This window comes from Peromyscus californicus, unplaced genomic scaffold (assembly GCF_007827085.1).
Source record: "Peromyscus californicus insignis strain IS unplaced genomic scaffold, ASM782708v3 Scaffold_5__1_contigs__length_169319896, whole genome shotgun sequence".
In the NCBI taxonomy this organism is placed as follows: Eukaryota; Metazoa; Chordata; class Mammalia; order Rodentia; family Cricetidae; genus Peromyscus; species Peromyscus californicus.
The window spans coordinates 100,788,646-101,062,727 of NW_026294573.1; the positions used below are offsets into that span (position 1 = coordinate 100,788,646).

The following is a 274,082-nucleotide window of genomic DNA, read 5'->3' on the forward strand; positions in this document are numbered from 1 at the left end:
TCATGGCCAGTGACTCGTAGAGATCATTCCAAATCCTCTGGCTTGTCCATCCTGCTTCTGCCCCGTGATGCCAAACTAAATCACCCTCAGAAGGCAGGTCATCACAGGACAACGTGTGTGGTGTGCCCTGAGTTGATACAAGCGGAAAAGGCCTCGGTGAGAAGGCCCTAGGACCCTGCACCTGCAGGAGTCTCAAGTCTCCCTTCTGCCCCCCTCACTACCCCCCAGGGGTGCAGATGTGGCCTGCCCCTGTGGCCTACCCTCCCTCAGAGCACTGGGAGGGCTGAAGCGTCCCCTCGGGCCTCTCTCCCATCTACTTCTGTCCTGCATATTTCTGTAGGGAGATGTGACGCTTAGGAAGAAAACTGCACATGAGAGAGCCAAAAATAATGGCGATTAAAAATAGAGCCAGTTTCTCTCAGCACCCCTACTCCAGAGGCGCTGAGATGGGGACACACGGTCTTGTTGCCCCCACAGCCTTGCCACCCAGTCTAAGATGGCTGCTGAAGTACCACCCATCACAATCCACTCTACCTGTTATGAAGGAAGAAATGCAACTCCTTCCCCTTTAAGAGAACCTGTGCACCACATTCCCTCTTCCAGGACATCGTCCAGAATCTGCCATATGCCAACTTCACTTCTAGAGAGGATGGGAAATGCCTGTGTTCTGGGTGGTTCTGAGCAGTAGGGATGAGAGAAGTTGAGTCACAGGGCACCTGCCCGGCTTACTAGAAAAATACTAGGCTGGACTCTTCGGGACTTCCATAAGCACAGTCCACTCCTGCCACTCCAGTACTGTGTGGCCGCCATCTTTCCTCTCTGTACCTCAGTATTCTGCAGGGAGTGAGAGAAAACACTCAAGATCTTATGTGAGGGTCCTTCCCCCACGGCCTCTCACAGGTCTCTGCAGGAGTCAGGGGTGAGTGTGAAGGAGAACTGGAGGGCTGACACACCCCCAGTCTGCACTCCCTCAGGATACAACTTGGGGCCACACGTGAAGGCAGTCGGTGGCAACCTGAAGCTCCTGCAGTTTGCTGAGGAGTGAGAGGGGCCTCTGCCTGGCGATGACTATCTCCCCTTCCTGTCCACCATTCCAGTTGTTCGGTTGTTTCTTAGCGTGGGAAACACGCAACGTAAGCATCCCTGCCCTCAATGACAGCAAGTACATCGGGATGAGCGTGTACAACGTGGGGATCATGTGCATCATCGGGGCTGCCGTCTCCTTCCTGACGCGGGACCAGCCCAACGTGCAGTTCTGCATCGTGGCCCTGGTCATCATCTTCTGCAGCACAATCACGCTCTGCCTGGTGTTTGTGCCGAAGGTACCTGCCTCTGCCTCTGCCCATCACAAGGGGATTGCAGAACCCACCAGAGTGTGGGGGGGAGGGGCATGCATACATGCTGGTGTGTGCGTGCGTGTGTGCGTTCGTGCTGCGTGCACATGCATGTGTCTGTCTGTGTCTGTGTGTGCACATGCATGAAAGTACATGTGTGCAGGTAGAGGCCAGAGGACAACCTCCAGTATTAGTCAGGCTCCATCCACCTTATTTTTGAGACATGGTCTCTAACTGGCCTGGAACCTACTGGGTAGGCTTGGCTGACCGGCCAGAGAGCTCCAGGGATCCAGCTGTCTCCGCCTTCCCAGCACTGGGATTGCAAGTGTGCATGCACCTCCATGACTGGCCTTTGTCCCGGGAGAACTACCTTAATCTCTTCCAACTCATGCAAGCATGAGATCTGAGTTCAATCATAAAGAAGTTATTAACAAGAACGAGGGGGCTGGAGAGATGGCTCAGCGGTTAAGAGCACCAACTGTTCTTCCAAAGGACCCAGGTTCAATTCCCAGCACCCACATAGCACAGACATACATGCAGGCAAAGCACCAATGCACATAAAATAAAAATAAATATTTTTTTTAAAAAAAAGAACAAAAACAAGACCAAAGCTAGGCAAGGTGGTGCATGCCTGTAATCCTAGCACAGGGGAGACAAAGAAAGGAAGATCCTGGGGCTTGCTTACAGACAAAAATATATGCATGGGCCGATTGGTGGTGGCGCACGCCTTTAATCTGCACTCGAGAGGCAGAGGCAGGCAGATCTCTATGAGTTAGAGGCCAGCCTGATCTACAGAGTGAGATCCAGGACAGCCAGGGCTACACAGAGAAACCCTGTCTCAAAAATAAAAAATGCATATATACGCACATACAAATGGGTGCACATACATACAAATATGCACACAGAAACGCACTATGCACACATGGAGAAAATTAGAAAAGAAAGAGAAAAACAAGATCTCCAGAAACTTCACAAACTCTCATCACCCCCAAACTATCGAACTATGAATGTTTACTTGGGTATTCATGTTGTTGATGTGTTTCCTGTTGTTCTTTTCAAATCACATTTTTAAATTTTACTTTGTGAGGGGAGGAGGGGGTACATGAGTGCCATAGCATGTATACTCCTGGAGTCAGTCCTCTCTTCCACCTTGTGGGTCCCGGGGATGGAGCTCAAGCCCTCGGACTTGGTGGCCAGCACCTTGCCTCACTTGCTAGCCCTTGGTCTTCACTTTGGGTTTGTTTTTGGTTTTTTATTTTATTTATCTTATTGTTTTATGTGTATGACAATTTTGCATGTGTGTATGTATGTGCACCATGTGCATGGCTGGTGCCTTCAGAGGCGGAAGGCCTGGGTCTGGAATTACAGGCGGTTGTGAACTGCCATGTGGGTGGTGGGAATCAAACCCAGATCCTCTGTAAGAGCAGTGAGTGCTCTTAACCACTGCGCCATCCTTCTACCCTGCTGGTCTTCATTTTTGAAGGACTAGAAGCCTTGCCTCTGAAGACAAGACTGTAACCACAGCAATGCATTCTTCTCCTTTGCCTCTTCAACTTAGCTTCCCATCCCTCATCTTTTCCCACACCCACGGCATCACTGAGGGCGGGTCCATGGCTTTCGTGTACACTTGATCCCTTATCCCTGAACGTTACAATTATTGTCGATTTTTTTTGTTTTTTGTTTGTTTGTTGAGACAGGGTTTCTCTGTGTAGCCCTGGCTGTCCTGGAACTCGCTCTGTAGACCAGGCTGGCCTCAAACTCGTAGAGATCCACCTGTCTCTGCCTCCTAAGTGCTGGAACTAAAGGCGTGCACCACCACCGCCTGGCCTATTGGAAATTTTTTTGAAGAACATTTTTCTCTACCTAACACATGTTTCTTGTTTCCAATTATCTGCTGTAAACAGTCCTGGAAGAAATGTCACTGGTCAAAAGGAACAACCGTTTTTAGTGTCGGCTTACATTTTACAGTGCAAGCACACCCAACCTTTGACATGGTGACTCGATGCTGTCATCCGCAACATTCACGCTCGAGAACCAATTTCTTAACTCAACTGAGTTTTGAAAAATCACACACACAAAAATACACAGCTTCAAGTAAGCTTATGACTTTGTGTTGGGCGTCATCCATGGCCCTCCTCAGCCTCATGTCACCTGTCATCATAGGCTGGACATACCTGTCACACCAATCAGGAGGACCAGCTCAAAGAGATATTTTGCAAGCATTATCTTTTGCAGCCGTGAAGAGGCCTTCACCTCTTAGGGATCCATGCCGCCTGACCTCAGTAGTCTCAAGGGCCAGGAAACAGTGGGGGAAAGTCACCCCTGATATGGAAGCATTAGCGGCAGAGGAGGAGAGAAAAGAGGTCCCTGGGGTGCCTGGGGTGCCTCCATCCCCAGGCCTTCATTCAACCGGGGTTGACTTGAGGACGTATAGCTGCCTTGTCTAACTGTCCACTCCCCACTCAAGTCCCAGGCCGGTGTCACCACTTGCCCGCCTGCACTCTAACACTCTCCATCCTGAAAATGTGCTAGATTCTCGAAGCCCAGCTCTGACTGAGTCGTTTGCTCTGTCACCTTTAACGGCATCTCATTGATCTCTGGGCACAGAGGCCAAATTCCCAATGTTGAGCTGTGTTTCAGCCCTCTGGGGGCTCTTCCAGTACCCCGAGAACCCCGTCTTCCATCCAAACTGCCCTTCCCAATCCAGGCGTGGTGGCACAGGCCTGTACTCCCAGCGTTTGGTAGATAGACGCAGGAGGGCCAGAAGTTCAAGACCAGCCTGGGCTACATAGGAAATTGAGGCCAGCCTAGGCTGTAGGAGACCTAGTCTTTAAAAAAAATAAAAGCTGGCAAGGTGAATCAGAGGCTAAAGGCCTTGCCACAAGGCCTGACAGCCTGAACTGGAGCCCCAGAGCCCACGTGGAGAATGGGAAGAAAGAACGGCCTCCATTGCTCTCTGAACCTCACAGGCATGCCTTGCTATGTGCGCACACACAATGATAAATATGATAATAATAATTGCCCTCCCCCAAGTGCCCTGAGACCCAGACCCCTTGTCCTTTGCCTGTGCTGGGTCTCCCCCAACCTTGGAATTCTTTCCTGCACTGTCCCTTCCAGACAATCCCCCTAACCCCACCCGCACCCCGGCCACCCACAGCACAGCAGCTCCTGGTAGCTCCTATACTGAATCCATTCTGGCCTGACGACAATGAAGCCCTTCTTCACACCCACACCCCAAATCTGAGGAGCCCTGACAGAGGCATGGTGACTGCACCCCTGCTCTTCAGGGCTAAGCCCAGAGCCCTCCCCAAGCTAGGGAAGATTCTAGAATGTGTGGGTAAGATCAGGGCCAAGTTGCAACTTTTTGTCTCCGATTTTTTTTTTTTAATTTTTTTTCCCCCATGGGCCTGGGGGTGTGCTACTGTAGTTAACAGCCCAAACTGCTCTTGACCAGGTTCAGTTCCTAGCACCCAGTCAAACGGCTCACAACGACACCTATAATTCCAGCTCCAGAGGATCCAGCTCCCTCTTCTGGCCTCCACAGGCACCTACATCACATGCACACACAGAACCACCACCCCCATACATATGTACACATATGCACATGATTAAAAATAAAATAAATATCTTTTTTAATTGTTCAAACACGCCCAGACCCCTGACCCACAGAACCTATACTCTAACAGATGTGAGGGGTTTAAGCCATGAAATGCCTTTGCCAGGGCAAACAGGTCAGCAGCTAATCACTGAATTCGGCATGGTTGTGGAAGTCTTCACTTCCTTCCATCTCTCACTGTTGTAGAAACACTCCACAGTCGGGCTCCCCCAGGGCTGTGGACTGCCTCTGCCTCGTGGTGGGGTGTGGGAGAGCCGGGGTCAGGAGGCCGACTCTAAGGCTCAGTGAGGGGAAGCTGTCTACCTACCGTCATGCCCAAGCCTGTGCCAGAGCCCAACCTGAGCCCAGGGCTCCTGAGCCCCAGCCTGCCTCCTTCCTGGGGCCCCTGTCAGCTCCAGAGTAGGGCCGGGTGGAGAGACATGGCTGGGGACAGAGGAACACAGCAGGAGTCTCACGTCAAGCCACCTCTGTGCCTTCAGCTCATTACTCTGAGGACAAACCCCGACGCAGCCACTCAGAACAGGCGATTCCAGTTCACACAGAACCAGAAGAAAGAAGATTCGAAGACCTCCACTTCAGTCACCAGCGTGAACCAGGCGAGCACGTCACGCCTGGAAGGACTGCAGTCAGAAAACCACCGCCTACGGATGAAGATCACAGAGGTGCGTCCACATCTGGAGGCCACCCACCCTCCTGTCCTGGCCCCTCTGCCCGGCCTGCAAACTATCCCTGCTCCACAGTCCTCCAGAACACCCCAGGTCATGACAGCAGGGAGTTTGCCACATCTGACCCCAACTGAGCGCCCAGTTGGCCTGGACTCCTAGAGTCCAACAGTCCCCAGACATGTTCAGGGAGGAAACTTCGGAGTATCTTCACGGAGGACCCAAACAACTCCCCGAGGCACGGTATGGAAAGAGGGTACAAGGACAGGCTTCCCCGGAGATAGGCTGTGCTGCAGTGAACCTGTCCCCAAGTTCTGAACTGCTTCTTGAGTAGTCCGGAGAGGCCAAAGCTGGGGAGCTTTATGTCTAAGCCGCACCCTTAGACAGAACGGGACTCCTCTCCCACTTCTCGCTCTCTCCCTCACTGCCTAGGGCCAGGGGTCTGTCTAGACCCACATCTGGGCTGAGTCAGGTTTGGGTGCTAGCCAAGCAACAGCAGCAAAGAGGCGTCAAACTCAAGCAGCCCCAAAAGGGAGGCTGAGGAAGGAGGGTCACGAGTTTGAGGCCAGCCTCAAAAAGAAAACGACCCAAAGAAAGTGTGTTAGCCAGGCCATGGTAGCACACGCCTTTGATCACAGCAGCTCTTGGGAGGCAGAGGCTGGTGGATCTCTGTGAGTTTAAGCCTGGTCTACAGAGTGAGTTCCAGGACAGCCAGGGCTATAGAGAGAGACCCTATTTCAAAAAAAAAAAAAAAAAAAAAAAAAAAAGTGGGTTTATTTTTCTCACCTAATGGTCCTAAGGACAGGGGTCCCAGCAGGGTCATTCGTGGGGTGAAGGTCCTCCTCTCCTGCTCCCTGCCACTCCCCAGGCACAGCAGGGTAAAGGCATGGAGGTCTCAGGAAGGGGAAACACAGAAAGCCCACACAAGGGATCTTCTCTTAAGGATATGACACACGTGCGAGCGCGCGCGCACACACACACACACACACACACACAGTGCAGTTTGGTTCTGCCTCCCTGTGCTGCCAAAATTTTCATGAGTTCACTTAGCCACAGAGGATGCTGGGAAATGCAGCCTCTTGCTAAACATCTGCAGGGAAGAAGCCAGTTGCTAGAACAGATACGGGATGCCCAGTTAAATCTGAATTTCAAATAAACGACCAGTCGCGCTTTCAGTAACCGCATACTCCATACCAAGTGCAGGCTACACCAAACTGCAAAGAGGACGTTTGCTCTCTGAGGTTTAAAATCCTCTGGGACTTTCGTGTTTTCATTTGTTAGATCCAGCGACCTCTTCGGGGCTCAGAGAACGTGGCCACACAAGAGCGAGCCAACACACCCACCCGGTCCATGCATCTGAAATGCTTTAAGACAGGGCACCCCACACCGGCCTCTGGGGCAAGGAAAAATCAGCTTCTGCCCCTCTGAGTCCGTGGCTAGTTCTCTCTTAATATCAGACATCGATAACGAGCAGTAACAGCACCAAGCTAAGCCTTCCACTTCCTCCCAGCAGTATAACCCCCCATTGCAGGAAGCCTGAGCCACGGCTGAGAACCCCAAGGCAGCTTTGTTTGCCCCAGAATCGGGTCACAGTCTGACTTCCCACTGGACCCATCCTCCACTGCCAGCCCCGCCACTGCGTAGCACAAATAAGAGTATTTTTTTTTTCTTTCGTGGTGGAACTTATGAAGCAGAAAGTTTGCCCCTGCCCTCAGAAGAGTGATTCACAGTTAATATGACTCCCTTCGTGTTCTATAGTAGGAGGCACACTAGCCATCCCCCCCACTACCTCTGTTCACCACCCACACATACTCCCCTGGTTTAGCCCTGATTCTTCTGTAACCTGGGCATGACTGAGCCCCATCATGCTCAGCTCCCCCAGGTGACCCCAGCTGGCTGGAGCATGTATGACAGGGCAGGACTCAGAGATGCCGAGCTCTGCCTTCAGGCCTCCCGGCTGGGGGTCTGATGCCTAGCTATGATATTACTGACTTTCCTCTGACAACTGGTCCCCTCCTTATGTGTCAGGCACTGACTGAGCTCCCCATCCATCATCTCATTGAGTCTCCATGTGCCCTATGAGGTAGGAGCTGTGATGCCCTTGTGCTAGAGACTGAGACTGAGACTCACAAGCCAGTACAGAGCCAGAAAGTGAGGCCTGTCTCCCCCTGACCTGAGCTGGCCTGTTATCCCCGTTCCTTGCCTTTCCTCCTGGGCTTGCTTGGTCCCTCTCAAGGCTCAAGCCCAGACAGCCCTGGTCCATCTCAGCTCCTGCTTGAATGAGTGGAACAAAATCCTTCTCAAGATACAGAGGTCATGCCGGGCAGTGGAGACGCACACCTTTAGTCCTAGCACTCTGGAGGCAGAGGCAGGTGGATCTCTGAGTTGGAGGCCAGTCTGGTCTACAGAGTGACTTCCAGGACAGCCAGGGCTACACAGAGAAACCCCTTCTCAAAAAACCAAAAGAAAAAGAGATGCAGAGGCAGAACTCTGGGGGGCAGGGGTTGGGCCTGGGGACTTGGTCTCAACTGGGCCCTTATCTTCCAGCTGGACAAAGACTTGGAAGAAGTCACCATGCAGCTACAAGACACGCCAGAGAAGACCACATACATCAAACAGAATCACTACCAAGAGCTCAACGACATCCTCAGCCTGGGCAACTTCACAGAGAGCACAGGTGAGAAGATGGGACCCAGAGATGGGACCCATCGCTTTGTAGGTGAGATTGAGGCTCCGAGAGAGCATGGGACTGGTCTGAAGCCACGCACACAGGCAGAGCTGAAGTACTGGGCTCTCACTTCCTGCCTACAGCCTCGAGTCTGTTCAGAGTCTGCTCACCACATCCCCTGCCCTGAGCTTCAGCGTCTTACCCCCAGGTGCCATGTCCACTTGTACAGCCAGTGCCCTAGTGTTCTGACAGGGACACGCTTTATTTCCCTCTCCGTTCCTGAGCAGGTGATTTATAGTTACTTCTTCAAACAGTGTTCCACAGTTTAAGAAGCAGCTCATCTGTGTACGGGCAAACAGCAGTCAGGAGGTTGTGCTACCTGTCCCTCTTACCAACCACATGAGAAGAGTAGGTCACCATGACATGGGTCACTCTCTATATACCTCTCAGCAAAAGCCAGTATGGGTAGGATGTTCGAGAGAGGACATTTTCCTGTGATGTTGGAAATCAGGCTGGCCCTCTGCAAATGCGAAATGTTAAACTTGAGTTAGCAGCTTCCTAAGCAGGTGTCCACCCTTGGAAATACATCCATGTGGGCACCGACACAATGTTATCACAATGCTTATTATAACGTTATTGGTAGGTGAGAAAGACTACCACTAATGTACATGTGCATCATTAAAGTGATTTCATTAATTATGAAACAATAGAGCACTTTGTACAACCACTTATAAGTGAGGTAAGGGATGGGGGATAGCTGAGTGACAGAGTGTCTGCCTATCATGTTTGGGGCCCTGGTTTCTATCCCCAGCAATGGTGGGAGAGATTAAAGGGGTTAGAGAGATGACTCAATGGCTAAGAACACTTAATGTTCTTGAGAGGACCTGGAATCGGTTCACAGCACCCACACTGAGCAGCTCGTAACCATCTATAGCTCCAGTTCCAGGGGGTCTGATGCCCTCTTCTGGTCTCCTTGGGTATCTGCATGCCTATGTATGGAGCACATAAACTCATACAGGCACACACGTACACATTAAAATTTAAAAATCTCGCCGGGCGGTGGTGGCGCACGCCTTTAATCCCAGCACTCGGGAGGCAGAGCCAGGCGGATCTCTGTGAGTTCAAGGCCAGCCTGGGCTACCAAGTGAGTTCCAGGAAAGGCGCAAAGCTACACAGAGAAACCCTGTCTCGAAAAACCAAAAAAAAAAAAAAAAAAAAAAAAAAAAAAAAAAAAAAAAAAAAAAAAATTTAAAAATCTCTTTTAAATTTTTAAAAAAAGCTGTGAGGTAGATCTCCAAGTGCAAGAAGCCAGCATTACGATACACACACACACACACACACACACACACACACACACACACACACACACACACAGGCATGCAGCCTGTCTTAGAGTTTTGGCTGCTGTGAAGAGACACCATGACTACAGTAACTCTTAAAAAGAAAAACATTTAATTGGGGCTGGATTACAGTTCAAAGGTTTAGTCCATTATTATCATCATGGCGGGACATGATGGCATGCAGGCAGACATGGTGCTGGAGAAGGAGCTGGGAGTTCTACATCTTGATCCACGGGCAGCAGAAGGAGGCTGTGTGCCACACGGGGTGTAGCTCAAACATATGAGACCTCAAAGCCCAACACCACAGTGACACACTTCCTCCAACAAGGCCACACCTCCTAATAGTGCCACTCCCTGTAGGCCAAGCGTTCAAACACATGAGTCTCTGGGTGCCACACCTGTTCAAACCACCACAGCCATATGTAAGTATTTGTGCAAGTGCAGTTTTTAAAGGACTAGAGGACAAGCAGGTTGTCAGCAGTGCGCTGTGGGAAAGGCGAGGTGCCGCAGAGCACACGGGCAAGCATTCTCTTTGTTTTCGTGCGTACACTCCCCTGCTGTTGGGCTTTCATCAGCACACATTCGTCATTTGTTAGAAAGTTGTTTTAGGGGCTGTGGCTGCAGCACTGTGGAGAACAGGCCCATCCAGGCTCCGAGTTCAGCCTCCAGTGACACACAAAAATAATCTATGTGTAAGTCAATGAAAATATTTTCCTTTTTTTAAAGATTTGTTTATTTATTATGTATATAGTATTCTGCCTGCAGGCCAGAAGAGGGCACCAGATCTCATTACAGATGGTTGTGAGCCACCATGTGGCTGCTGGGACTTGAACTCAGGACGTCTAGAGCAGCCAGTGCTCTTAACCGCTGAGCCATCTCTCCAGCCCCATTATTTTGTTTCTTTTTTTCTCACATTTTCCTTTTTTGCCCCCCTTTCCCTACAGTGTTCTTACTATAGAAGAGTCTATATTAATAGTTTTGAGAGGAGGTCACATGTAGCCCAGGCTAGCCTAGAACTTTCAATGTACTTTGCCAAGGATGATCTTGAACTACTGCTCTTTCTGCCTCTGCCTGAAAGTACTGGCATCATAAGTACGTGCAGGCTTTAAAGTCACACACATATATAAATACACACACACACACACACACACACACACACACACACACACACACACACATCTTACACAAAATGTTAATTGTAAAGAAATATTCAAATGAAAATAGTTACAAAGAATTTTAAAGAATAAAAATTACTCCTGGGCCAAGCATAGTGGCACACACCTTTAATCCCATCACTCTGGAGGCAAAGGCAGGCAGGTCTTTGGGAATTAGAGTCTAGCCTGGTCTATGTAATGAGTTCCATACCAGCCAGAACTGCATGGTGAGACCCCGCCTCCCCCGGCAAAAAATCAGTTCTAATAATTCTAGTGTTTTACAAAGGAAAGCACTTCAGATTACTGGAGGGAATGTTTTCAGTTAACTTCCCTGGGATCCGTGAGTAGCCATGTGGAAAGAACAGAGGTAGATCTTCACTTTGTACTTTGTACTTCACTTTGTAACATCAAAGTTCATCTCAGATGGACGCAGGTTTAAATATAAAAGGTGAAGCCAAGAAAGTACTGGAAGAAACCAGATGATAAGTTCTTAAGAACTCCCAGAAGGGGCTGGTTTTTTGTTTTATTCACTTTAATACAAAACAGAAACCAGGAGGACAGAGAGTTTGGGGACAGCCTGGGCTATATAGTAAGATGTTCGCCTGGGCTATATAGTAAGATGTTCATTTTGTTGTGGTGGTGGTTGGTTTGTTGTTGTTTGGGGGAGGGGTTGGGGGTTTGGGGTTTTTTGTTTGTTTGTTTGTTTGGGTTTGGTTTTGGGGTTTTGTTTTGTTTTGTTTCCAAGACAGGGTTTCTCTGTGTAGCCCTGGCTGTCCTGGAACTCGATTTATAGACCAGGCTGGCCTCAAACTCACAGAAATCCTCCTGCCTCTGCCTCCTGAGTGCTGGGATTAAAGTCATGTGCTACCACGCCTGTCAAAGATGCTGATTTTTAAAACTATATATTGCTAAGCAAACAGGTAAGAGGCTGGGGAGCTGGCTCATTATTATGATGGTTCAAAACCATCCTTCACTCCAGTTTCAGAGGATCCAATACCCTCTTCTGACCTTCGAGGTCACAAAGCACACACATGGTGCACAGACATACATGCAGGCAAAACACTCCCACACACAAAATAAAACAAATAAGTTTAATTTTAATAAAAGGAAACAGGCAAGAAAGCAGAGCTTCTCGAATACAGCTGCTTGAAGTAGACATTGTTCTGACCCACTCTCTGCTGTTGGTGCTCAGTCTGTGTGTCATAGATTTTGTGCTACTCTAACCAATAACACAGACTTGACAGTCAAGTACCACAGAAATAGGGGCTGGGGAGATAGTTGGTAAAGTGCTTGGAGGACCTGAGTTTAATCTCCAGAACCCACATGAAAAGCCAAGTGTCGGGGTAAACGCTGTCATCCCAGCACAGGGAGGCAGAGACCAGCTGAACCCCAGGGGTTCCCTGGGCAGTCGGGCTATCCTCCTGGGCAAGTTCCATGCCAATGAGAGACCTTACCTCAAAGAATAAAAGTAAAATGGGGAAGGTGGACAGCACCTGAGGAAAACCAAAGGTGTATGACAGGGTGCCCGAGGAATGACACCCACAATATGAACACATCATCCACACCACACCACACACACACACACACACAAAAGGAGGAGGAGAGGAAGGAAGGAAGGAAGGAAGGAAGGAAGGAAGGAAGGAAGGAAGGAAGGAGAGAGAAAGAAAAGCCATAACATAAATGTATTTTCTTATAGTTCTGGAGGCTGGGAGTCCAGAAGGAGGGTATTGGTAGGCTCAGTGTCTAGAGAGGTCCTTGTCTCTGTTTCTGAGATGGTGCCTGGACCACCTCGCTTTCCGAAAGAAAGTGGAAGGGACAGAAAAGTCTCAAACTGTCCCTCGAGCCCCTTTGGAAGGACACTAAACCCTTCCCTGAGGGGTTCACCTTCGAGACTCCTTCGCCTTCTGAAGTCACCACCTCTTAACTCACCACAATGATGTGCAGAGGTATGTGCCTGCAGCTCCAGCAACCCAGAAGGCTGAGGCAGGGGGATCATCTGAGCCAGCAATTCAAGACCAGCCTAGACAACATAATGATAGCCCACCTCAAATGAATAAGTAAATAAACAAACAAACAAACAAACAAATAAAAATAAAAACGTGAACTTAAAGGGACATGTTCAGACCACAGCACTGGGGCTTTACAGTCGCCTCTTGTTAGTCATGGCATCGGTGTAGTCATGCTCTGTAAGGCCACCATGAATAGCGACAAACACCAGTGCTCTGGGGGAAGCCCAGGGTGAGGCTCCTGTGAGCTCCTCCCAGGTTGGCACTTTTTGTCAGCCGATCGATATCTTGCTTCCTTCTGTACATGTCCCCTTCCCAGCACACACTGTACATTGGGCAGCACTGTGCGCATGGCCAGCCGCACTATAGCTTGTGCCCGATGGACGCTTGCCTGACACCTGTGTTTTAAGAACACTCAGCACTACACTTGGGGACCGTTTTAAACAGGAAGGTCGCCAACAGAAAAAGCAAAAACGTGTCAAGCAACTTCAAGGATAGAACGGTGTGGAAGCTGTACAATGAGAGGCTGGCGTCGGGCTGGGACATATATGCCAGGCAATTCAAAATTACTCACACCGTAACTCAACCATCATATGCACACACACACACACACACACATACACACCAAAAAAAAAAAAATGACCATGGCGCATCTGGAGTATTGATTGCAGGCTGACAAGTCCATTTTAGAAAGCAAATGAGTTTGCAAATGCAGAATCCATGAATAATGTGGATCAACTCGCATGGATGCAAAATCACATACCTATACCATCCCCCACGACAGTGAAAACCAAACAAAAGAACTGATGTTCCTCCCCTGCCAAACAAACCCTAATCTCTTGGGCGGGGTACAGACTTCATATTTCTCTAATGTCTCCAGATGCTTTGGAAGCCCAAGGAGGAATTTTCTTGGCCATAGCCTGTGGCCGCACACAGTCCTCTGAGTGGGGTCCCCAGAGCTTAGATAACTAGTCCATAGAGAATTTTACCCTTTCTCACTAACCACTCTGCCCAATGAGGACGTTAGAGTTAGAATTCCTCAGTCTAAGATACACGGCCCACACAATCCACTTGATTGCCACACTGACTTTTCTTCTTGAATGGAAAGAGGACAGATCAGCCACACACTTCCCCAGCCCGTGGCTGTTGGCCATGGATGGCAGATCCTCAGCTCACTGCCTGGGTCCAGAAGGGCTGGGGGACAGACCCTGGCTCAGAGAAAGGAGAGGAACTGTGGACTCTTATTCCATGGACAGCATCCTCAAGGTCCCATGACTGCGTTTTAAAAGCTAAGTTAACAAAATTTTGTTAATTCTGTGATGTCATTTTCAACAGATGGAGGAAAGGCCATTTTAAAAAATCACCTCGATCAAAACCCCCAGCTACAGTGGAACACAACAGAGCCCTCTAGAACATGCAAAGACCCCATAGAAGACATCAACTCCCCAGAGCAGTAAGTACCTTCTCCATGAGAACCGTGCCCAGGAGCACATTGCCACAGCACAGCTGTCTGCGATGTGCACAGCCATCATCTCACCTGAGCTCTGCGTGACCCAGTAATGCAGCCATATTACAATGCTCCTTTTACAGGTCAGAAAACTAGTATCCAAAAGGGGGAGGCGACCCATGCAAGCTCACCCAGTACTTGAGGGCAGGAGATAGGATTCGAACTCAGTACACTGCTTTTGTTGTGTGCATACTGTAACCTTATGAAATCAATATACTTGATAATTGAAAGCAGTTCGTGTCAGACAGATGCTGGAGAAACAGCAGTGCCCAAAACAGAGACCCCTTCTTTCCAGTGAGCCCATGTCTTGTGGCGTCTCCATTCTCTTTGGCAGGCTAATTAATTAATTAAAAAGGCAAGGCCTGGCATGCTCATAATAGGTGCTTTGGAGGTAAATGAGGCAGGGAAGGGGACTGTCGCATTAGATAAGGTAGATCAGAGAAGACATGAAACACCTGCACACCTCAGCTCTGTTCCCACCAGCGACTTTAGCCCATTCTGCCATATTGGAAGCAGGGGGTAGATACACAAACTCTGACACACGGCTTCCGGGAAGTGACAAGCAGACAGGAACCAGCAAAGGCAAGCACATCACTCGGGAAATATGATGTTATTAAGTCATCAACCCAGCAAACCCGAGACTGGCCAGCTTGCCATCCAGAACACCTTCCAGTGTTAAGGACACAGAGCGGTTCTCTAGTCCACCGCCTCCAGAGTGAGGCAGACCTGTGAGCCCCCTGGACTGAGCTCAGGTTCTGGTGCTCGGTGAGCTCCTACCAATCATGTGTTGACTGTGGGGAGGGGAATGAGATCTTAGCAGACAGGAGAACGCCTTGACTCCCAAAACATAGGGTACACCTCCTCACCTAGACAGACTGCCTTGCCCAGGCTGCTCAGATGGGTCCCTTTCCCTATAGCCAAGTGCGTTCTCCAGTTCCTCTTTTCTCCTGGATGCTCAGCCAGCAGATCTTGCCCCAAGAAATGATCATGGCTGACATCATACACAGTTAACTTAATTTCATCATGAAGCTGTTATCCGTTACTCAGGTCCCGAAGCTGCTGGCTTTGTTTCCCTGTATCCCAAAAGAAATTTAAAAATATAAATTAAGTAACAGAAAATGGGCTGATTTATAATTTGGCCTGAAGAGAGAAAGGAGCCCACTTCCTCTCCAATGTGCTGGTGGCTGTCTGAGGATTATGGAAAACCCTGAGGCAAAGAAGGCCAGAAGTCAAGCAGCTTTAGCTGTGAGGCAGTTGAACCATTAGAGAGGGAGTGTCCGGCCCCAGGCTCCCTCCATTGCCTGGGCTCTCACCAAGGAGAGCCCAGGCGTTTTTCTTTCTACGAATTTAGAGTGTCCCTTCCGCTCACAAGGACCCCAGCCTATTCTCAGCATGGGATTACCACTACAGAATCCCCAACCCTCTCTTCTGTGAACATTGATGTGTCTGAGAAGTCTTCCTGAGCAACAGGTCCTTGGGGAACAGGGGTCCATTTCATATGCACCCGCACATCTCAGAAGCCACCAGGCCCTGAGTAAACTCTGAGGCACACCCTGTTGGGATTGCGTGCCTCTGCCACAAAGCCATGGGATTCCATGGAGGCAAAGACACAGCCTTTCTGGTTCTGCCTCACTGCCAGTTCCCTAAACAAGTCGCAGAAGCCCTCTGTCTGTCTTTGTCTTTGTAACAGGGGTAGTGACGCTTGACTCTTTGTTTTCTGTTTTCTTTTGCGAGGATCTCGGTTTGATTTGGTTGGGTTTGCACCTGAGAACCCAGATACTGGAATGTAGCCTGAGAGGCATTGCAGTGCCAAATGGAGCCAAAATGCCTCTGGGATCAGGAAGCCATCCCCTGGGCACATTCCCTATGAACAGCCTCTTTAGAAACTAAAGCGACTCGCCGACTTGACGGTCATTAAGACTTTAAGGATGTGGCCAGGAGAAGGGAGCCAGAGGGCAGCTACCTTTTCCCTTCTTATCCCTCCTCTATCAGTAACATGCAAGTGCCTCCCCACACTGCCAGCTCATCCCATCTCCAGCTTCCGGCTTCTTTCTAAAGTTCTGGGGACTTTGACGAGGAAGGGGCTCACTCCCAGAGAAGGTAGCACAGAGGATGATAGTTAAACTGGGCCATGAGCTCCAGAGGAATCATATTCCGGGTAGGAAAGGTAAAGGCAAAAACACAAAGGTGGGTTGTCAGAAATGAGCCACCAGAGGGCAGCACTTGAGGGAGACAAGAGCCGATTCACCCAGAGCGTTTGGAGAGATCTTAGGGGCCTCATCAGGATGTGCCTCCCCCTCTCCCCCCACCCCGCCCCCAGCTTCTGTGACTTTCCAATATTAGGACGGCAGGGTTAATCACCAAAGAAGCTAAAAGGCCAGGAATGAGCCTGCTGAGAGGGATGGGCTGCTGGGTACAGCAATGACAGAGGGCAGGAGGAGAGAGCAGGCCGCTGGGAAGCCTGGGATTGAAAGCTGGGGGCTGCGGTTGAAAGCCATATCACACAGAGGCTTTGCAATTCAAGATGAGTGGTACCCATGTGTGAAGCATTGATTGGGCCCTCATAATTCTGCCATGATAGTTACAGTAGTCAGCAAGCCCCCACCATGGGGGGATAGGGAGGTGGCATAGGGAAGATGCAATCTTGGTCCTACTAGTCTTCCTGGCTATTCCCAAGACAATAGCAAGTACCTGAGCCTCTGTCAAAGGCCTGCTTCGTGTCTGAAGGTTTAGACTATTGAGCCGACAGATCTTGGATTTAAGGGGACACAGATTCCTACACTCAGAACAGTTTAGCCAAAGTGGGAGCGAGGGGCTTTCAGGAGAGCAGCCACCCCTCACTAACTCTGCCTCTCTCTCTCACCCCGCAGCATCCAGCGCCGGCTGTCCCTCCAGCTCCCGATCCTCCACCACGCCTACCTCCCGTCCATTGGAGGCGTGGACGCCAGCTGCGTCAGCCCCTGTGTCAGCCCTACCGCCAGTCCCCGCCACAGACATGTGCCACCCTCCTTCCGAGTCATGGTCTCGGGCCTGTAGGGGTGGGAGGCCTGGGGCCGGGGCCTCCCCGGGGACAGTACCATGCTGGGTCAAGGCACCTGCCACTGGCACACTGATGGCCGTGAGAAGCGGAGCACTACACTGCCTCTCCAGACTGCTGGAATGGCGCTCGGGCAGAGGGGGACTCGGCACCGACCTCGAGCCTTATCTGTGAAGGTCTTACTCTCACGAGGGAGAGGGATGGCGATGACTTCTCCTTGGTGTCTGCAAACAAAGAGGAGCTGGGATGTCTGAAACTTGCAAAAACAAATCAAATTCTAGACCAAGGAGAGAGACCTCAGACTCCAGCCGTCCTCACCAAGTGGCCAGAGCAAGGGCTCTGCAGAAATGGCCTCTGCACTCTGCACACACGTCATCGGTGGTGCCCGCCCCCCCACACCAGCCCTTCTCCACTCTGGGGAAGAAGGTGAGCAGGGCCACCAGGTCCCCAGCAGCTGGCCCAGCCCACCTCAGCCTCCCTGGAACAGGGAGTCAGCAGGAAGGGCAGACAGACACAGCCCTGGGGCTGGGGGGACCAGAGCAGGCAGCTGCGCATGCTCCCAGGGGACGCTGATCAGCAGAGAGATGTTTGTTACTCTCTGATAAATGCCACACATTAACACAATAACACCCGTTCTGGGGACTGTGGGGATTCAGGGCACCGCACTGCAGATGCGCTCTGCAGTATTCAACCGACAGTCTGTCATGCACCTACCATGTCGGCCATGTCCTTATGTTCAATTTTAGGGTTCCCGGTAATAAGGGGAACCACCTGAGCTAATCATGGAATGTCTGCTCCCAGAAAACACGATAAAGAAAGATTGTGCACTTTAACCTCTCCCACGGGGGCCCAAGGGCTGCTGGGATTTTTTTTTCCCCCCATTGACTTTGTTTCTGACCAAAGTGAATCAGGGGTATTCTGCTAAAAGTCATCCCTGTGTTCCCGGAGAGAAAAGAGCTGCTGGCCCAGGGCTTCCTGGCTTCCAGAAGGTAGCCTTTCAGTGACCCTCCAGCCTGGCCCGTGTGTGACCATTCGGGTGTCACCGGGGTGGACAGTCAGCAGGCCGGGTCTCACCCTTCACATCATACTTCCCTTGTAATTGAACCCCAAAGAGCACCGGCCCGGGAGTCAGACCTGGGTTTGAGTCTTCAGTCCCCTCAGACTCCCTCCATGACCTTGGGCAAGTCACCAGTGTCTCTCTGAGCCTCAGTTTCCCCTCTGTAACAGACTGGGGTTGAAATAACACCCATCCTGCCTACCTCACAGGGTCACTCTGGGGATGGACACTCATCCAGGAGAGCTTTGCACTGTGAAGCAGCCCTGACCTGTGAGGTATTAGTGTGACTATGACCTTCAGCCCTCCCACAAGCTGGGGGTGCAGTGTGGCCCAGAGAAGCTTCCAGCAAGGCCCTCTACCCAGGCACAGCCCAGCGGGAGGGAGGCTCAGAACTCTTCTGACATTCCTAGACAGGTTCATTCTTTGCTAAAGGCCTGAATGGCAACGTCCAGGGGCGTCTGCACAACCGAGCGGTTCAACCGCTCGCTCCCTAAAGAATCCTAACGGCAGCTTCAACCGAGCAGGCAATAATCTCTTCCCAGACCACGGCAGTCAGGAGCACCCTGCTGTCAACCACCAGGCTGTGATGAAAGGACCCACGGGAATTACCATCGCCAACGCCAACGTTTCAAAACACCCTAATTCACGTAGCCTAGCTCTCCCCTCCCCTCCCTCAAAGAGAGGTTACGGAGGTTCTGTAGCTTTTAAGGGGGGAAAATGTCAACCCATCATAGGTCAAGTTGACGTCATTCTCTGTTTAGGCACTAAAACTCTGTGTTGTCACTCACTGTGTGTTAACCAGTATTTCCTTGCTTTTTTGATTTCACCAAAACCAAATTTCATTTAAAAGATCGCATTCATTTTTTTTCAAAGGGAAAGAGATAATTAACTGTACATAATGTATACAGACAAAAAAAAACCTGTAGAAATATTACTCCAACCTAGCAGGAAAAACAAAAAACAAAAGTATTGGATTGTCGGAGGTGAGCGTGTGTCTGTAATCCCTTGTGACTCCGAACCGTGCTCTGTCTTCTAGGTAAACCCACAAGGTACATCTCTGTCTACTGATCCTGTAGCTTCACCCATTTTATTTTTTTATTTTTAATTTCTCTGCAATTAACAAGCCCCACAACGTGATTCTGGCTATCTACTGGTTCTGTTCTTTTATATGCAGCAAACACACGGTCCATTTCCTAGAGGCTTCCGCCCGAGGGCATCTTCCAATGACGTTAGTGCACACACACACACACACACACACACACACACACACACACACACACAAAACCGCTTTCAATTAGACCGGAACTGGCAGAATCAAATGTAAATGAGGAGTTTCTCTCACCCCACTGCATGGTATCGATTTTTAATAAATTGTTGCAAATTTGTTTTTATGAATAAAAGGGGAAAAAATCCTGTTGGTTTTAATGCCCACTCTTTCCAAAATGGGAAGTCCTGGGGTTGGAAACTCAGGGGACGACTCTGAGGTGGCTGCTGGACACTGTCCTTCCCTCCACTTCCGTTCTGTTGACAGTCACAGAGGAGTCTGCAGCCATGTGACCCCCCCCCCAACTTCATTTCTTCATTTTTAAGTTGGGTCTCACTATCCTGCCAAGGCTAGCCTTGAACTCACAACCCTCCTACTTCATGCCACACTCAGCTTGACCTCAACTTCTGATTGCTCTAAGGGTAGGAACCTGACCTAAGCTGCATCAGTAAGTCCCTTCCTCCCCTGAAGAGGAATTTAGTCTGCCCCAGAAGAGGAAAGCAGAGGCAACTGGGAGCAATGAGCTGCAGGCCTAAGTGACGACGGAGTCCGAGTCTTCGGGGATTGTCTGAGAGTCCGGCAGCAGCCTACCCCTTCATCTGCCGGCCTTCCTCAAACCTCCACATGGCCCCTTTGGCTTAGCTCAAACTGGATCCTGTTGCCAGGTCTCCCCTGCACCCCAGGGTGCCATCCAAAGGCTGTTTGCACTTTCTCCCAAGCCCTCACACCGGCAGCTCCAGCCATCCTCCAAGTCTCCCCCAGGAAACCCTCTTCCTCTTCTCTGGGCCTTCCCTTAACACTCAGGCTTGAACGTCTCTTCCAGCCCACACTGTGAGAGCCTGAGAGTTATGTAGCTTACAGTTTGGAGGGCTGAGAGTCCAAGGTTGGACTGTCCTATCTGGTCTGCTTCTGATAAGGGCTTTCTTTTTCTTTCTTTCTTTCTTTCTTTCTTTCTTTCTTTCTTTCTTTCTTTCTTCCTTCCTTCCTTTCTTCCTTCCTTTCTCTTTCTTTCTTTCTTTCTTTCTTTCTTTCTTTCTTTCTTTCTTTCTTTTTTTAAGATTTATTTATTTTGTATACAATGTTCTGTCTGCATGTATCCCTGCCCAGCAGAAGAGGGCACCAGATCTTATTATAGATGGTTGTGAACCACCATGTGGTTGCTGGGATTTCAACTCGGGACCCCTAGAAGAGCAGCCAGTGCTCTTAACCTCTGAGCCATCTCTCCAGCCCGAGGGCTTTCTTGGTTGAGTCACAACATGGTAGAGAAGTGAAAAGGGACCTGCCTGAGTGGAGAAGGAGTCAAGTACACGAGTTCCCATTCTCATGAGAACTCACTCACTCCTCGGGACCAGCATGAATCCCTTCCAAGGGTGATGCCCCACAGCTTAACCACCTTCACCAGCCCCATCTGTTAATGATTCCACCACTCAGTCTGCCAACCTGGGAACTGACCTTCCAGCACATGAGTCTGTGGATAGCACGTTATTAGAGCAAGCATCAGAAAATGTGTTGTGACCTGGAGCCACGGGTTCTCAAAGAGCCCAAGTACAATGATAAAAATGCTAGCGAACCAGGCCAGGAACACTGTGCTCACCAGGATTGCAGAATGAACTCTACACCCAAAGCTTCAGGAGTCAGGCAGCTAGCAGCTGGCCCAAAGGCTCAGCTGGGGCTTAGGAGCGATTCACTTGGCTGCCTTTGCTCTCCAGTGCCATGGTGGTCCTAATGTTCTCTTGTTCTCCACACCTGTAACCGGAGAGTTCTGGAATAGTCAGGAATTAGAGCCTTTGTGCAGAAAAGATACATTCAAATTTCCTTTGCTAGAAGTCTGAGGGAGCCGGGTGCTGGTGGCACATGCCTTTAATCCCAGCACCAGGGAGGCAGAGGCAAGTGGATCTCTGTGAGTTCGAGGCCAGCCTAGTTTACAGAGCGAGTTTCAGGACAGCCAGGACTACACAGAGAAACCCTGTCTCAAAAAACCAAAACAAAAAAGTCTGATGGAAAAACTTGTACAGGATCCTCAGTCTTGAAAAACACAGACAGTTTTTTTTTCCCCTTTGTTCCTATGTCTGGGTGTTCTGACTGCATGTATGTCTATGTATCGTGTGTGTGCAGTGCCTGTGGAGGCCAGGAGAAGGCTTTGGATCCCCTAGAACTGGAGTTCCAGACAGCTGTGATCATAGACACCTTTTCACGCCTGCCACTGGCTTTAATCTTTTTGCTGTTGTTGGTTTGTTTGCTCCAGACGGGGTCTCCTGCATCCTTGAATTCACTATGCAGCCATGGGTAACCTTGAACTTCTGGTCTTTCTGCCTCCACATCTTGAGCACTAGGTTACAGACATGTGCTCGTGGGCAAGGTTTGTGTGGTGCCGAGGATCAAGATCACAGCTTCACACACGCTAAGCAAGTCCTCTGCCAGCTGAGCGGCACTCCCTAGCCCAGACTTCAATCGTTTTTATGAAGTTACCTACCCCTGTTCAAGCTAGATACAAACTCATGCTGAGCGCCTTCATGAAAAAAAAGCCAAACAAATGTGTAGATTAGTCACAAACAAAATGACAAATTCAGTTTAAAAAACCAAACCGAACACATTAACCACCTTGATGTGGAGGGCTAGAGGAGATTTCCTGAGGAGTAAATTGTGGTTCGTGGAGTCGGTAAGCCCAGCTTGGCTCAGGGATCAGTCTAAGCTTTCCAGCCTGGTGTGAGGCCTCCATCATCACTCTGTTTCTTTACTTAAGCCGCAGTGAACATCCCTGACACAGAACCCCACAGGAAGCACGCCTCCGTTGTTCATTCCTGTACATGTGGCAGTCCTGGCCAAGTAACGTACAATAGCAGCTGTGACTGTCAGGCCAGTGAGCCCACAAGGCTGAGGTGGCTGAAGGCACTTAACTCTCAGTCACCCTCTACCAGATAAAAGCTCTCAGCCCAGAGGATGAGTGAGCCCTGAGTCACACAGCCGGGATGTGAGGTAGGAACTTGGACACACCCACCCGTGTGTCTTCTCTTTACAACTTCATTAACTTGTGTCCAAAAAAGAAAAAGCAGCTAGCTGAAGACAACCCATTATGCTTATTTACTTTAGATTCTATTGAAAGGAAAACTTACCTTTTCTTAGTGTTACAATAGAGCTGCAGACCCCTGAGATTGACCTGGGGCATGCCCTAAGGATCCAGGCCCAGTGACCATAGGGAAACAGAGGCCAGCCAGCAGCTTGGAGCCATGCCTGTCAGATGCACAAAATAGTCCCTTGGAGATCCAGGGCCTTGGGGCATCTACTTTCGAGGGGCCCTTGGGAGAGGGAGGCAAGTCTGCATTGACCAGTGTTGATACCAGAACTCCGAGGCAGCTGTCACAGCAGATGCTTGCCATGGCCTTGGTGGCCACCTGTCTGATCCGGCTCCTTGATAGGGTAGCCCTTAGGTGGTGGAACTGGTCAGAACTGGCTGAAGAGGCAGGGCTGTCTCTGTTCTATCAGAAGCCACACCCAGGGCTGGGGATAGAGTTCAGGAGTAGAGCTCTTGCCTAGCATGCTTGGGGCCCTAGGTTCCATTTCCAGCAACTGCAATCAAAGAAAGAGGTATAACCTGGCAGGACAGATGTGCGCTTGCTCAGCTTCTGGAAAATGAAAGGCTCGAAGGGTCTGTTTGTCATGAGGTTTATGAAGGACAGTTCTGAAGGAGGGGACTGGATAGCAGCAAACTGAGAAGCCATTTCCTTAGCGTCACCAAGACTTAGGGGCCAGTGGGACAGCACAATGTGACAGAATTACCTCCGGTGGCATGTCATCACACATGAAAGGCTTTGCCTCACTCCCTGACCTGACTTGCTGTGTCCCCAAAGGTACACGGACTAGAAGTTACCAGCGTGAGGGATGAAAACTAATAGGTGATGATTCTGTCACTGCCGACCTTGGAAAGAATGGGTGTAGCTCTCAAAGAACTCTGGTTGAGCCAGAAAAGTACTTGCTGTACAAGCATGAGTATTGAGTTTCATCTGCAGAACCCATGTTCTGTGGAGGAGGACCTGATTTCAGTCTCTGGGATCCCCATGGTGGAGATTCTCAAACACCACAATGTTCTGTGGCACACACACACACACACACACACACACACACACACACACACACACACTCAGAGGGTTAGAAAGTAAGGCCATCTTACAGGCTCCACACCGTTCATACACAGCTATTTCTCCTCCTGCTGTTCCACTATGAACTGGACTAGCCAGGAAGTCCCTTGCCAGAGGCCAAACAGATGAAGCCACTAGATCTCAGACTTCCAGCCTCCAAAGCTGTGAGCTAAATAAGCCTCTTTACAAAGTGTCCAGCCTTGGGTCTTTTGTTACAGCAATAGACCTAAGATCTCTCCAAAGGGACAAAAGTCGACAAACTCCATAAAGACACTTGTTTTGGCTTTTGACTTAGTTAAACAGGTCACACAATGGAATGGAGGCCCTCTGAGGAGAGGTTCAAACATGGAGACTGAGAGGTCTTTGCTCCAGAGGATGCCAGGTTGAAATGAGCAAGCCCAAGAGCCCTGCTGTGGAGACTGCAGACTCCCGATACAGATTCTAATTAAACAACTAGTTAGGAATCTTGGCTTGGAAGGCGCTAGAGCAGACCCCTCCCCCACAGTCAACCGCTGTGAAATTCAGGCCTTTATTTACTCATCAGAAGAATGGGACCTGAGTCACGTCTCTGGTCCTGGAAGAAGAGGTGATATCTTGGGTTAACCAAAACATCAGTATTGAGGGCTCTCTAACGCTGGCTCCAGGAGCCCTACAGCTGACCGGATTCCCTGTCCTGCTGGAGGTGTTCTGATGAGGACCGATGGTATGCCATTTCACTTTCCGTATGAGCCGGTCCAGAGAGGCTGTCCATCCCTGCACGGGACAAAGTCTCTTGGGAAAGGCTGCTTATTACGGAGAGTTTAGAAAAATTGTCTACAGCCCCCCAAGAGTGCAGAACCCAGTGGTCTCCTTGCCACTGTCTGCTCAACCACTCTGTGTCTCCCGTGAGTTCTTCCCATGGATAGCTCTTCAGCAGTGGCTTTTCTAGCACATTCAAGGTGTGAGCTCCTTGTTGAGACCCACATCCAAGTGGCCGTTTCCAACTAGTGGCCTGCCTGAGCTGTAGTCTCTCCCTCACACCAGCCCACGTTACTCAGATAGGACCGGCTGTCTTCGTGTTGTACGCACTAGAGTCGTGACTTTTACTCGTCTGTGGCTCTCAGTCTTCACCTGAACACAACCGTGTGAAGCTGTGCGAGCCAGGCTGCCCTCTCTCCCCGCACCACTACCATCCCATGCCTCTCACATCGTGTACAGCCGTCCTGTGGCTTTGCAGCAGGGTAAACAACACAGAGGCCGTCTGCATGTGGTCCTGGGGTCCCCGAAGGCCAGGAGAGGTGACTCTTGGGATGTGAGCTGAGAGTCACGCAGCCACTGCTGGGCTCTAGCTCCCGGTGCAGCGAGGACTACTTCACACCAGAGCACTGCACTGCTCGCCTTACCGCTGACTTCGAAGAGAGTTCGAAGCTCTCTAGTCTGCTAGCCTGGGATACAAACCACAGGGTCTGGACACTGGTGAAGTGAATAGCTGAGGACTTCCCGTCTTCTCTCAGAAAACGGCCTCACGCATTCCTTGCAAAGCAGACTGAGAACATAAAACACACAAGTCTAGAGTTTGCGGTTTGCCTTGTGAAATGAAATGAAGTCTGGAAATTAAAATGAACGTACTCCACATTCTCTCATTCTTTAAAATACAAAATAAGGGGCCGGGGACTGTGGCTCCGTGGCACAACACTAGCAGGCGTGTGTAAGGCCTTGGGTTCAATCCCCAGCACCAGAAAGAGAAATCAAAAAGAACTAAAAGGACAGATAAGCTAGGCCTGGTGGCGCACATCTGCAACCTGGTCACATCAGCATTTGAGAGACAGAGACAAGGAGGGTCAGAAATTCAAATTCAAGGTCATCCCTTGGCTACAGCAAGGGTAGCCTGGGCTACATGAAGCCCTGCCTTAAAAAACAAACAAAATAAAAATAAAAATAAAAGCTATAGGACCAGCAAGATGGCTCAGTTAGTTAGTCAAGGCACTTGTTGCTAAGGCTGATGACACAAGTTCAATCACCAGGGCCTACCTCCATGGTGGAAGAAGAGGGCCTAGCTCTTGCAAGTTGTCCTCTGACCTCCATGTGTGTGCCCTGGCACGTGCACGCACACACACACACACACACACACACACACACTAAATAAATAGATAAATAAATGTAAAACAAACTATGTGTGTGTGTATATATATATTTTTTTTTCTCGTAGAATCTATCTGACATTCAGAATTCCACATGGAATATAAAATGGAAGTGTGTTCATGTGTGCAAGATCAGGCAGTTTTTCTTGAGATTCTCTGGCTAAGAGCTATGGCTGACACATGAAACTGAATTTCCATTATGTTCGATCAAGTGAGATGTGACTGATGGAAGCGCCCTTTGTTCCAAGGTCCTTGCTGCCAGGTAGCGCAGAGAGGCCATCCTGTCCTCTGAGGTCCCGTCGCGTCCTGCGCACACACGCAAAGAGAATGTTGATTCTCTGTCCTCTATTTCCAGCAGCCATGGATGACCTCAGTCAGTAGTTTACAGAACATTGACCAGTGACAACACCTGTTTGCAGAAGACATGTGGCTTTAAATGACGTTGATTCTCTTAAGGAATGAAGAAAGAAGGAAGGAAGGAAGAGAGAGGGGGAGGGAGGGAGGGAAAGAGGGGCTAGTGAGATGCACAGTGGGTAAAGGCATTTACTGCCAAGTCTGATGACCTAGTTCAGTCCCTGAGACCCACATAGTAGAAAGGAGAGGAATGACTTCTGCGGACAGCCCCTCTGTCCTCCATGCGCTCTCTCTCTCTCTTTCCTCTTTCCCTCTCTCTCCTCTCTCTCTCTCTCTCTCTCTCTCTCTCTCTCTCTCTCTCTCTCTCTCTCTCTCTCTCTCACACACACACACACACACACACACACACACACAAAAAAAAAAAAAAAAAAAAAATACATGATTAAAAAACTTTGACACAGCCGGGCAGTGGTGGCGCACGCCTTTAATCCCAGCACTGAGGAGGCAGAGGCAGGCAGATCTCTGTGAGCTCGAGGCCAGCCTCTAAACAACAGCAAAAAAACTGAAACAAAAAAAATGATAGTACTGAAAAAATAGGTGTATTAGAAAGCAAGTGATACTCCCAACAGCTTTAAACATATTTTCAATACTACTGTATAATCACATTCATGTAAGATACTCCTATTCCATAATAGGAAAAAAATGGCATAAAAAATAACTTCAAATAACCTGAAGCTTATGGGTTTTTTGTTTGGTTTGGTTTGGTTTTTTTGGGGTTTTTTTTTTTTTTGGTTTTTCGAGACAGGGTTTCTTTGTGTAGTTTTGGTGCCTGTCTTGGATCTCACTCTGTAAACTAGGCTTGCCTTGAAATCACAGAGATCTGCCTGCCTCTGCCTCCCGAGTGCTGGGATTAAAGGCATACGCCACCACCGCCAGACTTTCTTGATTCTTTTCAGACAAGTCTCTCTATATAGTGGAATGTACAATAATTATTTCAGACATAGTATTACATTTTTTACTCATATCTTCTTTAGTATTTTAATTTACTGTAATTATTTTGCTTAATACATCTAGACCACAGTCAAAGCCATGGAGATCTCAAAAGTGTTGCGAAGGTAGCCATGACTGATTGTGGGGGGACGGGTCGGAGAGCTGAGAACTGTCTAACTCAAGAAACACAAAATGGAGTCAAAACAAGATGGCATTACCTTAGTTATTTCAGTGGCCCTGGCTGTCCTGGAACTCTCTTAGAGCAGGCTGACCTTGAACCCAGAGATCTCTGCCTGCCTCTGCTTGCCAAGTTCTGGGGTTAAGGGCATGTGCCACTAAGCCCAGCTTAAATTCTTTATTAATACATGTAATACGATTCTGAACAGGAACATGTGATTTGGATAGAAAGTTTTTCTGGCTTTCACTAAATAAATGGTTTTTCGAGACAGGCTTGGGCAGGAAGGAAATACCTGAAAAGGCCACAAGGTGTCGCTTTCTGACAAGCTCCTGTTTACCGCTATCCCACAGTGGAAGGGACTGTGGGGAAGCGTGTTGATGGCATTTTGACATAATAACCAGAAATGCATACATTAGAATAAGGGACAATCCATACCTCCAAATTAACAAGGACTCCTTCCCGGTGTCCCTAAACACACAGCACAAACCTCTTTTCTCCTATTTTCTCTTTTCCCTGGAGCAGATGTAGAATACTGACATTCAATGGGCTATCTGCAGCAGATGTTAGGATTCCTGTTTTCAGGATAGGGGAGCTAAGGCCAGTGGGGGTGGGGGCGGGAGTCACTACCAAACGAAATTCTGGAGACCAGGTTTCCTGACATCGAGCACGAGCACCCCAGCCAGGGCTTGTACAGTGAACCCTGCTGCTGCTGCTTTTATAATGAGATGGTTGGGTGTGGGGCTTTACTATTTGGGGCTTTAGTAATTCTCTCGTCTCTGTCTGTCTCTTCCCTTCCCTCCCTCCTTAAACAACTGGTATTTATTCCCTCTGTCCCCCTGTTCTGGGGACTGAGGGTCTTGGCTTGCAGATGGCTCCTTCTCAGCTTGGACCACAATGGGGATGGCTGTACGAGAGAGATGCCCCTGACCCGGACCTTTGTCTCCTCCTGATCTAACCCACACAAAATGAGACATGAAGACCTGTGGCTGTATGAACAGCACTGTTCTGTGAGTCAGAACCCTGGTGTGGTTCCACGGATGTTCAGCCCTAGGTTCTAGGGCAGTTCCTCTTCTGGCTCAGTGTTGGCCAAACTCCGTTCCAGGCAGCTGTAGGACTGGGTGTTCCGTTTCTGTCTGGACAAACTTCTCCTGGAAGTTCCTAGTCCTCACACATAGCTGGCTCACCTGTACAGCATTGATGTGCCTCCTGTGGCCTTCTCCGTGTCTGCCTCTGAATCCACTCAACCTCTCCAACTTGGAAATTAATTTAGAATACTCTAAACCAAGTTTTGTAATATGACTCACATTTATACTTATTCAACACGGCTTCCAAGAAATTTCCTGGGTGTGCTAAGCCATTTTGAGCTGCTCCTGGCAAGAGTCCCCAAAGAAGCACTCTTTGATGACTGGGCCATGTGTGGGTTTGTGAGTGCTGTGGATGAACCAACAGAAACCAGTTCCTTCACTGTTCTGGAGTCTGGGAGTCAGGTTGAGCTCTCAACCGGGCTGTTTTCTTCTCAGCCCCCACCCCCTTTGTCTGGCAGATGGCTGTCTTCTCCTGTGTCCTCAGACAGTCTGCCCTCTGTGTCTGTGTGTGTGTGTGCCTCCTAATCAAATTTCATAAGGCCATTCATATTAAATTAGATTATTTTCTGTAACTTAACTCTTTAAAGCTTATCTTCAATTATAGTGATATTCTGAGGCACTAGGGGGCAGGCCTTCTTACAGATTTAAAGAGAGAACATAATTTGACCCACAGCAAGCCAGAAAGTGAGAAGCCTAAGTTACTCTTTCCAACCTTCCCATGAAGACGAAGCTATTCCAGGCTGTGTCCTTACACCTGTGCCATGGGGTGTTGTTGGCTGAGATATATAGACACAGACATAGACAGATCTTTTGAGATGGAAGCTGCTGTGCTCCAGGCTGGCCTCAAACTCATCTTGTAACGGAGGATGACCCTGAGCTTCCATCTCCCAACCCCCACCTCTCAACTGCTGGGATTACAGGAATGTGCTCCCAGGACTGGTTTATGTAATCCTGGGGATGGAAGCCAGAGCCAGGACTTTGAACCCTGAGTCTTGGCCGTGCTAGACAAAATCACTCTACCAACTGAAGTATGTCCCCAGCCCTAAATTTCTATTCTTAAGGGTGGCTGAAGAGATTGGCCAAGCGGCTAAGTGCAGAGGACCCAAGTTCAGTTCCCAGCACCCACAATGGGTAGCTCACACCGGCCCACAGCTGGAGCTCCAGGGAATCCAATGCCTCTGGCCTCTGGGTGCATCTGCAAATCAAGTGCAGATGTCTCTACACACAACACATAAGTATAATTGAAACTTAAAAAATAAAACTTTTTTAAAATTTTCATTTTCTAAGAAAACTTCTCACTTATTTGATGTGTGACCCCTTGATTGTTTGGGAGTATTGATATTTCATGGTGTTGGAGACTGAACCCAGGCCCTTGTGTGTGTAGGTCCACATGCATGTGTTGCCAGGCAGATGCTCTACTACTGAGCCACATCCCCAAGCACTTGACTGCTTGTATAGTCCAAGAAGTGTTTGGACCAATTGCAGTGCAGAAGTGTTCCCCCTCTGGCTGAGACAGAAATGGTTTTCCCAGGCCGTCACCACAAAAGCCCAGTATGAAGTATTTCAGACAGCCCTGACTAGGACTGTGCCTTCGAGGGCCAGGGTAATCTGTGACAATCCTTTCTTCAATCCTTCCTTTCTTCTTTCCTTCATTCCCCGTCCCCCTGCATATGTGGAGGGTGTGTGTGTGTGTGTGTGTGTGTGTGTGTGTGTGTGTGTGTGTGTTCCTGAGATTGATGCCCATCCATTGTCTTCCACAACTGCTCTCCACTTTATTTATTAAGGCAGGTCGCTTATTAAACCCTGAGCATTTGGAGGATTCTGGCTGTCTAGCTAGCCAGCTTGCCCCGGGGATCCCCTATCTCAGCCTCCCAAGTACTGGGGTGATAGGCAGACATATCTACCCAGCTTTAACTTTTACATGGGTCCTAGGAATCCAAATTCCCATCTTCACATTTTCAAGGCAAGTGCTATATCCACTGAGTCATCTCTCCAGTCTTTTTTTCCTTCTTAACAGGAGGGAAAAAAGCAAAAATAGAACTCAGTATAGCCCAGGCTATCCTTGAACTTGCTATGCAGTGGCTGGCTAGCCTTCAACTCCAGTTCCTGCACCCCTACCTCCTAAGTGCTGTCAACTGCAGCCTTTTGCCCAGTTGTCTCGAGGTGTCCATGGAGTGTTCCAGATGGCTGGTTCAGGAATGAAGATAGTTGGGTTAGCGATTTGATTGATAGTCCTTGTCTGAAGTAACGTGGGCAGCAGAGGTCAGTACTAGGAAGTCAAGTCCCTCCCGCCCCGTGTGTTTGTTTACAGGAATATGAACCGCAGAAGTGCTTACAAACATAACCAATGTATCATAAACAGTGACAGCAATTTAACAGTGCTTAGCACTGGCCAAGGGCACAGGGAGAGGTAGGGCCCCCTGGTTGTCTCAAGAGTGGAGCTTGGAGAAGATTTTCGGATCTCCAATCTTGAGTTAAAGAATTGTGTCCAACTCTTTTTCAACTATAGATTTCTGAAATATAGGAACAGGTATATGTTTGCAAACTTTTAAAGCTTAGATTTTTTTTTTTTAAATTTTGTGACAGAGTCTCACTCTATAGCCTAGATTGACCACAGATTCTTTATCGTCTAGCTTCAGGCTCACAAGGGCTGAGATTACAGACATGTCCCCAGTTCCTGCTGGCTGTTACAACAGGGTCTCACAGTGCAGGCCTGCTGATCTGGAGCTCTGGGTAAGGCAGGTCATGCTTGAGCCCTCAGAATCAGCTGCTTCTGCATCCCAATGTGCCACAACACCCACCGCTGATTATATTGTTTAAATGTGGAAAACTATATAAAAACAAGAAAAAATGAAAATTATCTTTTGTGGTGGTTTAAATGAGAATGGCCTCCGCAGGCTCACATATTTGAATTATTGGTCCCTAGTTGGTAGAACTGTTTGGGAAAGATTAGGAGGTGTGGCCTTGTTAGAGGAGGTGCATCACTGAGGGTGAGCTTTGGGGTCTCAAAGTCCAGCACATTTCCATTTAGCCATGCCCCCACTCTCTGCCTCATGGTTATGGATCAGATATAAGCCTCAGCTACTGCTCCAGTGCAATACCTGCCTGCCTGCTGCCATGATTCCTCTATGATGGTCATAGATTCACTCTCTGAAACTATAAGTAAGAAGTAAGCCCCCAATTAAATGCTGGTTTTTGTTTGATTTTTGGAGACAGGGTTTCTCTGTGTAGCTTTGGTGCCTTTCCTGGAGCTCACTCTGTAGCCCAGGCTGGCCTCGAACTCACAGAAATCTGCCTGCCTCTGCCTCCCAAATGCTGGGATTAAAGGCATGCACCACCACCGTCTGGCTTACATGCTGTTTTTTATAAGTAGCCTTGGTTATGGTGTCTCTTCACAGCAATAGAAAAATAACTAAGATTTTTCAATCTCACCACCCAGAGATACTTATCAATATTCTCAATTATTGGTTCAATTTTAAGTTTTAGGTATACACACACACACACACACATTTGTTTGTTACCAAATAGCAATTGTGTTGCTACATGACCGCACATGTGCTGTTCAGTAGCCAAGCCTTACGTCCTACATAATCTGACATAATCTGAGTGCTGTGTAGTTGCATAATTTGCACACAGTATGATCACTCAATCTATGCGCATGCGTGGTATAGCTATGTAAGCCCACATGCACATGTGCAGGGAAATCTATAAAAAGTGGGTCACTGACTTCTCCCCCCTTCTTTTTCCCCTTCTCCTTCCTCTCTCTCCACACATGTCTCTCAAACAGGCCTGAGCACACCCTCTCCTGTCTCTCCCTTCTCCTAATAAACCCTCATATGGGTTTAGTTGTGCCTCGTGACTTTTCCTAGCAGGGTAAACAGTGCCGCATAAAAACTAACAAACTGTCCTGGGGGAATAGTTTGTGGCCTACTCTGTTAACTAATATTTCTCAGTGTCTCTCCTCGGTACTTCAGCTGTTGCTCTGACAGAAATCAACTTAAAGAAGAGTTTATCATTTTGGCTCAGTTTGAGGTCCCGTCTGTCATGGTGGGGAAATCAGCGTAGTGGGAGCTTGGAGCAGCTGGTCACATGGCATCCACAGTCAGGAAGAAGAAATCAGTGACTGCTTGTGCTCACTGTACTCTCTTTAATTAACCCACAATCCCATCCCAGGAAATGGTGCTGCCCATTGTGGGCAGGTCTTCCCAGCTCAATTAATGTGACCAAAATAATCATCCACATGCATGCCCAGGGGCCTGTCTTCCAGGTGATTCCAATCTCAAATTGACAGTTGAGATTAACCATCATGTCTTAATCCCTTACATACCTAACTCTTGATTTGAAGACATTCATACTACTTTTGATTTTTCATAATAATGCTATGATGAGCATGTCTGTAAGCATGTGTAGAGGTTTTTCTTACAACAAATTCTTACAACTGAGCTCCTAAACTTAAATGCAAGTTTCTAAAGTTTTCTTATTTTATCTTTTTCTTTAGTGCTAGTGAAAATTACCACAAGGTAAAAAAGATGTTATGCTTTTTACAGAACGGTCGCTGGCTCACTGGTCACTTAAGATCTGCCCTTTGGGACCTCTGACAACCTCTGCTCCGAACTTGGTTCCCATGAGTCAACTGCTTTCGATGTATATTTGCCCTCTGAGCCTGGCTTCCTTCACTTAGAAAATGTCCAAGTTCACCCACGTTGTCCACCCCCTACCCCAAAAAGGGCAGGATTTTCTGCATTTTAAAGGCCTATTTTACAAATAAAAAAACTGCAATCCAGAGAAATTAAATAACTTGCCTAAGGTCACAGTTAATTGTCATTGGTGCTAAAATTCTGATGTGATGGATTTTGGTAAGAACAGTTTTTATTGGCTTCTACTCTCCCCATCAAATGATTTATAATGGCCACTTCTGTCTACCTTTTTAAATAATTAATTTGTGGGTGGGGATGTGGATGTGGGTGTACCAGTGTCATGACTTGTGTGTGGAGGTCAGAGGACTTGTAGGCATTGGTTCTTTCCTTCTACCTCGTGGGATACAGGGATTGAACTCAAACCAATCAGACCTGTGCAGCCGGCACTATCCACTGGTCCATCCTGCCAGTGCCATGTCCTCCTTTACCTATAGTTACACAGGAAATCTGAATTTATTTCAGAAGCTTGAAGTAAAGTTAATTGTGATTAACTTTTTTAATTCCAAAAATTATTCAGTGTGTGTGTGTGTGTGTGTGTGTGTGTGTGTGTGTGTTTGTACAAAGGTCAGATGACAACTTTTGGGAGTCTGTTCTCTCCTTCTGCCATGTGAGGGCCCAAGCACAGAACTCAGGTCATCAGCTTGGGCAGCAAGCACCTTTAACCACAGAGCCATCTCATCAGCCCAAGATTAACTTTTTTTATACTGTTTCCAAAAGTTCTGTCATTGTGGTAAAAGTATTTGCACAGATCTTCTGTGGAAACCAAAAATCTTTCTGACTTGGAGCATCAGAGATTGGGTGATCTCTATGAAAGCCAGCCTTATTACAGCATTCTTTTTTGGGGGGAGGGAGTTCCTTTCTACTGACCCTTACAAAAGACTAAAAGCACTGTTAAAAGCCACGACAGCCGGGCATGGCAGTGCACACCTATAACCTCAGCACTTGGGAAGTGGAACCCAGAGGGTGGCAGATAAAAAGACTGGGAACATTATTCAGACACAGAAAGAGAAAGCAGCCCCTCATTCCAGAGTCTGGCCAAAGTCTCTTGCTTGCTGAGAATCCCAGGACAATGGACAATTGCTTCAGGCCTTTCTCCCTTCCTAGCAGTAAGCCTGCAATTTCTTAGGGATCTCACTAGAAACCCCCATGAGGTAAGAGATGTCCTAAGTCCCTTGTGCAACTACAATGGATCCTGATTTTATCTTATCAGATTGTAATTCCAGCAAAGGTACCTCCAGAGCCACCCTAAACTCATATTTATCAAAAAGGAGGACAAAAGTAAATTTTCTTAGCAATCCTTGGAGATGTCACTTGAAGTCACCAAAATAGTATATACAGCTAGTGCTGACACGGAAGTACTACTTTTCTTTGGGAAGTCCATACCCATGCTCTGGGGTGTGCCTTGTTTTCCTCAGTGCCTTTTAAATAAACTCCAATTCTGTTTCTTACTGGTTCATCTTCAAGTTATTTTTCTGCAGTAAAGCCAAGGATTCAGTTTCATGTGAATTGAGGTCCCTAAAAGTTTAAGAGGACTCCCCAGGCTGCTGCCAATAACAGCACTATTCAGAATTGAAAGTTATACTGGCTATATAGCAAGTTTGAGGCCAGCCTGGGATATAGGAGACCGTATCTTTAAATATATATATATATATATATATATATATATATATATATATATATATATATATTGAAATTACAGTATTTTTCAGTTTTCAGTGGTATGAATTCTGCCAGCTATGCTACTTGTCCTCTTGGTGGCTTACTGCCCACTGCTTTGATGTCTAGTTTGTGGACCTTTAATTACAGCTAGCATTTATTAAGACTCGCCCATTTCTACCAGCTATGTTCAGAGCTTCCTGCATATTACCAAAAACAGTTCTAAGGACAGACAGGTGTGGATCAAGTTTTATTGGAACGGGACCTCACGAAGTATTGAGGAACTTCTTAGAAATTATGAACAGATAATTAAGTACGATAGCCAATGTTGATTTGGGATGAGAAATTATAACCAATTAAGAGATCTCCCTAGCATTTCTAAGATATGCTGATTGTAACCTTCCCATCTATAAAACCACAACTCCCCCCACAACCCCAGTGGCCTCAGCGAATCTAGCAGGGCTCCTTAGCGCCCCCATAAATCCGCTTTTGTCGTGAAGGGCAGGCGTGAGCACTATCCTTCCTTACATGAGAAAACTCTTGGGAGAGCAGGTCTCTCAACCCTGGGGAAATCAGAATCTTAAAAGCCCACAGGTACTCACTGCCATACTCCGCTCCACTAATACTCCTGACCGCGCACGGATTTCTTTAAGAACGGCGGGGTGAGGGAGTTGGTGGGGATAGACTAAAGCAACAGGAGTTGAAGCGGCGAGGAAGCCCCAGAAGAGAGGTGAACCGGAACAAGGTGTACAGCTGTAGTGCCGAAATACGCCTTGGGACGGCATTTGTAAACTGAGGCAGGAAGTTAAGGGAGTTGGTTGGATCCTAGGCCCTTTTGTAAGCTCAGCTACGTCCCAGATGTGCTCTGGGTTCCCACCACTGCAGCAGGGTACGGGACGCCCGAGGCAAGGCGACTAGAGCTGTAAGGGGAATGCGAGCCGAGGAAGGGGCGGTGGAGGAGGTGGTGGCCGAGAGGCTGCCAAAGCTTCTTAGAGAGCCTGGCGCCGCAGCGCCGGGGACGCCCCGCGTCCACGCAGCCAATGGCTGCGCGATGCGCCGTCCAAGGGTGGCTCGCGCGGCACCCGTAGGGTGGCGGCGGTAGAGGACGCCATCACCCTGGGCTACCACGGGAAGCCCACGGCTGCGTAGCCGGGGAGTGGCGGGTCTTTCGGCATCCCTTCCCACGGTTAAAGCACCTTGGAGCCACCTTGACTTTAAACCGAAGCGCCTGCACACACGACAGACGCGCGCAGCAAACGTGGCCGACGACGCGGAGGGAAAGCCGGAAGTGGGTTTGTGTGGGCGGGTCGAGGGGGCGGGGCCTAGGGCGGGCCCTCGCGTGATGGGGGCGGGGCCTGCCGCCCCGAGCGGGGTTTGCAGTCAGGTGTCTAAAGGCGGTCTCCCGGCAGCGGACCGGGGCTCTCCGCCTTCTTCTGGGGGCCGGGCCGGACCGCTCCGCCCCAGCCAGGTGTCCGTCGGGTCCCAGGTGCCCGCCGGATCTCTGAGATTCCGGTGCTGCAGGCCTGTGCAGCGGGCCAGCAGCGATGGAGAACCACCCCGAGTGCACTCCTCTCTCCGAGTCCACACAGCTCCCCAGCTCCGCCAGGGAGCCCGAGGTGGTGCCTCCCGGAGACTCAGAGGGCGGCGCCCGGCCCCTAGACACGGTCCCCAAGAAACTCTGTGGGTATTTAAGTAAGTTTGGCGGCAAAGGGCCCATCAAGGGCTGGAAATGCCGCTGGTTCTTCTACGACGAGAGGAAGTGCCATCTGTACTATTCGCGCACTGCTCAAGATGCTAACCCCTTGGACAGTATCGACCTCTCCAATGCGGTCTTTGACTGCAAGGCGAACGCTGAGGATGATGGCACTTTCGAAGTCAAGACTCCCAACCGGGTTATTACCCTCAAGGTAAATGGAACTTTCCCCCCTTTTCCAGATTGAGCGAGTTTTCAGGGCCGATGCATGGTCACCGTAAATTGACCTGACTGACAGTGATTACCACCTTGTGCCCGGAGCCTGGAGCTTTCCCACAGAGCCTTCACACCGTTTCCTTATTGCCTTCCCACAGGCAAGGGTGAGGGACTCATTTTATGAATCAAGAAAGTGAGTCATAGACAAAAGGGAAAGGCTCAGATTGGGCATTTACAACGATGTGGTCCACTTTTGGAATCTTCCAGTGCCGTATCAAAACTTCACTTTGGTGGTGCCTAGCTACTCAATTTCCTTGACTTACTTCCTTGGTACTGAAGCAGTCAAGATACTGTGGTTGCATTCTTTGAGGCCGGATCTGATTCATGTCTTGGTGGTTTGGCCAAGGGGAGTGAATGCAGACATGGGTAGGGGTTAGGCGGGAAAATATGTAAGTTCAGTGATCAGTCTAGATGGTTCACCCAGGCGTGTCTGAACTGGTGAGTTCTTAGTAAATGTTGTTTGAATAAACACATATGCACACATGGGGTGATGCCCAGGTCAGAACCTACCATGTTAAGAGGAAGTGTCCTGTCACCTGACCGGGAAGACAGATGCAAGCCTAGTTCTTGAGGCCCAGAAAGAGTGCAAGCACGAAGGTCTTCCTCCCCACTGCTCTGGCTCCATCTCTCTGTGCCCCCACCTGCCACTGGCCAGACACTAGGATGCCCACAGGTTTTTGTTTTCCTTTCCTTGCAGGGTGTGTCTAGGTGGCTAGGCTGGAGGTGGGGAAGGTGCCATTAAAATAATGGAAACCCAGCTTTTTAGTCCAGAAAAGACATTTTAGAGGGCATGTGGGCCTTAGGTCTTGTGTTCCCAAGACAAGCGCTGTGGACAGGGCCTCTCGGCATGTGGTTTTTTTTTTTTTTTTTTTTTTTTTTTTTGGTTTTTCGAGACAGGGTTTCTCTGTGTAGCTTTGCGCCTTTTCCTGGAACTCACTTGGTAGCCCAGGCTGGCCTCGAACTCACAGAGATCCGCCTGGCTCTGCCTCCCGAGTGCTGGGATTAAAGGCGTGCGCCACCACCGCCCGGCCAGCATGTGGTTTTTAACTTTTCCACTAGTTCGTACATATGCCTGGCTCTGTGCTAGCCTCTGGGGTGTGGAACAAGTCTGACTTGTTTGCCTCTACCCCCTCTTCTCCAACAGCATAAGGTGTGATGGGAAAACTGGCAGGCATATTTCAGTACCTTGTGGAAACGCTGTGATGAGTTTGGACACTAAGAATGTGGTGACAGCAGGGATCTGCTCCTCCAAAGGAGGAGGGGCCTGTTCAGAAAGGCATCACTTAAATGAGAGGAATGATGGGCTTTTTGACATGCAAATGTAAAGGTAATGATGCTGAGGGAGCCTATGAGCAAAGATGAGAAAACACAGTGTAACCATGAGTATCCAGGCAAGCCACGGGAGCCTGGCACACACAGGTGCTCAAAAGATGGGGGTGGAGGGGGAGACGTTGGTGAATTAGGCTCAGAGGCTTGGACTTTGTTCAGTAGGCTGTAGAAGTTGGCTAAGAGCCTTAAGCTGGGGGGGGGGGGGGGTGCGCAATGAGATTAGAGGGCTTAGAGAACTCAGCCTGGCTGTCGGGCAGAGAACAAATTGGGGGAAGAAGAAACTGGTAGTCTGAGGGTCCGAAAGTAGCCAGGAGGAAATGATGGCTGAGCGGGAGCTGTGGCCCTGGAGTAAGCAGATGAAGTGTAGATGGAGGAGATGATAACTGGTTGTTGCATGATTGGAGTAGTGCTAACAGGAGAGAGAGACCTCGGGTTGAAGAAACTGTAGGGACACTCAGATCTGTATTATCTGAAGTAAACTCTGGCCAGAAGATCTAAGGGCTACTTCACGAACCTCAGTGTGAACCAAGATCACAAATGCTGGCCTGCCGCAGGGTCTCCAGTGTTAGCCGAGCCTCTGACATAGAGGGGTTCCTCAGTGTGAACATGTCAAATGAGGTAAGGAATAAAATGAGGTGCTTGTGTTTGGCTGGAGATTGTCAGTCATGGCGAATGAAGCCTAAGAGCGATTGAAGCTTTGGAGGGACAGTGTGAGAAGAAAAACCAGCAGATGTCATTCTGTCTTATTGATGTCTGCGTAACAGGTCGAGGGACCTTCACAGAAATACCCCTGTTCTAGTTGAGTTTCTGTTGCCTTGAGAAACACCACAACCAAAAGCAATTTGGGGGAAGAAAGGGTTTATGTTGCTTACTTACACATCCCAGTCCATCACTGAAGGGCAGGAACTCAAACAGCAACCTGGAGACAGGAACTGAAGCGAAGGCCATTGCAGAACACTACTCACCAGCTTGCTCTCTCAGGCCTCTTCAGCTCCCTTTTCATAGAGCCTAGACATACCTGCCTAGGGATGACCCCACCCACAGTGGGCTAGGCTGTCCTGCATCATAGACATGGTCACAGGCCAATCTGATCTGGACAGTTCTTCAGTTGAGTTCCTCTTTTCCCAGGCGACTCTTCGTTTGTCATGTTGACAGCTGAAGCTCACTGGGACAGCCTCTCTCCCCACCCAGGCCACACCTCATCAGTGGCCCTCTGGAGAGAGTGAGCTTTCCCTGATTGCTCTGCAGCCTTTTGCCATTCTTTTGTAGCTTTGACTGTAGACTGCTCCATGAGGCTCACTGTCTACTCCAGTGAGCTGCCAATCAGCTGTGCCCATATAAGCTCACGCCTTTACAATTATGTTTAAAATCAAGTTCTGGTCTACAACTGAAAGACCTAGTTCTTGGGCCAGCCTGCCATAGCTACTACATGCCTGGACCACTTGTTTCTCCATCTGTGAAAAGGGCTGGTCACTCCTACCTTCTTCCTAGAAGATCCAGCAAGCTAATGGATGTAAAAACAACTGATCGTTGGGAAAGTAATGATGGACATCAGCTGCTAACTTGTTTGGAGTGGTGCAGGTTTCTACCATGTTAGCATAGTGTGTGTGTGACTTTTCTGCCCCTATTCAGAGTCATGAATTGGTGTATCCCTGCAGTAGGTGGAATTACCTCCATCCCACAGAAAGGCAGCTAGGACTTGGAGATGTCACACAAGGAGAATGGTGGTCACTGGGCCCCTCCGGGTCACCATTCCAAGCTCTTTCCTCTCTCACGGCCCCTCTCTTTCTCTGTCTGGGGAATGCATCTGTGCACCCGCCGTGTGCCAGGCACCTATTCCCCTTGTCTTCATAACTACTCCATAAAACCTGTAGTATTGTCACTGCAAAACAGTTGGGGAAACAGAGGCACAGAGGCATGAGGAGGCATAAGCAGGAAACCAGAGCCTGATTCTTTTCTGTGACATTACAGAAGTAGATACAGACCCACGGTTGCTGGATTTTTTTCTGGGCAGGATGGAGTTTCTAAACGTCTGCGATCTCTGAAGGCCATGCCCAGTGCCACCCTGCAGGCCTGGGACCTTACTAACTAATGCTTGTGCTTCCCAGGCTGCCAACAAACAAGTGATGCTCTACTGGCTGCAGCAGCTGCAGATGAAGCGCTGGGAGTTCCACAACAGCCCACCTGCACTTCCTGTCGCCCCTGCCGCCGGCCTGTCTGGGAATGGGCCCACCCTGCACCTCAAGCTAGGTACTAACGGGCCAGCCTTCAGCCACATACCCAAGCATTTGATAGCCAGGCCTTTCCCCTGCTGCTGGGAGCTTGGGAGGAGCTCTCTGCACAAGAAGTAGAACCAGGAATGGAATATGGGATTGGTTAGGACAGGAACCTGGCCTAGGCTACTTGAGTTCAGGTCTCAGCCATGGGTGATTTCAGGCAAGTTACCATGCCTGCCTGAGCCTCAGTTTCCTTTTCTACCAAATAAGGTGAAAAAATTATGCCCATCTTAGCGCTCTCCCGAGGCTTAGCTGAATCCATATGCCTCAAATGCTGAGAACAGTGTCTGCATATGGCCAGAACCCAATAGAACGTTGTGATATCTCTAGGATAGCTCAAGAAGTCACACCTGCTCAGAGCTGTGAGAAGGGTCAGGGAGAAAGCGCAGTGTAGTAGCTTCTTAGACATTTTGTAATGATTTGGTGTATCTGTTACTTTAAATGTTTTCAGAGATCAAAGTTCTTTGTCCTACATTGCCTGCAAGTGAGGTTCTCCCTCTCTCTCTCTCTCTCTCTCTCTCTCTCTCTCTGGTGTGTGTGTGTGTGTGTGTGTGTGTGTGTGTGTGTGTGTGTGTTTGTTTACTGGAGTTTGAATCCAGGACCTCATGAATGCGAGCCAAGCACTAAGCTATCATTCTTTGCCCTTGGATCTGGGGGCAGACAAGGTTCTTGCTGTGTAGCCCAGATTGGCCTCGAAGCTCTCAGTCCTACCTCAGCCTCCCTAGAGCTAGGATAATAAACATGAGCCATCCTGACTTGCTGTAAGTTCTAGAATATCCCAACATGGAGAACCCTGGAAGTCCCACTTTCTCCCACCACGCGCTGTGACTGGAAACATGACTAAACTTCAGCATGGGGTTGGAGCACCCCGCAGCTGCCCCTGCAGGAGCGTGCACAATCAATCAAGTTCCAGTACAGTCGGTGTCTACAATGCCACAGCGTCAGTGGACAGGCCAGCTAGCCAGAGTAGAGCTTCACGTGTCCAACACTGAGAACAACTGCCTATGAGAGTCCCCCCTCCCTTGGTAGATGACCCTGTGTGCCCACAGCAGGCCACACCCTCACCCTTCCTCAGCCTCTACCAGCCAGTCCAATCAGTCCAGCTGCCCTGAGCCTCTTGCCCCCCTGAACTGACTGTCGGTTCCAGGTCCCCTCACTGCCATTCCCTAGGTTAGATCTCTCAGCTAGGAAACCCCAGCATCCTCTTCTCCTGATAGTACCCTCTATCAAGGCCTGTATCTGAGCCTGTCCCCTGTAATCTGAGTGGGCTTTCTAAAATGAAAACCCACCAAGATGGGCAGGTTCTCACACAAACCCCATCACATTTCTGCCAGCAGCCCCTCAGTGCCCACCTTGTGCCCATGCTTTAGCAGGAGGTTCTCATGTCCCTCTGTTTTGCTTGATAAATCCCTGTTTATTCTGTAAGGCGAGGCTCATGTCACATCTTGTCCGCTTCCCCTTGGATGCCTTCCGGGACTTTGCCATTTGACTCAGTATAGGCCCTTGACACTTTCCCGAACACTGCAGGGAGACCTGTCACATGGTGTTCTGGTTACCAGTGTCCTGGTTAGTCTCCATCCACTAGCCCTTAAGAATAGGGACCGTTTCTTTGTCTCCTGTGCCCTAGTCCTTAGTGTCCAGCCTGGCACAGTAGTCATTTGCAGAGTGCATGTGAGAGTAAACACACTGAACTTTATGACCAAGAAGAGGTCTGTAAAATGTAATGTCAGGCGCAGGCCTAGTGCGTGGTAGCTACACTAATGACTCGTGTTTGTGACACACACGTTATTTATGCGATTATTGTCATCGTAGCTCCTATGAGCACATGTATGCTGTTACTATCACAGCACACATGCTAACACTATCACAGTAGTATACACTGTAGCACACAGTGGTAGTATTACTGTCACAATAGCATACGCATGCTATTGTTACCATATGCGTGCATGTGCTGTAGCTATCATAGTAGCATGTACATGCTATTGGTGCCCTAGTAGTACCTAATATTACTAGTGTAATAGCACATGCACACAAATGGGCTATCACTACTGTCCAACAACTGCTCCTTGTTGTGAATAGTCGTTCACTTTTTTTTTTTTTTTTTTGCTATGAGACAGTGTCTCACGTAGCCCAGGCTGACCTTGAACTCACTGTGTAGCTGAGGCTGTTCTGGAACTCGTGAGCCTCCTGCCTCCTCCTTTCAGGTGCTGGGATTCCGGGCACACACCACCATACAGCTTCAAGCAGGCTTTGCGAGGGTTTCTCCGCTCCCATCCTTCTGCTCTGGCTCATACCCACCACCACCACCCAGCCCAGGCAGCCCTGTCTATGTGGAAAATTATAGCCTGAGTTGACACAGTCACCACAGCCAGCTTCAGAGCAAAGCCAAGGAGAGAGCCTCCTTCCTGTGTGTGTTGATCTGAAATGTGAAGAACTAGGCTCAAAGGCACGATGTGGAACCCCACCAGCCTCTGCAGCTCTGCCACACCTGGTCCATAGCTGTGCTTCAGTACACATGACTAGGCCTGTCTGGGGGCTAACATTTTTTCTCATGGGGCTGGCAACATGGTGGCCTGTAAGCAGGGTGGTGGTATCCCAGGGAGAGCACCGGCCTGAGATTTGGGAAGCAGGGTATGGACTTCGCCTTCTGATAGCCTTTCCATCCTGTAGCAAGCCTACCCCTGCAGGACCCAGGGCCTGAGCGGAAACTTCCTACATCACACGTGTATATATGCCCACACACACAGAAAAAAAGCTTTATGGAGTCCGTTGTTTGCTTGCTTGCTCCGTAGCCCAGGCTGGCTTCTTTCTCACTGTGCAGCCCAGGCCGGCTTTAAACTCATGGTGATCATCTTGGTTCGGCTTCCCGGATACTGGGGTTAGAAGCATGTGTACTATGCCTGCCTCCTTTTCTCTCTGGAATCTTGAACAAGCTGCTGAGCCTTAGATGAGCTGTTTGGAGCATGCTGCCCTACTCCAGCCCCTCCCCATCCTTCCTGAGGAAGCCGAAGACTGTGCAAGCCTCCTGATCCACTTCTGACTTTGAGTCACAGAGGCTGGGCTGGGTCCTGTAAAAAAAAAAAAAAAAAGTTCCGTCACACCCTTGAAACCCTTGAACAATCTGGAGGCATGTTCTCTGCAGAGTTTATACTTCACCTACACAGTGGTCCCCAGAGAGCCAAGAACAGTCAGAGGAAAACTGACAGATTTCTGTAATTATACATTGCCAAAGGAAGCCACAGCTTACAGGGGACATTCATAAATGTCCTCCATCAATAGCTCCCATTTACCAACACTGACGTAGCGTGGCCGTGAGTCAGCTCCTGTAATCCTTCATCTTTCAGGTGTTATTCTCATTTTATAGCAGAGGCAGCCGAGGCTCCTTGGCAAGGAAGTGCCCACCCTCAAATTCAAACTGCGTCCTGCAGGTTCGCACCTCAGAGCTGAGGGGCCACTCAGGGCTGCACCACAGAAGCTGCAACCGCCTGGCCGAGGCCCTTTTTGTGTAGGCCGGGACTTCCTTGTGGTGCAGGGGTGGTCCAAGCACTCAGGCAAGAGAAGTCTGAGGGCTGCCGGCTCTGCCTAGCATGATCGCCTCACTGGGAGCCTTTCTTTGGGCAGAAGGAGCCAGGGCCTTGGGCCATCAAGTCTGTCTCCAGGGGGAAGTGCTGGTCTCCCTGTGGTAGGACCACTGTGTGTGCCCGTCCATCCCTGTTACTCTGCAGTAGGTGGTACCTTGCTGGGCACACCACTTTTCAGGAACAGTGTTCTGCCCCTTGAGCCACAGAGTTTAGTAAAAATGGCAAAATGGCTGAATTGCGTCTGAGCTCATGTCACTGGCTGGCTCTGGTTTCCCCACAGATCTTAGCCTCTCCAAGCTGCCCTTTCCTTACTGGTGATCCCCCACCCCAGCCCACCCCACACCAGGCAGTTGAGTGTAGCCACAGAGTTGCTCTTGGGCCACAGGCAGAGAGAGGGGAGGGTGTGGGAGGCCTGGCGTTGCAAAAGAAACACACACCAAGATCCTAGAATCTGAGAGAAACTGGTTTTGTTTGCTCTGAATAGGGAGAGGGAGGGTGATTAGAGTTTTGATGAGTAAGAAAGTTTTATATTGAATCTGCCCAGAATCTGAAAGGTTGGAGTCCACCTTATGGGGCCTTATCCTTTTCTATTTCCGTGTTCTCTAACTGTGAAGAACACAGGGTAGAGGGTAGCCTTCCTGAGTTTTCATTTGCTCATTTTGGTGTAAGAAATTTTCAACAGATCACCGAATCCTCTGTGTGGAAACAGGGCCTAGCCACAGCTATTCCAGCCAAAGGCAGGTCTAGTACTTCAGGCTCTTGCTGACTAACAAACAACGTACACACACACACACACACACACACACACACACACACACACACACACACACACACACGTATACACATAAGCACACACTCCCCCTCACACATACATACAAACACACATGCTCCCCCCTCACACACACGTACACACACACCCTCATGACCCAAACCCCTAGCCATACCCGACACATGGCCTTCCCATCTGGTTCTTGTCCACAGGCTCAGCTCCGGTACTGAACCTGTTACTAATGCCTCACCTCCTTGCCGCCCCTCCTCATGCAGATCCAGTGAGCTCCAGCCCTCCCAGCCCTCCCGGGCTCCCTGTTCTTCCCCCAGGGAGTCTGCTCTGGCTTGAGGTGGAAGGACTGTCTTGACCTCCCAGAACAGCTCTTGGCCCCAGCTCCTGCCTACCTGGGTCCTGAGCTGTGACTTCTTCCCCTGGCCTGCTCCTTAGCCTCAGTATCCCGCAGCTTTGCTTCATCTCACTCCCTGGAAGCCCAGTCCCTGTGTGTGGGGAGAGGGGGATAGAAAGGAGGCCTCGAAAGAACGGCTTTGAGTGTTCCTGCCAAGTCAACAGACCAGCCTGTGCGGTGGCCGGAGCCTGCTGGGAACCAGCAGTGTGAGACCCTCTGTTGTTTAAGAGATTACAGGTTTTCTTGGATGACTGGAGCAGCCTCCACTCCCCCCCCCCCACCCCCCCACCCCGTGATCACCACCATGCAACCCCAATCACACTTTTTTCCAGTATCCAAGCATTTATTAAATCAGGTAAGGGCCCTCCACACTGCTTCACACCAACTGTATGCAATTATAAGGGCATGTCATTTGTTTACAAAGATAGCTGGGATAGGCTGGCAGGTCCAAAACTTTAAGACATTTAAAAGCTAACATAGTAAAGGTCATGCAGATTCCAGAACAGTGAGTCATGATACAGCTCGCTCTTTCTTATCTTCAAAATCCAGGATTTTAACTAGAAGAAATCTGAAGAGTAACAGGTTATCACTAGTCAGATATATATTTTATCCAAGAATATTAAACCTCTTACCAACTTACTACTAATTTAGGAGCAACCCTTATCATGGTAGAGGGCATGAAAGCTACATTTTTTTTGTAGATTTTTCAAGACAGGGTAGTTTATGCCTTGGCTGTCCTGGAACTCGCTCTGTAGACCAAGCTGGTCTTAAACTCACAGAGATCCTCCCTCCAGTCTCTGCCTCCCGAGTTCCAGGATTAAAGGTGTGTGCCACCGCCAGCCAGCATAAAGCAGAGGGTGTTTTTAAAGAGACTCATATGGTAAAAGCCATGCCCTTTGTCCATATTGTGCTTTGAAATTCACTAAGGTATGTGTAGTGAAGCCCAGATGCGAGCCCAGCCTGTGATCTTTTCACTTAGTGTTGCTGCATACAAAAGAAACACTGAAGGGTAAACAGACCCAGACTCGGTCGCAAAACAGTTCAGTGGGGCTGGAAAATAACCTGGTCCATGTCACTTGAGCAAGTGGTGAGATTTTGTTTTGTTTTGTGTTGTTTTTTTTTTTCAAGACAGGGTTTCTCAGTGTAGTTTTGGTGCCTGTCCTGGATCTCACGCTATAGACCAGGCTGGCCTCAAACTCACAGAGATCTGCCTGGCTCTGCCTTCCAAGTGCTGGGGTTAAAGGCGTCCATAGTGACTTTTTCTTAAGTGGCAGTTGTGAATTGCCCTGTGACAAATGGCTAATGATTAGATGCAAATTGATAGCTAACTAGAAGTCTTTGCTGCCAATTGATCTTAAATCTTGTTCATATCAGCGTAATTTATAGCCAGCATAGTAATGGGAAGGTTCCAGTCACTCTTAAGATCAAGAAATTTGTTTTCTTTCCTTCCTTCCTTCCTTCCTTCCTTCCTTCCTTCCTTCCTTCCTTCCTTCCTTCCTTCCTTTCTTTCTTTCCTTTCTTTCTTTCTTTTTTTGAGATTTGGAGCCTTGGATTCTGGAGCTTGTGCATCCAGGCAACATCCCTAACCCGTGCAGAGTCTATTTTGAAACTTTTCAGTGTAATTGAGACCAACTGTAACTCCAGTTTTAATCTGGCATTTCCCACTTAATATTATATTCCATGTATGATCCTATGTTCGCTGGAGGAAAAGGCTGTCCTGGAACTCACAGCAGTTCTCCTGCTTCAGCTGCCCACTTCTCTTGTATTCTTCATCAACATTTTTTACATAGTTGAGTGGCAGTTGTGTGGAGGCATCATGATTTACCCAGCCTGCCTCTGGCAGTGTACACCTGTAATCCCGGGTATTGAGAATTGGAGGCAGGAGTGTGGAGTACAGGGTCAAGGCCAGTGTGAGCAATTTAGTGAGACTCCATGTCCAAAAAAGGGCTGGGGAGCTGGCTGAGTAGATAAAGGGTTGCCAACCAAGCCCGAGAACCAGCAGTCGGACCCCCAGAACTCATGTAAAACTCAGGTGGGTGTGGCTCCTGGCCTCTGTAATTCTGGTCATGGAGATAGAGACAGGAGATTCAGAGCAAGCTTGATAGACAGACTGTCCTAATCAGCAAGCTCTGGGCGCAGTGAGAGACATTGTTAGTAAACAAAGCACAGAGATCGAGAAAGATATCTGACATCAACCTCTGGCCACCACACACTAGCACATACATATGCATGTGTGTCCAATACACATGCGAACGTGTATATATGCTCTCCCACACACGTGGCACATGCTATAAACAAACAAACAAACCTGGAAAAAGTTATTTCCACTTAATTATACTACAAATGATGTTAGGATAGACCCCTTGGCCCATCAAGTTTTGGCACATTTCAGCCATCTTTTAAGTGGCTTATGAGAGACAGACTAACCTGCAGGCCTGCATGTTTGTGAAGAGTCTCTGGAAAGGCTGCAGCCGCAAAACAAATCGTTTTGCAGCTGCTTTGCTGTTAACGTGCATCATGTGTGCTGGCCCAGCAGCTGTCACAGCCCTGCATGCTGTCAGTCAGAGCTGAGCCCATAGCCTGGGACTATGGCATTCCTAACGAAGTATGCTAGTTCATGCCAGTATTGACTGCCTGTCTTTGGCTCCCTAGAACAAGAGGAGGAGGAGCTGGAGGAGTTCCTGTGTCCTGTGAAAACACCCACCGGTCTTGTGGGTGCAGCAGCTGCCTTGCAGCCTGTCCCTGCCATGCCCTCAGCCCTTCAGAACATCTCCCTGAAGCATCTGGGAACGGAAATACAGTAAGTGCCCGTGGGATAAGAGGCAGCCAGCCCAAAGCACCCCTTCCTGTGAGCTTCATCTAGTTGCTGCTCTGTGTAGAGGTAGGACAAGGCAGGGATTGTTGGCTTAATTTCAATTAATCACATTGTTATTTAAAAATATGCCAGGGACTGTAGTCCCAGCACTTGGGAGGCAGAGGCACGGTGTCATGAGTTCTAGGGCAGCCTAGGCTACATAGTGAGATCTTGTTTCAAAATAGAAAAACAGGGCCTCAGCTGAGAAAGCACTTGCTGCTCAAACCTGGTGACCGGAGTCCCTGAAATGAGCATACAGGTGGGAGGAGGGAACCAACTCCATAGAGCTGTCCTCACAAGCACCACCCTCCCCCTCTTCCCCACACACCATGCCGCATACTAATAAACAAAATCTTAAACGGAAAATCATTAGAAATTACCCATAGTTTTACCGCTCATCATGCTTAGCAGTGGTAAATAGCTCTACATATCCATGTGTAGCTGAGATCACATCAAATGATGATTCCATATCAAATTATTGACTTCTAACACATGTCCTTGGTCATGTCAGTCATGTCGACTACTTTGTGGTGGAGGGCCTTGAGACAAGGGTCTTACTCTATAGCCCCAGGTTAGCCTGGCACCCACCTTGTGGCCCTGCAATCCTCCAGTCTCAGCTTTTTGAGTGCTGGAATTATGAGCATGAACCACCATGCCAGGTCCTGACTGCTTTTTTTTTTATTTTTTTAATTTTGTTATTTTATGTGTATGTGTGTCTGAGAGGGTAGCGATGTCTGTCCTTCCTGGGAGAGAAATGGGCTTTAGAGAGAAGACAGGGGTGTCTTCTGGGGCCTGCTGGCTGTGGGAAGTGCTAACCAGAGCAATTTGTACAGAGGGGCATGGAGCCCAGGAGAGAGGTCTGAGCTGGAGACGGAACCCTGGGGGACCTGGAGCATGGGTGAGCAGCACCCAGAGTGCAGGGCTTATCCCTCTGGAGAGACTGAGAGGAACCGAGTATGCTGGGAACATGCTAAAGGGAAGAGGAACCTGGGAAGGCCAGCCTCCCAGCCAGCATGTATCCAGGACAGGTGGTTTGTGCCTGAGGGAGGCCACAGCCACAAAAGTGGAACAGAGGGCATGTGGAAACAGAGAGGAAGGAAGTTTCGTGGCATTGCCCCGGCACTGCCCTCCAGTCGCTTGTGACAGCCGCAGACACAAGGCAACAGCAACATTGCATTTTAGTTCCCTGCACTGCCGGAGCCCGCAGATGACGGGGTGAAATGAGAGTTGCCCTTGTGCTTGGCATAGGCCCTGGCAGGTCTTGAGCTTGCCGTGGTGCAGCCTGAGCACAGGCCATCCTCGGGGGACAGGGTGAAAGGCATCCTGAGCACCGCCAGAGGCTCTGTGCTCTCGCTGACTTGTTAGGACAGGTCCATAGCGAGCTGCTGTGGGTTCCAGCGTCAGGTCCCCGCCCATCAGGACACATCATAACACTCGCTTCCAGGGTGTTGTGAAGATGATGTGAGTATGATGCATCATCGTGTCGCTCTTAGAACTTGGCCCTGGGGGGAGTATATGTTGTGATCTGTTCCTAATCGCCGTGGCAGAGGAGGCGACCCAGGAGGATAACTGGCTTGCTGGCTGCTCTTGCCCGTCATTCTCATCACCCCTGTGCTGGCCAAGCCTTTCAGGACAGAGCTGAGTTTGGTACTCCTCACACTGCTGTGACCTAGCTAAAGCCACTCAGGGAAGCGGGGCTTGTTCTGGGTCACAGGCAGCCCATGGTGTCCAGGAAAGCATCAAGGCGGGAGCCGGGCACATTGCCTTCACAGTCAGGAAGCAGAGTCAAATGAGTGTATAGCTCATTTTCTCCTTTTTATTCATTCTGGAATCCTCGTGTCCATGCATGATGCTGCCCACGTTCAAGGTGGGTCGTCTCCCTTCAGTTAAAGCTTTCTGGAAACATCTCACAGGCGCACTTAGAGGTGCATTTCCATGGTGATTCAAATTTGGTAAAGCAAGCGGACAGTGACGATCAACCACCCCAGGAGCCAGCGCACACAGAGAGTAATCTAAATTGCTCCAGGCACACTTGATGTGTTGATGGCAGAGAGATGCTTCCTCCAGGGGCAGGGGCCACCTGGACAGTGGTAAAAGGAAGAAGGCATCTCTATTCCAGAGAGATTCCAGCCAGGACCAAAAAGGCCCTTCCTGACTTAAAGTTGGGGTTTTCTTGCTCTCCCATACCCAAGGACCACTAGTCACAAGCCCTGTGACATGCTGGGGAAGCTTAACTCCTGACAAAAGGAAGTGTGGGCAGCAGTGACAGTCACCCCGCTCAGCCAGTGCCTCTGGCTTCGGCCTGTGTCCCTTGTTCCCTCTCCAAAGTTTGTGGCTGGTGACCTGTGAGCTGCATGCTAGCAGTGCTCAGCACACACTGATCCCCATCCTGGTGGTTGGTGGTCTTTCCTGCATGCCCACTGACATTTATTTTCTGTTGGGGGAGTAAAAAGCAAGAAGGACAATGACCAGTCCTAGAAGTCAGGGGTCTTTCGTAGCAGGGTCTTAATAATAACCAAATGCCAGGGTCTGGTTATTAGGATCGTAATAGGATCTTAATCTCACCGATGATGACTATATTCTTTTTCAATCTATGAAAAGACAATCTCACTCATTCCTTATTCTGACCCCATCTATTTAAAACAAGCAGACTGGATCTCCTTTTAGAACTAAGTTTCAGGCCGGTGAGATGGCAAAGGTGTCCGCTGCCGAGCCTGGTGACCCGAGTTCCGTCCCTGGGACACACCTGGTGGCAGAAGAGATCTAACTCCCCAGAGTGTTCTCTGACCTCTGCACACGTGCTGCGGCATATGCATGTGTGTGTGTTCACACACAGGCAAATAAAATAAAATGGCTATTCTTTTTAAAGTCCAACAAAATTGATAACTTTTAGCTAGGTCAAGAAAGAGAGAAAATTCAAATTACTAAATTTGGGAGCAATAACAAAAAAAAAGAGGTTATTACTACCAACTCCACAGAGATGGAAAAGGATTGTCAGGGCCAGACATGGTGGTTGGGAGGACCTAGCACTCAGGAGGTTGAGACAGGAAGATTCTGAGTTCAAGGTCAGCCTGAGCTGCTTAGCGAGTCCCTGTCAAAAATGAAACAGGCTCTAAGGGATAAATTTGAAATCTTAGATGAAATGGACAAATTCCTAAAAAGACACAAATTGCTGGACTGACTGAAAAAGAACTCAAAATCTGAGTAGACCTAATAACTAGAGCCTGAAGGGATAGGGTGGCTTCCCCCAGAAAGTTCTGCAGATACCCGAAGAGGGACGCAGCACTCCCGTTAGTGGGGGTGGGGTGGGGGGGGTGGCATTTGCTGATCTGATCTCTGCACCCGCTCTCCTTTTCAACCTGTCCCAGTTTCACATCCATTATCAGGCTCAGACCCTTATTCCCTTCCTTTTCTGGGACCTGAACCAGATTCTTTAAAACCGTGTTTGTGTTCCTCCAGCGTCTGAGCATTTGTGGACGAGGGTTTTCCAGAGTGACTGTCTATCCTATTTCTCAAAGTACGTGTCTCACACAGGAATGACACAGCAGAGTCAGAGGCCCACATAGGTCTACTGACTTTCATATCCTCTTGTCTGAACATCCCCACCCCACTGCCCCTTAGCAAATGCCCTCCGGGTGCAATATCACCTAAGTGGTAACTGGTCATAGTGGAAACTAGTTGTTTGTTACAGCTCAGAACAAATTTCTGCAATTCACAGAAAATATTAACCCTCACTAGACAGGGTAACTCTGAATGTTTTCCCTTTTTTTTTTTCTTTCTCTCTTTTAGAAAAAGAGTCAACATATCAATATATTTCATTTTTTCCTATTCTTTATTTAAGGCAGAAAATGTTCATGGATACTCTGTGATAGTAAGCATTCTCAGTGAGATTGGGTCAAGAGAAACGTGGGGCTGGCGATGTAGCTCAGTAGAGAGAGCCCTTCCCGCTCAGGCTCATCAAAGCTCTGCATTTGATCCCTAGCAGCCCACAGCAGAAGGATTACAAGTCCAGAGTCGTCCTCTGTCACACAGTAAATTTGTGATGCAATCTGAGATGCATGAGATCCTGTCTCAAAAAAAAAAAAAAAAAAAATGAATAGGAAGAACTAGAGAGATGACTCAGTGATAAAGTGCCTGCTGTGTGGACCTCAGATCCCTGGCACCTGCCTCTGACTGGAGCACTGGGGAGGCAGAGACAGGAAGATCTCTGGGGCTCTCTGGCCAGCCAGCATAACTGATCGGTAAACTCTGGAGTCAGTGAGAGACCCTGTCTAAAAAAAAAAAAATGGATAGTGAATGAAGAAAATACCCAATGTCCCAATATTTCCCATGGCCCACACACAAATGTGGGGGTGGGGTGGGGCTGAGTTTAACCTTTTTCCTACATGGCAAAAGGATTTTGATTGTAAGATCATTGTGGACTCACAAATAGGAACATTCAAAACACATTTCAGTCACTCAGGCACTGGATTCTTCCACATCTTTTGCATCTACATTGAAATAGATCTCGGGAAATTTCAAAGGCCAATGGCTAAGTCTCTCTGCCTTCAGAACCCCTCCTACAAAACTCCACTAGGAAACATGGATGCTCTGTGGCTGGCTTTCAGAAACCCTCATCCTCCCCGCCACACGCCGTGGCCGCCCTCCCTGGACAGGTGTGTCTCCTGCAGCCTATTTCCTTTTGTTGTGCCTAGGCTGTTTCTTTTTGCGCAGCCCGGGTCTTCAAACAGTTTACTCTTTTTCCCTCCCTTGCTATTGATTTCAGAATTGATGTGTTTTATCTCTCTGCCGGGGAAAATGAACACTTGAGCCACCTCTTCATCGGGTGGACCATGAATGTTGCTGTAGTCTGTTCTCTCAGGCCAGTCTTCAGTGCTAGCCGGCTCTTTCTGTAAACCGCACAGGGGTTAAAGTCTGAACCCGCGGATGGGGCCTCCGCTTCAACAAGCTGTTGGCTGAAGCTGGCCTGGGAACCAGTGTAATAAGCCCCTTGGAAACCATGAGTCAGTGAAACCTGCAAGGCAGGGTGGGTCTGGGTCCAGGAAGAGGGCGAAAGCAGAAAGCTGCCAGGAAATGCTTACAACATGCCTCAGCAGAGCTGGGAACCACTTTGGGCATGGTAGTTAGGAGGCCAGAGGGTTTGGGGAAGTTAGGTTGACAGGTCCATTCAACATTTGTTCAACAAACATGAAGCAATCTCTTATTACAGTCACTGTTCTCGGTCTACGAGCAAGCAGAGCAAGTATGGAACAGATACTCCAGCAGCAGGGTTGGGGCTGCAGGAACCAAGCTTGTAAGAAACACAGTGTCCAGCCGGGCGGTGGTGGCGCACGCCTTTAATCCCAGCACTCGGGAGGCAGAGCCAGGCGGATCTCTGTGAGTTCGAGGCCAGCCTGGACTACCAAGTGAGTCCCAGGAAAGGCGCAAAGCTACACAGAGAAACCCTGTCTCGAAAAACCAAAAAAAAAAAAAAAAAAAAAAAAAAAAAGAAACACAGTGTCCATTGCAATTGTGAACTTGCAGAGAGAGCTGTGCTCACCTGTGAAAGACCTGTACGAGATAAAGCCAGTCAGTAATTCCAGCAGTGGTGGGGGAGAGGCTCATGAGGTTCACCGCTAGCTGAGGAGCAATTGGCCACTGGAGGCTGTGGGCGGGCGGGGGGGGGGGGGGGGGCATTGTTCTTCAAGGCTGTGGCCAACAGCAGGTTGACCATGCTCAAGCAGGCAACAGTAATGAGACTCAGTAGGAAGGGCATATGTTGGGGGCGGGCGCTGAGGAAGGTGGGAGGGAGGAGGATGGGTAGATACGTGGTCAAGATACTTTGTAGGGGGCTGGGGAAATGGTTCAGTGGTTAAGAGCACTTGTTCTCTTTGTAGAGGACCACCTGGGTTCAGTTCTCAACACTACCATGGTAGCTCACAACCATCGGTAACTCCAGTTATAAGAGATCTGATGCCTTCTTCTGACCTCCACAGACACCAGGAGTGCACGTGGTTCACAGACATATGTGGTGGTTTGAAGGAAAATGGCCCCAAAGGGAGCGGCACTATTAGGAGGTGTGGTCTTGTAGGAATAGGTGTGGCCTTGTTGGAGGAAGTGCATCACTGCGGGGGCGGGCTTTGAGGTCTTATATATGCTCAAGCCATACCCAGTGTCTTAGACCACTTCCTGTTGCCTGCAAGTCAAGATGTAGGATTCTCAGCTAGCTCTCTAGCACCATGTCTGCCTGCATGCCACCATGTCCCACCATGATGATAATGGACTGAACCTCTGAACTGTAAGCCACCCCATTAAATGTTTTCCTTTGTAAGAGTTGCTGTGGTCATGGTGTCTCTTCACAGCAATAGAAATCCTAACTAAGACGTTACACATACATGCAGGCAAAACACTCATAAAGTAAGTCTAAAAAACATTACACTGTGTGTGTGTGGTGTGTGTGTGTGTGTGTGTGTGTGTGTGTGTGTGTGTGTGTGTGTGAAATTCACCAAGAATAAAAGGGAGGGGAAGTATAGTGTAGAAGGGTCTAAATGAGAAGGGTGAGGGGCTTGGGGCAGAGGGGTGGTGTCTCACACAGGATGGGGAGTGTGGAGCCCAATCTGGATGGGTGGGAGCATGCTGGTGAGGCCGGAGCTCCAGCAGGAGCAAGAAGAGCAGAGAGGTTGCCAGCCTCATGCGCCTCGCTTCTCCTTTCAGAAATACCATGCACAACATCCGTGGCAACAAGCAGGCCCAAGCCACAGGCCACGGACCACTAGTGGAAGAGTCTTCACAGGGGGTGGAGCCTCAAGGCGGGGAGCAGCCTCTGATCTCGGACCCCAGCACTCCAGGTGAGCTCTGCCCAGGTCTGAGACCAAGCCCTGTGTCCTCCCTGCCTGCAAGAGTGTATGTGTGTGGCTCAAGCAGAGCACATTTACTGTAGTTCTGCTTGGGTGGAAGGCTGAGAAGTCCAAGGTCAGCACACTGAAGGTTTGGATTCTATTCAAGGCTCCGTTCTAGGCTTGGGGACAGCCACTGCTGTCTTCTCAGGTGCTGAGAGTCTCATCTTCCTCTTCTGAGGGCACTAATCCTGTCATGGGGCTCCACCTTCATGCCTTCATCTCAATTACTTAAGGCCCTTCCTCCTAAAGCCATCGGACTGGGGACTAGAGCTTCAGCCTGGGCCTGTGGGGACACAAACATTCAGTCTTTAGTGGTGTGTGGAGTGTGACAGACTTTTCCTGGGGGAGATGTAGCACATACACACACATACACACACACACACACACACACACACACACACACACACACACACACACACGTCTATTTACCCCCAGAAAGGGGACCCGTGACAGACTAAAATAATGATTATACCAAAGTCCAACTTGGCTGAACCAGTGGGTTTTATTGGGGTTACCTAAGAGGGTCAGGAATGACTCAGACAACTGCATCACCCCAAGGTGTCCAGCACAGGTACAAACTTCCAAAAGCTGCAACCCTGAGCTCTCTGCAGGGGCAGATCAGCAGTTTGTGTAGTCGGGTTGATCTGTCTTCTGCCCCGAGCAGTTTACTTAGTTTTACACTCCTGGGGAGGGGCCCCCAGAGTCTCCCAAGTGTCCCTTCTCCAGTGAGTTACCATCTGTCTACCTTTTGTTTACCTTCTGAGTCTTACAAGTCTCTCATCCCTCTTGGAGTGAAATGTCAAAGCCGAAGGCCTCCAGCATTCTCCTGGGCCTCCAGGAGTTAAAAGCAAGGATTGCTTTGTTTCCACCTTGAGACAGAGCCTTGTGTATCCCAGGCCTCTAACTTGCTATGTAGCGGAGGATGACCTTGAACTTCTGATCTACCTCTGCCTCCAGGCTGGGATACAGGCATGCACCCCACACCAGGTTCAAGGATGTTTTATTGTAGTAAAATATACATAACAATTTTCCATTTTACTACTTTTCGTTACACCATTCTGTGGCATTACGTGCGTTCACACTATTATGTGACCACCACTGCCATCTTTCCCTCAAAATTCCTAGTAATGATTCACAAATAAAGAAAGTGTATTTCCCTCTTTCTAATTCATGGGGAAAGAGCAGAAAGGTGCCATTGTGTGGGTGAGGCGTCTGTAGGTGGAGGGAGCATTTTATTGTTTCTGCCCATCCTGACATCTGTGTTTTTCTCCTCGAGCAGGAAAAGACCCGGAGGATCCTCCCAGGCCTGCACCCAGGTCCTCACTGCCCTCGAGTCCCATGCAGAAACCTAAGCGACAAAGCAATACTTTCCCATTCTTTTCCGATGGGCTGGCTCGGAGCCGCACAGCCCAGGAAAAGGTGGTGGCCTTGGAACAGCAAGTGTTGATGCTCACAGAAGAGCTGAAGTCACAGAAGGTGAGCCAGCCCTTTGAGCCTTGCTGATAACTGAGCAGTGCATCAACCCAACCCGGCACAGCTAGTCTGTGGTCTTCGAAGGACAACTGTGGAGGTCAGAGGGCCTCACTACCAATCACTCAGAAACATGCTGTCACACAAACCAGGTGTGACACCAAAGGCATGGGTCTCTGAAGGCTCCCTTTAATAACTGATTCTTGGATGCCTCTTAGAGAGACTTGAAGAAAGGCAGTGTCTGGGAGGTGCTGTCTGGATCAGGGTCTTGGGAGGGGTCACTGACGCACAGGGAGGGTTGGTGGTACCTGATGACTGTGTGCACCTGAGGGACTGACACAGGACAGAGGAAGCTGGCAATGTGTGGCAGAGAATGGTGACAGGCAAGGTGATTTCGTTGTCACATGAGAAGTTCACTGTCGCAGTTACAAAGAGGAGGTGTGGGGCCGTTATGGAAAATACAAGGCATGCGCCCAGAGGCATTAACGTTACTCAGAAGGCTTCAACTCAGAGCAAGGCATGTTTTTATGGGTAAAGGCTATTCTGTGATGTGGTGAGCGTCAGTGGCAGGGGCGTGGGAGAGCGGCAGCGCTGGGCAGGTACCTCTCTCGAGCATAATGAAAGTGAAGGTCTCACAGCTGTTACCACAAAGCCCAAGTAGGGCCTTGGTGGGTTCTTTTGCCCCAGTGAGGAAGGTGGAAGCTTGTGCCTGAGCTCCAACTGCCCAGAGCCCCTGCCTGCTTTCTTCCTGGTCCTTGCTTGCACAGGACTCGGGCTGGGGTGGGGCACGTGGTCTGTCCTGCTCAGTCTTCACGCACGTCTATGATTCTGCTTGTGCTTTCTGCCCTGTTTGGGGAGAAGGCAGTTGAGAGAAACTCTCTCCTACCTAACTTCGCCCCTTCACCGCAGGCCAGGAGTTACAGCTAGTGAAGGAGATGGTGATCGGAGGGGGGTTCTTCTATTCATAAGCTTCACCTCAGGCTGGTAATGCGCACGCAGTGTGCCGGCGGCGTCTGGGGAGAACAGAGTGAAGGTCACAGGCCCAGCCCCTACGGGACATGCATTGCATCGCAGAGGCAGCCTTGGGGCGAATGAACACCCGGACATGTACTTGCTGCATGTAGCATATCCTATGTGGGAACATAGCCGCGATGTGGGAGCTCGGGTCTTCCCTGAGCCCTGTGATCGGTCTTTTCCTTCTGTCCTTCTGGCTTCCCTGTCATAAAAGGGTATTCAGTTGAACTGAAATGGCTGTGGGATCCCCAGATTCACATCATTGAAGCTCCTCACCCAAACTTGGGGGGGGAAAAAAAGGAAAGGAAACCATGATTGTAAACACAGCCTGTCCTGTCCCCACATGTCCTTTCTTCCTAGAGTGTACAGGTAGCTCACCCCTTACCTAACCTTTCTTTCTAAGGCATAACAAATGGCCAGAGGTACTCCGGAAGCTCTTGGAGACCTGGGCACCTCTGGAGGCTCGCTGCCTTCCATAGGTGAAGGCAAGACCCTTAGGGACCTTTAAGGGTTGCCAGGCTATAGATACACATTCAAAGGAGAAGGTCATGAGGAAGTTGTCTGGGCCTTTCAAAATGTGATTTTACTGGGTAATTTTCTAGAAAACCTTCACTTTGTTGGGACAGATGGTTGGGGAAAAAGGGTTTGTGGTTTCGCCTTTGACTTACAGGGTGAGGGCACTTCACTGCTTCCAGCCTGTCTTATGCATGTACAGCAGTCTAGCGGTGACTCCCGGCACAGACCCACATTCTAACTGTAGCGTGTCCGTTAAACTCCCAGCCCGTATCCTCTTGGCAGTGACTCCCAGCACAGGCCCACATTCTGACTGTAGCGTGTTCATTAAACTCCCAGCCTGTATCCTCTTGGTAAAGGGAGTTATGGCCATTCTTGCTGGAGAGGTCCAGTTCTGAACCCTCAGCCAATGTCTGGCACCCCACAGTGCACCACAGCTGCCAGGTATGGCCATCAGGCTTTAGCTTCGATGCCTGCAGCCCTAAGTATTGGTTCCTCCTGCCTTACGAAGAGCAGGTCCCCTCCTTTGGACTCTGAAGAGAGACATTCATCTCAGACCCTTTTTGCTGCTGTGGTAAACACCATGACCAAAAACAACTCCGGGGAAAAAAAGGGTTTGTTTTATCTTACACGTTTACAGTCCGTCATTAAGGGAAGCTATGGACGGAACTCAAGGCGGAGCTTCAAGGAGAAATCACGGAGGAGCATCACAGCGCCGCCTACTGACTGCCCCCACGCGTTTGCTCAGCCCCTCTTTATACGGTCTAGGCTCACCTGCTTCACAGGCCAGTCTGATCTGGGCAGTTCTTCAGCTGAACTTCCCTGTTTCCCAGTGACCAGGTTTGTGTCAGGTTGACAGCTGGAGCTAATGATGACAGAGTCCATCAGGAGGAAAATGGCCCCTGGCTTTCCCAGGGGCAACACCTATGAGATGCTTTCCTGGGTTTGGTAGGAGAGTGTGTCTAGCATCAGGAAAAATGGCAACATGTCTAAGTTTAGCCATCCAAGTAGACCAGTGGTTCTCAACCTATGAGTCATGACCCCTTTAGGGATTGAACAGCCCTTTCACCAGGGTCACCCAAGACCACCCAAAAATTAGATATTTACATTATGATTCATAACAGTAGCAAAATTACAGTTATGAAGTAGCAATGAAATCATTGTATGTTGGAGGTCACCACAACATGAGGAACCAGTGAAGTCCATGAACATCAATGGAGTCAGTAGCCCTGTGAGAATTTACCTCAAATTTTATGCTGTGGAAAGCATACTGGGACCAAACCCCTGTGTTGTAGAATGTCATTACTTTTGTTTATGTTGCATTTGTTTAACTCTGTGAAGCTGTGTTACTATGCCTGTCTAAAACACCTGATGGTCTAATAAAAAGCTGAACTGTCAATGGCAAGGCAAGATAAAAGATAGACGGGGCTAATTTAAAGTTAAGGAAAGCTGGCTAGAAACAAGCCAAGCTAAGGCCGGCCATTTATAAGTAAGAATAGGTCTCTGTATGTGACTTATTTAGGAGCTGGGTGACAGGACCCTCAAAAGAGCAAAAACAAACAACAGCCCTGCCCTCAAAGACTCTGCCATCCAACAGGGAAGAGAAGATAAAATATGCTCATTGCCAGTGTCATGTGGCCCCAGCCCAGGGCTATCTGGACACCAGCTGCAGTTCTTACCACGGATGCTATCCTCCCTTAGAGTCTGATCTGTTACCACTAGAACCTCAGTCCTTTCGTTGGGCCTTGCTTGAGGGGCTTAGAGGAGGTTCCTTGCCTGAGGCCTGGTGCTGCAGGCCTAGGATGCTGTCCACAGCCAGGGCTGCCCCTCCCCCTTCCCAGTCTCATGGCCTAGCATCATACACAAGCGCCAGGACTGATCTTAGAAAACGTGAGTGCACTCTCAATGCCTCCCTATGTCAGTAAATCCAATGGGGACTCTGGTACCTGTTAAGCCTTCATCCCAGTATCCATCTGGTCACCCCATTGCTGGCCCTGTAGAGCTTTAGACTCCAGGAGACAGCTCCAGGTGGTGGGTTGGCTAGGTGCCTCAGGCCCCTGAGCAGATAGTCACGCCCAGTTTGAAAGCCGTCTGCCCTGGCAGATGGCTGACTGTTGGCTGGTGTTGGCCATCTGTCCGCTGCTAGGAAGCTTGGACCCCAATGGGCCACTTAGGCTCACTCAGGAGGTCTTGGTTGTTTGTTTAGGAAACTCAGTGGGGACGATCCTTCAGCCCCCTCCCCAAACTCTAGCCAGGAACTTCAGAGTACTGCAGACAGGGCCTGGGCCTTGACCTGGAAGGAGGGCGGGAGGCACCCTGGTTGACACAACTGAGGAAAGGCTTTGGACACTTTTTTTCTTTAATTCTTGAGGCAACTCTGCAGGGAACTGAGGTCTTTATCGCCAGCCTAATTAGGGGAAAGTTGATATTCTGTGAAGTGGCCAGCCACCCTGTTAGACGGAGCCTCCTTGCTTCTGTTACCCTGTCTTTTGTGACTGTAGCAATATGCCCAAGGCAGGCTGCTTTATGAAGAAAAGGTTTGTTCTGTCTCAGGGTTCCCCTGACTGCTGGGGTTACAAGTACACACAACCACATAGCTCACTGTAGGCCAGCACCCCCACCAACTTCAAGGCTGAGGTATCACACCTGGGATGGCCTTGCTGGCAGAATTCTGAGGCAATTCAGGGCATCATAGGGCAAGAGACAGGGAGTTCTTATGTGTGTGTCCTTTCCTCCTCACCAGCAGGGTTCAGCGGTGGGGACCCCACCCTCATGACCTTCTCTCACGCTACTCACCTCCCGAGGACCCCAGAGGCGCAAGGACTGTTTCCTCCCTCTTGATAGCTTCCAGTGGGACCGCAGATCGATACACGAAGTTTAGACACTCTCACGCCCCACAGAGCGTGAGGCCTGGGTTAGCAACTCCCAACCAGTCTCCTGAACGTCCCTTAGCGGTGCGCATAGTGGTGCTCTAGCAAAATAGAAGCTGATTTTTTTTTTTTTTTTTTTTTTTTTTTTTTTTTTTGGTTTTTCGAGACAGGGTTTCTCTGAGTAGCTTTGCGCCTTTCCTGGAACTCACTTGGTAGCCCAGGCTGGCCTCGAACTCACAGAGATCCGCCTGTCTCTGCCTCCCGAGTGCTGGGATTAAAGGCGTGTGCCACCACCGCCCGGCTAGAAGCTGATTTAAAAGGATGCCCTACTGGCTTTTAACAATGAAAATCAAACAACTCGTGACCAGGAATGAAAACCTGAGACGGGCCAGACAGCAACTGGATTGAGAAGTATCCCTCAGTCAGCTCTCTGCCTCATACGACTGGTCCTCGGGCATGGCTTCTGGTCTTGGAAACCACCCAGCCCTTCCAGGCAGGGGTCCAGGGTGATGCAGGGGATTGTGCTGCGTCTATCCGTGTGTCCCTGACACGTCGCACGTGGGCGCTGCTAACTAGTCACTGTCAAGGAGGGATCCACAGCGTCCTTAGGATAAAAGCAGCTTCAGAACTGTGATGTTGGGTTGGGGTGTAGCCCACGCTGGTAGAGTTCGGGTCTAACATGAAGTGGGCCCGGTAGCACGCCTTGTAATCCCAGCACTCGGGAGGTGGAGACGAGACAATCAGGTGTTCAAGGTCATCCTTAGCCAAAGAAATTCCTGAGGCTACATGAGAGCCTGTCTCAAAAGCTTCCCTTAGCATTCCCCTGTGGTACATGTGTAGAGAGTGAAGCCAGTTTCCACAGGGTGGCTCCAAGCCTGGCGTGTGGCTTATATAGTTGGCAGGTCACCTGGTGACTGCATCACCAGACCTGTCCATCTCTGCCCACTCTCCAGCCTTCACTGTCCTGCTCTCATGTGTACCTGCTGAGGCTCATCTCCTAGGGTCCTCACAGACATGTCCACATCATAGCTTCTTAGCAGGTTAGAGTTTGAACGGTTTGTACCAATACAGTCAGTGCTGGTTCTAAATGGTAGTTTTATGTTTTTTTTCAAGTCATCAAAAATTGGCATAAGAAGCACAAAATCTTAGGTCAGAAAAAAAGTAATGTTACTGTGCGCCTTTTTAGCAATTGTTCTGTGGGGCCGGGACTAGAGCCCAGGCCCGTGCCCATTTTAGGTGAGTCCTCTGGCCTATCTACACTCCAGCCTGCGGCCGTTTGCATTTTTAAGAGCATTATGGACTTGTGTGATTATTTTTTATTTTTAAAAATTATTACATTAAAATGGTTCGATTACTGCAACTTTTGGCACCCCCAACTTTGTAGTTTAAAAAATAATAGTAATAATAATAGGACCACTGAGAGTGTGGCTCAGTGGCAGAGCATCTACAAGGCCCTGGGTTCTAGGCCCAGCACCACCAAAAACAAGCAAGCAAAAAAAAGTAACATAAAATTATGGTCTGGTTTTAGGTTTGTTTTGGTTTAGTTTGGTTGTTTGTGATCTCCCTGTCTCTGTTCCCCAGTGCCAGGATCATAGGTGCATGCTACCACATGGCATCCTGGAGCCGTTTTGAAGCACTCAGGCCTGTAATGAGATAATATATATATTATATATATATGTGTGTGTGTGTGTGTGTGTGTGTGTGTGTGTGTGTGTGTGTGTGTGTGTTCATTTTGTACAACAGATCTCCTGGCAGTCTTCCTCTTGCAGATTGAAAACCTGAGCCGTTTAATAGCTGCACTCCCACCCTGGGGACCATACTGTTCTGGGCTCCGTGAGTTTGACCTCTCTAGTTTACCCCTGACCTGCAGAATTGCAGCCATGTTTGTGACTGGCTGGTTCCACTTAGTGTACCACCCTCCAAGGTTCATTCAGAGCTGAGAAGGTGGTTTGGTGGATAAAGGCACTTGCCACCAAGCCTAATGACCTGAGTTCAATCCCAGGAACTGGAGGAAGGTGAGAACCGACTCCCATCCACGAAGGGGCACACATATGAGCATACCCGTATACACATACACAAATTATAACTAAACATTACATTTTTTCTTTTGTTTTTTGAGACAAGGTTTCTCTGTGTAGCAGTTCTGGCTGTCCTGGAACTCACTCTGTAATTTGAGGCTGGTCTCAAACTCACAGAGATCTGCCTGCCTCTGCCTCCCAAGTGCTGGGATTAAAAATGTATGCCACCACCACCACCCAGCTACTAAACATTAAAATTTTAAAAAGCTTGTTTAATTAATAAAACATCCCTATAATAATCAAAGTTCTTTTTTTTTTTTTTTCTGAGACAGGGTTTCTCTGTGTGTAGCTTGAAGCCTGTGCTAGATCTCGCTCTGTAGAGGCCTCAGACTCACAGAGATCTGCCTGGCTCTGCCTCCCGAGTGCTGGGATTAAAGGCGTGCACCACCACCGCCCGGCAAGTTCCTTCTTTTTAAGGCTGAATAGTATTCCTTTGCATGTATACAACACATTTTGTTTACTTACTCATTCACTGGTGATACACCTATTGATTGGGTTGTTGTAACAAGGTCTCACTGTAGCTGACCTCAAATCTCTGATCCTCCTGCCTCCACCTCCTAAAAGCTGGCATTGCAGGTGTGCCCCACCATCCCTCATTCTTGGCTATCTTGACTGATGTTGCTGTATTCATGGGCTGTTTCCACTGCAAAGAGAACTGAAAAGAAGCATTCTGCTTCAGAACCTGTGTGCTGGGGCGTGGAGAAGTCAGGGCTCCTGAGCTTGGACTTGGATCCCTCTGCCCTCTTTAGTCTGAGCTTTTCTCTGGGGCTTCCAGTCTCCATGGCGGCTGGGCAAGAGGTCCACAGGGTCTCTCTGGCCTCCAGGTTTCCCATATCGATGAGCTTCCTGCCAGGCTGCTTCCTCTTCCCAAGCTCCTTTCTCCCAAGCATGACTTCTGGTATAGAGATGGAGTGGGGTGGTGGTTGGGGCTCTAGGCTGGAAGCCTGACTGGAGATGCTGAGAATCGAGTGAAGGAAGGGGCCCATGGGCTGTGAGAGCCAGCTTCCAGATCCTCTGAAGCAGGGGAAGATGCTTACCTGCTTCCGGTCCAGAGCCAGACTCAGCTATGGATAGCGTCTGTGCCTGTTTCACCCACAGTGATGCAGGGCCATCTCCAGGTCTCAGCTAGACCCTGGAACCACAGGAATGTTAATCTCTCACTAGAGCCCCAGGAAGCTGTTGCTCCATTCTGGGACATTTCAGACACAGTGGTCTGGTGTGCAGTCATGTCCCCACCCCATCTCTGTCCACACTCAAGAGCTCCCGAGGCTCTGAATCTTCCCTTTCTGTTCCCTAGGCCTTTGCTTGGGCTGTCTTTGGAGCTTCCTTTGGGGGCCTCGCCTGGAAAGGCTTCCCTGCCCAACCTCCTGTGTGTTGTCGACCATCTCCGACCCTCTTCAGTCCTCAGGACTCTGTCTGAATTGCCATGTTGTCGAGTGTAAGGGCCTCTTCCTTCCCTCACCTCCAGCCCCGGCAGAAGCCACTGTGCCCCACCAAACCCCTTTGCCCTCCCTCACGGCAAACCATTCCACTACAGAGGTCCGTCTTTATTCTCAGTCTTTGCAGTCCTTGGAGGTGGGAACTGTAACCTATCCCTTTCTGGGCTGCAGCACCTGGCATGGCAGTGTGGGGTTAGTTCTTGAATTTGGAAGCCTGAGGCAGGAGGATCATGAGTTCGAGGCCAGCCTAAGCTGATAGTGAAGCCCTGTCTCAAACACAATCGAGAGCTGGAGAAGAGATTGTCAGTAGACCCGAGGTGGTCTTATCAACTGCTCGGTCATGGTCTCTGGCAGTTCTCCCAGATGGAACCATGCTTAGTAATTAATTCCACCCAGCTGATTCACTTACTGGAATGCTGCAGCTTGGGCACAGTTGAGGTGTCACTAAGAGAATGTGTGCTCCAAGTGCACGAGCAGGGTTAGGACAGTGACCTGTGGGGCTTCCCCACACCTGGGCTGCCTGGCTTCTGAAGTTCTGATCCTGGCCTGGATCAGTTCATTCCCTGCTTTGGGCTCGGCAAGCCTGAGTCCTCGGGAGGTTAGAGGACTCCGTCACAGCGAAGCACCGCAGACCTGGGGTCAGAGGACGAAAGGCCAGTGTTGTTTCTGACTTTCTAGCACTTACTTCCTGTACTGGCCTTGCAGGCACTGTATCATTGCTGGGCTGAAGGCTAGACACAAAGCGATTGGGTTCCTTGGTGAGTGTCCTCCAGTCCTGTCTCCGCTTGCTTGAGCGGCTGTCTGGATACTGTATCCACTATTTTTCTAGTGGCTGTAACAGAACTTGACAAAAGCACCTTCAGGAGAGAAGGGTTATGATGTAACTATGAGGCACAGTTCAAAGTTACATTCCGTCACTGCAGAGAAGTCCTGGCGGTAGGACCCTGCAGCTCATCCCTTTGCATCTGCACTTAGGAAGCGGGGAGGTGAATGCAGTGCTCAGCTCCCTCCCCCTTTTCTCCTTTGTATTCCGCCCAGAACTCCAGCCCATGGCATGGTGCCACCCACATTTAAAGTGGGTCTTCCCACCTCAGTTAACCTCTAATCTAGAAACTGGTTCATGGACACGCCCAGATGTATGTTTTCATGGCGATTCTAAAGCCCATCAGGTTGACAGTCAAGATGAACCGCCACAGACGCCATCTTGAGGATCCTGAGGCTTGAACTACCATGGCAAGAAGGGATATCACAGTCTTTAGTAGTATGTGGAGGCAAGAGAGGCTGAGAGACAAGAGTCACACCCACGTGCCACACACCCGCAGCCCATTTCAGTGCTAAATTCAGGCTTTGGGGTCTGGATGCTTTAGGACTGAACTCCCCTTTCCTGGACTTCAGTTTGTTTTCTCTCTCTCTGTCTGTCTGTCTCTCTCTCTCTCTCTCTCTCTGTCTCTCTGTCTCTGTCTCTCTGTCTCTGTCTCTCTGTCTCTCTCTGTCTGTCTCTCTCTCTCTCTGTCTCTCTGTCTCTGTCTCTCTCTCTCTCTCTCTCTCTCTCTCTCTCTCTCTCTCGGCAGTTTGGGTTTTTGTTTTTTGAGACAGGGTTTCTGTGTAGTTTTGGTGCCTGTCCTGGATCTCCCTCTGTAGACCAGGCTGGCCTCAAACTCACAGAGATCCTGCCAAGTGCTGGGATTAAAGGAATGCACTACCGCCACCCAGCTGTTCTTTTCTTAAATAGACATGGGTAAGTCAGAGTGTGGGTTCAGCTCCTAACAGAGAAGCCTCAGAACGAATTTCTTTTGTTCCTTTGCACTGAAGAATCCAGATGACGTAAGTAAGCCCAGGCTGGTGAAGGTGGTCAGCTCTGCTACCCTCAGCATGAACTTCGGCTTTGGGGACTGGGGACTGTTCTCTTCCACTCACTTCCCAGCCAGAAGGAAAGGGAACAGGACCCATGGAGCATGTTTCCAGTGGTCTCGGGGGTACCACATCTGCTGCTCATCCATGTTAAGGCCGAACTTGCCGGGATGTCTTTTGTGTTTGTTTTGCTTGTTTGTTTGTTTGTTTGACCAGATACCCTGTGCTCAGCTACCATTCTTGTTGGACCAAGAAAGCAGAAAGGAGTGCTGGGATAAGATGCCCAGGGGAGGGCCGGGAGGTGGTGGTGCACACCTGTAATCCCAGCACTCGGGAGGCAGAGGCAGGTGGATCTCTGTGAGTTCGAGGCCAGCCTGGTCTACAGAGCTAGTCCAGGATAGGCTCCAAAGCTCTGGGCACCGCAGAGTTTGGAGGTCTGGGCTAGTATGTGCCTACCAGGGCTTCCCAGCACTCATGGCTGCTCCCTTCCCATGCAGGAGCTGGTGGTAATCCTTCACAAGGCCCTGGAGGCTGCCCAGCAAGAGAAGCGCGCATCCAGTGCGTACCTGGCAGCCGCTGAAGACAAGGATCGGCTGGAGCTGGTCCGGCACAAGGTGCGGCAGATCGCGGAGCTGAACCAGCGGGTAGGGAATCTAGAGCAGGACCGAGAGCGCCTGGTGCATGAAGGCGGCCTGCTGGAGCAGCAGGTGCAGGCGCTTCAGCAGCATGTGCAGCTGCTCATGGATAAGAACCAGGCCAAGCAGCAGGTCATCTGCAAGCTCTCCCAGAAGCTCACCGAAGACCTCGAACAGCCAGACCAGCCTGCCAGTGCCGCCAATGGTGACTTCCTGAGCCATCAGGAGAGAATGGAGCACCTGAAGGTAGGCACCCCCCCTCTGCCCAGCCTGCTCTCCTGGCCTCTGGGTGCCATGAGTAGCTTTCTAGTTGGGGTAGAAGTTCCCCCCTCATTCTGGAGCATCCAAACCAGAACTAGGTAGCAAGAGGAAAATTTCTCTTCCTTCCTTCACATTATGAAGGCCCAATGCCATTTGACCTTTCATACTGTGCAGGGCCTCTGAAAAGTGAACAAGTTCCCAGCTTATCAATTTAGAGGCGAAAGAGCCCGAGAAGAGCCCAGTCTGGGGCCTGCTTTGCACAGCCTCCTTCAATGCCATCCTGCTGCCCAGGATCCCCAAGGTGCTGAGGCTGCCCTCAGTGTGGTCTCACATGTAGAACAACCGACCAGTGCTGGCTGTGGCTGACCCCAGGCAAGGGCAGTGATCACCACTGAGGGCTCTCCACATGCCAGGACTGTCTCCAGTGTTTGCTGTATCAGCTCATTGTGGCCTGTGCCAGCCCTGCCAGGCAGTGGCTAGCAGGTCCCACTTTTGCAGCTTCGGGTGCTGAGGCTGGGAGTAAAGATGCTTGCCCCTGAGGCTAGGAGCGGAGATGCCTGCCTGTGAGGCTAGGAGCGGAGATGCCTGCCCGTGAGGCCAGGAGCAGAGATGCTTGCCTGTGAGACCAGGAGCAGAGGTGCTTGCCTGTGAGGCCAGGAGCAGAGGTACTTGCCTATGAGGCCAGGAGCAGAGGTGTTTGCCTGTGAGGCCAGGAGCAGAGGTGCTTGCCTGTGAGGCCAGTAGCAGAGGTGCTTGCCTGTGAGGCCAGGAGCAGAGGTGCTTGCCTGTGAGGCCAGGAGCAGAGGTGTTTGCCTGTGAGGCCAGGAGCAGAGGTGCTTGCCTGTGAGGCCAGGAGCAGAGGTGCTTGCCTGTGAGGCCAGGAGCAGAGGTGCTTGCCTGTGAGGCCAGGAGCAGAGGTGCTTGCCTGTGAGGCCAGGAGCAGAGGTGCTTGCCTGTGAGGCCAGGAGCAGAGGTGCTTGCTTGTGAGGCCAGGAGCAGAGCTGCTTGCCCGGCAGCTGGCACAGGGGTGGGAGCAGGACTAGGCGGGAGCTTGTGTCTGATGACTGGTCTACCTGCCCCACACCTCCCAGCCTCTCTGTACCCCCTTCCATGCCTCACCCTGCTTCTCTTCCCTGTTTTCATCTCTCTCATCAAGCCACCCCAACTCACAGGGACCAACCGTGACGTTTAGGGATATCATTTGAGGTGTGATACCTGCTGCAGGCCACAGGCTGCTCTGAAGGCTGTGACGGGCTGCCGGAGCACCAGCATTCCTGCTCTTGACCCTCCCTGTCCCTAGGGACAGCACACAGAACCCGGGCCAGTCTGGTCCCAAACCCTGCTTCTCGTGGCCTCCCATGTTCTTGCACAACTCGAACCCAAGCACGGCTGGGTGGTGGGAGGGAGAGAGACAAGCACTGGTGAGTGAAGCGTGGCCACTGCCCACCCTGTAGAATGAGCTAGCCCTGGTGTTGAGTCCCTACGCCTTGCTAGCTGAGTGCCTTTGAACAAGTTCTCTCTCTCTCTGTGGAAAGTGGTCTAAGTAGTCCTGAGGCTGAGAAGTCATAACAATGATGGAAGGGAACTTGAGATCCATGCTCCCCTCCAGGCCGGCCAGAACAGCAGATGCAGGACCGCCGTTAGCCTGAAGCCAACGACTATTTAGGAATACAGCAGAATGAAGGAGAGCAGCTGAGGCCGTTAGAAAGCCGCTGGCCATGCACGCGGTGGTGGGAACACTTCTTGTTGCCCTATGCGCCGGGGGCCTCCTTACCTCCTTCCTCGTCAGGTGTCTACTCTTCCAGACCCAGTAGAGCAGCACAGGGCTGAGACATAGATCCGCAGGATGGTTCTGGAGTGCAAGAGCTGCTTGTTATCCTGCCTCCCCCAGGAACCAGAGTGTTCCTCGCTCACATCTGTGGGAACATCGTTTATCAGTGAGGTGTGAGGAGACTGGCTGCCGTGGGATTCTATGCTCCTAGATCATGCTCCTGAGCCCATCCTGGGGCCTGCTGCATGGACTAGGTGTGTCTTAGTTCGGAGCTCTTAGAAGGCCCATCAATGCCCCTCCTCATCATATGTGAGCAGAGAGTGCTCACATTTCCTGCTTGCCCGAGACAGGTGCCCAGCCTTAGGAAAAGGCCCTCTTATCCTGTCATTTCAAGAGTAGTGTCACTGATCTCTTGAATTTCAGAGCTGGGGTGGGGGAGTATTCGCTAATACTAGGCTCTCAACCCCAGACTAGGATGGGAGTGGAGGTGGGAGGGTTAAGAATTCAGGGCCATCCTCAGCAGAGAGTTTGAGGCCAGCCTGGATTACACAAAGTCCTGTCTGGGGCTGAGGGATTCAGAGATGGGAAGACTGAGAAACCTAACTGTGCAGAAGCACTGCCGCCAGGTACAGTAGCCGGGGTGTGGTAGGTGGGGGTCCTGGTCATGCAACATGGGCAGCAGGGTCATAGACCCAGGTCCCCCTATAGGAGCATTGCCTGGGAGACCCCGGGATGTCTGATCCTGCACAGGCTGCAGCAGGCTCTCCTCCTGGGCCCCTTCCGCCTGTTTCCTCTTGCTCTGCTTGTGATTGTGTGTGGCTTTTTTCTCCTCCGAGGTCTCTCTTTTTCCTCCCTGAAGTTCTGAGCCAAGGCGCGCACCCAAGGTAGGGAGGGCACCAGTCTGATTGGAAGCTGCCCAGCGGCCATTCCTGCCCACTGTGCTCACACCCACCTCCCTCTCTGGCCACTGCTTGGCTTCCCTTTGACCCGGAAACGGGCACCCTATGTGACAAATCCATATTCTCAAGGTCTGAGGAGTGCCTGTGCTGCGCCTGGGTGAGGAAGGGGTGTGAGCAAGGAGCAGGAGTGGGTGTGTCCTGGGCAGTCAGTGGCGTTTGCTGAGCGCCCGCCGTGGGCTGCACACTCCCAGGTTGGGATCCTTGCTCTTCTACCCCAGCTGTGTCATTGAGGGGTTGGTTCACCTTCTAGGTCCTTGTTTCCTCGTCTGTAAAATGGGAATAATGCTACTTTAGCCTCATCACCCACAGATGGCACACAGGGGAACTGCAGGACTGACGGACACGTTATTCTCTCACCTGGATGCTTGTGGCTTTCCCAGGTGCTGGGGAAGAATCCCGTGATCAGCTGCAGCAAGGCTCCCCACAGACAGAGGGAGCAGGTGGCCTGTAGCAGCCATCTTGTCTACCTCACACACAGTGACTAATGGAAGCACTTCCCGAGCCTGTAGCCTAGGACTTCTCTCCAACAGGAAAGGGAGGGCTTCGTTTCTCAGGGGATGTGAGTGTGCTTGAATGGCTTCTGGAATATTCTTCTCGATAGAATAAAGATCGTGAGCCATGTCTGTAGCTCTGAATGGAACCTTCTGCTGGCTTGCCCGGCTTCTCATCTGTCCAGGCAGCAAGCTATCACTCCCTGTGCTGGACTGTGAGGGGCAATCTCAAGGCTTATAACTGTTTATCACTGTAACTTCATACACCCAGGGCTCACATTTAAAAACATCAAAAGAGGGCTGGAGAGATGGCTCAGAAGTTAAGAACACTGGCTGTTCTTCCAGAGGTCCTGAGTTCAATTCCCAGCAACCACATGGTGGCTCACAACCATCTGTAATGAGATCTGGTGCCCTCTTCTGGCCTGCTCTGTCCTGCAGGGATACATGCAAACAGAACACTGTATACATAATAAATAAATAAATCTTTAAAAAAAAAATCAAAAGAACAAGGACTAAGTCAGCTATAGGAAATTTCCCAATAGAATGGCCATCAGTCAGTAAAAATAATAATGACAAATAATAATAATAATAGTTGGAACTCAGCATGGTGGCAATACCTGTGTGTCCTAGCTATTCTAGGGGCTGAAGCAGGAGGCTGATGAGTTAGAGAGCAGCCTGGGATGCATAAGGGGATATACACCTATGTATGTACACCACCAGGTATGGTGGTGTATGCGTATTGCCAAGCCCTGCATAGCTTTGGGACTGACCTGACAGGGAAAGCAAGGGAATGAAGAAATGACAGATACAAACAGAAAAGCTGGGATGGGACGGGCCAGCGTGCTCTGACGCACCAGTAGCCTGGAAACTCAGCACTGAATGAGGAGGCAGGTTTAGTGTATACAGCCTCACCAGGGACAGGCCTTGTCACTCCCATGGGTCTAGACATCGGTGTCCGTGCCATGGCCATGCTCGTGTCAACAATACACACTCACTCAGGACTTCATCCACTCTGCACAGCCTGTAGTCTTAGCACTTGGGAGACAGAGGCAGGAGGTCTGGAGTTCAAAGCCATCTTTAGCAACGTAGCAAATTTGAAACCAGCCTGGGATATATGAGACCTTGTTCAAACAAATAAAACCAGAGGGGAAAACAGAAAAAAAGAAAAGAAAAAGAAGGGTGTGGGAGTGTGTGGCCAGTGGCAGAGCCCATCCTCAGATGCCACACAGGCTGGGGTCGAGTCCTAGTGTCAGAAGTGGGCAAACAAGTAACACCCTTGAGCATAACACAGCCATGTTTACAAGTGATACCTGACGAAAAGCAGTCCACACACAGCTGCAAATACCTGGGGTGTACTGACTTAAAACAACCGAAGCAGTTTTCGGGGTGGTGCCTTATCCTAGAGCTTGAGAGGTGGAGGCAGGAAGTGGAGGAATTCAAGGCCAACCGCAGCTACTTAGGGAGTTGGAACCAGCCTGGGCTACCTAAGACCCTGTCTGAACTAAACAAAACAACCTGAATGTGAGACACAGCCCTGAGTGCTTTGCTGGGTCTGTCACTTCCTTAATGTTGCCTGTTAGCCATGTACTGCCCCAGCTGCAGAGGGGAGACCCATGTCTGCCTTTTACAGACGAGAAAACAGCGGGTCCGAATGGTTCCGAGACAGCCTAGGGCTCTCCCTTCATTGTGCTGGAGAAGTCTCTCAGACTCCCTTTCTCTGTAGTTTTGGGAATTTCCCAAGGTAGGAAGCTTTGGCGGCTCCTTTGAGGATGACTTCTCCAGAGCAGAAGGTTTGTGGTACCGCTGCTGATCCACCTTGCCTTTTTCCAGGATGATATGGAAGCGTATCGGACCCAGAACCGCTTCCTCAACTCTGAGATCCATCAGGTCACCAAGATCTGGAGGAAGGTGGCAGAGAAGGAGAAGGCCCTGCTGACCAAGGTACCAGGGGCCGATGGCCACATCTGCGGTCTGACCCCTCCCTGTCCCCTGCCTTCCCCCCTCCACTTCCCTGATCCCCTCCAGCCCCTCACTCCTGTGGCTGCTTTGCAGAGGGTAGACTTGGCAGTTTGGAGTCTGTACCAGAAATCCCTGCAGTGCTGGGGTCAAGACAGGGGAAGCTCTCCATGAGAAGAAGGAGGTGGGCAGGAGAAACAGGAGGAGGGAAGGACAAGGTAGGGTTGGATTGAAGTGTCCGTAGACACATGCAAGCGGTGCCCGGGCAGGACGACAGTGTTTGCAGTCACAGCAAACTCCTCAAGGCAAAATTCCGCCATACCCATCTCACAGAGACAAAAAGGCCCAGAGAGCCCACCCGACTCACCCATCTGACTTGTGCACTGAAATGGGGTAGGGGTGGGAGTGCAGGGGCACACCCTAGGCTGAGGAAGAGAGTGCCCAAAAGCCCAAGGAAGGAAAGTACAAAGTATGGGCAGCAGGGGGTGCCAGGGCGGTATCCTGCCAGCCGCCACCTGCAGGGAGCCGTCTCTGTGCCCAGTGCCTGGCAGGGCTTTAGACAGAGCTCGCTGCTCTGTGCCAGAATCCTGAGGAGACCCTGTATCAGTCCTGGTCTACAGAGGGTGAAGTACGGGGTGAACCAGCACGTTAGCTGACTTGTCACAGGCCACACGGCTTGTCTGACCCGGGATGAGATTCCACGCCTTACATGAGCCGGGCTGTGTCTGCCTTCGCTTCTCCTCCCCCTAATTTTGAACCCAGCTCCCTCCTTGATCCTGGTCTCTGTCACGTCCCTTGCAGTAAGCCTTTCTCTGTCTGCAGCTCCAGGAGGGGGCGGGCAGGGAGAGCAGAGCCGGGAAGGTTTGAAGCTGTTCGGGGCTTTGGCAGCCTGCGTGGCCCAGAAGCCTGACCAGCTGCTCCTCTCCTGCAGTGTGCCTACCTCCAAGCCAGGAACTGCCAGATAGAAAGCAAGTACCTGGCCGGGCTGCGGAGGCTGCAGGAGGCCGCGGGGGCTGAGGCTGGTGACCTTCCTGAGCTGCTGCGGCAGCTGGTCCAGGAGGCGCTGCAGTGGGACGCAGGAGAGGCCTCGGACAGCGTGGAGCTGAGCCCCATCAGGTGAGCCCAGTGGGCAGCCGGGGAGGGGCCGTGGGCATGATGATCATCATGGCTGCTGCTGCCGCCACCGGCCACGCATGCCAGCACTACATAGCTGTGAACCCCCCAGGCTCAGGCACATAGGGGGGAGTGAGAGGGGGCGGGCTCAGTGGAGACACACACATCACCCAGTCACCACACCCATCACTACCCAAGCTGTCTCCTCCAGCCAAACCCCTGCTGAGCACAGGAAAAGGGGGAAGCTGTGTCGGATGGGCTCTGGAAATCATGGGCAGGAGTCTGCCTGTTTTGCTGTGTACCCCTAAGGAAGGTACCTTACCTCTCTGCACCCCGTATTCAGCCCCCGTGCCCTGGGGATGACGGAGACAGCGCACACAGTGAATTGCGGTCAATAAGTGCCTGTCTCCTGGGCTGCATATAGGCCCTTCTAGTTTACCAAAGGGATCTTCCTCATCTTCAGGAAGCAGAGCCGTTCTCCCATATGTACAGATAAACTGAGGCTGGGCCTTGGCGTGATCTCAATGCACCCAGGGTGGCAGCCCATGTAGGGACAGCCAGGCTGATGTGGCCCTTTTGCCAACAGTGAGTATGATGATTATGGCTTCCTGACGGTGCCGGACTATGAGGTGGAAGACCTGAAACTGCTAGCCAAGATCCAGGCCTTGGAGGTGCGTTCCCACCACCTGCTGGCCCTCGAGGCTGTGGAGCGGCCCCTACGGGAGCGCTGGGCTGCCCTGACCGAGCTGGTGCCCTCGGCCGAGCTCAAGCAGCTGCTCCGGGGAGGTGTGCCCCGTGAGCACCGTCCACGTGTCTGGAGGTGGCTGGTCCACCGCCGAGTCCAGCACCTGCACTCCCCAGGCTGCTACCAGGAGCTCCTGGCCCGGGGCCGGGCATGCGAGCACCCTGCCGCCCGCCAGATCGAGCTGGACCTCAACCGGACCTTCCCCACCAACAAGCATTTCACCTGCCCCACCTCCAGCTTCCCCGACAGGCTCCGCAGAGTGCTCCTGGCCTTCTCCTGGCAGAACCCCACCATCGGCTACTGCCAAGGCCTGAACAGGTAAGAAGCACGTGGCACGGCCTTCTCTTCCCAGCGCTGTCTTGCGGCTCAGAGCCCAGGGGCCTCTCCTTCCCCCCCCCCGCCCCCACAGGCAGAGAGAGGGCCCGTTCATGGCTGAGCCCGGCTGGGGTTCAGGTCCTCGTCCTCAGCCCTGGATTACATGTGGAACAGGAGTTAGTAAATGGTGAAGAAAGAAAGCGGACTTGAGGGGCAGAGGTCACAGCTTGCCTGCCTGCATTCTTCCTGTGTGCATCCTCCCCTTGGGGACTGCTCCCCACCCCTCTGCAGCCACACAGGCTCTGGCTTCTCCCTCTGCACCTCGTCATCCTCCTCTCGATGGGGAAGTCTCTGCCACTCATTCTTTGGACCTGTTGGCTCCATCAAGGCTGCCTAAGTTGAGACCTCAGCCCTGGAGCCTCCCTAACTCACCCCTCCCTTCCCATCCTGAATCCCTCATAGCCAGGCTTGAAATTCTAAGAGTGGAGTGTGAGTGGTCCAGCCTGGACTACTGCCTGCGTGGCTCCAGTCAACAGCAGAGGGAGAGGGATCAGAGAGGGATCGGGTTGAGGAGGGACCCACGCAGTTAGTAGAAGTGGCTGTCCCCGCCAGCGCTGGGGACTCTCATGAGGACCCTGGTTATTGCCATAGAAATTGCGTAGTCTCGTACATTTCCCAAAGCAAGTTTGACTCAATTTAGTTCCGGCACACATAGCCTCATGCTAGATTTACATAAGCTGTCTACTCTCCCTTCAGAACAGGTGATGTGTGACATTTATTTAGCACAGAATCAGGCTCGGAATGTCCTCACTCGGATTTCAGTGGGTCCCAAGGGCAGAGATTTTCTGTATTCCTATCTCTGGTCTAACTGTGAGGGAAATTGAGCATGTGTATGTAATCTCTGGGATTTGTGAGCTAAACTCCCAGCAGCCACGTAGCTCAGTCCCCAGCCCTCAGCAAGGCTGTCAGGCTGGATTGCTGCTCTGACAGGGACAGATGATGACGTTAGACAGCCCTGCCCACTCAGTCCTAGCCCAGCAAGACTGCGACTCCTTCTAGATGGGTTAGACTCCAGAAGGGACACGTGAAGGTTCTTTAGGAATAGCCGTGAAGGGTCGGCAAGATGGCCCAGAAGGTGAGGAGGCTGGCCGCCATGCTTGACGAGCTGAGCCCCGGGATGGAACACACCTGGCAGAGGGGCCGTATCAGCTCCCACAAGTTGTCCTCTGGCCTCCACCCATCCAGCACACGTCCAGCACACATGCATATACACACACAAATAAATTAATTTGAAAAAGAAGGTTAGGAGGGCCTAGAGAGATGGTGTCCAGTTAGTGTTTCTATTGGATAAACCACCATGACCAAATGCAGCTTGAGATGAGAGGGTTATTTCAGTTTACTGCTTGTAGTCATTATCAGGGAAGTTGGCAAGAACTTGGGCAGGAACTGATAGAGAGACCATGGAGAAACACCAGTCACTGGCCTGATCCCATGGCTTGCTCTGCCTGCTTTCTTAGAGCACTCAGGACTACCTGCCCAGGGGTGGCCCCACCCACAGTAGACTAGGCCCTCCCACACCAAACACTAGTAAGTAAGAAAATGTCCCACAGGCTTGCCTGTAGGCTAGTGTTATGGAGGTATTTTCTCATTTGGAATTCCCTTTCCCAAATGACTAGCCTGTGTCAAGTTGATAAAACACTAGCCAGCATCAATAGTTTGGCAGTTAAGAGCACTTGCTGCTCCTCCAGAGGACTAGGATTTGGTTCCCAACACCCACATGGTGGTTCACAGCCACCCATAACTCCAGCTCCAGGGGATCTGACGCCCTCTTCTGACGCCTTCATGCACATAGGCACATAAATGTGCTGAGCATAAACCCATATAAGTACACACACAGATGTACATAAAAATAGTAATTCTTTTTTATCTAAACAAGTAAAATAGTAAATGCTAATAAATTCTTGACCAAAAAAATAAAAGGAAGAGGAGTTAAGAATATGGGTCTAGTGTCAGAGGCCTATAATCTTATTTACTCCAGAGCCTGGAGCAGGGAAATCACAAGTTCAAGGCCTGTCTGGACTATTGTTGAGTACAAGGACAGCCTGCATGATTTAGTGAGTACTTTGTCTGGGGGAGTGGGGGGGGGCGGTGCCTGAGGATATAGCTCAATGATAGAATGGTTGCCCAACATACGCAAGGCCCTGAGTTCAATCCCCAGCACCCTCAAAAAAATGGAGGGGGAGGGGAAAGGCCGTGAGGGACCCGAAGCTCTGGAATTAGGCGAGTGGTAGGTTTTATCTGCGACCCTGCAGGTGGGAATGAGCACCATGTTCCAGCTGAGACCTGAGATGTTGAGGAAGCTGTCCAGAATTTCACTATGCATGGCAGCTCTGTAGCCCCTGGAACTGGATTGGCCCCATACTCAGTCCTTCATGCAACCCCCCCCTCTTAAGTGGGAGCTGGGCTAGAGAGGATGCTGGGCCACCCCAAAGCCTTCCTGATCCGTGTGTCCTTTTTGGAGACCAGGGGGACTTAGCCACCCTGGGGCTCTGGACTTCAGAAGCTGGTTAGTGGTTGAGGGACAAGAAAAGGTCTCATAGTAGGAGGCCCTTAAAGTTAAAGTCGGCTACAGGGACAGAATGTCCTGTGTAAAAGGAAGCAACGTGAGTACAGGAGGCCGCAGGGACAAGTGGAATAAAAGGGGCAGGTGGCTTTCAGTACATCTCTCTGTGCTGCCTTTATTTAAATTGATACACAAACACACATGATTGGTATTCACACAAATATTTATACTATTGCTTTAAATAAAAAAACCATGTATAATAGCGCCTGCCTGGATCTCAAGAGAGGTGTGTTTTGAAGCTAGCTGCAAGCCCCTTATGGCTGCCTGTCACCACCTAGCGGTCACTCTTAGAACTGCATGCATTGTGTCAGAACAAACAGTCTTAATTTAAGGCAACAAAATCCAGCTTGTTCCTGAGGTAACAGATAATGTGAAGATGTCTAACGCCAACTTAGAACAAGCGCTTGAAATCCATTTCCCCATGAAAATAACTGGAGTGTGTTAAATGTTGTTGGTAGCCCCCAAGCAGCGGCGAGCCCTGGTGGACTAGCCTCCGGTAACTGGCCTTATGTGTGTGAAAGTCTACACCAATACTGACAGCAGTTCCTGATCTGAGGACATTCTCGGGCTTTGGGGGAGCAAGTGGGCCAGGGTAGACAGCAGCAGGCTGGACTTGGGGGTCCGGGATTCTATCCCCTCTGCCAATGGGCTCTTAAGTGATGGCCACTTTTGCCTTCTGAGTTCCAGTTGCCCCATCTGTGTGGTAAGGAGTTCGCCTTGATCAGAGGTGACCCACGGGAAGAAGCTGCCTAGAGGCCCGTTTGAAGGAATTGCTGGGATAGTATCCAGGCTCCATAGCAAAAAGTTCCGTGATCAATTACATATGTCTGCCCTGGGTGTTGATAGAGTGGGAGTTGATACACGGGGTATTTTCTGTTCTTGAGCCCAATGACCTCGGCAGGTGCCCTCCCCCAGCTCGGAGAGGGCAGAGCCTCCTTTTTCCCAAGAGACCTGCGGCTGTTTTTCTCTTTTGCGCTCAGCTCAGACTCAGGAGGGTTTGTATAAACATGTAAGCCAGAGCAGGGAACAGCTCCTTTCCAATGGCTGGGAAAGGAGGACCCCCCCCCCCCCCCGCCTTTGTGAGAATCAGCCCTGGTTCTAAAAGTCATGAACCTCAAAAGAAAATGGAGGTCATGAATCCAATCCATGAGGAACCCCAAGAAGCATAATTACCCGGCTCTGAAAGGGCTCTGCAGTGCAGGCTTTGGTGTTGCACACCTGTGACCCCAGCATCTGAAGACTGAGGCCAAAGGATTTCAAGTTCTAGGCCAACCTGGCTATATATCAAGACTGTCTCAAAAAAAAAAGTTTTAATAAAAATCAAAGCTTCTTAAAGTCTACCGAGAGCCCCTGACCTCCAGTGAAGGCCCCCTTCTCCCCACAGGTCCCCTGAGGAGGGCTGCACCTCATGGGTGATGTACAGAAGGGCCCCGTGGTCCCAAGGACCCCCTGCATCAGTCTCCCAGGGGCTTGTGCTACAGACTGTCCTGTGGGCCGCCAAGAGTGGCTGGAATGAGCAGTGTTCCCGGGATGTGGGACCTTGTTTACACCGGTCCATGGAAGACATGCTGGGGATTGTGTTCTGGGGTTGGCCCCGGATGGATGTGGCCCCTCAGGGAAGGCGGAGGAGCAGAGTGTTCTCTGGGACAATGTCCCCACTCGGCTCTCAGCTTGTGTCTGTCCTGCCCCGGTCTCAACGGGACCTCATAACTGGGTGAAGCCGCACAGGAGGGAAGGCTTTGAGTGCACAGGGGTATTCCAGTGAGCGGGGCATGAGGTCTGCTCTCACTTGGGACCATGCAGCTCGGCATGCCATGCACTGGGTTGGACACCAGATGTGTTGACAGTCCACAGGGCTGACCGTTGGTCCTCACCCAGTCCTAATGACTCTAGGAGGCTGAGGCTCAGAGAGGTTGAGTAGTTTACCCAAGGCCACCCAGGAAACAATTTAATATAATCCGTACCCAGGCAACCCAGGCTCGGAGCCTCTCTTCTGAACTGGTGTCCTCGTCGCTCTGAAAGTCAACCTGGGCATCCTCCCCCAGCAGTGTCTCCCCCCAGGTGCCATGACTACCAGCCTGGTAGTGGAGTAGTACTAGGTCAGCGAGGGCTCAGTCCTAGGATCCAGGATGCTGCCTCTGCTGTACAGTACCACAACTCCTGTGGGTCACTCCAGGCCTCTCCCTCCTCTGCAGACTGGCGGCCATCGCCCTGCTGGTCCTAGAGGATGAGGAGAGTGCTTTCTGGTGCCTGGTAGCCATTGTGGAGACCATACTGCCAGCCGAGTACTACAGCAAGACACTGACGGCCTCTCAGGTGAGCTGACTGCATCTCCGGGGGAGGCTACATGGTGGCCATTTGAGGTAATCCCTAGAGGAGTTCCTTCAGGGCAGCAGATCCTGGGCCTCCACCTCTCCTACACAGGGGCCTATAACCCTCTCCGACGGCTAGAGGTTCCCAGTGAGCTGAGGGCCTGTAAGAGTGTGAGGTCCTGCCCACTGGAGGTGTGTTAGTCCACTGGTGACATCATACCCCCGGGAAGAGCTCCTTCCTAAGGAGGGGAGAAAGAAATTAATGTCTCTTGCCATCCACCAGTCAAGCACTGAGAGAGACCACAGGATGGTGAGACAGGCGATGAATGGGCTGGGGGCGATGGCCGCCGTCCCTGCACGTGCTTGTGGTTATGCCATATCCCTGGGGGGGTGTTGCTGCCCTCAATCAGGCAGAGCAGGGTTCACGGCCCATGGGCTGTGTGACTTCCGCCTATCACCACTCTGAACCCCAGGACGACCTATTCTAGAATAAGAATAGGGTCGCCATGGACTTAAAAATCCTAAATGCCAAGTCCTGTCCCAGTGCCCCGCCTCATTCTTGCTGAGGCAGCCTTCTGCCTCGTAGACTTCATCTTCGACACACCCAGCCTCCCTCCTCACCTCTTTGCCCTCCTCCCCCTGGGCTGCCCTTTGGATGACAGGGGTCATGTGCAGCTGCAAGGAGAGAGAGCCAGCGTAGACTGCATCCGGCCTCACAGAGAGGAAGGGCCTAAGAGTGGTACCCAGTCCCTAATGCTGTCAGGGGTCAGGCTGTTCCCAGCTCCCTGCTCTGCCATCCTCGTACTTGTCACCGAGTGGTTTCCAGAGGGCTGCACCCCACCCTTAATCCCGTGACCGTGGTGTATGCCAGAAGAAGCAGTCAGGGGTGGGGCTGACCCTTTCAGTCCACCGTTTCTACTTCCTGCTTAAATCTGATAGTGAGGACTGTATCTTAGGTTTGCCCCCCGGCTGCAAGGCAGGCTGGGAAATACCATGTTTCACCTTTGCATCTTAATGTCCCTGAAAGGGAAATGCATTGAGAAGCAGCACCAAGCTTCCTTTTGGCTTTATTTTGGTAATGGAGAATTTGCCACATTTGGAACCATAGAGAAGGTAGGCAGCCTGGGTCCCCACCCAGTGTCCCTGGTCACCAGCAGAGGGAAGAGGCCTGTCCCCTGCCCCGACTGCCTTGGCGCGGATCACAGGCAGTTCTTTGGCTCCATTTTACCACAGATCTGGTGACTCACCTGGAGCTCTGGGCTGGCCATGGCCTCTGCTACTGCCATGCTTCTGAGGAAGGGAAGAAAGGCTGCCCTGAATCCTCACCAGAGCGACACTGAAGCCCAGACAGACTTGCATGGGGAAGCCGGTCACGGTTCCAGACAAGAAGGAGCAGGAGGGGCACAGATCAGGACACTGCCGGAGAGGAGGGAGCCGTTGCAGAGGGTCGTCAGCCATGTCCACAGAAATAAATAAGCCAGGGTCACCCGGAGAGGTCACTAGCAGCAGTGGCCTTCAGCGTCCTGCTTTAAGGGGATTCCTGAAGTGGCACGTCACTGTTCTCCCCCAGTATCTGTCCCAGGCCCTCACTCCAAGTGTCTGCCAAATGTCTTAAGGGTCAGGCCAATATGGGTCCAGAGAAGCAGCCTAGAAAGGTGCTCCTGGTTTTCTGTGCAGGTGAGCATGAGACTGATTTCCTCGAACTGCCAGGGGCATTGGCTGAGTGAAGGGGCCAAGAACTTACCCATAGAGAGACCCCTGCCAAAGCCTGTTTCTCTGCCTAGGCATTTCACCTGTGTCGGGAGCCATGGTGATGTCACTACCCCTGCCTCACACATACTACACACACACACACACACACACACACACACACACACACACACACACACAGAGCGCGTGCCCCTGGTACCAAGTAGGCCCACCCAAGCAGTTCTGAGCACATAGACTGATGGGGTCTGAAGAGCAGGCGGGGAGGGAGACAGCAGATGTGACAGGCCTCTGCTGTCTTCCAGGTGGACCAGCGGGTACTCCAGGACCTCCTCTCGGAGAAGCTGCCCCGGCTGACAGCGCACCTGGGGCAGCACCACATAGACCTCTCCCTCATCACCTTCAACTGGTTCCTCGTGGTCTTTGCCGACTCCCTCATCAGTGACATCCTCCTGCGAGTCTGGGATGCCTTCCTGTATGAAGGGACAAAGGTGGGTATGCCTGGGCCGGGCTGCCCAGCCGGGTGGGTCCCACAGAATGGAAAGCCTGCCACCTGTCAGAGCCGTTTGGGACACCTGAGAGCACAGCTTCTTGAACTGGAAAGCGTTCTGTGCAATACGAGAGGATGCAGTGGCCCCACCTTTGAAGCCTGGGTCTGCTCCAGGCCTTGCCGGTGACCTTGCCAGGAGATCTTGGTGGGGGTCTCCACCAGCAAAGACACTAGTGGGACTAACCCCTTGACTCCGGCAGGGCAGTGCTTCCTGTGCCTTCTTAGAGGGAGCAGCTATTCGGAGACCAGACACAAAGCCATGTTTCAGGCTGTGCTCCCTCTAGGGTCTTCTGTCGCCTGTTCTTCTAGCCTTCTCCCCCAACCCCTGCCTACCCCCACACCACACACACACACACACACACACACACACACACACACACACACACACCCCGGCCTGCCAGGAACCTCCACATTCCCAGAGTCTCTCTCTGGGCTTCTCCCTGCACAGTCCCTGCCTGGCTCCTGCACCCCACTGAGCCCCCACTGTCCCCTAGGTGGTGTTCCGCTATGCCCTGGCCGTCTTCAAGTACAATGAGGAGGAGATCCTGCGTCTGCAGGACAGCCTGGAGATCTACCAGTACCTGCGTTTCTTCACCAAGACCATCTGCGACAGCCGGTGAGCTGCCCACCTCTCTGTCGCCACACACACACACACACACACACACACACACACACACACACACACACACCGTGCCCACCCCTCCCCCAGCTTAGGAGTCCCAGGGGTCATTCTGCCTTCAGTCCGTCTGTGTCCTTGTGTGGCACGCAAGCTCCCCAGCCCACTTTCACCCTGCCACCAACACCCAGGCTGTGGAACAACCAACCCCACCACTGGCTTGGCCTCTGGTTTCTCCTACTTAGAGCCTCCTGGCCACTTCCTCCGCTGCCACCACCATCTTGGGCCTGGTCCATTTCTTCAAAGCTAAGCTCCCACATCCCTCCTCCAGGAAACTCTCCTGAGCAGCCCTTCCCTACTGGGTCAGGTGCCTGCTGAGCTCCCTCCAGCCTCAGCTCTGGATGGGAATGGTCTCCCCTCCCACCCCACCCCCTCACCCCGGAAGGTAAGCTCCAGAAGGCAGGGCCACCATCCCAGGGTGGATGGGTGTCAGGACAGGCCCGGAACCAGCAACCACTGCTCTGGCTGACTACACCTTCCTCCCAGGAAGCTCATGAGCATCGCCTTCAATGATATGAACCCCTTTCCCATGAAGCAGCTGCAGCAGCTCCGGGCAGCCCACCGGGAGAGGCTGGAGGCTGAGCTTCGGAAGCTGGAACTGTTGAAAGCCGAGTACTTGGAGAGACGGGCATCCAGGGGCAGAGCAGCGCCCGAGAGCTGTCTCAGCGAGGACGAAGGGGAAGGGGATGTTTGACCTGCCTCTCTGCTCCCCACAGCCGTTCTTACCTTTGCCGGCAGGAGCATATTGTACAGGCATGGGCCAGAGGTCTGTGTGACCCCGGAGAAGGCCCTTCTCCTCTCTGGACCTTAGGCTCCCACATGGACACTGCTTACTGTGAAGCCGTTGGTCGGGGTCACTCTTCTAAGTCTCCCAGGCTTGCCGGCCTGTATCACCACACCACTGAGCACTTTAACATGGAGGGGGGCGGGAGTACACTCCGGGTCACCTGGAGCATTCTCTGAGGCATGACTGTTTCCCTTTGGTTTGGGTTTGGTCTTTTGAGACCGGGTTTCATGGAGCTCATGCTGGCCTCATACTCACTATGTAACTGAGCCTGGCCTTGACCTTTCCTGCTCTTCCTGTCTCAGGCATGTTAGCATAAAGCAAAGTCCCTGCGACAGCTTTATGACAGATGCACTCTCATTACCAGTATTCCCGGGCAGGCCAAGGTGTCAGGAATGTTCCCACTGGCACCCTCTGGCTCGGGGCCTTGGTCACCATTCTTGTGGCACTCCAAATTCCAGGCCTATGTTTTCAGGGCATCTGTCTTTCTGGGCAATAGCCCCTCTGAAGTGCCACTGATCTGTGTTGAGACCACCCTGCTCGACAGGTCTGTTTCTGGAGCCTCATGCCTGAGCCTTCCCTTTTGTTTACAGCCCACTGGGGACAGCCCAGGGGAAACCCCTGCCTGCCACCCTGAGAAACTTGTTGGGGACAGGACAGTGGGTCTCAAACAGCCATCCACTCTGACATGTCCGTCATGTGGGGCCAACAGGGCAGGGTTGGGAAGGTGGGCGGGGCTCGCAGAGTGAGTTGAACACAGTTTTATGGCCCAGCAGAGCCCTGGTCCTCTGTTCTTCCTGGTCTCTTCAGCAGAGGGCCACCCTGTGTGTCCTCCCTACCTAGGACAGAGGTTTAAAGGTGTACAAGGGTCCATATCTCAGTGAACTTGGTGCCATCAGAGCCTTGAGCACGGCTCTCGGGGGGTGGAGTGGGGGGAGGTGTAGTCTCTGTGGAGACTGTTATGGAAATTCCCAAAGTCAAGGCTCTTGTGGAGCTGGGGCAACACCCATCCTAGTACAGGCCCTGTCAGCCTGAGAGTCATGGTGTGAACCCGAAGGCTTGGCATGCCTGGCACCCACAGAGTCACACACACACACACACACACACACACACACACACACACACACACACACACACCAGCTCCCAGCCGAAGAATTCCTGTGAGCACCCTGCACTGGGGGCTTGGCCTGCTGCCTCTGCTGAGGCCTCTTACCTGCAGACCGTTTCCATGAAGTAAGAGAAAAGGCAGGAGGGAGGTCTCGGGAGCTTGGCCCGCACCCCGACTGGCACAGTAACTCTAAAGTGGGTCCCAGGTGAAGAGGCAGCCCCAACCCCGTGGAGCATGCTGGAGAATGAAAGTTGATGCTGGGGCCTAGTGCAGGGAAGCGCCCAAGGCGGTGAGCAGCCCCATCTGAAGGAGACATGGCTAGGTGGGGTCGGGATCTCCCCAAAACAGATGGAACTGGCTACTGGATAAACAGTGCCTTCTGCCCTCTCTGCCACTCCCTCCCCCTGACCACTGCCCCCACCTGTCCTCTTCCTCACTTCTCCCTGGAGGGGGCTCTGCCAAGCACTTGTGCTCCTCCTTAGGGACCAGACCAGCTTTCCTACCGAGCTATGCCTTAGAATCCTGAACGAGCTTTGTTCCAACGGTGCTGATTCGCTCTCTAATGTTGGGGCCGTGGCGTCCTGATAACCGAGGGAGGGTTAGGGTTCTGGGACTGATTCCTCCTCCAGCCCCGAATGAGGAGGCAGGCTGAGAACGGCTTGTCCCTCAGCACTCACCCGGGTCAAGCTCGGGTGACAGGGCACAGTGAAGTTAATGACCTCCAATGTCACAGAGCAGGGGAGGGCAGACCTGTGGGCACACCCATAGGGTTAACTCTAGGAAAAGGGGGAGCCGAGTGTCGGGGGAACACACTTCTGGTCCCAGCAGTCCCAATACACCCTGGGCTACACAGCCAGATAGTGTCTCCAAAAACAAAACAATAAAAGGAAGACAGATGCCTGTCTGAATTGCTTGAACTGCAACGGGGATGAACAAGGGGTACAGGGTGGCTCCAGCCTGAGACGGTCTGGGCTCTGCTGGGGCAGAGCCTGCCCCTCCCTGGGGCAGGAGCCTGGGGCCCACCCCTAGTGTCAGGTTCCTGGCCCGTCCCACAGCTGTTGCCCCTTCCCCAGGGACCACTGCTTCCTAGGCTGGAGGATCTGATCCCACAGCTCCTACCCAGAACAGGGATGGGACTCCACGCTCCGCCCTCCCACCCCTGGACCAGCAGGCCTTATCGAAGAACAAAGGGACTGGGTCAAAGGAGGGGCCTGGGGACCTGATAAACTCCTCAATCCATGTGGGAGGGGCAGACTCCCCTCCAGACTACTTTGTTCACGCTTGTAAACCCTTGCCCTAGGGGCTGTCTTCTCTCCCGCACCCGCCCCCCACCCCAGATGGGCGGGAGCATTCTACAGGAAACTCCATGTGACAAGTAGGTGGAACTAAAGCAGTGGATGGCATGAAGCGACGTCCCTGTGACTGATGGCTCTCCACCTTTAGGACAGAAGCACTCTCATTACCAGGGTTCCTCTTGGGACTCCATGCCCCCGCCCCCAGGAACATGGAGCTGGGCCTGGTCCATATCTTCAAATTAGTCCTTGTCACTCTCCGCACCCCCACCTGTGTGGTGTTTAACCAGGCCCCTGGTCAGTTGCACCCCTGTGTGTAACATGAGTTGTCAGGGGCCAGTCCTCCACACCTGGGGCAGGATTAGGAGAAAGTAAGAAACAGGGAGGGTCCCTCCCCAGACACAGAAGGGGCATGCCAGGTCCCAGGCCTCTCCTCTGATTTATGGGTCCGTATGCTCATGGTCCCCACCGCCAACTGGCCCGACACCCATGAACAGAGGTTTCTTAGAAAATGATTCGGAAAGAGGGGACGGTGTGAGCAGAGGCTCGGGGGTGGGGGTGGGGGAAGTGATGTTGGGAGAGGTGCACCAGAGACCCTGGCCAAGGGACAGCCAGCCTGGAGTATGCAGCATGGCAGAAACAAGAGAGACCCTGTCTCAACAAGATGGAAGGAAAGAACCAACTCCTGAAAGATTTTCTCTGACCTCTGACAAAGGCACATGGACACACATGTAAACACATGATAACAATCTTTTAAAATACCGTGGACCTGTGAATGCCAAGGTCCAACTGTTGCATGTCCACATCCGGTATATGCTGTGTCCCTCTGAGTTTGGGGTTTCGGGGGAGGCTTTGATGTAGGGAACGGGAACCCTCAGCTGCGCGCAGGGGAGTGACCCAGGGCACTGTGATTCAGGACCCCGAGGCAGGCTGTTCTAAAGAGATCAGGGACTCCACCAGAGCTGAGTGTGTTGGTGTACTCCCACAACCCCAGCTACTTGAGGCTGAGGCAGGAAGATAGCTAGTTCAAAGTCAATCTGAGCAACTTAGTGAACCCTTGTTTCACTGAAAGAAAAAAAAAAAAGAGTTCTCACAGTGTAGCTCAACGATAGAACACTTGTCTGGCATTCACAAGGCCCTGTGTTCAATCCCATCGTTACAAATGCATGCATGCATACACACACATTAAATTAGTTAATAGAGCCTGCCAAGAACTTAGCCAATCTCAACTTATCTATGAAATGGGGGTATTATTATGACTAGATTGAAGGAGTTGGTAGATCAAATGTAATAATACGTGTACTTACTCAATATATACAGCACCAACTATGCGCCAGGTACCGCGCTAGCGCCCTCCCCACACCACCACCCCCCACCAAATACATCACTATAAGACACGAAGAACTCTTTCCAAGATAGGTGGTGTGGCGTGGCGTGGTTATGAAAGACGCGACGTTCCATCTTCCACGTTCAGTGTGCACAGGGCTGATAGCGGGCTAGGCTGGGCAGCAGCGCCCCCTACTGGCAGCCGCGGGAAGGGTCTCCCTCCCGGGTGCGCAGCCGCCCTCCGCTCCCCGGTTCTCCCGCCGCGGAGCCGCGGTGCCGGCGCCCGCTGCGGGATCCAACCTGGAGCCACCTGGGAGGCAGACGCGGTGACTGTCTCCGTCTCAGCAAGGGGAAACTGAGGCTCGGGACCCAAGTCCCCCCAAAAAGCCTGCGGCTAGAGAGTGCGGGAGGCGAGAGCGTGTGCACGTGGGACGGGATCCGAGCTGCGGGCGACCGGCGGCGCACAGGCGGGGCCTCCCGGGCCCGCCCCGCCCCGGCCCCGCCCGGCCCGGTCCCGCCCGCCGGGCTGCGCGGGGAGGCGGCGGCGCTGGGCGCGGGGACTCGGCGGGCGGCGCGAAGCGCGGAGCGGGAGCCGGAGCCGCCGCCGCCGCCACCGCCGCCACCTGCGCGGCCGCCAACAAGGTAGGGCGGGACCCGGCCGGGCGGGACGCGCGCTGCGCCCGGGCTGCGGCTAGGCGGCGGGAGGGATGCTGCCCCCGGCGCCACGGAGACCTATCTTCCAGCCCCCCGCACGACCTCACACAAAGCCCTGCCCCGCTCCGGTCCTCAGTTTCCCCAACGGGATAGCGGCGCGGCCGCCCCCTCAGCGGGTGACTAGTAACAGCGAACCCCCAGGTTCGGGTTCCAGAGGCTCGGAGCTAGTCCGCACCGCCCGCGCCTCCTGCCGCGGTGAGCGGCCCGCCCTGGGCGCGGCAGCCAGTCCCGACAGGCCCTGGTGTGGCCCTGGTGCCCCGTGGACTCGAGTCGTGATTGTTCCTCTCCTGGCGGGGTTACTCGCGGGGCCTCAGTCCCGGGAGACGGTGGAAGAGGAAGCATCCCCACGTCCCTGCCGAGGCGACCTGGGCGCGCGGGTGGGGCGAGCAGTCTGCCACCCAGACCAGCCTCATCGCCTGGAACTGGAGGAGCCCCCCGCTGGCGGTGGCCAGATATCAGCCACAGACCTGCTTAGACCCAAGCCTAGCAGACACCCACCTGCGTTCAGGCAATGGGGAAGGACGGCCTGGTCCGCGCCCTGGCCGGCTGCAGGAGCTCAGTTCTGTGTTTCAGTACTGGTGGGAAAGGGTTGACTCTGCCACACTCGGACCGCAGAGAGTCCAGGAGGGCAGTGTCTACCAGGCTAGGGGGACAGAGCACTTGTCTAAGGGTGCAGTGGCTCCAGGGTCTGTGAAGACCTGTGCCATGGGGCTAGGACGTTCTGTAAGATGCCTCTGGATGAAGGTCTTGGGTTGCATTCTTCTTGCAATGGGGATCTCACTAGCTGGAACTGAGGAACCTGCTCCCACTGCGGTTCTAGTCCTGCGAGTGCCTTTTAGACATCATCTGGCCCTTCTGCCCCAGAGCCTGCCCTTGTTCACAACCACCTGTGCCTCAGCGTAGGAATGTGCCCTTCTGCTGCCCTTACACCCGGCCATCTCTTGTGGCATGTGGAGGGAGAGAAGGACCTGGGCCATCTTGGGGCCTTTCTGCCTCATTTCCTGGCATTTGCCCCAATTAAGGAACAGGTTCAGCGCCTGCTGATCTCCTATCTCCCTCCCCCTCCCCCAAGGGCTTTCTTGGGGCTAAAAGAGGGGACTTCCTCCTCCCCCAGCCTCAGCGCAGGTGGTGAACCCAGTGTCATCATCCTAAATATACAAGCAGAGGGCTGGGTGGGCGCGGTAGGGTGCCCTGGTATTCCCGGGCTGACGCAGAGTGGCAGGGGACCTTGCCCCATGGCCCTCCATCGGCGTCACTGCAAATGAGTGTTATTATCCTCTCATAAAAGGAGACTAAGTATAAAGGGTGGCCGCCAGAGCCCAGCACCAACTCGGAGGCCTAAGTACTACCTGAGTCCCCTGTCATTGCGTGCTCCTGTGATCTGGGAGGCCACTGTGGATGGTGCCTGAGCAAGGCGGGTTCTGGTTATTACAAAACCATCCTGTACTTTTAAAAATCTACTGTGGAGTTGGGGATTATCTGACCTGAAACCATCGCACCCACTCCCCTTGCTTTATGGGTAGATATCACCTGTCCTTGAAGGGGACGTGACTGGTAAACGGCCACACAACAAACCAGCCAGGGATCCTCGTTTCAAGTATGGAGTGTTTAGAGGCTAGGCTTCAGCTCAGTTAGTAGAGTGCTTGCCCAGCTGTATGGAGTCCAGTTCCATCCCAGAACCAATAGACTGAGTATGGTGAATCATGCCTGTAATTCCTCCACTTGGGGGTGGAGGATGGAGGGACCAGGGCTTCAAGACCAACCTCTGCTACAACTCAAGGTCTAGGACAGCCTGGGATATAGGAGACTGTCTCCAATTTAAAGGGAGGCATGAAAACATGTCATAAATGAAACAGTCTGATTGCTTTGTAAAAGGAGCAAGATATAAACATAAAAGGTTAAAACTCTGTGCTGGCAAGGTTGCGAGGATTAGCCCAAGGTGTGTCATGTTGTAGGGTGATCTCGCCGCCCTCGAAGCAAGTCTATGAAATGGATCTGCCTGCCCTTTGCTCCAGGCCTCTCCTTTGGGGACTTTACCCTAAGGAAGTCACCAGAGAGACATGTAGGTAGCACTACTGTCTTGAACTTGCCTGACAGTGGAGAAGCATGCTGAGGCTTCTGAAACATTTTATTTGAAAAAAAAAAACAGTGTCAAAAGTGGCAACAGTGAAGTCCCACCACTGCCCAAGTGTCAGGAGGAAAGACCCTGAGGCAGGGCGGCAGACAGACTCCTGCCCCACTGTGTGGCCTGCGCCAGCCTTTCTCCTCCATCCCTCACTTTCTCCCTCGTGAAGTGGGCGTGGCCTTGGTGGTGGCTGAGTCTGCACAGCTCAGCTGTGGAGCCTTCTACTGGAGGAGCAGAGCGCCCTGGACATCCAGAGACTGTGGCGTCCTCCCTGCCCCAGAGATAAGTGCTCCCCGAGGAAGGGTTGCCAGCTCCCCTCAAGGGGTTCTGCTTGAAGTCTTTGCTTTTTTCAAATAGCCCTGATTCAGGCCTGGGGAGCTTTCCCTCGCCTCTGCCGGTCACTGGAAGCCCCCAGACGCTGCTACTTTCATGCTGAGGCAGGGGCCTCTCCTCCAGAACAGGAAGGAGGCAGTTGGCAGTCACATTACATCTGCCAGGCCAGGAGACCTCATTCCTTCTCTGGATGCCTCCTGGGGACCTGCAAGGTGCTTACACATTAGTTTAAACCACGCCAGAAAGGCTTATGTCCAACTTTTTTTTTTTAACTTACAAAAAAATAACAATTTTTGTGTGGTTCAGCCTAAGTAGAAAAGGATATAATTAAAGATGTAATTATGGTTCCTTACAATAAGTGAGCCATGGGGTGTGGTAGGGGACTGGGAAGGTGTGATTAGAGACCTAAAGTGAGGAGGCCTTGAGTCAGACAATCACTAACTGTAATGGCAACCGCAAGGCCGTGTGTCTGTTGAACACTGGCTACTCCAGGGCTCTGTCCCCAGGGCCTCCCCAGTGTTTACCAAACACCTCCACTGTAAATAAAACACCCACCGGAGGAGAAGGTGCCCTGGAGGAGTTTGCGGTCTGTCTGATAGGGACAAAGGGAAAAAAAAACAAAAAACAAAAACAAAGCAACCAGGAGGGAGTGAAGGAGCGTGACCCCAGAAAAAGGGACTGCCATTATCGGCAGGACTTACTAAGAGGGTGACTTGGGCAAGCGGGGCTGAGCTGTGGGGGAAGAGCCAGTGAAAAGGCCCTGAGGCAGGCCGGAAGAGCAGGAAAGCAGGTAGAAAGAGCGAGGAAGAGGAGGAGGGCAGAGGCCACAGTCCTGATGATCTAAACCGCCCCCTCCAGGGTGCAGTGTGAAATCCTACAAGTTAGTGAAGGAGGTACTATTTTTATGCCTCTTTTTCAGTTAAAAAAACAAGAGGTACAGAGAGGCTTAGAAACTTGCAACTCTGTCTCAGAGGAAGGCTAAGGCTTCTGGCCCAACGCAGTGGGAGCCATGCAGGCTTCTGAGCAGGACCAGAGCACAGCCACCTCTGGATTCTAGTGTGATTCCCGTGAGATCTCTGTGGTCCAGATGTTCCTGTCCCTGCCGAGTTCATTTGTTGAAACAGACACCCCCAAAGTGATGGCATGGAAGGGGGTGATTGGATCAGGGAGACAGAACACCTCTGATGAGGGTTCATGTCCTTGCAAAAGAGGTCCCCGGAGACACAGGGACCAGCAGGCACCCTTCCCTGAACCCGGAAGTGGCCCTCCTGCACACTCCCAGTCTGAAGCCTTATCTTGGACTCAAGGCTCCAGTAACAATGAGAACTGCATTGTGTGATTCACAGGCCACCAGTTCATGGTACTTTGTTACCAGGACTCAGAGGTGGCTGTCACAGGCGTCCAGACCTACGTGACGAAGGTGGGCCTGTGAGCTAGGGCCAGAGGAGCAGGCTGGCCCAGCTTCCTGACCCTGCTCTCCTGCCGGTCCTGCCGATGCCCTAGGCAGAGGCTGGTGAAGGGTTTACACTCATAGCTCACTCCAGCCTTCTGAAGCCGTAGGTGAGGGTCTGGGCAGGTCGGAGGTTAGCTGCTAGTACCTGCCGTTTATCTTTCCCGTGTTTCCTTTGGTTTGGTTTTGAATTTTTTGGAGACAGTATCTTACTCTGTATTCCAGGCCAGCCCTCAACTCAGTGCTGTAGCCCAGGCTAGTCCTGGACTCACAGCGGTCCCCCTGCCTCAGCCTCCCTAGTGCTGGAATTGTAGGTGTGAGCCACCATGTCTGTATTCTCGTTTTTAAATGGATCTATTCTGTTATAGGTAGATTGTATCGCAATAAAGTTAACATACGAAGAATATCCGCTTGGTTTTTCTGCTATAACAATTTGATGATGGTGGATAAAACATTAGAAAAGGAGGAAAATAGGAAATTACTGTCCCCTGTCTTCTTGTCCTAGGTAATCAGTGTGAACACTCTGGGGGACTTCCTTCCTTTTGGACACTGCCGTCCCCATTTTGCAGATGAAAGACTAAACCCCCATGTGGCCCAAGGGCTCACTTTCGTACCATGCCATCTGCCTACAGAGTTCAGATCTGACGCTGTCCTCTGTGTCTGAAGGCAAAACCCAGAATGCCAGAATGGATGAGTCTCATTGACTCACCCCACCACCCACCCACCCAGCCTACTCCTAGCTGTGCCCCAAGTAGAGCGAGAGAGACCTTATCCAAGGGTTCAGGAGCCTGGGGTCTCATTCCAAAAAGAAATCAGGGCTAGGAGGACCTGTGTGGGATTCTCAGGACTGCTGCTTCTAGCCTGGCCTTGAGCCCAGAGAGCTTGTAGAGAACTGGCAGTGGCATGACCCTGTCCCCCAGGGAGTCCTGGGGACGTCAAGGAGGCCCAAGCCAGAGTCTCAGCCCTCAGCCCTCAGCAGGTGAAGGGAAAAGTGAGGGGCTTTGCCACAGCCACCCAGCCCCTCCCCCTGAGGACTTTTCTCCTGCAACCTGCCTGCATTTCTCTCCAGCACTGGGCCAACACACTGGGCAGCCAGCCACTGCCCAGGATGTAGCCGTCCCGCTCCAGCTCAGCCACTAACTGGCCTTCGGCCAGGATTTTTACCTGCCCATTTGCAAAGCAGTGTCATGAGGGCTTGGTATGTGGGTGCTCAACAGATGGGCAGCTCCTGCAGCTGCACCAGGGAGGTGGTCCAGCTGGTGGACTAAGCTCCCTCAATCTCCTGCCAAGCCCCCTCCCCAGCCTGTGCAAAAGGAGACAAGTGTGAGCTACAGATTGAGACCCGGAGTCCGAGGTTGTAGATAAAGGGCTCAGTGGAATGGAAGGAACACTTGCTAGAGGAAAGGGGCCTGGCCTTGCCACTGTGGCGCCCCTTAAACAAACCCTGGCTCTTCTTTATGCCTCAGTGCCCTCATCGGGAAAATGAGAACTCCCACCCCCACCAGGCTTATTCATCGTAGTTAGCACCATCCCTGCAACTATCCACTGGGGTGCTTCTGAGTTTAGAGGGAGGAGGGAGGGAGGGATGAGCCAGAATCAGCACCACCCTCAGGAGCTCCTAGTCCAGGGGGAGCCATAGCTACCATCGATAGCTGGGAACCAGGGATCCTAGCTAGGGCTTCCAGTCCAGCCTGGGTGGGCTGAGAGCCCAGGAAGACACCCTGAAGGAGGTGTGGAGTCAGCCACCTATAAAGGTCAGACGTGGAGGACCCCACCCACCTCTCCAACCTTCATTTCTTCCTTTATAAGGTGGGAATGATTGGGCTGGAATGTAGCTTAATTGGCAGAGTGCTTATCTAGCATGTAGAAACTCTTGAGTTCAATTTCCAGTACCCCATAAACCGGGTGTGGTAGCCATGTCCTAATCCCAGCACTTGGGCGATAGAGGCTGGAGGATCTTGAAGTTCAAGGCTGTATAGCAAGTGTGAGGCCAACTTGGGATGCATGAGACTATTTCAGAAAATGGGAGATTGCTGCTAAGTGCCTGTGCAGCTGGGTGTGGGTTTGTTTAGAGCCCCAGACCTTTGGAGGATATGGAGGTGCTCTGTGAACGGCATAGCACCAGGCAGCCCCTCCATTGTGCTTGCTTCTGAGTTCTGGAGCATCTGGGCAGGGAGTGCTTCCAGTGTGTTGTGAAAGTTCTAAGATCAAACCGGACGGGGACAACCAGACAGACAAATGTCCACCACTGCCCTCACACCGCTTGATGGAAGAGGTCCAGAGCATGTCTGCTACAGTACACTTGGAGCGGGCCCTGATGGCAGCCCCCACTCAATCACAAATCACAGCCCCTCTGGGGAAGGGGACTGTCTGTGTCAATAGGACCCATTAGGCCCAAAGTGCTGCTCCCCACTAGTGAAAGGCTCCAAGGAACCTGCCTGAGGAGCTGTGGGGAGCTGCCAGGTGCAGGGGTGGAATGTCATGACATCATAATGAGGACCACTCTTACCAGAGAAAGGCCCAAGGTGACATGCCATTGGGAGAGAGCAGTCTGGGGGCAGGAGGAGCATGTTTGAGTTCAGATATGAAAAGAGAACGTATGTGCACACATAAATATAGAAAAAGACGTTCAAGCCAGGCTTGGTGGTGCAGACCATAATCTTAGACATTTGGGAGGCTGAGATGGGGGGGGGGGTGTTACAAGTTGAAGGCTGGCCTAGACATTTAGATCCTAAAATAAAAAAGAAGGCCGCCAGTGTAGCTCAGTGGTAGAGCACTTACCTAGCACGTAAGAGGCCCTAGGTTGAATCCTCAGTACCATGGAGCAGGGATGGAGGGTGGGAAGACTATTCAGACATCTGTCTGGGGATCTTCAGTGGTAAGGTGGTGTTTTCTGTGTTTTGAATTTTCTAGACATGTACACACTCTGCTATAATTGTTGTGCTGTGTGTATCTGTACCATCATTTACAGTGAGCAATAGGACCCAGTTGGCATCAGCAGGCCAAAAGGTGAAGTATCCTTCAGAAGAAGGGATGGAGCACGTGGTGAGACCTAGGTACTGTTTCCAGGGGTAGCTTCATGGAAACACCCAGAGGAGAGGTCTCACATCTCTGGGGCTGCAGATACAGTTGACATTGAAACAAGACCACCCAAAACCAGTGCCCTGCAGTCAGGAGCACAAGACCAGAGCCCTCTGAGAGGGGCTGATATAGCTAGCACCGATCTGGGGACACCAGGGTGGGCAGGGGCCCGAGCCTTGGGGTCTTTGATGCATCAAGAACCCAGGATGATGTCATCAGGCCCCAAGGGGCCCAATTCCCTGAGCAGCATGGGGTCTTGGTCTTTGCCCCTTGAAACATACAGGCCTTCAGTCACTTTGCACAGTAAATAAAGAAGCTAAGGTTCTATATTGATTTGTTTTGGTTTTTGAGACAGAGTTTTTCTATATAGCCCTGGCAGATATGCTACTTATTATATAGCCCTGGCTAGCCTGGAAGTCCTGGCAAGCCTTTTGCCTTAGCTTCTGGAGTGCTGGTGTGTATCTAGACATTTTTTTTTTTTGGTGTGTGAGTGTGGGTGTGTGCGCACGCTCTGCCTACATGAATGTCTGCATTACTTTCCTACCTAGTGCCCACAGAGGCCAAAAGGAGGTGTTGTTGGAGTTACAGACAGTTGTGAGCCACCATGTGGGTGCTGAGAATTGAACCTGGGTCCTCTGGAAAAGCAGCCAGTGCCCTTAACCACTGAACCACCTGTTCAGCCCTACATTTAGACTCTTAAAGTATTTTCTCTCCCCTCTAATCCTCATTCAGCCTCATGGTAGATAGAGGCACAGCTGGATTCACACCTGCTCACACTAGGTCCTACCTCTATAGAGCAGGCTTCTGAGCTTGGGGAAGGGGAGCATGCCCCCACGGAAGCAGTTCAGATGGCCCAGTGGACTGCTCGTTAAACATCCTGGTAGTGGTCAGGGGTAGTGGCCGGGAGGAGTTTGGAGATCTTGGAGAGCTTGCTGGCCACCCACTGGCCTCACCCCTGCTGTAACCGTTACCCAGAGTGGCTTGGCCAGTGGCCAACGTGGAGAAAGGCACGGAGATCTACTCCACACTCAGTGCTGGAGCCCCGCCCAGACTAGATCAGTTGTCCACTCCCTACATTGTTACTGTTTTTCTATTCTGTTTTTGAGACAAGGTCTCACTGTGTAGCCCTAGCTAGCTTGGAACTTGCTATGTGAACCAGGCTGGCCTTGAACTCAGTAATCTGCCTGCGTCTGCCTCCTAAGTGCTGCGATTAAAGGTGTGTGCCGCCATGCTTAAGCTGTTTTTCTTTTCTGATGCTTTTTTTTCTTTCTTTTTAAATAGTATTTTTCAATAGAACCTTTGTTTCCATATTCATAGCTTTCTGGGGATGTAGCACAAGGCTCAGTTAGAGACACCACGTGGATCAAACAGACCCACACCTTGCCCGTATAGACCCATGGTCTATATGTATCAGAAAGAGTCATTGTACAGTCCCACAAAACCTGAGGCAGGTGTGCGGAGAGGGAAGGAGAATAAGGGATAGAGTTGAGTATGGCTGGCCCTGGGCTGGAAGACTAAATGGGCTCCCTAAGGGAAGAGCTTTTGAGCTGGGCTCTGAAGGATGAGCAGGGGGTGCATGGGTGAGAGTGGGGAGCGGGCATATGGACATATATGAAACAGCCGGAGCAAAGCCCTGGGCCAACGGGAAAGAGCTGTGCATCGGCAGCTCGACACGAGCAAGGTGGGGCTGGAGAGTCGGGTGCTTAAGAGTCAGACACTTCAAAAAGCAGAGGGACAGGGAGAACCCATGTGGGGCCTCGGGCCAAGTGATCTCAGCATCTGGGATGGAGAACCAGGAGTTCAAGGTCATCATCAGTGACATAGTAAGTTCAAGGCCAGCTTGAAGTATAAGAGGCCCCATCTCACCAAACAAAAGACCAGTGGAGAGGTAGTGGATAGATGACCACCTGGTGAATGGGGTAGGCTTCATACACGGAGTGGAAAGTTACAGATGTCTCGAGAGGCGCTTCAGACATGGAACAGGAAGATGAGGTCCGTCCGTGAGAGGTTGGCTTTGGGTGCAAAGAAGCCAGATAGAAGCCCTGAGTTCCAGCTAATCCCTCAGGCCCCTTTCCAGGCTGTGCTTCCAGAGGGAAGCAGGTGGGAAAAGCAGCCTTCACCCTGTTCGTGCCTCCTGCCCCTGACTGGACCCCTTTACATACCCACCCACCAAGGAGGCAGAAACCAAGGCTCCTCCAGTGCCGGGGTGTGCTGGATGATGTGGGAAATGGCAGAGTGAAGGATTTAAGGGGTTGGTGAAAGAAACTTGATGTCCCAGAAGTGTGCATCCAAAGAATGTGTCTATCCTTTTGCCCAGAAGCTGTCCCTGGAGCTGGGCTCCACACAACCTGGGCCAATCATGTGTGAGGTCGGCTGTCACTCACTGAGTTGTATTGTCCTGGAGGGGTTCTCGGGTCTGTCAGGGATGCTGGCAAGGGCTTCTCTAGTGGGTGAGATGTGGTCAGGTCAGCAAGGGGCTTCTGGAATTCGGTTAGAAACAGGTAGTGTTCTATTCATCTGGAGCAGTGGTCCTCAACCTTCCTAGTGCTGCGACCCTTTAATACAGTTCCTCATGTTATGATGACGCCCCAATCATAAAATTATTTTCATTGCTGCTTCATAACTGTAGCTTGCTACTGTTATGAATCATAATATAAATATCTGTGTTTTCCGATGGTCTTGGGCGACCCCTGTGAAAGGGTGGCGACCCACATGTTGAGAACCACTGTTCCATACCAAGTTTAACATATGACCGAGAGACAGGAGGCCAAGGTCAGGAGATTATTTGGGGACGAAACAAATCACTTTGCAGAGTTGAAAGAGGCTCAGGGCTTGTTGTAGGGCTTGCTGAGGTCAAATGGCTGGGAAGTGGAACGCCTTTCAGGGTGCTGTGTGCTGTGAGTCCCTCCCCTGAATTTTCCTTTGAGGTTGAAAACTGCTGCTGCTGAGTCTACACTGTGGGAGTCTGGAGGATGGGAGAGTCCTGGCCGCTGGGAGAAACGCAGAATGCACATGTGGGAGACTTCCTGGAGGAGAAAGCCTTTCCCGGCCCAGCTGGTCAGAGTGCTGGGAAGGGAGACTGGAAGGGAATGTCCTGTGCCATGTCAGGCTTGGGGAGGGAGAGACCTGCTCGGCAGGGATGAGGGACCGTGGGTTTATACTCTGGTTTGATCGCTGTAAGAGCAGGGAGGAGAGTTCGGCTGTTCTGGAAAGGAGAGGTGTGGTTTTTTTTATTTCTTATTGTTGTTACTGTTTACTTTTGGTGTTGAGCATGAACTCGGGGCCTCCTCCCCCATGCTACATGCCTGCTCTGCTGTGAGTGGCACCCTAGCCACGGAGGAGGGCTTGCTCATGGATACAGACCAGAACTGCAGATCCGTCATCACCGCGGGAAGTCAAGCTGGGGTCAATGCTGTCACCCACTTGAAAGTCTCTATAGAAAATGCCCCCATATGGCTGTCTTTCAGGCTGCCGGCTCATCTCCCTGATGTCCCAACTCTCCCAGCCCCGCTAGGGTCCTCCTAAGCTGCACCTTGGCTTCCAGGGAGGTTTGGAACAGGATGCTACCCTCTGACAGCAGCCCACTGGAAGGTTCAGCCTGAGAGAGGCAGGCACTGGAGAGTAGGCCGGCCTGGAGGGTGCAGGGAAGAACTGGAGGACGCCATGGACACAGGAACAGGTCTCAGGCCGTTGCCTCATCAGGCCCAGGACCCTAGATGCCCAGGCCAGAACTCCATGAAGATTCTAACAGGGCCTACTGATGTAGTTGGCAGGCAGAAGCTGGTGATCTGGGTCCTAGATCGCAGCCCACAGATGTCACCAAACATCATAGGCCCTCCGAAAGCAGACCAAGCCAGCTCTGGTGGGTCCCCTGTTTCAGAGGGGAGTGTGAGAGTCTGTCGAAGCCCAGCTCTGACCTGCTCCCACCTTTCAAAGGGTTATTGAGTGGAGGAAAGAGGAATGAGGAAATGATAGAAAGAGACGACAAGAAAGAGACACAGAATAGCTCCGGGAGGGCCCTGTGTCAATATCCAGCTGCCCAGAGGTTTATTCAAAAGGGTTTTTTATAATATACCAAGGGGAGAGGCAAAAGACCTCCCCTTTGCAAGATCAAAGCACCAAGTACTCACAAGTGTAGACCCTTCCAAACATCTGGCAACCATGTCCCTGGCCAGGTCATCCCATTATGCAGCCCTGCTGGGTAAAGCAAGCCCAGATTCTCTGACCCTGAGTGAGGTCTCACTAGATAGCCTCTGTGGGCCTCCACAGGTGCGGAGTCAGGCTTAATAGTAAAGCAGAGATGCAGGGACCACCTGCAGTGCAGGAAAAGGCCTAATAGGGGTCACTTGGTAGCCTGAGCCCCAAAGCAGGTCAGAGGCTGCCTTTTTTGGTCTCTAGAACTAGAAAGGAGTATTCTTCCCATATGTCCGTGAGCGTGTGGCTCTTGTATTCACACATGAAGTATGAGAAGTAGCCTGGATGGGGTGTCCTGTCTCTGTATCATGAACACCCCCTCAGACTCTGTGTCATCTACTCCAGGGGCTTCCAGAGTGAGGTGTGCAATATGAGATGCCTGTGAGCAGGCCATGTATAACCTGCACCAACAAGACAGGACTCAGGGCTGAGTGTGGGCACAGTGGAAGGACATTGTGGCAAGCAGGAGGCTGTGAGTTTCACTCCCAGCACCAAAAAGAAAAGATCAAGGGTCATTCGTGATTGTCAGGGGTGGACACTCAGCTCCTGAGTATCTGGCAGATCTATCTGTCTCATGACTCAGGAATCTCTGGGGAGAAGGGGAGACACACAAAAGGGGTGATTGGGACCACTATCTTTGGTCTGTTTAGTAGGATATCCCAATTAGTTAGCCTGGTTGATTGGTCCAGACTAACACACCAGATTAACAGATTATTAACCATCCATTATATAACTTGACCAACTCTTCTCCAAGGGACAAGTTTATATTTATTTGTTTGTCTGTTTGTTTTTTCAAGATAGGGTTTCTCTGTGTAGCCCTGGGTGTCCTGGAACTCATTCTGTAGACCAGGCTGGCTCAGAGATCTCTCTGCCTCTGCCTGAGTGCTGGGACTAAAGGTGTGCACCACCACCCCTGGATGACAAGTTTTTTAATTGTTTAATTATAGTCTATTCATGTATTTGGTATGTGTAGTTATGTGTGTGTAGAGGTCAGAGGACAACTGTGGAGTCCGTTCTCTCCTTCTATCACATGGGACCTAGACATTAAACTCAGGAACTCAGACTGTCAGGCGTGGTAGCAATCCCTTTCAGACACTGAACCATCTTGCCAGCCGCCTAAGAAAAGTGGTTTTAAAAGAGCTGGGTGTGATGGCACATACCTGTAATCACAGCAGTCAGGAGCCGGAGGCAGGAGGATCCCCACAAGTTTGAGGCTAGTCTGGGCTATGCAATGAGTCTCTGTCTCTCTCTGTTTCCCTCTCTCCCTCCTTCATTGCCTCCCTCAGCCCCCCTCCCCCCTCCCCCCCCACACATACGAGAAACTAAAAACAGTTCATTGTCCCAGCCACACCACCCATGTGGGTTTTTTTTTTTTTTTTAAAGATTTATTTATTTATTTATTATGTATACAGTGTTCTGTCTGCACATATCCCTGCAAGCCAGAAGAGGGCACCAGATCTCATTACAGATGGTTGTGAGCCACCATGTGGTTGCTGGGAATTGAACTCAGGACCTTTAGAAGAACAAGCAGTGCTCTTAACCTCTGAGCCATCTCTCCGGCCCCCATGTGGGTTTTTAACTTGGGGGCAGTATTTGAAGGGCAGATTAACAGCCACTTTGAATAGCTGTGAATGTATGTGTCATATCTTTTAGTGACTGGTGATAGGTTCTGGTGTTTAATATAAAATACTGGTCGCCGGGCAGTGGTGGCACATGCCTTAAGTCCCAGCGCTTGGAAGGCAGAGGCAGGCAGATCTCTGGCCAGCCTAGTCTACAAAGTGAGTTCTGGGACAGCCAGAGCTACACAGGTTTTGATTCTCAGCACTCACATAGTGGCTCACAGCTGTCTGTAGCTCCAGTTCCAGGGGATCTGATGCCTCTTCTGACCCCCAAGAGCGTCAGGCACACACATGGTACACAGGCATATGCAGGCGAAATGCCTGTATACATAAAAATAATGCTTTTCAAGTCTAGTGGAAGTCTAGTGGAACTCAAGTGTAATACCAACACACGTGAAGAGCAGAACTTCAGAGTCACCCTTTACTACATAGTGAGTTTGAGGCCAGCCTAGGATGTATGAGAACCTGTTTCAAATAAACAAACAAAACATTCATACCCTGTTCTAATCTGGTCTCCTCTTGGGCTTCACCCCATACTTGAGATAGATCTCTATTACACACTTGCACACAAGTGTGTACACATGCATGCATGCAAACACATACAGACATGCTCACACTGACTGCTCTGGGTTCACAGAGCCCAACCCAACATTGACCTGTCAGCCTTGGGAAGATGCTGGTTGAAGCAATGTGTTCAGGTTCATGCCATGGCACTTGGGGCTGCAGGCCTTGCCAGCCGGAAAGATGTCCTTGGGTTTGTCTTCTCTCCTGGCCGCCATGAGCCCCATGTTTCCAACCCAAGCCACTATCAGTTAAAGCATCTCACCTTTCAAAGGCCTGAGTGCAAAGCCAGGTGAGGTGGCACACACCAGTAACCCCAACATGGGTGCATGTTCAAGACCAGCCTGGGATACACAGTGAGGCCCTTCCCTTAAAAGGAAAAGACGATCTGACCCCCAGGAGGATTCTGATAATGTGAATGACCCCTGACATCTCCACATAAGGCCTTTTCTCCCTGCCTGCCATCCTTGGAATTTGTCCCTCCACAAACAAGTTCCCACTATTACTTAGAGTGATACAGATAAGAGGGAAAATATTTGGTGCTGTAACCAGGCACAGAATGAAAGGAAACTTTGTTCACTGTCCTAGAAGACTCCCAGGCCTGCATCCTGTTCCCAGCTCTGCTCTGGGTGGATACTAGCTTGCTAACTCAGTTTCCCCTCCTGGGTCTTGCCAGTGTGATCATTCTAAGTTGTGGAAGATCTGTTGTACTGAGGGTCCTCAGCCCCCATCTACAGTGTGCGTGTGTGTCAACCAGGATCCAGACCGGGTGAGGTGAAAGCTTTACACACCAAGAGAAGACACCATGAGAGGAAATAAGAAACAGTCCAAAAGCTGGGTGGTGGTGGTGCACGCACTCGGGAGGCATTGGCAGGCGGGTCACTGTGAGTTCAAGGCCAGCCTGGTCTACAGAGTGAGTTTTAGGACAGCCAGGACTATGCAGAGAAACCCTGTCTTAAGAAAGAAAGAAAGAAAGAAAGAAAGAAAGAAAGAAAGAAAGAAAGAAAGAAAGAAAGAAAGGAGGGAGGGAGGGAGGGAGGGAGGGAGGGAGGGAGGGAGGGAGGGAGGGAGGGAGGGAGAGAGGGAAGAAAAAGAAAGAGGAAGAGAGAGAGAAAGGAAGAAAGAAAAAGAAAAGAGTCCCACAAGGAAATCTCCAGCCTGGATCGGAGCCATCCCCGTAGTCTGTGGTCAGGGACCTCCGATGTCTGTGAAGCTGTCACTCACTGTAGAAGCCACAGATGGCTGGTCGGCCTCCAGGGACCCATGGCAGCAGCAGAAGCCAGAAAATTGCACTCCCAAAGGAGCGAGTTCTCCGTCACAGGCACGATGCAAGCCCACCGTCCTCAGAGTTGAGCAGGAAAGGTGTGGAATGGGAGGCAGGGAATCAGGCCGGCCTGACTGAACCTGGTCAGCTCTGGGACTCTGTGTACCTTCTCTCTCGCTTCCTGGAGCAGTGCCAGGCCCGTCTGAGAGGAAGAGCAAGTGGGTCTGGCAGAGAATTTGATTCTGAGTCAGCATGGTGGCGTGCAGGATACAACAGACTCTGGTTTCTTCTAGGTGTAGGGACATAGTGTGTGTGCACCACACACACACACACACACCACACACACCACGCACGCCCAAAGTGCTGCCTCGAAGTAAAGGAACATGGCCACCTTTGTTCCGCTCCAGCCCTCTCTGAGCCCAAGATACTTTTGTCCTGCAGACCACTTAGATCCAAGCCTGGCTCACAGCAAGGACTCCGTAAATCTCCATTCTTTACACCTTTAATTTCCGGCCTTTCATTCACTATATAGTTGAGGATGACCTTGAACTGCTGCTCTTCCTGCCTCTGCTTCTCAAGTGGCTGAGATAACAGGCGTGTACCACCACACCTGGATTTCCAGAGTTGCTGGTGACCAATCCCAGGGCTTCATGCATTCTAGGCAGTCACCCTACCAAACGGAGCTCCGGCCCCAGCCCAGATCTCCTTATTTAAAGCAGGTGTGTCTTTTGACTCACTTTGGACTAGGCGGACTGCCAAGGGCTTGACAGACATTAAAGCATCTTCCAAATGAAGAAACTAAAGGAGGTCTCCCGGCCTGTGTGGTGGGATGAAGTGTGAGCCTGGCAGGTGGGCTCCCAACCACATCCCTGGTGGTTGCATGCATGGACCACTATGTTTCCTACATAAATCAAGCCCCTTTCCCCCATCCCCCCTTCAAGGCTCCCTGCAGCCTCAGGAGGGCAAGCTAGATGCTAATTTATTCCCTTTTATTAGCTGAAGTACAGGAGCCAGGGCCCTTCCTTCTCCAAAGGGGACAGTGGTTGGGAAGAGCCACCACTGCCTGGACCTAAGCGGGGGAAGGTCCATCAGGCATGTTCTGCAGCAGAGAGGACACCTCAGCCACCAGGCTCCCTGTGCCAGGGTCCTTGGCCAAGAAGGCCCTGAGTAGCCAGAAGACAGACAAGAGCAAGCATCAGTGGGGAGCCACCTGTCCCAGCCCCCACCTCTAAGGCCATACCAGGAACTGGCTCTGAGGCCCAGGAAAAGCTGGAGGTGGGGAGCTTTGCAGGGAGGTGGATGCTATCCACTCCACCAAGGGGAACTGGGTATGACCCACATCTGCCCCACAGGGTGGTGGTGAAGAGGAAGATGGACAGTGACCTGGAGGGACTTCACGGATCCAGTAGCCCCCAGACCGGCTGCTTCATGGCCACTGGAACTTCGAAATGTGGGCTCCCAGACCCTGGGTCAGAAACTGTAAGGTGGTGGGTGTGGTGCCCATGTGACTAGAATCAGTTCTCTAGAGGTTTCAAATGTCAGACCCCAGTAAACACATGTAAACCAGGTGCTGTCACCTCCCTCAACCATCCGTCCTGGGACAGAAGCACCTCCTCCTGGGGACACTGGTATCTCCCTCCTGAACTCTTCACCCCGAGCTCCTGGCTGCTACCAGTTGTGATCTGGCAGGCGGAGCTGTTTGGCCCCTGCCCTCCACGCCTGCAGGCCCAGCCTTCGTGGAGGATCTGGTAGAGCCCAGGAGGCTGACAGCGGAAGGTCCTGCCGGCTGTTACAAGCCTGCCTGGGGAATTGAGGCTGGCCGGCAAGCATTTATCTCCATGGTGACAATCGGGTGAGAAAGAAGCGGGGAGAGCTTCCCATCACCCTCCTTGTGAGGGCTGAGCATCGAGATGTCCCTATCGGGGATCTTTAGTCACAAGTTAGTCACAGGGTCATCCTGCGCACAGCCACGGATGACCTCAGACTCCTGCATTTCTGTAGCAGCTGCCGTCACCAGCCAGCATGCAGTAAATCCCGCTGATTTCCTCTTAGACCAGCCTGGCTTGAGGAAAGAAAATCCCTTCTCAGCTCAGGGGTCCTGGTTCCCTCCGGGCAGGCCTAAGACCCCTGCAGCTCTAATCACGTGACAGCTCCACTCACAAACCTTGATGACCTCCTTTCTCTACAGGCCGAGCCCCAGGCTGACCCTGGCCAGATGCAGGACCTCCCTCTTGCTTGTTTTTTTTTTTTTTTTTTGGTTTTTTGAGATAGTGTTTCTCTGTGTAGCTTTGTGCCCTCCCTGGAACTCGCTTTGGAGACCAGGCTAGCCTCGAACTCACAGAGATCTGCCTGGCTCTGCCTCCCGAGTGCTGGGATTAAAGGCTTGCACCACCACCGCCGCCCAGCCCTCTTGCTTCTTATGCTCACCTACACACCATGAACCCTATGTGCATCTCACATGCTGTGCTGGGCCTGGCGATGCAAGGCCTCCCTCTCACCTGGGCTCCTTCCCCCTTCTGCAGGGCTTGCTTCTGCCTTGAAGCATCCTCCCCACGTCCCTCCTGGGTCCTCGAGTCACTGTCTGCTGCTTCGGATTGCAGCTAGGGGACAAGGGCTGGAACTCGGTGGTAAGGCATTTGCCTAGAGTGTCTGAAGCCCCAGTCAAAAACAGACCTCAGCTCCGACCATTCAGCCTTGTTCACCAAGAATGAGCTCGATGATTTCCTGATGTCTCCCACACCCCAGTCAACTGAACACACATCAGTTTGACTGTTTCCACTTTGTCCTTACCTCTGGCCCATGGCTCCTAGTGTGGCACCAGGTTCAGAGGGCAATGGGAACCTCTATAGGACTGACTGTGGGCCACTGATTCCCTACAACAGGCAGTGATGGCTGACTTGTGAGCTCACGGGGGTCTGTGGCTCAATCCGCATCCTAGGACAGTAGCTACAGGGCCTCAGACCTTCTGTGTTCACTGTGGGACCATGAGCAAACATTTTCCCTGTATATACTTGTGAGCTTCTCAGCCCAAAGGTAGATCTGGAAGATATACAAACTGTTGGGCAGGGTGCAGAGGGTGGGGCCTGCAGGTTTGAGCTTCCTAGGAAGCTTCTTGGTGACCTTGTGGCCAGAAAGTTCCAGATAAAGGGCCAATAAACCTGCATGGAGTTTGTCTTGGGTCCTTCTTGGGGTAATAAATAGGAAAGGGTTCTATTCTGGGTTTCCAGAAGGTTGAGGAAGCAAGGAGTCAGCTCTCCGTGGACTGGGACAGCGGATGGATAGTGTACGGTCCTCGTGGGCTTTGGAGTACCTGGCTGTATCACATGCAGGCTCCAGACCCTCTGTCCACCATCCTCCTTGGTGGACCAGCCAGTGGTATGACCATTAATGGAGTGGATGGAAAAAACAGAGAGGAATTGGATCTGCTCAAGATCACAAATCAGTGTCAGTTAAGACTCTCCAGCCTGCCTGACACACATGCTGTGAGAGAGAGAGAGTCCCAGCCCCTCTGCTCAGAGGGCCCAGAAGAGTGACATTTCCAGCCAGGGTTCAACAGCCCCTGCCTGTGGACCCTTTAGTCTGTGGGTGAGCGAAGCAGAGGGAGGAACCATTTGAACTTACTCCTGTGGGAGAAAGGGCAAGGAGCATCCTGTATGAGCCTGAGTTCAAGACAACTTGCACAGATCCCCCTGGTCCTCCAGAGTCTGTGGGGCAAATAATAAGGTATGTTGTTGGCAGTGCTGGGGATGGACCCAGAGCTTCACACATGCTAGGCAAGTACGTTACCATCAAGCTATATCCCAGCCCTCCTTTCACTTTTTATTTTGAGGCAGGATTTCACTAAGTTCACTAAGTTGAACTCACTTACTCTGTAGTCCAGGCTGCCTTGATTTTTTTTTTAATTTTTTTTGTTCAGTTTCTTTTTTTTTGAGATTATAATTTAATGACCATGTTTCTCCCTTCCCTTTCCACCCTCTAAACCCTCCCATATCTCCCTCCCAGCTCTCCTTCAAATTCATGGCCTCTCTTCATTAGTTGTTATTACATACATATTTGTATATGCATATATATGCTAAATATAACCTGTTGAGTCCATATAATGTTACTTGTATGTATGTTTTCAGGGCTGACCATTGGACAACCAATTGGTGTGCTCTTCCCTAGGGAGGATCACCTCCCCGCTCCTGCCTTCCCTCCATTGCCTATAGTTCTTTGTGTAGGGTTGAGGCCTTGTGGGCTCCCCCCGCCCCTGTCCAGGTTGGAATGCTTGTTGGTGTCATCTTCGTTCAGCCTGTGTTTGGGCGGTCATGTTGATGAGGTTTTATGGGTGTAACTTCTGATTTATTAGGAGACACAGTCTTAGAGCAAAGTCCCTGGTCCTTCGGCTCTTACAGTCTTTCTGCCCTCTCTTCCACGATGTTCCCTGAGCCGTAGGTACAGCAGTGTTTTGTAGATATATCCATTGAGTAGGACTCCATCGCTCCGCATTTTGATTGGTTGTGGTTTTCTGTCGTGGTCTCAGTCTGCTTCAAAGAGAAGTTTCCCTGATAAAGGGTAGAGGACTCTTGACTGTGGGGATAAAGACAAATGGCTAAAGGTTGTTGTGACAGAGATTGTGCTGGTTTGGTAAATTAGTGGTTGTCGATCTCCTCCAATAACAATAGATTCATTAACACTGAGTAGTTGGCCAAGTCACCAGTACCAGGCGTGATATCCCTCTTGCTAAGCCAGTCTTAAGACCAGTTAGAGAGCTAATGGTTATCGCCAAGGTACATGCGCCACGACAACATGGGGTTATTATGCCGTGGTAGTCGTTGAGGTGGTTCATAAGTGCCGTAACTGGGTAGGACTCTGGGTTGCCTTAAGCGCTCGCGCTCTCTCTCTCTCTCTCTCTCTCTCTCTCTCTCTCTCTCTCTCTCTCTCTCTCTCTCGCTCACTCGCTCTGTGTGTGTGTGTGTGTGTGTGTGTGTGTGTGTGTGTGTGTGTGTGTGATGTATGCAGGTGTCCACAGAGGCCTGATCTCTTGGAGCTAGAGTCACAGGCTGTTGTGAGCCACTAAAGTGGGTACTGGGGAGGACAGGGCTGGAGAGATGGCTCAGCGGTTAAGAGCACTAGGTGCTCTTCCAGAGGACCCCGGTTCAATTCCCGGCACCCACATGGCAGCTCACAACTGTCTGTAACTCCAGTTCCAGGGGATCTGACACCTTCACACCAATGCACATAAAATAAATTTTAAAAAATAATAAAATAAAAACTTTTTTTAAAAAGTGGGTACTGGGAATAGAACTCAGATCCACTTGAAGAGAGCACACATTCTTAACCCCTCAACCATCTCTCCTGCCCAAGGTCTTGAACTTTTGATCCTCCTGGCTTGTAGCAAAGATCAAAGGACTATGCTGCCAGAGTTTGTTTAGAACAGCCTGTTAAGAAGCTAAGCTGAAAATGAAGGCAATAATATGCAAGTCAGAACCTTGCTACAAATATGCCCTGGGGTGATATTGTAAAGTCTCTAACATAGGTCCTCCTTAATTTTAAGTGATGGGTCATAGTTTCACTACAAGACCCTCCCGCATCCTCTTAATCTCTCTCACTAACAAAATAACCTGCTCCATGGGTTTCTCTGATGGAAATACACAAAATGTAGGTGTCATTTGTAATAACAAGTGTGTTTACAACCAAAGAGAATAACAGAGGCCTCAAATGGGTGTCAATGTCCTGATACACTGTATTCAAACTTGCTCTTGACTATTATGAGTTTTAAATCAAAAGAGTTCAGATAGCAAATTGTTTTTATGTTAAGCCAAAAAGAATAAAGGGTTTGCAAACCTGAGGGGCTGTTGGAGCCCATTTAGGCTGTTCCCAGCAGGACTGCATAAGAGGATGGTTGGACCACAGGCCTGGGTACCAGGTGTTTGGAAGGGCCTATACTTGACTGTATTTAACAGGGGGGAGGTCTTTTGCCCCTCCCCTTAGCATTATTATAAATAGACCTTTGGAATAAAGTTCTGGACAGATGGATAAGGATCCAGGCCCACCCGAGTCTATCCTGTGTTTTTCTCTTTTTCTCTCCCCTCTTTATTTCTAAGTCTCTTATCCCTCACTCCTCAAGAGTCCCTGGGGTAAATAAATGTAGGGGCTGGTCCCCTACAGGGAGGCGGGGGTGGTGGGGGGGAGAGGCTAAGCTGGACATGATGGCCTGTCCCAGTGCGAAGGCAGGGGCAGGAAGATCTCTGTGAGTTCGAGTCCAGCCTGGTCTATATAAGGTGACACATTGAAACCTGTCTCAAAAAAAAAAAAAAAGTTTGGGAGGAGGGATGCTAAGGCCAACCAACAGAATACAAGTCTTAAACCTGGCACCTCCCCCCCAGTGTGAAGATGAGTACTTCGTGTGATGGGGTGATCTGGAGGGGAAGTGTCATGCTCGACCCTGGAGGAAGAGGGGGACAAGAGGCGGGGCATCCTCAGAGCTCAGAGAGTACCTTATGGCTTCATTTCAGACTCCGCAGGGAGAACCAGTATGTGCCAAGATGGGGTATCCAAAGGCGTAGTGCTCTGGGAGGTGGGGCGGACAGTACAGAAAGCGGGAGAGCATGGGACCCACCACCCAAGTCCAGCAGAAACCTTTGGAATAAAGGCTACTCATGGTGAGATTTGATTGAACGCAAAGGCAAGAGAAACAGATCCCTCTTGAACAGGGGGCTAGACTTGCAGAGGATCCCTCAGTCATCTCTGGAGGTGCCCTGCCAGCTAACCCTGGCTCTGGGCAGTTGGGTGGGGGAGGAGGAGGCTCTCCCTCCAGCCTAATCTCATCAGGAAGAAAAGCTTTCTCTTGGCTGCCGCCAGCCTCAAGCTGTGTTTCCTATGGGCCTGCGGGAGACATCGGTGCCAGACCAGAAGGATGGAGGGGGAGGGGAGGCAGGAGCCGGACCTGAGAGCTGAACTGTGTTCTGTGTGCGTTTGCTGGCTGCAGGGTGCTTGTGCCTGCGTTAGGATGCTTGATGCCATGAAGGGATCCCCAAATCTGACCTGGGCTGGGATGGACAAACCAGAGGGCCTTCCCCAACTCTCCACCTCCCCAAAGGCCTCCGCACACAGGTGGAGCCATATACGCAGTGGGTTATGGCCCCTTTGGGGGTTGCATATCAGATACCCTGCATGTCAGATATTTACATTATGATTCATAACAGTAGCAAAATTATAGCTATGAACTAGCAATGAAAATAATTTGATGGTTGGGGTCACCACAACATGAGGAGCTGTAGTAAAGAGTCGCAGCGTCAGGAAGGTTGAGAACCACTGCTTTAGAAGTGGCTTCTGTTGGGCAGAGCTGTTAGAATCTGATGAAATCCTCTGCTGGCTCCCCTCCCCACCTCCTACTGGGTTACTTTATTGAAATTTGTGTGGATGCTGGGGGATTGAGCCTAGAGCCTTTAAATTGTTTCTTCTTTATTATTATTTCCTTTTTGAGAGAGAATCTCACATACCCCAGGCTGGCTCCCAACTATGGATATAGCTAAGGATGATCCTGAATTCCTGAACCTCCTGCCTTTACCTGCTGAGCACTCACTGGATTATAGCCATGGTGCACACACCAGGTTTTGTGTGGTGCTGAGGATGGAACCCAGAGCTTTATGCATGCAAGCCCTAGCCCCTAGCTAATTCAAAGTCAGCCCCAGGTGCCATATCATTTAATCTGTGCCTATTAAGCATATGTCTCTAAGAGACAGACTGATAACCACGGTGTTGCTGTCACCCCGAAACACAGCTAGTGACATCATTTAATATCGCCAGGGGTCGCCGGGCAGTGGTGCCACCAACCCTGACAGTCTGAGTTCTTGAGTTTAATGTCCAGACCCCACGTGATGAGAGAACAGACTTCGCAGTTGTCCTCTGATCTCTACACATACACACCAAATACATGAATAGAATATAATTAAACGATTAAAAAACTTGTCAGCCAGGAGTGGTGGCACACACCAGCACTCGAGAGGCAAAAGCAGGCAAATCTCTGTGAGTTCGAGGCCAGCCTGGTCTGTAGAGCTAATTCCAGGACAGCCAGGGCTACACAGGGAAACCCTGTCTTGGAAAACCAAATGTGTGTGTGTGTGTGTGTGTGTGTGTGTGTGTGTGTGTGTGTGTGTGTGTACATATACATACATACATACATATATGTATATATATACATATACATATATGATTTTCTGTCAGGGGTCATTCTGGTTGCTGAGCCGCTGCAGACTGGCTTCCTGTGGCTGAATGCTGTGAATCAGGATTCCAGCTTGCTGTGGACCTCCATGTTGCGAGTCACCCGTGAAGTCTCTTCCAGTCTGGACAGATCCCATTGGCCTTGTCTCCTGTTGAAGAAACAAGGCAGTTTTTCAAATTTTGTTTTGTCCTGTTGAGACAGGGTCTCGCTCTGTAGTCCAGGTTGAACTCAGCTCACAGCAATCCCCCTGCCTTAGCCTCCTTAGTGCTGGAATTACAGGCATTTGTCATGAAGCCAGGTGGCCTTTCTGTCCTGTTTCTTGTTGGGTTTGAGGGATTCTGTTTCTTCTGTTTCATCTGTTAATCCTTTTCCAAATACACCTCCCAGGTAGCTCCCCACTCTTCAGGCTGCCTTGTACCCTACCGGTATGTTCTTGTTACATGAAAGTTTTACATTGTCATTTAGTCATTAAGTCCAACTTGTCTGGTTTTTCTCTTGTGGACTGCTTTTGGTCACCACCAACTCTAGTATCTTGAATCTAGTTTAGTCTTTAGTTTTTCTACGTGTTTTATAGTTTTAGCCCTTTGTTTCGGCTCTTTGGTTCATTCTGAGTTGTTAGAACTACAAAAAATCAACACACAAAATTTCCTGTATTCTAGAGCTTGCCAGTTGCCTCCTGGTGAACACTTTTCGCCCAGTTTGGTGTGCAGAGTAACAGTGACTTGGTTGGCGTTGGGTTCCGTGTTTTGGCAAGGCCTCTTTTACGAGTAATGGCTGCTTTTTTACCTCCTATGATGCTGAGATGGATCCGTGCTTTCAGGGCTCCGTTATACCTTTGAGCCTCAGACTCGACTACAGAGCATGAGTCATGGGGAAGGCTAATTAATATACAGCAGGTTCTGCCCTGTACCCTGGGGTTCCAGATTCTATCAGGGTGGGGTGGGGTGGGGTGGGGCCCAAGAATGTACAGTTTTGGCAAGCTCCCTGGTGATATCACTTTGGAGGCTCTGCCATGAGCCACTGTGTCCCAGCACCTGTAAGTTTCACTAAATGCACACAGGTATCTTCTGGGGACCTGACGGTGTACTGGGAGATGTTTTTTGTTGATTTGCTTGCTTACTTTTATGGAGGGGAGGTGATTCTATAGCCCAGGCAGGCCTTGAACTTGCGCCCCTGTCTCCTCATCCTTCCAAGTGCTGGGATTACGGGCTTGAGCCTGTCTGTCCAGCAAGTGGTGGGATTCAGTCGATCCCTGTGTTCTGAGTCACCAGCCACTGCCAACCCTGTTATCAGCCCCCAAATTCACCGTAATTTCTCTTCCCACACTTGGCACTTCCAGAGGAAAAGGGTGACCTCGGCGAGCAGTGACCTCCGAGACCCGTGACCCAGATATTCCTTCCTTGCCCTCAAGCCCTGGGCACTAAGTGAGCCCTGAGCCAGCCCTGGGGAGAGGTTGGTGACTGAATGAAATCATAGTCACCTCTCTTTACAAACCTTCTGGAACTTTCTGCTTTGGAATGTTCTGATCTCTGGTTCAGGATGCTGGGCTTGCTCATTTCCATAGCTTTCTCTTTCATGGGCAAGTTGTCAAAGTCAGGCTCCCAGGAACTTAAGCCATCACCTATGGCAGAGTGAGCAGCTTGTCCCGGTCTGTCTGGGACAACCTCAGGTTTGGGGGTTTTGTTTGGTTGGTTTTTTTTTTTCCTTCCAGTCCTAGACATTAAAGCCAGGGCCTTGTGCATGACCGGTAAGTGTCCTGCCACTAAGCTGTACCCTCAAACCCGTCATCACTGTGTGCGTTTCCTGAGATGGGATCTCACTGTGGAGTCCAGGCTAGCCTCAAAATTGTGACAGTCGTCCCCGAGCCTCCCCAGTGTTGGGATCCAGATGTCAAGCCACCACGCCCAGCTCCTGTTTTAAAGTTTTTATTTTGAAACAGACTCTTACTACATTTCCCAGGCTGGTCTTGAACCTGAAATCCTCCTCTACTTTGGCTTTTTTTTTTTTTCTGTTTTGTTTTTTTTTGTTGTTTTGTTTTTTGTTTTTTGAGACAGGGTTTCTCTGTGTAGCTTTGCGCCTTTCCTGGAACTCGCTTTGGAGACCAGGCTGGCCTCGAACTCACAGAGATCCACCTGCCTCTGCCTCCCGAGTGCTGGGATTAAAGGCGTACGCTACCACCGCCCGGCATTGGCTTCTTAGTTATAGCACAAAAACCCCTTGTCCAGGGAGCCATCCATGGTCCCTGGAAGACGGGCACAGCTGGTCACTCTCCTGAGGAACCACCAGGCCTCTTCTTACTTTGAAATGGTGGGGGGTGGGGGGACAGGACCCTGAGGTCCTAGTTGCCTGAGTCTCTGTGACACACACTTGAGATCATTGCTGGCTGGAGAACGCCGAATTAAAAAATGCCTCGTGACAAGCAGTTGTGGTTTCAGTCAGGGCGTGGCCTCAGATTGAGAGACTCTGTGTTGAGAAAACCTTTACCAGAAGGTGCCGGGACCTGTGGTTTCTTCTTCCTTGTGAGGCAAGAAGATACCACGAGAAAGGGCAGAGGTGTTGGTACATAGCCGTGACCTCAAGAGGGCCACGTGGGGCTCTCTGATTGGCTCCCCGAGTCAGCTGTCCCACCTCATCTGGTGTGGATGAGGCTCTCACTAGGAATTCTGGGTGCATTAAAAAGAGACTTAGCAAAGCACTGAAATGGCTTACCTTGAAAGTCTGAAGGCTTGAGTTCAATGATGGAACCCATGTGAAAAGCCAGATGCTGTAGGGCACATCTGTAATGCCAGCGCTTCCTCGGTGGAATGGGGCACAAAGACAGGAAAATCAACTGGAAGCTCGAGGGCCACTGTGGCATGCAGAGGACCACTGTGGCATCACGGTAGAAGCAACACCTGCCTCAACAAGGTGGAAACAGAGAACCGTCTGCCAACAAATGGTCTCTGACCTCCACGGGAGAGATTTCTCAGCAGGGTTGAGGTCAAGGTCAGGGTCATGATGCACTCTGTTGGGTAGCAAGCCAAGGGTTTTAGTCTGAGTGTGGGTGCACCCCTGATCATGTTTTATTGTGTTAATTCTTGATCTTTGAGGATCACTTTCAAATAAAGTAGTTTGGCTTGCTTGGGTTTTGTGAGACAGAGTCTTGTTGAGTAGCCCAGGGTAGCTTTGAATTTGCTGTGTACCTCAGGCTGGCCTTGAATTCCCTGTGTAGCTGGAGCCGACTTTAAACTCTTGACCCGAGTGCTGGGATTTGGTGGGTGCCAGCACACCTGTCTTGCCCTTCCAATCTCCCTCTAATAACCAGGCTATGATAGAAAGTGGTGGTCCAGACCCTCCCACAAAGCACTTACAGGGAGCGGCCTCTGTGCCCACAAGGTCAGATTTTAAGAGGAAGAAACAAAAGAAAAACCTGAGAGAGCAGATGTGGAATGTCTCTGGCAATAGCAGACTCCAGCTCAGCCCACCCGTCCTCAAACCGAATCAGGTAAAGTCCTCCTCACCATGAGGCCACCTACAGTGGCCCTAGGGACTGTGTACTCCATTGGATGATTTGTGCCCCTCCCAACTTGGGTTCCATTTCAGCTACCTGCAGGGCTGGGTGAAGAAGGGGCCTTGGAGAGCAGGAAGGAAGATCTGTGGTTCACTCCCACATTCCCACCCCGCCCCCCAGCAACATCACCCACACAGGTGCACATGCACACATCACGGGAAGACATTTGGCTTTGACTTCCCACAGTTGCTGCTCGTACCAGTCACATGGCTTCCCCTGCACCTCCAATTACCATCCTCCAATGGGGATGGTACTCCCCGCCTTCCTCTCAGGAGGGCTGTAGGGGATGAGGCAGCCCCCCATTCCACAGCCAAACGTTGGGAAATTACCCCCCCCCCCCCCCGTAGGGAGGGTGTTTCACCTAGAGTCAACTAAAGCCTTTTCAGGGTGGAGATTTCCAGCCCCCAGCCTGATCCCATGGCATCCAGCCACTGGGCACACACAGGATGGCAGCAGAGTCCCGAGAAGGCTGCTGTGGAGGGATGTAGGCCCTGCCTAATGCCTGCCAGCAGGGGAAGTGAAACTGCTGAGTCATCAAAGCCACCCGTGAAGGCAGCGGGGGTCCTTGAGCACACCTGGGCCAAGGCCAGAGCCCCAGGAGCTCCCTGGTGAACGCAGGGCTCATGCCCAGGTGTGCACAGGGTCGGTCACGCAATACAGACACTCCCGTGCTGCACGCAGAGGGCCTGACCTGACTGGATGCCGTCCTCCCCCCGCTTCTGTAACCTCTCCCCCATTTCAAAGGTCTGGACAAACCTTGACAGTGGAAATAAGGGCCGGGTGGGGCAGCTGGGTATTGGCAGTCACTTTGCTCTGCACTGGGTGGTTTCATCCATGGAGGCCAGCAGCTCCCTTTCCAGAGGGGAGGCACAAGTCTGTGAGGCAGGTCCTTGTGTCGTCCCTTTTTTTTGGTTGGCTTTTCGAGACAGGGTTTCTCTGTATAGTTTTGGCATCTTTCCTGGAACTCACTCTGTAGCCCAGGCTGGCCTCGAACTCACAAGGGATCCACCTGGCTCTGCCTCCCGAGTGCTGGGATTAAAGGCGTGCGCCACCACCGCCCAGCATGCCATCCCATTTTATAGACAAGAAAATGGAGACTCAAGGGTTAAGTCATTTGTCCATCGTAGTGAGGCAAAGTGGGAACTGGAGGCCAGACTGGCTGGCTACAGAGAGCACACTGGTTCTCATTTAGTTGGCAGGAGAGCTTGTCTGGTGAGAAGAGTTGGGGGTGGGGGCTGTAGCGAATATTCTGTGGTCCCTCTGCTTTGGGGGGTTCATACTTGAAAAAACTGAAAAGTCTTAATATATCAGCAAACAGGTCAATAATAATGACTCACAGCCTCCTCTGTAACCACAGTGATAGTCTGCTCACCTGGCTGTCCTTCACAGTAGACCACTACCTTTGCAGAATTGGCCACTGTCACCAGGCTCGGTGGCACAAACTATAATCCTAGCACTCAAGAGGTTAAGGCAAAACAATCATGAGTTCAAGGCCAGCCTGGCCTACACAGTGAGTTCCAGGCCAGCCTGGTCTACGTACTGAGACCTTGCCTCCAAAAAGACCCAGCAATGAGACCTGACCACTGCCCCGGCTGTACCGGTTAAGTAGCCTCACACCGTTGGTCCCTCCGTCCCCTGCAGATGTCATGGCACCCCCAGTACCGCAGCTCCAAGTTCCGGCATGTCTACGGCAAGCCCGCCAGCAAAGAGAACTGCTACGACTCGGTGCCCATCACACGCAGCGTCCATGACAACCACTTCTGTGCCGTGAACCCCCATTTCATCGCTGTGGTCACTGAATGCGCCGGCGGGGGCGCCTTCCTTGTCATCCCCTTGCACCAGGTAAGGACCCTAGTGATCACAGGGCCCAGACCCATCTCTAGAGGCCGGCAGGACAGATGGAAAAGGTAGGGAGCCCCGTCCGGATGTGACTGAAGGCCTGGCCTGCTTTCCTAGTGTGTGAGCTTCCGACAGCCGGGTCTGTGACTCTTCGTCTCCTTCTTGGGAAAAGTCATCATCCTGAGAGTTGACCATCCAGCAGCTGGCCTGGCTACTTCTAGGACCTTCTCCCCTCCATGCGGAACAGTGCTCACTCCACATTTTTCTTTCTTGAATGAAATATAATTATTAGCACATTGCTGGGCTCATGTGAAATTGGGAAAATTGCCAAGGCCGCCTCCCCTTGCTGAGAGGTGGAGATGGGAGGCACGGAAACATGTACTGGGCTAGCTCCTGCGCTGGAGAGGTAAACATCAGGCAGCGGGGAGAACACTTATGCAGCCAGCAGTGGAGCATGAGCCATTGTTACTCAGTGTTTGGATCTGCAGAGGGACAGCTTCAGATAGATCACCCTAATAGCGGATCTTGGCGGGACAGCAGTTCTGAGCCTGCCTTTGGCAGACCTCCTGAAGAGGCCTGGGAGAGAGGGGGACTCCCAGGCTGTGCTTCTACCTCACGGCAGAAGAGGCTGGGAAGCCAGACCTCAGGAAAGCAGCCCACAGACTCAGATCAGGTAACTGGGAAGTCACAAAGACTGGTGAGCAAGAGTCTGCGGGAACGTAAGAAACAGACCTAGAGCACTGGAGGACCTGCGCAGTCCAGGCCCCGAGTGAGATGAGTTCAGAGATAGCTTTCCTCGTCACAGTGACAGTAGACATTTGAAATGTTTGCTTGCTTGCTTCTTTGTGACCGGGTCTCCTGTAGCCCAGCTCTTGAACTCTGTGTAGCCAAGATTGGCCTTGACCTCATCCTCCTCAGTTCACCTCCCGAGTATGAGTTACAGGTGTGTGTCACATTTCCAGATAATTTATAAGCCAAAGGGGGAATCAAACTGAAAATTTTTGTTATTGTTTCCTTATTTATTTAGGGTGCATGCATTCCTCCGTGTGTACGTGCATGCCACAGCACAAACGTGGAAGTCAAAGGGCGGCTTCCAGGAGTCAGTTCTCACCCTCAGCTCGCTGAGGTGGGGGTCTCCATTGTTGTGCAGCTTACTCCAGGCTAGCTGGCCCTCCAGCTTCTAGCTGATTCTCCCATCTTCTTCCTCCATCTCCTAGGATGCAGACGAGCACTACCACATCCAGTTCTTGTTTGTTTGTTTATTTGCTTTGTTTTTCAGTTTTTTTTAGACAGGGTCTCACTAAGTAGCCTTGGTAGCCTGGGGATCGCCTGGTACTTGCTAGGTAGACCAAGCTGACCCCAGTCATGGAGATCTGCCTGCCTGTGCTTCTCCAGTACTGGGATTAAAGTTGTGGGCCGTCACACCCAACACTTTAGCTTTTGTTTTCTGGGGACAGGTATTCTTTCTGTAGCCTTGGCTGTTCTGTAGACCAGGCTGGCCTCAAACTCAGAGATCCGCCTGCCTCTGCCTCCTGAGTGCTGGGAGTAAAGGCGTGCACCACCGCCTCCTGGCCACATTAGCTTGTTATGTGGGTTCTGGGAATTGAACTCTGGTTGTCAGGCTTGTACAGCCTGAAGCATCTGGGCCCTTTGTCCTCCTGCCTGGATTGTGTTGTAGTTTCCCATTGACTTTAATCACAAGACGTGGTAACCCAAGATGCCCTAGAGGGTCCCCTGACTTGCTGGGCCACAGTCGGTAAGCTACTCTAACAAACCCCTTTGTGTGTATATATATATACACTCGACGAGTTCTGTTCCTCTAGAGAACCCTGATACATGCAGGTAGTGCATTTACCCGCCGAGCCGTCTCCCTGGCCCCAATTCCTTTTTCTTTTTTAAAATAGTGCTAGAGATCAAACTTTCTACGTGCTACATAAGTGCTCAGCCCCTGAGCTGCCTCCCCTGTGAAATGCAAACTTAAAATACTTGGAACTGAGTGATAATCAGATGTATCTAAAAACCCCTGGCATCCAGGGGACTGATCCAGCCGGGGAGGCACAACACTGGTGCTTCCATTAGAGAAGGAGAGGGCTGAAGTTAGTGAGGAAACAGTCAGCCTAAGAGCTGGGGTGTGTGTGTGTGTGTGTGTGTGTGTGTGTGTGTGTGTGTGTGTGTGAGAATAAATAGAGCAAACTCAAAGAAAGCTCAAGAAAAAAAAATGATGATAAAAGGCAGAAATCAGGGCAGGAGAGACGGCTCAGCCGTTAAGTGCCCATGCTGCCATTCCAGAGGACTCAAGTTTGATTCTCAGCATCCACTTCTGGCAACTCACAGTGCCTATAACCAGTCCCCCCAAGTAGCTGTGCAAACACACACACACACACACACACACACACACACACACACACACACACACACACACACTTTTTAAAAAAAAGCAGAAATCAAGGAATGATAACTCAAAGATGCATTAGAAAATTTTTTTTTTTTTTTTTTTGGTTTTTCGAGACAGGGTTTCTCTGTGTAGCTTTGTGCCTTTCCTGGGACTCACTTGGTAGCCCAGGCTGGCCTCGAACTCACAGAGATCCGCCTGGCTCTGCCTCCCGAGTGCTGGGATTAAAGGCGTGTGCCACCACCGCCCGGCTAGAAAATATTTTTTACACACACAAAAAAAAAACCAACAACCCTGAAAGATTAAACTGAGCAGCCACTGGAAAAACTGACTGACAGCGAGGGAGATCATCCAGAGGCACCAGGAGCGCAGAGACAGTTCACCCAGCAGCAGAGCTGTGAAGCCAGAAGGACCCTGACGTGATCAAGTGGAGGGCAGTCGTCTGAAAACATGGGTGAAATGGGCAGACTCCTGGCATTCCTGATTCAAGTAGGAATCAAAAGCCTGGACGACCCTGTAACCATTAACAAACTGAGCGATAAACACTTCCCTCAAAGAAATAATAGAAAGAGGTGGTAAATCGTGAAATAGAAAAAAGATGTTTGCTTTAAATGTGTGTGTGTGTCTGTCTGTCTGCCTGCCTGCCTGTCTGTCTGTCTGTGCACGTGGAAACCAGAGGCTCAGGCCCTGGAACTGGAGTTGTAGTTCTTAGCTGCCTGATTCGGGTCCTGCAAACCAAACTCTTGAGTCCTCTCCGAGAGTGGTCTTCACTGAGCCATCTCTCAAACACCACCCCTCCCCACTTTTTGAGACAAGGCCTTACTCTGCAGCCTACGCTGGCCTCAGAATCATGGCAGTCATCCTACCTCTGCCTCCTGAGGGCTGGGATTGCAGGTGTGAGCCGCCACACCCAGCTGAGGATGTAGCTCTGTTGGGAGAGTTCGTGCTAACGTGCATGAAGCCGGGAGGGAGCTCCATTCCAGTGCTGCATAAACCCTGCGTCATTGTACACACCTGTGATCCCAGCACTCGGAAGTGAGGTCACCAGGGTAGACCTAAGATCATCCTCGGCTACACAAGGAGATTCAGGCCAGCCTGGACTGCACGAGACCTTCTCAAAAACAACAACAACAACAACAAAAAAAAAACAGAAGAAAGAGTAAGCAATCGCGTGAGTGTGGGAGCATTGTTCATGTTATTACCACGTGGAAAAAACCCTGTACCAGTAGATAAGTTACGGTCCACAGTACTTAACATACATAGCTGCCTACAACACAATCTGGCATTGAAATGACAAAGTTCAGACTCTGTCATTCCATTTCCCTGAAATTAAAAACAGTTGTACCATAAGGACCGAATAATTAAGTGGTAAATTTCCAAAGAAAAACAAGTTCGGGAACACCCTGAAAACCTAGACACTAGTCCCTCCTGCGGCGGGGAGTGGCTGTGAAGTCAGGCACCTCAAAGGTTCCTACACTCTGGTGATGGCTCCTGCCGTGACCTGGGAGGGCCAGTCGTGTTTATCTATTGATTTATTGCCCAAATGTTCATGCGACTGAACATTTCAAGTCCATGCACTCTGGGGCACGTTTGTTGCATTTTACATATATAAATACACATAAGAACAATGCCAGGGCACTGGCTGCTCTTCCAGAGGACCCAGGTTCAATTCCAGCACCCACATGGCAGCTTACAACTGTCCGTAACTCTAGTTCTAGGGGATCACACAGACAGACATGCAGAAAAAACACAATGCACATAAAAATAAATAATTTTTAAAGATAGAGAGAGAAAAAAGAAAATGAGGCAACTATTTAAAAAAAAAAAAAAGTCCTACAAAGCTTCCTAGGAAGTGATTACTCTAAACTGTTATGAACTCTTCCAGAAATAGGGAAAGGGACTGCTCCCTGTCGTGTTCTGGGACACCCGTGTAACCTTGATTCCAGAACCACACAAGGACGGACTAAGAAATGTGCAGATCAGCTGCACTCCGGAAGAGGAACGAAACCTGATTGTCCAGGGTGTCCTAACTACAGAGAAGATCTGTCTGGGCTGGGAGAGTGGCTCAGTTAGGAGAGAGCCTGCTTGCCTGCTGTTCCTGAAGCTCCGGGTCCAATCCCAGCACCCCAGACACTGGGCATAGTGGAGCACGCCTATAATCCCAGCATCTGGGATGTGCAGGCAGCAGGAGGCTCAGACCTCAAAGGTTATGTAGCAAGTTCAGGGTCAACCTGGGATACATGAAGAGACAGTGTTTCAAAAAAAGGAAGGAAGTTACATCTGGGTCAAGGCGGATTTATGCCAGAATCTAAAGGTGGCTTGCTAGGGAAATCGTCATTTAACAGCTGAAAGGGGGCACTTACAGTTATCCCCAGGGATGCAGAAAGAGGTTGGGTAAGGCTCAGTTGGAGCAGTTTCAGTCTGTCGTTCACTGGCCCTGTTACTTTTGGGCCTTCGGGACGGCGGCACATCACAGGGGAAGCGCGTGCCAGGTAACTCTGCTCACCGATCACCAGCAAGCCAAAGCCCAGAGCACCACCATCCCTTTCCTTTTGTGAGACAGGATCTCTCAGTACAGGCCACACGAGGCCCAAGCTTGCAATCCTCCTGCCCCAATCTCCTGAATGCTGGGAGATTCTACACCTCCCACCCCAGTCTCCTTGTGGGGGCATAGCCCCAGGGATCTAAAGGCCTCCTATGAGGCCCTTCCTCCTCAAGACTACCACATCCCAGTCACACCTACCTGGGACCTTATCTTCGGCACAGACCTTTGAGAACCACTCCAGACCCAAAGTATAGCACTAGGAATAAAAGGTAATTGTGTAATGCTGTAAACATGGAAAATTTGCAAGTGCAGGTGAATGAACTCCTGGTTATCTTGTACGTGGCTTTCCAGTTATTAACCTTCGCCAAATTGTCGTGAGTGTTTTTGTGTGTGTGTATGCGTGCATGGTGCTTGGAAACAGTTATAGTTCTAACCCTTCACCCCTAAATACTACCCATCAGTCATCTACTATAAGACCAGGACCATTCTTTTATATAACTATTTCCTGGAAATTTAACAAGCTGTGATGGTATGAGAGCATCCAGTCCAAATTCCAATCCCGTTCATCATCCCAACCCTTACACCATTTTTTCAACCTGATCTAGACTCCAGTTCGGGACCCCACATTATATTTAATTGTCTCCTTGTCTTCTTTTAAGGATCTTAAATGTTTTGTATTTTGTAGATTGTGACTAAATTTAGATTGTCAGGCTGTGGCCTCATGATTAGACTCATTTGTGTATTTGCAGTAGGAATATCACACACTCAGTGTTGTGCCCTTCTGGTTCGTTGTGGAGAGTGGTGTCCTCTTGCCCACTGTTGGACTGCTAGCTTTGGTAAAAAGTGCCAACATGCATGGCACACATAAAAGGGGATAGTTATGAGCATCCTGTTGAAAAGCAATGGCCTGTGATGGTTGGTGAGCTGACTCGTGGGTAAAGGTGACTGTCATCAACCCTGGCAACCTGAGTTCAGTCCCTGGCACCCAAATGGAGGAAGGAGAGAACTGACTCCTGAAAAACATCTCTCACTTCCACCCATGTACTACGGCATGTGTCCAAACACACAATAAATAATAAATAAATATAATTACAAAATGTAAACAGAATATGTAGTCCGTGATTTAAAAAATAGCATTTGGAAACTGGACGGTGGTGGCACATGCCTTTAATCCTCGCACCTGGAAAGCAGAGGCAGGTGGATCTCTGTGAGTTCGAGGCCACCCTGGTCTAGATCCAAAACTAGCACCAAAACCACACAGAGAAACCCTGTCTCGAAAAAGAAAATAAAAACAAAAACCAAAAAAACCAAAGTATACCTATAAATAAACAAGCCAGCTTTAGGAGAAAATTACAGAGCATTATTGAAGGACTCATAAAAGTCGGCATGAATAACTGGAAATATTTACCGTGTTCGTGAGTAACCACTCAGTAGCTCAAGAAGAAACTTGAGCTGATCTGCCTGCCTCCACCTCCCCTGTTCAGGGATTTCATAAAGGCCTGTTCCCCAGGCCCATACATTCTCCTTTCCTAAAATACACCCCCACCCCCCAGCGTGTTTCTTGCTTAGGTCTCTGCCCTGGCTACTCAGGACTTCTGCTCCTCCCTCCCCATGTTAGGAGGTGGGGGAGGGCGGGCTTTGTTTACTGCCATATTGGGTTGCTGACTCAGAGTTGGCGCTTGCAGATTTTTCATTGACTGAGTAAATTACCTAACCATTGTTCATGCTGCTAAGCAGTGTGGTTCTAAATAGCAGAAGGAAGGACCCGACAGAGCTGTGGAGGACTCAGAGAACAGTTCAAAACACAGTCTGACCAGAACCGATGAGCAGTCTTTGAAAGTGAGGAAGGAAAGAGCGAGCCCCGGAGAAGCAGATTGGGCCCTGTGAAAAGGACCTTGACTGCCAGGGTGAGACATGGAAAATGCGTTCTAGGGAGCTGAAGGTTTACAAGCTGGAGAAGAGTGAGTCAGAGACTTGCAGGTCACTGCTCGAAGAATTGTTTACAGGTCGGGGTAGAGGGGCCTGGAAGCTGCTCATTTGCTGCAAGTTTCTCCCAAGCTCTGGGTACTTCTAAAAGGTTCTGTCCATCAGACGGTCTGCATTCTTCACTAATTAAGGAATTAGTTAGGGCAAGGGTGTAGCTGGGTAGGAGAGTCCACAAGGCTATGGACTCGATCCCCAGAGCGGATAAAAGAAAATGAACTGATTTTTAACGACTCAGATTCTTTCTAATTTACTACTGATGAGAATGTCAGCATGTTCAGTCAGTGGCTATCAAGTTTGTGTGGGGGATGATGACATGGGAGAGGGAGGGCCTGCTTCACACAGGATGGTCCAGGAAGGCCTTCTTTAGGAGATGCTCCTAGACAACGGCTTTGATGATAAGAAAGTGTTCAGGCGGAACCAGAAGCAAGTGCAAAGACCCTGAGTGCCTTTTGACCGACTCCCCACTGCTGCCATTCAGTATCACAACCTTGATGAGGGTGTCCAGGTATGTGTCACCCCACAGACCTGTCTCTGCCTTTCCATTGCCCAGCCACTCCTCCCCATCCCCACTTCCTCCTTAACCCCTGACTACCGTTGATCTGTTCTCCATTTCGTTACTCTTGTCATTTTAAGGCTGTGTAGACAGGACTGCAGAGTCCTGCAACTGTGGAGTTTGAATCATTTGGCACTGGGGACTGACCCTGAGGCCCCTTTAATCCATCAGCAAGCACTCCAGTGTAGCCCTGAGCTGCCCAGGAGTGCACACACACACACCCTGCCTGAACTTGGCTGTTTTCACTCAGGCACACAGTTCTCTGGACATCCATCTGTATGCCGGCTGGCCGGACAACTATCCAAAAGGGACAGGACACCCCACGACGATGTGTGAGGGTTTTCAGAGAAAGTTGCCCTCACCTGTCTTTACGGCAGCTGAGTATATGATCTTGTGCTGTTACAGCTCTCAAAGGATATAATTTACAAGATTTGAAAATGAAGCGAAGCTTAAAATTTGAAGTTTAAAGCTAAGTAAGATATATGTCCTGGGTTATTTATGTTTCTCAAAGAATTTTCTTTTGGAAATGAAATCCCGAGGTGTGTTGTTTAAGATGAGGAAGGATACTGCCCAAGGTCCCGGACGTTCTGGCCCTGAGTGAGCAGAGTTCACTGTGGCTCTTTTATTTTGTTTTAAGGGATGTTGAGACAGGGTACCTATGTAGCCCCGACTGTTCTGGAACTCAATATGTAGATCAGACTTGTCTGAAACTCACAGAAATCATCCTGCCTCTTCCTCCTGAGTGCTGGAATTAAAGGCATGCACCACCATGACCAGCTAGCAGTTGCTTGTTTGGTTTGGTTTGGTTTGGTTTGGTTTGGTTTGGTTTGAGCCCTGGCTAACCTGGAACTCTCTGTGTAGACCAGGCTGGCCTTGTACTTGTGATGATCTGTCTGCCTCTACCTCCCAAATGCTGAGACTAACAGAGTACATCACCATACCTGATTTCTTCCTTCCTTTCTTCCTTCCTTCCTTCCTTCCTTCCTTCCTTCCTTCCTTCCTTCCTTTCTTTTGTTGTTTTCAACATTCTTATTTGAGATGCTTTTCAGAAAACACACATCCCTGTAAGCAGTTTTGGCTTTATGAGTTTTCTTGAAATTTCTTGACTCTCAGCCATCAGGAAAGACAAACTAGATCTTTAAGGGGGCTTCTCTATCTCCTCACGTACCCTCAATTTTCCATGTGTATATTGTCTCAGTTGCTTGTTTCGATGAGGTATTTAACTGTTCACCCACTAAAAGTAGGAGCTACGGATGAAGCTGATGGAGAGTCCTTCCCTATCATACATGAGGCACTGGACCCAAACCCTAGCATCTCTCTCTCTCTCTCTCTCTCTCTCTCTCTCTCTCTCTCTCTCTCTCTCTCTCTCTCTCACACACTCACTCACTCTCTCTCGCTCTCTCTCAAACAAATACACACAAAAACATGCACGTACACACACAAGCGCGCGCACACACACACACTTGGTATTCTAGAAATTCTGTCCACCCTGTAATCCCAGCACTTGGAAAGCTGAAGCAGAAGGATCAACCCAACCTGGGCTACAAAGGGAGAGCCTGTCCAACAACAAAACTAAGCAAGCCGTCTCTTGATTTCAGTTCAAGGTAGTTCTGAGTGGAGCTGCCTCTCTGTAATCAGTTCTCTGGGTGAATGCCCAAGACAGTTGCTGGATCATAAGCTAGCTGTGAACTTAATGTTCTCAGAAACTACAGGGTAATTGTGGCAGCACACACCTGCCACAATATAAACCCAGTAATCCAAAGACTGAGGCAGGAGGATTGCTGAGAGTTTAAGCCTGGCCTCGATCACATAGCAAGAGCTTAGCTTCAAAACAAAGCAAATTAAACTTTTCACAACTGTTTTTCTTCCTGGTGGGTGGGTGGGTGGGTGGATATTGAGACAACGTCTAGCACTGTAGCCCAGGCTAGTCTAGAACTCGCTATGTGTCCCATATGGCCTTGAAGTCCTCCTGTCTCAAAGAGTGTTGGACTTACAGGTATGAGCCACCTGTAATGACCATGTAATTTCCCCCATTACAATGCTGCATGAAAGCCACTTACATTGTAAACACACCTTTGCTGAGCATCTGAAATACAAATTTAACTGGATGTCCTGCTTTTTTCTTTTCTTTTATCTTTAGGGCAGGGCCTCCCTATGTAGCCCAGGCTAGCCTCAAGCTTGTGGTCTTCCTTGCCTCATCTTCCCAAAGACTGAGATTACAGGTGTGGGCCACCACCCCTGGCCACATCCAGTGTTTCTGAGCAGGCACTGAATAGAGAAAGGGACAGGAACCCACCTGTGCCCCATCCCTCAGAACTCAACAGCACAGCAGCCCTTTTCTCATAGTGAGTGAAGGGTATTGTGCATGCTGGGGCCTCACCCACACTGCTGGGAGGAAGCATTGTCCCTCGTCCAGATTTGGTGGGGGTGCCCTGTGCGCCATAGATGAGAAGCCTGGGGCTAGGTGTGACTAGAAAGCTGCCTGTTCTCAAAGTCCCTGGGGCTGAAGAGCATTGGCTGTTTATGCACTGGCTCCTCACTGGTTACCAGGGATTGCAGACGGGCCAGGCCCAGAGCACCAGGATTGGTGAAAGGCTACATAGGCCAGTGCCCTACTGAAAGTGCAGGGGAGGGCCCGGCTTGGGAGACGTCTGACCTTGTCACAGCCTCCTGTCCTAGGTGTTACCAGAGTGCTAGGCTGTCCCAAGCAGAGATTCGAGGCCCAGAAAGGGTGCCACCTCAGGCAAGGTGCCTCTCCCCTCTGCACTGGGCAGGGAGCCTGTGGAGGAAGGGCAGAGGGTGAGTTTCACAACCTACCCTGCAGCCTTGGCAACCAAAGCCTGCTGGGGTACAAAGGGGAATGGAAGGTGTGGGCAGAAACGGCCTGGAGCCTCCACACGGGGACAGAACGGGCTTCTGGGCCTGTACCAGAGCCTCCCATGGCACTAGGGGTGTGGACTCAGGGTGAGGTATGGAGGAAGAGAGGAGAAAACAGGCAGTGCCAGGGAGGTAAGCCCTGGGACACTGCTGCCCAGGGACCAGATCGAAGGCGCCCAGGGCCTGAGGACCAGATGATTCCCAAGACTGTGCTGGACTAGAGGTAATAGGAAGGACAGTCCACTGGGTCCTCAGAGAGAGACTGCCGCTTCTTGAGCCAGCGTAGGTAGTAGTGCATCTATGTTCCTGAACACATGTATGTGTGTGTGTCTGTCTGTGCCGATGTGCATATGTGTGTGTATCTGTATGCATGTATCTGTCTATCCGTGTGTGTGTGTGTGTGTGTGTGTGTGTGTATGTTCATGCATATGTCTGTCTCTCTGTGTCTTTTTTGTGCATGTATGCAAGTGTATGCATGTGTACATGCATGTGTGAATGTACATATGCCTGCCTATATGCACATATGTGGCTGTGTGTGCATGCATATATATATGTACACGTGTATATTGGGGGGGTGTGTATGTGTGTGTGTGTGTGTGTGTGTGTGTGTGTATGCATGTATGCACATTTGTATGTGTGTTTAACTCTACCCCCACCCCGGAACAGTTTGTTCTCACACTAAGTATATCCCGGGGCCCTGGAACATACCAAGCAACAATTAAAGTTGGGTGTGTTTGGGGTGTAGCCCAGTGGTAGTAGAGGCTGCCTAGCATGTATGCCACCTCAAGTTCCCTCCCCTGCACCCTACAGAGCTTTGGTTGGATAGTTGTGATGGGCTCAGATGAAGTGATACTGGTTTGTGAAGTGTTGTGTCCCAGGCAAGTTCTCAGCCCATAGCTGTACATGTCTCCTCACACCCCCACTACCAGTGAATTTTTTTTGCTGCCCCTGTTCTGTAGAGAGAGAAACCAGGGTCCTGAGCAGAGCCCAGAGGCCCAGCTTGAACAGTAATGAGCAGTATAGTGGGGATGCGGGTCCGACCCCAGGAGGCGGGAGTCAGCCAAGCCACAGCCATACTGCGTGACTTCTCTGCCTCTTCTCCCATCCTTGCCTTCCAGTCTCCACCTTGCAACAGAGGTGTTTGAAGCCGTTGGCTTACTGTTGTAGCCGTGTGCCATGGCTCTGTGCAGCCCTCCCCATCCCAGGAACTGAATCTGTCGCTGCCCTATCCCCACCCCTCCATTCTGCCCTCTCCACCTGCCCCCTGGTGGCTCATAAGCCTCCACAAGCTTAGCAGCCTGCTCCTGTGACCGGCCAGGCTTCTCTGTGGTTTGAGAGTCACCCGGACTTAAAGCTTGTGTCCCAGTACACCAGAGGCCCAGCCCTGGCTGAGTGCTGATCTAATGGACAGAAGGTAGAAATGGCCTCCTCATTATAAATGTCCCTCCCTGACAGGCTTTTAGCAGCCCAGTCAATAGCTTCAGACTAATGTCACTAGTGCCTGGGTCTTCAGTGACACAGCCAGCCCCTGAGGGTGCAGGAGGAGAATGGACTGATGGGACTTCTGCTCTGAGGACCCCACAGGAACTCAGCTCCAGTGGTCAACCCAGCCCTGAAGCTGCAGGCTCTGTGGGAGGTGAGGGTGTGGTATTAGTGGCCTCTTGGCAGCTTGCCTAGGGTTAACCCAAGACCTGACTGACAATTAGCATTTCCTGAGAAACCTGCAGGGCAGAAATGAGGGCCTGGCTCTGGGCCAGGGAACAGAGATAAAGGCCCGGAGCAATCAGGCCTATAGCAAAAGATTCTGTACTGCCATGCCCTTTGACCCAGGAAATGGTACAAGAAAAGGGAAACAATGTAGGAAGGGGGGTCAGGACACAAATTAGAGAAAACTAGAACTCCTCAGAACACAGGAAGCCCACTAGAGATTCATTTCAATTTGTTGGGCAGAGGCCTGGGCTCTAGCCTACCTCATTCCTCTAAGTCCCAATGACTCCGGGAGCGTCCCTCCTCTAGTCTGTGCTTGAGAGAACTGTGATCCATTAGTGATGCCTGCCACAGGTACAGCATTAGAAACCTGGTCTGTAAGCTCACCATTTCTACTCTCTGAAAATGCTTTGAACTTGTAGAACAAATATTTTGGCTAATCCTGGAAGGACCATCTTTTCAGAAATTTTATAGTTCCATTTGTACTGTTTAAGACAAATTCTCATTTCACAGCCCTGGCAGATCTGGGACTTGCTAGGTAGACCAGACTATGTTTAGCCTAGGGACAGTCCTGCCTCTGCCTCCCAAGAGCTGGGATGACAGAAATAAATGCTTTTTGTTTTAATTGTCAAAGATATGGAAAATTGCTTAAAAAAATAACAAAGATAGTGTGGTCACATAACCCCAGCATTTAGGAAGCAGAGTTGAGGATTAAAAGTACAAAACCAGCCTTGGCTACATAACAGGTTGAAAAGCCAGCCTGGGCTACATAACAGGTTGAAAGCCAGCCTGGGCTACAAAAGATCCTATTGCAAAAAAAAAAAAGGAAAAAGTTGATGATATAAGAAGTCTGTGTGTCTCATTATCTGCAACTACAGCTGTTAGTGCATGTTCTTCTGCTTTTTATTCTTGGCTTTGGGATAGAGATGATCGCAGGTGTGGCTGCTGGTGCTCAGCATTTGCTTCAGCTCCCTCCTCCCTGCTGGGCTGTCTCACCTGACCTATGTAGTCCTACAAGGAGGAGATGGTTAGAGTGCCAGCCTGACTCTTGCACATCCTTATTCCTTGGTGGTGGTAAGGTGTGAGCCCAGAGTCTTCAGCATGCTCGGCAGGGGCTCTACCTCTGAGTTAGAGTTCCTACCCTGTTTTCCACTTTGTAAAATTTGGAGACCCACCAAGTTTCCCAGGCTGGCCTTGAACTTGTCATCTTCCTACTTCAGCTTCATGAGCAGCCTGTACCCCGAGCTTGGCTTCATGTTTGTTTTGTCTGGACCATTTGAGAGTAAGTTACACACACAATAACAATTTCCTTAGCATATTTCTTATATAAAGCCAGTAAGTTTAACATTTCAGTATTTCACATGAGACATTGTTTTTTCAAATGTGTCAGATAATGTCGCTAATGTCTAGAGAGAAGCCTGGTGGCATATGCCTGTAGTCCTAACACTCCAGAAGCTGTGACAAGAGGGTTGCTGTGAGTTCAAGCCCATCCTGGTCTACAGAGAGTTCCAGGCTAGCTTGGGCTATAGAATAAGACTGTCTCAAAAAAAAAAAAAAAAAAAAAAAAAAAAAGAAAGAAAGAGAGAGAGAGAAAGAGAGAGAGAGAGAGAGAATCAAAACAATAAAATAATAATTAGACCCAAACAATCAAAGCTAAGCATGATACAGTAGGCCCGTCGTCCTCACCTGCAGTCTCAGAGCTCAGAAGGTAATGGTAAGGAGATCCAGAGATCAAGGTCATCCTTCCTGGCTACCTGAGGAGCCTGAACTAAAAGAAGACATAGTCTCAAAACAACACAAGCTGGGGACAGGACTGGAGAGATGGCTCAGTGGTTAAGAGCACTGGCTGCTCCTCCTGAGGATCCTGGATGATACCCAGGATCCACATGGCGACCCACAGCCATCTAAAACTCCAGTCCCAAAGGATCCAGTGCCCTTTTCTGGCCTCCATGGGTACATGGAGCACAGACAGACATGCAGGCAGAACACCCATACACACAAAATAAACGAAAATTTAAAATAATAATAAAAACAGAAAGGAAAGAGGAAGGAAGGGAGGGAGGGAGAGAACCACCCCCACCCTCGGCACTGGGCTTTTCAAATGCAGTCATCAGAGTTCTGTGTACCAGGTACCAGGCAGGGCGAAACTGCTCACACACTGAACCCATGTCTGAACATCATCCAAGTGGGATCCCTAGGCAGTACATGTACATGTGAGTGACCATCTCACTGTGTCGCCCAGGCTTCCTTTGGATTCCTGGGCCCAAAAGATCCTCCTTCCTCAGCCCCCTAAGTTGCCGAAAAAGCAGGCACATGCCACCAGTGCCTAACTAATATCTGGTTTTATGTTTATTTGAGTCCAGACTGACCTCAACTCTTGAATTTTCTGCCCAGCCTCCCCCGTGCTGGAATCACAGGTGTGTGCCACCTCACCTGTTGATAAGTAGCTCTTCATGCCCATTTCTTTCACTTAGGATAATGCTTTCAAGTTCACTGACAGTGTTCCTTTTTCCAGCTGAATAATATTCCACCACATAACTGTGCCGCACACTGTGCGTTCTGCTCATCACGCAGTGGGCATCGGGTTGCCTCCAATTTTTGGTTGTTGTAGACGGTGCTGCTGTGGATGCTGATGAATGAATTCCCAATGGATCCATGTTTTCGTTTCTCTTGGGGATATGTCTAGGAAGAGAACTGCTGGGTCACATGGTACCTCTTAGCATTTAACTTTGGAGGAACTGCCAGGCCATTAGCAGAAAGGACTGTACCACATTTGTTCCTGCAGCTATGTGGGAAGGAAAATGCCCTTACTGAGCACCTGCTGGGCACTGGGCCAGACCATTCCCATGGTCCTCAGTCCAGCCTGTGAAACACTCATTACATCCTCTGCCATACCAAGGAGGACAGGAAGGTTCAGAAAAGTGAAGTGATTCCCCCAGGGTCACCCAGGGCGTGGGGAGGTATGCCGCCTTAGATCTGCCCCTTACGTTTTCCTACTCTCTCAGTGATGACTGACTGACTAAGTGAAGAACGGGCGTCATCCCTCCAGACTTCTCTCCAATGCCTGTGACACTGTTTTGCAGACGGGAAAGTTGGACCCTCACTACCCCAAGGTCTGCGGGCACAGGGGGAACGTCTTGGACATCAAGTGGAATCCTTTTAATGACTTTGAGATCGCCTCCTGTTCCGAAGATGCCACGGTGAGTGCCAGTGCAGTGCTTACGGGGGCACGGGTGGGGGGGCATGCTGGGAGGAAGATGGCGGACAGGTTCCCAAGCCATCAGTGTCCAGGGCCCAGCTTTATCTCACTGATGGCTTCACAGGGAGGAAGTGAGAGGTGGAGGAGACATCATGGGTGTGTGGGACTTGGGGCCCATGATGCCTCTCTATGGGCCTCAGTTTTCCTCCCATAAAATGGGTGTAATACTTCTGCCCATCTCATGAAGACCCAGTGAGACTCATTTTCTGTGACATGCTGTGAAGGGACCAGAAATATCAGGCCATTCCATGTCACAGTGGATGAATGGGAGGGGCTTATATAAACGTAGACCCCAAAACACCCCAAGAGGCCAAGCCCACCAACACTCTCAAACTCCTAGATTCAAGCGATCCTCCTGCCCCAGCCTCCTGGAGAGCTGAGAGCATAGCCATCTTTGCTGCCCCCAACCTGAGCTCAAATTCCATGCCAGAAGCCCGTGCCTTGTCCCCACGATGTTCAGCATCGTTTATTATCCCTCTGGCACCTGCTTCAAAGATACAGTGGTTGTGACTTAAAAGGCCCAGTCGTGAACAAATAAAGTATGGCGGTCCTGAGACCCAGCTCATCGGGTAAAGGGCTTCCCACCAAGACTGGCAGCCTGAGTTTGATCCCCTCAGGCTCATGTGAAAGGAAAGAACTGACTCCCACAAGTTGTCCTCAGACCTCCATACATACACAGTGGCAAGTGTGCGCCCTAAAACATGCTCAGTGAGTAAATGAAATGTAATCAGATACAGATAAAAGCCACAGTCGCCATTTCTTGTGACCCCACTGTATTCTGACCACATCACACTGACCCCTTCACTCAGTCTTCCCAGCACCCCGACATGGTAGGGCATTTCTCTCATAGAAAAGCTGAGGATCAGAAAGGTACAGCAACTTACCCAAGGTTTGCACAGCACAGGCCCGAGCTGCCTTCAGACTGAGGCCTCTCAGACTTCAGAGCCTGTTCTCTGCCCCCTGACGGTGCCACGTCCCTCAAGAGAAATGACCACGCGCAGCAGAAGTGAGGGACTACCGGAAATGTCAGTGATGCAGGATGCTGAAATAGCTCCTCATTTAGATCAGGGCTGCCTGGCAGCTTAGACAAGAAGAGAAAGAGAAGTCATTATGGAAGGAAGCAGACTAGGAGGCAGGAGAGAAACTGAGGCAGAAAACTCCCAGGGCTGGGTGTGGTGCCCCATACCTGCAGTCCCAGCTCTTAGGAGGCTGAGGCAGGAAGATGTCAAGTTCAAGGCCAGCCCGGGTTGTATAGCAAGAGTGGCCCGAAACAGAAAGTTCCACGTAGGAGATGGCTGAGACACCTAAGTATGAAGGGACTGTCGATCAAGCCTGAGAATGCTGCTGGTCTCTAGCTAGCGGGACTTCTGCAAGACAGGGGTGGGTGAGGCAGCATGGCTGCCTCCTGAGGCCTGCCCTCTCAGGCCCGCTCTGAAGATCCCCTGAAAGATATTTTGGGGGACAGAAATGGAGTGTTTTGTTGTTGTTCTTTAATTTGGGGTGTTTGTTGAGATGGGGTTTCACAACATAGCCCAGGCTGACCTCGAACTTACAATCCTCCCACTGTAGAACCCCCTAGTGCTGAGATCGCAGGTGTGCACCACCACACCCTGCCTGATCTTCCTGAAATGCTTCTGGCCTGCGGCTGTCCCTTCTGGATGCTGGGGGAGGGGCGGGGCAGGATGATGGAGCCCAGGGTTGCAACAGACCTAGTCCATGTAAATGCATCCTTGTAAAGTACTCCCGGCTCCTCCTCCCCAGGAAAGGGTAGGTGCCACCTCCTTCAGGACACACCTCCCCCTCCATCAATAAGCCCAGAACCTGTCTCCCTCCAGCCCCACCCCAGGCTCAGCTCTGTGTGTCCTGCAGATGGAGCAAGTAGAGTTCATGGCCTGATATCAAAACCAAAAGCAGGAAATAAATGTCCCTGAGCTACAAGCAAAGCCTCCTGGGAAACCTGCATGTCTTTGGGATATGATCTGATCACTGAGAACCCAGGAGAATGGAAGGAGCATACACAAGCACTTCCTGAGCTCCGTGCCCCTCGGCTGCTCTCCCGGGGGCTCCTTCCATGGCAGAGACCCTTTACCATGGCAGCCCCCTCCCATCTTCAGTCCACCCTACCTGCTCACCTCAGGTCATGGGGATGGTCAAAGTCCCTGGGGCAGGTTTGAGAATGAAGCCTCCCTTCTGGTCACGGTCAGCCCCGCTTGGTGGCAGACCCTTCGGAGGCTCCAGTGTTCCCTGCACGGGGTGGTGGCGGCAATGGAGAGCCACAACAGGGTCCTTCTGCTGGCCACTACCTGATCCACGGCTGAGGACAGCAGCAGCCCCAGAATGTCCTCGGCTCACACGCCTGCCTGTGTCTCCCCTCCAGATCAAGATCTGGAACATCCCCAAGCAGCTGTTGGCCAGGAACCTCACAACCTACAGGAAAGAACTAGTGGGTCATTCGCGCCGGGTGGGGCTAGTGGAGTGGCACCCCACGGCCGCCAACATCCTCTTCAGCGCTGGCTATGACTACAAGGTGAGTCTGAGGCTCCTGGACAGAGAAAGCCACACACTGGCGCTTGTCTGGAAGCTTCTCTGACACAGCCCTCGGGACTAGAAAGACTCAGGCAAGGTGTTGGCAGCCAACTGCTTCCACAGCTCTCCGTCACCCTTGTCTCTGCCTTCGCAGCCGCGTCCCTGTATGCCCTTGCCTCCTCTCACTTATTTAGACTGAGAAACCTCCTTCATTTGTTGTGACCTCAGGTCAACTAACTACACCTGGTAAGACCTTGTTGCTAAATAAATCCCATTGGAGGTTCTAGGTAGATGAGATAGGGCACACTTCACTCCGTCCACTGCACTTTGCCTCAGGGGCTGGACTGAGCCCACCGGACACTTTCCCATCTCTGCCTAGTGCCCCGAGGCCGTGGGCCTTGGAGATCAGAACAGTTCCCAGCACTGGAGACTAGGCCTGATGCAGCTCGTCTCTGACTTGTATGAGAATGTCTCGTGACTCGCCTTGGGTCTGAGTTTCTTGAGCCCCAGACTGCAGACAGTGGGTTGGTGGGACCATTGCAATTGGTCAATTCTTCCTCTGCTGACTCAATAGATTGAGTCATAACAGATTGGCAGAGGCACCTCAGGAACCTCTCAGATAGATCTAAAAGAGGCAGAAGCTGTTGGAAGGGTCTGGTCAGAAATGCTTGTTTAATCTGTCCATGTGGAGAGTGTGTGCAGCTATGTCTCTGGGGATGCTACTCACACCTTAGGCTGTGGCTCCGGATTCCTTCGGCAGCCCTGGTTATGCACAGAAAGTGGGGTGTGCTGCTCCTGACTGACCCCCACGCCCCAGGTCCTCCCAGCATAAATGTTTTGTTGCTCAGAGGTGGGTGGTTTTCTTCTGCTACCAGACAGCCTGACTCCCAGCATCCCCCTGCTGCTCATACAGCCTTAGCCACGCCCCTCACGCTCAGTGGCCTGGCTGCCAGCTGCACCTTCCCTCCTGGGAATACTGTGTTTCTTGCCGATGCCTGCTGCTTTGTGACTCTGGGGGCTGGGTGGAGTGGCCACCGGTGCTCAGTGCCAGCACTCTGCCGGGCAGGTGATGGTGTGGAACCTGGACACAAAGGACTCTGTAATTGCAAACCCCGTGAGGACAATCACCTGTCACCAAGATGTGATCCTCTCCATGTCCTTCAACACCAATGGCAACCTGCTGGCCACCACCTGTAAGGATCGAAAGATTCGGGTTGTCGAACCCCGACGAGGGATTGTCCTCCAGGTTGGTACTAGGCCACAGCTGGGGCTACTTTAAGAATGAATGACAGCCGGGCAGTGGCACACGCCTTTAATCCCAGCACTCAGGAGGCAGAGCCAGGCGGATCTCTGTAAGTTCGAGGCCAGCCTGGTCTACAGAGCGAGATCCAGGACAGGCGCAAAACTACACAGAGAAACCCTGTCTCGAAAAAACAAACAAACAAAAAAAAGGGGGAAAAAAATGGATGACAGCATTGTCGGCGGCTGGCCTCAGCATCCTGGGGGTGCGGGGGATGTTGAGATTTGCTGTATTCACTCTACAGATGAGAAAACCAAGGCCAGAGAAAGGAAATAACAATGTAGACAGGTGGGGGCTGTGCACCTGTTCTGGCCTCAGAGCTGGCCACAGTGCCTCAGCTCTGTCACTGGCCAGGGGTCAGGAGCCACCTTAGGACAGCCCTTTGTGCTTTCTGAGCCTCTGCTCAGAAGCTGCAATGGACCATTCGTCCTTCCTCACTGAGCTAAATAGGACAATTCAAGTGTCCCCTGTGTCCCTCTGCCTCACTCAGGGCAAGTGATCGCTATGGTTCTCGACAGAGTGGAGGGGTGCTGGGTGTGGTGGTACGTGTTGTAATGGGAGTGGGGGTCCAAGGCCAGCCTGGGCTACATCTTGAGGGCCTGTCTCAAGAAAAGAGTGAAGAGGGCGGAGATTTGCCTCACTGTTCAGAAGCAGCTCTCAATAGAATGGGGAGGTTTCATTGGAAGGAATGGACCCAGGACATCTTCCTGGAAGAGGTGTCCAGTGGCTTCACAGATGATGAAAGGAAACCTTACAGCCAGGGTTGCAGCAGGAGCCAAGTGGGGAGCCAGGAATCCCACCTGCAGCTGGGAGTCCCCTCCCCATAGTCCTGACCACACTTCTCCTTCCAGGAAGCCAGCTACAAGGGGCACCGGGCCAACAAGGTGCTGTTCCTAGGGAGTCTCAAGAAGCTGCTCTCCACGGGTACCTCCCGATGGAACAACCGGCAGATGGCCCTGTGGGACCAGGTGAGGCTCCACCCACCCCCGCCTCACTCTGCAGCCTGGCACAGCTTCCCTCCACCCATCTGGGTACCATCTCATTCAGCCTCACACTCACAGTCAGCAGACAGCAGAGATGGGACAGTCCATCCGGCCAGCTAGCCTTGTGCCTCTCATCATTCAGGACAGAGGTGGGGTCCCAAGGGAGGCTCTGGGGAGGGGACGGCTGGAGAGCAGTAAGTGTGGACAGTGGCCCAGTGTGGGTGGGAGGTGAGCAATGCTGTTCTGTTGGTGTTTTGAAGTGCCAAGAACAGAATGCAGGGCCTCCTACCTGCTAGACAAAGTGATGTCTCCTCCTTCATTTGTTAATAAACTGGAAGGCAGACTTAGCTTGGAGATGAAGGCAGGGGGATTCAGAGTTCAAGGTCATATTTTGCTACATATTAAGTTCAAGTATGGCATGTGAAAGCCCATTCACTGGAGAGGCTTAGGGACAGCGAGTTCAAGGCCAGCCAAAACCATCTCCCAGTTCTCAATTTTGAAAGAGACTTGTAGATGTAGCTCAGTGTTTTCCTAGTATTATGAAGCCCTGGGTTTGATTTTCAATGCCGGAAAAAGAAAGAAAAAAGAATTCAGGTGTAGTAGGTCATTTTTATAATCCCAGGCAGAATTGCTTTGAGTTCAGGGCTAGCATGGGTTACAGGGTGAAACCCTGTCTAAAAAAAAAAAAAAAATTTAAAGACTTGTTAAAGCCAGGTGGTTATAGAGCACGCCTTTAATCCCAGCACTCGGGAGGCAGGGGCAAGCAGATCTCTGAGTTTGAGGCCAGCCTGGTCTACAGAGCTTGTTCTGGGACAGCCAGGGCTACACAGAGAAGCCCTGTCTCAAAACAAAACAAAACAATGACTTTTGTTAAGACAAAATGCTGGCATAGATAAAACGACGGCTTGGCGGCTAAGAGCACTTGTTGCTCTTGCAGAGGACCAAGGTTTGGCTCCTAGCATCTCTGTGGCAGCTCACAGCTCTAACTCCAGTTTCAGAGAGTCTGACGCCCTCTCCTGGCCTCTTGGGCACTGCATGTACATGGTACACAGACTTACGTGCAGGCAAAAGACCCATATTCATAAAATAAAATAAATAAAGCCTTTTTTTTTTTTTTTTTTTTGGTTTTTCGAGACAGGGTTTCTCTGTGTAGCTTTGCGCCTTTCCTGGAACTCGCTTTGGAGACCAGGCTGGCCTCGAACTCACAGAGATCCGCCTGGCTCTGCCTCCCGAGTGCTGGGATTAAAGGCGTGCGCCACCACCGCCCGGCCCAAAGCCTTTTTTAAAGGCTGACAAAGTAGGACGGGCAGTCCAGCCTTTAAAATATCCTTTCCACCAGAGAATAATTCACAGATTGGTCTTGAGAACGAGGAACGAGGACCTTTTTCCAAAACATGTACAGGATACAAAAAAAGCAAGCTTTCTATCTCTTATGCCAACACCCACTCGCTCTGGGACACACTCGGGCCCAGGGCAGCACCACTGGGGATTCTGGGAGTGACCCTCGTGTCCTGATGGTCTCCCTTCCCTTGCAGGACAACCTTTCTGTGCCCCTCACAGAGGAGGACCTGGATGGCTCCTCGGGTGTGTTGTTCCCCTTCTACGACCCGGACACCAGCATACTGTACATTGTGGGGAAGGTCAGCCTGGCCCGGGGGGTTGGGAGGGCAGCCCTCTGGACCCCTGATACGGAAGGCAGAACTATCCTAAGCTTAGCTCTGTGGATGCTCAGAAAACAACCCAGGGTCCTTGGAGGTGCAGGGTGGAGACAGGCACTAGTGGCCAGCCTCTTCCGTGAGAGAATACCCGCCCCTCCCTTCCTAGCTCCTTAGGGCCACCTGAAGCCAGGGCTTTGATGTGACCCCCCCACCTACCTAGCTTATTCCTCACAAATTCCTGATCCAGGTGGTAATTCTCAATAGGGGAGTCTTTGGATTTGAAGCAGAATAGTTCTTCGTGGGTGGGGGTGTCCTATGTCTACAGCCTCTGTTCCCTACTCAGTGTGGCAGTAATGGCACCTCCAAGTGACTCTGTCAGTGAGAAGTGCCCCCAGGGCTAAGAGGCACAGGATGATCTCTGAGGCCAGGCATCCTGACTTCCTCAGTGGTTGTCACATGGGAGTGTTCCCAGGGCTTCTGCACTAGAGGGACATGGGTGGGCTGGGGTTGTTGGTCACGGACTTAGCCTTAGGCTCCCTGGTGTCCCTGTGTGAGATGGGTCCGTCAGCTGTCCACTCTGAAAGTCAGGGTCTTACTACTTGGTCACGGGCGCCGGTGCAACACTGATGGCCGGCCTCTGACCCTCCTGGTTCCCCTCCCCAGGGAGATGGGAACATCCGATACTATGAAGTGAGCACTGAGAAGCCTTACCTGAGCTACCTGACTGAATACCGTTCCTACAACCCACAGAAGGGGATTGGTGAGTGGGACTCCAACGCCATGGAGGGCCATGGAGGGTCAGGGCACCAGGGCTGGGCCTTGGTGCGGGAAGACATTAGACAGGAAGGGGATAGCAAAGGGGCGCTAATGCGTGGGCTGTATCCATCTGTTCTTGATGTCTGTATCCATCTGTTTCCCAGACTGAAGGAGTTATGACAAGCAAGGCATGCTGGGGCTCTTGGCTCTGGAAGTCCAAGGGGCTGCATCTGGTGGTACCTCTCGTGTTACCAGATTCCTAAGACAGTGCAAGGCATTTGTCAGAGGGAGGCAAGAGGATCAGGAGTTCAAGGTCATCCTCATCTATAGAACAAGTTTGAGATCATGGCAGGCTTGTGTGGGACCTGTCAAATAAACAAAAGGAAGAAAATAAAAGAAAAAAAAGGAAGAACTGGAGTGGTCATATTAGGAGCATTTAGAAAGCCAGATATAGTGACACGTGTCTATAATCCTAGGCCTGAGTATCAGGGAGTTTATGGCCAGCCTGGAATGTATAATAGCAAGACTCTGTCTCAAAACACCAGCAACCAAATTAGGCTTGGTGTTGTGGTACACATCTGTAATCTGAGCACTCAAGAGAGGGAAGCGGGAGGGTCAGGAGTTCAAGGCCGTTCTCTGCTACATAGCAAGTTTGAGGCCAGCCTTGGCTCCATGGGCTCCTGTCTCAAAAATAAATAAATAAAATAAAATAGAAAATAAGCATTTAGATTCTAGGCCCATGAGGATGGAAGTGGGGACCTTTGAGCAGAGTAGACCATCTTTAGGATCCAGCTAAAATAATTAAACACTGGGGCTGGAGAGACAGCTCAGTGGTTAAGAGCACTGGCTACTTTTCCAGAGGACCCGGGTTCAATTCCCAGTACCTGCAAGGTACCTCACAACTCTCTGTAACTCCAATTCCAAAGGATCTGGCACCCTCACACAGACATGCATACAGGCAAAACACCAATACATATGAAATAAAAATAAAGCTTTTAAAAATTGAAACTTGAAGGTGGAGGCCTGGTTTTGAAATCCTTCAGCTCTGTTTCCCAGCTCAGGGTCACCCGGCCCAGGTGATGTTCGGGAGCTGTTGGCTGAGGGGAGATGACAGGGGAGGACAGTCTCTGATCACAGGTGTGCAGTCTGCCTTTGCCCTTCCCGCTGGGTCTCCGCTCTAATCCAGCCAGGGTTTCTCATCTCTTCTTGGCCATCTGGCCACAGGTATCATGCCAAAGAGAGGTCTCGATGTGTCTTCCTGCGAGATCTACCGCTTCTACAAGCTGATCACAACCAAAAGCCTCATCGAGCCCGTGTCCATGATTGTACCCCGGAGGGTAAGTGTGGTGGGACTGTCTCGGGGGGTACCCACCTAGAAGAACACAGACCCCAGATGTCAGAATCCAAGATCTGAGGCCCATGCTGTGGGGGTATGACTGAGGGTGGCTCCTGCAAGGGAAGGCCCTTCTCAAGGTCAGTAAAACAGCCCTGAAGCCTGAAACACTGGATCTTGTCCGGCTTCTGCCCCTGAGCTACTGTACCTGTGGAGAACCCTTGTTTTCTGGCCCGCTGGGCTCCTCACTCAGCAGGGGTCAGGAGAGCCAGACTCCAAGGCTCAGCACTACCCTCACTGTGCCCATTTCTCCTGCAGTCAGAATCCTACCAAGAGGACATCTACCCACCCACGGCAGCAGCCCAGCCTTCCCTGACAGCCCGAGAGTGGCTCAGTGGAATGAACGGAGGTGAGGGAGGCGGGGAACAGGCCACTAGGTAGGAAAATGAGTCCCAGAGGTCCCAAATAGCTGAGGGGTTTGGCCTGGATTTTTATTTGGCTGTGCCCTAGAGGAGAGGCCCTTGTCAGCCAGCTCCCAGTAATTGTTTATATATAATGCCAAGATATATATACATATATATACATATATATATATATGAAATATATATTCATATATTCCACCTAGTCCCTAAACTACTCCTGATCAAAACATGTCACTCCATAGAAAAACTGCCATTGTGACTATGCAAAGTATCTGGGTGGCCCATCCACACTCCTCCCCACCCTCACCATTTCCTCTGTGGTTATTCTGTGACCCAGGATTCTCTAGGCAGCAGACCACTGCCTGACTCAACTCTGTCCCAATCCTGCGCAGGCTCCCTCCACACCTCCATACCTCCACCGCACCCCCACTTCACTACATGTATCCCCAGAGCATGGGAGGCCTCCTACTACAGTGCCGCTTCCCAGTTATGTGTGACCCTTAGGCAGCTCCTGTATGCGCACACACACACACACACACACACACACACACACACACACACACACACCATCTCCTCTCTGTGTCTGCAAGACTTTCCTGAAGATGTCAGAAAAAATATTGTGCTTAATAGATGGCAGAGGACACTGTGGGTGGGCCTCTCCTTACAAAGCAAAGGCAAGGCCAGGCAGAGCAGCAGCTCATGCCCTCGGGAGAGCTGAGGCAAGTTCATGGCCACCTGGAACTACAGAGTAAGACCCTGCCTAGCAGGGAGAGAACAAGGACAAGCAAGTTTCATTTGAGGAGCTCAGGCACCCAGATGCCCCTCCACTGTATGTACTATGCTGTTCCTACATGCTAGCTTCCCTTCCCCACACGTGGGCTACACATGTTGGTACCGCCCTGGCATCTGCAGTGGTATGTCTCTAAGTGCCTGCCTGTGTCCATGCCCTCCCCAAGCCCATCTACTCATGGCCGCTCATCCCTCTTCATAGCCTTCTCCTTCCCTTCCAGAGCCCATCATGATGTCCCTTAGACCCGGCTCCGAGCTGCTGGACTCCCAGCCACTGCCTCCAGAGAGACTCCTCTCTAATTCTGTGGTCCAAGCTTCCCCCAGACCCTTGGAACCCATGGCACAGCTGGCCACCAATGATGGCCAGACACCTTGCTCTCGGCTGGAAGAAAAGGCACCAAAGTGGGCCACGGAGCAGAAGCTGGGGAAGTCCTGGCTCACCAATGGCTTTGATGTTTTTGAATGCCCCCCACCAAAGACAGAAAATGAGGTGGGAGGGGAGAGAGGCCCGCATGGGATGGGAGAGAGCATGGTGGGCTGGGAGGGGAAGAGGACAGAAGGGTGGCCTGCTGGACTGGCTACTTGACCTGGACCTTAACTCACTTGGCAAATTGAGTCACCTCACGGGCTCTGAGCAGCAGCCGTATACCAAGATGATGGATGTGCATACAGTGGTGAGGACAGTCTGTGAAATGCCAAAGCTATGACTTGGTGCCGTTATGGCCCTGGTACCGGCACCCTGGGATTTTGAGACCTGATTTTAGAACCAGTACATATTTAGCATCTGCCATATACCAGGCTGGTATAATAGTTACTTTCATAGGCTGTGGACAGAATGCTAATGGGACCATTTCGGCTTCGGTTTCCCACCGCCAGAGGAGGTACTAACATTGCCACTCTCAGAGATGTCACAGACATTTTGGGGGAAATAACAGAGACCCTCAGGGGGTGCCCAGCATCTAATGGCTGTTTGGTGCAGGGGTAACAATTATGGTAAGGGGTTAGTTTTCACTTCCCAATGGAGAACACTGACTCTTAGGGCGGGTGAGGTAACCTGTTTGTATTAGCAACTTTTTGTTGTTGCTGCTGTGACAAAATACTTGACGGAGGCCATTTACATGCAGTTTGTTTGGGCTCCCAGGTCCAGGGCACAGCCTATCATGGTGAGGGAACCACGACAGCTTAGGGCAGGAGCTCAGGGCAGCGGCTCACACTACATCCACAGTCAGGACGCAGAGAGATGAATGCTGATTGCTAGGCTCACTTTCTCCCTGTTCAGTCCAGGACCCCAGCCTGTGGGATAATGCCGCCCCCAGTTAGGGTGGGTCTTCCTCTCTGTTAACCCAATCTAGAAACTCCATGGGTGATTCTAGACCCTGCCGAGTTATTCATATTAATCACACAGTCCAGTGGTGGTGAAAACCCACATTTCCATACCCTTGGGGCCCAGATACCCTTTGCTCTACCCCTCGGGGGACCTGGGAAGGAGAGATAGGACACAAATACATCTGAACTTCATTTATTGGGTAAAGTGAGCAAGGCTTTTGTGACAGAGCCGAGCTATGACTGTCCCTTGATAATTTAACCACTCCCAAGTCAAAAAATCGATTGCGGCCTAGCCTTTGGGCGGTTGCCCATCCTGGCCACCCAGGTGACCTTGACCTCTGTCCTGTGCTTCCTCAGCTGCTGCAGATGTTCTACCGGCAACAGGAGGAGATCCGGAGGCTCCGGGAGCTGTTGATGCAGAGAGAGGTTCAGACCAAGCAGCTGGAACTGGAGATCAAAAACCTGCGGATGGGCTTAGGACATTTCTGAGCAGAGGTCTCCGCCACCCTTGCCCTCAGGGACATCACTAGGCTCTGTGGGGAGGTCCAGACCAAACCATAGGTCCCCGAGAAAAACCACTATTTCTATATTTTATACCAGAAAACAAAATTCTCAGTCGCTGAAAGAGATCCCAGTGGGACACGGTGCGCTTCCCTGTTGCCTTCTCACTGCGCAGTGGTTTCTGCCCTGACTGGTTTAGATTGCACCCTGCCTTCTGCTGAATTTCTGGTTTTAAGGGTTGGTGAGGCGCTCTGACCTCCCAGAGGGGAAAAGCTTGGTAGAAACATCTGGAAGGACTAGATAGGTCAACCTGCCTGTGGTTTGCAACTCTGGTCATGGAGTAGGGGGTGGTTTTGGTCCATGGTCTCATTCTGACAGATGTTCCCCATCTCCATCAGCCCACTTTGGAATATGTACTTTGACTGCTAAATTATCTTTTAGAAGTTTGAAAACTACTGTCTGGATTAATTCCCTCATTCTGTAGGTGAGGAAGCTGAGGCCCAGAGAGAGAGACACGTAAGATCTGTTTCCTGGCAGGGCTGGACTGAGGTCCTGTCCTTCTGGGTCCCCACAGTAGGAATCCACTGCTCTCTGACCTCAGCTATGTCTGGACTTCCCTGGTGACCTCTTGCCAAGTACTTCTCTCTCTGGTCTCAGTTTTTCCATCTGAACAAGGAGGAAGTTCCAGTGAGCTGCCCACTCTGTGACTTGCCACCAAATACTTGATTTTGACCATGCCTGTGGGTGGATGACCTGGGCTTAATGAAGAAACTCACGCTGGTGCAGGGGCTCAGTCTGAGAGGAGTGAGTGAAGATGTGGCCCAATTCTAAACCACAGACAGGTGGCCACACCCATCCTTCCAACCAGAATCAGCCAGATGGGGGTAGGGGGTAGATAGTTCCACAGCGAGGGGGGGGGGGGGACACGGACACACACGACACCAACCTGTGTCCATGTCTGTTGATTCCAGAGCCTGCCTCCTCCAGGGGGGCAGATGGAAACTTCCATCCAGGTTATCCAAAGGCCTCTGAGAAGTGGGGCTGTTGGGGGCCCGGGAGGTGGGGCAGCATGGGATGTAGCCAAGCCCTGTGGCCACCCACCAGGAAGGGCTCTGGTTGACTGCACTAGGTGAGAATGTGGGAGCAGACAGCATCTGGTCTGAAAGCCTGTGCCCCTCCCTGTGTGTCCTGTGCCCTGTTCTGAGGCTCCCTCTTTCGTGATGGTCAGGACAGCACCCCAGCTGGTGCCTGAGAAGAGTTTGGGACAAACCTTACTTCCGAAGCTTTCCAGACACACACACACACACCCGCTCCCCTCTGGACAGGTGATGTTTTCCCCATCCCACAGGGTCGCTCTGGAGCTCAAGTGGGATTTGCAGGAGCCGCCCAGATGAACAGACTTCAACCCGTTGTATCTATTAGCATCCCTCTAGCTGGACATACGATGACCAGACCCACCCCACTGATACTAACTTCAGTGGAAAGTGTGGCCCTCTGGACAAGCTGCCCAGGTGACTTCAGTACAATGGGGATGGAGACGCTTTGGGCTGGTCTTCTGCATGAGTAGGACAGTCCCAAGACTCCCACATGGCCCTGTCCCTCACCATCCTGGCTGTCTGCACACGCCAGAGTCCTGTGCTCCATGCATCCATCATCACTAGACTGGGCCTCTATCCCTGACGGTGAACCAGCTGTGCTGGCCTTACTTGTGCTCCTGAGAAAATGGCTAAGTCCCAGTTGTTGATGGGAACTGGAGCTCCTGGACTGGGGCTCTCTCCTTGCCTTTGTGACTAGTAGTATATCACAGTTTGTACAGCTCCCAACCCCACCTCCAATCCCATGTTCAGAAAGCAGGACAGCCTCAGAGTGAAGAAACCAGTCCAAAGCTACCACCTATGTGTGGCTGAGGGTGAGATCCACAGAGCTTTCCATCATGTCTCTGTACAATCCCTCCCACCCTCACCCCAAGAAAAGCTCTCCCTACTGTAAGGGACCTAGACCCAGACCTCATATTCTAGAACAGGTCACAGGTGGCTATGAACAAATTTATTTGTTGTTTTTTCTGTGTTTTCTTTTTTTTTTTTACATCTAGAATAAATTATTTAAATTATTTCATAGCAAGGGAGAGGGATAGGTAATTTTTATCAGATATTTTTTTAAAGTCATCTTTTTTTTTAAGATTATGTGTTTATGTTCTTGAGTTGATGGAACAACAGTGCCCACGAAGGCAGTGTCCACCCAGTGGCAGGGCAGGCCCTCATCTCCTTATTTCATGCCTTGGGAGCTTCCTTTCTGTTGACTCAGGAACTTAGTGTGGATGAGGAGAGCGCTTGGAGATGAGCAATTGGCGGGTACCCACCTTAGCTCTAGAATAATTCTGCTTCCTGGAACAAAACTTGAGGGCGTGCCCTAGAGGAAAACAGGAAGTGAGAAATCTATGCTTTTCATATGAAACCGTGCCTGAAGCCGTTTGAATGATTGTTTTAATGTTTCTTAAATTCCTTGTACCTTTGTAAAAAAAAAATTAAATAAAAGTAAAAATAGATGCAGAATTGTGCAATGGAAGAATATAACAATCAACACTGGGTGGTAATTCCCCCGCTGTAATCCGAGCGCTTGGAAGGCTGAGGCAGAAGGATTGAATTTCAGTCCAGCCTGGACAAAGAGTGTGAGACCCTGCCTCAACCAAAATAATAATAAAATACCAACTTGATATTGTGATGCATGGAGATTTCCTTTTGTTAATTTGTCCTACAAGTACCGATTTAGCACCCGGTATTTGGACCAGGTACCCCTGCTGACAAAGTGGCGGGTAAGGTCCTAATACCCTTAAAGTGTATTCAGTCGTGGTTAAGAGAAAGTGGGGGACAGAATGGGGCATTGTGGTCAGGCTGCTCTGGAAAAGCGAAGCATCCTGAAGAAGAAGATAAGCCAAAACTCCGAAGTGGGTGGGTGGCAGTGAACAGCCGCTATGCCCCAAGCAGAGAACTGCAAGTTCCCTCGTCTGGAAACAAAGGGTGGACCACCCACCCACCAGGGCGGGAGGGATCGGAGCATCTTCAGAATGTTAGCTTGGAGCTTCTTGAGGTTTCCGAAAAATCTGTTCCAAACTCACGAGGCTGACCCCAGGGAAGGAGCGCTACAGAAAAAGGGGAAAAGTGGGAGTGTGGGAAATGCGGGCCCCTCAGGGCAGGCCACACCTATCAGGCTCCTCCACTCCAGCAGTTTGCCGAACACCCCTAGACCAGTATCACCAAGTGGGGAGCCCACCTTCTACCAGTTAGCCCATCCAAGCGAGCCCCCGCGTTCCTGTCTGTGGTGGCCGCCTCCCCTACGGGGCGGGAGAGTGGAAGGGTGCTGTGCGGCAGATCCAGCACTAGGCGGAACCAAGCATCGCTCCCCAGCGGGTCATCACCCTCCCTACCTCCAACCCCCCTCCAGCCCGTCCCTGGGAGTTGAGTCGCCAGCCCCGCCCCGAGCAAGGTTTCGATTCTCGCAGCAACCCCATCCGGCTACACTGCAAGAGAGGGCCGCGGTTGCCACTGCAAATGGAGAGCGGGGCAGCCGGCGCGCCGGTGCCGGTCCAGCCCAACGGGGCTTGCGGCTGGCGCTGCCCTGAGCACAGCGAACGCCTGGCTGAGCTCTTCTGTCACCGCTGCGGCCGTTGCGTGTGCACGCTGTGCCCGGTGCTGGGTGCCCACCGCGGCCACCCGGTGGGCCTGGCCCAGGAGGAGGCTGCGCGCGTGCAGGTGGGGAGATGCGGGGCGTTCACCGCAGGTCTGGGCGGGCGGAGATTGAGCATAGGAAGTAACAGCAGAAATAACGGACGAAGGAGCGCCAGCCCAGGTCTCACTGCCAAACCACGTTAGGATCTGGAAACTTAAGGGGGCCCTGAGGTCCCCTAGGTGGTAGACATAGGGTTGGGAGGCAGAACCCCGTGAAAGGGCAAAGGTAGCCCAAGCCACCAGTGAAGCTTCAGAAGATTGGTTGGGGGTACTGAGAGGCTCAGGCTGGTCCTCAGATGTCTTTTATGATTTCTGGTAGGGCCGCTCCCTGATGTTGCCGCCCGCTTAAAGAAAACCTGAGATTTAGCGAACACAGCGGAGGGCTTAGGGTCCCCGCCTAACACCCCGCACCAGGGAGGGTGAGGCAGGGAGACTGAAAGTTTTAAGGCCAGCCTGTGCTACACAGCGAGACTATGTCAAAAGACCGGATTGAAGCTGTGCGTGTAGAAAAAACAGTATGAGTGTGCTTCATGAAGCCTAGAAACGTCTCTGGACAGTGGAGTTCATAAAACGCCATTCTCAACTAGGGCCTGTACTGTTTTGCAAACTCCATAAGGCGGACTTCCTGCCTTGAATCCGGCTCCTCCTTCTATGCAGACACACCACTGGCCCCCTCTAGCAGGCATTATCACAGTCTTTGGGTTATCTGTAGATAACCAATGAGCAGGACCCCACCAGGCAGGCCTGGCTCTTCAGAACCGGAAGGCAGGCTAGGCAGAACCTTCTGTCTCCACAAAGCTGGTTTTATTATTTCTATCTCCAAGAGGTCTTTTAAACTCTGCCCGGCTCACCATCCTTCTTCTCTCCCTTGACTTCACCAACAAGCCTGCAACTCTAAGATGAAATCAGGCCTGTAGGAGGACAGTTTGATTAGTGGAGTCCTGGGCTCATAAGAAATGCCCCTGCTTCCAGAACCTTCCTTTTGGTACCTGTGAATGACTGTAATAATGATCCTCAGATACTGCTGCTTTGAAATCCAAGGCTATTTTCTAGAGATGTGGCCCAAGCATCTCTCTCCCTCAGTTGTCCGTCCGTCTGGGAGTTCATCTTTCCAAAGCGTCCACATATCCCTCACTCAATCCTCTACCCGTTTACAGAGCCATTCATTCATCAGATGCCCGTTTAGCACAATGCCTTGTCATAGGTCAGATCCTTCCCGTACCTGAATGGTCAGGGGAGAACGGAAATAATGCCATGTGATAAATACCCTAGTAGGGAGCCCAAGGTGGTGGTCAGTGAGGGCCAGAACAAAAGATGGAACTTGAGGCAGGAAGTCAAGGAAGCCTCCCCCCCGGGGAAGCACCACTGAAGGGTAAGTAAGGTTTCCTGGGGTCCCAAGACGAATTCCTGTGGCTGGAAGTGGACGGTTCAAACCAGAAGGCTGGGGTATCCTTGGGCCACCGTGGGCAGTAGGTGGCTTAGGTGTCACAGTAGATGAGCAGGACCCCCTTCCCTGCCCCCAGCTCCCTCTTCCAGTAAAGTCATTCGCCACTGCAGCAAAGGCTTGTTGGATGTTAAAGTGGAAAAAAAAAAAAAACAACGACCTGTACGGAGCGTGTGCTGTTGGCCGGGCACTAGGATCTCACGTAGTCTCCACAGCCTCGCTGGCTGTGTGCACAAGGCCACAGAGAGAAAGGGACTCTGCAAATCGTCCTCTGACCTCCACATGCAGGCTGTGGCGCCAGTGCCCCTGCCTCCACCCTGTAGATAAACAAAACGTGATAAGAAAAAGATAATAAAGGGGAAAGCAAGGATGAGAGCTTGAGAGTGACAGTTCTGCTTTCTCTCCTGCCGCCATCGCCACCGCCACCGCCACCGTCACCGCCACCGCAGAAACTCATCCAGGACTGTGTAGAGTGTTTGGCAACCAAGAAGCAGCAGCATGCTGACAGCATAGCCCACTTAGAAGACGCTGGGGAAAGGCTCAAGGCAAGTGCGCCCGGCTCCCCTTCTCCGTGCAGATGTGTTCCCCCAGAATTTGGTAACCCTAGTGTGGAGCTCCAGAAAAACAAGGGCTGACCTCAAAGCCGGTGTCAGAGTTGGTGGGGTTTGGGGGCACCTACAAGGGGTTCTCTCTGAAAGAATGCAAAATTAGGAATTTCAGTACACGATCAAGAAGGAAGCGTGTGTGCAGGTGAGTGGCCCTGAAGGTCTGTTTTAGCAGCTTTGCGGAGACTCAACCTCTGCCCCACAGCTCCCCAAGCAGCAGACCAGCATCTTCACTTCCACCAATGCCAGGGCTCAATCTTTCCTCAGCAAGACCAGAGGAACTGGCCCGCCACCCTCCCATTCCCCAGTTGCCTTAAGGAAAGCAGAATATCTCCCAGAACAGGCAAACAATTCTTAAGGGTTTTGGCTGTGAGAAATAGAGTCAAAGTATAGTCCATAGATACACACTCTTGAGCCCTACCTCTTTATACAATGGTATTTATCTACTTACATATTTACTTGTTTGTTTTTTGCTTTTTTGAGACAGGGTGTCTCTGTGTAGCCCTGGCTGTTCTGGAACTCACTCTGTAAACCAGGCTGGCCTTGAACTCAGAGATCTGCCTGCCTCTGCCTCCTGAGTGCTGGGATTAAAGGGTATGCCACCACAGCCTGCCACAATGTTATTTCTTTCTTTTACTGTGGTACTGCAGTTTGAACCCAGGGCCACGCACATGCAAGGCAAGTGTTTTTCCACCTAGCTATACATTTCTAGACTTCTCTTTACTTTATTTGAGGGGCAGGATGTGTCTGAAAATGTAAATCTTTTATTAAAATTGGAGTCTCTGCAAAGTCTCTTTTAAAAAAGCATTTTATTATTGGCATATATGAATTATACATGATGATGGGCTTCCTACATTTTCAGACACGTGTACGTATTTTGATCATATTCACCCCATTTCCCTCCCCTGTCCCTCTCCCACTGATTCCCAACTAGAGATCCTCTGTGTGTATGTGGGTACCAATGAGTTTAATTGGGGTTACATAAAAGAACATGAGTGATGAATTATTTACAGGAGCATGGGAAACATTTCTGTTTTGAGACAGGGTCTTATTAAGCTAATCAAACTGGCCTTGAATTTACTTCATCTTAGGCTGACCTTGAACTTGTGAGCCTCCTGCCTTAACCTCCTGAGTACTGGAGATTACAGACCTTAACCACAAGGATCAGCTGATTGACTGATTGATTGATTGATTGACTGACTGAGACAGGGTCTCCACTACATAGGCCAGGATTACTTCAAGCTCACAGTCCTCCACCCTCAGCCTTCTCAGTTGCTAGGATAACAGGTATGCACCACCGCCACCACACTAGAGTGTGGAATTGGCTCCCCAGTTGCTAACATCCTTCATTGGTCAGGGTGCCACATGTCCTGGTGTTCTGGGGATCTTCACAGGTCACATCGGTGGCTCTAGCTTAATTATTAGTAGTGACCCTCCCTCAAGTCTTCAAGAGCAGGACTGGCCGGGCATGATGTCACCATGCCATCCCAGCATTTTGAAGACAGGTGCAGCCCAAGTTTGAGGCCAGCCTGATCTACTACTGAGTAGCAAGGCTGAATAGCAAAACTATGTCTCAAAAAAAAGGAGGGGCCAGTAAGAAGGCTCAGACTTGCTGCCCAAGTCTGACAAACTGAGTTCAAGCCCCAGATCCCACAGAAGGAGGGAACAGACTGCTGAAAGTTGCCCTCTGGCATCCACACGCACATGTCCTCACATACAACACATACATATAATAACAGTAAATGAAACAGAAGTTTAAAAAAAGCAAGTCTCGGCCGGGCGGTGGTGGCGCATGCCTTTAATCCCAGCACTCGGGAGGCAGAGGCAGGCGGATCTCTATGAGTTCGAGGCCAGCCTGGTCTACAGAGCGAGATCCAGAAAAGGTGCAAAGCTACACAGAGAAAACCTGTCTCAAAAAAACAAAACAAACAAACAAACAAAAAAGCAAGTCTCTGGGCTCAAGAAGATAAGTCAGTTTAAAAGGACCTGGCAAGTGAACACAAGAAAGTGTCCCCAGGCAACCAGCGCGCAGGAGCGTCACAGGGAGCAGAGAAGCGAGTGTCAGCAACTCTTAAACATTTTACTTCAAAACAATTCTAGAGACACAGGAAGCCGCAAAGATCCTATGGAGAAATGTCCCGTTCCTTCTCTTAGGTGTCTGAGGGTTATTTCTATGACACATATCTGTCCTTCAGGGCCAAGCATAGGATCTGATAGTGTCTGTGTCAGCCCAGCACGTGAGGTCTACGTGCAGAGCGATACTTTTATTATTATTATTATTTATGTGCATTTGTGTGTGTCTGTGAACCATGTGTCTACATGGTTAGGATTAATAGCTGATAATAGATCTTGGATAATTGATGACCCCGATTTACAAAATTATTTGGGCTCTTTAGCTGGGTGTGGAAGCTCATGCCTGTAATCCCAGAACTCAAGATACTGAAACAGGAGGTTTGGTGCAAGTTTGAAGACAGCCTGAGCTACATGGTATGTTGTAGGACAGCCTGAGCTACATGGTATGTTGTAGGACAGCCTGAGCTACATGGTATGTTGTAGCCTGGCCATACAATGTGGGATGATTCTGTCTCTGGAAGAAAGGAAAAAAAAAATCCAGGCACTTATAATTCTGCAACATGGGAGTCTGAGACCCAAGGATCACAAGTTCAAGGCTAGCTTGAATGACATTATTTCCATGGTGTTAAGTCTCCATATCCATGACCATGGGATGTCCCTTGGTTTATTTAGGCTCTTTTCTTTTATCAGTGTCTATAGTATCTGACATATTCAACACATAGTAGTCGAACTCTGTATGTTTTTAATTTATTTTATTTTGGTTCCTTCGAGACAGCATTTCTCTGTGTAGTGTTTGGTGCCTGTCCTGGATCTCGATCTGTAGACCAGGCTGGCCTCGAACTCACAGAGATTCACCTATCTCTGCCTCCCAAGTGCTGGGCTTAAAGGCGTGTGCCGCCGCCGCCGCCGCCGCCGCCGCCGCCGCCGCCGCCCAACTTTAATTTATTTTCATTTATGTCTGCCACATGTATTGGGTGCCCACGAAGGCCAGAACAGGGCATTAGAGCACTTGGAGCTGGAATTACAGGTGGTTGTGAGCTGCCCAATATGGGCGCTAAGATGCAAATTCAGGACCTGTGCAAGAGCAGCACTCTACCGCTGAGCTACCTCCCAGCTTTTTACACTGAGACAGGGCACAAGCGCCCTGTTGAACACTGGCGGGCGTCATCTGCGGCAGATAGGACTACTCTGGATTTAGAGGTCTGAGGACAGCTTTCTCTAGTTTGGAAACTAACCCACGGGACTTTGTAAACAGATCAATAAAGTTCAGATATGGTCCAAAGTCTATGCAGAAGCCGGTGACCCAGCCCATCACCACTCCTTTCCAGGGGACAGTCAAAGTGTTGGTTATCGATTGCCAGCCCCCCCACACCCTCTAAGGTTGTGTGCTTCCCTGCCTAGGCTCTTCAGGGGTCAGGGCATTCATGTGGCAGGGGTAACCTGGTTAGATGCAGCCCTAGATGTCTCCTCGTACTAGTACTGGACATGGACAACACAACACTGTTCTCTCTGAATCACCCACATTTTGTGCAGGGAAGTTCATTTGTTTGGGGATAGGATTTTACCAGCCTGTCTCCCAGGTTACCCTTGTGTGTATGTGTACACATGTGTTCATGCAGGTGAGTGTGTATATGTGTGTACGTGATCAAGGGGCCAGAGGTCAACTTCAGGTGTCTTTAAAAAAAAATTTATTTATCGTGTATACAGTATTCTATCTGCATACCAGAAGAGGGCATCAGATCTCATTATAGATGGTTGTAAGCCACCATGTGGTTGTTGAGAATTGAACTCAGGACCTCAAGTGTCTTCCTCAGTCACTCTCCTTAGTTTTTCAGACAGGCTTTCCCACTGAACCCAGAACTCCTGGCTTCAGCTGGGGTGACTGGCCTTCGAGTGCCAGAGTTCCAGTGGTCTGCCTGCCTCCACCTCCCCAGGACTGGGATTACAGGTGCCACCTGCCATTCCCAGCTTTTGAAAAAATTCATTTTTATTTTATGAGTGTTTTGCCTTCATGCACGTAGGTACACCACATGTCTGCAGTGACCATGGAGGCCAGAGGAGGGCGCTGGATCTCCTGGAAATGGAGTTACAGACTACTATGAGCCACCATGTGGACGCTGGGAACCAAACCCAGGTCCTCTGCAAGAGCAACCAGTGCCCTTAACTGCTGCTGAGTCGTCTCTCCAGCTTTTTATGGTGGTCCTGGGAACCTAACTCAGGTCTTCACGCTTGAGCAGCAAGGATTTAATCCACTGGGCCATCTCCCCAGACCCTCTGCTTTATTTCTTTGTTTAAGCGGTTTTTTATTACGTGTGATTGGTGTGTGTGTAAAAGTACGTGTGAGCATGCCTGCCGCAGCTCACATATGGAGGTCAGAGGTCAGCTTTCAGGCATTGGGTCTCTCTTTCCACCGTGCAGGTCCCAAGGATTGTACTGAGGTGACAGGCTTGGTGACCACCAGCCCTCATTTAGCCTTTTGTTGTTGTTGTTTTGCTTTTTGCTTTTTTGTTTGTTTGCTTGTTTTTTTTTTTTTTCAACACAGGGTTTCTCTGTGTAGTCCTGGCTGTCTTGGAACTCGCTCTGTAGACCAGGCTGGTCTCGAACTCAGAGATCTGCCTGCCTCTGTCTCCTGAGTGCTGGGTCTAAAGGTGTGCACCACCGCTTCTCCGCATGCTTTGATGCTTCCATAAATGAGTGGAAAAGTAGGAGAGAGAGAGTTGGTATGGATGAAGACTGCTGATTGCCTGTTGGAGTGAACACAAGAAGGGATTTAGAGTGTGTGGTTTGTTAGAACTGAAAGGCCCATTAGAGACGCATGTCGAAGCCAGGCAAAATGGTGCGCCCTGTAGTCCAGGACACATGAGGAGTTGAGGCAGGAGGATGGCTTAAGTTCAAACCAGCCTTGGCAACAGTGAGAGGGACTCAGTGGGAGCCATCCCAGGGACATCGCCCTGCTGGAGGCACACCCTGCTGCTCCCTCACCCTTACCCTCTGCCTTCCCTCTGGTTTCGCTTCATGTTGACCCGATGAAGTCTAAGAACCTCAGCCTGCAGAGCTGAGAAAGGGCCGGAGATGGACCTGAGGCACACAGGCTGAGGCTGGAATAACTCCCCTCAGCTCCTGGCTCTGTGTCTTCATAGTCCCCGAAAGCTACAGAAACAGAACCAGAACATGTGTCTGTGGATACGTAGGTGACATGAGCCAACTTCTGCCAAATTGGAAATGTGGGCATGAGGATGTAGCCAGGCCGTGCTGCTGACCTTGAACATACTACTGGCTTCCATCACAGCTGGGCACAGACACTCCTCTGCCCCCTATGCTGGCCATGGCCGCTATAACTAAAATGTCCTGGGAAGGATTGGAGGAGGGCTTATCTCACACCCTGGCTGCACCACCCCAAAAACCCCCAGTGGGGTTGTCCAGTCATGCCCCGTGTGCAGGAAGCAGCTCCTGGCTCAAAGCCCCCTTCTCCTCAAAGCCCCATCCCCCACTCCCACCCCACCCCCTGCCTCTGGAAGGAAGATGGGGTCACATAGCAGCTATCCTCCCAAGCACTAAATCCCTCGGGCTCCCTGAACAGGGCTTCCTGGCTGGTCAGGTCCTTTCTTGCTGGTCGTCCTTAGGCATTTCTCCACTAGGTTCCGCAGGGGCTCATCCTCCACTAGCCCACCCAGGCCAGCTCCAAACTCTGAAGTTCAGTGTGGGACACAGTTTTACTTTGACTCCAGGGCATGACAGCCAACTTCCTGGTTTTCCTCTCTGTGTGTCTGCCTCCTCCCCCTCTCCCTCTCCTTCCCTTTCCCTCAGTCTGTCTCTCTACTTCCTCTCCCATCTCCCTCTCCTCTCCTCCTCCCCCTTCCTTCTTTCTCTCTGCCTACCCCACTCCTGCATCCCCTACCACTCTGCACCCTGTCCTTTCCTGGGAGCACCTTCTCTGCTGATCCTTCAGCAGCTCCTCCTGCCCCCACAGATACAGGGGAGTGCAGTGTCATTATTTGAGATAGTCTTTGTGACAAAATGGATCTTCGGGATCTTGGAACACAGCTCAGTGGGAAGGAACAGTGAATCCTGTTGGTGTCTCTCCAGGAGCCTGCCTGGTTCACTCTGTTGCCTCTAACACATCTCCATCACTCAAGGCTTTGGGACATGCATCCTTCTATCCATGTACCAACCAGGCCAAGCGGCCTCCTTTCTGAGATCACACTGACTCAGTCCCATTCAGTGTGGTTTGACTGTGGACAGGAACGTATTTTCTTCCCTTCCCTTGATCATTCATCACAGATACATCAGAAGCCAGGTGCACTGACCCTTTGCAGCCACGTTACAGATAAGGCCCTGGGCTCTCAAGCTGGCCCCAGAACCTAGTGACTGCTTAAAGCCTTCTGTAGGAGACACACAGAAACTCACTTCCCATCCCTTGCCAGACCATAGTTGTCCTGTCAAGAGAGCACATGGGGACATGGATAATGGCACTGGCCTGTAATCCTCCCACTTGGGAGGCAGTGGCAAGAGGATCTGTGTTTGAGACCAGCCTGGGCTACATAAGGGTGACCTTGTCTTTAAAAAAAAGGGGTGGAGGTGTGCATCTCAGTAGCTAAGGGCTGGCCTGGCCTCTGCAAGGCTCAACCCTAGCACTGGAAAAACAAACAACCCAGCGCCATGGGGAAGCTTGGTCCTTACAGGACCCACTCTGCTGTGTGGGCCGCACAAAAGTCTGGATGAGGGAAGGAGAAGCTCCAGTTTTTAGACTTCATTTTTCCAGACGTTTTCTGCTTTCTTCGTGTGTAAGTAAAGATAGGAAGGCATTCTCGTTTTTTTACTTTAAAATTGTATTCTATTGTATGGTGTTTTGTCTGCATGTGTAGCTGTGCACCACATGTGTGCCTGGTGTCCATGGAGGCTGGAAGTGGGTGACAGATCCCCTGGAAGCAGAGTTACAAGGGGCTGTGAGCCATCTTGTGGGTGATGGGAATCGAACTCAGGTCCTCTGGTCTCTTTAGCCCCAATGCCCTTTTATAGTGTCAAATATACATACATAATGCTGACTCTTCAAGTGCCCTTTCTGGGGCATGACCTACATTTGCCTTGTGTGCAGACATGACCATTATCTATTTCCAGAACTTGTTCGTGATCTCAAATAGCCATTCCGGCTGGGTGTGGCATCACAGCCTGCAATCTCAGTCTCAGCATGTGGTAGACTGAGGTGCTGTGGGGTGTCCACCAGAGAAGACTGCTCAGACGTGTGTTTAAACCAATAGGAAGTCTTTTTGTTTTCTTTTTTTTTTTGGTTTTTCGAGACAGGGTTTCTCTGTGTAGCTTTGCACCTTTCCTGGAACTCACTCTGTAGCCCAGGCTGGCCTCGAACTCACAGAGAGCCACCTGGCTCTGCCTCCTGAGAGCTGGAATTAAAGGCGTGTGCCACCACCGCCTGACTCAATAGAAAGTCTTTATTGACCAGCCAGTGACTACACTGGGTGTTTGGGATCCCTGTGTAGCCCCAACCCTTTCTTGGGGTGAGCTTTTATTCTGGGTTGACATACTTCATTTAACAAGAACAGTTAGCCAGAAGTAGAACTTCAGAAGCTACAAAGCAGGTTAGCACATTTGGAGACTTTCCCAGAACTGTGGACTTTGATGGATCAGGCTTTGTTTTCTTTCTTTCTTTCTTTTTTTTTTTTTTTTTGAGCTGAGGATAGAACCCAGGACCTTGTGCTTGCTAGGCAAGCGCTCTACCACTGAGCTAAATCCCCAACCCCTTGTTTTCTTTTTATCAGGTGGTGCTGTCTATGTGCCGAGTTTCATGACCTGAAAGGCACTTCCATCATGGAGTCAGTTGTGCTAAGGTCTGGGGGCTCTGTTACAAAGGCAGGAGGAGAGCTGTGAGTTCAAGGCCAGCCTGGGGTATAGAGCGAGCACCAGGCCAGCCAAGGGGACATATCCTATTGAAAACAAAGAACCCCACCTAGCAACAACAACAAAAACAATAGAGACTGAAAACAGAGCAGGAGACATGGCTCAGTGGCAGGTGACCTGAGTTCTGTTCCCAACTCCTGGGCCAGGTGGCTCACAGCCACCTGTAGCTCCAGGAAATCTGATGTCTTTGTCCCCGACCTGTGTTCAGACTCGTGAGTACATACCCACACATAGACATACACATGCCATAATTTTTTTAAAAATCAACTAAAAAAAAAAAAAGACCAGGCTATGGTGGCGCACACCTTTAATCCCAGCACTCAGGCGGCAAAAGCAGGCAGACCTATGAGTCTGAGGCCAGCCTGGTCTAAAGAGTTCCAGGACAGCCAGGGCTAAGCAGAGAAACCTTGTCTCAAAAAAAAAAAAGAAAAGAAAGGAAGGGAGGGAGGGAGGGAGGGAGGGAGGGAGGGAGGGAGGGAGGGAGGGAGGGAGGGAGAGAGAGAGAGAGAGAGAGAGAGAGAGAGAAAGAAAGAAAGAAAGAAAGAAAGAAAGAAAGAAAAAGAAAGAAAGGAAGCAGAAGACATTAAGCAGTCCCCACCCAGTCCCCTTCTTAGCCTCTGGTGACCTCTTCTCTACTTCCTGTCACTGTGTTGGCTTGTTTCTAGATATTTCTCATAAAGGCAGTCGTGATTTTTAATCTGGCTTATTTCACTTGGGGTTGTGTCTTCATGGTTCATCTATGCTGTAGTACGTATCAAAGCATTCTTTTTAATTGATATGCATTTTGTATTGTATGATTACAACATGATTTATATAATTAGCAAACTTGAGTGTGTGATACAGAAAACTGAACCCAACTATCCTCTATGTATAAATGCTTGCTCCGAGGCTGAGTACAGAAGTCTTTTGTACAGGTGAATACATTTTCCGCTTAGTCCCCATAAGAGGAAGCAGTAGTTAAGGCTTTTTGTGTCTCTCGGTGTAATTTTATACTTTAACTTAGGTGCTGGGGATCAAACCCAGGGCCTCCTGCATGCTAGGCAAGCTCTCCACCGCTGAGCTACACTCCAAGCACTTATGCACTCTTTGCTATGTTTATTTTTAGACATTTTGCTATCCTTTTTTTTTTTTTTTTTTTTTGGTATTTTGAGACAGGGTTTCTCTGTGTAGTTTTGGTGCCTGTCCTGGATCTCGCTGTGTAGACCAGGTTAGCCTTGAACTCACAGAGATCTGCCTGGCTCTGCCTCCCCAGTGCTGGGTTTAAAGGTGTGTGCCACCATTGCCCCGGCCATTTTTTATTTTTTTCATACAATATATTTTGATCAAATTCTTTCCTCTCCCTCAGGTCCTCCCATATCATCTCCAAAGATTTTGTTTTTATTTTTGCTTTATTAGACAAGATCCCACATAACCATGCTGGCCTTGAACTACCCATGTAGTTGATGATGACCTTGAGTTCTGATCTTCTATCCTCCATCTTTGGGGTGCACCACCATATCCTGTGTCCCCAAGGCATGCTGCATATTTGGCAAGCTCTCAACCAACTGTGCTAAATGCCCAGCTCGCAGAGGAACTTTAAGCTAGATATGACAGTACATACCTGCAATCATAACACTCATGAAGGAAGCTGATGTCGAAGAATTAGGAGTTAGAGGTCGCCTGGGCTGCAAAGAAAGACATTTTTTTTAAATTTATTTTTATTTGATGTGCATTAGTATTTGGCTTGCCTATATGTCTGTGTGAGGTCCCCCGGAACTGGAGTTACAGACAGTTGTGAGCTGTCATATGAGTGCTGGGAATTGAACCTGGGTCCTCTGGAAGAACAGTCAGTGCTCTTAACCACTGAGCCATCTCTCCAGCCCCTAGAAAGACATTTTTTTTTTTTTTTTTTTTTGGTTTTTCGAGGCAGGGTTTCTCTGTGTAGCTTTGCGCCTTTCCTGGAACTCACTTTGTAGACCAGGCTGGCCTCGAACTCACAGAGATCCACCTGGCTCTGCCTCCCGAGTGCTGGGATTAAAGGCGTGCGCCACCACCGCCCGGCAGACATTTTTTAACAAAAAAAAAAAAAGGAGGAAGAGGGAAAAGAGGGAAGAAGGAAGGAAGGAGGGCGGGGGAAAGGCTCTTCAGCTGGATGTGGTGGCGCACACCTTTGATCCCAGCACTCAGGAGGCAGAAGCAGATGACTATCTATAAGTTCAAGGCCTGGTCTACATAGTGAGTTCCAGGACAGCCAGGGCTACACAGGGAAACCCTGTCTCAAAACTATTTGCCAGTGCTTAGGAAAACTTTATTTTTTATGCGTGGCCTCTTGGTTTGACAGGCCACCTTGCTAGACTCACTCTGTAGATATTTTCGGTTCTAGACTTCCTGATTGGCAAGTGTATTGTCTACAGTTGATTTTTTTTCCCTTTAAGGCTTATGCAGACTCAAGTAAAGATTGGCTGACACAGAAGTTCACAGAACTCAGATTACTCCTTGATGAAGAGGAAGTACTGGCCAAAAAATTCATCGATAAGAACACACAGCTCACCCTCCAGGTGTACAGGGAGCAAGCAGAGTCTTGCAGGAAGCAAATTGAGGCCATGGATGATTTCTCTACCAGGGTGTGGGTCATCAGCCTGGAGCCCAACCCAGTCCAGCTGCTGCAGGTATAGCTGGGCTTTCTGATCTTACAGCTGCCACCGGCTACCCATAATGCACCTGGGTCACTGTGGCGTCGAACATGGTCTTTACACGCCGGGGAACTGCACAGGGGTTTCCCTGGCTAGTGTGTAGACTTTATTGCCACCACACAGGTGGTCAGGGAGTATACACTATTAAGATAATTAATATATATCTTGAACTATAAATAGTCCTAACAGTATCATTTCCCAGGGCCCCCAAATTGCAAGCACTTTGTGAATTATCTTAGTCAGTGTTTTATTGCTATGAAGAGACACAATGACCATGGCAACTCTTTTTGTTTGTCTGTTTGTTTGTTTGTTTGTTTGTTTGTTTTTGTAGCCCTGGTTGTTCTGGAACTAGCTCTGTAGATCAGATTGGCCTCTAACACACAGAGCTCCACCTGCCTCTGCCCACTGAGTGCTAAGATTAAAGGTGTGTGTGTGGCAACTCTTATAAAGGAAAACATTTAACTGGGGCTGGCTAACAGTTTCAGAGGCTCAGTCCATTGTCATCATGGCAGGAAGCATGGCAGCATGCAGGCAGACATGGTGCTGGAGAAGTAGCTGAGAGTTCTACATCCGTATCCAAAGGCAGCAGAAAGAGACTATGAGACACACTGGGCCCTGCTTGAGCATCTGAAACCTCAAAGCTCACCTCAGTGACACACTTCCTCCAACAAGGCCACACCCACTCCAACAAGGCCACACCTCCTAATCCCTCTCAAGTAGTACCACTCCTTGATGACCAAGTATTCAAATATATGAGCCTATGGGGGCCATTCTTGTTCAACCAACACATGAATCATAGCTCAAATATTTACTAGAGATCTGTAGTACAGCTTCTGGGAGGTGAAATGTGGGGCTAAAGGAAGTAGGACTCACTAGAACTCACACTCTGGTAGGATCAGAACCTGGGCCTGGTCAGGGACTTTGAAATATGCCTATAATCCCAGCATCTTGGAGGTAGAGGTACGAGGGTCAGGAGTTCAAGGTAAGCCTAGGCTCAATAAAACCCTGTCTCAACAATACAAGATAAAACAGAATGGAACCCAGGTCTGCAAAAATTGAGTGCATCTGCACTGAGGCTGACCCTCACAGTGGCCTGGACTTTAATGCCATGGCCTGGTTATCCTCCTTGCTCAGGCCCTCCTAGGGACCCCGTGGGAAGGGAAGGGAAAGGGGAGGAGAGGGGAAGAGAGGGGAAAGGAGGGGGAAGGGGAAGGAGTACCAGCAGCTCCATTTACTGTAACCGTAATTCTTGCTTGATAATTGTTTTGTTATCTATAATTTTACTATGTGAAAATTAAAACCTTCTTTTTTGAAAAAAAAAAAAAAAGGAAAGGAGAAGTGCTGTGGATATCGCTCTGTATAAATAAAGTGCTGATTGGCCAGTAGCCAGGCAGGAAGTATAAGCAGGACAAGGAGAGAGGAGAATTCTGGGGAGTGGAAGGCTGAGGCAAAGAGTCACTGCCAGCCACCACGAGGAGAAGCATGATGTAAGATACTGGTAAGCCACGAGCCACATGGCAAGGTATAGGTTTATAGAAATGGGTTAAATTAAGATAGAAGAACTAGATAACAAGAAGCCTGCCATGGCCTTACAGTTTGTAAGCAATATAAAGTCTCTGTGTGTTTACTTGGTTGGATCTGAGCAGCTGCGGGACTGGAGGGTGAGAGAGATTTGTCCTGACCGTGGGCCAGGCAGGACTGGAAAACTCTAGCTACAATTTACCTCCTATCTCAGGCTGCTGCACAGTCTCCCCAGGGCACTGCTCTGTGGTACAGCTCATCCTGACCACGCTGGCCAGGCAGAATGGGTCCCGACTTGCTGCGTTTCCTCTTGGGTGTGCAGTAGAGGCTAGACGCAGCTTGCAGCCCCTGGAGCCATCTTGACCCTGTGCCCGTCTATACAGGCATATATAGCCACTAAGTCAGAGATGGGACAGCAGATGAGGCCCTCGGAGCTGAGCCACCCGGTGCCCCTGTCCTTCGAGCCCGTCAAGAACTTCTTTAAGGAGTTTATGGGAGCCATCCAGGACACTTTACAGACACCAATGGACACTCGCCTGAAGGAAAGTGAGTTGCCTAATGACGGACTTCGAGTCCTTACTCCCTGTAGCCTGTCATGGCGAGGGACTCAGGGTGGCAGGAGCTGGAGGCAGCTGGTCACATTGCATCTGCAACCAGGAAGCAGAGGGAGATGGGTGCTGGTGCTTGGCTTGCTCTCGCCTTTCTATCCAGTGTGGGACCCCAGCCCATGGAGTATCGTTTCCTACGATGGCCCCTCCCCATCTAGGGACTCTCCCGAAGATCTCCCCAGAGATTTGTTTCATGATGACTTCAGCCCCAGCAACTTGACAGTCATAAACCAGAGAAGCAGAGGCAGCGAACAACTTAAGTCGTGGCTTCCCCACATGATGATGCCCTGGCTGGGCAGTTAGGGGCTCCTGGCTTAGTGCACACCCCACCCCACCTCCAATACTTGGAATGGAACCTAGGGTCTCGAGCATGCTAAGCAAGCACTCTGCCACTGAGGTACATCTTCAGCTCTCTTTTTATTTTGAGAGAGTCAAGTTGCACAGGCTGGCCTTGGCTTTTCAATCCTCCTGACTCAGTCTCCCAAGGAGATTGCAGGTGTGTGCCACCGCACCCCATTCCAACTCATCCTTAACAAGGGACGCCACCTCTGCCTTTCCTGAGCCGGTGGCCCGCTTGCTGCTCTCCAGCCACCACTTCCAGGGTCTGCTCACACCAATACCTTGCTGGCTCTTACCCTTCCTCTTGTGCCCAGGGCAGGCACCATCCCTGCAGGTGACTGACATGGCTGTACACACACCAGAGGCCTTTCTACCGACTCCAGCTCACTCCCCTCTGTCACCTCACCTCTGCCACCTTGCTCCACATTTCTTGCTCAGCCTGCTTTCTTATGCCACCCAGGTCGACCTGCCCAAGGGTAGCATCACCCACCGTGGCCTGGGTGCTTCCACATCAATCATGTCCTCCAGTACCAGGCTTGGTGGCACACACCTTCAATCTCAGCACTTGGTGTGTGCGTGTGAGGGGCAGAGGCAGACAGAGCCCTGTGAGTTCCAGGCCAGCCTGCTCTACCTGGCAAGTTCTAGGACAGCCAGGGATACACAGAAAAACCCTGTCTCAAAAAAACAAAGAGAGAGAGAGGGATACACAGGAAAACTCTGTCACAAAAAAACAGAGAGAGAGAAAGGGAAAAAGGAAATGTCCTACAAACTTCTCTACAGGCCAGTCTGATGGTGGCATTTTCTCAGCTGAGGCTCCTCTTCCTGGATAACTCTATCTTGTGTCAATGTGACAAAAAGTCACCAGAATAAGAAGCTCAGGGCTTTGAGAGTGGCAGGCAGGGGGAAGTTTTCTAGAGTGGGGGGAGAGAGAGCCCGTGAGATGGTTGAGCTCCCTGGTGCAGATCTCACACGACTGACTCCATCATTCTGAGAGGGGTGAGGCCTTTGCCCCGGTGATGAGGGAGGCCTTGTGGACAAGACCCAGGCAGGGGTCCCCAAGGAGGTGTTTCCTAAGGGGTCCTCTTGCTGGAACAACGGCCCGCCTTCGCTCTTCTGAGAACTGGACCTCTCTGCAGGCTTAGCGGGGCTCTGTGTGTGTGATCAACTTTACCCTTTTGAATGCTTTATTAGTAGCGTATATTAATTATACATAAAAATAGGTTTCATTACAACATTTTCACACATGCACATATTTTGGCCACATTCTCTCCCATTTCCCTCTCTCTCTCTTTTTAAGATTTATTTTTTATTTTATATGTAGGGGTGCTTTGCCTGAATGCTTGACTGTGCATGCACACAGTGCCCGAGAGTCAAAAGAGGGCATAAGATCCTCTGGAACAGACGGTTGTGAACCAACTTGTGGGTGCTGGGAATCAGACTCAGGTCCACAGCCAGGGCTCTTATGGCCGAGCCATCTCTGCAGTCCCCCATTACCCTCTCTTGCCCCCTTCCATTCCTAATGATTCTCTTCCTCTGCCTAACTAGTTCTCCCTTCTGCTTTCGTGTGTGTGTGTGTGTGTGTGTGTGTGTGTGTGCGCGCGCGTGCTCGTGCGTGTGTGTGTGTGTGTGTGTGTGTGTGTGTGTGTGTGTGTGTGTGTGTGTGTATACCAATGAGTTTAGTTAGAGCTATTTACAGGAGCATCGGTGAGAAGTTATTTATTGGAGTATAGGCATTTGCCAAAGGCTGTGCCACTGAGGAAAATGTCTCTGTCCCCAACAACCGTTAATTAGCTATAGATCCTTGGGAGGAAGGGGCATACAAAGCCCCCCTCCAATGACAGGTAATTACAGTGCTATTGAGCATTCAAGTCAGTCAGGCTTTCTTTCTTTTTGAATGATTCATGTATCTGCCTGTCTGTGTGTGGGGATGTGCACATGAGTGCATCACCTGAGGCGGGGAGAGGGGGCGTGTGGTCTCCTGGAACTGGAGTTATAGGTGGTCGTGAGCCACCCAATACGGTTCTGGGAACTGAACTTAGACCCTCTGCAGGAAGATGAAGCACCCTAACAGCTGATCCACGGCTTTGTTCCCTGCCTACACTCCAGTACACACACACACACACACACACACACACACACACACACACACACACACACACACTTTAGGCTTCCTGCTGTTCACCTTCCTCCAAACTCAGCACTGCTTTGGGGAAGGCTGCCTCCTGTCCTCCAGTGCTGAGAGCTGAGGCTGGCCCCTGCTACCAATGAGTAGCTGTTGTGTTGGGGGTCTCCCCCCTCCAAAGTTTGTATCTTTTTCTAAGTTTGCACGTGATTCTTGGGGGTCACTTGCAAGGCTCCCGCTCTGTCCCGCTTTGCGTGTTTGTCTGTGCTGCCTGCAGGAGCCCCGGGAGTTCACATCTCACGATTCCTTACAGACATAAACTGCCAGCTTTCGGGCTCCTCCAGCACCAAGCCGGGCGCCTTGTGGAAAACCAGCTCTTCACCAGAGAGATCACTCTTCTTGAAATGTAAGACCCGGGAGTGGGGGAAGGGGGTTGGGTGAGGAGCAAAGGTGGAGGAGGGACAGGAAATGAGCCCCCCCCCCACTTCCTGTTAGGAGACTCCTTTCCAAACAAGGTTTTGAAAACATTACTGCTGGGTGTGGTTCCATACTTTTTTTTTTTTTTTTTTTTTTGGTTTTTCAAGACAAGGTTTTTCTGTGTAACAGCCCTGGCTGTCCTGGAATTTACTTTGTAGACCAGGCTGACCTTGAACTCAAGATCCACCTGCCTCTGCCTCCCAAGTGCTGGGATTAAAGGTATAAACCACCAAGGCCCGGTGTCCGTACAATTTCTAATCCCAGTACTCAGAGGCTCAGGAAGGAAGATCTCAAATTCTAGGCTAGCCTTGACTATAGAGTAGGTGTTAAATCTCAAATTTGGTTCAGATGGCTAACTGAGGTACCTATTAAAATATCAAAGCAGGCCGGGCGGTGGTGGCGCATGCCTTTAATCCCAGCACTCAGGACCAGAGGCAGGTGGATTTCTGTGAGTTCAAGGCCAGCATGGTTTACAGAGCAAGTTCCAGGAAAGGCTCCAAAAGCTACACAGAGAAACCCTATCTCGAAAAACCAAAAAATAAAAATAAAGTAAAACAAAGTGATATTATTATTATTATTATTATTTCACATAGCTAGAATATATACAACATGGTATCATGCTATACATACTGTTTTTTTTTAAGATTTATTTATTATGCATACAGTACAGTGTTCTGCCTGTATGTACGCCTGCATGCCAGAAGAGGGCACTAGATCTCATTATAGATGGGTTTTTGTGGATGCTGGAAATTGAACTCAGGACCTCTGGAAGAGCAGCCAGTGCTCTTAACTTGTGAGCCATGTCTCCATCCAGCCCCTATACATACTGTTTTATAATCTATTTTCATTTACTGGAAAATTGTGAATCATCTCTTATTTGTTCCCCTAAAAATTTACAGAAGTAGGGGTAGAGAAATCTCAGTGATGGAATGCTGGCCTGGAATGGCACACCTGGGTTTAATTCCCAGCATCACAAGTGAGAGAAAGAAGGAGGAAAGAGAGGTAAAGAGGAAGACAAGGAAATTATATGTGTAGTGCACGCATTGTAAAGAAAATCAGAAATTACAAACAAAAAGAAAACAGCCATCTTACCCAGGATAACTTCTGTCAGATTGCTTCTTCAGACATTTAAAAACACTGTGTTGCCAGGCAGTGGTAGCGCACACCTTCAGTCCCAGAACTCACTTGGGAGGCAGAAGCAGGCAGATCTCTGAGTTCAAGGCCAACCTGGTCTACAGAGTGAGTTCCAGGACAGCCAGGGCTACACAGAGAAACCCTGTCTGGAAAAACCAAAAAAAGAAAAACAAAAACAAAAAACTAAAAATTGTGTCAGGTATTTTAAAGTAGCACCAAGTTACAACCTTTTGTAACTTTATGTGACAGTATAGCAACCATGCTCCATTTCAATAATGCTCTTTCAAAGGCCACCGAGTATCACATCAACAGACATTAATTTTCATCAAGACAAGCAGTTTTTACTCATTACTTATGCTCACAATAACCCTATTTAAAGCTGCTGTTACATTCTACTCTCTTCTTTATCTTCATTATTCTGTTTGTTCATTTTTGAAACAGGGTTTCACTCTGTAGCCCAAGTGAGTTTCAAACTTAAATCAGCTGGACCTACCTCTAAACCATCAATTTTCTGTTCAATTAGTGAATGAGTGGATAAATATGCCTTATTTTCTGCATATCTTCAGGAGTAATTTCTCAAAACGGAATCACTGAGCACATATTTTTAAAAGAAACGTTTGAAAAATAAAATGCACCCAAAGGAAATTTCCTGAAAAAGGAAACGTTACTTCACCTCCCTCAGACCGAGAAGTTGAAACTTCTAGAAGTCTTCCTCATGACTCCTCATTTACTAAGCCAAAAGGACGGCTACTGTTCCAGCTTCTAACTCTTTAGCCTAGAAAAAGCCAGCCTCAGAGTCTGGAGAGATGGCTCAGTGTTTAAGATCGTGCTGCTCTAGTGCAGGATACCAAGGTCAGTTCCCAGCTCCCCTACGGAGGCTGTAACGCCAGTGCGGGGCACCTGTCGCCCTCTTCAGGCCGCTACAGGTACTGCACATGTTGCACTGTGATGGACATTAAAAAATACTCAGGACCGCCGGGCGGTGGTGGCGCACGCCTTTAATCCCAGCACTCGGGAGGCAGAGCCAGGCGGATCTCTGTGAGTTCGAGGCCAGCCTGGTCTCCAAAGCGAGTTCCAGGAAAGGCGCAAAGCTACACAGAGAAACCCTGTCTCGAAAAACCAAAAAAAAAAAAAATACTCAGGCCCATAAAAAATAAGTTAAACACACACACACAAACTAGGATCACCACTGAAATACGTTTGATATGGTTCAAGACTATGCCAGTATATTTTAAAAAGCAGATTGCCTAAGAATATGCGTGGCATGATGGCAATACTAGGACCAAGCATAACCCTCAAAGTTAAGGGATAAAAGGGACATGCAACCGAGTCCTAATAGTTATGGGATATTCTATCTTTCTTTCCGTTTTTGAGACAGGGTCTCTTTGTGTAGCCCTGGCTGTTCTGGAACATACTATGTAAACCTCACTATGTTGGCCTCAAACTCACAGAACCGCTGCCTCTGCCTCCCCAGTGGTGGGATTAAAGGCGTGCTCCACCTTTCTCGGCAGTAAGTTTTTTGTTTTTTTTTGTTTGTTTGTTTGTTTTGGGGGGGGTGAAGAGGAGAGGGTTGGTTTTGGTTTTTCAAGACAGGTTTTCTCTGTGTAGCCTTGGCCGTCCTGGAACTCACTTTGTAGACCAGAGATCTGCCTGCCTCTGCATACCGAGTGCTGGGATTAAAGGCGTGCGCCACCACCGCCTGGCTTACCTTATTTATTTATTTTTTTTAATTAGCAATAAATTCCACAATCCAAAGTCAAGCCCTATAGAGCGTGTAATAAGCCTTCTATCTTGCTTTGGTACCTACCCCAGGCTGGGGATCAGGACAGGAAAAGGGAGGGGGTGGGCGGGGCTCGCGGGCTCGTGGCCCCGCCCACCCTTCCGACCGCTGTCTCTCCCGCTCTCTCTCCTGCAGACGCCCGCACGCCTACGCTGGACCCGGACACGATGCACAGCCGCCTGCGTCTGTCGACGGACGGACTGACCGTCCGCTGCGCGCTGCTGGGCCGCCTGGGGCCGCGCCCCGCGCCACAATTCGACGCCCTGCGTCAGGTGCTGGGCCGCGACGGCTTCGCAGCCGGACGCCACTACTGGGAGGTGGACGTGCAGGAGGCGGGCGTGGGCTGGTGGGTGGGCGCCGCCTACCCGTCGCTGCGGCGCCACGGGGCCACCGCCGCCTCCCGCCTGGGCTGCAACCGCGAGTCGTGGTGCGTGAAGCGCTACGACCTGGAGTACTGGGCCTTCCACGACTGCCAGCGAAGCCGCCTGCGGCCCCGCCGCGACCCCCACCGGCTCGGCGTCTTCCTGGACTACGAAGCCGGCGTTCTGGCCTTCTACGACGTGGCGGGCGGCATGAGCCATTTGCACACCTTCCACGCAGCCTTCCAGGAGCCGCTCTACCCGGCCCTGCGCCTCTGGGAGGGGGCCATCAGCATCCCCCGGTTGCCCTAGGCGAGCATGCTTCCTTTCCCAGGCTAGTCCACAGGCTCCGTTCAGGCAACCCCACGCTGCCTGTGTCTGGGACACCATCATGCAGCGCCTAGAGCCTCCCGGCACACAGTAGGTACACAGTAAATTTCAGTGAAAGTTTCCTAACAGAGGCACTTCATCTCCTTAAAGGTCCCCATTTGAGCCAACTGCTCTCCAGCCACTTAAGATTGATTGTCCGGGTCACCTCAATCCAGAGCACTTGAAAGGGTTTCTCGTCCCCTGCCCTGCATCCTCTCCCATCTTCATCTTCTACACTAAAACCAGGGTGAGCAACCTGAAACTTAGCTCGGTCTCTTGAGAGGTACAAGAACAAAACAGGAAAGCCTTTCTCCTTAGCCTTCCCAGCCTGCTCTTTGGCGGCCTACCCTGGCAGTCTTTTCAAACACGCTTCAGTCAGAAGCTAGTTCACAGCTTTGCACCTTTTTTATTTTTTATATATATATTTTAATTTTTCCCCGAGACAGGATTTCTCTGTGTGTAGCTTTGAAGCCTGTCCTGGAGCTCGCTCTTGAAAACCAGGCTGGCCTCGAACTCACAGAGCTCCGCCTGGCTCTGCCTCCCGAGTGCTGGGATTAAAGGCGTGCGCCGCCGCCAGCCAGGCCAGTTTTGCATCTTAAACGGCCTCTGCCTGTCTCACTCCTCAGGCTTATCTGCACCGAGAAGCCACCCCCCCCCCAAAAAAAAACCACCTACGAGGCTGCCATTCCAGCTGCTTTTTAAGAACATCTGTGTTCTTTCCTTCCAAAAAAATGGTTCGGAAAGTACCCTTCCAGGCAAAGAATGATCAGTAGGCATCTACTCACAGAAGGGGGAACTATCGAGATTGGCTCAAAGGTCGACCTGACAGGACATAGCTAACATGGGAGATGTATACTTGATACTACATCGCCTTCATTCACAAAAGACCAAGAGCTTTTCCCACGCGCACCACTGCAGGGGCCACGCCCGGCATCTCTTAACGATTGTATCGAGTGTTGTCACACGTAGTTGCGCACACACACTTGACCCTTACATCCCTCGAAGGTGGGAAGTGATTCCATTGTACACGCGGCAGAGTCGGTACACCTGAGTCCGTTGACTGGCCAAGATAATGGAAGCGGTGTTGCAGTCAGTCTGCGCTCCCACCAGGCTGAACTGTGGACATGGCGTCTTCCTCTCAGTAGTAGCTGCCTGTTTTTTTGTTTTGTTTTGTTTTGTTTTTCACCTACTTCCTTGGGCCGAACCTACCTCTAGATTACTTTCACTGGTCTCTGAAACAGGTTTCGCACCCTTCACAGGGGGATGGAATTGTTTTGAGAGGCTGTGAATTGAGTATAAAGCACAAAGACCTGTTCTGGGCCAAGGTTTGTGCTGGCTGAAAGACTGGTTTCCCATCAGCTGTGTGGCCTTGGGCAACACACTTTCTACTTGTGACCCCGACCTGTAAAATGTGGGTTACTGACAGGAAGCTCAAAGGGGCCGATGCTAATGAAATCGCCTTAATAACTATGTCGGGCTAGGGTCTGTTAGCATCTCCAACAGATTCTCCCATGTACCTGTCAGAGCGCTGGACCATGGACACCCAGCAGCCATGTTCTTGAAGGTAGAAAGCATCTGTCTTGATGCTCTTAGTTTCGCAGAATTTACCTCAAAGGTAAACCACAAATTATTTTCCATGGTGCCTGGGCTAGAACCAGTGGCCCTGCACATCCTAAGCGTGTGTTCCGTGGAGCTATACTCCAGCACCAGCAGATGGTTTTTAAGGAAAAGGCTTAGTCCAGGCCAGCCCTGAGGGAAATGGAGGAGACAGCTCTGTCTCAAATGTCCAGCTTCAAGGGCCAGGGAGTGTGGGACTTAAGAATTTCCTGAGACCGGGCTAGGCAGGGGCTGGCTCTTCAGAGGGTTCTCAGACCTCCTGGGGCCACTTGCTGTGATTTCTGGGCACTGAGACAGAGAAGCTCGTGTATCGTTTCCTTTGGGCACATGGTTTCAGTCCATGTTGACTAGAGACAACCATATTTTTAAATGACAAGTTTTCTAATATGTGTGTTAATAAAATACGAATACTCTCCCTTGTAACTGTGTTTGTTCTTCATTCGGAGTCAAGTGCGTAACATACAGGCCCGGATAAGACCTCATTCATCTGCCATCCCCTTCACAGATTTCTTGAAATAGTCAGTGGGTCCTAAATTGATCACTTCCAGTGATGGGGAGCTCACTACTCATGAAGATAGCCAAGTTCTTTTTCACATTTTGAGGGGGCAGGGGGACCTTAAGTATCATAGTACATGTGGATGTCAGGGGACAACTGGTGGAAGTCAGTTTTATCCTTCCACCACGTGGGTTCTGGGGATCGAATTCAGGTTATCAGGATGATGACAGCCATCTACCTGCTGGGCCACGTCAATGGCCCCTACATTTTTCATGGAAGCAACCCAACTCTCAGCCACAAATACTGTGGGATGTGTTTGTGGTCATCCTTTAGCACCATGGAAGCCTCCTGTGGTCTCTGGCTTTTAGAGAATTCAGGGCTCTTTTGCCTACAGTGGCATCTGTTCTGCCCCAAATCCTACTTTGTCAGTGACATTGGCCTTGTGGTAACCCCATACAGGTGTCAGCGGACAGAAGCGTTCGGTGTTGTGAGGGACAGCCTGCTCAAGACAGCATGGTGTTTATGATAGGGCATGATCGTGAGTGGAGGGCCCAGGCCAGGTTCTATCATGTTCTGATCAGAAATTTTCTAGGGTGGGGGGGGGGATGAAGGTGGGGAGCTGGTGAGATGGTTCAGCAGGTCAAGGTGCTTGCCTCCAAGCCCGGCAACCTGAATTCAACCCCCAGGGTCCATGTGGTGGAAGGAGGGAAGCAACTCCTAAAACCTGTCCTCTGACCTCTACAGAGTGCACACCACCCATACATGTACACACAAAATGTAGAGGCTGGAGGGGTGTCTCAGTGGTTAAGAGTGCTGGCTGGCTGCTCTCGCAGAGGACCCAAATTCAGTTTCCACCAAGCACATGGCGGCTCACGTCTGTATCCATTCCACGAGACTGAGCACTGCCCTCTGGGTCCTGGTGGCACCAGACACACGTGTGATGCACAGACACACATGCAGGCAAGACCATACACACAAATGTAGAAAAGAGCAACTGAATCCTTGGCTCACCACTGAGCCCTCCTTCCCCACATGCCGCTCCTAACACCTTCCAGCTTCCGGGCAGTGCCCAAGCCTGCACAGTGCATCCCTCAGCCACTGCTCAATCTACAAGGCTAAACTAGCCGTAACTCCTGGGAGACTTTGCAGGTCAGTGCCCCACCGCTCTACAGTGAAGGTCAGCTCAGTGGACCCTGTCTGTGGAAGTGTCATGGGCCAGCACTGCAAAGCCCACCTCCAAGTGCTTAGGCGTGTCTTCCAAACTTCCAAAGTTCTCCAACTGTGAGTAGGCTGGGAATGTGCCTAGGTACCAGTCCAGCTCAAACCAGAATACCCCTCACTCCCACCACCCCTGAAGTTATTCTAGGTTCCAAGAGAAGGGAAGTCCTAATTCACAAATAAACCTCTCAGGGATAACTGTGCACTGAGAAGAGACTTGAATATACACTTTCAAATAGGAATGATACAGTAAATAACATTAGATTGGGCCTGGAGAGGATGTTGCAGATAACTCAAGTTTGGGACCCAGCACCCATATCAGGCAGTTCACTGCTTATGACTCCAGCTCCAGGGGATCCAACACCCGTGGCCTCTGTGGGCGCGTGGCACGCGCACACACACACCTTAAAAAAATAAGGTCAAGTAAGTATGAACACAAAGATTAAGAACTTGAAAAGGGGACTGGAGAGATGGCTCAGAGGTTAAGAACCATCTCTTTTTTTTTTTTTTTTTTGAGCTGAGGATCGAACCTAGGGCCTTGTGCTTGCTAGGCAAGCACTCTACCACTGAGCTAAATCCCCAACCCAGGAGCCATCTCTTAACAGTGAAAGAACTCACTATTCTTTCAGAGGACCTGGGTTCAATTTCCAGCAGTCACATGGCAGCTCACAACTGTAACTCTAGTTCCAGGAGATCCAAGACCCTCACAGACATATGTGCAAGCAAAACACACACACACACACACACACACACACACGAGCGCCGGGGAGTGGTGGTGAAAGACTTCAATCCCAGCACTCAGGAAGCAGAGTCAGGTGGATCTCTGAGTTTGAAGTCAGCCTGGTCCACAAAGTGAGTTCTAGGACAGCCAGAGCTATACAGAGTAACCCTATCTAGAAACATCAAAACACACACACACACACACACACACGCACGCACGCACACACGCACACACGCACGCACACACGCACACCTACCTTGAAAAGAAGCGACTGGTTAAGAACATTTTCTGCTCTTACAGAAATCCTGGGTTCAGTTCTCATGTGTGGAGAAGCTCATACGGAGATCTGATGCCCTTTTGACCTCCATTGGTATTGTACATATATACATATACACATAAAAGAAAAACAAACCAGGCCAGGCGGTGGCGCACGCCTTTAATCCCAGCACTCGGGAAGCAGAGCCAGGTGGATCGCTGTGAGTTTGAGGCCAGCCTGGGCTACAGAGCGAGATCCAGGACAGGCACCAAAACTACACGGAGAAACCCTGTCTCGGAAAACAAAACAAAAAATCTTTAAAAAAAGCAAGGGCGTGAAAAGGGCTCAAGATGGTTGGACAGAGAAGGGTGCTTGCTGCTCAAGCACTGGGGCCTGAGTTCGGAGCTCAGCACCCAGGTAAAAAGCCTGGCCTGGCAGAGACAGAGATATCTGGAGCCTGCTAGAGGCCTGCACAGCTAATGCTGTCTCGGTCAAGTGGACAGTGATACAGCAGGACATCTGACCTCCGAAAACATACACAAACACACAAATGGTGGTGGGAGTCGCTAATGGGCAGTGACACCGGCCAGCTGGTAAAGGAGACTGCTGCCATGCCTGGTGCCTCCAGTGTGATCCTTGGGACCAACACGGTGGTGAGAGAACCCGAGTCCCACAAGTCACTCTTTGTAGTTCGTGTGCGTGCGCGTGCGCGCACACACACACACAAATGCAGGTCACGTGTGGCAGTGCACACCTTTAATCTCAGCACTCAGGAGGCAGAGGCAAGCAGACCTCGGAGTCTGAGTCCAGTCTGGTCTACACAGCAAGTTCCAGGACAGCCAGGGATATAGAGTGAGATCCTGTCTCAGGGGGGAAAAAAAAAAAGTTTTGTTTTTTTTTAAAAATAAAATGAAGACGAGAAGATATTTGAAAAGAACAAAATGATTAATCTCAGCATTGATCCAAAGAACAAAGTGAAATGTGACAATGAACCTCTATAAAAAGTTCATGCAGCTTGAAGAAGTTGAACAATGGAGTCTTTGTGTCTGGGTTTGTAATCTGTCATATGTGACAAGACACTCTGGTGATTATGGCAGGGATGATTTCTGCATTCCCCTTCACACTGAAGAGGTGCAAGCTCCACACCCCACGTGCCACCCCCTTATTCAGACTGTGTTCTTCCCTGCTTCACATTCCCTCCTCACAGCTGCCTCACTGACCAGCGGTCCCATGGGTTAGCGTGCACCTGCCTCATCTGAGGACAAGCCCTCTGAGAAGGGACTGGCTGCTTAGAGCCATGTCCCTAGGCCTCTGGTGGTAGCTGACACCGAGCATACCCTGAGGATTTGCCAAAGGGAAATCAACTGCTCCTCCCAACCTTTACTCACAGAGACAGGAGTGCTTGCCTCTGCCCACAGGGCCTCAGACAGTCTAATGCAAAGGGACCACTGTTCAGTACTGTGAGGAACCCAGGCCCGGAGGGGTAGGAGGGAAGTCAGCTGTCTGTGAGGAATCAAGACCTCAGCTTCCTGGAGTTGCTTTGTAGGGTGGGAACATGAAGGATTAAGACAGCAGAGCCACACAGAAAACCTAAAGGAGCTAATTTTACTCTGGGCCGCCTTCTCTGGCTGGACACCTCAAAGCAGAATGGCCTCATTGGCTCTTCCTTTCCGATGGGCTGGACACAGGTGGCCACTGTGACAGGGAGGCCTGGAGGTCAACACGCCTGCCCCCTGCACCCAGCACACCAGACAGTCACAGCAGGGCGGCTGAGAAGCCGGGGGTGGCACTTTAAGACTTGATTTTCTTGCTGTGACTTTCCACAGAGTCTTCCATGATTGTATCATCTTCTTCAACAGTGACCAGCACCTTCTTGCCCACTAGGTTGAAGATGTCTTCAGGAGGATAGCCTTTGGGCTCCCCCACCTTCACAGTGAGCATGTCCAGGGTCAGAACGGTGCCTTCTGGGATTCTCACTTTGGCCACCACAGACTTGCCCAGCTGTGGACACAGGAAGGTCAGTGTCAGATCCTAGAAGGAAGTCCTGGGACCTTCCCAGCGGGGGTGGGGGGGGGGGCAGTGCAGCAGGTGGTCTCCCTCGGAATGAAAGATGACAACATTTCTCACGTATACCCAGTGTCTGGCCTCTGCCCCGACCCATACAACTGCAGGGGAGGAGTCTTGCACCTAGAACTCCTAGGACTCCTGGCTCTAAACTCACAAGGGCAGAAAGGTCCAGGCCACAGCTTCCAGGAATCTGGGAGGCATGCCTCAGCCTCACCATCACTGCCCAGCAGCCCCACACAATGCCCCCTTGTACTTAGGACTGCCCAAGCTCTCTTCCTAATGCCTCAGACCAGGCTTGCAAGTGACCAGGCTTGGCCATCTTAGGACTTCACTCTGTATCTCCTAGGGTTCAGAGCCCTGAGGTCACAGGCTTCAGAGACTTGGTGGAAAAGCTAATGTGACCAGAGGTGGCTGAAAAGCCTGAACTGCTCTTACGTAACACACTCCCCGCTGCTCCCATAGCCTAATGACGCTCAGAAGGATGGTTGACATTCTTTCACCTGCTCATCCGACAGGCTCAGAGGCCACACCGGCCTCAGGACAGCAAGGCTAGGCAGAGTCGGGCAGCACCCACCTTCTCATTACAGGCCATCTCACAGGGCAGCAGCTGCTTGGTTGGAGAGCCCAATGCCCGCTCCACCAGGCGCACAGAGCGCACCAGCTCTGCCAGTTCGCCAGGCTCCAGCGAAGCTGAGTGGTCGCTCCCCTTCCAAGTTTTGTCCAAAGTTATGTGACGTTCCAACACCTTGGCCCCCAGAGCCACTGCAGCCACAGATATGGCGATGCCTGTCTCATGTCCAGAATACCCTATGGGAATGTCGGGAAAGAGTTTCTGGTATTCCTGTAAAATAGAAAAGGGGAGTGGTTACCCTTCTGGGGCTTCACACATGTTCTTAGTCAGGGAGATCTGAACAGCACCCCATTTCAGCCACTCCTGAGCAAAGCAGACAGAGGTGAGACTGTAAGGCAGGCACGCTGAGCCCCCCCTTTGTGGGAAGAATAAAAGTGGCCATTGAGGGTTGCTGGGAACAGGGAGGACACCGCTGTACTGGCTGGTTTTATGTCAACTGACAGAGGCTAGAGTCACCAGAGAGGAAGGAGCCTCAACTGAGAAAATGCCTCCATAAGATCTGGCTGTAGGGCCTTTTCTTACTTAGTGATCATTGGGGGAGGGCCCAGCTCACTGTGGGTGGTGCCATCTCTGGGCTGGTGCCCCTGGGTCCTATAAGGAAGCAGACTGAGCAAGCCCTGAGAAGCAAGCCACTAAGCAGCACCGCTCCATGGCCTCTGCATCAGCTCCTGCCTCCAGGTTCCTGCCCTGTTTGAGTTCCTGACCTCACTGCTTTTGATGATGAGCTGTTATATGGAACTGTGAGTGAATGAACCCTTTCCTCCCCAAGTTATTTGGTCATGGTGTTTTGCTGCAGCAATAGAAACCCTAATTAAGACACCCACCATACTGTAAAAGTTACTGCTGGCATTGAGAATGCCTTCTGTGGTCATCAAGACAGCTCAGAGGGTGAAGACAAGCACCTGCCTGTGGTGATATTGTGTCCCCCAATATATTGTATACCCTAATAAACTTATCTGGGGTCAAAGAACAGAACAGTCACTAGACACAGAGGCCAGAAAATGGTGGCACACACACCTTTAATCCTAGCATTCTGGAGGCAGAGATCCATCTGGATCTCTGAGTTCAAAGCCACACTGGAAACAGCCAGGCATGGTGACTCACTCCTTTAATCCCAGGAAGTGATGGCAGAAAGCAGAAAGGTATATAAGGCGTGAGGACCAGGAACTAGAGCCTGGTTAAGCTTTTAGGCTTTTGAGCAGCAGTTCAGCTGAGATCCATTTGGATGAGGACCCAGAGGCTTCCAGTCTGCGGAAACAGGATCAGCTGAGGAACTGGCGAGGTGAGGTGGCTGTGGCTTGTTCTGCTTCTCTGATCATTCAGCTTTAACCCCAATACCTGGCTCAGGTTTGTTTTTATTAATAAGACCTTTTAAGATTCATGTTACATCTGCCATCAAGCCCAAGGACGTGAGGTTGCTCCCTGGAAGCCATCCGATGAAAGGAGAGAAACAGCTCCCACAGGCTGTCTTCTGACCGCTGTACACTTACCACGGTGTGTACACACACATGCATATTCACACACACACTCAATTCCAAACATTTGAATAAACCAACACCTCGTGTGACTGTTTAGTCCTGTGCAGACCAAGAATACCAACCTAACTGAAACAGAATGACTGACCTCACCCCAAAAGCACTTGTCACATTTAATGAGCTTGTACTGCTGAAACCAAGTGTGTTACACACAAAAATATCAATCACACACACAGCCTAGGCCCAAAACATTCTGTTGGGGGGAATGCTGAATAATTAACATTATCTGTAATTCACCTAATGCACCAAAGCCCTTCTCAGAGGAGTGAGTGCGGTCAGTGATGGGGGCCAGAAAGCTGAAACCCAGCAGGAAGATGCAGGTGGGGTACAGGGGGGTGCTGGATGGCTAAAGCCTGAGATCCCACCTACAGATCTGTGATAAGAGTATAGGCTGCATCTGTGCCCGGCCCAGCACCCGGAGGCAGAGGCGGGCAGTAATGAGTTCAAGACTAGCCTGGTCTACAGAGTGAGTTCCAGGACAACCAGGGTTGCACAGAGAAACCCTCTCTCAAAAAAGACACCCCCCCCCAAAAAAAAAGAGATAGAGAATACAGGATACTAGGCCAAAGAATTCTGCTGTGACTGGGTGGGCTGGCAAAGTCACTCTCCCCATGTAGCGATGTCCAGAATGGAGGATGTGGTAGGACTTCCAGTGAGAGTAGAAAATCAGAGAGAGTACCTGGAGTCCAAGACACTAAATTATTAATTGTGTTAATCTATGGAGGCCTTTAATCCCAGCACTTAGGAGGCAGAAGCAGGCAAATCTCTTTGAGTTTGAGGCCAGCCTGGGCTACAGAGGGAGTTATAGGCCAGACAGATCAGTGAGATCTTGCTTTAAAAAAAAAAAAAAAAAACCACTAAAAAGTATACGAAGACAAATCACGAGGCACGCGCGCGCACACACACACACACACACACACACACACACACACACACACACACGAAACTAAGATCGGTGTTATATGCTTTAATATATAACTGTCCCCTTCTTTGGAATGCTGTATTTCCCTGGCTGCCTGGGTCTACTTTAATTCTGTCACACTAAGACAGGACCTGTAAATTGATACAAAGTGTGCCACGGTTGGTTATAATTTTGGTTATAACAAAGGCTGGGGCTAGGGCATGGTTGGCATGCCACGGCCCTGGGTTCAATCCCCAGCACTGCAAACGAACAGACAACAAGGAATCGGGTCAGTAAGACCGTCACTCCGCGCTCACCGAGATGACGCGCAGGTTGGCATCCTCCGGCTGCAGCGGGTAGGCGCTGGTGCACTGCAGGAAGCAGAAGTTGGGGTTGAGGGGTTTCACGAGCCGATAGACCTGCTTCATGGTGTCCATTGACTGCATCCCACTGGAGATCACCATAGGACGACCTGGAGAATCAGCACCTTCTTCACAGGGCCCAGACTCCCCCAACACCTCCTACGACGCCGCGCAGTGACTGATGGGGACCAACACCTCCTCAGCAGCATGCTTCAGCAAAGGGAAGCACACCAGGGGATCCCCTGATCTTGAGGGGAAGAGAGGCGTCTCTATAGATCGAGAGGCTGCACAGTACTGAACAGGCTTCCTCTTAGTCTACAAATCCAAGACTCCAAATTCTGGAACACTCATGCTCGCAAGCATTCTGGGTAAGGGACAAGCAGCTGCACAGCTGAGAGAGGCCGGGAGCTACCAGCTCTGGTGCTGGCTGGCACAGAACCCTGTCCTTAGGGCTCTGACTCCTTGCCTATGAAACAAGTACAGAATATCCCAGAGGTATGACCTGCTGCCACCCCAGGTTTGCGATGAGGGTCAACTGAGATCATTCACGTCGGGAAATCCATTTACCAGGTGTCAAGTGGAGACATTAGGGAGGAGATCCCTAGCTGGCGATGTGGCTCAGTGGCGGAATACTCACATCAGGTGCATAGGACACTGGGTTCAATCCCTAGCACTGACCCAAAATGAAAGGGTAGAAGGTTTCTAAAATGTGTCTCCAAAGCTGGGTGTGGTAGCACCCGGGAGGCAGAGGCAGGCAGATCTCTAGAGTCTGAAACCAGCCTGGCTACAGAGCAAGTTCCAGGACAGTCATACTACATAGTGAGACTCTGTCTCAAAATAAATAAATAAATAAATAAATAAATAAAATAAAACAAAAAACAAAAACAGATGAGTCTCCATGAATGCTATCACAGTGAGTGGCCACTAGGGGGCAGAAACACAAAGCTTGGACTCTGGTTTTATGAAAAAAGGCACTTACCTTTCTTGGCTGTCTTCTCCAGATAAGGAAAATTGTTAGTGTCGCCAGATCCAACTTTAAAAAATGGAACATTCAGTTCATGCAGAAACTCAACCGCCATCTACAAAAAAATCAGAGTATCTTTCACCATTGTTCAGAAACACTGCCCTTGTGGTACAAGTAAGTACTAGAGGAACCCAGTGCAGGAGACTAGAGAATAGGTCATCATATGTCCACCCACCCATCTGTCCAGTGCACACCCAGGACTTGCTCTTCATGAGCTGGCCAATCCAAGGCTACAAGAATCTGCATGGGAAAGATCGCTTCTGGCCAGACTCTTCCTTCCCCCGGAACTTGTGAACAGATGCAAAAGGGCTGTGACCTAAGCATGACCCAGAACCCAGGCAGAGAGAAAGTGACTGGCCCTCAAAGGTCAAAGGACAGAAAGAAGAAATCGAATCCTTGCCCAGGGTGCAAATGGAGCAACCTCTGTCCCAGCTTGCCTTGATGGTCATCAGCTGGTCCTTTTGGACCTTAAACTGCATGTGCTGCCCGCAGGAAAGCCAGCCAGTCACCATTCAGACTCAACACCACGGCGTGAAGTTACCCTCAACACTGCAAAGTGGGGTTCATCTGGAAGATTCCAGAAACTGCAAGGTGTTAGCAAATGGGTCCAGGATAATCTCAGGACTGACGGAGATGGCCAAGTACTTCCCTAGCACGTGTGAGGCCCCGGGTTTGATCCCTAGCACCACACACACTACACAGAAAAGTAAAATCCCACATTCTGTTAACGAGCGAGAACTAAGGGTGGATCTCTGTGAGTTGTAGACCAGCGTGGTCTACACAGCAAGTTCCAGGTTAGATGGGACGACATGGTAAGAACCTGTCTCAAAAAGGAAAACAAGGATTGGAGAGACGGCTCAGTGGTTAAGAGCGCTGGCTGCTCCTCCAGAGGACCCGGCACCTGCTTGGGGGTTCACAACCATCTGTAACTCCAGTTCTAGGGCATCTCATGCCCTCTTCCGGCCTCTGAGGGTACCTGGCACACAAATGGTACACAGACATTTATGCAAGCAAAACATCCATACCACATAAATAAAAATACATTATGTTTTTTAAAAATTGAAAAATAAAAGACACCTTTAAATTACCCACTGTAACAGACCTCCACCCACTTTCCTAGAAGGTTTGGAACCTCTCCAAACACCATGGCTGAGGTCAGTTTAATGTGTCTCAAGTCGACTTTATTCTTCAGGACTCAGTTCTCAATAACACAGGGTGGGAGGTGCTAAGTCAGGGTCTGGGGCTGGAGTTCTGGGTGGGAAGCTTGCCTAGCATATGCAAGACCCTGGGTTCAATCCCCAAAACAATTAGCACCCCACCAAAAAAGAAGAGTGGCTAGTCAGCCCGTGCACAAGAGTTCAAGGCTCTCTGTAACCTCTCAAGTCGAAAAGACACCATGTCACATGACCCAGGGACTGCTCACCCCCAGTGTCCCACCGTCTCTGCGGTTCTGGCTGCTCTTTCCCTTTTTTTGTTTGTTCTTTTTGTTTGTTCTTTCTCTTTTCCCATCCACATTTCCTCTCTTCCCTGCACATGTCACTCTGCTAAACAGCCCTGAGATGGGACTAAAAAAAAAAAAGAACAAAAATGATCCTTTTTAAACATAATTAATATGTTTAGATAATGTTCAACTAGTGGGACGCTGACCTTCTGAAGCATGAGCAGGCAGTGTGGGCTCAGGAGAGGGACCGAGCAACCAGAGCTAAGGAGGCCTAGTGCAGACAACGAACAAACAAAAACCATTCAAAGATTTAAACCACGAGGATTGTGAAATTTGCATGAAATTCTATCATCTTCAAGCTGGTGTTTTGTTTTTTTTTTTAAATGAGGAGGGGCAGGGGAGTTTCTGCTAGGAGGAAAGAGAGCAAGCACCTCATTTTGCAGCCCACCTGGAGAATCACTGCCGTCTAGTGGCCATTTTGAAAACTGTCACTTTGGTTCATCATCCTGCCACCTCAAGATCCAGCTTCAGGCCCTGCAGACCTTCAGGCGTGGCCACAGCACAGTGGCTTTCTTTCCCGAGGCCTGCTGGCTTCTGACCTGCCCTACTGCGGTTAGATCCTTCCCTGGCTCAAGCCAGATAGCTCACTTCCTCTTTTCAGTTTTCCTTAAAGCAATGCAATCAATACACGACTGGGGTTCGGGACATGGAACAGGCCACCCCCAGGGGACTGGCATCAAGGAAACTTTGCCCAGCGATGGCTCCCAGGAGGGAGGGTCCTGGAGATAAACCTGTCTGATTTCAAACCTACGTCTAGCAAACTGGTTTGACTTAGGATGTGTTTCTTTGCTTTTTGAGACATGCTCATATTCTAGGCTGTCCTGGAACTTGCTATGTAGCCTACACTGGCCTCCAACTTTTTTTTTTTTTTTTTTTTTTTTTTTTGGTTTTTCGAGACAGGGTTTCTCTGTGTAGCTTTGCGCCTTTCCTGGAACTCACTCTGTAGCCCAGGCTGGCCTCGAACTCACAGAGATCCACCTAGCTCTGCCTCCCTGAGTGCTGGGATCAAAGGCATGCACCACCACTGCCTGGCTTGACCTCTAACTTTTGATTCTCTTGCCTCAGTCTCCCAAGGGCTAGGATTACAGGTATGCACCCCCATGTCTGGTTGACTGACTCAGAACCGTTTAAACTTTAGTAAAAGCAGACAGTAAGATATGGTGGCACACGCCTTTGTTTTTTTTTTTTTTTCCGTTTTTCGAGACAGGGTTTCTCTGTGTAGCTTTGCGCCTTTCCTGGGACTCACTTGGTAGCCCAGGCTGGCTCTGCCTCCCGAGTGCTGGGATTAAAGGCGTGCGCCACCACTGCCCGGCGGCACACGCCTTTGATCCCAGTACTTGGAAGGCAGAGGCAAGCGGATCTCTGTGAGTTCAAGACCTTGCCTCAAAAATAAACACACAAATAAAATACAGACAGTAGGTGTACAGAACCTTTCTGTGTGCACACTAAGAGAAACTACTGGTCCAGAAAGGAAGATCAGGACTTCTCTTTCTTGAAAATAACAGCACCATATGTAGCCCAGGCTAGCCTCAAAACTGCCTTCCTCCTATCCCTGCTTTGAGTGCTGGGATTCCAGGCACGCTCAGCCACATTGGGAAATTGGGACTTCTCTAAAGCCCCTTTGGCTGGGATCATGCAGGAGAGAAAAAAAGAAGCCCATGGTGATGAGCTGAGGAGAGCAGGGGTGAGTGAATGCTGGGGAGCTGTGAACAAAAATTCCTTTAAAAAAAGTGTGTCTGGCTATAAACAACAACAAAACAAACAAACAAACAAAAAGCCTGGAAGGAGCTTCTATGTCTGCAGAGACTGATGAACCAATTGGAATTTCAGTGCTGTGGACAGACTGGAATTTTTAGGTTCAGAGACTAATTACTTTACCTTGGGCTAGTTTTAGCCTTGCCTTGGAACAGCCATGCCTACCCCGCTGTATATCTGAACTAACACCTCATGGTAATAAATAAAAACCTCAGCCAGGCAGTGGTGGCACACACCGTTAGTCCCAGCACTCGGGAGGCAGAGGCAGGTGGATCTCTGTGAGTTCAAGGCCAGCCTGGTCTACAGATCGAGTTCCAGGACAGCAAGGGCTACAGAGAGAAACCCTGTCTTGAAAAACCAAAAATAAGTAAGTAAATAAACACCTCTTAGAAGCTCTTAGCAGAACAGCAGATTCTGCCAACCCAAGACCTAAACGCCATCAGAGAGCATCTCGGGCCTACAGAACGGCTCCCCATCTCATTATGCCTGTCTCTCTGGTGTACGCATCAATACATCTTAAAATTGCTTTGATTTATGACTGTCTTTGTTCTGTAAAATTCTAAAAACCCCGGGAAACTGCTTCCACGTTGGAACATGGAATTGGGGTAAACTAAATCTGTGTTCTTAGTCCTGATCATTCAGAATGGGTCCAGAATAAACTGTCTCTTGTTCCACTTAAGATGAGAGCTACGGTTTTTATGTTGACAGAGCACAGAACCAAAAAGCACAGGCCAGCCCCGTCACAGGCAGCAGGCAGCCGGGGGAAGGAGGTGGAGAAGACAGAGGGCAGGGCCGGGCGGGAGGGAAGGTCGCTCTGTGGTGACCACAGCTCTGTGGTGACCGTCACTGAGCAGGTGCCCTTCAGGGGCCCCAGGCTCATGGATTCCGCTTGCTGCCTCAACACTAAGCTGTCTTCGGCTGAAGTCCACCTCTGCACCCTCTGAGAGGTGTCCTGGGAACTCTTTCAGTCTCCATAAAATTCTGCCACACCTTCCTTAACCTTTCCTGAGCACACAGAGGACACCCGAGAACAGCACGCAGAGCAGAGAAAGGAGGCCCTCGGGAAACTCCGGCTGTCAGGACGAAGTCAGGAAGGTGAACACCGGGAGCCACCTGCTTCGGAAACGGGGTGGGGGACACGGAAGGACAGACAGAACCCAACCAAGCCAGCTCTGAGGAGGCTGGGCAGGAAATGCTAGCTTGGCAAAGAAAGATTTACTCTTTGTAAAGACTTTATGGACCCATTTCCCCTCGCTGCCCTCTCTCCTCCCTACCTGTGCCCGGCCCAGCCATGAGACCAGCTGCAAACGCCAGAGGAACCGCCTTCCCACACCGGCAGCAGGAGGTGACCCGGCAGGCTTCAGCAGAGAAAAGCACACTACTGTTTCTGGTTTGTAGGCTGTGCCGCCCGAGGCTGACCACCAAGCGCTGGGACTCTTAGTCGGCTTACTTTTTATTGTTTGCTTTTGGGGTTTTTGTTTGTTGTTTCCATGATGGAAGGAGAAAACAACAGGACCTCACACTGTAGCTCTGACTGTCTGAAACCCACTATACAGTGCAGCCTGGTTTTGAACTCCCAACCATCTTCCTACCTATACTGACCAGTGCTGGAATGAAAGGCACAAGCCACCATATGGGGCTTCCTGCCTTTGACAAGGTCCAATGCTTACAATTACACACATATTCTGAAGTCTGGAAGACTAACAAAGACAGAGGTATGTTTTATGAACCAGGTGTGGTAGGGCACACCTGCAACCCCAGCATCCGGAGGTAGAGGCAGGTGCAGGAGGCTCTCTGTGAGTGCCAGGTCAGCCTCATCTACACAGAGGGTTCTACTAGGGTTACATAGTAAGAGGGAGTGAAAGACAGAGAGACAGACAGTGTGTGTGTGTGTGTGTGTGTGTGTGTGTGTGTGTGTGTGTGTGTGTGTGCGCACACATATGCTTGTACACAATTTCAACAATCTAACTAAAGCAATGAGAAACCATCCCCAGGACAGTAGAAGCACATCTCTAAAGTCCACCCTAACGCCCATTTCTAGAAGGCAACTCTAAGGAGCAACTGAGGACACATGGAAAAGATGCTCACCTCAGCATTTGTTTTGTTGAGACAGCCGCATGTATCTCAGGCTGGCCTCAAACTTACTTTGTAGCTGATGCTGGCCTGAACTAAATCTCCTACCTCCAATCCCCAAATACTGGTTACAAGTGGGCACCACCAAGCCTGGTTCAGCATCATTTATCAGTACAAAAAAAACTAAAAGTAATAGTCGGGCGGTGGTGCGCAAGCTTTAATCCCAGCACTCGGAAGGCAGAGGCAGATAGATCTCTGTGAGTTCGAGGCCAGTCTGATCTACAAAGTGAGTTCCAGGGTTGTTACACAGAGAAACCCTGTCTGGAAAAAAACCAAAGAGGGAGGAAAAAAAACCTGTAATCCCAACAGTCAGGATTCTGGGGTTGGAGGATCATGAGGACACCCTGGTCTATATAGTAAGTTCCACAGCAGCCAATGCTCCATACTGAGACCCTGTCTCAAAAAACAAAACAACAACAATAACAAATAGCATTCTAGTATATCCTCCAGAACAAACACCGCAGTGCTATCAGAGCCTTTGCACGGTGGAATCAAAGCTGTGCTCACACTAACTGGAAAAAGAACGCAGCAAACCAAACGGGACATGCCAGGAAGTAACCAGCAGCAACACACACTCCAAGACTCACAGAGGAAACCCACAGAGACAACACACGGGAATCATAGGCCATTCCCTCTCGTTCCCGCTTACTAAACTGTGGTGGCTGGAAAGAAAATGCCCTCCTCATGGGCTCATAGGGAGTGGCACTATTAGGAGTCATGGCCTTGTTGGAGGAAGTGTGTCTCAGTCTCTTCCTGTGGCTTTTGGATCCCAGACATAGAACTCTCAGCTCCTCTCCACACCATGTCTGCCTGTGTGTCTCCATGCTTCCCACCATGATGACAATGGACTAAACCTCTGAACTGTAAGCCAGCCCCAGTTAAATGTTTTCCTTTATAAGAGTTGCCATGGTCATGATGTCTCCTCCTGGAATAGAAACCCTACGACATAAACTTTCTGTACCAGTGCCTTCTTTCTAAGACCAAAGTTTTTGGCATTCAGAAAAGAGAGAACATAGGATCATGAAAGGACAGAAGTCACACCAGACAGTGGTGGCACATGCCTTTAGTCCCAGCACTCGGGAGGCAGAGGCAGGCAGATCTCTGAATTCAAGACCAGCCTGATCTACAGAGTAAGTTCCAGGACATCTAGGGCTAGAGAGAGAGAGAAAGAGATCCTATCTTAAAAGAGAGAGAGAGAGAGAGAGAGAGAGAAATTATAGTGCAAAATGGACCTGAGGCCTAGTACCAGCTGAACTCCTCCAGGATGTCAGCACAGCCAGCCTCTGAGCTACTTTCCTGTGGGTGATGCCAACGGCACCCCAGGGAGCCAGTCAGAGCTGGCTGTGAGGCAAACTGGCTCCCAATCTAAACCACATTGAGATGGGAAGGCCTGGCCCTGCTCACTGTCCCACGGTGTGAAGGATGCTGGGGTCCAGTGTGGCTGCTCTGATATAGAGGCATTGTTTTTAGGTTATGGTACCCTTCTCTGAAAACCCCTCCTCTGGGCCTCCGGCCTGTGGGCTTCCACTTAGGTGGACATAGTGGAGGTGAGCAGAGCTAGAGCTGGCTTTACACCAACAGCTGCCTGCATCCCCACGGTGGCTGAGAGCTCACCTCGTCCATGCCGGAGGCAGTGAAGAAGATGCCAATCTCCTGCGCATAGCGCTGCAGCTCCTTGTACTGGGCGTGGCTGAATTCTAGGTGCCGTTTATGCTCCCCATATGTCGACCCCCACGAATGCTTCGAAGTATATGGTCTCTCCAGGGCCTTCCGGTTAAACTTGAACTCCAACTCACTCTTCTGAAACTTAGCGCAGTCAGCCCCACATTCCTGTGACACACAGTAGGACATTTTCAGTGACCTGGAGCAGAAATACTAGGAGACAATGATATGACATCATTCTATTTAGACAAAATGGACTTGGGGCCGAAGAGATGCTCAGTGGGTAAAGTGAGGTCATGCGGATTTAAGTTGAAGCCACACCACCCATGTAAAGAAGAGCCAGACATGGTAGCATGTGCCTATAGCCCCATCCTGGGGCTTGCTGGCCAGCCAGTCTAGCCAAGTCATGAGCAATATGTTCAGGGAGAAACCTTGTCACAAAATAAGGTGGCGGGCAGGTAAAATGACTCACTGGATAAAGGTGCCTGCCATCAAGCCTGACAAACTGAATTCGATCCCCGGTCCCACACAGTAGAAGAATTCCTCAAAGCTGTGTCCAGACCTCCAAACAAGCACTATGGCATATACACAAATACATAGTGTTCTTGGAAGTGTGCTCAAGACACACACAGAAAACTGGGCGGTGGTGGCGCAAGCTGGGCGGTGGTGGCGCATGCCTTTAATCCCAGCACTTGGGAGGCAGAGGCAGGCAGATCTCTGTGAGTTCAAGGCCAGCCTGGTCTACAAAGTGACTTCTAGGAAAGGTGCAAAGCTACACAGAGAAACCCTGTCTCGAAAAACCAAAAAAAAAAAAAAGACACACACAATTAAAGGTAGAGAAGAACTGAAGCAGACACCCAGCGTTGGCCTCTGTCCTCTATATGCAAATACATGCTAAAAAAATATTTTAAAATAAGTGCATAGTGGGATAAGTTCTCACTAAATAGCCTGGACTGGCCTGGAAATTGCTATGTAGACCAAGATGCCTCAAACATACAGTGATCCTCCTGCCTCTGCTTCCTGAGTGCTAGGATTAAAAGTGTGGGCCACTACAACAGGCTTAGATAAAAGTTCTTTTTAAAAAGAAAAAGAGGGCAGTGGTAGTGTACACCTTTAGTCTCATCTCTCAGGAGGCAGAGGCAGGCAGATCTCTGAATTTAAGCCTGGTCTACAGAGTGAGTTCCAGGACAGTCAGGGCCACACAGAGAAACTTTGTCCAAAAAAAAAAAAATCTTTAAACCAGGTATAATAGTGTGTGCCTTTGATCCCAAGTATTTAGAAAGCAGAGGTAGAAGTAGGTGGTGGAACTCTGAATTGGAGGCCAGTCTGGTCTACAAAACAAGTTCCAGGACTACACAGTTTGATCCTGTCTTAACAAGAAAAGAAAGAAAGAAAAACAAAAATAAAAAGTCCTTTTAAAAATGTACTTTAGCCGGGCGGTGGTAGTGCACGCCTTTAATCCCAGCACTCGGGAGGCAGAGCCAGGCAGATCTCTGTGAGTTCGAGGCCAGCCTGGGCTACCAAGTGAGTTCCAGGAGAGGTGCAAAGCTACACAGAGAAACCCTGTCTCGAAAAACCAAAAAAAAAAAAAAAAAAAATGTACTTTATTGGGCTGGTGAAATGTCTCAGCAGGTAAACGCTCAGGCCACCAAGTCTGACGACCTGAGATCAACCCCTGCAACCCACACGTGTGCAAATGCACTATAATATAATAAAACGAACAACAGATTCATCATGTGAGCAAGTGAGCTTGGACACTCCAAACCCTAGGGACTAAACTTACACATGTGCCTCCTGCTACAAATGGCAGCAGAGTCAAAATGTGGGGATTGTAGAAATCCCCCTGCTTTAAAACACCACAGAGAGAGAGAGAAACAAGAAAATTCGGAGGCCTAGCCAAGTCACCGGCTCAAGACCACTGAACCAGTGACTGTCCTGACTCTAGGCCTGGCCTCTCGCACTACAGCACCTCCCAACCTTGTCACTGTGTCCTCCAGCCCCAGTGCCCTCCAGAACCTGTGAGAGAAAAACTATAACTCTGTTTGCATGGTTTTTATATCTCTAGGTATCTTTACAACCTCATCATACAAGGTGGTCACACCTTGGGAAAACAGGCTGTTCCTCTGAATTAAAAGCAGGAATTTCCCCCCTTTAAGAACAAAGGCCGGAGACCTGTGTCTGGAAGCAAAGATTAGAAATCCTAAGTTTTTGAGACAAGGTCTCATTATGTAGCCCTTCCTCTGCAGACCAGGCTAGCCTGGAAATCACAGAGATCTGCCTGACTCTGCCTTCCAAGCGCTGGGATCAAAGGCGTACACCATCACAATTAGCCTTCTTCAAGTTTTCAAAATGAAGCTGACGGCAGACTGTTGTAGAAATTAAAGGAGATGACACTTAAAAGCTCTTAGCTCGGTATCTCGGTAAGAATCTAAAACTTGTTAGTCCTTTTGTGATTCAATGGTACTACATTCACAAGATTCAGGGTAAGACAAAGCTGAATCTCAGATGATATGAAGCTAGGTGGTCAGCATTAATCATTGGCAGGAGCTACCTCTTTTTAAAAAAAAATTCATTTACTTACTTTATGTGTGTGATGTTTTGTCTGCATGTATGTCTGTGCACCATGTACATGTCTGGAGTAAGCAGAGGTGAGAAGAGGGTGTCAGATCCCCTAGAACTGGGGTTAGACACAGTAGTGAACGGCCATGTGGGTGTTGGGAATTGAACTCAGGTACTCTGGAAGAGAAGGCAGCACTCTTTACTGAGCCATCTTTCCAGCTCCAGGAACTGCTGAGTGTAATGGCCCATGCCTATAATCCCAGAACTTGGAAGACTGAGGCAGGAGGACTGCCACAAGTTTGAGCCTAGTCTGATCTACATAGTAATTTCCAAGCCAATCTACAATACAGAATGAGAGAGATCTATCTCCAAAAACAACAACAAAAATCAATCAATTAAAAAAATGATAAACCAGTGGGGCAGTGGTGACGCACATCTTTAATCCCAGCACTCAGGAGGCAGAGCCAGGTGGATCTCTGTGAGTTCGAGGCCAGCCTGGTCTACAGACCAAGATCCAGGACAGGCTCCAAAGCTACACAGAAAAACCCTGCCTCAAAAAACCAAAATAAATAAATGAAGTAAGAAATCACAGGGCAGACTTTATTAAAGTCGAAGGCTAGAGTCAAAATGACGGGCACTACAGTCTCTCTTCAAAGACCGATTCATAACACAGAAAGGTCTAAATAAAGTATGACACGCCCCAAGTGGAGGCTTGCACATGTAATCCCACCACTTGAAAGAAGCAGAAGGACTAAGGGAGAGCCTGGGATACATGGTGAAGTCCCAGGCTAGCCCAGGTTAGAATGAGAGAGACCCTGTTTCAAGAAGACTAAAAACAAAACCGTGTGAGTTCTAGGGCTGGGGGCTGCGGGTGGGAGTGGCTGGAAGAAATCATCCTCGTAGTCCTGACTGAAAAAAGAGTGGAGATTAACTATGAGAAGTGGGGGTGCGCATGCTCACAGGCATTTTAGCGGCAGTAGTGGTCACCTAAGGAGCTCTGTGCCCACTATCCTGCTTTCCACTCCTTTCCTCATTCGGTGCTCATTACAACTCCACGAAGCCGGCTTTTCAAATCAGGCAGCTGAGGGGTACAGAGGTTCCCTAGCAGGATCTGCACTCAGAGACATGCACTTTTCACCGTTTAGCAATTCAAACACTCGGACTGGCGGGTGAAAAAAGAAAAGAGAAGAAAAAAAAAAAAAAAGACACAGCAACTTCCAACGACTGTAGTTCTTGGAAACCAATGTCAGGAGAGGATCTCCGAGGTGACATATGACAAGCAGGAAGGGGCTGGGTCCCTAAGATCCTGGTCAGGTAGGGAGCGCGCACGGACGGTCCCAGGCACGGGTCGAAGCTGATCTAACCAGAAGGGGGAAGAAAGAGGTCGGGTCCGCAGGGAGGCGGAGAGGGCGAGCAAGAGCTCCTGGAAGACCCGAGCTGGGGAGCCGAGGCAAGGGAGACACGGAGCGCAGAACCAGAAAGGTCTCGCGAGCGCGCTTTCCCGAGCCTCTCCGAGAACTCTCCCAGGCCCCTCCGTTAACTCGCCCCTGGGCTCCTCCCAAATCCCCCAGGTTAACCCTCCGCGGGCCCCGCCCCTCACCTTGGCCGTGCGGATCATGCGTTTGGCCACGTCCAGGTCGCCCTGGTGGTTCTGGCCGATCTCCGCGATGATGAAGCACGGGTGCTGCCCACCCACCCAGCGCCCGGGACACAGCTCCAGCTCCAGCGGCATGATGCCTACCCGCGCCCGCACGCTTTCCGTGGCGTTTCCGCACCCGCCGTACGAGCCAGCAAGTCCCGGCCCCGCCACGTCAGCCGGCGGCCGCCGCGCAGCCAATCCGCGGGCCCCGTCTCGCTCGACGGCCAATCGGAGCCCGAGAAGAGCTAGCCCCGCCCCGCCAGCTCCGCGAGGCGCGTAGGCCGGATCTCGGATTTTGGCCACGCCTCCCAGGCAAAGGCTCTAAGCTAGATGCCAAGGGCGAGGAGAGAGTGCCCTGGAAAATAGGTGATCTAGAGTTCGAATCCCACGGCTGCTGATTCTGAGACGGAACGGAAAGACGTGGAAATCTTGCGAACATGAAAAGGAAAAAGAGCATCTCGCCAGAAATACAGGTGACACTTCTAGTCAGCAGCCTAGCAAGAGCTTCTGCGCCGGTAAGAGGGAAAGGGCAGATACCAAACGCCTCATGCGACCCTAGTGGCTCCCGGTTCTGCCTTATTAGGTTGTAACTCCATCCAAGGAGCCACCTCACTTACCACGAGAGAAGGAAAGCAGGGAAAGGGTCCCTAGTAACCTTTTGAGATAGCACTACCAAAATGGTACTTAATGGCTAGTGCTAAGACAATTATGACTTTCCAGTCTTCTGGAGCATTTTACATTCTTCCCTGAAACAGACACATAAGACGGTGTATAAAAAAAAAACATGATCACGAGGGGGGGGGGGAACGACACACAAGGGAATCCGTGGCTGATATGTAAAATTAAATTAAATTATAAAATACAAAAATACAAAAAATAAAAATAAATTTAAAAAAAAGAAACCATGATCACAATAATTGGTGTGGTACTGAAAAACCTTTTTTTATTTTTATGTATATGAGTGTTTTGCTTGCGTGTATGTCTGTGCACCACATGTGTACCCAGTACCCACAGAAGTGAAAAGAGGGAATCAGATCCTCTAGAACTGGAGTACAGATGATTGTGAGCTATCATGTGGATGCTGGGAACTGAGCCTAGGTCCTCTGCAAGAGCAGCTAAGTTCTTAATCACTGAGTCATTCCTCCGGGTATCCCTAGTGTAGTGCATTTTAAATAGCCATAGCTGTTCCTACGGTATGAGAGGCAGTGGGGTCTGGGAGTTTCACTGATTTGGCCAAAGCCATCTTGAACTCAGACTTCGGGCTCAGACTGAGGCCCTGGGGTGTCTCCCAGCCCAGGACTCCTACAGGGCACTCCCTGAATTTCAGACCAAGTTGAGACCCAAGAGTTGGATCGATTGCCTGTTGGACTACACAGAACTGAGGAGCAAAGGAGCAACCGGAAGTAGAGGAGGACGAGGTTGGAACACACTGTAATAAACGTGCCGCTCAAACAACCACCGGACCTGAAGAAACACTTCTGAACCCGGCTGGGAGGAGGGAGGGGACTCTGGAAACTCTCCCCGGTGAGAAAGACTGAGAGCCAGCCTGACTGATGATGGAGAAAGCAGGGGAGCTGGGTGGCGGGGGTAGGGGGGCGTGTAAGCAGAGTGAAGAAAGCCGAGAGCAGACCACACCCACAGGGAACTAGTGTGTGCCCCAAAGGGGGCGGTCAACATTGGAGGCCCCTGGCTGGAGAATGAGGAGAAAAGAGCAGATGGAGGCCGGGCTTGAGGCCGGACAGGACATAGGTGTGCTCTATTAGTTGGCAGGAATTACTGTCTCAAGTTTAGTTGGCAGAGCCACAGACCCTGATCACAGCGAGTATGAAATATGACACTAAAGAAACGCAGTCACTTTTGACTAAAGAAAACAATTTCAGCCAAGCATGGTGGCTCCTGCCCATAATCACAATGATTGCCGGAATTGCTGCCACACAGTGAATTCCACGTCAGTCAGGGCTGCAGAGAAGCGGGGATGGGGTGTTACTCTATTATTTATTTATTGTTGTGGGGTTTGTTTTTGTTTTGAGAAAGGGTCTCATGTAGCCCAGGCTGGTTTCAGACGTGCTACATAGTGGGAGGTGGCCATGAGCTCCTGATCCACCTAAGTGCTGGGTTTACTAGCATGTGCCGGTATGTCTAACTTAAGAAAAAATGAAATTTAAGAAAAAAAGAAAAGAAATAAAAATCATTCTAACTTTACATAATCTGTGAAAATTAACCTGGGCTCATAGCATGTGCCTTTAATCCTTGCACTCAGGAGGCAGAAGCAGACAGATCCCTGTGGGTTCTTTTTTTTTTTTTTTGGTTTTTCGAGACAGGGTTTCTCTGTGTAGTTTTGGTGCCTGTCCTGGATCTTGCTCGGTAGACGACCAGGCTGGGCTCGAACTCACAGAGATCCGCCTGGCTCCCTCCCGCGTGTTGGGATTAAAGGCTTAAAGGCGTGTGCCACCACCACCCTGTGAGTTCTAAGCTAGCCTGGTCTACATAGTTCCAGGCCAGAGCTACACAGAGAGATCTTATCTCCGGCAAAAAGAAATAGAAAACTCTACAATGAAGAGAAATTAGATTTAAAAATAGCCATCCCTACATAATGAGCCATCCCTGTCTCAAAAGAACTAAAAAGGGGTGGGGGGTGTTGCTGGAGAGACGGCTTGGCAGTTAAGAGCACTGGCTGCTCTTCCAGAGGACAAGGCTTCAGTTCCCAGCACCCACGTGATGGTTCAAGACTGTCTGTAACTCCAGCCCTGAGGGATCTGACACCCTCTTCTGACTTCTGTGGGCACTTGCACACAGGTAGTGCACAGAAGAAATACATGCAGGCAAAACATCCATACACATAAAATAAATAATTTTTTTAAAAAAGAAACCATCCCACAAAAAGCCAATTAGGCTGATGTTCCTAGATAAAAACTTGGAGTGAATTAAATGGTTACTTCCCCAGCTACAGTAAGCAGAAAGCGGTTTTTGCTTGTTTCTGTCCCTGCTTTTTGCAGATGAAGCCCAGCACATCCTACCACTGAACAGCCTGGTGGCAGTCTACCCCACTCTCAGTCTTGTGTTTCTGGTGCTTTCTGTGGCCCTTTCTGGTTGGCTGATGAATCAATGTTTAATCTGTCCAAGTGGGTGAGACTACGTGGGAAGGGTTTTCAAAACAAACAGCCCAGAACCCTTTCCTGTGGCTGGCAGAAAAGGGCAAGGAAGAACTCCTTTGTTTTGGAGAAACTAGAGAGCCCTGGCTATATTAGACCTGAGGCCTGGGGCCACCCAGACTATGCCAAGCCTGTCTTGAACTTGGCTTTCGCAAAGCTTCCTGTAGCCGATGGCTCCTGCCTAACCTGTTGCCACTGTGTGGTCCAGCTACACTGAACTATTTTGGGTCCCCTGGGGATCATATTCTGTCACCTCCAGGCCGTGGCCCTGGCTGTTTCCTGGTAGGGTTCGTTCCAATCTCCTCTCCCCCAGCATTCTAAGCCTCGCCATCTTCTGTCTGCTCCTCAGTGCCTTCGTCACCACCCCCACCCCCCCACCCCCCGCAGACCTCTCCTCTCCCGGCAGCCTTCTCTAAGCTCTCAGGGAACCGTCTTTTTCTGCCCACTTCTTACATTTTAATTAGCTGTCCCTCTTTGATGTCCCCCTGAGATCCTGAGGTTCTTGGGGTCAGGAACCATCTGGGACACTGATACAAAACTCCAAAGCCAGGGCAGCCCTGGGGATATGCAGAGCCCGGAAAGAGATAGTGACCTGCTCCTGCTCCGCTTTACGTCGTTGGCCTGCAGAGCCATGTATCGGAACTGTGTTCTGGAGCCAGGGGTAGAGAGGGGATGGGGAGAGGGGTCTTCACATGCCTGTCATCTCCGTTCTGCAGAACACAGCCTGCACAGTTGGGTGCTGTATTCCGGCAGTCTGAGGATTCACTGACTGCATCTGTTTACTCTTCCGACCTCATTCTGCATCTTGGGAGAACACGACTGAAGTCAACTTTCTGGCAAGTTCATCTGAGGAAGAAGTGAGTTATCAAACCACGCATAGGTCCCCACCCGAGCTGCCAAGGACCTGCTTTGATGTCAAGTGGCCAGAGTATGTTCTCTGTTCCATTTATAGGCATCATTACCAGTCATACGAACACTCACTTCCTGCTTCCTCTGCCTTGGGCATCTCCCTGTGGCATAAAGCTAGTTTCTCAGTTGTCTCCAGGCAGACAAATCCCCATCCCATCCTCGGGTGATCTGGAAGCTAAAAGTCAACAGTGGGTGTTCCCTGCTTGTAGGATTTTGACCTTTGACAACTTTGCTTGCCCCCATGTCCTGAAGGTACCTCACTCTTCCATCCAGAAACTCATTCCCGACTGCCTGCTGTGTGCCAGGGAACAGAATGGGAAGCAAGAGGCTGTGGTCCTTTCCTGTAAACTGTAATAAGGCGTTTGCAGTGAAAGTAAATTATATTCACACATGAATGTCCGATGGCAAATCACACAGAAGGCAATGAAAACCGCAAACTTAGTCTGCTTTAGAAGCCAACAAATGAGCAGGGCGTGGTGGTTCAAGACTTCAATCCCATCACTCCGGAGGCAGGCAGATCTCTGTGAGTTCGAGGCCAGCCTGGTCTACAGAGTGAGTTCCAGGACAGCCAGGGCTATACACAAAGAAACCGTGTCTCAAAGAAACAAATCAAATAAACAAACAAAATAGCCCACAAATGATGGCAATCTTGTTACCGGAGATTTTACCATGTAAGCCTGGGCCCTGGCAGCCATAACGAGGTGCACATGGCTACCCGCCTCAATATGCCAATGAAAAAAATAAGTGAAAAGCCACAGAGCTGGCTCAGTGGGTAAAAGCTCTGGCTGCCCTTCCAGAGGACCTGAGGTAGATTCCAGCACCCATATGGTGGCTCACAACCACCCAGTTCTAGGGGATCAAAGGTCCTCTTCTGGCTCTGTGGGTACCAGGCATGCTCAAGGTGTACATACATACATACATATATATGCAAAACACATGAACACATAAAGTAAAAAAAAAAATTTATTTTGTTTTGTTTTGTTTTTCAAGACAGGGTTTCTCTGTGTAGCCCTGGCTGTCCTGGAACTCACTCTGTAGCCCAGGCTGGCCTTGAACTCACAGAGATTCGCCTGCCTCTGCCTCCTGAGTGCTGGGATTAAAGGCGTGCGCCACCAACTCCTTGCTGTAAGTAAAAAAAAATAATAATAATAATTAAAAATAAGAAACAAAATAGAAGTAATAGGGAAACACAGAGAAAGGTTTCCCAGGGTGGCTGCCTTGAGAAGAGACACAAATAAAGAGGCCTAGTGACCCCCTCTGTCGGGGTGCTGGCATGAGGTTTAGGTTTAAACAGAGGGCAAGAGTATACCTCACTTGCTCAAGTAAATAACCTCCTGTCCGTACTCCTGATCCCAATTAAATACAGTAGAACACACACACACACACACACACACACACACACACACACACACACACACACACACACACACGGAAGGTGTCTGCTGGTCTCAGGAAGAGGCTCTGAAGAGTCAACATTTTAGGCCCAGACTACACCTACCCGCCCGCAGGGATGATTCCTTCCTAATGATGATAATCCCTTCCTGCCCTGGCTCCTCTCTGCAGGATAGTGCAAAGGCTCTCTCTGGGGGTGGGGGCGTAGCTCGGGGAAAGAGTGCTTGCCTAGATGTGTGGAGCTGGACGCACACCCCCAAAACCAGAGTATCAGGACTAAGTCAGACACAGGGTCCCTCGAGCTGGGGAACGTCTTCCTGTGGGGGTGGGGCCACCAGAAGGCAGTGGTGAGGATCACCAGAGAAGCCTGGTGCCCCCTGCTGCCACCTTCCCGTCCTCAGGCTTCACCAAACACAGGGCTGCTCATGTCCTCCCCAGCTGGGTCCTGTCCCCCTCCCTGCAGCCCCGGGAGGACTCTCACTCAATGAAGTTCCCATCTCCTCTGCTTTCAGCCTTTGCTCTTCTTTCCTAAAGCGCTTCCGGATGTCAAATATGGCTTCTACACACACACACACACACACACACACACACACACACACACACACACACACACACACACACCACCGGATGTCAAATATGGCTTCTACACACACACACACACACACACACACACACACACACACACACACACACACACCACCCCTGTTGTAGCCTCAGGTGGCCTCAAACTCACAGTCCTGCTGACTCAGCATTCCTAAGTGCTTCCTGGCTTCCCTACACTCTCCAGGTTTCCTTTCTTTCTTTGTGTGTGTGTGTGTGTGTGTGTGTGTGTGTGTGTGTGTGTGTGTGTGTGTGTGTGTGCAGGTGCCCAAAGAGGCAGAAGAGGGCATCGGATCCCCTCCAGCTGTAGTTACAGGCAGTTGTGAGCATCCTGAGTGCTCTTCATGGCTGAGCCATCTCTCAGGCACCAAGCCCATCTCTCCTTGAGACGCTTCCACGAATTCTCTGACTCCCACCAATAAGCCACAGGGACCATCCAATTTTACTTTTGTCTGTCTACCTCAATTTCCCTCCGGTCCTATCCACAACGCCTCATCCCTTGGCAGCCATGACTACAATTGTGTCATTTCAAGAATATTATATCAATGGAATCCTATAGTATAGGAGCTTTGTGATGGACTTTTTTTCTATCAAGGTTTGGCTATGCCACTCTGGCTGACCTGGAACTTCCTATGTAGACTAGGTTGGCTTCAAACTCATCCATAATCCTCCTGCCTCTGCTTTCTAATTGGTGGGATTATAGGTGTGTGGTTACCACACCCAAACTTCTGGGTGAACTTTTTCACTGAACGTTATTCTTGGAGTTTCATCCAGGCGGTTACAGGTAACACAATTTGTGCTTTTTTATGGCTGAGTAACATTCTATGGCTTCTGCTCAGCAAGCACAGTTCACCTAACTGTTCATCCTGCAGATTCTAATGCTAAAGAAGAGAAACAAAAAGCCTGGAAGAGCTGGTGGTGGTGGTGGTGGTGGCGGCGGCGGTGGCAGCGCCAGCGCACACCTTTAATCCCAGCACTTGGGAGGCAGAGCCAGGTGGATGTATGTGAGTTCGAGGCCAGCCTGGTCTACAGAGTGAGATCCAGGACAGGCACCAAAACTATACAGAGAAACTCTGTCTCGGGGGTAGGGGAGACCCTGGAAGAAGGAAACCTTGCCTGTGTGACTGTTATCCAAATACCTTAATTGCATGTGGAAAAACTATGCCCAAAGAATGATCAATATGCTGCAATAGCACATGAGAAATTCATAGCAGGAAAATGGCTTAATATTCAAGAGACAATGTCACCAAGACTCCTTGAGCCTTGGCTTTAACTCTGTAAGTCCCTGGGTTCTTCCAGGTATTGGCTTTTGCCCTAGTCAGCTGAATTCCTCCTTCCCATTTCTACGGCTCCCAGCATCTGATGTGGGTGCTGGGAGCTGCACTCTGGTCCTCTGGCAGAACAGCCTGTGCTCTTAATCCCTGAGCCTTCTCCCCAGCCCCCATCTCCTAATGCTATTGGTTTTTTTCCTACAGAGTTTTCATTCTGTATGTTTAGATTCTAGCCCTTTCATTGGCTCTGTAGGTTGGAGGCATTTTCTCCCAGTCCATAGCTACAACTGTTTCTTAGTCTTCTGTACAAAGTCTATTGCAAAACAAAGGCTTTTAATTTTAATCAAGTAAAGTTTATTAATGTTTCCCTTTATGGATCATGCCTTGGGGGTGTAGCTCTTTCCTGGATCTAGATTCTAAAGGTTTTCCTTTTCCCAATTAGTTAGTTTTTTTCTAACTACATATTTTTTTTTTCGAAACAGGGTTTCTCTGTATTGCTTTGGAGCCTGTCCTGGAACTCACTCTGTAGACCAAGCTGGCCTCAAACTCACAGAGGTCTGCTTGCCTGTGCCTCCTGAGTACTGGGATTAAAGGCATGAGGCACCACCAAATGGCTTAAATTACATTTTAATTTATTTTGTGTGCGTATGTATGCGTTTATGTGTGAGCACACTCATGCCAGGGCACTCCTGCTGTGGTCAGAAGACAACTTGCAGGACTTAGTTCTCTCTCTTCACCTCCTGGGGCCCAGGAATTGAACTCAAATGGCCAGGGTTATTCAAGCATCTTTACCCACTGGGCTACTTCACTGGCTCGGGGTTGTTTTTTTGTTTGTTTGTTTTTTGTTTTTCGAGACAGGGTTTCTCTGTGTAGCTTTGCGCCTTTCCTGGAACTCACGTTGGAGACCAGGCTGGCCTCGTACTCACAGAGATCCACCTGCCTCTGCCTCCTGAGTGCTGGGATTAAAGGCATGTGCCACCACCACCCTGTGATTATCAACTATTTAAAGGGCTCTCTTAAAAAAAAAAAAAGTTAGGCGGGGGTGGGGGGTTAGGGGGTGGGTGGGTGTGGTGGTGGTGGTGGTGGTGGTGGTGGTGGTGGTGGTGGTGGTGCCTGCCTTTAATCCCAGCACTTGGGAAGCAGAGCTAGGCAAATCTCTGTGAGTTCGAGGCCAGCCTGGTTTACAGAGCGAGATCTAGGACAGACACCAAAACTACACAGAGAAACCCTGTCTCGAAAAACCAAAAACAAAAAAAAAAAAAAAAGTTGGATACATCCATCCTTTTGTCTCCATGGGGCAAAATCAAAGGCAGATTCAAAAGGAAATTAGACAGCTCAAAGCATTTTATTCATTTGGTGGTACTGGGAATAGGATCTAGGGCCTTGTGTCGACTAGGCATGTACCCATCCACTGAGCTGTACTCGCCCCTTAAGAGCATTTTACGAAGATTGCTGGATAAACACCTCAGTGGTTAAGAGCGCTGGCTGTTCTTCGAGGACCCGGGTCTGATTCTCAGCACCCACATGGCAGCTCACAACCGACTGTACTTCTAGTTCCAGAGGATCAGATGTCCTTTTCTGGCCTCTGTGGCACTGCATGTGTGTGGTGCACCGACATGTGGTCAGGCCAAACACCTATACACACATTAAAAAAGATTGCTTATCACAGTTACATTAATAATAAAATAAACGATAATAAAAATAATAGGGCTAAAGCTTCCTTAATATCCCAGAGGGAAAACAATTTTTTTGACAATGGTCATATAGTACATGGGCTATGACTCAGTAGGAGACTGTTTGCCTGGCCTGTGTGACTCCCTGGGTTTCACCCCAGTTTGGGGCATGTGTGTGTGTGTGTGTATACACAGCTCTGTATGGAGTAAGCTACCCCCCACCAGGCATTGGACTAAAAGCAGGTGACCCTGTTGCTGAGGAGAGGCCAACCCTGAGCAGTGGTCAGATGAAAATTAGCCTGAAGAGCCTGTGTGGTTTATGATGTTCCCTCCCGAGCGAGCGAGCGGGCGAGCGGGCGAGGCAGACCACAGAGAGCAGAGTCCCTCCTCTGTGTGGTCACCCTTCTGAAGCACTGTGCCCTTCTCCACATCTCGCCCTATGCATCTGCTCCCATGCTCCTTTGCAACACCCTTCACAGCAGATGGGCTTTCCTGGGGTTCTGTGAGCCACACTAGCAAAGCAATCGAACGAACCAAAGGTGGGTCAGAAGGAAAAGGCCTGAGGCTTGTAACGGCTGCCTTTCTAGTTACTGAGATGGGATCTCATGTAGCTCAGGCTGGTCTTGAACTCTGTGTAGCACAGGCTGGCCTTAGACTCCTGATCCTCCTGCCTCCACCTCCCAGTGCTAGCCTGACGAGCACGCACCACCATGCCAGCTTTTTACTGGGCATGCTGGGCAAGCATTCTCCAGCCACAGCCGAAGAGATCTAGTAACCTTTCCTCTGAGTCACGTTGTCTTTCAGGAAAAACAACACTTCAAGGACAGACCCCTCCCCATCATGAGGACAAGTACCCATGAAGGTTCAGCCCTCAGAGGTTAGCACAGTGAAAAATGACCAGCCCGGCTCATCAGGTACGGGTGCCTGCTGCCAAGTCTGATAACCCGAGATTGATCCTTGGGATTCACATGGTGGAAGGAGAAAATCAACCCCAAAAATTTGTCATCTGAGCTCCACTCCAGTGCATTGGCATCTCCATGCAGGCGCGCGCACATGTGCGCGCGCGCGTACACACACACACACACACAAATAATAAAGGAAATAAATCAAACATACAAATAGTGAAAACAAATGATCAGACTACCTTGTTGTACAAGGCTCCAGCAGAGATAATGGGTCAGTGACCACCCCTCTCAGAGTGGGCCCCCTCCAAACTAGCTGCTATCCTTCTCAAGGGGAGGAGTTTGCATGTTCCCATGCATTCATGTACACACAGACATCTACGGGCCAAAAAAAGAGGCCTGGAGCTGCCTTCAGCCTCCGACACTAGCAGCTGCCTCTGCAAGTCTTGGGGAGAATCCCTGTATGTGGCTGTCACAGCTGTTTCTTAGGGTGGCCCCGGGAATCCACTGCATCTAGCCATGGAGTCAAGTGCACACCAGTGTCCTGGGTTAGGGAAGGCAAGCCGAGTGGGTCACAACCACTGTAGTTCCTAGGGATGATAACCACTGGGTACCTGAGTTTCCTCAGCCTTCTTTTATGTCATTCTCCTGCTGGACCACCTGCATCATGCAGAGATCCGCAGGAGGCAGACACAGCCCATAGTGCTCCTCACCATCAGGCAAGGGAGAAAAGACTAGAAGACAGCTTGGCCAGGGTCCTGAGGTGGTACCATTAGGGCATCCGATAGGGAGCCTGCAGAAACTTCCTGCGGGATACTGTGCAGCCAATGCCTTTGCTCTGGTTCTTCCGTGTGTGTGTGTGTGTGTGTGTGTGTGTGTGTGTGTGTGTGTGTGTGTGTAAGAGAGAGGGAGAGGTTTTTCTTGTGCCGATGAAGGAAAAGTGTCTAGACTGTAGAGGTAGCAGTAATGAAAGCAAAGTGCTCAGGAATGTCCAGCTCTCCCCACAGGACATGAGGAAGCAGGGCAGGGCAGGAAGAATGTCTAGGAAAGGAGGGTGGGAGCAGCTGTGGTGGGACTCCATGTCAGGAGTGCCCTGCAGACCCTGGGTTATAGAAAGCTCCTTGGTGGAGTTTCACTGGACAATAGCTATGTGGCAGCAGGGTAGAGAGGGCAAGCTGGGGTGGGCCATGCCCACTGTGGTGCCCAGGGATGATGCCACTGGGCATCTGAATTTCTTCATCCTTCTTTTATGTCGTTCACCTGCTGGACCACCTGCATCATGCAGAGTTCTCGGCTTCCGAATTCTCCTAAGTGCCCCTCTGCCGTGAGTCTTCAGGTCAAGGTCTGGAAGACTCCCTACACCCCCAGGTTTCTCCCTGAGAATGGCACAGGGCAGGAAGAGACAGTGCCCTTGTTCTGCGTGCTGGGACTTTGCAAGTCTCTGTGAGCCTTAATTCCCTCATCTTCCAGATGTGAGAATCTTCACACCACCTCCTTAGCGCAGATAACCTGGAAGAACCAGGTAAAACGTGACATGCCATGGGCACATCAGGAGCTGCCATCTGCAGAAACAGGCCTCAAGCCAAGCAGAGACATGCACCTGTAGTCCCAGTTACTCAGGAAGCTGAGGCTGGAGGATTGTTTGAACCAGGAGTTAAAGATGAGCATGACTAACATAGCCAGACTCCATTTAGAAACAGAAGCTGCTCAGGACAGGTCAGGGTGCAGCTGGTTACAGACAGGCCTAAGCAGGTGGCTATGAGGACAGGAGTGACTAGACCAGGGAACCAGTAACAGCTCATGGGCAGATCAAGGTCCTGTTGCTCCCTGGACTTGATCAAGACAATGGCCTGACAGGGATTCCCACACCAAGGGTTGTGTCCCTTCCGTCAGGCTCCCCAGTGACAGTGCCACACAGCTATTGTCCAGACAGTGGCTTCCCTCTTCCCTTCCTTCTACTGTCATAGTTCCCACATGCTGAGGGCCCGGACCAATCTTAGAGAATGAAGGAATCCTCACATGCCCAGGTCACCGCTGAATGCACACTCACAGTCCATTACCAACAAAAGCCCCTGGAAAGAATGTTCCCAGCCCTTCTGAACAGTAGCCCTTAAGCATACAGCCCTGTCAAGGCACTGGGGCTCACCAAGGGCAACCCCAATTCACAGATGGAGAATGGAGTTCACCAAGGTGCCCCCACAGGCCACCTCAAGGAGGGTGGCAGTCTGGCCAGTACTTACACTGTGTGCATCCTAAGGGGTCCCTGGCTGTAGCTCCACAGACTTCAGCTGTTCTCCCAGCCCTTAAATTTTGGAAACAAGGGCTGGAGAGATGGCTCAGAGGTTAAGAGCACTGGTTGCTCTTCCAGAGGACCTGGGTTCAATTCCCAGCTCCTACATGGCAGCTCACAACTGTCTGTAATTTCTGTTCCAGGGGATTCAACACCCTCACACAGACATATATGTAGGCAAACATCAATGTACATAAAATACAATTTAAAAAAATTTGGAAACAAATGTGGAATATTTGTACACTGTGTGAAAATATATTGCTATGATTGGTGTAATAAAAAAACTGAACAGCCAGGCTGGAGAGATGGCTCAGCCATTAAAGGCTAAGCTCACAACCAAAAATGAGTTCGGTTCCCAGCACCCACGGCTGTCTCTCCAGCCACAAAAAAGAAAAAGGAGAAAAAAAAAAAAAAAAGCGCTTAACAGCCAACAGCTGGGCAGGAGGTATAGGTGGGACTTCTGGGCAGAAAGAGAACTCTGGAAAAAAGGCCGAGTTGCCAGCCAGTCTCAGAGGAAGCAGCATGGGCAGTGCAGAGAGGTGACGAGCCACACGACAGAGTGTAGATGAAAATAAATGGGTTAAGTTACAAGAGCTAGTGGGACTAGCCTAAGCTATGGCTAATATTTCATAATTAATAAGTCTCCATGTCATTGTGAGCTGGCAGCCCAAAGAAAAACCTGACTACAAACAAGGTCTTGTGAGCCAGTGTGGACACCGAGTTCTCAGGCCACCGGGAGGTGAGGAGCCTTCACTTACGCTTCACCAAGGGCCTTGCATCAAGAGGAAAGATTCAATATAAGCCGAAATCTTTGAAACCATATGCAAACTAAATCCATTCTCCTTTAATTAAAAAGAAAGCCCTAGGACTTCCCCCATGAGAACTGAGCCAGAGCCAGGTGTGATGGTGCACACCTTTGGTCCCAGCACTCAGGAGCTATCTGTAAGTCTGAGGCCCAGCCTGGTCTACAGAGTGAGTTCTAGGACAATCAGGGCTACACAGAAAAACCCTGTCTTCAAAACAAAACAGAAGCAGAACTGAGCCGGAAGCTAGTTTGGATTGGGGGCCGGGGTGGAATCTTCGGTCAGTGAGCTGTAACTGGCTGTGGGGCTGCCTCCAAAGTCCCGTTTCAGCACCTGGAACAGGACTTACTCATTGTTTGCAAGGAAGTGAAAGACTGAAATAGTCAAATCCACAGCCACCGCCCTCTCTCCTCCTCTGACTGAAAGCCCACGATGTTAATGTTCACTCTAATTCATGTCCAGACTCTCCTAGACTGGCCAGCACAATGAACTAAGTCAGCAACAGTTTTCTAGAGATATCTCATTCACTCAGAGCCGGTGCTAGAGGGTGGGAGGCTGGGGGAAGAGCACAGCCCCAGTCTGGTCTTGTCCAGATAAACCAACCACCTCTTCACTGGCCTCCCACTTCTGATCTGCCCGTCTCCATGAGCCTCATGCACTAAACCAAGCCCTTATCTGCTCTTCTGGATGGTGAGGCACTGGAAGGGCACTAGAAATACCCTGCTGCAGGTTAGACAGAATTCAGGGTGGTCTGCACTGGCACCTGGACAGCTGGGGATCTGCCAGCTCAACAGGAAGGGGTTCAAGGGGTCTAACACCGGCAAAGTTGCCAGAGCCCAGGGCTCGGGGACTGAGACCTTGCTTCTCCACCCTGTGATCGGGATAGGACAGTGCTTATAAATATATCCAAAGTTCTTGAGCCCCTTCCTCTAAGAGAGTGACCCCTCAGACACCCTCTCTAACATGTTAGTCATCCCATCTCATGTAGCCTCATCAGATTATCTACCAAGCTGGCAAAGAGGCTCTGGGAAGGACTTTCATGCTCACTGCAATCTTTCCTGTGACTGCTTGGCACCCGGAAGCAGGCTGGTAACTTGACTCCCCTTCCAAACTGTCAACGCAGCGGTCCCATCTGCCTCATTAAAATTGATGTCAGCACAACCTGACAGGGCTGGAGAAAGCAGAAGGTCACAGATAAGGGCAGTGTTTAGTGGTTCTGTCCAATCCTCCTTATGCTAGGGTAGTGTAGCCCAACAGAGATGCCACAGAGCAAAAGCTCCACTGTGCTTAGCAGCCTGAATGTGGGCTGGACAGATAGATGGCTGTGGACAGTGATGTTTTATAAGCGTGGAGATCACACTATTATGTGGGTTCTGGGGATCCCCTGGAAAACAGTAGTTCCTAAGTGTCATTACTGTGGCTAGATTCCTGTACTAAAGTGAACTCAAGGTAAGAACACAGGGTTTGTAGCAGGCCTTTTATCCAGGTCCTTCCAACAGGCCTCAGTTCTGTTTCCTCACCTCTGCTGGCATTTCACTCAGGTATACCCATGGCCCCACTGGAGCCGGCCAGACCTGGCTATGCACTCCAGCATAGTCATGTCTTTTTCTCCAGTCGCTGGAAGTAAACCCACTCAGTGAAGTCCTTCATGTGGGCAACAAGTAGAAATAGTTGGCTCCGCGATCATGTTACCATAAAACTTGCTTCCTAGAACTAACACTCTTCAGCCAAGGGTGTCTGAGCCTTGAGCCCCATCCAAGAGATAGAATCATGTCAGAGGCTTCTGGTAAACCCAGTTTGAAAAGAAAATCAATAAAACCAACTCCTGGCTGAAGATTTACCTAAGCACCTGAAAGGCCACATCAGAGGCAGAAGCTAGCACCACAGTGAGTACAGAAAGCCAGTGATGTTGTCTCCAGCCTCACCTCTCAAGCCCTCTGTTCTAACTCCCTGGTCAAATCTGCCTTCGACTCTTCTCAACATGGTCCTACCTCTATTCTGTTTACCATGGCCCTCCTTCTTGCCCAGCTAAGGAACCTGGTATATCCTAGGACAGACACTGTCAAGTTGTGTGAATCACCCAGTTACTGTCTTTGGTATCTGACAAGGTACGTAAACCGTCTGTCTGAATATATGTATGGAGGTCAGGTGAAAGTCTGTGCTCATGGAAGCCAGAAGAGGGCATCCGATCCCCTGGGCTGAAGTTCTAGGCACTTGGCAGGAATCCTGCTTGTTGTGTGTTAGGATTCTACCCAATTCTGACCCTCATGATTGTACAGCAAATACTCTTAATTGCTGAGCTCCCTCTATTGCCCCAGACTGCAGTAAAGACGTCTAGGCTGAAGAAACCAATGAAAAATATACTGAAGATTTGCTATGGAAGGAATAAGGCCTTGTGGTTGAAAATCATACAGGTCCAACCAGCATTTCCTTTGCAAAAGATAAAAACATCTTAAATCATGAGACTTGGATTTTTAAATATCTAATTTGGAAGCTCCATTGACACTGAGACTTTTCTTAAGTTATAAACTCAGGTTCTAATCTTTCATAATCATTTTATATGGCATAGCTCGACATACCACACCTCCAAATCGCCTAAACCTGCATTACCCACACTGCAGAGTATCACCCCTTCACCCAGCCCTGTAAGAACAGGGAACATTGGCACCCTCACAGTGAGCTGAGCACTGGACCTGCCCATCCCTTGCTTGGCAGGTTTTTTGTTTTTTTTTTCCACAGCACTCCTGCTCAGAGACTTGTCTTGATAATAAACTATGAGCTCAGCCTTGTCTCCCTTGTCTCCAAGTCCATTATTTATCTCAAGTCTTTAGTCATTTTTAGGCTAAATTTTAGACTAAAAGGGACCCTGAGTCAACATATGGTTAAGGCTTTCCCCTTGACTCATGTACTGGTTTGCAGAGGCTCCAGATTATTCAATTGCTGTACTATTCTTTTCTGGTGCTGGGACTCTAACCCAGGGCCTTATGCACAGTAGGCAAGTGCTCTGCCACTACTCCAGATTCCAAACCATTTTTACAAAGTAACTAACTCACGTACCCCCGGGTCACCAGCAGTGATGTTCCTCACCACTAAAAGACCAAAGATCCCGATCCTGTTCTCCAGAGACACAAGGCAAGCTACAGTTGGAGCCTAATTTAGAAACGTAGAGTACAACTAGGCTTTACCAAAGAGTAATGAGTTTATTTTCCTTAGTCTTAGAAAATACGTTTTTTGGCAGTTATCACATAAAATGTCCTAATGTCTTAAAAAAAGAAAGAAAAGCATGAGAAAACAGACCCAAAATGTTAAGATTTTATTTACAAAGCTTTTCCTTGTTGTACAGAAAGTAAAAATGTTGTTACAATCGCAGTGTAACTGGCAGCCAGGACGGTCAACTCACCAATCACAGCTGTCACGATACAGCAAGAGTCTTACACGAAAACCTAACAACGTGTACAATTTTGTTGGGGTGAAGTCCCCAGGCTTGGTGGTGGATTACCAAGGGGCTAAACGGAGGAAGGCGGAATGTCTCGGGAACTATTCTTTGGCTCTTTGGGTGGGGGTGTCCTGGGGCTTGTATCACAGCTACCTTTTTAAAACAGCTACCAAATCCATGAGCAGTCCAACCAGTACTCAACAGTTCTGTTTCCTGCAGATTGTTTCGGGTCTTAATCATCTTCTCCTTCATCGTCTGTCTCTCTCTTCCTCTTTTCACCTTTCCCACTTTCTTCCTCCTCTGCAATACAAAATGCGTTGTGAGACCACGGAACAGCATTCTGCCCGGGACACTGCTAACAGAGGTAACTACCTTCTGACGGTTAGCCACTGAGGCCAGACAGGCAAAAGGCACAGGAGCACCTCAACTGACACGGCTAACTGAGGTTTTTTCCTTCCCCATGTTTTTTCCTTAAGCTTTTGGATACCAACCTAGCATGTCCAAAAATACACAGCAACAACTCCACTTACCCAGCCTGTTTCTAAGCCACTGACTCACAAGTGACCTTGGACAAACCACTTAAGACACAACAGGAAGGATTGACACAACGGAGTTGTTCTGAGAGGTAAGTAAGATAGCACAAGGCTGAGCGAGACACAGGGGCACTGTCCAAGTGCACGTAATAAAGAAGGGTTTGGGTCTGGTGTTCTATGCCTGCTGCAGTCATAAAGCTAGATCATCAGAGCCGGGCGGTGGTGGCGCACGCCTTTCATCCCAGCACTCGGGAGGCAGAGCCAGGTGGATCTCTGTGAGTTCGAGGCCAGCCTGGGCTACCAAGCGAGTTCCAGGAAAGGCACAAAGCTACACAGAGAAACCCTGTCTCGAAAAACCAAAAAAAAAAAAAAAAAAAAAAAAAAAAAAGCTAGATCATCAGTACCAAGAATACCACATGCTCAGTGTGACCAAAGTCTCACAGACACAATCTCCAATTACTCTGGAAGCCAAAGCAGGAATGCGGAGTTTATTAAAGACAAGCTGAGCAAGTAGCGTTTGTCCAAAAACAAAACAAAACAAAAAAACTAACTTGGGAGCATTTTCCTGTAATCTTTGACGAAGAGGAGAAACAGAAATTATATACATCAGACCCACCTTCATCCTCATCTTCATCCTCATCTTCTTCATCTTCATCAACTTCTCCATCATGTCCAAATTCTTCTTCCTAAACAACAGAGAATAGCGTAACATCACTGGATTCTGCTAAGACACATGGCTCAACCAGTAAAGATGAAACCTTGGCAACCTAAAATCAATCTCTGGAACCCACACAGAGACACAACGGGAGAATCAAGGAGCTCTCAAAAGTGGTTCTATGTCTCCATGCAGGTTGTGCTATGGGTATGAAAACACACACACACACACAGGCTTGATGGCTTACAACTATTATTCTAGCAATTGGATATGGAGACAGGAAGACCAGGAATTCAGGCTAGCCTGGGCTACATAAGCCCTTACTCATCAATCCCTCATAAAAAAATAAAAATGCAAAGAGGAATATACTTTCAAATAGTTGTAACAACACATTAGAGGGAAAACTGTTATTTTTACATACTTGGCTGCACAGAGATGCTAATTTTTTTAAAAATCAACATGTTCTTTCTTTTATTATTATTTTAAATTTATTTTTATTTTATGTATGTTGGTGTTTTGCCATGAAGATCGGGTCCCCTGGAACTGGAAATTCAGACAGTTGTGAGCTGCCATGTGGGTGCTGGGACTTGAACTCGAGTCCTCTAGAAGAGCAGTCAGTGCTCTTAACCACTGAGCCATCTCTCCAGCCCCCTAATTTTCTTTTTAAATGAGCAACAGTCTGGAGAGATGGCTTAGAAATTAAAGAGTCTTGGATGTTCTTCCATAAGACTTACATTCAATTCCTAGCACCCACCTGGTAGATTAACTCCACTCCTAGGAAATCCAGTGCTCTCTCTTCTGACTTCAAAGGGCACCAGGCATGTATGTAGACATATATGCAAGCAACTCATACACACACACATGCATGCACACAAATAAAAATAAATCTTTAAAGTGGGGGGAGGGGTAACCGAGGAACAGAACACCTCCCTTCCCTTAGGCTCTGGTTTAAAAAATAAAATTGCCCTTTAAGCCAGATATGTTTGCACACACCTGTTACACCATCCATTACAAAGGGGTGGGGGTGGGCAGGTGGTCAAACAGTTTAGTCTATCCTGAGCTACAAAGACCTCAGTTCAATAAATAAGTAAAATAAAAATAAAATTATTAAAACATCAATGTTCAGCCAGGCGGTGGTGGCGCACGCCTTTTAATCCCAGCACTTGGGAGGCAGAAGCAGGCGGATCTTTGTGAGTTTGAGGCCAGTCTGGTCTACAGAGCGAGATCCAGGAAAGGTGCAAAGCTACACAGAGAAACCCTGTGTGGGGGGGGGGGGGGGGGCGGGAGGCGCATGACTACTTGTTTCAGGCTGGAGAGATGGCGCAGAGGTTAAGAGTACCAACTGCTCTTCCAGAGGTCCTGAGTTCAATTCTCAGCACCCACATGGTGGCTCACAACCATCTGTAATGAGATCTGGTGCCCTCTTATGTATACATAATAAATAAATCTTAAAAACAAAACAAAAAAACCATCAATGTTCAGAAGTAAGCAGTTCATCAGGTAAGCACTAATTATCATGCAACTTAAAATGCAAGCTTCAATAAATGTTTTTATAATCTTATATTGCAATACTGGTTTGGACAGATTTCTCTATGTATGTGGGGTCAGGTTGTAACCTAGGACACTGTGCATACAATTTTGAAGATGCAGCCTTATTTAGCCCAGGCTGGTTATGGTTTAGCCCAATGATGTTCCTGGGATTACAGGAATACACTCTTAAACAAACTCAGTCATCTGCTCTTTCAAGGCAGAAGTACATACCTTTAACCTTGAACTTCCAACCACAACTCTACATCACTTCTTTGGTAACTTTAAAGGCAACTCAGACATACGTGCTGTATCTAGGCAGCATCAAGCAGGCATATCCAATATGCAGACAAAAGCTGCCATTGTCAGCCTTGACCGCTTTCTTTGCCTTTACCCTAACAGAAGGAAGAAAAGAGTTACACCACCTCCCCACTGACTTCATCTTCATCCTCTTCGCCTTCTACATCTTCGTCGTCATCTTCATCCTCCTCTTCATCCTCCTCCTCTTCTTCACCGTCCTCATCCTCCTCTTCATCTTCCTCTTCTCCTTCTGAAAAGAGTCCAAAAGAGAAATTACTAAGGCTGGGCACACTTTTAATCCCAGTACTTGGGAGGTAGAGGCAAGCAGATCTCTGGGAGTTCAAGGCCAGCCTCGTCTACAGAGAGTTCCAGGGCAGCCAGGGCTGCTACAAAGAGAAAACACTCACTAAAAACAAAACAAAACAAAAAAAGAAAGGAAGAGCTGGGCGGTGGTGGCGCACGCCTTTAATCCCAGCACTCGGGAGGCAGAGCCAGGCGGATCTCTGTGAGTTTGAGGCCAGCCTGGTCTACAAAGCGAGTTCCTGGAAAGGCACAAAGCTACACAGAGAAACCCTGTCTCGAGAAAAAAAAAAAAAAAAAAAAAAAAAAGGAAGAAATTACTAAATAACCTTGATGACCCATAGGGTCTAACTGAAAAGGTCAGAGAGCCCAAAGTTGGCCTACAATAAGCTGGTCGGCACCACAAACATTAGGAGACTTACAGCTGCCCTCTTTCTACCAGTCCTTAATCCCAAGAGAGTATCTGAAAATCAGGAAGCGTCAAGTACTACATGCCTACCTACTCTTACTGAATAAAACCTGCCTCAACTTCACACCGGAGGAGGGCTTTCTTTTCTACTCTTGCCATGCTGAAAGCACCTGGGTTTCTGTTTGGTTGTCTTTTTTTTTTTTTTAAAAAGAGAAGCATGATGTGATGGCCTAAGCAAGTGCCCAGGACAGTGGAAGGAAGATCAGGAGTTTATGACCAGCCCCAGCTACCCGAGACAATTTCAACACCTGCCCCTCCAAACAAAAATGGCAAGCCACTCTATTAGGAACAGTGCTGAGAGCAGCTGTCAAATCAGAACTCTAAAAGATTAATCCCAGGCCATAGAACAGTCCAGGCTCCTGGGTGCCCAGCCTAGAGGCGGTTTCCCCTCTACCAGCCTGCAGTTCCCTGTGGTCTCCTGCCTCTGTCTTTCCCATTCCACATGCCTACTGCGCAAACTGACTTTCGGCCCCTACTGTGACAGACCTGGGGCTCTCCCTTCTCCCCCCCCCTCCCCACCCCCACCCCCACCCGCCCTTCAGCACCCTTCCTTCACTTGTACTCGGTGCTCTCGCTTCATTTTCTTTTGCTGTGCTGAGGACAGACTCCAGGGCCTCCACAAGTCAAGCAAGCCTTCTACCACTGAGCTACATCCTCACCTTGGGCTAAGGAGATAGCTCGACGGCATAATGTGTTGTTTACAGCAAACTTACATAGCCACCACGAATAACTTAGGAATAACTGGATATAGGAACTGGAAAAGGGTCAACTACCCTTTCTGCCCACTGTCCCCTCATATCTCATTAATTTGCCCGTCTCCAGCTTTTGCAAAATAACCCCGTCTAACTGCAACCTCCTGTGCTTTGCTGGCCATTACTATCGTGTATGTTTTCAAAAGTACTATGCTACCACTCATGGCTTTCAATTTCAAAGACTTTACCCAGACGGACTTGAAAATACTGACACCTAAGCACATGGAAAACTTTGATTAGGAGCTGAAGAGTCTGCTCAGGGTTAAGAGCACTGGCTGCTCTTCCAGAGGTCCTGAGTTCAATTCCCAGCACCTACATGGTGGCTCACAGCCATCCATAATGAGATCTGGTGCCTCATCTGGTGTGAAGACACAACACTGTATGCATAATAAATAAATCTCAAAAGAAAGAAAAAAAAAAACTTTGATCAATACTAAAATTTCTGAAAGATTAGTCCTTTTTTGCATAAGATATTTGCTATATAGACTAGGTTGGCCTCCAACTTGTGAAACTTACTCCATCTTTGGAGTGCTGCGATTTTAAGTGTGCCACCACACCCACCTGGAAAAAAAAAGTGAATTCAGTGTTATGCCCAGAGATTATACTTCCATGAATAAAAAGCGGAACCTAAGACAATGTGTCTTGAAGTTTTTGGGCCAGGCACTAAGCTAGGAAGGACAGTAGGCAGAGTCAAGGAGACAGAGATAACAAGCTCTTCAAGCACATGAAGGACTCCAGGGGCTGTATGAAGCAGCCACTTAACACTTGGCTCCATGGAAAAATGAAAAACCCTACTGGCTAATAAAACCACTTGATTTTCAAGCATTTTAGGGTTATAGAACTGAACAGAACACAGGCACGCACAGGAGCAGAGCACCATCAGGACTGTGAAAAGGCAGATGTCAGGTCACAAGATGCTCAGTCTACCCACCTTCATCTTCCTCTTCTTTGTCCACACCATCCACCTCTGCATCTGAGTCAGGAGCTTCCTGGTCCTCTCGGTCATAGCCATCCAGATAGGACAGCTGGGGCAGGAGCTTGAAGACACTCTCTCGGTAATCATTCAAGTCAGTGACCTCACAGCCAAACAGATCCAGGCTTTTCAGACAATCCAACTTTTTCTAAAGGAAAGAACCAAAAACCACGATTCCTAAATCAAAAGAACATGTCACCAAACCATTTTCAAGAGGTAAAAGTCTAGGCTCCCCATCAATTGGCTGCTACCCATTCATCCCTGTACACAGGAAAACACTATGCTTCTGGCTCCCCTAGAGAACAATGTCTTGTGGCCAGGCGGTGGTGGCGTATGCCTTTAATCCCAGCACTCAGGAGGCACAGGCAGGTGGATCTCTGTGAGTTCGAGGCCAGCCTGGTCTACAGAGCGAGATCCAGGACAGCTAGGACTGTTACACAGAGAAACCCTGTCTTGAAAAACGAACCGAGAGAGAGAGAGAGAGAGAGAGAGAGAGAGAGAGAGAGAGAGAGAGAGAGAGAGAGAATGAGAACAATGTCTTTCCTAGTAGCAATAGGAGTCTAAGTTTGACCTAGCTGAACTGTACACAGGTCCACTCATGAGCAGCACTGGAGAATGGAGTGAAACCTGGCATGAGGTGTGCCAGCATGGGCAGAAGGGTACACAGAGCTTAGATTGCACGAACAGAGAAACCTCACACTCCTTTTGTCTCTTTTAAGATCTTTGGAAGAGGTCAACATTACCAGACTTTTCTAAAGTAAACTTAAGGCATCATCACATACAGCCTGCTACCTTCTAGAATAGTACAAACAGCCTACTAGAGTGCAAGTGACATTTCTATGTGTGTGTACAGACAGACACATGTAACTTTTATTAACTGTAAAATCCAAGTTTGGTATTCACAAAACTAAACAAAAAACATCAATATGGGGGGGGGGGGCAAGGAAGTAGCTTATTTGATAGAGTGCTTGCCCAGAGCCACGGATTTGATCCCCAGAACCACATAAACCAGGTGTGGTAGTGCAGGCCTGTGATCTCAGTATGTAGGAGGCTAGATGATCATCAGGTCAAGGTCATTGTCACATGTGACCCCCTCACTCAAAAAACTCTGAAGAAACAAGTCCTAACAAATCCAACAGTGATGCTTCATTTGCAAAGTGACTGCCACATTCACACAGCCTAGAAGAAATGTGGATCCAACAAAACTTTGCTTTCAGGATTGAAGGCATCTCTGTAATTCTCTGCTTTCAAAGTTGGCTTTAAAACTCCAGAATGTGGTGGTAAACCAGTGCACTGGCTAATCTGGCTCACTAGCTATTTTTGTAAACTGGAGTTTTGTTTTTTGTTTTTTTGAGACAGGGTTTCTCTGCATAGCTTTGGAGCCTTTCCTGGAACAAATGCTGTAACTCAGGCTGGCCTCAAACTCAGAGATCCACCTGCCTCTGCCTCCCAAGTGCTGGGATTAAAGGCGTGCGCCACTGCCACCCAGCAGTTTTGTTTGTTTTTTAAGACAGGGTCTCTCTATATGGCCCTAGCTGGCCCCAAACTCAGAGAGATCATCTGCCTGCACCTGCCTCTCAAGTGCTAGGAGCAAAGGCGTGTGTCACCATGCTCAGCTAAAAAAGTTTTACTGGCACACAACATTCATCTGCTCATCTATCACACATATCTCCTCTCAGACTGTACTGAAGGCGAGTGGCTGTGATACAGACTCTCCTGCCCACCGAGCTTCATGTTTTCACTATCTGACCCTTAAGGAAAGGGCTGCTGACTCTTACAGAAGAACCTTCTTCATCCCCTCATAAGGAAAGGGCTCACCTGAGTTTCATTCTCAGAGCAGAACCAGGGAAGACCCAGCAGCAGGCCTGCAGGCAGTTATACCTGCCCGTCAAACACACAGTGTACAATGATTTAAGTTGTCCACCCAATAACGTGCTTATGAAAGCCAACCCCAGATGTCTTAAGAAGGCAGGCCCAGCCCTGCCAGTTCTAGGGGTGGCTGACTTTCTAGCACGCAACGTTCAGATTAGGTTTCCTAGCGGGCGACTTCAGAAACCCAGGTGTAATTTCTTGCCAAAGAAGAAAAAATGCTGTAATACCATCCCAAATAACAGCTCCACTCTTTTTGGAGACAGCTTTTCTGCCTAGGTTGGCCTGGAACTCCCAATCCCCTAACCTCAAACTCAAGGTCTCAGAGTTCTATACTGTACCTGGCTACAGAAAGAGCTGACTCTATACCAAGTGAGACATAAAAAGGACAATCAGTTTGAGCAGCTTCCTAGAAAGGTCTCCTCTATGTGCTCCTCCTCCTCCTTTTTCTCAAGAGCATGTCTCAGCATGCAGCCTTTGTCTCAGTCTGCTTGCTTTGGCCCCTCAGCAGCTGGGACGATGGCACATACCACCACCCTTGGATTGCCTAAAATTGTTTATTAATGGACTGGGCCACTGATTAATCTACTGTACAGGGCCATCAAGGCCATCCTATTCTGAACGGCATGAATCTTAGATGTTTGACAAAGCACCCATTATCAAATAACTCGGACATGCCAAACAGTATGGTAGGAAATGAAATAGAAGCAAGTTGACAATAACAAATCCTACCTAACGACATTACTCTGTAGACTGTTTAAAGCAGTAAAATGGTACTTACAGCCCAGCAGGCTCAAAATACAGATTATACAGGATCCCGATGTGATATGTAAACACTGCTAAAAACTTAGCAACCATACCATGCCAGAAACTTGACCTAAGCTAATAGGCTAGCCATAATAAACATAAAACATTTATTAACAATAATTTTGCTTGCCTTCTTAGAATTTAGAAGGGCTTTGGGGGATGATTTGGATGGCCCAGGTCTCTTAAAAAAGGTGTCCCAGGAAGTCTGAACTGATGCCTTCTTTGTCTCTCGTTAATGTCCCTGTAGCAAGCAGAGGCATTCACAATCATTGCATTGCCTGTCAAAACTGGGCTCAATGCAGTGTTCACAATGTGTGGTGATGAGGATGAGGATGGTGTTTTCCCCGCTCTAGAACATTCAGAAGTCAACACTGGACCCAGAGTCTTCTCCCTTCACCTTTCTTACAGATTTCCTTTATTCCAAGTGAGAACCAGGAGGCCAACCTAGCTCAGGCTTTTCCAAGCAGCCTGGGGTGTATGGAGCCAGGTAGCTCTGCCACACGGTGTATCATCTAAGCCTCAGTTCCCTCAATGTAAAACAAGGGCCATACTATCTCTATTCACTTTGTAGATACTTTTTCAACAACTACCATAGGATCTACAGGGCACCAAGCATCACACATCCACCACAGTGGTACAAGCATAGCAACCAAGATTACTTCTCCTCCTTCACTGTCTTGAGACCCTAATCTGTTACAGCCCAGAACAAGAAGCCTTAAGCAAACAATCCCTGCTCAGTATTTGTCTGTGCTCTGCTTCGGTGACAGTTAACACCAACATAGGATTCCCAGAGGATTCAGTCTCCAGGAGAATCAGGAGCAGCTGGTTATCCAGCAAGGAAAGACACTCTTCGGTCCTCTGTTTAAAACAAATACACACACGCTTCTGTACAGGGGTGCTACTCAGCTTGGCATAGCCCAGAATAAGAGATCTGTCACCAAGCAATAAACACAGGCTTGGCAATGACCACGGGGGAGTGTTAGCCTGAGTATTCCTTTGGGAATTCTGTTTTCCTGATAGTCAGGTATGGAATCAATTCACATGTAGAAAGAAAACAGGTCCCCAGGGTAATGGAAAATTAAGTGAATTTGGATTTGATCCTGCCATTAATTCCAAACAATTACTTAGGCTTTCTACACTCCGTTTCCTCTCTAAACAGGACAACCATTCTCTGTTCTGGGCTACCAGCCTACAATGAACAAATATTAAATGGCCTTGGATACAGCAGAATGCAGTGCATTATCTTTAACTTGGAAACGGGCTGCTCTACACAGAAAAAACTGAAACTGGCAAAACTCAAGGAGTGGGATCATCTAGCCATGGACAGTAGAAAAAAAGCAAGATCTGCAGAACAAGGTAAGAAATGAGCTCTTAACACCTACAACAAAGAGAAGCTCAAACAGGAATACAGAAGTAAAGGGGCACGCAAAACGACTGAAACCATCCTGACACTGCCGAAGGGAGGGGGAGGAGGAGGAGGAGGCCCTTCACCCCCAGAGTACCAAGAAAGCAGGGTTCTATTTTTGTTTAACAGAGTTTCCCATAATCCAGTTCAGGCCGGCCTCAAACTTGCTATGCATGGTGGATGACCTTGAACTCTTGATCCCCCTGGGACTGAGGCATGCTTCAGTCTATGGAACCCGGGGCTTCATGCATTTTGTGCAAGCATTCTGTCAACGGAGCCAAACCCACAGCCCCCAACAGAGCACTCTTCCAGTGAGATTAAGCCCGCTGTCTAAGTCTCTCACAGTCCAGCCTGAGGGCTGCCTCTCTCCTGTTACTAACCCTGCCTGCAGAACCTCCAGTGGCTGAGCTCTCCCTGTAACAGCTCTCCAATCTACAGACTAAGATGTCTTCCTCCTGACTGTCCTGAGCTCTTAAGTAAGGCAGGGAATACTGTCTTCTCTGCTCAGCTTGCTGAAGTCAATATACCAGGTTTACAACCCAAAAGGCACTTAAAATTTGGTCTCTTTAACTAATCTACAATAAGACTGAAGATCTGTGTCTACCCAAAACTCTGCAACAGTGATCTAGGGAAGCCTAAGATCACCAACCACAAGACCCACAACCACTGGAGCTGCCCTTCTTGACTGTGCTGAAATGTCACCTAAGACAGACTGTTCTGGTACAACACAGAATAGCTTGGCCAGTCTAGTGGGAAAAATTAGAAGACATGTTTAAGGTTATAGTAATTACATATTTAAAAAAGGATGAAAGACCATGAAAAATTCTCTACTGCATGATACCATCACAGTTTCAGTCAGGGAGCCAAGTCCCAGGACTACACCGTGAGACTGTGACCTTTAAAACCACTCTACGAAGGGTAGAATGATGGCATTTTTAAAGCCATTTATTCTTCTCAATCATTTCTCCCACTAGAAATATGAAAATGAACATGACACAACCCATTCTCTAAATTCCCAATCACTCACCAAAGGTTCCAAGGTGCTGATGTCTTTCAGCTTATTTCCACTCAGGTTCAGATGTGTGAGGCTTGGAAGATCTTCTGCTAGTCTGTCCAGACCTCCAAAGATCCTATTATCGCTGAGCTCAAGCTAAAAGGAAACACACGTACAGAGAATCACTCACGACTGAATTGGGATAAAAAGCAAATACCCATATCAAAGAATCAGGCAGACGGCACTGCACACATCTGCAACCCCACAACTCAGTAGAAGGCCAAGGCAGGAGGAACCAGAGTTCTAGGCCAGCCTGGGCTACAGAGAGATCTTTTCTCCTAACAAAAATAAATAATGGCAGCAAAACCACAAGCGCTGGTGAAGTGACTCCTCGGGTAAGGTACTTGCCGCCAAGGCTGACAGTCCAACCCCGGGACCCTGGGTGGAGAGAGATGACTTCCTAGGTTGTTCTCAGATTTCTGCACGTGCAGCACGCAGAGCTGCTCCCCTAGAAGCCCTGTTTGTTAGATTGTAAACATTATTTTATTTGACTAAATCCAAATCAAGTAGTTTATAGATACCAGCAATATTTGGGATGAGTCAGGCAGCTATGCCAAAAGGTAGGAAGTGTTTTAAAAAAGATTTTATGTGTGCTTTGTATAGGCGCCATGTGCATGTAGTGCCTGTGGAGGCTAGAAGAGGCCATCAGATCCCCTGTGCAGGGCCATGCACTCGACACCTAGCACCAAGTATGTGTTATGGCAAGGGGGTGCCTGGGCGTTACCTAGGGGTTTATAAAGCCTTATCCCTAGAGGCCGCTGCTTTTGTAAACCTGGCACTAACCTCCATGGTAAGCTACTTTAGTTTCTCATACAGGCAATGGTGTGCCCACAAAAAGTGTGAGCACTCACTAAAAATTGCTAGTATCTCAGAGTATAAGTGGAGATGTAAATGAAAGTCTTCCTTTTGCAGATAAACACTCAGGCCATGGGACCCAGCAGTCCAGAGCAGGTGTTATTCTTCCAGGACAGAGTTCAGTTCCTAGCACCCATGTTGGAAGGCTCACAACCACTTGTAACTCCAGCTCCAGGGAATCCAATGTCTTCTTCTGACCTCTAAGGGCATCCCCCCACACGTAAATAAAGACAAACAGATAGACAGGAAGGAAGAACAGATGGACAGATACCCTAAGCCACACAGATGGCTCACATTTTTTATGCTGGTGACAAGATAAAAATCATGTAGTGCTTGGGTGCTGGTCACTTTTCAGAGCATATCACCTCATTTGCTCCTACAATAAACTCATCTTCCCATTTACAGGCAGGGAAATAAACTGCAAAAATGTGACTGGTGACTCCACATACTTGAGCTGCTAAAGAACTCCTGGTCCACCCACTGTGCTCCATATATGCCTGGTGTGCTAACTGTGGAAATTTCATGTGGATGGGCATGGTGACAGAGGCTTGGAACCCACCTACCCAGGAGGCTGAGGTAGCATGCCACCCTATACAACTTAGAGACCTAGTTTCCAAGTTTTAAAAGGTTACAAAAGACCTGGGAATATGGCCAGTGTGTAGAGTGCTTGTCTAGGTTTCCTAAGACCCGTGAGTTCAATCCCCAGTACACAAGACAAAACAGCCAAAAAACAAAGAAAACCAAGCAAACAATGTACTAAAGGCTTTGGCATGTCATGAATAGAATACTAGTCTAGGAGGGCAGTGAGTGTAAACAACAGTACACGCCCCAAGCCTGAGGACCCGAGTTTGGAGTTGTGCGTTGACCGCCATTCGAATGCTGTGGTTTGTACACAAGTACATTTTCAGGAGAAAGCAAAACAAACCCCATGCTAGTCAAACCAATACAGACTCAAGCACTGACTCTCATGATTTTTGGAAACTAATAGAAAGTTCCCATCTATGTTTAGATCACAGAATCTAGAATATCACATCTTCCTCCATGAAGAGACAATAGGACAATCCAAAGCATTTACTAGCATGACATTTAAAGCCATTTATGTATCAATTTTCTTAGTACTTGTTTCTTATTAAGAGTCTGTGTGTGCTCTGAGGTAGGAAGAACATACAGTCCTTACCAGCTGTGAGAACATTCAATCTGCCTTTTAAGTATGATCACCTTCTCATCAGCCCTGTGAGTGATCAGTGTTTAAACTCTTCAGAAAAAGCCCAGTATGGTGCAAGCTTGCAATCTCAGCGCTTGGGAGGCTGAGGCAGGAGACTGTGCTCTAGTTCATCCTAGCTGCACACACAGTGAGACCCTGTCTCAAAGAACCAAACATCTGAGAAAGACTGAATAAAGTCATTGTGGTGCTTAATCTCAATGCTGACGTGACAGATTTGGAATTAGTGAGGGACATGCTGCTGTCTGAGGGTTTCCAGAGAGGGCTAATGGAGGGAACCATGCTGAACACACATGGCCCACTCTCATGGCCTGAAGCCCAGACGGAATCAAACAGAAGGATCCATGTCTCTTCTCCCAACTGCACACACTGCACTGTATGCATCCACCACGCCAGGTGTGCCACTGCCCCGGCACACCTCCTCACCACACTGACTGTGACTGTGCCCTCCCTCAATGTGAGCCTGTGGCACACTCCTTCACACTGTGTGAAGATGTCACTGCGACTGGTTTCATAAAGAAGCTGACTGGCCTACAGGTAGGCAGGAGACTCAGACTAAGGGGACACTGGGAAGAAGAGTGGAGTTCAAGATTCGAGAGGAGACACTATGAGACGCAGATGAAAGACAGCAGGATGGAAAGTGTGTACATGAGGTACACCAGCCTCAGGGCAGCACACAGATGAATAGAAATGGGTTAATTTAAGTTGTAAGAGCTAGCTAAAGACAAGCTTGAGCTATCGGCTGAGCATTTATAATTAATATTAAGGCCCTGCGTAGTTATTTGGGAGTCAGCGGTTCCTACAAAAATCTCTACTACATAAGCCCAAATGAGCTCCTCTTGATTTATCAGGATGGTAAGAACAAAACACAAACTTACAGATCAAATTCATGCAAAACAGATGCTGAAATCTTTGTAAGGGTCTCCAGATGATCTGTATCTTTCCAATGTCACTGACCACCCACACATATAACTTTTTAAATGTTTTTTTTAGATTTCGTGTATGAGTGTGTTTGTAGTATGTCTGTGTATCACATGTGTGTCTAGTGCCCATGGAGGTAAGAATTTGTGAACCACACATCTCCTCTCCTTCAACAATGCAAAAAGATTCTTATTTGACCCTAACACCAGAGTTCTGTGGGTGGCTTTAGGAAAACAGCTGTTTCACCGGGCGGTGGTGGCGCACACCTTTAATCCCAGCACGCGGGAGGCAGAGCCAGGCGGATCTCTGTGAGTTCGAGGCCAGCCTGGGCTACCGAGTGAGTTCCAGGAAAGGCACAAAGCTACACAGAGAAACCCTGTCTCAAGAAAAAAAAAAAGAAAAAGAAAAAAAGGAAAACAGCTGTTTCTTTCTTGGTGAGCCTGTGGCCACACCTACCAATAAACAGTCTGCAGGAGTAAAGTTTCTTCCACCTCCTTGACAAACAGAGACAAGAGAAAACCTTTTTTAAGTATTCTGCCTTTTAAGGGAGGACTAGAAGGCAAGAGATTGTGACTAGAGGGGAGGTAAACTAACAATGGCCAAAGAGAAATAGAGCAGGCTTATTTTTTGTGGGTCTTTTGTTTTTTTGGGGGGTGGGCAGGGTAGATGGGGAGCCCACAGACATAGGACAGTGCTCTGCCTGGCCTGGGACCCACAGTCCTTCACATGTTGCTGTCTCCTCAGAGCTGGATTACAGGCAGAGAGCACATAGCTTTGTTACACAGGACTTTCCTAGTCCCCCACAGCACATTTCAAACTCTCTAGTTACTGAGGATTACATGGCAGGGCTAGAGACGATTCGGCAGTTAAGAGCACTTGCTGTCCTTGCAGAAGTTGGGTTCAGTTCTCAGCACCCACAAGGCGGCTGACAACTGTCTGTGACTCCACCTCCAGATCCGGTGCCTCGGAGGCACACATAAACACATGCATGCCCTACACAGGTAAGACAGGCATCGGTTTCCTTTTCACCTACAGATATGCTAAAGCACAGAAAGGAGGCTCTTTTGACTCCTGAGCCAGAGCCTAAGAGCAAAACCTAGCTAAGGAAAACAAAACTTTCAACCATTAACCAATTATTTATAGAGTAGTTCATAATCCAACAGGTATTATTTCCAAAGCACTGCTGCAACCCTGCAGGTCAGGTGTAGCTTCCACAGGTGATAAAGCTGTGAGCCATCTTAGAAAGGACGATAGACAGCCCAGCAACCTCGCAGTGCCACAGCCCACTAAAGCTTGAGCTTCTGCCACACAAACCAAACCTATGCATCTCTTCACAACGGCTCTCCTTTCTTAAAAATTAAACCATGTGCAGGCTGGTGGGGTGGGGCACACGCCTTTAATCCCAGCACTCAGGAGGCAGAGTGGATGTCTGTGAGTTCCAGGACAGCCAGAGCTGTTACACAAAGAAACCCTGTCTCAGAAAACAAAAAGCAAAAAAGAAAACTTACCTTTTTCAATTTCGGTAGCTTGGGGAGATCGGACACTGAAAACAAGCCTACACTTATTAAACTGAGGAACTCTAGGTTCACAAACTCATCTGTTAACCCCTCAATTTTTCCATCATTTGCTTTGCAATTGTCCAAGACAAGTTCTCGAACCTGTGGATACAAACAAAAAAGGGAGTAAGCTTTAAAAAACCGTAACAGGAGACAACAAAAAAGCAAAACCTCTAAACATGACCCCACAAAACACCCATATCCAAGGACAGTCTTTACTTAAGAGGAGGTCCAACTACAAAGAAACAAAGCATGATTAGCCTTCTAGCAGTAACATAGTAAGACCCAAAGACCACTGTTAATTCATGCTAAAAAAAAATAAATAATAATAATGGTGTATATTCCATATCCCACAGTTCTCAGAGCATAAGCGACGCTATGTCCCTGTTCTTTCCACGGCTATGCCTCCAAAGGGCTTTGTCTAAGTTCAAAGACAGAGTGAAGAAACCCTTCTGGACTCTTAAAGCCCAGGAAGGGTACAACCACAGGGAGAGGAACACTCTACTTTGCCATCAAGATCATCAAGGCACTGAGCACTTGAACTCAAGGAGCCTGCTGCTCTGAAACAGGGGAACTGATCTTACTACCACTCAGCTTCTGAATAGTTCCCTTGCCATTTTTTTTTGTGTGTGTTTTTCAAGATAGGGTTTCTCTGTGTAGCTTTGCGCCTTTTCCTGGAACTCACTTGGTAGTCCAGGCTGGCCTCAAACTCACAGAGATCCGCCTGGCTCTGCCTCCCGAGTGCTGGGATTAAAGGTGTGCGCCACCACTGCCCGGCCAATTTTTTTTTTTTTTTTTTTTGAGACAGGGTCTCTCTACATACCCTTGGCTGTCCTGAAACTCACTATGTAGACCAAACAGTCCCCAACTCAAGAGTTCCACCTGCCTTTCTCTGCCTCCTGAGTGCTAGGATTAAAGGCATGCACCACCATGCCTGGCTTTCCTTCCCCAAAGAAAAAGTCACAAATAAATCCTAGCTAAGGATTTTTACACCAGTACACTTTCCAATTTCAGATCTTTTGTTTTGCTGTTTTGTTTTAGACAGGGTCTCACTACGTAGCCCTGGTTTACCAGAATTCAATATGAAGCTGGCTATCTTCCAACTCAGAGATCGGACTGCCTCTGCCTCCTGAGTGTTGGTATTACAGATGTACACCACCATGCCCAACTAAGAATTTTTCCACTTCCTGTGTAACAATAAAATTAAAATGTCATACAAAATGACACTATTAAAAAAATGACACTATGATGTCCAAAATAAACAAGGTGGAATTAAAGAGAATGCCATATTTTGCCTCCCAGACTGGGATAAAAATTACTTCCTGGAAAGTTCGGTCAATTGCCAAGCTTCTACTTTAACTACTGTGAGGGGTCATGAGAAACTACCACAGGGGTGGGGAGGACCACCAAATTCCATGGCAACTTCATCACTGGGGCAGAGGCAGGTGCAGTCTGAATTCAAAGTCAACGTTGCTTCTATACAAAGAAACTCTGCCATAACAAGTAACACAAGACACTCAAATGTAGGCTGGAAAACATTTGCTAAGGCAAATAGCAAAATGGAGATTCTCCAAGAGGCAGCTGGGAGAAATGGCTGTCAAAGTGGTTGACACATGGAGGCCTGAGTTTGAGGGTGGTACGGATGATCAGAGAAGTTTTAGGTTCTGGTTTAGAGAAATGAGAACCTACAAGGAACAGGTTTTTTTTTTTTTTTTTTAGGAGAAATGAGTACCACAGGAAGTACAGGCACACACAGGCACAGGCAGCTGGACACACAGACCCAGAGTTTCAATGGAGGTCTGGGATGCACGTCTGTATTTGGGAGTCATCAGGGAAGAGGAAGTGGCAGGATATGGTATTCCTAGGAAAAGCATCAAGGATGGACCTCTGGCAATTAAGGAAGGAAGGAAGGAAGGAAGGAAGGAAGGAAGGAAGGAAGGAAGGAAGGAGGGAAGGAGGGAAGGAGGGAAGGGAGGGAGCAAGGGAGGGCACGGTGCCCAAAACAAAAATTTCATTTTAAACACTTGGAAAGCTCATTAAGGAAAAAAAGGTGGGAGTAGTGACACATACCTGTCATCCCAGCACTTGGGAGGCTGAGGCAGGGGACCGAAAGCTGAAGGACAGTCAGTCCTGAGCTAACATAACAGTCAGTCCCAGCCAGCCTCAACTACAAAGCAAACCTTCAAAAGTATATATAAATAAAAATAAGATGACGCCGGCCGGTGGTGGCGCACACCTTTAATCCCAGCACTTGGGAAGCAGAGGCAGGTGGATCTCGGTGAGTTTGAGGCCAGCCTGGTTTACAGAGTGAGTTGTAGGACAGCTACACAGAGAAATCCTGTCTACAAACAAACAAACAAACAAACAAGCAAGCAAACAAACAAACAAAAAGATGACCCTGAACACAGCAGGGCATGTGATGTCACACCTGGGAGGTAAAATAGGCCTGTAACAAGCCATCAAGACTGGTCCTCAGGAAAGCACTGCTGTTTACGCCTGAACACCTGAGTTCAATCCGTGTCACTCACATAAAAAAGCAGCAGAGGGCTGGTGGTGGTGGCACACACCTTTAACCCCAGCACTCAGGAGACAGAGGCAGGTGAAATCTCTGAGTTCGAGGTCAGTTTGGTCTACACAAAGAACTACATACACCCTGTCTCAAAATAACCCCCCAAAACAAACAAACAAAAAAAGTAGCAGAGGGGGCTGGAGATGGCTCAGAGGTTAAGAGCACTGGCTGCTCTTCTGGAGGTCCTGAGTTTAATTCCCAGCAACCACATGGTGGCTCACAAGCATCTGTAATGAGATCTGGCGCCCTCTTCTGGCCTGCAGGTGTACATGCAGGCAGAACATGGTATGCACAATAAATAAATCTTAAAAAAAAAAAAAGTAGCAGAGAACTGACTATACAGTTGACCTCTGACCTCCACATGCACACTGTGGCACACACATGACACATCATACATACATGGTTTTGTTGTTGTTGTTTTTTTTTAATTTAGAAAAGAAAAATGGAAGGGGCTGGGGAAACACTGAACTTCTGGAAAAGGTGAAACAGGTGTAACAGATCTCTCTCTGGTGCTACGAAGATGAGCACAGGTTCCATGGCTAAGTTCCAAAGTGGAGGACAAGAAGTTCAGGAAACAGGCAAGCAAGGGAAGACTTTGAGCAGAAGGTAGTACGGCTAAAAAAAGACAGACCCTTGACTCTTCCAGAAATGCTGAGAATGTAAGGAAATGTCTCACCCCTGGAGCTCAGAGGCACAGCCAGGATAAGCCACCAGAGAGTAAGCCTAGAACGGTGGTTTGAGTTTCCGCAAGGCCAAGCCTTAGCGCTATGCTCAGAGAAAGGTCTCAGAGTGCCACTGGCTAGCTGCCTTCAAGTCTGTGTAAGGTTCTCAACAGAGGCCGAATGGTGGTTCGAGCCAGCCACTCGAGCTCCTCAGGAGGCAGGGGCAGTAGGACCACAGGTTCAAGATCATCTCAGGAAAAGACAGGGCACGGGGCTGGTACATGCCGTAATCTTAGCACACAGGCAGAGGTGTGGGATGGGCAAGTTTGAGCTCAACCTTGATGGCTTAGATAGAGTTCTAGGGAAGCCTCAGTTCATGAGACACAAACTCTTGAAGAAAACAAAAAATATGCGCCTGGGGAGATGGCTCAGAGTTTAAGGGCACTTGCTGCTCCTCCAGGACCTGAATGCAGTTTCCAGTGCCAAATCAGGCAGCTCACAACTGCCCGCAATTCCAGCTCCAGGGGATCTGACATCCTCTTTCTGGCCTCTGGAAGGACCTTACCAGGTGTAGCAGGCATGCAGACATACACAAATAAAAATACTAAATTCATTTCATAAGCAGCCAGACACGGTGGCACACACCACTAATCGAACGTTTACTGTGAGTTCCTGGACATTCAGGGCTGGCTACATAGGAAGATGCAGTCTCACACAACACAAACAAACCCTAAGGAGGGAAAGCCAGCCCCAACCTGCACTGTGCAGACTGGAGAGTCCTGTGGCCCAAAACACAGCAAGGGAGCCTTCTGCTCAAAGGTGGAAAGTTTAATTTTTAAGGCCAAATTTAGTCTTATTAGTCATTCTCCAATTGAACTTGCTTCTTTCTCAAATGTGAATAAAGTAAATGTTTAAGAAAACAATAAAACAAACAAAAAACAAAAAAGGCAGCAAGATCAAGAGTTGAAGGTCAGCCTTTAATCCCAGCACTCAGAAGGCAGAGCCAGGCGGATCTCTGTGAGTTCGAGGCCAGCCTGGGCTACAGAGCGAGATCCAAACGACACAGAGAAACCTTGTCTCGAAAAACAAAAAAATAAAACAACAACAACAAAAAGAGTTGAAGGTCATCCTCAGAGTTTAATGCCAGGCTGGGGTATTTTTTATTTTTATGACAGTTCACTGTACAGCCCCAGCTGGCCTCTGCCCTCCCGAGGGCCAGGACTGAAGGTGTGTACCACGAGCTTTCCTTCACTCTTGCACTGGGTTTGCTAGTCATGAGTAATGTCAAATATTCAGCACTTCTTCTTCCCCAAGTTTCTCCTTTCTTCTTTCCAACCTTTCTCAGTTCCATTCATCCCTTCAGCTACTCTGGAAAATGGCCAGTTCTGCCTATGGTCAGGGTTGGGCAATCGTCCCCAGCTACAAACTTGTCCTAGGAGAGGGGAAAGGCAAAGAAATTAAATCCAATTGAGTCGTGGTGGCTTGAATTTTTGAAAATGCCCCCCACAGGCTGATGTATGTGAACGTTTGGTCACCAGGGAGATTGAGAAGTATTAGGGGGTGGGCCTTGCTGGAGGAAGTGTGTGTCACTGGAAATGGGCTTTGAGGTTCCAGAGATCCATGCTAGGTCTCCATGCTCTCGGCAATCCTTCTGCCTAGTGCAGGTCACAGCCCCGTGACATCCAAGTACAGTGGTTTGCTACTGCCATGCCCGCTTCTCTCGTAGTGGGCTAATAAACTTGTTTTCTGAAGAGACTGCCCCATACTAAACACCCCAAACAGACTCAAACAGGGGAGAACAGATTCCCCAAGTTGTCCTCTGACCCCCACATAAACTTACAGTGGAATACACATTATTTTTTTAATTTCAAAAATGAAGACAAGAATGCTTACAATGTGTTTCCAGTGGGCAAGGGGGTAGAGCTGGGTGGCAGTGCTAAGCAGTGTGCTGGGAGCCCTGAATTCAATCACAAAACCACAATAAAATGACAAGGCTAGGTGGGTATGGCAGAACACACCTTTAATTTCAGCACTTGGGAGGCAGAGCCATAGGCTACTTGGAGAAACCCTATCTCAGAAAAACAAAGAAACAAACAAGAACAAAAAAGACAAGGCTGGAAATGGAGCTCTGTTAAGAGTGCTTGCTTAGTATACTTAGATAAGCCCCTGGGTCTGATCCCTGGCACCCCTAAAATCCACAACAGTGATACAGACCTGCAATCCCAGAATCTGGGGGGAGAATAGAGTGAGAAGTTAAAAGGTCCTTTCCAGCCACAAAATGAGACGAGGCTGGGCATGGAGGCACACCACTGCAGTCCAGAACCCAGCAGAAGCAGGTTTTGAAACTGAGTTTAAGGACAGGCTGGTCGACACAGCAAGTTCGAGGACAGCCAGGGTGCCAGGGCCCAGGAGTGAAAATGCTTGCTGCCAAGCCTAACAATCGGAGCCCCACATGGGGAAGAGAACCAACTCCCACAAGCTGTCTTCTGACTTTACGCGCGCACGAGCGCGCACACACACAAGCAAAATCCAAAGATAACTAATTTCATCCTGTCCCTCCAAGAGCACACTGGGCTGATATTCATAGTAGCAGCCCTTCAATGTGTTCAGATGGCAGGAAAGTTGAGAAAGATACCCCACCCCAGAAAAGGAAATGCCTGTGTCCTAAGTGTGGATTAAAGGGAACAATTCTGAAAAGCAACTAGACAGTCACTGGGGCTCTTCTTTAAGCAAACAGACAGACAGTACATGTTTATAACATGATCCAAATTGGGACAAAAAATTAAGCAATTTTAGGCCACACACCAAAATGCACGGAAAGGTTAAGTGTGTATTGCGTATTTTTAATCAACCGTTTTTGGCTTATCTGCATCTAATTTTCTTTACAGATGTATTACTGTACAAAAGAAAACAAGCCCAATTAGTTGCTATGCAACCAATTAGAATATCCCATAGAGCTCAGAATTATATCACACTCAACAACAGATGCCAAAAGTCGAGGGTGGGGGCCACAACAGTACAACAAGAAGGACGTGTGTCTTCAGAGTCTGCTGCCCCCAGTGAACAAGATGTAAGACAGACTGATGAGCAGTGTAAGCATACAGCACACCCAGGTTGGGGGCCAGGATTCTCTCTTGTTCTTTTAAACTCCAGTAAGAAGCTACGTGGTTTTCCAATTCTGGTTAGAGGGTTAGCTGTCCCTGGCTATGGGGTGAGAAGGGGCTCACATCAGAAGAGGCCCCTTCCAACTTTGGAGCACAGCAGCTGCCTGACCTGAGGTACATCTTGCTACTGTGTGCCCCTGCTTTCTCACCTTACTGAAAATCTCACCAGTGTTTGTGGCACATATAGTATGTTCTAGTCAATTTATTCTCAGTGAAAACTTTTAATATACATTTTTCTTTCCTATTTTGGGGGTGGCAATGCTGGGGAATGAACCTTGGCCTCACACATACTGAGTGAGGTCTGGCACCGAGAGACATCCCTATCTAGTACATGGTAGTTTACACACAAACTAAAGTTCCTAGGGAATAAGCTTATTGATAGAGCAGACGCCCTTGGTTCAATCCCTAGTATCCTCCATCCTATTCTTGCCCATAAAATCTTCTGAAATAGTATGTATCTTTCTTTTTTTAGGGGGGTGTGGTAAAATGTCATTTTATGCCATTTCCCCCACTGTAAAAAATACACTCTTCTACAAGAGCTCGCTTGGGCTTTAAAATCTCCCTGGAGGAAAGGAGGGCACCCATGTTTATAGCTAACAGAGGTGTAGCATATGGACCTAACACGTTATCTTGGGCCTTATGTACTTTGAAGGAAAGAGCCAACCACCAAGATGGTAAATAATGTTTCAGGTGTCCAAGATTCAAACAAACAAACAAAAAACCCGGAAGAAGAACCACCACACACACACACACACAGAGTTTTAAACAACAATATGTATTTAAATATCAAATCTCCATTCAGCCCCTTCACCTAGATCTCACTTGACTAAAACCATTCAGGGGCTGGAGACATGGCTCAGAGGTTAGGAACACTGACTGCTCTTCAAGAGGGCCCAGGTTCAATTTGCAGCACCCACATGGCGGCTCACTACCGTCTGTAACTACAGTTCCCAGGGAACCCGATACCCTTACAGAGGCAAAACACCAATGAACAGAAAAATAAATATTTTTTTAAAAAGCACATTCAGCTGGGACTGTGAACTTTTTGGCACCCCATGACAAGTCTGTAGGGTCCCAGGGACCAACCTTACTCCCTACCAATTGGAAATACCACAAGTTTCTGCAGTATGTTGAGACATTACAATATGGTTTTTTTTTTTTTTTTTGAGGCAAGGTCTTGCTACATGGGACCGGGCTGACCTTACATTTACTGATATCTGCCTGCTTCTGTCTCTTGAGTGCTGGGATCAAAAGGCATGCACTACCACACTCGAGAGAGATGAGCTCATTTAAAAGGCGCCATCTTGGAATTTAACATTTGCCTTATGACACTCGGTGAAACTTTTCAGTCACCTCCAAACTACAGCATTGCTTGGTGATTTGTATCAGCACTCAGGAGGCTGAGGCAGGGGATGCCGACTTAGAAGCAACAGAGACTACCTACTTATTGAGACCTTGTCTTAAAAAAGGAACACACACACATCTACAGCATCTTCCCCTTCACACCCTTCAGTTTTAGGTCAAAGTTCTTCCCAAAAAAGCATCTGCCAGTGGCCTGGTTCCCCCTAGGTAGATTCCGCCTCACAGACCTACAATCTTAGTGGCAATCTCAAAAAGATACTTTCACAAGGCCCCTCTAGCCCCGCCAGGTACGAGAGGAATCAGTGTGGCCCCTGAATCTGAGGCCCAGGAGGGCAGGGGATACTCCATGTCTTGTTTACGCTGGTTTCTCAGGCCCTGTAGGTAAATATGCAGTCAATCGGTGATTCTAGAGACCAAGGATGTCCAACGCTGTATCCACCAACCACTTGTTGCTTTGGGGCGCTTTAAATGTGCAGTCACAAACTCACTTTTAGTTCCACGGCCTGACTCTGGCAAAAGGGTTTAAGTTGAACACGGGTCCTTTATCTAAATTTAGTCATTTCGTACATCTTGTTGATTTTCTGGGGCTGGCCTGGAACGAAAGGCTCCAGGTATCACTAACTCATCTTTTCAAGTTGAAGGAAGAAGATGGCTTAACAACTCGATTCCCCGGCACGTGGTGGGCACAAAATGTCTGACTGAGGGATGGAAGGGACACGTGCCGGCGGAATCCTCAGGGCCCCGGGAACAGGGAGGGACACCACCCCATCAGTCCTCAGGGACCGCCCCACACCTCGGCGGTGCCGACCTCAAGGCCCGGTGGCAGGCACACAAAGCCTCGGGCGGGCACGCCGGGCGCACCGAGGCAGGCCATCTCCGCCAAGTTCCCAACTTGTTAGCCACCGCCACCTGCGGGCGGGCGCCAGCCGGGGCCGGGGGGCCGGGGGGCCAGGCGGCCCGGACGACAGCGCGGGCCCGGGGTCGTGCCCACCCGCGCCGCGGCGCACGCGCGAGGGCGGCGTCGGGCCCGCGCGGCCTGGGCACGGCCGGCGGCCCAGGCCGCGCGGAGCACGTGCGGGGCCCAGGCCACCCCAGCCCCGCGCCGGCCACCGTTGCCCTTTTAAGAAGGGGGAGGGCGCCCGCGAGGGGACGAGGCGGCGGCGGTGGTGGCGGCGGCGGCCGAGTGCCGCGCTTCCAGTGCGCGCCGAGCCGAGCCCGCGGGGCGGGGGCAGCCCCGGGACCCGGCAGGCAGCGCGAGGGCGGCCGGCTCACCCGGCGGAGGAAGACGGCGCCCGCCAACATGGCGCTGTGGCGCGCCCCGGCTGGCGCGCGGAGCCGCCGGCCGCCCACACCGAGGGGCCGGCCTCCCTCTCGGGCAAGGCCCCGGGCGGCGGCGCGGGGGAGGGCGAAGCCGCCGCGGTGACGGTGCCCGGCCGACCCGGGAGGCCCGCGTGGGCAAGGCCGAGGGCGAAGGCGAGCCGGGCAGAGGAGGGGGGGGGGGGAAAGTTGTATTTTTAGGGCTTGAAAAATGGCGGGAAGCGCATCCTTTTTTCAAACTTGGCCTCGGGAGGGGCGGCGGTTGCGCCACCTCCGCCGCCAGGCCCGCCCCTCCCCCGTGCCGCGCCAGGCCGCGCCCGAGGGGCTCCGCGCCCCCTCAGGGACCCGAACCCCCTCCTCGGCGCGGCCCGCGAGGCCTCCCGGACCGCTTCGCCGCCGGCCGCGGGGGGCGCGTGGAACCCGGCCCGGCCCCGCGGCGGGCCTGGCGGCGCGGCTCCTCGGCAGGCCCGGCCTCCGCCCGGCCGCGCATCCCGGGAGGCTGCAAACATGGCTCCCAGCGTTACACAACCCCCGCGCCCGCCCTCGCCGCCGGCCACACGCACACGCGCTCCCCTCCGGGAGAGGACCGAGCGGGCGAGCGGCTCAAAGTTTGCTTTTCCACCCGCCGTCCTCCCCGTGGCCACGGGGGCCCGCGGGCGCCAAAGAGTTAATGCCCGCGCGCTCGCTCCCCCCTCCGCGCCTTCCGCCCGCCTTCCCTGTCCCCGTCCGAGCTGCGAGCAGCGCCTTCCCCGCGCCGTGGCCGGAGCCCGGTGGCCCGCAGGTGGCCACCATTACTTGCAAGTCATCGGGGGGCGCGGGCGCCCCGAGGGGGGGGGTTCTGCTTACTGCTGCCGGGGTCCGGTTCCTCAGCTCCAGGTGGATCCTCTTCTTCATGTCCATGTTCCCCTCGTCCCCCCTCTTCAAACTTAACTTTCCGCGGCGGGGGCGGAGGGGGGGAGAGGCGACCCGGCCTGCGCGGCGAGGGCCGTCGGAAGGAGGCGGCTGGCGGAGGCGGCGTGGTCCCGGGCGGCGTGCGGGCGTGCGGGCGTGCGGGCGAGCGGAGCCCCCGGAGCCAAGTTACTCGCGGGAGCGGAGAGAAACCATGGAGGGAAAAGGGGGCTGGAGCGCGGCGCTGGCCTCACTACCGCCGCCCCCGGCCAAGGCCCCGCACTGCGCTTTAAACCGGCGACGCGACGCGGCGGCGGCTGCTCGGCTCCACTCGGCCCTGCGCGGCGCCGCTCGGCTCAGGACCCGGGCTGCAGCGCGGACTGGGGAGGCGCACGGAGGGCGGGGCGGGGCCGCCTTCAGCTCAGCCCGGACTGCGGCACCGCCTCCCGGGCCGCGCGCGCCTCCCGGCCCTCGGGTCGCACGTGGGCTGGCTGATGTAAGACCTTCCGGGGCCCGGGGACCCCCCCACTCGCCGCCGGCACGTCTGTGCGCCGGGCTCTGCCTCGCGCCCTCGGGTGTGTGTGTGTGTGGGGGGTGTCTCCCGGACCTAATTCCACCCGCTGACCCTCGCCCTAGCCTTCCGACGCCCTCAGAGGCTGTGGCTTTGGGGTCCCCCCCCATCCCCCCCGGCTGGGGCTAACAGCCTGACCCCACAGCCTTTTAGGTCCAGGGATGTTGGAAGTGCCTTCGAGGACCCTCGTGAGGGTGCGATCGCTGCCCGGTCGTGTTGTACCGCGTGGCACCAGCAAAGGGGCTGCACTACCGACGCGGGCAGCAGCATCGGGCATCCCAGTTCAGGAGACTTCACCCTTGGCGCTTATTTTAAATATTTTTAAAAATAATGCCGTAAAACTTTTATTTCTTCATCAGTACATAAACTACAAGCTAGCCAGGAAGAAACAAAAGAACTATACGTAAATACTATTTTTAAAGATTTTAATGTGAGCTACTAGCAAAGGAAATCATTAGCAATTTTAAAGACGCCTCAGTCTCCACCCTCTGACTTTTATCTCTTCTTGGGGCACCCATGGAAGGTGTATAAATTCTTGGTCTTCTTTAACGTGAATCCTGGGCAGGCCTAATTTCTAGGATTTAAAGCGCAACCTTAGGGTGAGGGTTCAGTGTGTTAATTTCAGTGTGCCTATTTCTTTCTGATATTAACCAGAGGTACCAAAGATTAAGCACAGTTTACTAGAGGGGAAAAAAAAAAGCCTATGCGTTACCCTAAGATTTTTAATTGAAGAAGCCTCTCTCCATTCCATTTTGCTTTAGGGGCTCAAACTTTTAAATGGATTATCAATTTCAGAAATAACAATTCAAGAGAAAAAGTTTGAAGGTTATGGGAAAAGGTGAACACTTCATAGGTGTAGATTCGTGACTTCTGTTGGAGTCTGGAAGACCTAAGCCGAGAGAATGGGGAAGGGAAGGGTGTGGTGCGTTCTTGTCACAGAAGATCCCTAACTGTAGGTGATAAGCTTCACTGAGCTATGCAAAGAAGCTTTTGCGTCCATAGACTTAACGAGCACTGAGCACTGACTCTGAAGGGCTTGCTGTGTAATTTCCCGTTCGCAAAAAGGAAGAATTGAAGCTTAATCACTGCCAGTAGCCCCAACAAGGCCTTACAGGTCTGGCTCCAAATCTGCCATATTTTTGCTCCACCCCTGGTCTAGAGTGAGTCACCCTGGGGACTCTGGTACAGTAGGTGGGTAACAGCTGAGGGGGCCTAGGGGACCAGGTGGCTCCCAGGTGTCATCCTGTGCTGCTGTTGGTAGGTACAGTCTATGCTAGAGAGGTGTAAGCTGGTGCCTCCCAGGGAGGGTGGGATCGATCCTAGCTAGTGTACTGAGACTGTTACCTCCTAAAGGCAGCCTGTGGTATCAGGGACTCTTTCCCATGGTAAACAGTCCGCAGGATAAGTGTGTATTTTATAAGATTAAGCTACAAAGTCATTAATAAACACAGCCACAACATGCACCAAATAAAAAGGGAGCGAGCGAGTCGAGGGAGGGGGACTACAGACAGGGCACTGTGCCTTCCTGCACAGCCGGTGCTGGCATGCACCTCTGTGAACAAAGAGCATGTGTCCCAGTGACATGCTTCTTTGTCAGGGGCTTCACTGCCAGAGGCATAAATAACCCAGGCAGCACAGGGTGTGTCTCGCTGCCCTGCCAACGTCCAAGGGCCTGAAGGGGCCGTTGTCACAGGGCCTGGTGTTAAATATCGCTGTGCTTAACGGCAGTGCTAATGGATGTGTGTGAGGAAGAGGGAGAGCGTGGGGTCGTAGCTAACCTGCAGTTACCATCCTGTCCGTGAATTTATGGTTTGAGCTTGAAGGTGGGAGAAAGTGAAAACGTTCCAGTCTGGTAGGGCAACTGTACAAGTAGGTTTCTCTTCACTTCCGTCGATGCTAATGTCCTCTCAATAAGTAATAAAAATTCCCAGTAGGCACTTCTTTAGTCTTAAAACCACCTGTGCATCAGAATGTGTGTGAGTTACAGTGTGTGAGTAAACTTTAAGATGTCAGAGAGCAAATGTTGAGCATTGGTAACTTTCTGGACATGTTCCTCGCTTCAGAGTGGCAGATGACCCAAGCCTTCTTCCACAAAGGCTGTAGGAGGAAACACCACCGCTCGGGATACAAAATCGTTACACTTTAGGGCTGGCAAGAGGACCAACCTGGTGGACGGAGAAAACTGACTTCCCACAAGTTCTTCTCTGACCTCTACACACATGCTCTGCCACACTCATGTGCACACAAACTCGCAGGCACACACTAAAGTGCAAAAAAGAATTGTTGAAGAAGTCATTACTCTTTAAATACTAAATGCCTCTTCCCCTCCCCTCCCATACACATTCATCCATTGGTAAGAACAAGTCTCCCATCCCACTCCTTTTGTTAGATTTTTGAAATAGGGTCTCATGTAGCCATGGCTGGCCTCAAACTCACTATGTAGCCTAAGATGCTCCTAAATTCCAGATCTTTCTGCTTCCATCTCCCGAGTGTTGGGATCACAGGTATTTCTACAACATGGTGTGGACAGCAAATGACAGCTGCTAAAAGATCTGACTTCTAAGGACAGGGTTAGAGGTCAGTGGTAGAGCCGAGCATGTCCATGGCCCCGGGTTCAATCCCAAATCACACTCGAAAGAGGGGGGGTAAGTGGGGGGGGGCAGCTTGAGAGCATAGTAGATCCTTTGCAAATGTGCATATTGCAAATGATGTTGTGGTACTAAGAATCCGGCAGCTTAGGTTGTTGAGGAATGGGAAATGCAAACAGGTGTTAACTAGTTTGAAGCCAGCCTGATCTAAGAGCAAGTTCCAGGACAGCCCCGTCTTAAAAAATCAGAGAGAGAGAGAGAGAGATCACCAAAACGTAAAAACAGAAGAGGAAGGGTGGCCAGAATGCAGACAGCCTCATCCCACTCTAGGGCCCTTGTGGAGGGAACCAGGTTCCTTTCTGGATAGTCAATTCTAATGATTAAGTGCTGTTCTTGAGCCAAGTGCTGTACTGGGGACATTTGCACACATTGCTCCTCCATTCGGGGTAGGGGTCCCTGGGATAGGACTGTCTTCTACTTTTTGCTGGGTTTGGGAAATGGGCAATGAATTCAGTGTGTTTGCTGGGAGCTGTTAGAGGCTGGATTTCTCTGTTGTTGGGGGTTCACTGTAGTTATTCTTATCACTTTGCTCCACTAGTCCTCACAGCTAGTTCTGTGTCGTCCCCATTTCCCCCTCTAAAATTTACAGAAAGTCATGTGGAATAGCACATCTCTCTAGTTCCAGAGACAGGTGTACAGACCAAGTTGGTTCAGGCCAGACAGGTTTATATAGTGAGACTTTGTCCCCAAATCCAAAGAAACTAGATCTGGTGGTGCACACTTTTAAATCCCAGCACTCTGGAGGCAGAGGCAGTAGATCTCTGGGTTTATGGTTGCCCTGTTCTACATGAAGTGTTCCATACCTGCCAGGATTATACAGTAAAACCCTGACTAAAATAATAAATAATAAAACCCAACATATTTACATTTCATTGTAGATGTCTATAAGGGGTAAAAGCAAAAAAAAAAAAAAAAATACAATACAATACAAAAACCAGCCAGGTATAGAGGGAAACTGAGGCAGAAGCCAGCCTAGGCAACTTAGTAAAACTCTACCTCAAAAAACAAACAGAATAGCACCCTGGTTTCCCTCCCGGCCATTATGATAATCAGAATAGCTGGTAGAGGAGTCTAGCAAGGTGGGAATCTCATCCCCACACCAGCTGTATGCTTTTGAACAAACTCTGTGACCTCTCGGAGTCTCAGGTTACCTGTAAAAATTTTATTTTGTATATATATTTTTTACACTTATTACTCTATTTTCTGTGTGTGGGCGGCCACGTGTGTGCCACGGGGCATGTGTGGAAGAACAGCTTGCAAGAGTCAGTTCTACTTAGATTTGCAGACTTGGTGGCATCGCCTTTAGTGGCTGAGCCATCTCACCAGACCTGTTTTTGTTTTTCGAGACAGGGTTTCACTATGTGGTCCAGTCTGGCCTTGAACAATGATCTCCTGCCCCAGCCTCCCGATTCCCGCTGCTTCTCTCACCCCAGACATGCCCACCTGGGTGATGCTCTTCCATAACCCAGGGTCTGATGCTCTCCTCTGCACCTCAGCCACAAAGCAATCCCAAGATCCTTTGTCAGCTGCCAGGTTCCAAAGCACTCTGACTTCCTCAGGGCTCCCAGCTTTCTGCTGGCGCCATAATGTGTGGCTGCTGCCCCCCCCCCCCCCCCCCCCCCCGTACCTTTCTTACCCTTAGGCAGAGGGCTCACCTCAGACTGCTGTCTTGAATATCCAAGAGGTCAGACTCATTGTCTGTTTCAGTCCCCAGTCTCTCTTGAATGACATAGAATGTGCCCCTGAGCTAGATTGAGAAGAGCCGAGTGCCCTTCCCACCATCAGTGGCCTGTACCATGCCATCTGGAGCACACACACAGGGATTTCCTTGTCCAGGAGGTGTGAGGGCTGATCAGAGTCCAGTGCCTGCTGACTGGGGCCACCATCTGTTCCCCAGCTCTCCTTACCTGCCCCTGGCCAGCCAGGAGCCTCTGCAGTGGCTGTGGGGTGAGTCCTCCCCCACTCCAGACTCTGACAGTTCTCTGAGGCGCTTTATCTGGCTCCTAAAGCAGTGGTCCCCGGGTTGATAGAGGTCAAATCCCAGAGAGCCCGGCACTCTCATTCCTTGAACCAGGGCAGCCAGGCTCCTAGCTTCATGTCGCGATTTTCTATTCATGTGCTGTGATAAACTTGGAAAATAAACAGATGGAATGACAAGGTCAGCCTGCCCTGTAACTGTAGCTACTTAGTGGGCAGAAGCCAGAGGACCATAAGTTCAAGGCCAGTGTGAGCTACTTAGTGAATCCCAAGCCAGTTTGGGCTACAGAATGCAACCTCATTTGAAAACCATACATTAATTAATTAAAAAAAATAAAGGTCAGCCAGGTGGTGGTTGCGCACTCCTTTAATCCCAGCACTCGGGAGACAGAGGCAGGCGGATCTCTGTGAGTTCGAGGCCAGCCTGGTCTACAGAGTGAGGTCCAGGACAGGCACCAAAACTACGCAGAGAAACCCTGTCTCGAGGGAAAAAAAAAAAGTTGTTTAAAAATGTTGTTATTGGAGCTGGAGAGATGATGACTCAGACAGAAGTTAAGAGCACTGACTGACTGCTCTTCCAGAGGACCTGGGTTCAATTCCTGTCACTCACATGGCGGCTCACAACTGTCTGTAACTCCATTTTCATGAGATACAACACCCATGGCAAAACACCAATGAAAAAAAATTATTAGGCACACGAGTGTTTTTCTTGCATGTATGTTTATGTACCACATGCACATTGTATCTTTCCTTTTCTGTGTATAAACATAAGAAAATTGTTACAGCATGAAATAGCCTGTCTCTGCCTCCTGAGTGCCGAGATTAAATGTGTATACCACCATGCCCAGCTGCCATTATTATCTTTTTTTTTTTTTTCCCAGAGTTGAGGACTGAACCCAGGGCCTTGTGCTTGCTAGGCAAGCGCTCTACCACTGAACTAAATCCCCAACCCCACATCTTTTTAATTGTATGAATGGAACATAATTCTTTCACCCAATCTCTGTCTCTCTTTATTTATTTATTTTTTTTTTGGAGGGGGGAAAGGCGGGGGTTTGGTTTTTTGAGACAGAGTTTCTCTGTGTAGCCCTGACTGTTCTGGAACTTGCTCTGTAGACCAGGCTGACCTGAACTCACAGTAATCAGCTTGCCTCTCTAGCTCAGAGTGCTAAGATTAAAGGCATGTGCCACTACCTCCCGGCCCACCCAGTCTCTCTCTCTCTTTTTTATTTTTTATTTTATTTTATTTTTTGTTTTTTTGAGATAGGGTTTCTCTGTGTAACAGCCCTGTCTGTCCTGGAACTTGCTTTGTAGACCAGGCTGGCCTGGAACTCACAGACATCTGCCTGCCTCTGCCTCCCGAGTGCTGGTATTAAAGGCGTGTACCACCATGCCCGGTCTTCACCCAGTCCTTAATGATAAACATTTATATTCCTTCTAGTTTGTCTTTAGACATATTTTTTTTTTTCAAGATAAGGTTTCTTTGTGTAACAGCTCTGGCTATCCGGAAACTTGCTCTGTAGACCAGGCTGGCCTTGAACTCACAGAGATCCACCTGGCTCTGCCTCTTGAGTGCTGGGATTAAAGGCGTGCGCCACCATTGCCTGGCTGGTTTTGTTTTTTTGAGACAGGGTTTCTCTGAATAACACTCCTGGCTGTCTTAGAACTCGGTAGACACTGGTCTGCTGGTGCAGACAGGACTGTACCCCTAGCAGTCAAGGAGACCGAGGCAGTAATAAAAAAAAATAAAAAATAAAAAAAATCAAGACCAACAGTAGCAATTTTTTTTTTAAGTGAGACATTTCTTTGAAATAAAAGTTAAAAACAGAGCTTAGTGATAAAGAACTTGCCTGCCATGCATGAGCCCTGGGTCCAACCCCCAGGACCACAAAAATAAACAAGCAAGTGGAAGGGCTGAATGTAACTCAGTTGCTAGAGTGCCTGCCGAGAAAGGACCAAGCCCTGGGTTGGATGGCAGGAGCTCATGAAGCTACCCCATCACCCCGAAGGTGGAAGTGTTATTGTCGCTGTTGCCACATGGTACAGGGGAAATCGAGGTCCCTTCTTGGGGAAATTAGTCTCACTAATGAAGTAATTTAGGAACAGCCTCAAACGGCAGCTTGAGGACATCTTTATTAGAATTTAAGAGAAAAATCCCAGGTCAGGCAAGCTGTGAACCTTGGCAGCCGCTCGGAAGAAGAATGAAGAAAAGAAGGGGGAAAGCCATGTTTGAACGAAGCCAGCTTGGAGGTCAGTCACAAAACAGGAAGTGGAGCTTTAGGAAAAGGGTAAGGAGGGACTGGAGAGACACTCAGAGGTTAACCCGAGTCCAAATTCCCAATACACATGCGGCAGCTCCTAGCGATCTGTAACTCCAGGTCAAGGGGGTTCACATCCTCTCTGGCCTCAGAGGGCAACTGGCATGCATGTGTTGCACAGACAAAGCGGGAAGACACCCACACACAGACAATAATACGTTAAAAAAGAAAAAGATCAGGGAAGCCCAAAGGATCAGGAAAAGCACACGGAGGCTGTGGTCAGCATCTGAAAGAAAACGGCAAAGAGGAAGACCAAGTTAGATCTTCTAGAGGCAACTGCAAGGGGGGCAGGGATTCTGGAAAGGAAACACATATTAATAAAGCAGCAATTATTCCTCATGTCTCTCTAGCAGAGCTTACAGTGAACGCACCTGCCCAAGGGGTGCTCCCTAGCCAGGCAGTTGAGCAGCTTAAATGGATGAACTCTTCAAGGGGAAGACCCTGGCATGACCCCACTCAGAGGTGGGTTTCATTCATTGGCTAGAAGGCCACAGCTTTTCCTTAATGAGCCTTCGGTGCTTTTTTAACAGAAGCAGGAGGATCAGAAGTTCAGGTTCATCCTTACCTACGTGAGGAGTTCGAGGCCAGGCTAGCATATGATAAGGGCTAAAGATATAAAATTCAGGGAATATATAGGAGTGAATCTCCGTGATCTTGGATTAGACAAAGCCTTCTTAGACATCAAAACAAAAAACATATAAATTTTATTTAATCAAAATTAAAAATGCAGCTAGGTGGTGGTGGCACATGCTTTTAATCTCAGCACTCTGGAGGCAGAGGTAGGTGGATCTCTGTGAGTTCGAGGCCAGCCTGGTCTACAGAGTGAGTTCCAGGACAGCCAGGGCTACACAGAGAAACCCTGTCTCCATGGTGAGGGCTGGGGGTGGGGGAGGATTGGAGGGGGAGAAAGTGAACTGGGTGTAGTGGCTCATGACATAATCTCATCATTTAGAGGCAGAGGCAGGATGATCCAGAATTCAAGCTCGCTAGTGCACACCTTCATACCAACACCCAGGAGGCAGAGGCAGGTGGATCTCTGTGAGTTTCAGGCCAGCCACGTCTATGTATTGAGATTCTGTCTCAAAAATAATTTTTTTAGGCTGGGCGGTGGTGGCACACGCCTTTAATCCCAGCACTCGGGAGGCAGAGGCAGGCGGATCTCTGAGTTCAAGGCCAGCCTGGTCTACAGAGAGAGTTCCAGGAAAGGCGCAAAGCTACACAGAGAAACCCTGTCTCAACCTCCCCGCCCCCTGCAAGAAAGGCAAAACCAAAGAAAACAAAACAGAACACCATAAACATAAATTTTTTTTTTAAGAAAAAGGAAATCAAAAACCAAAAACACCAAATCAAGGGGTGAGGGCTCCTGAGATCCCACCAGCCCTTGAGTACCTATAGGCAGTTAATGGTCCCTGGGGCAAGAACATTTTCTTCAGGGAGTTAACTGCTAGTTAGTTAGTTAGTTAGTTAATAATCCCTCACCCAGGATCTTGTAGAAACCCTAAAATCCTTAGTCAGGGAATAAAGTTAATGAGAAATAAATAGGATAATAGTATATTATATATATGAATGAAAATGTTATAATGCATCCCATTATTATGTGTAATTAATAGGTGTGAATTAAAATCAAATAAAAACAGGAAGCAAAGACAGTAACTAAAGCAGCTTGGTGGAACAAGCTGGACATCCTATTACTAAGGAAGTGGAGGCATGAGGTTCAGAAATTCAGGGTCATCCTCAACTACAGAGAGAGTCTAAGGCTAGCTCAGGCTACATGAGACCCTATCTCATACCGCCCCCCACCATCGCCAGTCAGAACCCCAAGCCTACAATGAGATCCAGTCTCTTGCTAGTTCTGGGTACAAAACCCAAAAGCTGTAACGTGGGACAAGTATTCTCCCCACCACTGAGACATATCGCCAGGCCTTTTATCTGATTTATTTTGAGACAGGGTCTTCCCACATTACTTAGGCTGGTCCTAGTTTCCCAGGAAGTGTTGGTTACTTGTGTGCATCACACCCGTGCCACACCCACACCTTCGTGTCTGGCTGGTGGAATTGTCAAATGGAGCTGCTGTTTGTCCAACAGTCGGGCTGCCTCAAATGTAAGCATGGGATTACTATAGGAGCCGAAATGGCATTCCTAAGTATACTCAAGAAGACAAAAATCTGTCTTCCTCCAATTTATGCACGGATGCCTACAGAAACACTGGCCACCAAGGCTGTAAAAGGGAAACGATCCAATTGTGCATCAACTAATGGATGAGTCCATGAAATCTGTGTATCCAGGCAGTAGAGTATTACTCAGCCACAAAAAGCTATGAAGTACTGACCCATGCTGCAGCTCAGTTGAGCCTTGACTCTATCAGGCTGAGTTAAACAAACTACATAAAAGGCCACATATTGTGATTTAGTTATATGAAAAGCCAAAAGAAGGCAGAGTCATAGAAACAGATAGTAGGTCAGAGGTTATCGGGGGCTAGGAGCAACGGGGAGTGACTAGTGAGGACTGGAGGTTTATTTAGGTGGGAAGTGATAGAATATTCTGGAATTTATTTGGCCGCGGTGGTGACTATTCTGAGAACACTGTGTACTCTGGGAGGAGGGTGAATTGTCAGTGTGTGAGTGTACCTCAGTAAAACTACTAAAATCTTCATCAGCAGGTAACTTCACAATGATGTAGCTTTCTTATTTTAATTAATTTTTACTTTTTTGATGTTTTTATTTTTTCCTCATGTAGGCCAAGCTGGCCTTGAATTCCCTAAGCAGACTTTGAAGTTCTGACCCTCCTAAGTCTACCTCTTGAGAGCTGGGTGTGTGTGTGCCTCCACACCTATTTTTTAAATTTATTTATTTGTTTGTTTGTTTATTTATTTAGAGACAGGGTCTCAAAGCCCTGGGATTTAAGGCATAGGCCACCACACCATACCTAGTCTTAAGATGTATATTTTAATTGTCTGTGTGTTCAGAGGTGTGTGTGTGTGTGTGTGTGTGTGTGAGAGAGAGAGAGAGAGAGAGAGATTTATTTTCATCATTTTTAGTTATGTGTATATGCCTGTATGTGGGTTTGTGTGTAGCATGAATCTTAAAAGGTCTTATTAATAAAAACAAACCCGGAGCCAGGTATTGGGGTGAACGCTGAAAGATCAGAGAGACAGAACAAGCCATAGCTAACCTCGCCTCACCAGTTCCTCAGCTGATCCTGTTTCCTCAAACTGGAAGCCTCTGTGTCCTCATCCGAATGGATCTCAGCTGAACTGCTGCTAAAAGCCTAAAAGCTTAACAAACTTAGTTCCTGGTCCTCATGCCTTGTACACCTTTCTGTTTCCTGTCGTCACTTCGTGGGATTAAAGGCATGTGTCACCATGCTTGACTGTTTCCAGTGTGGCTTTGAACTCACAGAGATGCAGATGGATCTCTGCCTCCGAAATGCTTGTGCTACCACTGCCTAACTTCTATGTTTAATACAGTGGCTGTTCTGTTCTCTGACCCCCAGATAAGTTTATTGGGGTGTACAATATATCAACTACATTTCTCCCTTTTTTGTTTAAAATAAAAAAGTTATAACTAATATAAGAAAAAGTATATACAGTAAGTATATACAATATGTACAATAATTACATTGACAATGTTTAGTCCATTACCATTTGATTTGACAGATTCAGACCAGAAAACTCCATTATATACATTAACAGTGTCCAGTCCATTAACATTTGACAAATTTAGACAAAAAATTTCATTATTTATCCTGTAAAAATCCAATCCAATGTAAAATATTTAAAACAAATAGTTCCTTTTTAAAAGTAGAATCACTCGGGAGGCAGAGGCAGGCGGATCTTTGTGAGTTCGAGGCCAGCCTGGTCTACAGAGCGAGATCCAGGAAAGGCGCAAAGCTACACAGAGAAACCCTGTCTCGAAAAACAAAAAAAAAACAAAAAAACAAAAAATAAAAAAATAAAAGTAGAATCAATAATCTACCTTTTATCTTATAATATCCATATTCTCTCTTTTTTCTTTTCTGAGTAGATTCAAAAGTCTACCTTTATCTTATCATTTCTTTTTTGTTTTTTGTTTTGTTTTGTTTTTTGTTTTTTTGAGACAGGGTTTCTCTGTGTAGCTTTGGTCCCTGTCCTGGAACTCGCTCTGTAGCCCAGGCTGGCCTCGAACTCACAGAGATCCGCCTGGCTCTGCCTCCCGAGTGCTGGGATTAAAGGTGTGCGCCACCACTGCCCGGCTATCTTATCATTTCTATATCTTCCCCTTTTTTTTTCATAAAAAAATCTACCTTTTATTTTATTATTTCTATATCTTCCTTTTTTTTTTTTAAAGTCTACCTTTTATCTTATCATTTCTATGTGTGTGTGGGACCAGAGGTGTTGGAGCTCCCTGAACCTGGGGTTACAGGCAGTTACGAGCCATCCAACATGGGTGCCGACCTCCTGTCTTCCGGAAGAGCAGGAAGCTGAGTCATCTTTCCAGTCCCTCTGGTTTTCTAAGTAAGAGTTTCTCTAGCTCAGGCTGAACAACTCACCATGTAGCTGAGGATGACCATGAAATTATGATCTCCTTGTCTTCATCATAAGTGTTGGGGTCACAGGCAGGTGTCCCTGTGTCTGGTTTCATTATTAAATAAACATTATAAAAAGCCATTGTGTTTGTCCAGCACCTCAACAGACCAGGCTAAAAACAAAAATGGAGTCATCCGTGCTGAAGTTCCTGGTCACCACCTTAAAGCTGCTATCTGATCTTCCTAGAAACCTGGAGAGAGAAGGAGATAACAGCCAGATTTCCCCAACAGACCAGTTTCAACTAGTCTGATAATGAAACTCCCCAGGCTATACTCTTTAGGCAAAAAGGTAACCTGGACTAAGCTGTTTCAGCTATTGCTTCTGGACTGTTGTGCCTTCTGGTCTTCATTTTCTAGAGAATGTCCTCTTGAAACGACTGACTCACTTTCTCCTTCCTTCTCCCTCCCCTCCACTCTCTCTTATTTGTTTATTTGCTTGTTAGATCAACCACAGCAGGGAAAGCTTTGATCTGGGCACACTGATTCACATCTGTAAGCCCAGCACTTGGAAGGCTGAGGCAGGAGCATCACTGTGTATTTGATGACTGTCTAGGCTCTACACTGTGTGCAAGGACAGAGAGAGAGAGAGAGACCGAAAACAAAGGAAGGATCGATCCACCTTTGTTCTCGGCTCGGCTTCCTTCAGTCTTTCTGTTCATAAAAATAGTCTCCTCTGCTTGCCTCCTGGAAGCTCTTCTTCACTTTTATGAAGGGTTACTTGATTCTAAAATAAAAAAACGGAGCCAACTAAACTCTTCACAATAAGTTATTGTAATTTTGCTTTTTAGCAATGGGAAGGATGAACTTGATCTTACCGCAAAGATGGAGAGGTGAATACACACAGAGACCTCAGAGAGAGAAATATGTTTAGAGGATTAGATAACTGGTTGGAAATGACCCTGACTGAAAGTCACTGGGGATGGGCCCACCCTTCATAACCAGCAGCTTGTAGAATCAGACTTGGAAGTGCAGGACTTTTTGGTGACTTGTGGGAAGAGGGGAATCTTTGTCATAACTCTGATCCTGATGAGGACGTGACACTGTGTACTGCCTGGAAGGTCATTAATAGATACCTGAACTTTACAAGATTGTTGCTTAGCTGTAGGATTTCTGGTAAAGAACAAGGACACTCCATATCATTGTCCCTTCCCTTAAGAGTAAATCCAAGCCGGGTGGTGGTGGCACAGGCCTTTAATCCCAGCACTGGAAAAGCAGAGGTAGGCGGATCTACAGAGGCAGCCAGGGCTACACAGAGGAACCTTGTCTGGGGGAGTAGGGAGGAGAGTAAATCCAAATAGGTCTGTAGCTCAACAGGACAGGGAAGCATCCCTCAGGAAAACCTTGTCTATTCTAGAGACTTTAGAAATAATACAAAGTTTGCTTAAAAATGCAGATCGACACAGTGGTCCTGTTGGCCACTGTCCATTCTACTGTCTACAGCTGTGAGCATTCTACTCTCTAAGAATCCTTTGCTCTCAAGGCTTCGGCTTGATGGTTGTGAGAAGACTTCGAGAAAGTTCCATATGGAGTAGGAGCACCTACTCCTCCTAAAAGGGAGGAAGGGGGGCTGCCTGTGGAAGTGAAAGAGCAACTTTGGGAGGTGGTTCTCTCCTTTCTTCCTGGGTACCGAGAACTGAACTCAGGTCATCAGGTTTGGAGGCCAGCACCTTCACCTGCTGGGCCATCTTCCTCTACTTCCTCCTCCTCCTCCTCTTTCCCTTCTTTCTGTTTGTTCTAGTTTGTTTAGAAGCAGAGTTTTACATATCTCAGACTGGCCTGGAACTGCCTGAGGATGGCCTTGAACTCCCGCCTCCACTTCCCGGTGCTGAGGTTACGGCTTTCAGCACACGTGCATTTTGACATATTCTTAGGTCTAGTTTGGGGCCTGCCTTCTGCTCATTTGCTTTCCTGTGTATAGTCATGCTAGTACCGATCTGAGAGTTTAGAAAATGGGAAACGTGGGGAAATGGCAGAAGGTTAGCGTCTGGAGAAAGGACTCACAGAGCTACTAGACCCTAAGACACCGGGCCCAGATGAGAGTGGAGACTGTACCCTTTAAAATGCAGAAGGCCACTGCCACTTGCTGTCAGCACCCCCCTTACCAACCTTACTCCTTTTTTTAAAAAAATATTTTTCTTTATTTTTGTATACATTTTGCATGCGTGCATGTCTGTGTGAGGGTGCCAAATTCCCTGGAAATGAAGCTAACAGACCGTAGTGAGCTGCCTTGTGGGTGCTGGGAATTGTACCCGGGCCCTCTAGAAGAGCAGCCAGTGCTCTAACGGCTGAGCCATCTCTGCAGCCCTCATTTTTTTAAAAAACTCAACCATTTCATATCTCTCTTCCAAATAGTGTTCACCCAGCCTAGTTGTAGACTATCAAAAGTGTTCCTGGCTAATTAACATAGGTTGACCTAGCCAACCCTTAGGAGGTTGAGTTAGGAGGATTACCACTAGCCTGGGCTACACTGTGGATACCAGGCCAGCCAGAACCATACAGCAAGACAAAACGAGGGGTCAACAAGATGGCTTGGTGAGTAAAGGGGCTTGCTGTTAAAGCCTGATGATCTGAGTTCGATCCCTGGAACCCGTGGAGACAAAATCAATCAGTCAACAAAAACCAAACGGGCTGAGAGATGACTCAATGGATAAAGTGGTTGCCGCCGTGCAAGCATGGGGAGCTAGGTTAGATCCCCTGGCCCCAAGTTAATGCCAGGCGGGGTGGTGGACGGCTTCCTCCACTTACACAAGCACACATGTACACAGGTGCACAAGAACATGGATACATACAGGAATGTCACTTATAGAATTAAAACAACAAAAACAAAAACAAAGTTAGCTGGTCCTGGTGGCACACGTCTGTAATCCTAGCCACTGGGGAGGCTGAGGCAGGAGAATCCACTCTGGGCAACTTAGTAAGAACCTGTTTCAAAAATAAAACATGAAAAAGAAGACTTGGGCCTGATGTAGTGGCGCACACCTTTAATCCCAACGCTCGGGAGGCAGAGGCAGGTGGATCTCTGTGAGTTGAGGCCAGCCTGGTCTACAGAGCGAGTTCTAGGACAGACAGGATTCTGTTATACAGAGAAAGCTTGTCTTGACAAACCAACCCCCCCTCCCCCGCAAAAAAAAAGAATGAAGGAAGAAAACAAAAGAAAGAAAGAAAAAGAAGGCAGGCATGGGACACAGCCAGGTGGAAGAATTCCTGCTTAGCATAGAAAACCACAAAGGCCTGGGTTCAATTCTCAACACACACACACACACACACACACACACACACACACACACACACGCAGAGAGGCAGAGAGGCAGAGAGATTGAGTTAATAACATCCTGCTCTCACACCTTTCTAAATTCCTGCAAACGCTTGATAAGTTTGAAGAACAATTTCCAGAAAGTAGCAGAAAAAGAGAGAATCTAATGAAAATGTATTTTTATATATGTATATTATATTTATATGCATACACATGTAAATTATATATGTATATTATATTATTGTTTATGTGTATATGCATGTAAATAACATAAATTACATATTTATGTTAATATATGTGTTACACAGAATTATGTACTATTTATGTTTAAATGTTATATATGTGTTTAAATATATGATCATTGTATTTGTATACATATAATTTAAAGATTGGCCCAGAAGGCCCAGCACCTGACTAACCAGTCTTTGAGAAAGATGGAAAAGATAAAATGTAGGGAAATAGGTGGAAGTTCACTGCCAAATGACAGCTCTGCCAGCTCTCCTTGCCCTGCTCACCTCCAGGATGCTAGTAGCCGGTCTCCAAAGGTGGGAAATCAGTGGATTCTTTTCTGGAGGAAGTACCAATTTAAGATAACTAAATTTGCCCTAATCTTAGTGATCATATTTTTTAATTTTTAAGCGCTTCTAATGCCAAATTTTAGAGCATACTATGTTATTCCATTAATGTAAAATCTATTAATATTAATTTTTTCCCTCTGAGACAGGGTTTCTTTGTGTAGCCCTGGCTGTCCCAGAACTCACTTTGTAGATCAGGCTGGCCTTCTCAGAGTCTACCTGCTTATACCTCTCAAGTATTGGGATTAAAGGCATGTGCCACCACTGTCCAGCCATTTACATTTTTTTAGTTCTACGAATTTTGCTATCTTTTCAAAGTTTGTTATTGTTTCAATGTTTTAAAAATTCACTGTGTATGGGTGTTTTGCCTGCATGTGGATCTGTGTACCACTTGTATGCCTAGTGCCCACAGAGGCCAGAAGAGGGTGTTGGATCCCCCGGAACTAGAGTTACAGACAATTGTTAGCTGCCATGTGGGGGCCAGGAAGGGAATCCAAGTCCTTCCTCTGCAGGATAGTGAGTGCTCTTAACCACCTCGTCATCTCTCCAGCCACTCGCTTAGTATTTTTTCTCTTCCTTCTTCTCTTTCTTCTTCTTCTCCTCCTCCTTCTCCTTCTTCTTTTGTTTTTGTTTTGTTTTTCGAGACAGGGTTTCTCTGTGTAGTTTTGGTGCCTGTCCTGGATCTGGATCTCACTTTGTAGATCCAGTGTGCCACTACTGCCTGGCTCTTCTTCTCCTCCTCCTCCTCCTCCTCCTCCTCCTCCTTCTGTAGCTAGAGTTTTCCTGCCTGGCCCACAGTCAGGACAAATCTCTCTCACCTGCCAGGCCCACAGCCACTCAGACCCGACCAAGTAAACACAGAGACTTATATTGGTTACAAACTGTATGACCGTGGCAGGCTTCTTGCTAACTGTTCTTACAGCTTAGATTAATCCATTTCCATAAATCTATACCTTGCCACATGGCTCGTGGCTTACCGGCATCTTCTCATGCTGTTTCTCATCATGGCGGCTGGCAGTGTCTCTCTGCCTCAGCCTTCCACTTCCCAGCTTTATTCTCCTCCTTGTCCCGCCTATACTTCCTGCCTGGCCACTGGCCAATCAGTGATTTATTTATTGACCAATCAGCAACACATTTGCCATACAGAGCATCCCACAGCATCCTTCTTTTCTTTCTTTTTTTTTTTTTTGTTTTGTTTTTTGTTTTTTGTTTTTCGAGACAGAGTTTCTCTGTGTAGCTTTGCGCCTTTCCTGGAACTCACTCTGTAGCCCAGGCTGGCCTCGAACTCACAGAGATCCGCCTGCCTCCGCCTGCCTCTGCCTCCCGAGTGCTGGGATTAAAGGCATGTGCCACCACTGCCCAGCCTCCTTCTTTTCTTAAGCAGGGTCTTACTATGTAGCTCTGGCTATCCTAGAACTCAGTATTGTACACCAGGTGAGTTCAAACTCACAGAGATCCACCTACCTCTGCCTTCCGAGTGCTGGAATTAAAGGCATGTGCCAGCACACCAGCCTTGTTAACATTTTTAGATGTAATATATTTGTATATTAAATAAAAGGGTACACAGACTGTACACCACACACACACACACACACACACACACACACACACACACACACACACGACACACAGGTTTTCCAATCTAACTTGTCTCTACTTTCTCCAAATTGCTTGCTAGCAGCACAGAGTTCTGACTCCTTCCTGCCTCTCCCAAGTGTCTATCACCCTCCCATGTCCATCCACATGGAGGACGGAGGCTGTACAGTCCACATGGAGGAGGCTGTACAGTCCACGTGGAGGAGGGGGGCTCTACAGTCCACATGGAGGAGGGGGGCTCTACAGTCCACATGGAGGACGGAGGCTGTACAGTCCACATGGAGGAGGCTGTACAGTCCACATGGAGGAGGGGGCTGTACAGTCCACATGGAGGAGGGGAGCTGTACAGTCCACATGGAGGAGGGGGGCTGTACAGTCCACATGGAGGAGGGAGGCTGTACAGTCCACATGGAGGAGGGAGGCTGTACAGTCCACATGGAGGAGGGGAGCTGTACAGTCCACATGGAGGAGGGGGCTGTATAGTCCACATGGAGGAGGCTGTACAGTCCACATGGAGGAGGGGGCTGTATAGTCCACATGGAGGAGGGGGGCTGTACAGTCCACATGGAGGAGGGGGGCTGTACAGTCCACATGGAGGAGGGGGGCTGTACAGTCCACCTGGAGGAGGGGGGCTGTACAGTCCACATGGAGGAGGGGGGCTGTACAGTCCACATGGAGGAGGGGGCTGTGTAGTCCACATGGAGGAGGGGAGCTGTACAGTCCACATGGAGGAGGCTGTACAGTCCACATGGAGGAGGGGGCTGTACAGTCCACATGGAGGAGGGAGCTGTACAGTCCACATGGAGGAGGGGGGCTGTACAGTCCACATGGAGGAGGGGGGCTGTACAGTCCACATGGAGGAGGGGGGCTGTACAGTCCACATGGAGGAGGGGGCTGTACAGTCCACATGGAGGAGGGGGCTGTACAGTCCACATGGAGGAGGGGGCTGTACAGTCCACATGGAGGAGGCTGTACAGTCCACATGGAGGAGGGGAGCTGTACAGTCCACATGGAGGAGCGGGGCTGTACAGTCCACATGGAGGAGGCTGTACAGTCCACATGGAGGAGGGGGCTGTACAGTCCACATGGAGGAGGCTGTACAGTCCACATGGAGGAGCGGGGCTGTACAGAGGGGATTGGGAGTTCTGTGGGAACCAGGCCATCTTAGAGGTGCAGGAGTATTGCTTTGAGGTGTGTCCTGGTCTGTTTGATGTGGCTCTTGTCAGGGGGTTTTTATGACAGCAGCATGAAACAGACCAGGACACACATCAAGGGAGGGAGGGCATATTCCGCTCAGGATTCCAGGTCCCCCTTCACTTCGGAGAAGTCACGGCAGTCCCTTAAAGCAGCTAGTCACACCCACGTCCAAGAGCAGAGAGCTTATATTCAGTGTGGGTCTCCCCATCTCAGTTGAGCCAATTAAGAAAGCCCTCAAGGGCATGCCCACAGGTCAACCCAGTCTAGATAATTCCTATCCCAGACACCCTTCCGAGTAGCTCTAGATAGAGTCAAGCCGATAATTAACACTAACCATTGCAGGGCGACCAGGAAGCCAGCTGCTGTATTCACTGAGGGAACCACAAAAGTCAATGTTGTTAGTAACTATCTGTAAGGATGTAATGGTTGGGAATGTAATGGTCACCATTCCTTTAGATTTCCAGAGTCCCACAAGGGATGTTGTGGAATGGAATCTCAGGCGTGCTAAAAGTTCTGAGAGAAAGACAGGTTCAAAGAGAGAGACAGCCGAAGGATCAGAAATCAACGAGTCAAAGTCCTCAGTGAAATACTTAAAACTGAAAGGCAGTGCGCAATGCTCACCTGCAACATTCTGAGCGAAGTGCTTGAATGAAAAACCTAACAAAAAGGAAGGCCATGGCTGCTCCTAGGTATGGTGGCGGAGAAGATATTTATTAGATAATCAGGGAAAGTATAGCCAGTGGCAAGGACATCTGGGAGAGTCCGAGTGAACGTGACCCTGAGCCAGGCCACGGGAGGAAACGGGGGAGGGGAGAGTTAGGGGGGGTAAAGGGGTAGACGAAGAGGTCCGGGTAACCAAAATGGCTGCATTATATCGGGAACCCCGGCTGGAGAGGTTTAGGGTAGGGGGCGGGGTGTGCCAGTCAGAAGGATCCTGTAACTGGTAGGGACGGGGGGATGCTGGGAGAACCCGGCGACCAGGTCAGCTTTGATATGTTAAGCAGGCACCTCGATGTGCGGTTTGTCCCAGATTTGAAACTTAACATCGCTGTTTGTCTTAGAAGTTACGCAGTGAGGGTAGTGAGATTCTCATTCCAGAGTAAGGACAGGATGAAGACATTTTCAGATATCCAAGGTCTCAGAGCCCTGCCCTCCACTCCCCTTTTTGAGATCTTTCGTTAAGAATTATTTTTATTTATGTGTGTGTGTCTGTTGTGGTTGCAGGTGCTCGTGGAGGCCAGAAGAGGGCGTCAGATCCCCTGCAGCTGGAGTTACTGGCATTCATGAACCACTGGTGGTTAAGTGATGGAAATCAAATTTGGAGCCTTTGCATGAGCAGAGCAGTACATGCTTTTAACCATTGAGCCATCTTTCTGGCCCCTATAGTGCCTCTTTTGAGGGTTAGATATCACAGTCTGTCATTAGCCAAGAACCCCTCCCACTTGGAGATAGCTAGATGGTAGGAAAGTATCACCGTTCAGTAACTAGAAGGAAGGGCTGGGGTCCTTGGATCTGAGGGGGGAAAACAGAACTCCAGGATTAGGGAGCTTTAGGTCCAGTGTGGGGTGGTGTGTAACTTAGACGGGTCTTTCCCCTCTGCGTCTTTTTTCAACAGAGGGGCAGGATAGGAGGCTCATCCATACTCTCTAGCTAGGACCTGCTACAATGTGGTGGTAATTTCTGATCACCAGAGGTCACCACACATCTTGGGCAGTAACCTCAAAAGGATCTGCTCGTGGCATTTTACGTCTCAAGCAAGAGCAAGCGAGGCAATGGGATTACATTTCCGCCATCTTTCCTCTGACGTGAGGTAAATACTTGGATGTGATAGGCTGGGTGCAGGAGCTATTTCAGGAGCACACTGGTGCGACCGCAAGGCTGTTTGCTGTTGATAACCAGGTAAAGGGAGCCTAGACTGCATGTGGTGGACACAGAGCACTTGGTATCTAGAGTCGGAGAAGAGAATCTCAAAGGTCACACGGCTAAAGCTTCAAGCCCTTTTCCTCGTATAAGGCCTCTTTTCCTCCAGTCCTTCCTTCCTTCCTTTCTCTCCTTCCTCCTCCTTCTCTCCTTTGTTTACTTGCTGATAGTGGGGATTGGACCTTGGACCTCAACCTCATGCACATAAGGCAAGCACTCTTTCCCTGAGCTACATATCCCCCCCCCCCCCCCCCCCGCTGTTTCCCTTTTTGACAGGGTCTCCTGAAGTTCAGGCTGGCCTTAAACTTTCTATGTAGCTGAGGCTGATCTTGAACTCTGACCCTCCAGCCTCCACCTCCCAAGCACTGCAGTGAAAGTCTTCATTCATTTTTCTATCACTCAGATCATTTTGAAATGAATTGTTCCTGAAGTTGACTTGAATTTTTTTTTTACTTCCTGGGGACTGAACCCAGAGCTGCTTTCATGTAAAGCACATGACTTACCACCAAGCTACACCCCTACTACAGCGCTGAAATAGTTTTTCAAATAAAGGTTTATTTTTAATGATGTCGGTGTGTGCACGTGAGTGCAAGTGTCCTCCGAAGGCATCAGATCCTCCTGGGGCTGGAGTTACAGGTGGTTGTGAGCCGCTGTCACGTGGATGCTGGTAACCAAACTCTGGTCCTCTGCTAGAGCGGTAAGTACTCTTAACTGCTGAGCCGCCTCTAGCCCCTTAGCGGAAATCTACTAGATTTGCTCTGTAGGCTTTCAAAGTGCACCGGGGCTCTCTGGTCACAGTTGCCTGTCGCGGGTCTTCGGAACAGCTGTGGACCCTGTTCTTCTTGGACCCTCCCAGTGTTTCAAGGGAACTGAGTTCAGAGGCTGGAGGGAAGGCTCAGTGGTTAAGAACACTTCCTTCTCTCTTCCCAGAACCCACACTGACCAGATCAAAATTGCCTGTAGCTCTAACTTCAGGAGATCTGGTACCCTCTTTTGGCCTCAAATGGCATGAATACACACAGAGAAGTAACTAAAAAATAAAATAAATAAAATTCATTAAAGATATCTGAATTTGCCGGGCAGTGATGGTGCACGCCTTTAATCCCAGCACTTGGGAGGCAGAGTCAGGTGGATCTCTGTGAGTTTGAGGCCAGCCCGGGCTACCAAGTGAGTTCCAGGAAAGGCGTAAAGCTACACGGAGAAACCCTGTCTTGAAAAACAAAAAACAAAACAAAAAAAAGATATCTTAATTTGGTTTCCAACATTAAAATATGAGATGAAGCTGGGTGGTGGTGGAGAACACCTTTAATCCCAGAGCCAGGTGGATCTCTTCTCTTGTGAGTTCAAGGCCTGCCTGGTTTACAGAGTAAGATCCAGGACAGGCAGCAAAACTACACAGAGAAACCCTGTCTCAAAAAACCAAAAAAAACCCCCAAAAACCCAAGAACCAATATGTGTGTGTGTGTGTATGAGATTAAATTTTAAATTTCAATTAATTTTGTTTATTATTATTTATGTGTATATGTATGTGCATTATGTGTGTGTGGATGCAGAAATGTGTGGCAAAGCTGGTATGTGGAGTCAGAGGCCAACTTTTTTTTTTTTTTTGGTTTTTCGAGACAGGGTTTCTCTGAACTTTTTTTTTTTTTTACTGATAATTTCTGAATTTACCATATTTTCTAAAACATAATGGCTAAGTAACAAGACTTAGAAATGTGGATTTTGACAAGCTTTACATTTCAAACTTCTGAGCTTTATGTCCAGTGGCATCAGGAATTCTCTTTTTTGCTTTAGGAATGCTGAGACTAAAATAGCCCTGCTTGGCAAAAGAGGCCAATTTACTTTCTACATGCATGTCAAGTGCATACATACCAGTGTGTCACAGGCCTTCAATACAGTGTACACTTACTATGTGCAAGGACCTGAGTTCCATCATCAGCCCCCAAACCAAACCGCAGAGGAGGCCAACTTTGGGGGTCAGTTCTCTCATTCTGCTGCGTGTTTCAGAGACTGAGATATGGTCGTCAGGCTTCCCTGGAAAATGCTTTTACCTGCTGAGTCATCTTGCTGGTCTAAACAAATTAATTTTATGACATACATATTTAATTCCTTTGTTGTTGTTGTTGCTTTTTGAAACAGGGTCTCACTGTGTAGCCCTGGCTGTCCTGGAAGTCACTGTGTAGATGAGATTGATCTTGAACTCACAGAGATCTGCCTGCCTCTGCCTCCCAAATGCTGGGATTAAAGGCATGTGCCATAAAAAAAAAAAAAAAGAAAGAAAGAAAGAAAAAAGAAAAGAAAATATCATCCTGAGTGAGGTAACCCAAACCCAGAAGGACAAACATGGTATGTACTCACTCATAAATGGATTCTAGATATAAAGCAAAGAACAATCAGACTGCAACCCACAGAACCAGAGAGGCTATATAACCAGGCAGGGGGGACCCTAGGATGACTGTGGCTTAGAATAAGTTTTGGTTTTACTCAAACAAACAAACAAACAAAAAGGCATGTGCCATGCCTGATTGTGTTTATGCCCGGGTCATGAGCCCCCCAGAGACCACCAGGAGTCTGAGTTCGTATGCAAAAGCAAAGAGCCTTTACTGCAAGCTCGAGCTTGGGCTCTCTGTCCATTCCGACACAGCAGTTGGATCAGGGAGAGCCTCGAGCTCACTTGAGGCAGGGTTTTTAAGGAGTAAAGGATGGGGGTATGGGTGGGTAGGGGAATTTCAGATTCAGATGGGTGTTGAACTCCTGATTGGGCAGGAGTAGGGCAACAGACGTCTTGTCAAACAGGGATTGGTACTGGTGTTGCTGCAAGGAAATTGGCAACCTATATACAAGTGATGTAAGCTACTCTTAATGTTCTGGAGCATCTAGTTTGTCTCAATTCTGATTGGTCTCCCATAGGGTACAGTTTGTGGCTTTTCCTGGTTATTATTAGGGTGAGGCCTAGGCTCAGTGTTGTTAGTCTGCAGCCTGTCATGGCTGCGCTAATGTTAAGTGAGGCCTCTTCAATTTGTGTATTTAATTCTTTAAACAATTTATTACATTTATTTATTTTGTGTACATGGGTGGATGTGCACGTCATGGTATATGTGTGGTAGTCAGAGGGCAATTTAGGAGTCATTTCTCTCCTTCTACTATGTGGGTCCAGGGATTGAACTCAGGGCTTTGGGCTTGGCTTCAGGTATCTTTAAATCCTGAGTCATGTCACTGGCCCATACATATGTATTTGAAGACAAAGTCTCATATAACCCAGGCTAGCTTCAAACTTTCTGTGTAGTGGAGAGTGACCTTGAATTTCTGATCTTCCAGCCTCCACCTTGAGAGTGCTGAGAAGTTTGTGTCATACTTTTTAAAATATTATTATTTTGTTTGTTTGTTTGTTTTTCGAGACAGGATTTCTCTGTGTAACAGCCCTGACTGTCCTGGAACTCACTTTGTAGACCAGGCTGGCCTCTAACTCACAGAGATCCACCTCCCCAGTGCTGGGATTAAAGGCGTGTTTTTAAAGTAGGACCAGGCTGGCTTCAAATTCCTGACCTCAAGGTCCTCCTGGCTCAGCAGGCAGTGTTGGGATGGTTATTCTGCTTTGTTTTACTTGAGACAGTTTTGTTAGGCAGACCCAGCTGGCCTCAAACTGTCTTCCCGCCTCAGTCTCAGTGCTGGGAGTCCAGATGTGTGCCACCATGCTAGGCCAGGTGGGTGGCTTTAAAGAACCTCGCACATCGAAGCAACAAAGGTGTGTTCACCCCTTTCAGAAATGTAGCTCTGGGAAGATCTGCTAAGATGACTTCAGGATGAGAGAATCTTCTAGAAGAATTGCCACCAGATGCAGTGAGTGCCCTGTGCAGTGTAGGGTAAGATCTACTGGATCATCTCAGAATACACAGCACCTTAACCACATCAGACCTACTGCTACCTTGCTACATTCTGTCAGGACAGAAGGAAACCCTGAATCCATTAAGGAGTTACCGAGGCTTGACTGGGGTGGAATCCTTTCTTTGGTCTGTTGTTGTTGGTCCCCTGTCTGGTAAACAGACGTGTTTGTTCAGCTAGACAAAATAGCTCAGGCTGGTATAAAACTAGAGAGCCTCCCACCTCTAAGACTACCGGTGTAGACAGTACACCGGCCTTAAATAACATCTTGCTTGTGTGGGGGGGAGGTTCTAGAAATGGAAGCCAGAGGCTGGAGAGCTGGTTCAATGATTAAGAGCACTGGTTGTGCCCGATGGTGGTGTCGCACGCCTTTAATCCCTGCACTGCAGAGGCAGAGGCAGGTGGATCTCTGTGAGTTCAAGGCCAGCCTGGCCTACAGAACTAGTTCCAGGACAACCAGGACTACACAGAGAAACCCTGTCTCAGAAAAACAAAACAAAACAAAAACCAAACAAACGAAGAGCACTGATTGCTCTTGCAGAGCAGCCAGGCTTAGTTCTCAGCATCCACTTCACTTGGTGATGGTGGCTCACAACCATCCATAGCTGCAGTTCCACAGGATCTGATGTCTTCTGACCTCCACAGGCACCAGGCACACAAGTGGTGTTCATACACACATGCAGGCAAAACACTCATAGATATAAAACAAAACCTAAAAAATTAGAAATGGAAGCCAGAGCCTTGTGCAAGGCCGGCAAACAAACCACTGAGCTACACTTCCAGCTGCTTTGATAGTACTATAAGAACTTTAGAAAGAAGATCCCTAAGAAGTGTACAGACCACATTTTGAGAACTGACTGTATAGGTCATCTAAGACACTTGGCTCCAGCTTGTGTGTGTCTGTGTGTGTGTGTGTGTGTGTGTGTGTGTGTGTGTGTGTGTGTGTGTTGCAACCTGTACAAGTGCACCGTGTTTCTGCTTGTGTGTGTAGACTAGAGCACACTTGGCCGTGTTTCTGCATGTGTGTAGACTAGCGATCAACTTTGGGTGTTGTTACTCAGGAGTAATCCACCTTGGTTTGTTTTTATTTTTATAATTTATTTTCCTTCCTTCTTTCATTTTAAAATCTTCTTTCTTTTCCTTTTTCATTTTTATTTATTTATTCATTTTTTAAAGTAGGGTCTCGCTATATATCCCTAGCTGTCCTGAACTCACTTTGTAGACCAGGCTGGCCTTGAACTCTCAGAGATCCACCTGCCTCTGCCTCCTGTGTGCTGGGATTAAAGGTGTGTCCCACCACACCCAGCTATAATTTATTTACTTATTTATTTTTATTTTATTTTTTAGTTTTTTTGAGACAGGGTTTCTCTGTGTAGCTTTGGCTATCCTGGAGCTCAATCTGTAGACCAAGCTGGACTTGAACTCATAAAGATCTGCCTGCCTCTGCCTCCTGAGTGCTGGGATTAAAGACTCCTGCCTCCGCAACCTTGCTATTTATTTATTTGCAAGAGTGGAAAACTTTATTATCAATTAGTTTCAACAAGAAAAATAAGTGACTACCCTTAGAAGTGTGAACAGCCTGTAAGAGCAGGCGGGGAGCGGAGGTCTACGGTTTTCCCCTCTATACCACAGCAGAAGTTGGACCTCAGGGGAAGGACAGAGTCCTCTCCAATCAGCTGGGAGCCCAGAGACCACCACACTGACGGAAGCCCAGCACAGCTGAGGGCACCAAAGGCTAGGCCAGAGAGGGCAATAGGAATGTGGAATCCAACCCCTCTGGATGATGTCACCCCGGGTGTCATGGGCTGAGGATTCTGCAGGTAAGACATTAGCACAACATGGACGACCTGAAGCCACTCATCTTAGTGTCCCGGAGCTCCGGGAGTCAGCAAAGCTGATGAAGGAGCAGGAGATGGTGACCCAAGCTTAACACTGCAGCCTGAGCGGGAGTTGGTACACGCTGAAGAGCACATCATCCAGCAGGTTCCTCTAGTCCGGTGTCGAATCATCCAAAGCTCCTCACTCAGACATATTGTTGGTGGACACGTGGACTGAAGACCACATCGTGCCTCTTCCACTGTGAGAATAGCAGCTTCCAGAGAATTTTTTAAAAATATTTTTAAGTCTGTCTATGTCTGTGTCTGTGAGTGGATATATGCTCGTGAGTGCAGGTGCCTGAGGAGGCTAGAGGTGTGGGTCCTCTGAAAGAGCTGTAAGTGCTTTTAGCTGCTGAGCTATCTCTCCAGGCCCGCATCCACCCTGTGTTTTTGAGATAGGATATCTCACTGGAACCTGGGACTCACCCGTTGGGGTAGGCTGCTGGCCAGCAAGCCCCGGGGATCTGCTTGTCTTTGCCTCCCCAGTTATGGGATTACAGACCTTGGCCACTACACCCAGCTTTTCACACGGGTGCTGTGGCCACTACACCCAGCTTTTTTTTTTTTTTTTTTTTACACGGGTCTGCAGAGTTAATCCTCATGCTTTTGTTGCCTCATACTTTACTGAATGAGCTGCTTCACAGCCCTGGCTCCAGCTTTCCTGTGAGTGTGTGTGTGTGTGTGTGTGTGTGTGAATGCACGCACATGTGTATGGGGGCCACAGGTCAACTTCAGGTGTTGTTCCTCAGGAGCCATTTCCCTCCTTTGAGGCAGGGTCTCTCATTGGCCTGGAATTTGGCAAGCAGACTAAGCTGGCTGGCCCGTGAGACCAGGGATCTCCCGGGCTCTCCCACCCCAGCACTAACGCTATAAGCGTGCACCACCACGCCTGGCTTTTTATGTGGGTCTTAGGGGTCAAACCCACGTCCTCACGCTGGTGTGGCAAGCACTTTTCTGACTGAGCCATCTCCCCAGCCACAGCTCCAGCTTTTAGTTACCCCGTCTATTTCAAGACTCTCATGTCCCTGGATCCAACTTGAAAGTTCCCCCAACTCAACCGGTCACCTCTATGAAGAATCTCATGGCCAGTTCTACAAGGTTGAAGTTAGTCGTGCAATAATGGTTCATATTAAATTCTTCAAAGGAAGCCTGGAGAGATGGCTCACAGCCACCTGTAGGTCCAGCTCCAGGGGTTCTGTACTAGCTTCTGGCCTCTGGGTACCTGTGTGCACAAACATACACAGTCACACATCTGTACATAACTAAAAATATAATTAATCTTAAGAATTGAATAAACAATCAAATGGCACATTCGTGTGTATGTGTGTGTGTGTGTGTGTGTGTGTGTGTGTGTGTGTGTGTGACTGGGGGTTGGACTTAGGGCCTTACCCATGCTAGGCAAGCAGTGTAGGTACCACCAACCTACATCCTCAGTTCCTTTTTTACTTTTCTTTTTGAGACAAGTTCTCACAAAGTTGCCCTGACTGGACTTAAGCTCACTTGGAAGCACGGGTAGGTATTAAACTTGTGATCCTCCTGCCTCAGCCTCCATGTAGCTGGAATTACAGGCTTGCATCACCAAGCCTGGAGACACGTTCTTTGTTTTTGTTTTTCTCTTCTCTCTCTCTCTCTCTCTCTTTGTTTTTGAAACACGCTCATAATAGTACATCTGAATATGTTTGTTTTAACACTGTCATATGCTTATTTTTAAAAAGATCCTTATCACTATACCACCGTCAATTCATTTTTACAATGACAGTGATTCCCTGTTCCTTGGGATGAGGGTCATCGTGTCCTTTGGAATACTGTCAGGCGGCAACAGCCCATGCCTCAAGTTACTGGCCCCTTGCTCCTCTGATGATCACAGCTCGTTTTATTCTTCAAGTATTCTTCCCTTCTATAATTAGCATGCTTATTATGCAGTGTATTCAAATGTTAATGTGCGCACTGTACTGACGCTATTGTGAGAGTCATTTTGCTCAGGAGCTAAAATTATGTTGCCATCCTGCCTGATGCTAGGGGCTCTGTGCTTGAAGCATGTTTCCGCATGCAAGGAGCCAAGGCTGTTTCGTGAGCACGCTGAGCTGGAAGGAGAAGAGCCTGTCCACACAGCACCTGTAAACTCAACAGGGTCCACAAGTAGAGGGGCCTGCTGGCTTAGAAGGAGCTGCCCATCGCTATGGAGACGGTGCTGGTTGTAGGGCATGCCTCACAGGGTACCTGGGTGGGCTCAGTGGCTTTATCTTTCTTCAGGCTGGGCCATCAGAAATCACAGTTCTGACCCTTAGAAGTAGCTCCCAGGGATTTCGCTAAAGTCAGATCAAGTTTTCAGTTGTTGGTGACTGTACTTCAGCGGAGAGTGACCCTGTCCTGTTTGCTTGTCACAGGTCTTTTGAAAGGCAGTCCCCTGGGTCAGCTCTGTCAATTCACTTCTCTCCTTTTCTTTTTCTTTCTTTTCTCTTTTTCCTTCTTTCTTTTCTTTTTCTTTCTTTTCGACACAGGGTTTCTCTGTGTAACCCTGGCTGCCCTGGAACTAGCTCTGTAGATCAGGTTGGCCCCGAACTCACAGAGATCCACCTGGCTCTGCTTCCAGAGTGCTGGGATTAAAGGCGTGCTCCACCACACCTGGTGCACTTTTTCTTTCCTTCCTTTTCTCTCTCTCTCTCTCTCTCTCTCTCTCTCTCTCTCTCTCTCTCTCTCTTTCTTTCCTTTTTTCTTCTTCTAGACAGGGTCTCACTGTGTAGACCAGCAGGCTGGACTTGACTTCACAGAGTTCAGTCGGAGTCTGCCTCCCGAGTGCTAGGACTCCAGGTGCTCGCCATCAAGCCCAGCTCACTCATCCGGAACACCGCCACACCTTTGCTGTAGTTTCTCAGGGGACATTCACTCTCTTACTCACAACCATCTGAAACTGCCACCAAATATTCGAAACCATGTACTGCCACTGATGAAGTTGGCTATTTAGACCCCAAGGCGGGATCAGTCATTTGTCATCATTATATATCACCCGTTTATACCTGCCACAATTCTTTGGTTCACCAGTAACCGTTTGTAACCTGAACTCATCTTTTCTCTCTATGAAGGTAATCCAATCCATCTATCCATCAATATTGTGTTTTTTTTGGGAGGGTGGTTTTGGTTTTTCGAGACAGTGTTTCTCTGTATAGCCCTGGCTGTCCTGGAACTCACTCTTTAGAACAAGCTGGCCTCAAACTCAGAGATCCGCCTGCCTCTGCCTCCCAAGTGCTTGGGATTAAAGGCATTCACCACCACACCTGGTTCAATATTGCTATTTTTGTATAAATCAACATTCAAAATTCTTGGCAAAAAAAGCTTAGACTTGGAATAAAAATATTCTTGCCCACAGGCAGACAGACAGACAGGCAGACACACACACACATGCAGAGCCCCAATACTGACTCCTCCATCAAAACTATTTCATTCTTTAATTCACGTGGCCAAGGGCAGAAAAGACCAGATACTATTCTTTTTTTTCCCCCTGAAGCTGAGGACCAAACCCAGGGCTCTACCCCAACCCCGACCAGATACTATTCTATCCTGCTCACTGGTTGGCCAGATCATCCAGGAAGAGTGTGCAGTGACCAAGTTCTACTCAAGGGCTAAGCATGGCGGGACAGAAGGGGCAGCGTTGAAGCCCACGCACGCCCAGGTAGGGAGGAAGCCAGGCTGAGTCCAGTGGAAGAGAATTCCTGGGTCCTGCTGTGATTTCCGAGATGGAATCAATGACCAGGAAAGAGAGCCAATGCCAGGAGCTAAGGTCGGCAATCAGTGTGCCCAGTGGGAGGGAAGAGACAAGAAGAGGACCGCAAGGGTCACCAAAAGGACAAGTCTAGGAGGAAGGCGTGGCAGAATCTAGGGACACAACTGGACTCCCAGCTTTAGGGTCCGTCCACATGGTGTCCATATGCTAACTTGGCCTGGGGTTGTGTTGTAGCTCGGGTGTGAGTTGTCTTCCAAAGGCCGTGAGTTAAAGGCTTGGTTTCCAGGTGACAGCAGGAAGGGGGAAACATCATCAGAGGAAGCCGGTCACTAGGCGTGCCCTGGAAGAGTGTATCTTGTCTCTGATTCTCCTGATAGCCCCTCCTGCCGTTACGTTCTGCCTCACCACAGACCTGAAGAGATGGGGCCAAGTGACCATGGGTTCAAACCTCTTAAGCCATGCACCCAAATAAATAATTTCTCGCCGGGTGGTGGTGGCGCACGCCTTTAATCCCAGCACTCGGGAGGCAGAGGCAGGCGGATCTCTGTGAGTTCGAAGCCTGCCTGGGCTACCAAGTGAGTTCCAGGAAAGGCGCAAAGCTACACAGAGAAACCCTGTCTCGAAAAACAAAAAAAAATAAAAAAATAAAAAAATAAATAAATAAATAATTTCTCCTTTTAGTTGTCTTTCTCAGGCATTCTGTCACGTGGGTGGAAAGCTAACTAACATATGGTGTGACCTCTGTGGTCGAGAACTCATCTAGCATGTGTAAAGCCCTGGTTTGATCCTTAAATGTGGAAAATGACTAAATAAAAATATTTATTGTTTTTAGACTTACTTATTTTATTATTTTATGTGTATGACTATTTTGGCTGCTTGAATGGTTGTGTACCACGTGCATGCCTAGTGCCCTCAGAGATCAGAAGAGGGCATTGGATCCCCTGGGACTGGAGTTGTGAGCCGCCATGTGGGGGTTGGGAACCAAACCCAGGTCCTCTGCAAGACCAACAAACACTTAACCACTGAGCCATGGTTCCATCTCCTAAATAAAGTAAAATCAAATATGAAAGTGCTCAGTCATATTAACTTCCGTCAGGTGTTCAGTAGCTGTGTGTGACTGATTAGGGTCTATTGGATAAGACAGAACGTGTGTGTGTGTGTGTGTGTGTGTGTGTGTATGTGTGTGTGTGTGTGTGTGTGTGTTTGTAGTGTATGTGTGGTGTATGTGTATGTGGTGTAAGTGTGTGTATGTCTGCCTGTGTGGTGTGTGTGTAGTGTATGAGTCTGTGGTGTATGTGTGTATGGTGTGTGTGTATGGGGGGCATGTGCTGTGTGTGGTGTGTATGTGTGTTGTGTATACGTGTGGCATGTGCTGTGTGTGTGCTGTATGTGTGTATTGTATGTGTTGTGTGTCTGTGTGGTGTGTTCATGTGTGTGTTGTGTGTGTGGCATGTGCTGTGTGTGGTGTGTGTATGGTATGTGTATGTGCTGTGGTGTGTGTGGTATGTCTGTGTGTGCTGTGTGTGTGGTGTATGTGTATGTGTGTTTGCTGTGTGTGTGTGTGAGAGAGAGAATCGTTTTAAAATTACATTTATTTTAGTGTGTGTATGTGGGGTGTGTGTGCATGTGGAGGTCTCAAGAAAACTTTCAGGTCAGCTCTCTCCTTCCACCTTGTGGGTCTCAGGGCTCAAACTCAGGTCTTCAGGCTTGTCCACAAGTGCTTTTACTTGCTGAGCCGGCCCAGAATATCATTTAAATGTAGTGATTTTCCCTTCTTTCCTTCAAGACCCAACTGAAATAGCCATCCTTTATGGCATGCAACTGTACGCTACAGGAGCGGGCATTCTGAGGTGACAGTATTTAGGATTTACTAATCCCGCACCATCTCTCCATAACCCTCCAGCCGTGTGTCTAAGGAGGGTGTCCTCTTCAAAACAAAACAAAACAAAACAACCAACCAGGAACTCATTCCTCATACCACAGCCCAGGCTGGCCTTGAAGTCATGTCAATCCTCCTGCTTCAGTGTCTCCTGTGCTGAGATTACCAAGACATTTCCACTAACGTAACCACCCTCCCCAGTTTAAGATCTCCTTGACAGAGCAACTGGACTTGGAACCAAGACAGATGTGGCAGCAGCTGGGATGGAAGGGAACCCTGGCTGAGCCAGCTGGACCTGCTGAGTCCACTACCTCTCCAGAGCTGCAAAAACAGGTTTATACCAAAGCTTTTGACCTACTGGCCGCAGCTGTTACATCAGTCAGACAGTCCAGAAGCTGCAATCCAGGTCTGACCTGAGTGACAAGATACCTTGTCTTACCTGTGGACTCCCAGAGACTGCAGCAGTCTGCTTTCTCTTCTTTTTTAAATTTCCTGCCCCCAAAGTTCACAGAATTTCTATAAGATTTAGCAGGTCTACTTTCTTTCTTTCTTTCCTTCTTTTTTTTTTTTTTGTTTTTTTTTTGTTTTTTTGTTTTTCGAGACAGAGTTTCTCTGTGTAGTTTTGGTGCCTTTCCTGGAACTCACTCTGTAGACCGGGCTGGCCTCGAACTCACAGAGATCCTCCTGGCTGTGCCTCCCGAGCGCTGGAATTAAAGGCGTGTGCCACCACTGCCCAGCAGCAGTTCTACTTTCTAAGTCTTTCTAGAATATGTCTCTTTGTTCAGTACTGCCAGCTTTCTTCTCATTCGAGACTCTTTCCCCCCTTTCCCTTCTCTCCAAACCCCTCTCCTTTCAATATTGCTTCCTTCCTCCCTTCCTTCCTCCCTCCCTTCTTTCCTTCCTTCCTTTCTTTCATTTCTTTTCTTTCTTTCTTTTTTTTTTTTCCACTAAGTACCTCAGGCTGGCCTCGAACTCGATCCTCCTGCCTGTGACTCCTAAGTCCTAAGTGTATGTTACAGACGGGCACAGCCAAACTCGGCTTCCCCAGTGAATTTCTACACTCCACTTACTAAATACCTTCTGCAAAATTTGCCCTGAGCCCTCAAACAGCTCCCTCAGCTATGCCCAGAACTGAAGGCATCGGTCATCACACTTCCTGTGCATGACGCTCATGGGTCTGTTTCCCTCAGTAAACTGTGAGGTCTCACAAGCCGGCCACTGTGTGACTGACGCATCTCTCACCCCAAGTGGAGAGCACAGGTCCTACTCATAACCAGCCCTCACTGTATGCCAGGCAGACTGGCCAACATCTCCACCGTTCTCAGCTCCTGCTGAGGCTCAGAAGAGTGACTGCAAGGGTCCCCTCTGCCCCTCAGCACAGTCACGATCCTGGGAGCTCACCCATGGGCTGAGAGGCCGGTGGCCCTGGAGCTTGAGGGTGCGGGCACAGCGAGAGGCCTGCAGCTGTCCCACTGAAAGCTTCTCTGTCTGTGACTGTGACCCCGGCCGACGCGCTGCCCAGCACAAGCCCCTTCCTTGTTTTTCATTGAACACTGGACTCCTTAAAGGATGCTCTCGTAGGAACCCATTGGTGGCTAACTCTGTGGGGGAAATTGGTGCCGACAGAAGAGAGGGTTGTTGTATATAGTAAGAGTGTCCCTGGCTAGGGGATGGGAGAGCTGTTAGCCACGTGGCTTTTGATGTAGCTGTTGTCCAGCTATGCGGTCAGATCCACCCCAAACTCACCATCCTCCTGCCTCAGCTCCCAAGTGTTAGTTAGGATTACAGGTATGAGCCACCACACCTGGTCTGCTACTTTCTTCTAAATGCGCCCTACACCTCTATGGCTACCAAGACACTTCCAGCCAGGCTGTGGTGGCTCACGCCTTTAATCCCAGCACTAAGGAAGTTGAGGCAGGTGGATCTCTGTGAGTTCAAGGCCAGTGTGGTGTATAGACCAAGTTCAAGGACAGCCAGCTTTACACAGAGAAACCTTGTCTCAAAAAACAAACAAAAGACACTTCTATGAACATCATCTCCTTTAGCCAATGGTCTACCCTGAGAGACAGCTGAGGGAGGGTTGTAATTGTGATTGTTGTTATTATTATTATTAAAGACAGGGTCTCTCTACATGGCCCTGCCTGTCCTGGAACTCTCTATGTAGACCAGGCTGGCCTCGAACTCACAGAGATCCGCCTGCCTCTGCCTCCCAAGCACTGGGATTAAAGGTGTGAACCACTCCACCCAGCTTCGGGATTATTACTTATAAAGACACTACTAGCCGGGTGGTGGTGGCGCACGCCTTTAATCCCAGCACTCGGGAGGCAGAGCCAGGCGGATCTCTGTGAGGTGGAGGCCAACCTGGTCTCCAAAGTGAGTTCCAGGAAAGGCGCAAAGCTACACAGAGAAACCCTGTCTCGAAAAACAAAACAAAACAAAGACACTACTAACAGCCTGAAAGGGAAGGTGACCAGCTGCTGCAGCCATGCACATTAAAAGCAAAGGTCTGTCAAAAAGAAGTTACTCTCCGGGCCATGAGGCAATAATCAGAGCCATAATATATGGGGTTCTGCTTTGTTTTTTCTTTATTTGGGCATGGGGAGATGGTTGAGGGAGAGAGGACTTGGGACAGGGTCTTATGTATCCCAGGTTGGCCTCGAACTTACCACTTTGCCAAGGCTCTCTGGGAACTCATGATCCTCCTGCCTTGACTTCTCAAATGCTGGGATTATAGATATGTGCAACCATCCCTGGCTTAGGGTTTTCCCAAAAAACCAAAGACCCTGCTCACAATAAGACCCCTTTTCTAATAAACTGAGTCTGTAGAGTGACTTTAGTCACCTCAGAAAATTTGGTGAGATGACATAGAATATTTCTCTTGATGCCTTGATTTATCTTTTTTTATTTGTTTTGTTTGTTTGTTTTTATTATCTTGAGATGGCATCTCACTATATTGTTCAGGCTAGATGCCCAAACCCTAACCTTCTAAGTAGATGGGATTATTAATTTCCTGAATTTAATATATACCATATCTCAAGTTCATCTCATTCTAGAAATGATGGGCTCTAAGGGAATTTCCCGAACAAAAAGGTATTATATCGACACAGTTTATCGAAGAGTGAAGACTATTCTGTTTCCGCCACCCGCTTACCAACCTAGTTTCCCCTCTTTGGCTCTTTGCAGTGTGGCCTGTCACGGGATCAGTCTTGGCTTCCTCTCCCTGTGATAACCAGGGTTTACAGCCAAAGGAGTTTCCTCCCAAGACCAGAGACAGGAGTGTCAGCATACATGGCTGAGAATTTAATTTAACTCCTACTGAGATTTCAATCACCTAATTAGGAAGGTTTTACTCTGTTCATTCCATCCCCTAGAGATGGCTACGTCTTTGGGGTGCCATCTTGGGGAGCAGACAGGAGTAGGAAGTCATTAGGTTTTTGCTGTTGTTTTCTGTTTTCCTGGCAGGACCAGCCATTGAATCTACAGCTTTACGCACACTAGGTAAGCCTTCTACCACAGAGCTATAGCTCAGCCCAAGAGGAAGGTTTTTTTTTTTTTTTTGGGGGGGGGGTTTGAGACAAAAATCTTGACTCATGTCAATTCTCCTGCCTCAGCCTCTCAATTACTTGGATTCAGGTTATACCATTATTACACCTAGCTTGGGAAGAGACCTGTTTTGGGTTTTGAGACAGGCTCTCATAAAACCTGGTTAGTCTTGAATTGGTTGTGTAGTGGAGGACGACCTTGAACCTCTGATCATTTTGCCACCACCTCCTAAGTGCACCGCCACACCGGGGGTTTATTTGGTGCTGGGGATCAAACCCAAGGCCTTGTGCATGCTAAGCAAGCTCTCCACCAACTGAACTGCATCCCCAGTTCTTGTTTTTGCTTATTTGTTTTTAATGTGTATATTTTTGTAAATGTATGCTACCTTTGTGTAGGTGACTATGCATGTAGGGTTCCCTGGAGTTCATTGTGAGCCACCTCATAGGGGTACAGGGAACTAAACTTGGATCTTCTGGCAGAGCAGGAAGTGCTCTCCTTAACCACTGAGCTGTCCCTTCCACCCTCCATCCTTGTCTGTTGAGGCAGGTCTCAGGTAGCCCAAGTGGGTCTTGAACTCACTGTGAGGCCAAAGGCGACTGTGAACTCCTGATCTTGCCTCTACCTCCTAAGTACTAAGTGCTGAGACTGTAGACATGCACTGCCATGCCTAGCTAAGAAGGGAGGTGTTTGGTTTTCCTTTAGATGCAATGTTTCACTCTGTAGTTCAGGCTGCACTGAAATTCACCGGGTAGGCCAGGCTGTCTCAGAACTCATTATGTAGTCCAGGTTGGCCTGGGACTCACAGTAATCTGTTTGCCTCAGCTTCCCTTGAGCTGGGATTATGGGCATGAGCTCTCACGTCCGCCAATAACAGAGTTTTGATACGTCAGAATATGTCCAAAGTGACCTGGAAAGGAAGTCTGCATTAGCTAGATGAATCAAGTTATTTAAGATATTGACCCTGGGCATGGTGGTACACACTTGTAATCATAACATTTGGGAGGCTGAGATAGGAACATAAGAAGTTCAAGGCCAGCCTGGTCGTGGTGGTGGTGGTGGTGGTGGTGGTGGTGGTGGTGGTGGTGCACACCTTTCATCCTAGCATTTGTGAGGCAGAGGCAGGAGGATCTTTGTGAGTTGGAGGCCAGTCTGGTCTACAGAGTGAGTTCCAGGGCAGCCAGGACTGTTACAGAGAGAAACTCTGTCTCAAAAAACCAAAAGAGAGAGAGAGAGAGAGAGAGAGAGAGAGAGAGAGAGAGAGAGAGAGAGAGAGAGAGAGAGAGAGAGAGCGCAAACAAGCTCAAGATCATTCTTATACTATGTATCAAATTCAAGGACAGCCTGGACTACATGAAACTTGTCCTTCAAAAAAAAAATACTTCTTCAGGCTGGAGAGATGGCTCAAAGGTTAAGAGCACTGACTGTTCTTCCAGAGGTCCTGAGTTCAGTTCCCAACAACCACATGGTGGCTCATGAACCATCTATAATGAGATCTAGTGCCCTCTTCTGGCATGCAGGCAGACATGCAGACAGAACACTGTATACATAATAAATAAATAAATTCTTTAAACAAATACTTCTTTTTTTTCCTATTTATGTGTATTTGTGTGAGGTTGCATGAGTTTACTTGTACCCGCTGTGTGCGGGTGCCTTCGGAGGCCAACCGCCATCAGGACAGCAGCTGTGGCACCAGTTAAGGCACTTGGGGAACTGTGCCAGGTGGTAAGTGCTCATTGGGTCATCTCTCCAGCCTCAAACCTGACTTAAACAAAAATGTCTTAGCTAGGTGTGATGGACATGCCTATAGTCCCAGAACATGAGAGGTAGAGGCAAGAGAATCAGAGTTCACAGTCAGTCTTGACTATACAATGAGTTCTAGGCCAGCTCGGGCTTCAAAAGACACTATTCAAGTAAAAAACAAAAAAACAAAACTTTCTGCCAGCTTCCCAGTATGAAAACAATACATTGTACATGTATCCCAGTTGAGACAAAAGAGAAGTTAAGAGCATCTCGGTGGCATTATATATCCTACTCATGATTCAAGAGTCCAGGTTCTGGCCAGGCATATGGGTGCATGCTTTTAGTCCCAGCACTTGGGAAGCTGAAGTTGGAGGATTCTGAGTTCAAGAGCAGTCCAGGTTACACAGAGCCCCAGGCCAGCCTGGGCTGCACAATGAGATCCTGTCTGAAGAAAAGCAAAGGGATGCCCACAAGATGGCTCAGCACGTAAAGGTACTTGCCATCAAGCTTGAAAGATGCCCCAGGTTTGATCCCTGGGACCCATAATAAAAGGAAGAGAGACCAACTCCTGGAAGCTGTCCTCTGACCTTCTCATGTGCATCATGGCAGGTGTGTGGAGCCTGCAAATGACTCGGTGTAATTAAAACACGGGACAGAAGGAAATGAAAGGAGGAGGAGGGGATGGGGAAGGGACAAGCTGAGGCCCGAGCTCGGTTTACTGGGCCGCATTCTCTTCTGCTGGTGTCTCCGAGAACAGTGTAAACGAGGAAGGCTGTGTGTTTTAGGCACTGTGTGCCATCCAACGTCTGTTTGGTCAGGAGGCTTTCCAGACAAAGTGTGACTCATGCCAGTGGCTCCTAGCAGTCTTTGAGGATGGCTATTCTGCCTGGGTTTGCTTTAATTTCCCTCTTGATTATCAAGGACATTCTGACATTTAAACACAGAGTAAGAAGTGCTGGCCCGGTGAGATGACTCAGTGGGTAAAGGTGCTTGCCACCGAGACTAACAACTGGAGTTTGAGTCCCAGGAACCCACGTGGTGCAAGGACAGAACCGGCTCACATGGGCTGTCCTCTGACCTCCACAAGCATGCTATGGCAATGCGTTCCCTCCCCTGATACACACACAAATAAAAATAAATGTAATAAAAAGAACATGATTCTTGGCCAGGTATATTAACTCATACCTGTAATCCCAGTTGAGGCAGGAGGATGGCCACAAATTTTTGGCCATTGTGGACTATATTACATAGTTTGAGGCCAGCCTGAGCTATATAGCAAGATCCCATCTTTTCTTTTCTTTTTTTTGTTTTTATTTTTATTTTTGTTTTTGTTTTTTGAGACAGGGTTTCTCTGTGTGGTTTTGGTGCCTGTCATGGATCTTGCTTTGTAGACCAGGCTGGCCTTAACTCATAGAGATCCGCCTGGCTCTGCCTCCTGAGTGCTGGGATTAAAGGCATGTGCCACAACCACCTGGTGCAAGATCCTGTCTTTAAAAAGAAGAGAAGACCCATCCTCCGAGATCATAGCTGCTCCCTGAGACATAGACAGCTCTGATTGGACCAAGAGAGCCTTCATCCAGTAACTGATGGAAGCAGATACAGAGATCCATAGCCAAGCACCAGGCCGAGCTCCAGGAGTCCAGTCAGAGAGAAGAGGGATTCTATGAGCAAGGGGCATCAAGATCATGATGAGGAAACCTACAGAGACAACCAAACCAAACTAGTGGGAACTCAGGAACTTTAGATCAACAGCTGTGGAGCCTCCATGGGACTGGATGAGGCTCTCTGCATAGGCAAGGCAGTTGTGTAGCTTGACCTGCTTAAGGGGCCCCCTGGTAGTAGGATCAGGATCCATCCCTGGTGCATTAGTAGGCTTTTTGGAGCCCACTACCTATGGTGGGACACCTTACACAGCCTTGGTGCAGGGAGAGGGGCTTGGACCTGCCTCTACTGAATGTAGAGCATCAAGCTCTGCTGACTCCCCACAGAAGGCCTTTCCATGGAGGAGGAGGGAATGTGGAGTGGGTTGGGAGAGAAGGCTGGTGGATGGGAAGAGGGAAGAAAGAGGGATCTGTGGTTGGTATGTAAAATGAATAGAAAATGTAGTCCGGAGGTGACAGCCTGCAGCAAGATCGACACTTTAGTTAGAGGGGTACAGCAGGATCGTGAGCAACAGCTGTGACATTCCTGACTGGGCCTGGGTCTGGATACCTGGATCTGAAATGGGCAATCAAAAAGGCCAGCACCAGAGGAGCTGTCTTTGAAGAAAGAATAGCTCATTGTTTCCCTGGCTCCTGTAAATACCTCAGAAAAAGCACCAGAACTGGCTCTGCAAAGTGGGACTCACAACTATCAGAGAAGGTGTTTCTTATGATCCGCCGCCACAAGACCACCATCTTCACGGAAGCCAAGGAGTCCAGTACCGTGTTCCAGCTAAAGCGTGTTGTGGAAGGCATCCTCCAGCAGCCTCCAGAATAGCAGCAGCTGTACAAGGATGACCAGCTCCTTGGTGACAGAAAAACTCTGGGCGAGTGTGGCTTCACTAGCCAGACAGCACGGCCACAGGCCCCAGCCACAGTGGTCCTGGCCTTCGGTGCAGATGATGCCTTTGAAGCCCTGCACATTGAGCCCTTCTCCAGCCCTCCAGAGCTTCCGGATGTGATGAAGCCACAGGATTCTGGAGGCGGTGCCAATGAACAAGCTGTGCAGTGAGGGCCCCAGGTCCATCATCCTCCTAGAGACCCATTCTCTCAATAAAGATGATTTGGCTGTCAAAAAAAAGTTTACTTAAATTAAAAAAAAAAAAAAAAAAAGAAAGAAAATGTAGTCCGAAGATTTCCTGTGTCCCAGCCTTCCCACAGCCAGGACAAATCTCCCCAACTCGAGTCCCCCAAGTAAACACACCGAGGCTTATATTAATTATAACTGCTTGGCCGTGGCTCAAGCCTTTTGCTAGCTAGCTCTTATATCTTAAATTAGCCCATGACTATTAATCTATGTATTGCTACAAGTTCCGTGGCTTTACCTGTGTCCCATTGCTTGTTGTTCCTCGGGTGGCTCGCTGGCATCTCTCTCTTTGAATTTCCCGCCTGCCTCTAAGCTGCCCTGCCATAGGCCAAACAGCTTTATTTATCAACCAATCAGAGCAACACATGTTCACAGAGTACAGAAAGACATTCCCCCCATCAAGAAAATTTCTTAATAATAAAAAAAGAAAGGGAGAGAGAGAGAGAGAGAGAGAGAGAGAGAGAGAGAGAGAGAAAGAGAAAGAGAAAGGTGGGGGGAGGGGAGAGGGAAGAGGGGGATCTGGGGTTGGTATGTAAAATGAATAAAAAAATGGAATACACTTATTCTAGAATTGAAAGTATTAAAGCCAATTAAGATAGAGAGAGAGAGAGAGAAAGAGAGAGAGAGAGAGAGAGAGAGAGAGAGAGAGAGAGAGAGAGAGAGAGAGAGAGAGAGTCTGGACAATGACAGCACACACCTTTAATCTCAGTACTCAGGAGGTAGTACTGAGTTTGAGGCCAACCTGGTCTACAGAGCAAGATCCAGGACAGCTGAGGCTGTTACACAGAGAAACTCTGGAGAGAGAGAGAGGGGGGAGGGAGGGAGGAAGGGGGAGAGAAAGAGAGAGAGAGAGAGAGAGAGAGAGAGAGAGAGAGAGAGAGAGAGAGAGAGAGAGAGCTTGCTGATGTGGGCCCTCCTTACAGTCTGTGTAGGCCTGTTACCCCTTCACTGTGGAGTGTGAGTGAGTCTTTGCTCTAGCTCCTGCACAGAAGTCTGCCAAGGCTGAACAAGGCTGGTCTCTCTATTTTTATTGTTTACTTTTTGAGTCAGGGTCTCATGTCACTCAGAACTTGATATGTAGACAAGGATGACCTGATCCTCGTCTTCCATCTGGAATGTTCATTATAACGCGCACAGACACCCCCCCCCCCACCCTCCACCCCCGTTAATATGGTACTGGGGAAGGAATCCTTCACACGTGGTAGGTAAGCACTCTTCCAACTGAGGTCCATCCCCAATCCCACTCTGAACTTTCCGGAATGAGGAAGCGAAGCGCGATGACAAGAAATAGCGACAATTCGGAACACAGAGAGCACTGCCTCACCTTGAAGGTTCCCAGGATACCTGCAGATAAAACCAGACCGGAGCAGACCAGATTCTGAACACCCTCTGTGAGAGGTGCTTACAGTTGCTTAGGAGCATGTCAGGCAAGAAAGACCTGCTTGCTGAACTCATCCGCCCCCCTCCTCCTCCACCTGGCTAAAAATACAACCCAAGTGTCGCTGGGTAATAACAAAGCACACAGGAAAAACCCTAACATTTGTTGAGCAGAATGCAATAGACTGTCAATTAGCTAAGTGTCTGGTATGCAAACACTCTCTGTGCTTAAGTCACCCAGAGGGAAGAGGAAACAGATCATCAGAGGATTAGGGGCATACTGGTTCCTTCCAAGGAAAGTGCCAGAGCCAGAGTTCAGGACCCAGCAGACCAGTCAGAATCACACAGTTACCATTCAGGTCCACAGAGGCACCAGTAGCCTGATTGGTTCACACAGAGACGATACTGAGTATGTGTGTGTGTGTGTGTGTGTGTGTGTGTGTGTGTGTGTGTGTGTGTGTGTGTGTGTGTGTTCATTCCCTGGATCCTCCAGTAGCCACCAGAGTTGGAATGTCTCCTTTGAGTCTGCTGTAGGTAATTATAGCTCTAAACCCCAGCTCCAGGGGACAGAATCTGCTAGAAGCAGAGTGTTAAAATTTCCAAAGGAATGGGGATAGACATCAGGTTAGGGTCTAGTACACATTCTATGCAGGGAAGCTAAAATTCGGGGGTGAAAAAAAAACAGCCAGCCGGGCGGTGGTGACGCACGCCTTTAATCTCAGCACTCGGGAGGCAGAGCCAGGCGGTTCTCTGTGAGTTCGAGGCCAGCTTTGTCTACAGATTGAGATCCAGGACAGGCACCAAAACTATACAGAGAAACCCTGTCTCGAAAAACCAAAAAAAAAAGCAGCTGGAACTGGACAATTTAGCATCTGACTATCGACCTCAGAGAGCAGCTGACTGAGTCACAGTGGTGGCTGCCAGTCCAGGGAGTGAGTTCAGTCCTTCACTCTAATTCTTTGAAGCATAAAGCAGCCCCTGCAGAAAGCAGTTCGTTCAGTTTCAGAACAGATTTGGACTTAGTTTTCAAGTCCTTCGACAGTAAATCAGTGGCCGGGAACGGGAGGTGTGGCTGTAATCCCAGCACGTGGGATGCTGGAGTGGGAAGGTCTTGAGACAGAGGCTAGTTGGAGATATATAGAGGAGACCCTCCCTCATTAAAAACCAAACACGCAAGTAAATTAGCAAACTACGTACTTTTGCAGTGGTGGGGATTGGATGTAG

The 274,082-nt window shown here is 49.7% G+C and overlaps 6 protein-coding genes and 1 long non-coding RNA gene across 10 annotated transcripts in view; 5 read left to right on the plus strand and 2 right to left on the minus strand.

Annotated features, from left to right (window-relative positions):
* The window catches only part of Gabbr2 (gamma-aminobutyric acid type B receptor subunit 2), a 356,326-nt gene extending 336,532 nt beyond the window's left edge, over positions 1–19,794 (plus strand). The window contains 5 exon segments of the mRNA XM_052718497.1: positions 1,098–1,322; positions 5,430–5,612; positions 8,160–8,289; positions 14,116–14,233; positions 17,158–19,794. Of these exon segments, the coding sequence (XP_052574457.1) occupies positions 1,098–1,322; positions 5,430–5,612; positions 8,160–8,289; positions 14,116–14,233; positions 17,158–17,323 (822 nt within the window). The 3' untranslated portion in view covers positions 17,324–19,794.
* Positions 19,795–36,225: 16,431 nt separating this feature from the next.
* Positions 36,226–83,833, plus strand: Tbc1d2 (TBC1 domain family member 2). 3 transcript variants are annotated; one of them, XM_052717169.1, is made up of 13 exons: positions 36,226–36,768; positions 40,268–40,409; positions 47,844–47,991; positions 54,739–54,872; positions 56,203–56,399; positions 66,656–67,039; positions 72,106–72,216; positions 73,163–73,347; positions 73,931–74,407; positions 79,223–79,343; positions 81,352–81,537; positions 82,091–82,212; positions 82,808–82,986. In XM_052717169.1, the coding sequence occupies exons 1-13, from the start codon at positions 36,406–36,408 to the stop codon at positions 82,875–82,877; spliced, it is 2,640 nt and encodes an 879-aa protein (XP_052573129.1). In that variant the 5' UTR covers positions 36,226–36,405; the 3' UTR covers positions 82,878–82,986. The 3 variants fall into 3 exon arrangements, with proteins under 3 accessions (XP_052573129.1, XP_052573132.1, XP_052573128.1); XM_052717172.1 differs by having other exon boundaries at positions 36,227–36,768; positions 82,763–82,876; XM_052717168.1 differs by having other exon boundaries at positions 36,229–36,768; positions 82,759–83,833.
* Positions 83,834–87,322: 3,489 nt separating this feature from the next.
* Positions 87,323–145,352, plus strand: Coro2a (coronin 2A). Its single transcript, XM_052716161.1, has 12 exons — positions 87,323–87,424; positions 115,521–115,721; positions 130,862–130,978; positions 133,415–133,564; positions 134,630–134,809; positions 135,715–135,831; positions 137,382–137,486; positions 138,168–138,264; positions 139,485–139,597; positions 139,912–140,002; positions 141,026–141,294; positions 142,488–145,352. Exons 2-12 carry the CDS (start codon positions 115,521–115,523, stop codon positions 142,617–142,619), a joined length of 1,572 nt encoding a protein of 523 aa, XP_052572121.1. The 5' UTR covers positions 87,323–87,424; the 3' UTR covers positions 142,620–145,352.
* A 659-nt stretch (positions 145,353–146,011) lies between these two features.
* Positions 146,012–169,808, plus strand: Trim14 (tripartite motif containing 14). Its single transcript, XM_052717490.1, has 6 exons — positions 146,012–146,380; positions 148,250–148,345; positions 158,806–159,039; positions 160,968–161,130; positions 163,967–164,059; positions 167,180–169,808. The coding sequence occupies exons 1-6, from the start codon at positions 146,180–146,182 to the stop codon at positions 167,713–167,715; spliced, it is 1,323 nt and encodes a 440-aa protein (XP_052573450.1). The 5' UTR covers positions 146,012–146,179; the 3' UTR covers positions 167,716–169,808.
* A 3,196-nt stretch (positions 169,809–173,004) lies between these two features.
* Positions 173,005–189,998, minus strand: Nans (N-acetylneuraminate synthase). The gene is made up of 6 exons (XM_052717800.1): positions 189,811–189,998; positions 185,604–185,819; positions 178,556–178,655; positions 177,532–177,686; positions 174,722–174,988; positions 173,005–174,081 (listed from the first exon to the last, which is right to left on the minus strand). The coding sequence occupies exons 1-6, from the start codon at positions 189,940–189,942 to the stop codon at positions 173,872–173,874; spliced, it is 1,080 nt and encodes a 359-aa protein (XP_052573760.1). The 5' UTR covers positions 189,943–189,998; the 3' UTR covers positions 173,005–173,871.
* A 92-nt stretch (positions 189,999–190,090) lies between these two features.
* LOC128097359 (uncharacterized) lies at positions 190,091–193,859 on the plus strand. Its single transcript, XR_008213846.1, has 2 exons — positions 190,091–190,322; positions 193,718–193,859. It is a non-coding gene; the product is annotated as an uncharacterized LOC128097359 (long non-coding RNA).
* A 12,280-nt stretch (positions 193,860–206,139) lies between these two features.
* On the minus strand, positions 206,140–231,791 carry Anp32b (acidic nuclear phosphoprotein 32 family member B). 2 transcript variants are annotated; one of them, XM_052716682.1, is made up of 7 exons: positions 231,396–231,791; positions 221,428–221,577; positions 216,895–217,017; positions 211,745–211,934; positions 209,418–209,542; positions 207,427–207,496; positions 206,140–206,577 (listed from the first exon to the last, which is right to left on the minus strand). In XM_052716682.1, the coding sequence occupies exons 1-7, from the start codon at positions 231,447–231,449 to the stop codon at positions 206,510–206,512; spliced, it is 780 nt and encodes a 259-aa protein (XP_052572642.1). In that variant the 5' UTR covers positions 231,450–231,791; the 3' UTR covers positions 206,140–206,509. The 2 variants fall into 2 exon arrangements, with proteins under 2 accessions (XP_052572642.1, XP_052572643.1); XM_052716683.1 differs by lacking the exon at positions 231,396–231,791 and adding an exon at positions 226,043–226,072.
* Positions 231,792–274,082: the final 42,291 nt, after the last annotated feature.

What these genes read in the sequence shown, in the direction of transcription:
- Tbc1d2 (XM_052717168.1), top strand. Translation starts at nt 36,406, where the DNA reads ATGGAGAACCACCCCGAGTGCACTCCTCTCTCCGAGTCCACACAGCTC. An exon ending in ACCGGGTTATTACCCTCAAG is followed by an intron (nt 36,769 to 40,267) that starts GTAAATGGAACT and finishes TGTGCTTCCCAG; the next exon opens with GCTGCCAACAAACAAGTGAT. An exon ending in GTGGAGCTGAGCCCCATCAG is followed by an intron (nt 73,348 to 73,930) that starts GTGAGCCCAGTG and finishes TTTTGCCAACAG; the next exon opens with TGAGTATGATGATTATGGCT.
- Coro2a (XM_052716161.1), top strand. Translation starts at nt 115,521, where the DNA reads ATGTCATGGCACCCCCAGTACCGCAGCTCCAAGTTCCGGCATGTCTAC. An exon ending in CCATGATTGTACCCCGGAGG is followed by an intron (nt 139,598 to 139,911) that starts GTAAGTGTGGTG and finishes TTTCTCCTGCAG; the next exon opens with TCAGAATCCTACCAAGAGGA. An exon ending in GCTCAGTGGAATGAACGGAG is followed by an intron (nt 140,003 to 141,025) that starts GTGAGGGAGGCG and finishes CTTCCCTTCCAG; the next exon opens with AGCCCATCATGATGTCCCTT.
- Trim14 (XM_052717490.1), top strand. Translation starts at nt 146,180, where the DNA reads ATGGAGAGCGGGGCAGCCGGCGCGCCGGTGCCGGTCCAGCCCAACGGG. An exon ending in AGGAGGCTGCGCGCGTGCAG is followed by an intron (nt 146,381 to 148,249) that starts GTGGGGAGATGC and finishes CCGCCACCGCAG; the next exon opens with AAACTCATCCAGGACTGTGT. An exon ending in GAGATCACTCTTCTTGAAAT is followed by an intron (nt 164,060 to 167,179) that starts GTAAGACCCGGG and finishes TCTCTCCTGCAG; the next exon opens with ACGCCCGCACGCCTACGCTG.
- Nans (XM_052717800.1), bottom strand. Translation starts at nt 189,942, where the DNA reads ATGCCGCTGGAGCTGGAGCTGTGTCCCGGGCGCTGGGTGGGTGGGCAG. An exon ending in CCAACCTGCGCGTCATCTCG is followed by an intron (nt 174,989 to 177,531) that starts GTGAGCGCGGAG and finishes TCTATTTTACAG; the next exon opens with GAATACCAGAAACTCTTTCC. An exon ending in AGATGGCCTGTAATGAGAAG is followed by an intron (nt 174,082 to 174,721) that starts GTGGGTGCTGCC and finishes CTGTGTCCACAG; the next exon opens with CTGGGCAAGTCTGTGGTGGC.
- Anp32b (XM_052716682.1), bottom strand. Translation starts at nt 231,449, where the DNA reads ATGGACATGAAGAAGAGGATCCACCTGGAGCTGAGGAACCGGACCCCG. An exon ending in GGAACCGGACCCCGGCAGCA is followed by an intron (nt 221,578 to 231,395) that starts GTAAGCAGAACC and finishes TTGTATCCACAG; the next exon opens with GTTCGAGAACTTGTCTTGGA. An exon ending in GGATGAAGATGAGGATGAAG is followed by an intron (nt 206,578 to 207,426) that starts GTGGGTCTGATG and finishes TTTGTATTGCAG; the next exon opens with AGGAGGAAGAAAGTGGGAAA.